The 286,105-nt window shown below is 50.2% G+C and overlaps 3 protein-coding genes and 1 non-coding gene across 6 annotated transcripts in view; 3 read left to right on the top strand and 1 right to left on the bottom strand.

The window, feature by feature from the left end:
* Positions 1 to 102,275: 102,275 nt before the first annotated feature.
* On the top strand, positions 102,276 to 171,546 carry Unc5b (unc-5 netrin receptor B). 3 transcript variants are annotated; one of them, XM_021173793.3, is made up of 17 exons: positions 102,277 to 102,787; positions 150,888 to 151,112; positions 153,913 to 154,056; positions 154,351 to 154,454; positions 155,150 to 155,330; positions 155,771 to 155,938; positions 156,316 to 156,480; positions 156,653 to 156,685; positions 158,643 to 158,837; positions 159,060 to 159,449; positions 159,974 to 160,061; positions 161,706 to 161,874; positions 161,952 to 162,185; positions 164,860 to 165,009; positions 165,621 to 165,785; positions 166,943 to 167,124; positions 168,722 to 171,546. In XM_021173793.3, the coding sequence occupies exons 1-17, from the start codon at positions 102,709 to 102,711 to the stop codon at positions 168,885 to 168,887; spliced, it is 2,838 nt and encodes a 945-aa protein (XP_021029452.1). In that variant the 5' UTR covers positions 102,277 to 102,708; the 3' UTR covers positions 168,888 to 171,546. The 3 variants fall into 3 exon arrangements, with proteins under 3 accessions (XP_021029454.1, XP_021029452.1, XP_085698951.1); XM_021173795.3 differs by lacking the exon at positions 156,653 to 156,685 and having other exon boundaries at positions 102,276 to 102,787; XM_085842825.1 differs by lacking the exon at positions 156,316 to 156,480.
* Positions 171,547 to 181,423: 9,877 nt separating this feature from the next.
* Positions 181,424 to 223,161, top strand: Slc29a3 (solute carrier family 29 member 3). The gene is made up of 6 exons (XM_021174316.3): positions 181,424 to 181,501; positions 183,567 to 183,865; positions 204,031 to 204,113; positions 210,720 to 210,946; positions 213,686 to 213,848; positions 218,912 to 223,161. Coding segments are annotated over exons 1-6 (1,428 nt in total). The 5' UTR covers positions 181,424 to 181,500; the 3' UTR covers positions 219,567 to 223,161.
* Positions 223,162 to 235,034: 11,873 nt separating this feature from the next.
* On the bottom strand, positions 235,035 to 235,179 carry LOC115032214 (small nucleolar RNA SNORA48). Its single transcript, XR_003837870.1, has one exon. It is a non-coding gene; the product is annotated as a small nucleolar RNA SNORA48 (small nucleolar RNA).
* A 12,987-nt stretch (positions 235,180 to 248,166) lies between these two features.
* Positions 248,167 to 286,105, top strand: part of Cdh23 (cadherin related 23) — a 383,664-nt gene continuing 345,725 nt past the window's right edge. Inside the window, exons 1-3 of the mRNA XM_029482781.2 lie at positions 248,167 to 248,544; positions 278,132 to 278,203; positions 285,886 to 285,963. Of these exons, the coding sequence (XP_029338641.1) occupies positions 278,137 to 278,203; positions 285,886 to 285,963 (145 nt within the window). The 5' untranslated portion in view covers positions 248,167 to 248,544; positions 278,132 to 278,136. The remainder of the gene's footprint in view (positions 248,545 to 278,131; positions 278,204 to 285,885; positions 285,964 to 286,105) is intronic.

Genomic DNA, 286,105 nt, shown 5'->3' with positions numbered 1-286,105 from the left:
TCTGCAAGGGTCCTTTACCCATCTGCTACCCAGTCTTTACATCCTGGGGCAAACCACCCAACATGAAGCTTCGATTGGCTGGGTCCTCAGGCTCTATGGCTTAAAGCAGAATTAAGTCCATGTTCTTCCATCTGATGGTCTAACCCAGGCCCTTTCCCCTAAACCACATCTTTAGATCTTAGTTGTCAGCCCAACAAAGGACCACCCCAAGCAAGCCCATGTGGCCATAGCATCCCTGCTTCTAGCTGAGCTTGAACAGAATGTCCCTCCCTGTGCCTTGGCTAGTCCCTTTGGCTCACCCTCCCTTCTTGATGTTCCTCTGAGACAGATCCTGTCCCCCTCATTTATGAATTATTGATTTGCCCCGACTACATTACGCTCTGCCAGCCTCTTGGCTCCTTCATCGTTCTCCCTGGGGTGAGCCTGCAGCTAAGATCACAAGGAGCTGGAGCAGAGTCCTGCCCTGCAGATACCTCAGCTACGTGAAGCTGAACTGACAAACCCTGCCCAGACTAGGGAACGGTGCTTCTAGTGTTTTTCTAGCAATTCCCAGGACACATGATCTTCAGCTAGTCCTGTGGCTCTTACTGTCTCTTTCCTTCTTTCCCAGAGAATCACTCAAATGCCCTACGATTCGGCAGAGGTCAAGTGAATATCCTGAGGTCACAGCCAGTGATGTAAAAAAGCAGAGGTTGTATCCTGATGCCTCCAAACCAGCTTCACCCATCAGCCCAGCCTCCCAGTCCTGCCCATGTTAACAGGGTCAGGAAGTACTCCATAGCTTTCCACTGGGTGATCTTTGGGGGTGTGTGTGCTGCATTTGCCCAAGAAGGCTCTGAGATGGTCTGCAGGGGGAACTCTGTGGCACCTTGACTGGTTAAGGTGCCCTAGGTCATTTGATACTGAAACTTTCAGGACTTTGAGTTCTGCAAACCCCAGATCTCACCGGACTCTATGGAATCTGTGAGCCTCTTCATGCCTTTCCCTATATTGGGAATATCTGGATTATGACTCGGAAGGGAGACGCCCTCAGGGAGTGTAGCTGGGATCCCTGGCTATGGGACTTGAGGAAGCCAATCAACTTGACAGGCGGCGTGGCAGGTAGAAAGTGCTAGAGCCCGGGGCTCCCAAATCCGGGAGCATCCATCACTCATCATGTGCCTTATCAATCACAGTAGAACGAATGTTCTAGTGCACAAAGCTGGCTAACTCTCTACCCCATATGTTGTCTATTTCCTATTTCAATTTTATCTTATGTATTTGTGTCTGTGTGTATGCCTGTGTGTACTGTGTGCATGCTTGGTGCTTGCGGAGGCCAAAGAGTGCACTAGATCTCCTAGAACTGACATTACAGGGGGCTGTGAGCTGCCATGTCAATTCTGGAACAGAACCCAGGTCCTCTGGAAGAATAGCCAGTGCTCTTAACCACTGGTCCACCTCTCCAGCCTCCATAATTTTAATGGCTAAGGAAACTGAAGCACAGAAAGATTTTCTTTCTTTCTTTCTTTCTTTCTTTCTTTCTTTCTTTCTTTCTTTCTTTCTTTCTTTCTTTCTTTCTCTCTCTCTCTCTCTCTCTCTCTCTCTCTCTCTCTCTCTCTCTCTCCTTCCTTCCTCCCTCCCTCTCATTCCTTCCTTCCTTCCTTCCTTCCTTCCTTCCTTTCTTTCTTTCTTTCTTTCTTTCTTTCTTTCTTTCTTTCTTTCTTTCTTCCTTTCTTTCTTTCCTGTTCTGGTCACTTACCCAACATCACAGTCTCTGGAACCTCAGTCAACCTGGCTGCAAAGTCTATATTGTTGTTTCTTGCTTTTAGAATTTTGAGACAGGACCTGGCTATATAGCTCAGGCTAGCCCAGTACTCCTTGAATAATGGGATTGCAGGTGTATGTTGCATCACACCCAGCTTCAAAGCCCACACCACCATCATGTCCACCCATTCTGGGATGAGTCAATGTGTCTCACTGGGTCCCAACTAATGTCTATGGCCAATATGGCTTCATCATCCTCAGCTTATTCTGCAGAGGGATTCTGTCTGGAATGCCATGGAACATTAAGAAATGGAAGGTTGCTTTTGCCATTTTTTGAGGGGGGGGTCCTACCCTTGAAAGCAGGATGGAGCCTTACCCTGCCTCCTCCAACAAAATGGATTGAGCTTCTCAGGTGGCATCCCTGGGGATGCTGGGAATGTGGATTCTGGTGGCTCCAGGGCTGGGGACAATCATCCTGTCTCTTGCTTTGGGCCCCTTTGGGATGGCGTCAGGTGAAGCCCTCCTCTACGACATTCCTCAGGTCAGATTGCTGTAAATCTCATCAGAATCTACAGCCTGTAATGGCTTGTGAATTGTGGTCCATAATTCGGCTGGTGCCTGGGTTGCAGGCTCACTCACTGTTCCTTGTCCTCCTTCCCTGCAGCTCATACAAGCCCTCGGTAAAGTAATAAATTGGAATAAGGGGCACCCTGCTAACTAAATTTCACTTGTCAGCTTTAAGCTCTCATGCTGGGTGTTATGTTCACACAAACATCTTAAACTCTCTCTCTCTCTCTCTCTCTCTCTCTCTCTCTCTCTCTCTCTCTCTCTCACACACACACACACACACATATATTAGTATTTATAAATACATCACTCTGTGAGTTCCCACCCCCTTACATTTTCCAGTCCAATATTGCTTTATCAAGGGAAGTCTCCATCCTTGCCAGAATTCCTTTTCTCAAGGTAGGACTAACCCAGAGCTTAGCACAAGAATCTTCTCTGAGCAGAGTAGGGCTAATATGGCTTTAAGAAGCAATACTTCCTGGTTCATGACACCTTAGACCCTCAGAAAGGTTGATCACTAGGAAGAGGCCTCCAGGTTGTCCCAAACCAAACTCTTAGTGAGGACCCTTGGAGGTGTCCGGGCAGGAATGTTCAAGTCAGTTCCAGAGCTGAAGTTTTGAGGGAGATCAGAGACCCGATGCTGAACTGGCCATGTGCCAATGGCAAACTGCAGATTCACTTTTCTGAAGCCCCTTGGCTCCTGCATCTGATATTTGGGCTTTCCTTGTGTATTTTGCTATAAAATCTGATTCCCAAATCATTTGGTCCGGCTTTGTAACCTAGATCAAGTGAGAAGTGGTCTGTCTTCTCTGAAACTCCATTTCTCTGAGTAAGAGAGAGGCCTGTGAGCATGAGGGTTTCTAGCTGGCAAGTTAGGCATAAGGCCATAAGGCTAGCCCTGGAGGAGGAGGCACAGGGCCTATGGGACAGAGACCCTAGTGGTCATGAGCAGATACCTCCGGGCCTGGGAGAGAGGGGCACCCAGCATCAGCTGATGCCTATGTGGGTGGTAAGAATGCATAATTTCTGTCCTTTCTGGGCACCAAGATGAGTCAAGGGTGAATGAAGGAGCCCTAGTTACTCAGAAAGCCCTAGGGGGACAAGAGAGCCACCAGTGGTTGCTGAGGGGACGGGAGAGGGGGCAGTTGCCAGGTCTGTGAGCCAAAAGAGATATTGTGCTGTAGCAGATAGACCCCTAGCATCAGAACCAAGCCAGAGAGCTAGTCTCCAAGGCCAGAGCCAGGGGTCTGGGGCAGGGCATGGGTCCCAAAATAGGAGATGGATGCTGGACCTGGGACATCTGTTTCTATCCCTAAAGAATAAGCAACCCAAACCAGGCCTAGAGGCACACACCTTTAATCCTAGCACTTAGGAGGCAGAGACAGGCAGATCTCTGTGAGTTCAAGGCCAGCCTGGTCTATGTAGTGAGTTCTAGGACAGCCAGAGCTACCGAATGAGTCCCCTGCCTCAAACAAAACAAAATAAAACAATGAAAACAAAAACAACAAAACCCAGAAAAGAAAAACAAAATAAAGACAAACAAAAACGAGCAACTAACAATAACCAGCCTGGGGATGGTGGTGCGCACCTCTAATCCCAGCACTCATGAGGCAGAAGCAGGTGGATCTCTGTGATTTTGAGGTCAGCCTGCTCTATGGAGAGTGTTCCATGGAAGCCAGGGCTACACAGAGAAACCCTGTCTGGGAAAACCTAAACCAAACCAACCAACCAACCAACCAACCCATCCACCAACCAACCCACGCACCCACCCACCAACCAAGAACACAGCCTTTAACAGCGCTGTCCTCTCAGCCTTAGCTTCTTTATCTGGCAGTGGGAATTCTTGCAGGTTGGGGGTCAAACTCAGAAAGCACAGCCAAAGACTCTGGCAGCTGTGGCTGGTGAGTGACAAGCAGTCCCGGAGGCCACTAGAGTGGAGGACTCATGCTCAGCCCGTGAGCCCCTACCTGTTGCAGGGACTTTGTTGTCCCAGAAGAGCTTTGGCACCTTTGGGGTGGTGTCCAAGGTCCTCTGGCCACCTCTCAGCCCTGTTTATTAACTGATTTGGGTGAGTGGATTCCCAAAGGGCCTCTGTTGAGAAGGGAGGGGAGAGTCCAGAGTCACTGGCCTCTTTGGAAGGGTTTAGTGACATCATCCTGTTTCATAGCCAACCATTGGGCTGAGCTAGACACCAATGGAAGAGCTAGGGGAAGGACTGAAGGAGCTGAAGGGGTTTGCAACCCCATAGGAAGAACAACAATATCAACTAACCGGATGCCCCAGAGCTCCCAGGGACTAAGCTACCAACCAAAGAGTACACATGGGCTAGTTCATGGCTCCAGCTACATATGTAGCTGAGGACTGCCTCATCTGGCATCATTGGGAGGGGAGGAGCTTGGTCCTATGGAGACTTGATGCCCCAGAGAAGGGGGATGCTAGAGGGGTGTGGAGGGAATGAGTGGGTGGGGAGCACCCTCTTAGAGGCAAGTGGGAGGGGGATTAGGTGGTGGGGGTTGTGGAGAGGAGACTGGGAAGGGGGGATAACATTTGAAATGTCAACAAATAAAATGATTAATAAATAAATAAATAAATAAAGTGCCTTCATCCTATTACCATCATCATCAATTAGCGCCCTTCCTCTCTCTGACAGGGTCTCATGTAGCTCGTGCTGTTCCCGAATTTACTTTGTAGCCTAGGTGACCTTGGGCCCCTCGGTCCCTGCCTCCACCACCTAAGTGCTGGGATTCCAGGTATGTGCTGCCATGGCAGGCTTATGCAGGGCTGGGGATGGTACCCAGGGCTCCATGTGTGCTAGACAAGCACCCCACCGGCTGAGCTGCGCTCTGAGTTGGAGCTGAGCTCTTCTGATGCCTGTTCCCACCAGTCTTGTCTGACAGGTGAGAAAATGCAGAACAGAAAAGCCATGGCCATGCACAGGCCCATACAGCAATGCTCCTGTCTCAGTCTTTCAGTCTCACCTCGGAGTTCCCCCAACCGTGTCTTCCATCTCCCCCCAGCCCCCGGACCTCCCCCCATGTTCTATGATGAGGATGAAATGTCTCCTCACTGCTGGCTTAGTAAATAATATTCATGGACACACTTTTCGTCTGCCATGAACAGGGAAACTGAGGCATGGCACAGGCTTTCCTGGGCGAGGCTTGTGTCCTGTGCATTCATATGCCCAGCATTTTCCAGATTCAGTTCATTCTAGTTCTTTCTCCTTGCTAGCTGGAAAAAATGTGGATGGACAACTCCCAGGATAGATAATATGTTATAGAAACATAGTCCTAGTGATGGAGAAAAGCAAGCTGGGTTTAAATCGAAATTAACTGCATGACCCATTATCCACACCCTCTATCTTGCCCTCGCCAGCCCCCTGGACAGAGAAGATGAAGAAAGACTCAGTTCATCTTCTCGACCACTGAACACGCATCGCCCTCCCCCCTGAGGCCCTCTCTCCCAGCCCCCAGCCTCTAATCCCTTTAAAACGTTTCAAAGAACACAGACAATGGGGCTGGGGTATGTGTGCCCTTCCTGTGCCCACCTCACCAGAGCGGATGAAAAGGGATTGGGAGAGTCTAGGAGGCGGTGGTGGGGAGGTCACACCCCAAGGGACATGCTCTGCAGGAAGCAGGCAGGCTGGGGATGTCTGGGAAATGTGTGCTGGAGAGCAGAAACAGACTGGGAGATGACAGGTCAGTGCAGGCAGAAATACTAGCCTGGGAAGAAGCAGGGGTGGGGGTGGCTGAGGCACAGGGGCTGAGGATGAGGGCTTCAAACGACAGAAAACCCGAGGTCCTTGGGAAGGCAGGATACAGGCCGATGTCAAAGTCAACCCAGACCAAAAAGTGAGGGATGTCCCCCAAAGAAGTGACAATTGCCAGGCAGTCTGGCCCATGGCTACAAGCCCATTAGTTAGGATGCTAGGAGGGGCTAGGAGAACAAGGAGTTCAAGCTCAGAAAAGAAGTGAGATTATCCTGATTCTTGGCAGCCCTCTCTCCGAGTTAAAGTTTCCTTTTCTTGCTTCTGCTGGGCAAGCCTTCCTTTAAGACAGGCTTCTGACTTGGGAGCTGAGCATCATTCGGCCTGCCCACTGATGTGTTGGCTTCTGATTCTTAATGTCCTTGGCTATCCCTTTCTATCCATCCCCAAGTGTCCTTTTGCTCCTGGCCTGCCTCCCCCATCCATGTCACCCACTCAGCCTGCCTCACTCCTGAGTCACATACTCAGCTCCATCAGTCTTGAGAGTTCACAATCCATATGATGACCTCGCTCCTGCCCACGGGCTCTATTCATTCTTTTATTGTAATCTATGTCTGTATAAGCATGTGTGCCTTGAAGACCCTGATACTTGATGGTCCATCTCGGCCCCTTCACCCTAGGCTCTCTGCCCCCCTCCAGCCACATCACCACTGTCTCCTGCCTACTCACTGCTATGCCCTGCCTCCCTCTGATTCTGCTCCTTTTGGGGACATCTCCTATCCCTACATTCCTGTAATGCATCTGGGATGGATTTGTTCTGTGTCCCCAAAGTCCCCGTGCTGAGGCACACCATACATGCTGTGAGAGTGGTGTCTAACTAACAGAGGCTGAAGGGGACGCTGTGTGTCATGAGAGCCATGGGTGAGATACTGAGGGCACACGAGCAGGGAGTGGTCCCAGGGTAATCCTGTGCAATGGGGACAGCAGAAGTCTGCTGTGAGCATTTACCTTTGTCCCCTCTCAAGCCTTTCCCATCCTCTGTTGCTAGTTTTAAGTTTTCACGCTGGCCAGCCTGCCTGGTCTGTGTGATCATCAACACACCCGCGCACACACACACACACACACACACACACACACACACACACACACACGCGCGCACACACACATACACACATGTACACACATACACACATTTACATATACATGTACACATACACACAAGTACACATACACACACACAAGAACACATATGCATGCATGCATGCACACATGCACATACACGTACACACCACTTACACACATGCACACATGTGTACACACGCTTGCATACATATACACACATACACACACATACACACACGTACTCACACAATGCACATATACACACATGCACACACACACGTACATGCACACACATACCCACATATTCACACTCTTACATACTCGCACAATACACACTCACATACATGCATGCATACACACACTTATACATACATGTACACACATGCACGCACATATACACATGCATACACACACACACCCCACATTATCCTGTGTCCCTATCCATTATATCCAGAATTCTGTCCCTTCCATAGATATACCATATCTGGAAATCTATTGCCTTACAGGCACCCAGACAAGTCCCTCAGCCCACACCTAAAACTCTGACCCCCCAGGTAGAGCCTTCCATTCCCTGGGATCCCCCTGGCACCGTTGTCCTTTTCCAGTGCCCTTCTCTTGTTCTAAGTTCCTCCCTTCTCACTCTGGAGCTAAATGCCCCATTTCATCAACACCACCTTCCTCCACACCAGCCACATGAACCTGACGCACTCAAAGGCTCCCAAATCCCAAGTCCAGAGCACTTAGAATGCTATACCCCCTCACAGCAGGAACCCTAGAAATCTGAATCCCCAGGGTCTGCCCACTTCCCACCAGTGTGTGTGTGTGTGTGTGTCCATCCTTCAACCCTCCTTCTTTCCTTCTCATAGGAAAAGGCTTTTGGGACTCAGAGTTACACAGCCTGAGAGAGGGAGATACCCACAGTCCACAGGGAGAGCTTAGGACTCACTCCCAATGTGGTGTGTATGTGGAGGGGTGACTTCACTATACACAAAGTAAATGTTTGCTCCATTTCTGAATTCTGAGCATGGTTCATGGAGCATTTCAAGCAGGTCAAGGGCTGGGAGACATCGGCTTCTGGGTGCAGGGGGCAGGGGCGGGGAGGAGAGCTAGAGAAAGCAGGCTCTGTGGGCTCTCGGAGGAAAGGGTTTCTCAGCTTCTAGCCTGTGATCTGCACCTTCTCCCCACGCTCCTGGGCCAAAGGCTCCTTTTAAGAGAAAGCAAAGCCACATCCTTGTCTAGGAGAAGCCTGGGCTCAGTTCTTTTTGCCCAGAGAAAGAAAAAACATCAGTTAGGGTAAGCTATGGGCTTAGAAAGCTAGAGGGCAGAAGTGAATGACTGCGTCCATGTGTCCTGAAGAAATGAATGTGTTCCTCTGAGAAACTGGGGGCCTTGGAGAACTCCCAGTGCCGCTTGGAAGAATTATTTCCAGGAGAAGCCAGAGCCTACCTGCCAAGCTCTGCAGCCAGTGGGTGCCTTTGCTTCTGGTGCCGTGTGTGTCTGAGGTGGAAAGATAATCCTTCAATAATCCTGCCCCAGGGCTGATGTGGGCAGGGGACAGAGGGGCTGTGCAGGAGCCCAGCTCAGCAGAGGCCCCAGAGAAGAAGGGTCCCTGGGACTGGGTGTGGAAGATGGGCAGAGGAAGGGAGGAGTGGAGGGAGTCACGTAGCAGGCATGGTGGAGGAGCAATCATGGCCGGTTGGCAAGAGGCCTTGTTAACGAGTTTGGCCTTGGCACCTGAGGACAATGGGAAGCTTCCTTCCAGCCTATACAGAGGGTCAATTCAATCATAACTTGAAGGCGGAGAGGCCCATTAGGAGCTGAGCTGTCTCCTGAAACAGCGATGAAGTCCTGACTGGAGGTCCTGGGGTGGGGAGGTGTGATAAGCATAGCTCAGTGAAGACGAGAACGATGGAAGAACTGCAGATGGCTTGGAGGTTTGAAGCACAGGTGACGGAAGGAAAGAACCCGTTCAGTATTTCATTAAAAGATATGAGTAGAAACCACTGCATTCCACACTGGCCAAGTGTTCAAAGCCTCTCCATGGAGTCTTGGCCCCACTCACCCACTCACTGTCTGGGTTGAGTGCAGAGTGGGTGGGGTCCAGCCTTCCCCACCTAACTCCCAGGAGGAAGACACAGCTCTCTAGAAACTTGATAAGATTGCTAAAAGGCCAAGAAGAGTTACAAGTGAGAGGCAGCACTTTTTTAAAAAAAATTCTACCATAGGTTAAAACAAAACAAAACAAGTTGATGAGTTAAGCCGGGTGTGCTGGCATGGGCTTGCAATTCCAGTACTAGGGAAGTGGAGGCAGGGTGGGCAACAGTTCAAGATCTTCCTCATCTAAATAGGCAGCTGGAGGCTTGCCTGAGCTACAAGACCCCTCACCTTGTCTCAAAACAAAGAAGCAAAAGTGTTAAATAGAAGAGAAGACCCCACCCACCCACCCCTGCTCCTTGGAGGAATGTCAGGACCATGGACAGAGACGAGCAGAGGAAGCTGGCTGGAGTCTCGGCTGTCAGACCTTGACATGGTTGAATTAAAATTAAAGACCTTCAGATGGGATAGTTGTCCTGGGCGCCTGGGTGGGCCATAAGTGCAGTCATATGTATCTTCATAATGGGAAGGAAGAGGCAGATTTGAGGTAGACAGGAGAGAGGAGAAGGCCATGAGGCTACTGGGGCAGGGACAGGATTGGTGAAGTCACTAGCCAAGGGATGCTTGCTGTCACCAATATCTGTGAATGACAGTGTCTGAGGAAGTGTGGTCCTGCCAACTCCTGGGTCTCAGTGCCGCGGTACCAATTGTGAAACTGTGAGAGGATAAACTTCTGTTGTTTTAGTGATGTTTGATCAACGCCATGGGTGGAAGCTAGCACAGGCATGCATGGAGAAGTGATTGCTGGTTTGGGAACACGGAAATCACTGAGAGCCTGCAGGACCAGATGTGAGGGACAGAGGCTGGGCTTTTCTGATTGAAGTGTGTGGATGACAGCTCCGGTTACTGACATGGAAAATGGGCTTCATGGAGAAGACTTCAAAGCCCCATGCTGGCCACATTAGGCTGGAGAGGAACATTCAGCATCGTTGCTGCCAAGAACAGTTCAGCCAGATGAAATTCAATGCCAAGTGCCCCTGCAGGACCCTGTGAAAGCCATGGGGAAATGGTCTCCTGGTTAAGCATGGAATAGTAACTAAACAGGATGCCTCAGCCCCTACCCAAGTGCGCTGAGCCTGAGGCATGCCGAGTGAGTGCACACGTGTTCAGAGATCTCTCTAGCCAACGCTAGCACAGATCCTGCCAGGGATGTCCCCAGGCAGTTCAGAAATAGCAGTCAGTGCCAGGGTTTGCAGTGAGTGTCAGGCCAGTTAACTTCGTGCTAGGCGTGCAGAAATGCCTGCCAGAGGAGAGATGGCATCTGCCCAGGGGACTAACAGAGAAGTGACATCAGGAGGGACAGGAACATGGAGTGAGTGGGTGTGCGCAGCATGGTGAGGAGCCAAAGGCTGAAGGGTAAACCCACACAGCCTGTCAACTGATAACAAGCACTCTCAGCGGACAGAGCGACAACCAATGCCCATGCCCGTCAGGGGCCTGTCAGCTCTAGAGCCCAGAGCCAGGCTGGTGCTTTGCTTAGCCCATGCCCTTTCTGGGAGCTGGAATGGCAAGGCTCTCCAATGCCTCTACCATCCCCATGTACCCGATTTGGACAGGGGGTTGGCTGTCCTAGGGAGCAACTTTAGGGATTCCAGGAGGTTCAGGGGCCCCTAGTACAGAGACTGTCAAGCCCCGGGGATGTGCAGACTCTTGGAGATTCATTTATGGGTTTTGTTCTTCCCTCCACTGGACACATCTGAATGAGGCTCCTCCCTTGCTCTCATCTGCCTTCTGGAACCGAGAAGGAGAGAATGGGTACAGAAGACCAGAAGGGAAGATTACTATGTAGCTGCTAGGGTCTGCTGAACACTGCCTGGAGGTCTGGATCTGAGCTAGAAGCCCAGGAGGTCAGTGTGTGCCAAGAACAGGGAAAAGAGATGACACAGGGGGAGAATATGTCCTCTTTTTCTCTGTATGGAGGCCAGCAGGTTCTCCTTGTTCCTGATTAGCTGAGAACAGTAAATCTCAGGAAAGGGAAGCCACCACCCACTGAAGAGGGCTTTTTACTGCCCCACCCCCCCCAGCATTCTTCCCCTTATATCCTGCTGCTCAGGACAAGCTACACCCTTCCCTCCCTCTTTTCTTGCCCCTCTGTCATCTTCTCGGCGCTGGCTAATTTCATGTCAACTTGACACAAGCTAGAGTCATCTGAAAAAAAAGGAAACCTCTATCGAGAAAATGCCTCCACAAGATCTGGCTGTAGGCAAACCTGTAGGGCATTTTCTTAATTAGTAATTGATTGGGAAGGGCCCAGCCTATTGTGGGTGGTGCCATCCCTGAGCTTGTGGTCATGGGCTCTATGAGAAAGCAGGCTGAGCTCTCTGTGATGATGGAGCCGGTAAACAGTACTCCTCCATGGCCTCTGCATCAGCTCCTGCCCCCAGGTTCCTGCCGGGTTTGAGTTCCTGTCCTGGCTTCCTTCAAAGACAGTGCAGGGGAAGTGTGGTCCAAATAAGACCTTTCTTCTCCTAGCTGCTTTTGGTCATGGTGTTTTACCACAGCAATATCAACCTTAACTAGGACACCATGTATGTATCCATCCATTCATCCCCCCCCCCATCTACCCATCCTTCTGTCTGTCTGTCCGTTCGTCCATCAGTCCGTCCATCCTCACTCAGCCATACTGATAGGGAAGTGAGGAGATAGGTAAGCCTGCTGTCAGTAGTCTTAGGTTTGTGTGAAGCCTATTTTATTAGTTTTTATGGTTTGTGCTTCTTTGAAAATCGGAGATGAAATCTACGTTGAACTCCAAGTCACAATGATTTATCCTGTTTTATTGGGGGAGTTCAGAACTTTAGCACTTAGGTTTTGGTTTATGGTGCATCTGAACTCTGTGTGTGTGTGTGTGTGTGTGCAAGTGCGCGCGCGCACGTGCTCGTGTGTGCGTGGTGTGAAGTAAGGCTTGGAGTCTGTTTCCTTTTCCCCTTGAACACCTGGTTCCTCAGGCCTCCAGTGAAGATTATCTCCCACATATGACCTTCAATCCCTTGTCACCATTGACTCCCGTTAGGACAGTCATCTATCTGTTTTGTGTTCTATGACTTTATCTGTTGAATTAGATTAAATATCTACTAGCATTGTGCTAATACCACACTGCCCTTCATATAGCTTATTAGGAACTCTTGAAATTTGGTATAAGAAGATCTGGGATATTTTTCTTTTTCTCCAAATTGGCCTATTGCTTCCTTGTTTAGTTTCAAGCAAGTGTGTTGTTTTTTACACCATGCTGGGCTTTGGCGGCAAAGGCTTTGAGTCTGCACACTGTTATATTTTCTGATTCATGGATTTGGCATGACTCTCTGTTTACTTAGATCAGTTTTTAATTGCTGTGACTAATAATTTATACCTTAAGTCGACAGGAAATACACACATTTTTATTACCACTATTCCAAACTATTTCCTGAATTTCCTGCCATTATAAATGATATTCCTAAATTTGCATTTCTAATTATTCATTTCCAGGGCTTAGAAATACGATTGATATTTTTTTTTCATATTAGCCTTGAATCTTGTTACCATGCCAACCTCACTAATCAATCCTAGTGTTTTTTTCTGTTGATCCATTTGGATTTTCTTTATAGGAAGATGATAAATTTACAGAAGGAAGGGAGAGAGGGACAGAGAGGGGGGGAGCACTCACCTTTGATATCTTTTCAGCCTATGAAGCTTATATCTTGTTCTATTTTTTCTTGTCTGTTTGCACCAACTAGAGCCCCTCTTGAACTGTGTAGTACAAAGAATCTTTACCTGATTTTCAAGCTCAGGTGGAAACAGGGTTTTCTACCATCAAGTTGTGGTATTCATTCTGAGCTCAGAGATGTCCTCACTAGGGTTCTGGATGCTCCCTTCTGGGGTTGCTTTAAATCATGAAGGAGTGTACAATTTTGTCTAATGCCCCACTCCGTGTGTGAGTGTGTGTGTGTGTGTGTGTGTGTGTGTGTGTGTGCGCGTGCGCAGGTGAGTTCACCTGTGTGCACAAGTGGGCCAGAGAAAGGCATTCTCCTGTATCATTCTCCATCTTATTCTTTGAGGCAGGGTCTCTCCCTAAACCTGGAATTCATGGGGTCGTATTTCAACTAGACTGGCAGCCAATTGCTGCCCACCCCCCACCCCCGATCTTCCTGTCTCTGCTATCCCCGTGCCACAGTGCAGAAGTTCCAGGCACAAACAAGGCCACACTCATCTTATTACATGGATGCTGAGATCTGAACTCAGGTCCTTGAGATTATGCAGTAAGCCCTCCTAACTACTGAATTCTCTCTTCAGCCCCTCCAATGCCTTTTGATGTCTTTTTGTTTCTGTTTTGCTTATTAAAATAATAAGGTATATTGAATGTCAAACAATCGTGTGTTCTTAAAAGAAACTTCACTGAGTCATGAATTGATCTGCTCACATATTCCCATGTTTGGCTTACTATGTCTTGCTGAGTCCCATGTTCTTTGTTGGCACAGGTACTGACTGGAGCTCTCCCTTCCTCTCATGGCCTTGGTCTGGGCATCAGGGTACTGTTTGCTCCATGAAAGGAATTTTCCCTCCTCCTCTGTGACTGAGGGGTTTCCATAGGTTTGGTTCTGACCTTAGGTGTTTTATATAATTAACCACTGGAGCCATCTGAATATGAAGTGGTATGGGTGAGATTTCTCAGCAGGTAAAGGTGGTTGCCACCAAACCTGCCTTTGATCCCTGGGACCCCACAGTAGAAGGAGAGAAATTACTTCCAAAAGTTGTTCCCCATCCTCCACATGAACACTGTGGCATGCATGTGTGTGCGTGCTTGTGCACGCGCGCGCGCGCGCGCGCACACACACACACACACACACACAATGTATTTATAAAGGTGTCATTTAAAACGAAAGAAAACTTGAATGTAGTCTCTAAAGTCAGAAAGAAAACAAATATGTTTGCCTTCACTTCTTTCCAATATGTGCTGGATTCTAGGCAGAGGAATGAGGTGAGAAAAAAAAAAAAAAACAATTGAAAAGCAGCCATATTAGAAAGTAAGATTTAAAGCCATTTCTGTTTTTATAATACATAAAATGATATATGTATAACGATATGTTAAGAAAACGAACACACAATTAAAGCTAATAAATGATGTTAGGAAAGATATACAATCAGATTCACACACACGAAATGACAGTGCTTCTTTATGCTAGCAAAAAGTTACCAAAAAATGAAATAAATGGTTCTGTGTATAATAGTATAAAAAAGAGTACAGTTTTTAGAAATAACTTCAGTCAAAGAAATAAAATATTTGCATACATACAGAGATGACAGAATACTGTTTTAAGACACTGAAGAGCTGGATAGATGGAAAGATAACCCATGTTCATGAATTACAATACTCAATGTTGTTGAAAGGGCAGAGTTTCCCAGAGTGGACACTTTCTTCTAAAAGTCACTTGGAAATGTAGAAGACTCAAAATAGGCAAAGAAAGCAGATGAGGATGAACAAAGAAGAGAGAACCACACTTTATGTTCTGATTTCAAAAGTTATGAAAGCACACAATTAAGCATACTGAATTAGTTAGGGTTTTACTGCTGTGAACAGATACCATGACCAAGGCAACTCTTATAATGATAACATTTAATTGGTGCTGGATTACAGGATGAGTGGTTCAGTCCATCATCATCCAGGTGGGCATGGAGCATGAGGAGCTGAGAGTTCTACATCTTCATCTGAAGGCTGCTACCTTCTGTAGCACTATAGGCTCTGGTTGACTTTACCACACTGTGCAGCTGTTCTTGGTGATCCTCCCATGGTACTGGCATATCCAATACTTTGAGTCTTCAACTGCAACTAGGCTTCACCAATAGCCTCTCATAGGCTCTCTTCATAGTGCCATGCCTCAACTCTTTTGCATGACCCCTTCAGTTCTGGGCCTTCAACTGCAACTGAGGCAGCATCTTCATACCAATGGCCTTCCATGGCCTTCCACAGTACCAAGAGTCAGCTTCTCTCCATGACCCCTTCATGCTTTCAAAACCAGTACAATTACACATTACCAAATCCAGCTATAGCAGGAGGTACACCTTGGCTACCTCTGGAACACAGCTTCTTTGTGCTCTCAGAAAACACTTCCCAGAAGATTTCATCTCAGTGATGCTGGTCTTAATCACCAATAATTTCTTAGCTTCAGATAACCAGTATTAATTGACCCAGTAGTCCCTTCTATTCTTGACTCTAAAGCCAGAACCACGTGGTCAAAGCTGCTGGATTCTGCTGCTTGCTGGGCTAGAACACGGCCCCCTTATTCTAGTACCAGCTTTCTGTTTTCCAGTTCTGTCACTGCCTAAGCTTGACTGCTCTGAAACTTGCTCTGTAGATTGACCTTGAACTCAGAGATCTACATGGCTCTGTCTTTTGGGATTAAAGGTGTGTACCACCATGCCTGGACCTAAACTTAGCTGGGTGGGATCTTGCTCCAAAGACCCATTCCCTTAATCTTTTATCTCCTACAATGTAGAATTCAGCTCCATTCTACTTCCTGGTGTCCCATTAATACTTGGGCCATATTATACTGGCCGGTTTGTGTCAACTTGACACAAGCTGGAGTTACCACAGAGAAAGGAGCCTCCCTTGAGGAAATGCCTCTGTGAGATCCAGCTGTAAGGCATTTTCTCAATTAGTGATCAAGCGGGGAGGACCCCTTGTGGGTGGTACCATCCCTGGGCTGGTACTCTTGGGTTCTATAAGAAAGCAAGCTGAGCAAGCCATAGGAAGCAATCCAGTAAGTAACATCCCTCTATGGCCTCTGCATCAGCTCCTATTTCCTAACCTGTTTGAGTTCCAGTCCTAACTTCCTTTGGTGATGGACCCCAGTGTGGAAGTGTACGCTGAATAAACCCTTTCCTCCCCAACTTGCTTCTTGGTCATGATGTTTTGCCCAGGAATAGAAACCCTCACTAAGACACATATATTTTGTATTTTTCCTTTCTCAGCTTGCTCCTTTTCATTAAAATGCTCTTCATAAGAGTGAACTCCAGTAACCACATAACAGAATTTATACCAAGCTGTTTTGAGACTTCCTTATTCAAATCAATTCATCTAAATCTAAATCACCTTAGCCTCAGGCAGACTCTTTGGACAATGACAAAAAGCAGCCACACTCTTTACCAAAATATCACAAGAACAGTTTCTAAGCCACATACTGAAATTCTTCTCCACTGAATCCTCTTGGGCCAGGTCTAGACCATTCAAATCACTCTAGCAATAAAGTCTTCCATATTCCTACTAGGATAGCCCATTAAGCCCCACATAAAGGATTCCACTGCTTTCCAAATCCAAAGTCCCCAAAAACACATTCTTCCAAACAAAAGTATGGTTTGGCCTGTCACAGCAATACCCCACTACTGGTACCAACTTCTGTCTTAGGGATTTACTGTGAACAGACACCATGATCAAGATAACTCTTATAATGATGATATTTAATTGGGGCTGGTTTACAGGTTGAGAGATTCAGTTCATTATCATCAAGGCAAGAGCATGGGAGCATCCAGGCAGACATGGCATAGGAGGAGCTGAGAGTTCTACATCTTCTTCTGAAGGCTGCTAGGAGAAGACTGGCTTCTAGGCATCTAGGATGAGGGTCTTGAAGGCCTCACCCACAGTGACACCAACAGTATTCCAACAAGGCTATACCTCCTAATAGTACCGCTCCCTGGGCCAAACATCATGTATACTATAGTTAAGACATCATGGTCCCATGACAGAGAGGTTCACATGCAGATTAATGGAAAATAATTGAGAATCCAGAGATAAATTCACGTGTTTGTGGTCAGGCAATCTTCAACAAAGACACAGGCACTATTCAGTGGTAATAAGAGGTACCAGGACAACTAAACAGTCACATGCCAAAGATGAAGGAGCCATCCTTCAAACTACAGTCTTAGATTAGCTGAACTCATCTAAAATCCTAATGCATGTGCAAAACTATAAAACTTCTGGGAAGAAACCTGGGTATGACTCTTCTTGACCTTGGATTAAGCAATGGTTCCTCAGTTATGATCTCAAAGGACAAAACCAGATAAAAGAACAGATTACTCAGATGTGATGAAGTTGTGTATAAAAAGACAATACAAAGAAAGGGAAAGGGAGATTAGAGAGATGGCTCAGTGGTTAAGAACACTGATTGCTCTTCCAGAGGTCCTGAGTTGAATTCCCAGCAACCACACAGTGGCTCAAAATCATCTGTAACAGGATCCGATGCCCTCTTCTGGTGTGTCTGAAGACAGCTACAGTGTACCCATATTAAAAACAAACAAACAAACAAATAAATAAAGGGGGGGAGAAACCTCTGGGCTAAGAGAAAGAATTCTGCAAATCACAGAAATTCTACTCTTAGATACAAAAGCAAGAGAAATAAAACATAGGCTTATACTTGTTAAGGAATGTTGGTAACAGCACTGTTCACAATAATCAAAACTCAGAAAAAAGGTAAATGTTTGAGTAATAAGTGGTTGGAACTGTGTCATGGAACATTATTTGGACATCACCAGAAGTAGAGTGCATATAGTTGAATCTTGAAAAAACAAAACAAAAAGATTCTAAATGAAAGAAGACAAAGAATAAAAATTGCCATTCATTGCACAATTCTATCCATATAGATTGCTTAGCATGTCCGTGGGACAGAGAGTAGGCTGATGGGGGAGGGGCGAAGAAAGGAGGGAACTGGAGAGGACAGCTAGTGAATCTGGATTTCTTTCTATGGTGACAAATGTTGAGATTGGGAGGGATTCATGGTGGCATGATCTTGGGTGTGCCTAACACCCTTGGCCCCTCCCTCTCCTCTCCTATTTTTCCTCCTTTCCCCTTCCCTCTCCTTTTCCCCTCTCCTCCCCTCCCCTTCCCTCCCCTCTCCTCCCCTTCCCTCTCCTCCCCTCCCCTCCCCTCCCTTCTCCTCCCGTCCCCTCTCCTCCTCTCCCCTTCCCTCCTCTTTCCTCCCTTTCCCTCTCCTCTCCTCTCCTCCCCTCTTCTCCTCCCCTCCTCTCTCCCCCTCCCTCCCTCTTCCTCATTCCCTCCATCATCTTTCCATATTAAAATGTTATCCTTTTAGCTCTTATTTTGCCTCCTGTTTACCGTTGACTCAATGTCTCTAATTTTCTGTGGGTAAAATTTACACAACTGACCTGAAGCATCTCTCTAAGTCGGTATTTAAGATTACCCGCTTCCCCCTCAGCCCAGCTGCAGAGCCCCCTTCTATCTTTCTTTGTATGTGCACGAGAGTTTTGCCGGCAGGTATTTCTCTGCATCACGGGTGTGAGTTGCCATGTGTGTGCTGAGAATTGAACCTGGGTCCTATGGAAGAGCAGAGAGTGCCTCTGAAGTGCTGATCCATCCCTCCAGCCCCACGTGCTCTCTCATCTTGACGAAGTCTGTCTCCGTACTCTATCAACGCAGAAATCTGCTTTCCCCCATGGCTTTCCTTTCTCGCCCATCATTCATTCGGGAGTAGAGCATTTAATTACCAATCACTTGGGGGATTTTGCAGCGATCTCTCTGTTATCGATTTCCACTTTATTATGTCATGTTCACAGAGCATATTTTCTGTGACTTTGGTCTCCCTGGTTTTGTTTGATGGTCTGGATTCTGCCTTAAAGAGCGCATGCGCTCCACGGCTGTTGGGTGCCAAGCTCCATAAATGTCAATTAGGTCAAGTTGATGGGGACTATTGTGAGACTCTTCTGTCTTCTCGCTGATTTTCTGTGTCCTGACAATTGCTGAGAGAAATGCTGTGATTTCCAACAATCACCGTAGATTTGTCTGCTTGCTTCTTGCCTCTATCTTTAGCTGTTCCACTCTACTTGGAAGTGCTAATGCTCGGTGCATACATATTTAGGACTGTGACAGCTTCTTGATTAAGTGGCCTATTTATTAGCGTGAAGTGTCTCTTGCTCCAGCCCTGGTCACAGTCTTGGTTCTGAAGTTGACTCTGTGCAGCATGACCGCACCGCCGTTCTTTGGGTTAAGGTTCACACTGTAAATATTTGTCCACCTCTTGATGTTTGGGTGAGCCTAGGTGTTGACAGCTGAGCCTTCTCTGCTCTTTTTGTTTCTCTTTTGCCAACTTTGTTGCAGCTTCGGGTCTTTGTGGACAATACAGAGCCAGGACTTTCCTTCCCAGTGTTTATACCTTGTCGCTGGAATAGTTCCATCATTTTTAACTTTATGTAATTATTAATATCATTGGTTGATTGCGTATTTCTTATCTGTCTCTATCTCTCTCTGTCTATATATTTAAGAGATACAGGTGTAATGTGCTTTTAATGTCCTGGTCAGCTGTCAGCTCTGCATCTGTTTCTGCTGATTGACTCTCTCCACTATAGGGATTCCAGTTAAATGGTAGACACTGGATTTTTGTTTACTGGCTTGCTTTGGTTTTTGAATCAGGCTATCATTATGTAGCCATTGCTACATCTATCTATTGGTAGGTAGATAGATAGATAGATAGATAGATAGATAGATAGATAGAGTATGGATAGATATAGAGATGACATAGATATATAGATATTGATAGTATAGAGATCGATGATATGGAGATACAGGCCAAGGTACAAGAGTTCAGAGGACACCCTTAGGGTTGGGCCTTGGCTTCAGCCTTGTTTGAGGGTTCTCATGGTGGCTGAGCTTGCCAGGCTCGCTGGTTCTTCAGGTACTCCCTGGGATTCTCCTGCCTCTGCCTCTCACCTCACAGTAGGACGCTTCACTGAGGGCCTGTGGTCTCATCTAGCTGTCCATGGGTACTGGGAATCTGAACTCCCATCCTTGTGCTTGAGTTTTGAATCAGGCTATCATGATAAACCTTTTCATATTCTTCTACCTTTTATGTTTTTTGTTAGCATGTGAAGGTCAAAGGAAAACTTTCAGGAGTCAGTTCTCTTCTTCAATGATGCTCTTCCTGGGGATTGTACTCTGCTCGGAAGGCTTGGTGGCAAGCCCCTTTATCCATTATGTAACCATTGCTATCCTGGAACTCACTCAGTAAACCAGACTGGTCTCAAATACACAGATCTGCCTTCCTCTGCCTTTCGAGAGCGCTGAGTTTGCAAGTGTGCACCACGATACCCACCCAAAGACACTCCCACCCAAAGATGCAGATGTTTAAAGAAGCCACCTTGAGTATCTAGACTGAAAATGAAAAAGTCTGAGATGAAATATCTCCATGTTTGGAACCAGTGACATGGCTGGGGTGTGGCTCAGTCTGCACAGTGCTCAATAATAGGCACAAGGTCCTGGGTTCTATCCCCATCTCTGCATATTGGGCATGGTGTTCGTGCCTATAATCTCAGCACTGGAGAACAGGAGATAGGGAGGTCAGAAGTTCCCTATGTAAGTTCAAAGGTAGCCTAGAACATATAAGACTCTTTTTAAAAAAATGATATGGGGTTGTCAGTGAATGAGGAGAGTAATAGTAATCATTGTACCCTTAATAACTCAAGAATATAAGAACTCACGTAGATGGACTGGAAGGAGAAACAGGAAAACCAATAGTTATGGGTAGGATGGACAACCCCCCTTTCTTTTTTTTTTTTTTTTTTTTTTTGGGTTTTTCGAGACAGGGTTTCTCTGTGTAGCCCTGGCTGTCCTGGCACTCACTTTGTAGACCAGGCTGGCCTCGAACTCAGAAATCCGCCTGCCTCTGCCTCCCGAGTGCTGGGACTAAAGGCGTGCACCACCACGCCCGGCAACCCCCCTTTCTTAATAACAGCTAGGGCAGCAGGCAATAGAACAAGTACAAAGGAGCCATTAGCAGCAGACTGGCAGTTTCCAGTGCACAGCATCCTGGGACATTAAACAGGTGTGGCTGATCCAGCATGCCTCAAGCCACACAGAACGTAACTTTACTAGAACTCAGTGATAAAAGATATGCAGTGGGAGAGGCTGGGGAGACAGCTCAGCCTGGGAAGTGCTTGCTGTGCAAGGGAAGAAATGATGCTCAGGAGAAAGGTACCAGGCAAATGCTGGGCGCTATGGCAGCTCAACTGTGGTCCCTAAGTTCAGGTAACAAAGGCAAGTGATCCCAGAGCAAGGTGGGATGATGTCGGAGAGTGACACTCCCCCCCCCCCCCAGCAAATCTCCAACATCATCTTCTGCACCTGTGCACACATAAGCACACATAAGCACATGTGTACATGTGCAAACAGAAAATACATAGGAAATTTCCAAATATTTGGAAAATAAAATAAAAACACGTCTAAATAAACTTTGGGTCTAAGAAGAAATCAAAAAGGAAGTTTAACAAAAGTGAGATAAAAGGAAATTTGACAAAAAGTGAGATCCCCCCCCCTTTTTTTTTTTTTTTTACTTTTCAAAGCAAATGGACTCGTGGAAAGATAATACATCATATTGCTCCTGTGTGATGGCTCTTCACATTGTTGGCAGTAGGGGGAGATCCGCAGTCCAAAAGGACTACTTTGGCATTGTATATTGAATTTAAAATGATGGCATTCTACGATCCATTTTTCAACTCTCTACCTTCAAGTATGGCTGTAGATGTTCACTGTATAGTAAGAGAGAGAAAACTTCATTACCACCAGTAACAACTTCACAAGTCAATACGGTACACACAGGGTGTGATGGGTTTTATAGACAGCCATTGAGAAGATCTAGAGTCACTTGGAAAGTGGAGACATGGAGATCAGAAGTTCCAGGTTGGGGTGGAGAGATGGCTCAGAGGTTAAGAGCACTGTCTGCTCTTCCAGAGGTCCTGAGTTCAATTCCCAGAAACCACATGGTAGCTCACAATCATCCATAATTAGATCTGGTGCCCTCTTCTGGCCTGCAGGTGTACATGCAGAGGACATACATGCAAACAAAGCATACACACACACAGACACACATACATACCACACCAAATGAATAAATAAACATTTATAAAGACTATAAATAACAAGATCATCTTCAGCTACATAGTGAATTTGAGATCAACCTGTGATAGACACATGGAAGCCTGTCTCAAAAAATAAAGACCCTATTTCCTTCTGAGGTCTTAGGGGTCAGAGCTGCAACATATCTGTGGGGGTACAATTCAATATGCCAATGACATATTTGAGTCTGTGACCTTTCCCCTTTCCCCTCAATAATCCAGACATCAAGAACAAGGCATGCTCCGAAATACACAGCCAAATGCAAAAATTCAAGACCACTGTGGTGGTTGGACTAAGAATGGCCCCACAGACTCCTGTATTTAAGTGCTTAGTCATCAGGGAGTGCCACTACTTGAGAAGGATTAGTAGGTATGGCCTTGTTGGAGGAAGTGAGTCACTGAGGGCGGGGCTTTGAGGTTTCAGAAGTCAAAGCAAGGCCAGGTGGTGGCAGTGCTCAGGAGGCAGAGGCTGGTGGATCTGAGTTTGAGGTCAGCCTGGTCTACAGAGTGACTTCCAAGGCAGTCAGGGCTACACAGATAAACTTGGTCTCAAAATACAAAAACAAACAAACAAATAAGCAAACAAGGCCAAGGCGGGCCCAGTGGCGCACTCTCTCTCTCTCTCTCTCTCTCTCTCTCTCTCTCTCTCTCTCTCTCTCTCTCTCTCTCTCTCTCTCTTCGTGCTGCCTGCAGATCTAGATGTAGAACTCTCAGATCCTCTCCAGCACCATGTCTGTCTGTGTGTTGCCATGCTTCCCACCATGACGGTGGTTCTCAGCTTTCCTGATGCTGCATGCGATCCTTTAAGACAGTTCTTCTTCATGTTGTGCCGACCCCTAACCATAAAATTATTTATGTTGCTACTTCATAACTGTAATTTCACTACTGGTATGAGTTGTAATGTAAAGATTGTGTTTTCTGATGATCTCAGGCAACCCCTGCAGAGAGAGGTCACCATTCACAGGCTGGAACCATTGTTCTATGGTAATAATGGACTGAACCTCTGAAACTGTAAGCCAGTTTTCTTTCTTGTTGCTGTGGCCATAGTGTCTCTTCACAGCAGTAGAACATTAAGACAAACACGAATCAAGGTCCATCTGAGAACCTGGCCCAGCCAAGAGAAACCTGCAAAAACATGGCCTCTGAGTGACGAGCATCATCCTAAACTGTCATCCGAGTGAGTGTCACCTCACACCAACAAGAGGACAGTAGAGTGAAGCAAAATAGTCTAAACGAACATGGGCTTCAATCAGACATAACTCATTACTATTATCAGTGAGCTAATTATACTAACCTGTGTTGGATAAGATGTCAACACCAAGAAAAAAATGATGCCAGGTTATGGGAACTCTGTGCTACTCAAATTTTCTTTAAATATAAGAGTGTTCCAAAAATATAGGCTGTTGGTGAAAAGAAGAGAGTTTGACAGTGTTTGATGGCATATCAGAATTCATGGACTGCTGCTGCTCAGCTTAGGGACGCATGCAGCAATAAACACTTACATTGGAGGAAGACAGCGTTCTCAAATCAATACCTTCAAGCTACCACTTTGGAGAAGCCAGGAAAAAGCAAATAAAAGCAGGCAGAGGGGGGACGGTATTATAGTAGAAATCTACGACACCACCAGCAACAGAAAAACAATAGAATAAGTCAATAAAGCCAGAAGTTGGTTCTTTCCAAAGATCAATAAAATTGCTAAACTCTGGCAAGACTTGGGGGTGGGGCGGGAGAGGGTACACACACACACACACACACAAGATCAGTTATGAGAACAGCATCATCACAAGTTCTAAAGATATGGGGAGGATAATTTGGGAACATTCTGAAGAAATTTTATGCTAATAATGTGTACAATTCAGGTGAGGAGGACACGTGCCCCCTGTGACTGGAGGGGCTGGAAGGATGGTGCAGACACTGAGAGAATGTATTGCTTTTTTTGTGTGTGTTTGTTTTGTTTGTTTGTTTTGTTTTTCGAGACAGAGTTTCTCTGTGTAGCCCTGGCTGTCCTGGAACTCACTTTGTAGACCAGGCTGGCCTCGAACTCAGAAATCTGCCTACCTCTGCCTCCCAAGTGCTGGGATTAAAGGTGTATTGCTTTTGCAGAAGACTTGGGTTCAGTTCTCAGTGCCCAAGGCTCACAACGACCTGTAACTCCAGGGGATCTAACGCCCTCTTCTGGTCTCTGTAAAATTGCACATGGAGGCAGTCTCCCCCTGCCCTTCTCTCTCTCACACACACTCCCCATACAAACACGCTCTCTCTCACACACAGGCACAGAAAACACACACACACACACTCATACTCTCTCACACACATACCCTACCTTACACTACACATAATTTTTAAAAATAAAAACAACAAAAACATTTTTAAAGTTGTTTTTAAAGGCATCAGACCTGAAAAGAGAGTGCCCCAGAACATCCCATGTTCATGAAAGAAAGTAGGGTTCGTCTACACTTTCTGAAGAAACTTCCAGGCTATGTTCTCCTCTATTGAGCAGCTACGAGCAAAATAAGACCGGTTCAACAAAACTCTTCCAAATGACAGAAGGCACATTTCCACTGAATTACACGGACACCAAAGCAAAGCCAGCGAAGGTGCTTCCCATTGCGTCCCGTTGCCTGGGGTCTCTTGCTTCCTCTAGTCTCTCTCTCTCTCTCTCTCTCTCTCTCTCTCTCTCTCTCTCTCTCTCCTTTACATTTCTTCTGATTTGGGTTCGTGAGGATCCTCAGATCTGCACATTTACAACTTCATCTCAGTTGCAAAGGTTTTAAACATGACTTGTTCAAAAAAACATTCCCTCCTTTTATTGCTCTGATGACTTGAGAATGCCCCGCAGCCTCTTTTGTGCCTGGGCTCCCATCTGCCACAAGCATTTCTTTTTGTAGTTTTTACTGTTGTCTCTTCACAGTCGCTGCTTTCTCCCCACTTCACCTCCATCTGCTGTATCTTATCTTGGTTAGTTTTATCTGAAATTTTAAATTTCAGATACTATATATTTTTAAAATCTTTAACTTTCTTTTTATACCTCATTCTTTTGTTTGCTTTGTTTTGTTCTCCCCCCGCCCCCCCCCCCTTGCCAATTTGGTATGACTGCATTTTACTCTTTCTTTATAAATACACTTGAAGGGGCTGGAGAGATGGCTCAGTGGTTAAGAGCACTGACTGCTCTTCTGAAGGTCCTAAGTTCAATTTCCAGCACCCACAGAGTGGCTTACAACCATCTTTTGTGGGATCCAATGCCCTCTTGTGTGTCTGAAGACAGCAACAGTGTACTCATATAAATAAAATAAGTAATTATCTAAAAATAAACAAATAGACTTGAAGCATTTTAATGTCCCCTGTCTGCAGGTTCTGTCACCTCTGCCACCCTGGTTCATTTCCATGCATTCACCTTTCCTCCTCCTTTACACACCTGCCAGGGTGCAACTTCTGGTAAGATCTGTGTGCTAGTCTGGACAGTCTAGACACTACTTTACATAGAAAAGGAAACTTTTCTTTCTTTTTTTAAACAGTGTTTCTCTGTGCAGGAGAGTCCTGGAACTGGCTGTCCTGGAATTCTCTCTGTAGAACTGGCTAGTCTCCAAGATTAGAGATATGCCTGCCTGTGCCTCCTAAGTGCTAGGGTTAAAGGCATACATCACTACGCCCAGCTCAAAGGGGGTACTTTCCCAATGTAATTAAGTTTACTAATCGTTTGGCCTTAAAAGGGAATGATTATACTAAATTACATTGGCCGAGGAATAAATTACTCTAGTGTAATTACATGAGTCTCTAAAAGCAAAGATGTCTGGGGCAGGAGAGGTGGCTCAGCATTTAAGGGCACTTGCTGTTCTTGGAGAGGACCTGGGTTAAGTTCCCAGCATCCGCATGTAGCTTCACAACCACCCGTTAACGCCAGTTCAAGGGAATTCAACGCCCTCTTCTGGACTCCGAGGACACCTGGGTACATGTACTGCACAGAAACGCAAGGAGGTGCACACACATATACAGGGCTAAGGTAAATAAGTCCTTTTTAAGTACAAATGTTGTGAAGGGAGGTCAGGAGATTTTAGACATATGATAAAGCATGTATTATATGTGTTTTATGTATTATAGGATGAATCACTGCTTTGAGGTTGGTTAGGGCACCATGCCAGGAATGAGGGCAATCTCAGAGCAATAAGAACTGAGGTTGTGCCAGGTGGTGGTGGCACACACCTTTAATCCCAGCACCTGGGAGGCAGAAGCAGGCAGATCTCTGTAATTTTGAGACTAGCCTGGTTTACAGCGTTTGAGGACAGCCAGGGCTGCACAGAGAAACAATGTTATAATAAAATATATAAATATATATAAAACTTTCTCTAACTAAACTCTGTAACTATGGGAATTATTTTCTTTACATAGTTGCACACACACACACACACACACACACACATATATTTAAAAATATATTTTTCTTTTGCCACCTACTTCTAACTTTTTGTTTGGTTTTTAAATTAAATATTAATTGATGAGACTTACCATCCTTAATCATGTGAACTGAAGACAAGTGCCCAGTGGCGGTGAGGAGAAACCTCTAGGGAGATTAGGTTGTGAGTAGGCATCAGGCCTGTTCTCCTCTTTTCTACAGAAGTTCCAGAAGGTTCCTAGTTTTCCTGTCAGTGTTGTGTTCTTGTCATGGAGTTTGATTTCGGTCCTCTGCCTTTCCTCCTAGTTCTCCTCATTTTATTAATAGACAGACAAACTCCGTTTTTGAGATTCCCCCAGACACTTCATCTTGTGTAGCTGCGCTGATCTAGAATTGCACAGGTGTTGCAGTAAACGACTTGAGAAATTCACTTTCTCTAGTCCATTATTAATATTATTTGGCTTCCCATTGCTCTTTGGAATTGTTTATTTGATATGTGATTTTGGCAACTCTTTAAAATTTCCTAAATGAGTACTAGGTTGTAAAGAATTATCCATTCCATTTATGAGAAAGAGGAGAACAGCTAATAAACTTTATTGTAAAATCCATTAAAAAAAAAAAGAAACCTTGTCTCAAACAAAACAAAACAAAAACAAAAGCCTCCATACAAACAAAGAACTGGAGTTGAGCTTAGGAGACAACCCAACAATGTGGCTGAGAACTCGGCAAACGGATGTCCCGACATCAGCAATCAGAAGCTAGAAACAGAGCCCAACAGAGCGAAAAAAAAATCCTTCTGTAAGAGAAGTCAGCACTTCTCAAAGCTTCTAGCTTCAACGCAGTTTCTTAAGCCAGTAATCAAACCCTGATATGCCTGGCGGTTTTTATTTCCATGCCAGCCATTGTAAACTGTTCCCTTTTGGATGCTGGGCCTGTGTGTATATAATCCCTGCACATTTTCTCCGGCTTGATCCTGTTGTGGGTCCTTTCACAATTCTTTCAAGTGCTGGTCTAGGGTATCCTAATTCAGCCCCACCACCAAAGGTGACAGCCTTGTAGAGACGGCATGCAGAGGTTTTCTGTCCTGGCGGAGGTTGACAGGAATGATCCCCAGCCCTGTAGAGCTCTGGTGTTTGCTGCTCATTCTTTTTCTGATTGCATGTGGCTTTGATTTATAGTTATTAGCCAAAGTCCCACAAGGGCCTTTCCCAGGCCCCGGTGCTCTCCTTCACATATGGAGATGCCTGTGTCCCACATATGCGAGCCACCTCCTCTCTCTGCTCTGCCATCTGTGGCATCAGAGAGTGGGTCTCACGGAGCATCTTTAATATTGAAATGCAGGTCCAAAGCCGGACTCTCTCAGGGTCTGACCCGGACCCTGATGATTTAGAAAGCTTGCTCATATTCGATAAGGAGTGAGATTTCATTACCATGGAAATCTATAAAAATGTTTGTTTGGGATGGGGAGATGGTCAGGCAGTAACGTGCTTGCCCACAGGGTATGAGTCCAAGCCTCCAGTGCCTGTGTACAAAGGTTGACATGGTGCATGCCTTAGTGTGTGTGTGTGTGTGTGTGTGTGTGTGTGTGTGTGTAAGGGGGTATTTACTAGAGATGAGGGAAGAAGATCCCTGAGGCTCTCTAGCCATTGGTATGTTCCAGATTCTGTGAGAGATACTTTCTTAAAAGAAAGATGGCAGGGCTGGAAAGATGGCTCGGTGGTTAGGAGCTGCTCTTCCGGAGGACCCAGATTCAATTCCCAGCACCCACAGGGCTGCTCACAACTGTCTATAACTTCAAGATTTGACACTGTCACACAGACATGCGTGCCAGCAAAGCACTCATGTGCAGATAGATAGACAGACAGACAGATGTTTAAAACAACCAAGATGGAGAGAGGAGATGACACCAAGCCCTCCACCCTAGTACACATATGCACACACACACATGTACATGTACACACACACACACACAGAGGTTATTCACAGAGGGAACCCACTACTTGCTAGGCACATAAATGTGCCAGGCCTTCTCTAATAGCTGTGAAGAGCATGAGGCTTGGGGGATGGCATCTGTCCCAAGAATGGCTCCCAGGGCTCTATGCACTGTCACATTACTGTGCCCCCTTGATGATGGAATGGGACCCGGGTTGCCTTGACCTGGCTGACTCATGGCCCAGGAGATAGTGGGCAACAGTTGGTCTCAGTTCCTCATGGCTACCTCAGGGTCCTCTTGTTCTAGTCCCCCTTTTGCTTTTGTTGCTGCTGTCCTCTGGGCTCCCACTCTCACCCTAAAGGGGACCCTTTTCCCTGGCGGGTGGCATAGCTAGAGCTACCAGAAGCAGCAGCGTGTGGAGAGAGGTGGCTTCCCTGGGTCCCCCAGCCCCACCCAGAAGGCTAGACTCACACCGGAGTGAGCGGTCTCAAGAGAAACAGAATTGATGGATCCATAGGCATGCTTTACCCTACGTGTTTTAGTGTGTGCCTGCATTTGCACATGTATGCATAGATGTGTGTGTGTGTGTGTGTGTGTGAGTGAGTGTGCAGGCACTAGCCAGAGGTCAAGAGGAGCCCTCCTGAGACAAGGTCTCTCACTAGGACCCAGAGATCCCCAATTTTGGGCTAGGTTGGCTGGCTGGTGAGCCTCAGAAATCCTCCCATCTCCATCTTCGCAGCTCTTGGATTACAAGGAGGACCGCCATTAAGAGGGGTTTTTGTTTGTTTGTTTTTTACTGTGTATTGGGAACAAATCCAGGTCCCCATACTTGTGCGTACCTCGCCTGGGACCCAGCCTGCCTTCAGCCCCCTGCTAGTGCAAGCTCAGCTGGGAGGTGACTGTGAAGGGCCCAGCTCGGGCCTCTCAGCAAGTTACAGCAGAGCTGAGGGACCCACAGGCAGGGCTGCTGCTCTGGACAGGGGAAGGCTGCTCCTCCATCCTGGCTCACCCTCCCTTCCAGGGACTGTGATTGAGGCGTGTGGTTCCCTTGGAAACAGTGCTCCTTGTCTCCTGGGGTCAGAATCACTTAATCTGTAGTTATAGCAATTTCGATGCTAGTGGGGGGAGAGACCCCAGATACCCTGCACATCCCCACACCACCCGCCACGCTCCTCCTCCTCATCATCATCATCATCACCCCCCCTCATTCTCACACTCGGCTTCCCAGAGTGTGTGTACAGCGTGCGACAGCACACATGTACACACACACACACACGTGCAAGAGAGAGAGAGAGAGAGAGAGAGAGAGAGAGAGAGAGAGCTTTCTCCCAAGCTCAGACAGCTGCTAATGACTCTGTTTTCTAGCCCCCAACTGAAAAGAGACAATCAAGTCCCCACCAATTACCTCTCTCGGTGCCCGAGGTTTCCCTGAGAACCGGAGCCAGAACACCCTCACTTTTCAAAGGCTACGTTACAATCAGATTAGGAGTGGGAAGGAGGAAAGTGGCCAGGCAATCCATTTTCTTTGCTCTCCTCTGTTCAAGAGACTTCGATGCGTACAGGGTGTGCTGGAGCGTGACTCTGGACAGCATCGTCTTCTGTCAGCATCCTATGCCGTTCCTGAACTAGAAACCCTCCGAAGGGCTGCTGTCTGACTGAGCCCCACTGTGACTCCCTCTCACCCTGGGGTCCAGTGGTTTGGTGCTGAATAAAAGGGTGCAAGGTCTCGAGAAGGCAAAGGTGAGCACCCACTCAGAGCAGAGATGACCAGATCCCCTCCCCCAGCTACGCTCCAGTTCTGACTATGGAAACAGCTGGCACAGAGGAGGAAAAGGAGAGGCTGCTGAATGTCGTGGGAGTTAGGAGGACCCAAGCGCAGGGTGGGAGATGACACTGCCAACACCAGGAAGCAGATGTTGAAGTAGATCCACAGTTTGAGGTTGAGCCAAGAAACTAAGGAAAAACACCTCCCCAAAACAGTAAATCACAGATAAAGGCCACAAAGGGGCTCGTGGAATCCTAACAGAATCCCGGGAAGCCTAACAGTAGCAGAGATTAGGAGGGGCAGAGAAAGGGAGAGCCCTCAAGTCCTGCCCAGGGTCCTTGTCCATCAGAGAAGTCCAACATCCATCAGGAACCTGAGGAAGTATGGAATGATGAGGGTAGGGAATGGAGATGGAAATGGCTCTTTTCAAAACTGATGACACAAACCTGTGTCCCCGTAGGGACATCAAGACTGTAGATTGGTTCAACGGTGTCCTGCCCACAGGCTCACCAGCCTGACTGTGTAACACCTTCCAGGCAGTGGGTCTGAGTGCCTTTCCCATCAGCCCCTAAGACACCAGGAGGCTACTCCATCCTTTTGTGTAGGGCAGGGCAGGAATGCGTGTGGGGGGTGGGGTGAGTGTACCCATGCGTGCACAGGTTTCCACATAAGGCCAGAGGACATCCTCAGTTGCCGTTCTTCAGACACTAACCACCTCCTTTCTGAAATAGGGTCGTTCATTGGCCTGGATCTCACCAAGTAGGTTAGGCTGGCTGGCCAGTGGGCCCCAGGGACACCTGTCTCTATCTCCCCTGGAGTGGGGTTAGAAACACGGACCACCGTGTCTGACTCTTTCATGATGAGTTCGGAGGAATTGGACTCAGGTCCTCCTGCTTGCAAGGCAAGCACTTTACTGACTGAGTTATCCTCTCCCAGCCTCCACTTTGTTCTTCCTAATGGCTACATAGTTTCATCTCTTAGCTAGGCTGCCAGCCAGCCAGCAACAAAGCCTTCATCTGTCTCTATGCAATCTTGCAAAGAATATCCCAGGACCTATGTTTTTGAGTTGCATGGTCAAATCCCTAAAGGCAAATGCATGCATTTCAACTTTTGATCTATGTTATTAAATATCCCCTCAAATATATTGTAGCAATTTCCACACTGAACAGCCACGTAGGCAAGCTCATTCCGTATCTTTGTCAGCATTGGCTTTCGTCACTTTAATTTTTGCTAATCGCGTGATCTACCGATTTAATCTCATTATTGCTTCGCATTAATCATGAGAGATGGGGCATATTTCCTATGCTCATTGGCCTCTTGCATTTCCTGTCTCTAAAAACCACCCATTTGTTCCCGTGACTCACGTCTCCTGGTTCGGATGTCTTTTTCTTACCGGTTTGCAAAGCCTATTTGTATAAATAGACAAAAATGAATCTCCCGGCATGTTTGTGGCAGAGACTTTTGTAATTGGCTGCTTCACTTGGGAGAGTTGTTTTTCTAATAAACACATTTAAAACTGTATAGGGAGCCAAGAACATTTATTTTTTTTATTTTTTTATGTTTTCTGGACAGCTAGTCCAGTTTAGATGACTTTGTCTTCTCCTAACATAAATGAATTATTCTTGGAAGCTTCTGAGAGAACTTGAAGATATGGTTGCAGAGACTTAGACAGAAATGTCGGAGGAACCATGACACACATGGGCGGGGCAGGAGGATGTTAATACAGGGTCTCCTGTTCCTAAGAAAACAGATGTATTTCAGCATCGCCACACCCAGTTTAAGCTCGTGCCAAGCAGAACTGGAGAAATGATCACACACACATCACAGAAGAGCTGTGGCAAAGTCATGAGAAGCCTGCTCTGTCCTGCTCCCATTTTATGAGGTTCACAGGTTCTCGGGCTCCCCGTCACCAGTCTTATAATGAGGGATTGGGGTTGATTTCTGGCAACTTGTCTCCTATGGCTGCTGGGACGAAGACTCTCTTCCAGGGCACACTTAGAAACCTGTGGACTGACTATTCATGTGCATCTGGAGCTGGTTAACCTTCTCATCATGTTTTTCCTGTGTCCGTTTACCCACAGATGCTCGAAGCCACCAGGTAGCACCGTCGTCTTAAGGAAAACCTTAGGTTTCCACAAGGAGGCAAAAGTTTCTCATACAGTCACTAAATTCCTTGCTCCTCTCGGTAACGAGGCCTTCAAATATTTCCAGTCATGGGCTCTCAGTGTTCATCTTGCTATCTGGGAGTCTTTGGCAACTGTAGGTATCAGCAAATTGGAAAGCTTATGGGGTACTTTTAATGTAGTCTGGTACTTTAAAAATTCATCCTTATAATTCTGTTTCTCTAGAATCGTGCATGGTACTACAATCTGTATCACTCAGTGTTTTCTAGAGGAACAGAACTGATAGAATTCATACACATCAGATACATATACATGAGATTTATTAGGCTTAGAGGCTAGTCCAATACATGGCTGCCTCACAATGGAAGACTGGGGTTCTGGTTCAGTCCATGAGGGTGGATGTCTCAAGTCCCAGCAGACACTCTGGGGATTCTGCTGTGCACAGGTCCCTGGCTGGCTAAATGACTGTATCGAAAGGAGATCTAATGATAAGTCCGTACACACCTGGCGGGTCCCTGGAGACGCCCGGGCTTTCCCTGAACTTGACCACGTCTTGTTCAGTCCTTTCTATCAGTGCACAGATGGCCACTTAACAGCTTATGTGCAGGACACGAGGCTGCTGGGAACGCTGATACCGTGACAGGTTGGAACTGAGATAGGAGAAAACACAGACAGCTTGAGGCAGGGTACGGAGGGGAGATGTGAGATCTATGCTTTGCTGAGAGAAACAGTGTGAGTCAGGGGAGCTAGGGGGAGATGCAAGCTAAGAGCGGGAGTTTATACGGAAAAAGACATGCCAATTCGAGATGCGCCGGGCTGCCAAGAAAAGTCTCGGGTCCCCAGAGAGACCGGTTCTGCCGTGTTCTGCACTGTGCTTGTCAAAAAAAAAAAAATCTGAAAGAAAGAAGATGTGTACTCAGAGAAGCTCCCCGAGTGGGGGAGGGGTGGCAAGATGCTAGACCCTAGCTCTGGCAGGGTGAGGCCTGAGGACAGAAAGAAGACAAGTGACTTCGTCTCCAGCTAACTAGGTGAGACCTTGCTGCCATAGTTATGAAGTAAACTGAAGCTCACAAAAGGGTCCAGGGAGGCTAGACCTCTGGAGGCCTGGTCACCTCCATTCTAGGTGACCTCTACTGGAGCTTTGGGATGTGTGGTTCTGAGAGTTATGTTCAAGGTCAGGAAGATCATCCGAAGTCTCCAGGAGGAGCAGTTGAGTGCTGAGCTCACAGATGACCCTGGTCCAGTTCCTGCCGTCCTGTTCCTTCCTGCGATCCTTGAATGGGTAAGATTGGGAAAGTTCCCAGAGGCCATCGGTGACAACCACCTTCATGGCACAGTTTTGGAAATGGGGTCCAGGGTGGGGAGGAGGAAGGGGCAGTGGCAAATTCAAGGTCACACAGCAGAGGTAGGAGATGTTCGGAGTCTCATCCCACAGCCACTGTTTCTCACCTCAACACACCTGGCAACTCCCTTCCCATATGGGGGTCAGCCCACAAGGAAGTGACGTCATTTGAGAAAACCCCCCCTCGTCCCACCAATCAGACTCTTCTTCCTGAGCGGAGAGAAGCATGAGGACTTTGCCAAGCCCACTAGAAGCTGTCCCGGACCACGCACAGGAAACTTCTAGAGGCCCTTTCCTCCAATGGCACCCCCAAACCTTTATTAGGTCCCCGGTCCCCCTGAATAACCAAATGCAACTTCAAAGTCAGCCATACCATGCATGTCTTCCATCCTGGGCTTCCCTTCCTGGGATGGAGAGGCCAAGCCATATGACACACCCAGGTTGATGGGATCCTCACAGCCTTCAAAAGTCACTTGCCTAAGTGACTGTCTTGTGAATGCCTAAGTCATTGTCTTCTGAATGACACACACTTAGGTTCCTGGTCTCTGCCTGTCTATTGTTTCTCTCTGCCAGCTTTGGGTTTCTAGAAACTTCCACTGCACACATTGTCCTGAGCGATCCATCAACTCAGCTTTGTTTACCAGGCTCACTTCCTACCCTGCACTCAGTCTGCCCCTGCACACGCCACCTTCAGCCACTTCCCACCACCGGGTCACTTCCTGGCCCACTCAGCAGAAGAGCGCCTGTCCTTCTCCCACTCTTCCCACCCTGGGGGCACCTGCTTCCTGCTCTCCCTCTGCCTCTGTGTCCTAAGCTCCAGGGTCCACTCGCAGCTCAGGGGTCACTTCCTAGTGACCCCGCCCCATCTGTTTGTCAGGAGACAAAGCAGGGGTTCAGGATGGCTTCCTGAATCTGGTGCCTCAGGCTTGGCTGAACTTGATTTTTTTTCCACACAGAATAAAGATACTCTCAGGTGGTCTCTGCATATATTATCTATTATTTTAGCAACTTTTGCCATCCCCAAATCCACGTAAGTAGTCCTTGTGTGTTAAGTGACTGGAAGAGGTCACATTCAGGTGGGACAAGAGAGAACCCTTCCGCCTTCCATCAACACCCCCTGCAGGTCACATAGCTTTGGATATCAGATTTTTGCTGCCTAGACCTGGGTCAGCCCAGTGTACATATAGGAAACACGTTTAAAGGCACTCACCTCTTCTATAGACAAGGTCTCACTTCCTGGCAGACACAGAATAGGGAAACAGACCAGAGTGAAAGAGCAGGATGCCAAAGACAAAATTATTAACTCATGAAAGAGTCAGAACTTGGGGCCCTGAGCCCCAAATGTAAGGTTATGTCACAGTTACAACCCTATAAGGATGGATGGGGTGAGGGAGAGGGAACACATCTTCCAGGAAATGAGGGACGGATGCATGACCATGGGGAGCTTCACCATGCCTGAGCTTTTTACACCAGATGAAACAGTGGGGTATATGAGCGTCTCCCAACCAAAGCTTCAGGGTGATGCATGGCCTGCGGAGTTTTATTTATGAGGCTCTACACTCAGGTAAGTTCTAATTGATTCTGTAAAATACCATGAATGGGGCAGCTTGAAGTACAGATGTATCTCTCACATCTGGAGGCTGGGAGTTCAGCATGGAGGTGCCAGCTGACCCTGTTCCTCATGAGAGCCTCTTCCTGGTTTTAGCTAGCCACCTTGTCACCAGATCCTCGCCCTGCTTTTCACTGGTGTGCACGTGCATGTGCACATGAGGTGACGTTAGGAAGGGCTTCCTTCTGCCTCAGGCCCTATAGGTCTGGAATGATTGATCTTATTTACACATGGTGGGGGCCCTTCTGCTACTTGAGAAGAAAGATTCTGGTCTGCCTGTTTGCTTGTGGGCATTTGTTTTCCCTCCTTCCCTCCCCCACTTCTCCCTCCCAAAATTTAGCAGAGCAAGCCACTTCATGCTAAGTTCTCTGCCCATTCTCTTGGGGTACATGCAGCGACAGGAAGATTTCTGCAGTGTCCACTTCCAGGGACATGATGGGAAATCAATGTCCCCTTCATTAAAGGTTGCAAACATCACATTGCTGAATGATGGACCATCTACAGCTCCTGTTCTCTCATACTCTGAAGGGGATCAGATGCCCAAAGAGGGGGACTAGCCATTTTCTCTGATAGCCTCTCCACAGTCCCCAACTGGGTCCTTTCATACCCAAGCTTCTCTCTGTCTCTGTCTCTGTCTCTGTCTCTGTCTCTGTCTCTGTCTCTGTCTCTGTCTCTGTCTCTCTCTCTCTCTCTCTCTGTCATAATCTGCCCAGAGGGAAGAACACCAGTTCACCAGTGGATCCCGGGACATGCAAGGTGATTCCTGCCACTGTCCCTGCTCCCCCCACTTCCACCCCCAGCAGCTGCGAGCAAGCTTGGCAGCTGGAGTCCTAGAGAGCAATGAATCCATCACTGGGGTCAAACTCGGGGCCTGGGGTATGTGTTAAAACAAGAAAACCAATCAGAGCCGAAAATGAAAGGCAGCAGAGGTGTGAAGTGAGGAAGGAGACTGCCAGACAGGCACTGGCTGCTGCCCAGCTGCCTCCGGGTCTTTGTAGGCCCCACCACCGTGCCCAGGTCCTCTGAGAAGCAGGTAGCCAGTGAGTATCATAGGCCTGCCTCTCTCACCCTAAAGAGTAGGACCAGGGCTCCAGTGAAAAGAAAAGCCCCAGACACAGACATATTAGTTGATAGACTCTTGGTGTCTGTGTTGGGGTCAATGCTCATTCTGGGGTACTCTAAAGCGTCAGACTCAAGGAACAGGCTTCAAAGCCCCGCCTCTGGTACATCTGTTGTGGGAAAAGCACTAGACCCAGGGCACGGTGTTCTAACACTAACCAAGGTCATGTTTTGGATCTGGCTGTAGAGAGGTCAGGTCCCCAGACTTCCATGCATGGCTGAAGGGAAGGCCAGCACACAAGACAGCTACAATACAGCCTAGCAAGGAAGAGAGTAATGACATCTTCAAAGGTCTGGTACCAAGCACAGGTGCTACCCACAGCAAAGACAAAGGAAGCAGGATGGACCTAACACAAAGAATACTTGCTGTGCCTAGAGCCTTCACGCCAAGCACTGACCCAGAGGTCCCCCAAGGATAGGGGGCATTAGGGACCTCTGATACTGATGGAGCCAGCAGGGTACTTGTCTCAGCCCTCATCCTTGCCCAGCACAGACATCCCAATGAGGGCGCTGAGCCAGATGGCCCCATTGTGACCAACAAGGTGACTGGTTGGTCTTAGAGTGAGAGAGAGGCCAGTCCAGGCTGAGTACTGTTCTGCCTCTCTTCATTTATCCACCTATGCTGACAAGCACAATTGCTCCGCTGGCCTCAGACTCCCAGAAAAGCCCTGGAGAGCCCGGGTGGCCGCTCTATTAACACACAAACCGGTAGCCCGGCAGCTGCTGACACTGGGGTTAATTAAATCTATCTCCCCATCAATTCTCATTCAAGTACTATCGACGGCCATTAGATGGGTGACAGAGTGACAAGGGGACAGCGATAGACTTAACTCCCACGCTGCATGGAGAGGGCCCACCTCCCCGCAGAGACACTCCCCCCAGCCCCCACCCCCACCCTGGTCCCCAGGGAAGAGCTCAGCTATGGACTCCAGGCTACGCCCCACCCCACGCCTGCCAATCAGCAGCCAGCACGCCAAGCTACGCCCCACCCCACGCCTGCCAGTCAGCAGCCAGGCTTTGTTCTTTCTGCAAGTTTTTCTTAGGTATTTGTACAGTGCCAAGTCCGGTGGGCAGAGAACTACTTGGCTCAAGACTTGGGTTATTACCCGCTCTGCACTCAACCAAGCCTTTTCTCCACCAAACCAAATCCAGCCAAGGCCACCCCTCCCCTCAGCTTCAGCCTAGCTCGTCACCCTGACAGCCCTTGCTTCACAGGTCCCGCTAGATAGAAAAATAGTCTGCTCACATACATTCACATGCTACGCCTCAGACACTGGCATCACCTGGTCACAGGGATTTTGCGGATGTGGTTTGGGATCTTGGATAAACAGATTGTTTAAGATTACCCAGATGAGCCCAGTGGGATAGCACGTTCCTGAGAGAGGATAGTCAGAAATGTGACGGAGGTGAGCCACACATGTGACATGAGATTTGACATTGTGGAGGGGACTATGAGCCCCGCTGTTCAGAAAGCTGTTGAGAAAGGCAAGGAGACACTCTCCTCTGGGATCTGGGACGAACTGAGATGTGTACCGGTTTGATTTCTGGCCCAAAGAGACACACATCAGACTCTGCCCTCTGAACTAAGAAGTCGTAAGTCTGTAGGGATGCAGTGGTTTGAATGAAAATGGTTCCCATAGACCCTGAGGGAGTGGCACTATTAGGAGGTGTAGCCTTGTTCGAGTAGGTGTGGCTTAGTTGGAGGAGGTGTGGCCTTGTTGGAGTAGGTGTGGCTGTGTTAGAGGAAGTGTGTCACTTGGGGGAGGGCTTTGAGGTTTCGGTTGCTTAAGCCAGGCTCAGTGTGGCATTCATTTCCTGCTGCCTGCTGATCCAGATGTAGAACTCTCAGCGTCTTCTCCAGCACTATGTCTGGATACTACCGTGATTCCCACCATGACGATACTAAACTAAACCTCTGAAACTGTAAGCCAGCCCTGATTAAATGTTTTCCTTTATAAGAGTTGCCTTTAAGAATGTTTTATGTCTTTCCTTTATAAGGCAATGGTGTCACTCCATAGCAACAAAACCCTAACCAAGACAAGAGATGTGTTGCAACATAAAGTTAACCCACTCCTGCTCACTCTGTGTTCACCCTCTCCATTCATATCTCCTGTCTGTCGGTACACTATGCCTGCCATTCCACCTCCCTCCCATGGGAACAGTCTGTGACCTCAGTTTGAAGGAGGACCTAAGGCTCCCAAACCTGTGCCCAGTGTGGCTGCCTCTGCTTCCCAGTCCTTAGGTCTGATTTTGAGGCACAGGCAACAGCCCAGGCAGGCCTAAAGGTACAATCCAGCCATTCATGGGGGCAGAGGTTATGCAGCTGATCAGGGCTCTGTTGATGAGGAACATGCAGTTGTCACGATGAGCCACGGCTGTCTACATGTCAGAACAGTTCTACTTGAAATTCTGAGGGTTGGGGGTGGAACAGGGATGGAACCCCAAGGCTGAGAAGGAGTACAAGAGACTATGATAGGAGGTTTACATTGGATTCTCTACCCCTGGGCCTATGAAGACTGCCCTACTGTGTGCTCTCTCAAGTCTTGGCTGCAGCCAGATCTGGTACATGGGGTTTATGCTGTAGCTATTAAGTTTGATTAGGGCCCTCGAGGTCAAGGAGAGGTATCCTCTCAGACCATCCATCCAATGGGCCCGAGTGAATGTCCCGTGCGTCGGAACAAGTAAAACATCAATCTACTAGGCCAAATGGAAGGAAAGCAGTTGCCCACAAGGCCAAAGCAAAGGACACTGGGTTCCTTTTGTGAGATGCGTTTTCACATATCTGGGCTGGCCGTGAACTCTCCATATAACCAAGGATGATGATGGCCTTAAATTGCCAATCTTGCTTCCACCTTCCAATCACGAGTATTACAGGCATGTACCACCATGCATGGTTTAGATGATACTGGAAATAAAGCCCAAAGCATCATATAGCCTAGGCAAGCACTCTACTGAGCTACATTCTTGGTTCCAATCCTGGCGTCTTGGTGCTCACACCACCCCAGCCCCAAGGCAGAGTGGACCAGACTGATCTCTACTTCCCTCTAGGTTTGAAGAACTCAGGACTTTGAATCATGTTGAAGACAAGAATAGGCCTGGATCAAAGGTCCCAAGGAGCCCTGGAACTTCTGGCAGGCTTTGTCCAGGTCAAAAGCGAAGTGCAATCGGACTGCTGAGTCTGGTGGTGGACTCTGCAAGCAGAACCTCTCTTGAGATAAAGTATGGTGGGGCCAAGCAGCAGAGGCACGCACCTTTAATCTGAGCACTTGAAAGGCAGAGGCAGGCAGATCTCTGTGAGTTCGAGGCCAGCCTAGTCTATAGAGCTAGTTCCAGGACAGTCAGGGTTACACAGAGAAACCCTATCTTGAAAAACTAAAAACCAAAGCAAACAAGCAACAAACAGACAAACAAAACCATGGACTCTTACAAAGCCTCAAGCTCAGGTAGAACAGAAATACCAGTGCTGGATAATTAGAGCTGCGATCAAAGAAAAATACTACAGACCTTCACTGTGACCCACCCACCCTTCTGCCAAACTTCAGGTCCCACTTTTCCTAAGTCACTAACCCAGCTTCAGCCATTCCCCATCCCCTCTAGGGAGAGCCCCTGAGGCCACTCCCCTGGCTCCTGTTTGGTTTTGGTGTGACTTCCTGTCTCAATCCCATCAGGAGCTATGGGCTAGGATACACTGATCACCCCGCCCCTGCCCTTAGAAGACCAAAGTAAACACTAATCACAATGTTAAAGAAGGGTCCTTAATTATGACAGAAGCATCACTGTATCTCCTTTCTCAACTGAAGACCCAGCTGCTTGGGTTCCTTAATGGTAGGATGATCCAAGTTTGTTGCTGACAAGAGGTAGGTTACCTTCAGCAATCCTGCAGGGTTTTGCTAACCTGTCTAAGTTTGGTGGGATTGACTGTGGATTCCCTGGGTTGGGCCTCTGCTTCACACTCAGCAGGACACTGCTGCATGGACGACCTGATACTGATGTCTTGCCAGTGACATTGTAAGCTGCCTCTTTGTCTGTTCAAAAATAGGTGCAGAGCACCAAATGACTATTTCAATGACAATGTTATACCCCTAGTGTGGTGGTTTGTATATACTTAGCCCAGAGAGTGGCACTATTAGAAGGTGTGGCCCTATTGGAGTAGGTGTAGCCTTGTTGGAGTAGATTTGTCACTGTGGGCGTGGACTGAAGATCCTCATCCTAGCTGCATGGAAGTCAGTATTCTAGCAGGCTTCCAATGAAGATGTAGAACTCTCAGCTTCTCCTGTACCATGCCTGCTTGGATGCTGCCATGTTCTCACCTTGATGATAATGGACTGAACCTCTGAACCTGTAAGCCAGCCCCAATGAAATGTTGTCCTTATGCCTTGATCATAGCGTCTCTTCACAGCAGTAAAGACAGAAGTCCCTAACTAAAACACCTATGTAAAAGTGTCTTCCCTTCCGTGACAAAGCCCTCTTGGATAGCAGAACCAGAATCTAAGGAATGGGAATCTAATTTGATAAATCTAGGGTAGGGAAGAAGCTATGCTCCTGCTGTTAGCAAGGGATGCTGGATTCAGCAGCATCTAAGCGGGCTGGCTGGGTGTGCCTGCCATGCCAGCCTCCCACAGGCAGCCCCAGGATGGAGGCTCAAGAAAACTCCTCATCAGTCCACAAAGCCAGCTGCTTCTGAGATGAGCTTCCCAACAGAAGATTGCTCGAGCTTCCTCTGTGGATTCATTTGTACAGAGAAGGGACTTATGTCAGATTCAGCGCTGTAGGGGAAACAGTACGGCTAAGAATCACTGAAACTCACTGGTGGGTTGTTTAAAAACAACCCTCTCAGGCAAGGAAAGGCATAGATCCAGCTAGGATTCATCACCCTTCCCCCCCCCCCCCGCTACAAAATAGGAGTCCATTGCACCATTATGTAAGCTGGCTAGCCTCTCAGATTCAAGGTGCTTTATCCTGGGACCCAGGGCACTGTGGCTGCCTAGTGAGACTAAGAAACCATCATTTCAACCTTCGTATGTTGCCCACGGTGTACCCATGAGTCCTCATGATAATAATGACTAGCTCTCAGCTTCTCACCCTTTGGAACACAGCTTAGTGATCTATCACACATCTTCAAGCTAGTTCAAAAGCAGGAGTTTATCACATTCTGTCTCTTGCACCTACCTATCCTATCACCCGCTACTTCCAGATAACCCTGCCCTTCTGCCACAGATGAAGCAAGAGGATTGGTACCCAACTTTATGCAAGGCCTATCGTCTCTAGTCATAACCTTCATAGACTATAGGGGGGTGAGGCACATTTGACCCAGACACCAATCTACTTCTAGCAGGTATGTTTTTGTAAGCTCTGGGGAATCTCAGTATTGACTTTGGCCCAAGTCCAACTCTCCCTCAAGAGCTCTGGGAGCTAATAGGGTGAGAAAGGGTTCTGGGAGCTGCTCTTGAATAGATCAAGTAGCAGTGAGACTGTCTGTCTGTGGTGATGTTGGGAAGACAGGGGTTCTAGGTGCTGCTCAGCCGCCATGAAAGGACTCATGAATGCCCAAAAGACCCTGTATAGTTCCGGATAGGATCTACCAATGAGATGCATGCAGAAACTCACATCCCACAGGTCATGAGAGTATCTTATGTGGCTGGCATCCATGAGCCATAACAAGAACCATGAAGCCAGAGGAAGGGAGACAGATGTCCCTTCTGATGGACAAGAGTGAGGAGGCTGGAGGCGGCAGTCTTATTTCTGCTGCAGATTCCCAGTCTATGCTTGGCCACCATAACCCTCAGGGTCCAGGAGGAACAAATTAGCTCCGGTGAGCACCTGAGCACAAAGATAGCCGGTCCTTTAAGGACAAGTGGCTTGACCTCAGACATCCATTCCAGGGGACTAAACAGTCTCAACCACCCCGTGGACCAGACTAACCCAACACTACCAGGCTCACCAGGTCTCCTCAGAATTTCTAACTCCCCACCTACCCTAGACACCCACCCTGAAGGGACAAGTCCAATCCTTATAGAAGCCTTTGCTGTCACCACAGGCATGGGGAATGTGATCAGTAAAACCCATGGGTCCCATATGTCACCTTCATGTCTACTCCATGGCCATGTCTGTTGTGTTACATACTGCTCACATTAAATTCAGTGGCCTGATGTGATGTCGGCCAGCTGCAGAGCCACCACTGGCCAAAGTCCTCCGGTCTGTTCTCTGCTGAGGTCTGCATGCCCATCAGACTAGAGGCCAATAGTCTTCACTTCAGTTCCAGCTCAGCCTCTAAGCTGAGTTCTGGTTTAAGAAGGAGTACACTCTTGCTTTGAAGAACCTTCTCCAGATGTTCTGGAAAAGCCCAATATAGTCTCTCATTGCTGCTAACGCATCAGGGAACTTAGCCCTACTTGTACCCCTGCTTGGTTCTGAAGAATACACATGGGTAGGAAACAAGAAGCCCAAGCTAGTTCCTCCTCCTCCTCCTCCTCCTCTTCCTCCTCCTTCTTGCTCTTGGGTCTGGCCATGTAGAGGGTTGGTCTCTTCTTAGCAGCAGCAGCAGCATCCTTCATGGCTCCTCTTAGCAGCAGCATCCTTCATAGCTCTTCTTAGAAGCAGCAGCAGCCTTCATGCCTCTCCCACCACATTTTTGTTGTCCCATGGGAGCCTCAAACTGAGAGCAGAGGTATCCGTGCTACATTTAGGGGGCTGTATTTGCTTTGGCTTTTGCCAAAAGTTGCTGAAAGCAGATGCAATGGCTTAGGAGGCCTGTATTGAGATCTGCCTTCTGCTAAGTCAATGGGCCTTCTCCAGACCCTTGCTACTGGGATATCACAAGACACCGAGCAGTCACTGAGACCTAATATTACTAGCTCCCAATAGGAACTAGAAACCACAGTATCCAGCAAAGAGGCCCAAGACTTCTCTTCAGACAAGGGCTGCTCCAGGAGCCTGTTTGTTTCTCAGACTGTTGCAGCATTAAGAAGCCAATTATCACTAAGGACAATGATCACTGGGTCTTAGGGGAACCCAAGACAACAAAATGACCCCAGTTGTCCCAAGTATGCTCTAAACTAAAACAAAACAACCCTGGCTTGAGCCTAGAGATGTTCATGTCACTTCAGCATGTGTCTCTCATGCCACAGACTAGCTTCTGCTCCATGGAGACCTTAGAACTTCTAACAGTAACTAATCAGTACCCGCTGCCCTTACCCCTCGCTCTGTGTTCTTTTCCAGATGCCATCTTCTCCAGAAATACTATGCAGATCCAGATAGTCAGGTTCCCCTAGATCCAGGGACCCTGGTACCTTGTCACCCATGCTAGGTCACTGCAACCAGGTCTAAGCAAATCCTAGGGTTGGTACACGAAGACATCGGCAGAGATCTTATCTCTCCAGTGCACTCTAGACCCATTCTGGAAAGCTTTGACAAAGATTCTTCTATTTGGGTGGAGATATGTGCGTATGTAGCCCATGCCAACCCTCTCTGTTACACAGGCAAGACTACCTCACCCCTACGAGGCTATGAAAAAGACAGAGATCCCAAGGATATACTGTGGGCACAGGAACATCAGTCTACTCTCTTTTGGAATGCTAGCAATACAAAGACCATTACAGGACAGTGCTTCCAGCAAGGTGACAGTCATGGTTAATACAGAACACTCCAAGGGAACACCAGTCAGATCTAGAATCACAGGAGCAGTCTCAGAGGCAACATCATCAGAGCCCAATCACCAGGGCAGAGACCAAAAGATGCCAAAGACATCCAAAAGCTCATAGCCTCTTGAGAAGAGCAAAGTTGTCCCTGGTGACAGAGTCAGGACTGAAAGTACCAGAACACAGTAAGGAGACCAAGGCCTAGTCCCAGGACATGTGCACGGGTAAGAAACAGGCAGGGCAGTTGGAAACATGCACAGAACAGGGAAAGAGAAGGGGATACAGCAAAGGACATTGAGTCACCTGTCCCCTGAGTATACCGGTTTCACACATTGTGACAGACATGTGAGAACACATGGTCCTGGCCCCCATGGGTACAGCCAGAGATCTCTCCGCATTGCTGTTTCTAACCAGAACTTCAACTGGGCCATCTAGCACTGATTCAAAACGGTCAGAGAGAAGTTAACTAAACAGCGTGACCTTAGCAATCACTTTCCCCAACCCAGCAGACCGAAGGACAGCTGTGTAGAGCCAAAAGCCCCATTGTGCCACCAGGGCTCCTCCACTCCCCCCACCCCACTCCTGCTACCAATATCCAGGGACCCCTGAGCTTTGGTTCACTGGCATAGGATACCTCCAGGGTCAGTTCAGGATTTCTCTGGTTTGTGCCTGTGTTATATAGCCCAGGGCTGTCACACACCACCAGTGATCTGTTATTCATTACCCCCAGCTCCCCAAAGATGACCTTAAACTCTCTTTATACCTACAGGCTTTGGCAGATAGAGTTACCACAGCAGTTGGATTCCAGGAGACCTTGTCCAGGTTGGAGAGGTGAGCAGACCCAGAAGTGACGTATTCCATGGCAATAATCCGGAAGTGTCTGGAACAGTGCTTAGGGCTTCCTAAGTGCCCTTGACTATTGAGCGCAAGTAGAGTAAAGGGGAGGGGCCAGAATATCTCCTGGGAATAACTACAGCTAAGTAATGGGGATCTAAGATGTGGTCAGTACCCAGGTAAAGAACAAACATGTGTTTTCTGTGAACACACTGGCCTCAGCAGCTCTTCACCATGGAGAGAACACGAGAGGGGCACAACGCCATTCACTGCCTTGAGTCAGAAGTGGCATGGCTTCCACCCACATCAAGCTGAGGGTTGTTAGTGAGGCAATAGGGACTGGAGAACCAAAGGCACAGAGGTGATCACTGCGAGTGTTGTTAACATCATGGTACCTGAAGCTTTGTCACAACCGCTATATGTTCGCTCAGAAACAACAGCACTACTACACTGACCAGTCCTAAGCAACACCAGGTCTCAGGGACCCACCAGGAATGGCAATGATAGTCTTATATCCACAGTAGCTCTCAGTTGTCCAGGAGACCAGAATAGCAGAACTTTCTGGAAGCCAGCAGTTTTCATAAACGGCTACTAGTATTTCTTCTTTAGACACTGATTATCGGCACCAGGATGTGACCTATTGGTGTGGTATGCCAAGCCCAACCAATCTATAAGGACACCCACCTCAGAAGCCTCCAACACAGAGATCATCTGTCCCAGCCTTGGGGATCTCACAGGCAGAACCCAGTCTGACAGAGCCCCCTGTTCCCACAACATCTCTTCTGAGACTTGGCCTCCCAAGCTGTGTTACACACTGCTGTCCTCCACAGTTTTCATCAGGAACAAGGACCAGGTTATCCATCCCCACTGTATTTACTGATGACTCAGTGCTGCCATGCGGTGTGGACTTCCTGTGTGACTAGAGCCCACAGTCTGTTGTGAGCACAACCTGTTGCAAAGCACTTATCTGTCAGGGGAAGTCCTTTGGGAATCAGCCAAGGAGAATGGAAATGGCAGAACTGCTGAAGAGCTCTTCGGAAAGAGAGGCTACCAGGTGTCAGCTGTGTCCTTGGGAGCAGGCTCCCACCCGAGGTGTCCTGGTAAGTTCTGTTGGCTGTTGACAGGTTTGGGAAGAGAAGCACCTCAGCTGAACAGTTGCGGCAGCTGATGGGTGTATCTGTGGGATACTGATTGCTAATTGATGGAGGAGCGCCCATCCTACTTCAGGCAGTGCCATCCCTAGGCAGATGGGTCCAAACTGTATAAGCTAGCTAAAGCATGAGCCAGAGAGTGTGCCAGCCAGTAGCATTCCTCCATAGCTTCTGCTTCAGTTTCCTGCTTGACTTCTTGCCTTGACTTCCCTCAGTGAGGGACTGTGACCTGGAAGTAGAAGCTGAAGAAATCCTTTTCTCCCCAAAGTTGCTTTTGGCGAGAGAGTTTTATCACGTCAGCAGAAATGAGACTAGACGTGCTAGCAAAGGGACTCTGGTCAGCTCCAGTGTGGCGAGCATGGCTCTGGCATGCCTTGCCCTTTTCCCCAGTTCCCTCTGCCTTGCTAAAAACTGTTAGATCACATTCCTAAAGCTAGCCCCCAAGCTCTATTCTCTTATTTGACCACGTCCTCCTTCTGAGGCTGACTACTACCAAGCTCCAGCTATCAAAGTATTGAAGTCCAGCAATCAAAAGTCCCCTTTGGCTCACCTAATTTACATGCCCAATTAAAATTAAGTACCTCATCCTAATATGGGGTTTCCCATTTTACCTTTACAAGCTACCATTTGCCTATGTGATATATCTGTCTCCTCTCTCTCTAGATGAAGTCCTTTGTCCTCTGAAACAAATAACCCTTTCCCCTCTCCCCTGTTCCCTTCTCCTTCTCCCTCGTCTATCTCCTGTCTTTGACTCTTATTCCCTGCCCTCTGTCCCTCTAGAGCAAATAAATCTCCTTTGTGCTGAGAACTTGGTCTTGGGAATCTTGAGCAAATGCTTTTCCATTCAGCTAGGTAAGATGTTGACACGTAGAAAAGGTAGTATGTTTACTAGTGGGACAACCCCAAAGCGGCAGAGAGGGAGTGCTCCCTAGTCACAGACAGCCAGACTTACGACACACCAGGACTGCTGAGGCCTATTATGATGGCCTGCACAGGACTGGGAAATTCTTAATTTGGTTATGGTCTAGGTTTTCCAGAAGACATTACCCTATACCAGAGATAGGTGTGAACCAAGACTCTTCAGACTCATGCATGGGGATTTCCCTAGTGTGAATTCCTTGGTCCACACACTATGTGCCACCCACATCCTATCCCTTTTTAAGGACACATTCCTGGGACTTACATTCTGCCGAATTCCTTCAGATTTGTGAAAGAATGACTCTCTTGCAGCTATGGACCGTCACTGATATCCAAGTCAGGGAAGTTCAATTTATGTCTCCAGTAAACAAGAACATGACACACTGGAGAGGTTGCTAACTAGGATTATGCTGGTCCCAGTAGTTTTTATTCTAGAAATGAGAGTTGATTTCGGTGAAGTTTTCTATGGTGTGTCCTCATTTGCGTATGTAAATGAAGTCTATCAAGTGAGTTTCTTTCCTCTAAGTGAGCCCCTGTTTAGGAATTAGCAGATTTAACAAGCCAGGAAAAGGTTTTCTGCAAGGTTTTTTGAAGGCATTTCCTTAAAGTATATTATAGAATTAGAGAATTAGTTTAAGACCGTAAACTATTTGAAGTCTTAGTAATTTCTCCATTAGTCTATAAAGTCAATGTAATCTCAAATTCTCTTATTTAAATATGAATTTACTCTAAAGTTCATATGGAGAAAAAGATCTACAAATGTCTAAGTCAACCACAACACAACTCAAAAAGGACTTGCCCTGCCAATAGGGGCCAGAGAGACAAGCTAGTGAGTTCTACACACAAGGACACACAAAGCAAATAGCAAGACCTAGACACACATGTGTGAAAATGGTGGTCACAAATCTGGGTCCAAGGACAAACTTGTCTAACTAAGTAGGGCAGGGAAGCCAGCTCACCACAGAGGGAAAAGGAAAGAAGGCCAAGTACCACACCAGGCATGGTGACATGCCTGTAATCCCAGTGCTTGGAAGATTGAGGCAAATTGATCAGATGTTTAAACTCATCCTCCTACATAGCAATCTAAGAGCTGTAACACTCTATGTATCTAACCATCTAGAGAAGTTCCTTAGATATTGCCATTTTTGTAAGAGCCTAGGTTTATTAGAAACATAATAGAAGGCACTGTACACTCTGCATTAGTTCTTTAAAAAGAACTTTGTAGGGGCTGGAGAGATGGCTCAGTGGATAAGAGTACTGACTGCTCTTCCAGAGGTCCTGAGTTCAATTCCCAGCACCCACATGGTGGCTCACAACCATCTGTAATGGGATCCAATGCCATCATCTGCTGTGCCTGAAGACAACAACAGTGTATTCACATACATACAATAAATAAATCTGTTTTTTTTTTAAAGAACTTTGTAAGACTCCTGCCATAAACCATAGAGCAGACATGTGAATTTGACCAGAATAACCAAGTTGTTTGCACTGAGCTCAAAATCGGGTTACAGAAGCTAGAATGACATGTACTGTCTACAGTCAGCCAAGGGTCAGCATCTGTAATGAGGAGAATGTTCTTTAAAATGAGACCAAGAGGGAAAGGCAAAGTCAAGGCTACTGAAGAGCGCTTCCTAAGGAAATGCTCAAACTCAGAAATGTCAATGACACAATGAAATCCCTTCATGCCAATTAGGTTGCTGAGTGCTGGAGAGCTGGATTATGTGGATTCTTAGTGGGAATTCTGGGAGATGGGAATAGGTCCTGGGAGGCTATTCCGGAGAACAATCTGGTATCATTTTGTTACATTCCTGAAGGGTAGAAACCAAAATATTGATCCAAGCAGATAAGGCAAGGTGGTTCTCGGTGCAGGATGGAGGCATCTGAGTGGCCATGCCCAGGAAAGGAGCTGGGAGAGGCATGATGAGATAACTTTGGTGGTTTGAATGAGAATTGCCCCCACAGGCTCATGTATTGGAATGCTTAGTCACTAGGGAGTGGCACTATTTGAAAGGATTAGAAGGATTGGGAGGTGTGGCCTTGGAGGAGGTATGTCACACTGGGGAATGGGCTTTGAGGTTTCAGAAGCCAGGTGCTCTCTCTCTCTCTCTCTCTCTCTCTCTGTGTGTGTGTGTGTGTGTGTGTGCGTGCGTGTGTGCGTGCATGTGCCTAAAGATCAAGATGTAGCTCTCAACTACTGCTCCAGTGCCTGCCTACATGTCATGCTCTCTGCCATGAGAACAACAGACTAAATCTCTGAAACTGGAAGCAAGTCACCAATTAAATGCTTTCTCTTTTATAAGGGTTGCCTTCGTCATGCTCTCTTCACAGCATTAGAACAGGGACTAAGACAACATACCATTGAGTGTCTCACACAGTAGATGAGCAATAGACTAGACACAGACAAGTGTGTAGGTTAGACACACACAGGTGTGTCAGAAAGGGCCCATTAACTAACAGAAAGGGCAATGAGTAAACATCCTATAAAATGCTCTTTTCCCATTGGTTAGCACCCAAGGGAGTTCACAGGAAGCTGTAGAAGGAAAGTAACAGGAAGTGATGCGATTGTACTAACTCAAAGAAAGATGACTTACAGGATAGAGGACTCCAGTAGGAGTAGGAGGCAGCCACAACAGGATCCTTAAAGAATTATTTCACTTCCAGCAGCCAGAAGCAGGGACTTGGGGACCCTATGCAATGCCCACCTCTAACACAAGTCAGACTCTATTCTTAGTCTATAGAAAGTTTTACATGGCATCTCAGACCCTGAGTAAGAGGGCACAGACTCACAGTCAAAACTCTAAAGGAGGTCAGAGTTTTATCAGAACCAAAAACTTTCTTGGAAAAGCACTGGACCCAGGCTCGGCTAAGCAAGAAGAACTAAGCCAGTAACAGTCTTCATGTGAACAGCACAGCCAAGACTTATCTCTTCGGCTTCTGGCCTTGGCAGTGTCAAGTAGAAGAGGTTAAGAGAAAGCTAACCTCTTTACTTGGAGGGTGGAGAGGTGGCTACATTGCTAACAGCACTGACTGCTAGTGAAGAAGACCAAGTCTCAGTTCCCAGCAACCACATGCCAGCTTTGTAAGTTTTGATCCTTTATGGTTTGAGGAGCTGCGTATGTGAACTAGATCTGGGAGATGTTCAATGTACACATGGGTACATCTATCTCTTGTAATAGAACGTGTGCATTGGCGAGGCCTGCGACAAATGCTTGTGAATAGTGTTTCAGAAGTTCATCACATGGGAGAGACATTTCTATCATAGGTCTCTTGAGAGAGCAGCCAGCACTTTTAGGAAAGACTGATACTGATAGGTTTTCATGGATAAAGAAGATCTGGGGTGGTATGTTCTATAGGAAGACAGCTACCATCCTTCTCTTTCATAATAATAGTGCACGTGCAACATTGAGAAACCCATAGCCCATGGATTTCTGAAATATTCATGCGTATTCATCCTATTCTAGGAACATCTTCCCCATAGGAAGAGTCATCGACTGCTCCTGGGAGAACAGCCAGCACCTCTGGAGAAACATCTGGGATGTTTTTTAAACCATCACATGTGGAAACCTCCACCTGAGCAGAAAGACAGATGGACATCTCCCAGCATTCATGCAGATGAAATAGCAGCAGAAGATATGGCAAACACAGGCTTCAAAACAGACCCCTCCCCCATAAGTGCCACCAGCCTCAGGGACTGATCCAGGAGAACATGAAAGCTTCCAGTTAGACATTCCTGGAAACCCTTTGGCCAGGCTGAACCAAAAGACTGTCCCTGCTACCTTACCAAGAAGGCTGAGCGGCGATGCTATAAACTGTTCCAAAGGCATCATGGGAATGGAGCCATCTCAGACCAGCCTTGGCACTCAAAACAAAACCAGAGAAACCCCAAACAAAGAATAGCTGAATTTTGACACTGTCCGGGATCAGGGCTGTGGCAGGAGGGATCCCTAAGTGAGGGCATCAGCAGAAGACAGAGCTCTCCAACAAGGACATAGGTCTGAGACATACAGAGTCCTAATTGTTTGAGAGAAGCCAACAGCAGACCAGAAGGAAGGAGTCTGTCACCCATGACTTCTCTAGAGATGGTTGTACCACTGGCCACCACAGCATGAGTCTTAGGATATTCTATGAAGACAAAAAATGTCTGATACCACCAAATGTCACTGAAGGGCTCCTAGGAAGGGATCCATAGGACTAAAGACCTTGCTAATAAAATCATACATTTTTTTTAACTCAGCAGATCATAGACCAATCTACATGGTGTCTAGCTGCCACAGATCCTAGACTGGCAACTTAGGCATAGGAAGCAAAGGGTTTGTACCACATGGGAATGCTGTGGCCATGCACAGTCTGTGCAAGTAAAAGGCTCGGCTTCTACGCCACAGCTATAGGGAGAGAGGAGACATCTAAGACCAGGAAATGATCAAGTCCTCCAAGAGGACACAGTCTTGTGTCTTATGCCATTTTCTGGAGACACACACTGTGGGTGGCTTCTGCCTTAGCTAATAAGGCCCCATCACACCTTAGTCCCTCTCATTGGCTTCCATGTGAGCCATGGACTTAACCTCTAGCTGAAAACTTGTCCTCAGACTCTGCCACACAGGACCAGAAAGTGCCAACCTCAAAGTCAGCCAAGTCAGCAGGGCAGTGGTGCCACACACCTTTAATCCCAGCACTTGGGAGGCAGAGGCAGATGGATCTCTGAGTTTGAAGCCAGCCTGGTCTACAGAGTGTATTCCAGACAGCTAGGGCTTAGGCTTAGGGTTAGAGTTAAATAAACCCTGTCTTGAAAAACCAAAGGAAAAAGAAAGGAAAAAAAAACCCAAAACTCAGCTGAGTCTCTGAATCTGCATCCGCAGAAAGTTCCGACAAGGCTCCAAGCTGGCCTGGCCTGGCCAGAAGACAGTGCTGTGACTAACAACTGTTGCAGACATTGGGATCTATGATCACTGTGTCCCTGTGTCCTCCAGTTCTTGTCTCTCTAGCACAAGTGACTATCCATTCTCCCAGCCAGAATTCCCCCAATCAACCCCCAAAAAGAGGACTAAAGTTGACGTGTAGTAAGAAGAGGTTGTGACACAGGATAGAATTTCACTCATCACTAAGAGACCTCAGAAGCCTCACAGCTGGTAACACACAGGACTAGTCAACAAGGAGACACAGCCCATTTTAGAGACACAACATAGATAACTCTGCTTCCAACCATGCTTGAGAAGGGATGGGGGTAAAAAAATGGGAGCTCTGGAGAGGAAGGAGCAAATGCCCTGTCTCCTCTGGTGTAGTCTAAAAGGACAATCAAGCTGTAATCCTACGAGGTAAAATGGAGTCCAGAAATAGAACCAAGATGCTCCTATATTTCTGACTGGAAAGTGAGCCAGTACGTGAGAAATAATTCTCAGAACCACAAGTCAAACTTTGGGGAGATGTTAGGTTGCTGAGATCTCATAAGCAAACACAAGAAGACATCTCTACCCCCAGGAAATGACAGGCAGTGCATCTGAAGGACAATCTGCTATCCTTCTTCCTATATGCGCTGGGCAATGAAGAAATGCTCTGGCCATCCAGTAGCTAGAATACTTCAGCTCTGGTCATGAAGGCCAGGAAACAACAAAGCCAGACAAAAAGAGAAAATGGAGAAAGAGTCTAGTCTGGAAAGATCCCTAGTTACAGACAAAGCCAGGTTATCAACTGTCAACTGCAGGAGACACTATGATCTACAATCCCTATGTCACAAGGGTTATCTGATCTACCTAAGCTTCATTGAGTAATCCATCTCTCCGTCAGGTGTCTCATGCCTCAAGCTCCTCTTTGTGTCAGAAGTAAAGCACAGCCAGGACTGGCTAACCCCTTCTTCTAACTAGAATTCCTGTGGTTGCCTTTGTGAATCTACTAGAAGCCTTTCCTCTCAGTCAAGTACTCCAAAGACACCTGGGTCTCATGTCTATAAAAGTCTGGAGGACACTGGCAGGTGGGACTGGCTTTTTCCTAATTACGATCTGCTTTCAAGGACAAATGGGTTCCTGGAGTCCCGTCACTCCATAGAATCATTCGCTGTCTCGTGGCCATGTCCTACTGCTCAGTTGGTGGTGATCCGTTATGCCAACAGGTCTCAGCTTTGTATCTGATTCTGGTACAAAGCTCTCTCCAGGTACAAAGTCTCTACAGACTGAGACTTTGAAGCCAAGGAGAAGAGTTCCCTAGCTGAGCTGAGCTGAGCTGAGCAGAGATAACTAAAGTCAAGGACTTGCAAGTACTTGCAGGCAGTCTACGGGACCAGAGAGGGATGGCCAGGCCCAAGTGCAGGCAGTAGGCATGTCGATGTCTCTGGGGCCGTTTCCACATGGGAGCTATGCTGCCTGGAAACACCACAGATGGACTGCCAGAGTCTGAAGAGGACGAAGCTGGTCGGGAATAAGCTTCCAGAAGAGAAGGCATCACCATGACATTAGTCACAAAAATGAACAGGGTAAAAATAGTGACCCAGGAAGAAGAAATCCTGAAGCATGTGATACTTTCTAATGTTGTCTACAGGACTGGCCAGCTTGACCTCATGCCGTTTTCTAGGATCCTATCATCAAACCCACGGAATAAGCACCACAGATCAGAGTTAAGCTGAGGTTGGGCAATCAATGGAACCTCAGTGTGGCAATGGCTAAAGCAGAAGTCTAACAGACCTTGCTGTACCTGGAGCATGGTTCTGGGTTAGCTTTAGACTTGGTAGATCCGTGAGATGCTACCCAACTGGACCCCAAAATATGATCTTATTTTGAGGTAGACATGCATGAGCCAGTGGCAGTCGAGGTGATACTTCTATAAGAAACTAAGGTCAAGGCTAGAAATCTATCTCTGGAAGCCTGGGGCAAAGCCTCCTCACAATCTTACAGGAAACTGCCTTCAGCTCAGCCCTCTGTCCTCTAAACCCGAGAGGCCAATCTTCTCAGGAAACTTCATGCAACCTTGGTTTATGACCCTTGATGTCACCTCCAGCAATTTAACATGTGCAAGAAGAGACTGGTAGTTGAACGTTGTTCACACCTTCTTCTCTCAGCCAAAGGGCAAACCCCTGGGGCTGGGATGATAGAGAAACCAGAGCTGACTCTGAACCACTTAATGGTTGAAGTGGAACCTAACTAAGGATCCATGCTCAAAGGTCAATAAGATGGTCTAAAAGGACCGAAGAGGGACTTCCTTGGAGTCAACAGATCCTGGACTCAGCCAAGGCTCTAACTCTACCATGACTGGTCTCAGGTGTCATGGCCATTTCTTCTATCAACCCCAGGATGCAGCATCAGGCATCTTAGGAAACAAGACAGAAGAATCCTAACATACAGCCTTCAGTCAACACAGAACAAAATAAGGATTCTGGACATGAGCCATGAGGGCGTTCACAACTGATCCACAGGGCTTCTGTCACCTTAGCATAGAGCAAGGGTGAAGACCAGCATATCTTGTCTTGGAAGAACATGGGACCAGGCTTCATATAAATCTTCAGACTCAAGGACAGATGGGAGGAAGGTCCTAGTAGAATTAATTCCTATACACAAAAGTAGTCCATTGATATCAGAACATGAGGCCTCCAGCATGGACCTTGGGCCCAAGTATCTCACCTCACAACATCTCTGCGTGTCCCAGCTATGGTTGTCTGGTCTGCATCCACAGCAAGAATAAGACCTTTCAATTTCTTCAGAACCAATCTAAGGACATCTATGTGAGGACCAGAGCTCTCTCCCTCCCCCTCCCCCTCCCTCCCTTCCTCCCTCCCTTCCCCCCCCCCTCAGGGCCACACTGGTATGGCTTCCAGGGCTCTGATTCCACTGGGGGCTGTTTGAGGAAAGGCCAAGTGTACAATTTTCTTCTTGAGATTTGTGATCAGTCAAAGTCATGGATTCAGGAGGGGTTGGAATTATATATAAGAGAAATATCCAACAATATCAGTAAAGGCAGAGGAGAGCTCACTGAGGTACCTAATAATAACTGACTCTGGAGACTGCCCAGTGCCACCTTCCCCTTAGCTTCCCAACTCCCCAAGTAAGAAAAGCCCTAACTACTTCCAAGGATGCCCAGCTAATCAGAAGTAGTTGAGTAGGAATCTAATCTCCACCTATTTTATAAGGGGCCACCAGGCTAAGGAACCATAGATCAGCAAGTACACTCTCATTATACTGTTAGCCTCCAGGGGAACCCATTCTTGGTCAAGATCCTGGCCATAAACCTAGATATTCTATGAACGTGGAGTCAAACTGGGCCACACCAACAACTTAAGAGCCTAGCAGGGCAGAAGTCTCTCCGGCACAACCTAAAGCATAAGAAGGGAGCCTTGTGGACCTATCTATGAAGTAAGGGTGTCATTGACCATCATAGTCGGGCCACAATAAGAAACCATATACTCTCTGCTGTCAATCACATGCTAGCTCCCCTTTCCCCTGTGCTGCTCCAAGTCCTCTAATACCAGCCAACCAGGGAGATGGATTTGTAGGTACCTCCTGTCTCCTTGTCAGCTAACCCACAATAAAGCTTTTTCTTGTTAAAAACAAACAAAACAAAACAAAACAAAACAAAACAGTACCATAGTAACAGGCCTCCAGCCCTCACTTTGAATCACAGGCTTAGTTTCTACAAGTGGTTCTCGAAAGCCCGCACATGCCCCACCCCCAACCTATCTGTGTGCAGAACTCAACGGACAGCCGAAACCTCCCACTCAGAGGTCAAAAGGACCTGGCTGGAGGCAGAGGAGACCTTGCTGAAAGGCTCTAGATTTCTGTTTGAGCAACAAGGCTACAAACGGCCTTGACTCCCCATCTCTTTCAGCAGTTGCAAACATAAGACTGCCTGATTGAAGGGAGGAACCATCTTAAGTGGGAGAGCCCAGTACATGCCACAGCCCAGGAAGCACTGTTGAAGACAAGCACCAGACTGAGGCCCCACAGTGGGGTCAATGGTAATACCATAGTCTCCTATAGCACCTGGGTACAGTGACATTTGTGCAAAGGAAAGAGGTTCATGAGAAAAGTAGTCTACCAGATCCTAGGGAGCCTACTGACAAAGAACCAGCGTGGCAGCAAGTCCAACTCAATCCATTCATGAGCTATAGAGCCCAGTACTTCCACGTGCATCCTAAGACCCAGAGCAGCTTGATCAGAGGTCCAGCATGTAGCCCAGTTTGGAACTGCACATACCCCTGAGGTTCCCAGCAGAGTCTCCCAGAAGGCTACTAGGCCCAGCTACACACTTCCAGAGCCAGATCCCAGCATCACTTAGCACCATATTATACCCTTCAGTAACCTTCAAGGTCACCCTCTTACTTATGCATAACAGAACCATATTATACCCTTAAAGGTTACTTCCAAGGTCACTCTCTTACTTATGCATAATGATCAGAGACAACACAGGATAATTCTTTCACTCCGGCACCAAGGTCTGATGCAACCAGGGCAACATGAACTGAATTGAAAGACAGTTGACCAGTGACAGTAGGCCATTGAACAGTAGTCAAGTACCAGTGAAAGAGCAGGCATTCAGTTTTCTATGCCAAAGCTAAGTCTGGAAACAGAGCCACATGCATGCCGCTGCTTATATTTTCCTCTATAGCATTCTGAGACTGGAGCTGCATTCTCAAGAGAGAAAACAATTCAGAGTTGGCCCAGCCCTGCAGGCTCCTCCTTCACCTTCAGCAAGGCTTGGAGACCAAGCATTCTCTGGGCCTTTGCTGGTTGCTCAATGTGAACAGAAGACCAAGCAACTATCTCATGACCTCCCTGATGGATAAAGTTCACCTGACTTCAAGCTAAGAGAGCTACTCTCAGAGGAGCCAATGGGGTTTTGATGACTGCTTCAATCCAGAGCACTGGGTGTCCTTCACAGGTGGGGACTCCTTTGAGTAGAAGCAGGAGGATATCCATAAGGAGCTTACACAAGAGGTGTAAGTGGTAATGCTGTGATTTTCCCCTACTAGGGCCCCAGCCTTCAAGCAGGGAACAGAGACACAGAGCTACCCAGTGGATCTGAGTTTCAGAGAACAAGACGTTTCAATAGAAGCATGTCCCAACCACAGGTACCATGCTTTAACTGGCAACCTGTCCCTACCCTGTAGACAATATGTCACTGGCTTCATGCTTGACAGACCCCAAAAGTCACAAGGAGAAGTTTGTTTCTTGAACCTGATTAGTTTCCAAGAAACTGGTAGTTTTCCAAACTGTTCAGAGACAATCACTTAAGGAGGAGCTTGAGGCAAGCAAGGTCTTCCAGAGTGTTGAATGGACACCTGGGGAATAGTTAGGCTCACTGGCCTCTCGGTTCTCACCCTTATCACTGTCTCTTTCCCTGGGCACAAGTATGCAGGTGCCATTCTCCCTGGGCTCTGATGCCCCCACAGTGACCATCACTTTGTAAGATAGTGCAGAGGAGCCATAAAGTAGGAATATGTCTCTTAAACTGCACTCAGCCCCATTAGAACTGCCCCTCTGGAATGGGCTTGGGAGGGGTGTTCAGAGGATCCTCAGAAAGCTCTACCATGACTTGGTAGAGGTTTCCTTCCTTCAAAAGTGTTCTCAAGAACTGCTATGCTTGCATGTCTTAAAAACTGTTTTACTGAAGTAGAAACTTCTGGTTTCTTTGGAAGTTAGTTATACCAAATGATTTTTTTTTGTTGGGGAACACAGGCAAAAGGATGTTTTGCTAAAGCAGATGTGTGAAAGAATGTTATCTTGAAGAAGACACAAGTGAAAGGATGTTTTGCTGGAACAGACACATGAAAGGAGGCATGCTGTTCAGAAGGAATCTGAACATGACCGCACAGACAGTGGGAGCTCAAGGATTGCTTTGCTTTGCTCTGCCTCGCTATTCTTCGCTAATGACACACATGCATTGGTTCACCTTACATTGCATTGCTGAGCTATGCTTGTGGTGAATCCAGAGAGAAACTCACCAAAGAACTCATGAGATTCTTGCAGCTTCTTGCTGCTTCCACGGCCTTGGGCTGGTTGGTGAGCCTTGTGGTTTCTTCTGGATTGAACTGCCTTTGCTGGTTCATGTATGGTGTTTGCCAAGAGGACTGGACTGCAGCTGCTGAGTCCTATTTGGTGTTTGTTACGGGACTGAACTGCTGATATCCTGACAATGAAGATTTGACTTGCCCCTAAAGAACTATTGCTAAATAGATCTACTTCCCCCCCCCCCCCGGCTCCTAATAACTTTTCTTTCCACTACTTCTGGTGGGTGGTGGGCTAGACGGGAAGTTGAATGCTTATTAAATTAGGCTAAGAAAAACTATGCCTACATTTTATTGTTGTGTAAAGATACATTGTAAGATACAATGTAAAGATACATTGAGATAGATATGTTTATTCCTAAATTCCCCATTCTTAACAGCTAAACTCTCATCCTATAGCATTTCCCTCAGCTCACTACCCTGCCTCAATCCTGGAGCCTTATACTAAAGTACACCAAATCTCCTAGCATGGTTTTGGACTCAACTTCCTTTGAAGTCGCTCAGCCGTTCTGAGGCTTTATGATAACTAGGTTACTTTAGACACATTGGAAAAGGAGTCCTTTCAGAAACAGGAAGTTGGTTAAGGTTAAAGGTAACTTCATGCTGCATGTTACTTCTTCTAATTAGCCCTAGCTGTCTTAATAATCTGTCTCTGTGAATAAGACATTGTTCTTTTACCTCTCAGAATAATGCAGATATTCCTGGCCAGAATCCCCAGTACCTGCTCAGGGGCCCAGGCTCCTTCTACATTGTGGCTCTGCCCTCCATTGGGACCTCAGTCTTCACTGTAGATGAGAGAGAGAACAAGACTTGGAGGGCTTTCAAGTAGGAAGTATTTGTGACCATAGTCTGTTGACTAGAACTTAGCACATATCTGTATCTGGATGTGATGAAAGCTACATATCAGTCTAGCCTATGGCTTCAGGAGTCAGGACCAACATGTCCCTGGTTTAGGAACCATGTCTCTGATTTACCTTGAGTCTGTTTATTTTTTTTAAGCCAGGATGTTGCTGCATAGCTTAGGCTGGCCTCAGACTCACCATGATTGTACCTCAGCCTCCTGAAGGTTGGCATTACAGACCTAAACCACCAGACCTGGCTTTTTCTTAGTATTCTATTTTAAATATTGATATTGCAGAAATAACTAGAAGTCACTTTCTTTAATAATACTGCCTGGAAGTATTATTTATGGAAGGGTTGTCTCCTGCTCACTATCTTATCAGAGGCTGATAATCACATGGCAGCTGTTGCTCACCAACATTAGTTAGTGTCCATTTACCTACTTTGTGTGTACATATACAGGTACTCCATCCATGTTCTTTGTGTCAAGTTTAAGCATCCCCAACACTACATCTAGTCACTGCTGAACATTTCTTTCTATGACATCTTCTGTAAACAGATCCACTGCTGTGAACACAGCATTCTATTCTACTTCACCAGAGTAAACTGGTAGTAGTAACTAACTAGTTACTGTTAGTAAATGTAGTAACTAACACCAAAAGGGCTTGGCCAAGGTTTAAGAAGAACGTTGAGTTCTTTCTGGCTTAAAAAGCTAGATGGTCTTGCACGCAAGGCTCAGGGTACATTGTGGAGAAAGAGGTAGAAAGACTGTAAAATCCAGAGAAACAGGAAGTTCACTGTGAGATTGTGTCTCCTAGAAATGTCAGAGATGCTACACCCGTGTAGTCTCACCAACACGGCTGTCTGACCAAGAGCTGAAGAAGTACACTAATAGACATGAAAGAGGGAGGGAGAATCTCATGGTTCCCCAACCCTAGACAAAGAACTACAGGCAACTATGGTATGTTGTGGGGTGTGGGGTGGGGAGTGAAGGAATAGTCTTTCTCAGAGATGAGCCTCGCAGTTTATTATCCAATACCATGTGGTCATCCTGAAGATCATATGCATTCAGGTAATGTTCTATAGACTGAGCAGGTTATATTTATATTTATATTTATATTTATATTTATATTTATATTTATATTTATATTTATATTTATATTTATATTTATATTTATGTCTATATCTATATCTATATCTATATTTATATTTATGAGTGTCTGTCTGTCTGTCTGTGTAACAAAGAAAAAGAGGCAATACATTTGAGATAGAGAAAGGGAGTCGATGAGACAGACTGGAGAAGAAAAGGGAAGAGGAAAATGATGGAATTGGGTTTTAATTTAGAAAACTGTTAATTAATTAATTTAATTAATTTTTGTGTGATAAATTCTCTAGATTGTTGTAGAATGCTCATAAGGCAGTAGAACCAAGTAACAATAGAGACAGGTAAACATCTTTCTTAGAAATGACCAGATGGTACACACTTCTAAAAGGTCTACAGTCCCAGACAAAGTGGTCTGTCTCATCATGTGTTGAGAGGTACAGGTACAAGTTCACAGAGGAGTGTGCGAGGGACACTGAGGGAGAATACAAAAGAAAGATGCAGTGTGTGAGCCCAAAAGTGGAGGATTGGGCATGAACAAAGGACAGAAGGGAGACCACAGAGAAGGAAGGCCATCGGGGCTTAAGGTTAACTCTACCAGACCTTCTCCCCACTTCCTGTCAAGAGGAGTGTGATACCGTGCGCAAGCCACCAGAACACCTGTTTTGTTAAGTCATCTACCATTCCTCCTGATGCCTGTAATCTAGCTCCTGTTACACTGACTTAATAGCCTCTAAAGGGTCACAAGCCACACGCTTTGGTAAGCCACACAGATCCACCCATTCTACATTCACTAGCCCTTCCTCATATGACCTGTCTTGAAGATCCCTGTTTGACCACCTAGCCACCAACACCTTGCCTCTCTATTCCTTTGTCTGGGCTTTGGTCTAGTCACCAAGTATTGGTCTCTTAGACACCCTGTTCCAGCACCTCTGCCATCTCTGGGGTTAGCTATATCTATTCTTCCTAGCCAGGGCTTATCTTCCTGACACTAGCTTAGGAACAGCTTCTGTGGTCCAGACCTTACTGTCCATACTCCAGTGGCCCAGAGGCATCAGGAGCCATGCTTGTCCAGGACTGAAATGATCCTATTTCCCATGAATGGAGTATGTTAAACACTCCTTAGCTTACATGACTGCACCCCTCTTGGCAGTGAATTGGAATACTTGGGCCTCTCCCTGTAACCTGGTTACCAGTCCCTGTGACTTCTGATATTCTGACTACTTTTCCTGTCTCCATTGGGTGTCACTGCTATGCTAACTGGCTTTCTCACTTATACTTAGCCCAAACTCAACCCACAGGGCCTCATCTATTCTGCCAGAAAGATCATTAAAGCTTGATACACCTGCTTGTTTCAGTGGCTGCATATGCACAACGTGACCTTTAGCTCTCTGGGTCAACATGTAAGAAAAACCAGTCTAGGCATCCAACAAGAGTCAGGATGTCCTGCTAGAAGCTCACAATAGCTTAAAGAACAGACTTGGTGACCCAGACAGTGGTGTGATGGTTTGTATATCCTTGGACCAGGATGTGGCACAATCTGAAGGTGTGGCCTTGTTGGAATAGGTGTGACCTGGTTGGAATGGGTGTGTCACTGTGGGTGTGGGTATAAGATCCTCACCCTAGTTGCCTGGAACTCAGTCTTCCACTAGCAGCCTTTGGATGAAGACATAGAACTCCCAGTTCCTGCTGCACCATGCCTGCCTGGATACTGCCATGTTCCCACCTTCATGATAATGAACTGAACCTCTGAACCTGTAAGCCAACCCCAATTAAATGTTGTTTTTTTATAAGACTTGCCTTGGTCATGGTGTCTGTTCACAGCAGTAAAACCCTAAGACACGTGGGAACCAGGGAGTTGCTGCCATCGCTTCCTTCATGCAAGTTAAGGAGCCCTAGATGCTAGAACATTCCTGAAGGCATGATCTCACCCTGGGCTGCCAGCAGGGGACATTGTCAAATGCCCTGAGTTGGCAGAACCCAGTTATGTTTTGCCTATGTCTTAGTTAGTGATTTACTGCTGTGAACAGATACCATGACCAAGGCAATTCTTATAAAGGACAACATTTAATTGAGCTGGCTTACAGGTTCAGAGGTTCAGTTCATTATCATCAAGGAAGAAACATGGCAGCATCCAGGCAGGCATGATGCAGGCAGAGCTGAGAGTTCTACATCTTCATCTGTAGGCTGCTAGCAGAATTCTGGCTTCCAGACAGCTAGGATGAGGGTCTTAAAGCCCACATCCACAGTGACACACCTACTCCAATAGGGACACACCTTCTAATAGTGCCACTCCTTGGGCTGAGCATATGCAAACCATCACAGGCTAAAAATATGGATTCAAGATCTTCATCTTGTTATATTTTCAGTGGTCTATAACATGGAAATAATTCTGTACATTTAGCACAAGCATTCTTTAAAAAAAAAAAAAAAAGATCCTGAAGTGCAGTCTCTACAAGGCAGGGACCATTCCTCAGCAGCCGTCTCAGCCCAGAAAGGAAGCTATGCCGGAAGGAAGTCTAAAGCGTAAGAAACATAAAGTGAGAACTCTGTCTCAGCATGGCTGCCAGAGAGCAGAGGGGCCCTGTTCTGTTTGATTTCCTTTCCTAGTCATCTCATTCAGGAGTAATTGTCATCAGAGAAAGCCATTTGTACTTCATGCCATGTCTCCTTCCTAACCCCGTGCTGTTGAGCGACACATAGAAGACTGAAGAAGAAGAAGAAGAAGAAAGCCTTCAGAACCAGTCGCAGCCAGCTGAGAGGGTTGGAGCCACAGCAGCGACTCCGCTGACAGAGGCCCTGTTCTCAGGCAGGTTTAGGATCTCTGTCCCAGAACATTTTTTGCCTGTCCCCTTAGAAACCTGTGGTAATCTCAACTGAGTCTCTCAATGGGACATCTCCAGGCTGGTGGTCACAGCCCCGGGTCTGTCCTTAGGTCCCCAGCTTTGTCCTCGGATCCCTAGTCTGTTAACATCAGGGAAGAGAGGTCTACGGAAGTCTGAGACAGTCTACGCGTAATGATGACAATGAGTGAAGATGCTCCCAGCATCCCTAACCATTCACTCTGATCACATCTGACTGCTGGGTATCTACAGGCATAGAGCCCTGTCATTGGCCCGTTCTTAGCTGAGCCTGCTGAAGCCCAAAGTACCGGATTATCTGAAGTTACCAAGAAAGCTTCCAGATGTCGAATCCCAAAGACCTCAGCTAACTCCTGGTCCCCTCTCCCCACCCCGAGATCAGCAGGTTTTCCACCCCTCTCTTTGGCCTTCCAGTTTCCTTTGTCTATGCACACTGTCTTAGTTTGGGTTTATTGCTGTAAATAGACACCATGACCAGGACAGCTCCTATACAGGAAAACATTTAATTGGGACTGGCTTACAGTTTCAGAGGTTGGTCCATTATCATCATGGTGAGAAGCACGGCAGCGTGCAGACAGACATGGCGCTTGAGGAACTGAGAGTTCCTCAAGTACAGGCAGCAGCAGGAGACTGTGTTCCACACTGGGCATAACTTGAGCATATGAGACCTTAAAGCCTGCCTCATACTTACTCCAATAAGGCCACGCCTCTGATAATACCACTCTCTATGGCCAAGCATTCAAACACTTGAGTCTATGTGGGGGATCATTCCTATTCAAACCTCCTCACACACCCAGACCCATAACCCCCAAGTGGGAGACACCCTCTGGCTGCCTCCCCAAGTCAGGTGACAAAGTAACTCCCAAGCCTAAGACTGAGCCTTGCCTTCTGGGAAGTCTCTAGTACAGACTCCATTGCACTGAGGTCAGGAACATGCTAACTGTCTTCTCTTCATCCATTGGGTCACAGAGTCAGCTAGACTCAGACAGCAGCTGTTCCCCCATGACTGAGATAATCTCCTTCTAACAGAACACAGACTTCTGGGTTCCTGGACACCTTAGCAGAATCAGAAAGTTAAAAGAAAGAGAATGGGAGCTACGATTGGGAACAAGATGGTCAAAAACCTTCTTCCCAACTGGTCTGATAGCCTCACCCACAAGACAGAAGGCACAGGGACCTCCCAGGAACATCCCCAGAAAGTCAATAAATCAGAGCATAAAGCTTTGTTCACCTCAGTGGCCTCCTTGCTGTATTCTGACTTGATGTGCTCCTCATGATCAAAGTCATCATGAAGCCACAGAATGCAAATGCAGCCTCATTCTCCAGTAAATACATAAGGGGGAAGGTTAGACCTGGTGCCCCTAGCTAAAGATGCTACACACAGTTGCTAGCTCCTCATACAAGGACCACGCCTAGAGGTGGAGGTAGTGAGCTGGAGGGGAGAGAAGAGGATGCTTTTGGTTGGGGCTGGCTGACCCAATGGAGGAAACAATTCCATTCCAGGCCAGCAGCAGCTGGGCACAGCATGAATAGATGCAGAATCATGGCATCCGCGTGCCCCTAAATGTACCACAAGGGAGGTGCCATGCTTCCAACTTGCGATAACGACGGCCTCCAAGTCTTCATGAAGACATCAGGCCCAGGCAGCAGGTGGGGAATGCAGGACTTATTCCCTGACAAGGAAATCACCATCTGACAAACTGTACTCTTCAGGACTGGCCAGACACATCCTGATGCTGGTCTCTTCAACCCCTCTGCCTGGCAGCTGGGGAAAGAACTGCCCCAGGATGCTATAGCCACATACACATTTTGGGTGCTCTACCCTGTCACCTGGAGATGGATGGGAAATTTTCAATGGCACCGCTAGGTCAAGGTGGCTCACTCGATCCAATCACAGATGTAGAAGCAGGAGACAGGCTGACCACAGGCTAAGGGTAGCAGTGGAACCCAGTGAGGCAGGAAGATGGCAGAGCAGAGGATGCTACAGATGAAAATGAGTGACTCAATTAGACACAGTGGCTTCCTAGAAGTGGGGAGGGACGAATTTTGCAGTGGAAGGACAAAGTAGGTGATAAGGGGGTTTGCTAAGGGGGACAGAGTGGGTACATTTACTTTCCTCATTGATGAGACAAAATGCACGACCAAAGTAGCTGAAGGGAGAGTTTATTTTGGCTTACAACTTGAGGGTGTGGTCTTCATGCTGCAGAGAGGCACAGACAGCAGCAGGAGTGTGAAGCTACCGAGGACCTCTGATGGTTTGCATGTACTAGGCCCTGGGAGTGGCACTATTAGAAGGTGTGGCCCTGTAGGAGTAGGTGTGTCACTGTGGGTGTGGGCTTTAAGACCCTCATCCTAGCTGCCTGGAAGCCAGAATTCTGCTAGCAGCCTTCAGATGAAGATGTAGAACTCTCAGCTCTGCCTGACCGTGTCTGCCTAGATGCTCCCACCTTGAAGACAATGGACTAAACCTCTAAACCTGCAAGCCAGCCCCAATTAAATGTTGACCTTTATAGGACTTGCCTTGGTCATGGTGTCTGTTCACAGCAGTAAAACCCTAACTAAGACAGGACCTTTCATCCACAGTCAGGAAGCAGAGACGAGCTGGTACTTAGCTCACTTTTCACGTAGTCCAGGACTATCGCTCACGGTGGTTTCCCATCTCAACCAATTTAATCTAGATACTCCCTCACGGACAAGCCCAAAGGCTTGTGTCTTCCATGAGCTTGTCCAACTGATAATTAGCATTAATCATCACCACTAAGAATAGAAGTCAGGCCAGACAAAGGCCAGAGATAGGAAACCCACAAGTACTAGAAAGTTGGCTGGAGACTCTATACCTCTCTGTGCTCAGGAGCCGGGATATGGTAGAAGAGCTCAGCAGTCCTAAGGAGGTAGGAGGAGCCTGGCTGTTCAGGGAAAGCCTGCCTCAGGAGAACAGAGCTAAATGGGACTGCCTTCGGGGTATGCACAAACTTGAACAGTTGCCTCAACCAGCTAAGCAAACCCCAAGAGAGCAACAGAGGCAGGATGCATCCCAGCAACAGACTCACATCTCTGCGATACCCGCCCCCTCTCCCCTGCTCTGTGACCCAAGGCCACATTCACCTGTAGCCTGACACCTGCAGATGATGGTGCAACTGGTTTCTAGTTGATGTCAGGTCTCTTAGAAGGAGCTCCCTCCCCTGCTAGACTAGGGACGTAGATAGCAAGTGGGATCCTCTCCATCATTGTCTCGGGGGTCATGAGACCATAAGGGTCCCCCAGCACCTGAGGACGCTACTGGACATTCTTCCTATGCTGGCCCCCAAGGAACTCTTCACGGTCTAGGACCTCCCCCACAGGCATTTTGGAATAGGGCCCACACATCAAAACTATTGAAGTCTGGTTTGTTCTTACTTATTGTAAGGTTAAGTGTAGGCCCTCAAGACCTAGTTGCTCCAGAGATGAGAGAGTCCAGAGAGTCAGCACATAGACCCAAGAGATGCTCCGTGACCTTGCCTCCAAGTTATTTCTGATTGGTAAATAAACTTGCTGACAGCCAATAGCTGGGCAGAAGAGACACAGGCAACATTTTGGGTTCCCGGATTTGGGCATTGGAGGAGAACCCCAAGTGGGGAGAAGAAGGTAAAGAGAAGGAGAGAGCCACTGCGGTGTAAGAATCTTAAAATAATGGCCACGTGCGTGGGTTGGCTAATTAGAGTTAAGAGCATCCCAGACGAAACATGGCAAATTATATAATGGGATTATTGGCTGTGAAATAGACATAATAACATAGAGGATAGACATCTGCCCAGCTCATGTGGTGATTAAGACTTATTATAAATATAAAGTTTATGTGTGCCTTTTATCAAAAAAACCAAGTGGTCAGAGGCAGGGTAAAAATCCCCAGTTGAGATTAAATATTTCTACAACACTAGCTGGCCTCAGGGATGTAAAAGCTACCAGGAGATTTCACAGTACCTACAATGACTCCTTAAAGGCTTCAAGGCTCTGAATGTTCTCTTCCACATAGCCTTTGGTTCCAGAGTTAGACCTTAAGCGAACCTGGGCTGGGCCATCTCTGGAATCCTTGCCCACACCTGTCAGCCCTTCTGGGAGCCAGAGGGCAGCTGGGTCCCAGGGACCTTACTTGAGTTTCCAAAGTCAACACTGTCTCTGGCTCCAGCTATCCTCCACCTATCCAAGATCACCCAGGACACAGCAGGGCAGGCTGCCGAAGCCACCTGAAGTCCAGACTCACAGCCTCATCCTATCCCCCAACTCTCGTTTCAATCGCTCAGTCTCCCTTCCTAGGCTATCCCTGGAGGCTACCGTAGTGTAGGAGGGACTGCAGCGGCCACCTCTGTGTAAACCACAAAATCATTTCCTGCAGCAGGACCTAATTGAGGACTGCCTGAGAGACCAAGGATTACTGGTGCAAACAATGCCAGCCAATCAGGAACTGCTGTTTAGAAGAGATGCTTTCCTGGGACCAATAGGGCGCAGGTGGAGGGTATTAAAGGAGCTTGCCTCAGTGCTCAGAGGAGCTTGCTGAGGCCTTTCTCACCTGCTCCCAGAGTCTGTGTCATCAGACTCCTAGCCACCTCACCTCCACCCACCAAGAGCAGAGGGGCCGGCGGCAAGTAGTCCAGGGCACAGGCAACATCATAGTGGCAACGTCCTTTTCCTCTCCAGCCTGACCCTGGAACTGGCTGTGCCCCTGACTAGCTTCTTTCCCATCCCAGGCCACTGGATAACTTCATGATGAGGAGAGGCGGTCCTTCCACTAGCCCCAAAGTCACAGCTAGTCAATAAGCCAATTACCTTTCCTCCCACCTCTGCCACCAACCCCTGTTGAGGTGACACCAAGTCTTCCAGATTCTCACTCCCATCAGTCCTCAGCATTCCCATGTCACAGAGTCCCCTCCAGCCCAGGCTGGGCAGGGCTGCTTCCTCAGTGTAATCCATTCTCTTTGCCATGGACAGGACGTCCAAAAGGCACATTGGCTCACTCAGATGCAGATCATGTCAGCCTGTCACTGGAGCCCTGCTTCAGTCTGAGGTTTGAATGGAGAGACATGTCCCCCAAGGGTCTGTGGACGGGAAGGCTGGCAGAAGGCGGGCAAGCGGGCAGCAGCAGGCAGGGCTCTGCAGGAAGGTTTTAACAGGTAGCTGTTTCTTCTAGGTCAGTTGTTCTGGACCCTATAATGACATCGGGGTCACATGGAGGCTTAATGCATGATTTCTGGACTCCAGCCCCAGAGACTCAGTAGGTCTGGACAGGACCTGGAAAATGTTCTCCCAAGTGTGGTACCCAGTTGCTAGTCTGTGGCCAGCACGTTGAGAACTGCTGTTCTTGATTCTCCAGAGCTGCCTGACAAGAATGGTGTTAGCATTGTGGGGAATGGGTGGGGGTACTCCGGGTTTGTTAATACTTTATTTCATTTGATTTTACATTGTGTTTGTGGGTGCATGTGTTTGCGAATGCGCATGCATACTTGTACTGTGGTACCTGTGGAAGTCAGAGAACAACTTGTGGGAGTCAGTTCTCCCCTTCCATCCTGTGGTCTCAGAGATCAAAGGCAGGTAGTCAGGCTTGACTACAGGCATCTTTAGCCTTAGAACCATCTTGACGGCCCCTATTTTATTTTTTTTCTGAGGCAGGGTCTTATGTGTCCCAGGTTGACCTCAAATCGCAATGTATCAGAGGATGATCTTGAACTTCAGACCCTCGTGTCTCCACATCCCATATACATGCGCTACCACACAGGGTTTAGGCAGGACTGGGGATCAAACCGGCACCTTGTGCACGCTAAGCAAGCATTACACCAGCTGCCCATGATTCTGCTTTTAATTGACACTATAACCATACATATCTGCGGGGTCTACATAATGTTTGAGACATGAAGATACACATTGCATGGCTGAATCAGGATAGTTACCACATCTGCCCCCTTGAGCACCTACTGAGACTTTGTGGTGGTAACATTCTAAATCCCCACTTTCAGATTTATTTATTTTTATACAGTACTGTTAATGAGAGCCACCTACCACACAACAGGACGCCTGTGTGTGGGGCCCCAGCCTGTGGCACGATTCTCCTCCCTTTGCTTCAGGGTGTGTACCTCTGTTCAGTTGCACAAGTGAGAGAGAGCAAGTGCTGGGCTTGGTCCCTAAGACAGAGGTGCTGCTGTTTCTTATCAATGGAAAGACAGTGCCTGGTGCTTCCTAGATCAGAGGCCCTGTGAGGGAGAAGCAAGGCAGAAGAGAGGGCAGGCAAGGCATACGCCTTTGCTACACACTCAAGGACCTGGGTTCTAGGCCCAGCCCAGGTCTCAGCAACTCAGGAAGTCCGTGTCCTCCCGGAACCTAGACTTGCCTAAGCGCTGTGGTGGGGCCACGATCTCAAGTTCAGCTGATGTTGAGTGTTGGCCAAGCTCTGCACTGAGAGGTTGTCAAAGCCTGTGCTCTGCAAGGGTGTGCAGCCTGGCAGGGAGTGGCAGGGTAGCCATTGGGAAAGCCACAGAGGGACGAATGACCACCAAGAGTGAAGGGTGGTGGCTCTCTGTGGTTCTTCACAGCCCAGACTATCAAGAGGATAGATGACCAGCGGAGACGGTTGTCTCAGCCATTGTGGGAAAACGGGTCCCCCAGTCTGGCCTGGCTGTTTCTATAGATGGGGATTGACAGGAGTCTCAAGGGATATGATGCCAGAGCCTTCAGGCCCCAGGCAATAGCTATCCTTAGTGAAGTCAGAAGCAGTTGCCTGGCTCAGGAGGTTTCTAAAGAACACCTCAGCAAGGGTCTGGGAAGGCGGACCGGTTGGGTTGGCTGGAGAGAAAGTAGTTTGAGACAGCAGGGATCAGGCTAAAGTGGGCTGTGTTTTGCAGAAACTTTCTTACCAAGCAAAGTGAGGTGGGAGAGGAGAGAGTTTTGACGCTCAGCAGGGAGCCATGGAAGGTCTTTGAGGAGGAGCATGGCACTATGAAGCTGAGGACCAACCTCAACAGTCTGCACTTCCTCAGGACTCGTCTCTTAAATTTTGTTATCTCTACTACTGGACAAAAAGACAGGGAAATGGTGCTAGAGCAGGGGTTCTCAACCTGTGGGTCGCGACCCCCAAAGGGGGGTTCGTCAATTACCTTTTCACAAGGGCCACATGTTTGATACTTACATTACGATTCATAACAGTATCAAAATTACAGTTATGACATGGCAACAAAAATAATTGTATGGTTGGGGTCACCACAATATGAGAAGCTGTATTAAGGAGTCGCAGCATTAGGAAGATTGAGAATCCACTGGTCTAGAGAATTCAGGATTAGGGGCAATACTGGTGGAGAAGAGAGGCAGTGGGGGTGCCCTGCGCTAAGAAGTTAGAAGAACAATAACCCTCAGAACTTGGCTCTTGTCCCTTTGAGAGAATCAACTGCTCACTCCGTGGCTTTGGGCAAGTAAGAGTCTCTGCAGGGGTCAAACATGGCTCCTTCTGCCTGCCAGGAACACAGAGTGCAGAGGCGGGCCCAGAAAAAAAAATGCAGAACCAAAGCAACGCTGAGCCCAGCGGGGCAGGAGGTGCTGAGGGGTTGGGGAATCGGATGATTGGAAGAACATGCGAACAAGATCACTTCCTGTTAAGTCCCAAACCTGGGCCAAAGCGCCAGGGCAGGTGGAGCAAGCGCATCCATTTTTCATGCTTCAGGCTCGAAAGTGAGAAATGGGTCGCAGGGGTGATGTGGAGCAGAGAACGGATGAAACATTGATAAAGGGCCAGGTTAATATTTCAGGAGGGGCCGGGCCACAGGTGTGCAGGAGCAAGGCGCCCCTCCCAGATATGGTGAGTCAGGAAGTGACTGCGTGTGCGTTTTAAAGGGAAACTGTCAGAGAACTAAGGGTCCCGAGTGGCAGCGGTGCTGTGTGACCAGGATTCGTGCTGCTACGTGTTTGGGGCTCAGCATTAATTCACGTGCTCCCTGAGGTTAGACTTTAACTAGACCCGACTCGGTAGTTTATGCATGGCTCTGATTAATTGGATGCTGTAAGACCAGCCTCAGGAAAATGAGGAAAACGCTGTCGTAAGGGTGAGACTCCAGTGATTTTCATATTTCCAGCTGGCTCCCAGGCCCAGCTTAGCCCTAGAAGCTGGCTTTCCACAGACTTGGTCCTAGGGATCTCCCACAGGGGCGGCCAGGTAGCAACTTCCTCCTGGGCGCCCCATTCTCTCCCGGGAAGCAGAATGGCTGGCACAGGGGCAGTTTTCAGGTTCAGAGGCTTGGGTTTCAGCTTTCAGTGGGCATCCTAGGCTGGGTTGTTCAGGGTGGAGGGGCTTAGGGGTATCCAAGAGCTGAAGCCTGCAGCCTCACCAGGGTCTCTAGACTCTGGGGAAGCTTTACCCACCAGGCCCAGCAGCCTCTTTGTCTCCATGCAGAGACCCAATCACTAGGTTCACTGAATTCAAGCCAAATTCCAGGCGACTCTGTACTCACTGAGAAATTTCTTTCTTGGTAAAACACAGAGAACAACCTGAAAGGAAGGGAGGGAGGGAGGGAGGGAGGGAGGGAGGGAGGGAGGGAGGGAGGGAGGGGGAGAAAAGCACAAAGCAAGAAACATATAGACAGATAGACAGACAGACAGACAGACAGACACACACACACACACTAAAATAGTGCTCATAAAAACACAAAATCCGGGTTTTGGAGAGGTGGCTCAATGACTAAGAGCACTTGAGGTTCTTGCAGAGGATCCGAATTCAATTCCCAGAACCCACAAGGTGGCTCACAACTGGCTGTAACTCCAGTCCCAAGGGATCCAATGTCCTCTCCTGACTTCAGTTGGCATCAGGCGAGCATGTGGTGCACAAACGTTATACGCAGGCAAAACACCGATACACATAAACAAAAAACAAAGCCCCACAAATTCAGAAACCATCACATACAAGCAAAATACCAGTACCATGAGATGCACAAACAAAGCAATATAAAACCAAAAATATCTACAAAAAATACCATTGAGTTAGTCTGTATTGGCCTCTACTGATGGGCATGGAGACTGCCCTTAAGGGCTTAACACCAATTTTAAAAATAAAGCTTTTATATTGAAAAAGCTATGTCCCAAAGTGAATATGGCATCCTGGACCCAAGTACCCATGTAACGTTGTCTTCAGTTTAAACAGGGCATGAGGTCCTTCTCTCCCATAGCCTCACACAGACACAGCCAGCCCCATACACAGCACAATCCTTGCCTGCCTGTCCTCTACAACAAGCAGCCCCCTCCTCTTTTTTTTTTTTTTTTTAGTTTTTTTCAGACAGGGTTTCTCTGGGTAACCCTGGCTGTCCTGGAACTCACTCTGTAGTCCAGGCTGTCCTGGAACTCAGAAATCTGCCTGCCTCTGCCACCCAAGTGCTGGGATTAAAGGCGTGTGCCACCGCTGTCTGGTGTAAGCCTCTTTATAAGCAAGTTTGTATGGCATCCTCCGTATGCCTGAATAAACCCTCTGATCTTTGTCCAGCCCTGTCAACGTACAAAATGCCAGCCCCACCTCCCATACCCCATATCTGCTTCCTCCTCCAGGGAGTAGAGCCTCCAAACAAGGCCACTGGCTCACAGGTGGGGAGGCGGGACTTGAACTAAGCATTTTCACACTTGTAGCGGGACTGGGCTTGGGCTTGGGGATGCGCCTCATGCCTGTGGTTAGGTGCTTGAAAGGAGAGGCAGGAGTTGGTTGGCCCTGTTGGGGTCCTGCTGGCCCCAGAGAAGAGGCCCTTGCTGCTCTGGTTTGGTCTGCTCTACTCTTCTCCTGAACCCTGGGGGTCCTGTTAGGGGAGCTACTAGGGGGCTGGACCCGGCTCCTGGTACATTAAGAGTAACACAATTGTGCTCAGAGCAGTAGAACATTATCGTGTGTGCATTATTGATAGCGATTCTATCCTACCAGCAATGAATTATTGACGGGCCAGATCATGGCTTGTGAGGGACTGCAGAGCAGGGGCCCTGGGGTGGGCGTGTGGTGGGGGAGTGGCAGAGCCTCTGAACGCTGTGGGAAGTTGTGTGGTTTAGCCAGGAGGATCAAGGGCCAGAGAACATAAACATGTTTCTCTTGGCCTCTTCTCCATCTTTCCTTTCCCTGTCTTCTCTTCCCTCCTCTCTCCCTACCCACTCACCTCCAGTTATAGCCTCTCTCCTCTTTCCTCTCTCCTCTCTCAGGCTCCTTGTTTTTGGATGTTGAAGATGGTCATTGAGGACCATCTCCGCGGCCTGGTAGGCATTCAGCTGAGGCTTGGCCCCAACTCTAAGTGTTCAGATACCCAGGGGCTGGGTCCTGTTTCTCGGGCTAGAAGAAAACTAGCAGATAAACTGAGAGGCCTGGTTTAGCCAAGTTGTTAAGATATCAGTCCATCAGTGGAGGTGGCGAGGGTCCTGATTATCATAGGCAAGGCTGATGACACTCACTCTTACATCACAGACATGGCTGACATTCACTGGTCACACACATTCTTTCTTCTTTTCTTTCTTGGATTTTTGTTATTTGGCTTCTATCTTTTTGAGATAGGGTCTCATGTAGCACAGGCTAGCCTCAAATTCCTGATATAGCTTAGGATGACCCTAACTCCTGCCTCCACTTCTCGGGTGCTGGGATCACAGGCATTTGCTGTCATACCCAGCCTCTTAATATGTACCAGACACTTCCAAATTTTCACGTAGTTCTTCCAGCAGGGCCAGGGGAGACCCACTATTCTCAGAGGCATGGATGGGTCAGGTGCTTGTTCAAGGTCACACATCCAGCTGTAGCAGAACTGGGTTCCAGCCCAGAGAGTTAGGCTCTAGTCGAGAGAGAGAGAGAGAGAGAGAGAGAGAGAGAGAGAGAGAGAGAGAGAGAGAGAGAGAGAGAGAGAGAGAGTGTGTGTGTGTGAGCATGGGTGCATGCATGCGTGTGTGCGGGTGTGTATTCAGACAGGGTCTCATATAGCCCAGCCTGACCTCAAACTCCCTTTTTTGCCCAGGGTGAACTTGAACGTCTGCTCTTTCCACCACCTGGGTGGCACCGCCCCTGCTGTTTAAGTCCCAATGCTAGGACCCAGGACTTGAAGCATGCTGTCCTACACAGACTGTGCGCACTGTGTCCGGGGTCCCTGCCTGTGCTCCTGACCACCACACTGGCTGTGTGAGCAGTTGTCCCCCAGTGGGGAGATTAGGAGCAGGTTTTATTTGCCTTTTTTTTTCTTTGCTTATCTCTATTTTCCAAATTTTCTACAATGAATATGCATTGCTTTTGTAATCAGAAAAGACACACATAGCAAATTATATTTTTAATAGCATCTCTTCTCCTCCAGGGTCCCTGGATGCCTCTAACCTCTCCCGTCACCTCCTCCCCTCCCCCTTCCGACCCCCCATCCTTTGGCAGCCCAGCTCTGACCCCAGCAGGAGAGGGAGGGGTGGGACCTCCCTGCAGTGTGGAGGATGTTGTCACCATGATGCCACCTTCTCTCTTCACCTGGTCCAAGCCAAGAGCAGTGACCAAAGCATCCGAGGGGCAGCTTCCTCCCATCTCTGCTAGGCCTGGCTGCTTCCTTTTCCTCTTCAGGGACTGGGCATCCCACCCTACCTCTATCTACACAGAGCAGCTGGGCTGACAGCTGGGCCAGGGCCAGAGTAGCTCTGGGAAGGGACTCTTGTGTGCCGTCTCCAGCACCCTGTACCTCTGTCTCCTGCTGCCAGATTGCCCAGGGCTCGGCTGCATTCCCTGACAGGGACACTCTAAGCTCATCTGTAAGGTGCTGGATCATCTGCAAGGCACCCGAGGAAACCTGCCCAGTGCTTCCCTGTTCCTGGCTCTCTTGGATATAACAGGGCAAGCGGGAGCCGGCACCCATGGTAGGAGTCACACTGAAGGAGGCTGTGTACTGCTGCCTGCTGTCAGTGGTGATCAGAAGATACCCTGGCTTCCACACTCAGATCCTGGGCCCCAGCCATTATCATAAGACAGATGGCAAGGATACCAGGTATAACCGAGGGACGGCATTGACTGTCTCACAAAGGCAACTGGCCTAGGTGGTCTTGGCGTGTAGTCTAAATTCACCATGAATTGTGTGCATACACACACACACACACACAGAGAGAGAGAGAGAGAGAGAGAGAGAGAGAGAGAGAGAGAGAGAGAGAGAGGAATGCTACATTCAGAGGACCAGCTAAACCAAATTCCAGTACATCCATTCTGTAGACTGCCATTGTTGCCCCTCCCCCTTCCTTCTTCTCCCTTCCCTTTTCCTCTTCCCCCTCTCCCCTCCCTTCTTCCCCTCCACCTGTGTCTCCCCCTTTCTCTCTTTTACCCTATTTCTTGCTCCTCCCCTTCCTCCTTTCCCCTTCAAGAAATAAGCATTTTGATCAATTATTGTCCAGCCTGGTCTCAAAGAGCTAGGCCCAAGGAAGCCCTTTAGTTCAGATTCCCAAATGGCTGGGGTGACAGCCAGGCCCAGATTCCCATGGCATGTCACACGAGTGCCCCACCGGGTCGAAAGTTGGAGAGCTTTGCTCAGCAACCTGAAATAACACGGTTGTCAGGATGCTGAGTGGACAGACCCACCCCAGAGCACACTCCCATTTTAGTTTTAAAACGAGACATTTCCATTATGTCTCTACCTGCTTGTGTGATCTTGGGGACTTACTGAGAAGTGCCCCCCAAACTGTTAGGATAGCAAGTAAGTTAGGAGCCACAGCTAAGGAAAGGCAGCCCGGGGACGAACGAACATACCTTGGTTAGTTTGTATTAGTCCTTTTCTGCCCGTAATCAACAACACTACAAAAATGAACTGAACAAGGTGAGACACTGCAGACTCTTGACAGCTGTCTATCAGAGCTGGAACAAGGCTGTGCCTGTCCGTAGCTTCCAGGTGGTCCTGTCCAGCACTGCTCTGCTCTGAGCAGTGTCGTATAAACAGGCAGCCCTTGGACATCTGGGCAAGCCTGGTCTTGGCTCTAAGAACGTTGTATTAGTACTCTGGGGCATCTCTAGGGTGGCCTCCCTCTCTGGATCCTCCAGTCAGGTTCCCACTCTTTCCTGAGGATCTGTCTGGGAAGATGCATCTCAGGCATGCTCTTCTGGGAACATCCATGCCTTGATATGTGTCAGGCAGGCACAAGATGTCTGTTTCCTCTCTTCATTGTGGTTGTAGATGCACTTCTGACTGTGTGGGGGATTGGACAGACACACATGAATAGACCTAGGAAGAGGCGGACCTGTCCCTATTTGAAAGTGCAAATCTAATCTCTACTGTTTTTGCAGTGCCCGGTGGGTTCAAGGAACCATTGGCTGGCAGCAGCCAGCTGCAGGGGCCCCAAGGAGAGTGAGTGTTTCCCCAGAAACCTTGGAGACACTGATCCATTTGCCAACCTGATTCACAGGACACCCTCCAAGTTCATAGAACAGAATAAGGAAAGTGCCACCAAAGCCAAGAGTGAGAGACTATGAGCCAATCTTTCTTTGGATGGTCAATCAAAAGAAGAGACCTAGAGGTAAGAGGGGTCCTGAGATTCCGGGGGCCTCAGTTCCCACTGTCCTAAAGAAGGTATCTATTAACAAGAGGCCCAGAGTGTGACCTGGTGACTGCTTAGAGACTGTTAGGGGCAATCCAGGTGTGTGCTAGATTGGGTAGCTCACACCAACGATCCCTTCAAAAGTCACCATGGTGAAAGAAGTAGACAACTTTATTGGGCATGTGAGGAAACTGAGGCTCTGAGAGCTTGGAAGACCCCAGAACTGGAGTGGAAGTTGTGGAGTGAAACCTGGCTTGGGTGGCCCATGGCACCCTGGCTACTCTATCCTCTGCCCCTAAGTGGTTCAGATCTCTGAAGATGGGGAACAAGGTTAATGGGATCTCACATGTAGGCTGACTGTAACAACCCACGTGTCTGTGATTGTCTGTCTGCAAGCTTAGCCTGATACCAGGAGGAGGGGACACAGGCAGGGAGCTGTGCAAATAGTGGGAGGGGTCTTGGCTGGCTTGGCTCTGATGCTGATGGGCAAGTCCCCATGAGCTGCAGGGACAGAACAAACACAGGCTAGAGAGAGAGAGAGAGAGAGAGAGAGAGAGAGAGAGAGAGAGAGAGAGAGACTGTTGGGTGAAGACACAGCTGGCACAACCCCTCCCACAGGGAATGACAAACCAAGGCTCTCATAGGAATGGTGGTCTCTTTGCAGAGGGACCCCTCAAGAGGTGACCAGGTCTAGAGATGGCTCTGAGGACCAAGGATACTTAAGACTAAGAGTAGTGGCCAAGGAGCTTAGCAGAAGTGGAGGGGGGTGGGGGGTGGGGGGTGGGTGTCAGGTTGCCAAAACAGCAGGCATGGCCACCAATGGCCATTGAGCACCTGACATGGGACCAGAGTCATGAGAGAGTCCAGTTTCCTATTCTACTTAATTTAATTCACTTACATTTAAAAACAAATACTCAATTCACTTATTAGAAAACTTTGTAATATGTCTGAAAGAATGTGAGTATTTTATTGAGGTAAATTTTGTGAAATCTAAACACTGATCAAATAATTTTAATGAAATGATAGTGTCCAAATTGAGATGAGGTTTCAGGAAAGCGCCAAAGAAATATAATAACTGAGGATCATTTTTTTAAAGATTTATTTATTTATTATATGTAAGTACACTTTAGCTGTCTTCAGACACCCCAGAAGAGGGCATCAGATATCATTATGGATGGTTGTGAGCCACCATGTGGTTGCTGGGATTTGAACTCAGGACGAGCAGTCAGTGCTCTCACCCGCTGAGCCATCTCTCCAGCCCAGGATCTTTTTTTTTTTCAGGATCATTTTTATATTGATTGCATGTTGAAGTAAATTGTATTTAGGACATGTTGAAAATCTACCCAAATTAATGCCACCTTAAAATTCTTTTTGCTTTTATAATGTGACCACCAAGAAATGGAAAATTGGGGCCTGGGAGGTGCCACATAGCATAAGGATCTGAGTTTGGTCCCCAGAATCCACTTAAAAAGCTTGGCATGGTGACCTGTACCTGTAATCCCAGTGCTATGAAGATAGAGACAGTCATAGATCCCTGGGGCTTGCTGGCCAGGCAGCCCAGCCTACTTAAAGAGTCCTGTGAGAGACCCTGTCTCAAGAAAACTACACAAGCCGGGCAGTGGTGGCGCACACCTTTAATCCCAGCACTTGAGAGGCAGAGGCAGGCATTTTTCTGAGTTTGAGACCAGCCTGGTCTTCAGAGTGAGTTCCAGGACAGCCAGGGCTATAGAGAGAAACCTTGTCTCTAAAAAAAAAAAAAAACAGAAAACAAAAAACAAAAGGAAAGAAAGAAAGAGGAGAAGAAAAGAAAAAGAAAGAAAGAAAGGACGAAAGGAGAAGAGAAGAGAAGAGAAGAGAAAAAGAAAGAGAGAGAGAGAGAGAAAGAAAGAAAGAAAGAAAGAAAGAAAGAAAGAAAGAAAGAAAGAAAGAAAGAAAGAAAGAAAGAGAAAGAAAGAACCTCATGGGAGGTTGTCTAGTGGCCTCCACATGTCATGTACACACATGCCTGTACACCTGCACTCTTATATACACATGAAACACACACACACAAAGAAATTTTAAAATGATGTGTAGCAAAAGCTGTACTGGCGGTGGCTTCAGGCCCTGCCCTTATATCTTGTGGAGGAGACGTTTCTGGATATGTCATGTGATGAAGACTCACGTGGTGTTTTGCTAAGACAGACTCATGCGGTGCTTTGAGGCAGGACCTGTTGGAGGTCACGTGATGTTTGGAGAAAGTATAAATGGGCAGTGACTGGGTTCTTGCAGAGCTAGCTTTTGCAACGCTTTGTTGGTCTCACATCTTTATCCTTGCCTTTGCTGATCTTTGCTTTGTTGAGAGACATGGCAGCGAACTGGCGCCCCCACTGTTCCTGGTTGCTCCCGCTGATTTGGTGGAAGCCTGATGGGTTTTGCTAGGTTGTGCCACCTCTGCTGATTCGTGTTTGGTATCTTGGCATTATTGAACTGTTAGTATCCTGACAGAGATTGGAATCACACCCGAGAACTACGTCTAAAACAGGTCCACATCCCCCTATCCTATTAACCATCTTTCTCCCCTACCTTTGAACAGTGGGCTAGAAGGGAGGTTGAAGCATTTGAGAACCCTTATTAAAAGTCGGTTTTTAAACATCTAAGCTTACAATCACGTATTCTGATTTTCTTTTTCTGGGCAGTTGACAGTTGGCTATATGGATGGTTTCCAGGGAGCAACTTCCAGCTCTCGCCTCTCTCCAGCATCTGCTTTCGTTTTGATGGCCTCTGATCTTTTCTTGGTTATCATTTCTCTCCATGCCATATTTGCCTTGTATGCATCTTCATCCCAATTACATGTGTGTTCACACTTGTGATGGAACTATGGAATGTTCTGCCATCCATTGACCACAGTTCATTTGGTCCGCCTGATAAAAGCTGATTTTTTTCCCCATTCTTTGGAGGGTCTGTCACGTTCTGGGACAATTTCCTCACACTAAAGCATCTGCTAACACTGTTAAGAAAGACAGCATGTCACTAGCATTGTGCTTACCACTTAACAGTGCTGAAGATCTTCCTCGTCTCCTTAGAATACATACGTGTTAGCCACTAAATGGCTCAGCGGGATGTGACCAACCCGAGGATATCTTCATGATTCCACAGGCATTCCACCCGTCTGTGTGTTCTCCAACAGGAAGGGGAAGAATACTTTGATTCTAAGATTAGAAGTATATTTTACTCCACCAGGAAACGATGGTACACACCTTTAATCCCGGCACCCAGGAGATGGAGGCAGGTGGATTTCTGAGTTCAAGGCCAGCCCAGTTTACAGAGTAAGTTCCAGGAGAGCTGGGCTACACAGAGAAGCCCTGTCCAATATGTATATGTATGTGTATGTGTATGTGTATGTGTATGTGTATGTGTATGTGTATGTGTATGTGTATGTGTATGTGTATGTGTATATGAGTATTTCAAGATTCCCAGAATCCAGGTCTGCAGTGTAAAGACTTGGGGGTTGTTTTCAGGTTCTAATGTCCCCATTCCCTTGGATGTCTACAGGCCACACCCAGAGACTTCTTCAGTGTGGCCCGGCATGAAAAGTAAGCTTCACTCTCTTTTCTGATTCACCTAGGATCAGCACAGGCACAGGGCAAGGGTCACAGCTTGCCTATCTCCCACCCCCTGCCACCATGGTAGCCTTCCTGTGACTGGATGCCAGAGGAGGCACCCAGGAGAGCACAAAGCTGGACAGATCCTCAGATGTGACACAAGTTGCATCTGTCAGTTCTGATGCTATAGGAGGAGACAGCCCAGTGAAGTGCAACACGGGTCAAACTGGAAATGTCTGCACTCTTGTTACCAGCTCTAAAGCTGCTGGGTCGGCCTGGGAATGCCCCATCTGTCCAGTTAAAGGAGGTTGGGTTCATCTCAGTTCAAAAAGGAACACGATTGGCTGGCCTGGCCTGCTGCATCCTTCCTCTTTCCTTGATTCCCTGCATACCTTTCATGGGATGGGTTCTACTGCAGCTTTTGAAGCCACCTTTGAGCTGATCCTTGTCACAAAGAGAAAACCTAGGAACAGAATTATACATGGACCCCTTATCCTACAACCAGAGTCCATCAGATCTCTATGTAAGGGAGAAAGACAATAATTTCTACGGTGCCATCACATCTAGACGGACAAATAGTCTGGGTGACGTCACAGGCCAGCAAAGGCTTCAAACATTCTCCTTCCTGCTTCCCTTCAAACATTCCTTCCTGAGGCAGTCTCCCCTTTCAGCAACAGTCTAAGGTGGGCTGAGAGGGCGGGGGCTTGAGGTGTAACACATCAGCACAGCCTTTGCCTGGTACGGGGAAGGTCCTGGGTCCTTCCCTAGCACTGAAAACGTGAAAACAAAACAAACAGCAATGAAAAAAACCAAAGGACAAAAAAACAAAAACAATAATCAGTGTATTCAGTCAACAAACTAAGATTTCTCCTTTAACTTCTAGCGTGGGTATTGAGCATGCTCAGCCCCTATAGACCCGTTCTTCCTTGAGCCCCTCCCTGCCTGAGTCATTCTAGAGACACTAAGTCATCACAGAGGGGCACGCCTGCATCCTCCATTTTTGCAAAGCCCCCAGCCATTCATATTCTTAGTCTAGGCTCACTGTGGTTCTCAGGCTTTTACATATCAGTGGTGAGCCGCTTTCTTTATAGAGGCTAAGCAATATAAACCAGCTTGTCTGAAGCAAGTAAATGGGGAAGAAGCCTAGGGCCCTCTCCCTAGCTCTTCCTCTGTAGCCGCTTCTGGGGAGCTGCTGGGAGAAGCATAGGGCTCCCTAGAATACAATTTGTAAATTACTGCACTACAGAAAAGCCCAGAAGCCGGGAAGACTGTGGAACACAGGCCTTCCTCTTGCTGTGTGGCAAGAGCGGCAAGACCTTGTTGATCCTGTGAGGAGGTTAGTATGGCTGGATCTGGAGACAAGCACCAATCCCACCAGAGAGAACAGTTGCTATTCACAGAAACAAGACAGCGACTCCATCATTCCCAAAACAGGTGGCTCAGGAGGCTCCACATCGCTTGAGATGGCTATCTTCCAGGAAGTGAGTCACTACAGACTAGAAAGACTTCAGGTCCCGCTGAGACATTGATTGTCCCCACTTCTTGATCCCACAGCTTTTCACGATGTGAAAAGGTGTGCTACAGATCTGCAATCCTTTGGCTCCTCCTGGACTCACTCTATTGCTCCGATCTTATTAGACACAGATGTGTTTCTTGCAAGGTCAGGACAGATCATGCAAGAAGCTGGCAAAAAAGAGCTAGTGTCTGTACATATGGGCACCAGTGGCTGCTGAGGGTATGGGCCTGTGAAAGGCTGATCCCATAGCAAAAGCAGCCTCGGACTGCCAAGATTCCTTACAAGCTCACCTCTTTGTTCGGCCCCTCTACACCCGTACCAGGCTGCGGGAGGCAGCCCTTCCTCAGGCACTGCCCAACACTCATGGCAAATTCTGTTCTCTGTGTGCTTGAACAAGCCAACAAGTGAGGCCCTGAAGGCTGGCACATGGAAAGAGGTGGGCAGCATGTTGTTTATACATAGAATTTTATGTAGCCCAAGCTGACCTCAAACTCACTTTGTAACTGAAGATGACCTGGAACCCTTGATCCTCCTGCCTCTGCCATGTGTGTGTCTCTGTGGTACAGCATTTTTCTCCAGCTTGAAATATTCCACAGTACAAGGAAGCCCCTTAAGGCACAAGAATTAGACAATTCACAAGTCTCAGGAAAATCCCTGAAACTTAGCAGATTTGCAGCATCCCTTCCCTTCTCAATGTTACAACATATTAAGGGGTGTTGGAGAAAAGAGACTCTCCAACTTTAGGAGCTGCCTGCAAGTCCTGTGGAGATCCAGAGTTCCAGCTTTCATGAGTTGTCATATACACTGGGGTGAGCTTTCAGTGATGTAACTGCATTTGAGTGATCTAAGCTTCTGATAGTAACCCTTCACCCATACTGCTATCAGTAATCCCAATAAACTCATTGATCCCCAAGTTGTACTTTGGTGTTACTATTACCTTGGCCTCTTGTCAGTCGCCTATCTGAGAAGAGTAGACATTTGTTTATATCTCCCAAAACCACATAATCGCCACCATGCCTGACTGAGTGGTACTCTAGAGGCTCATGAAGCCCTGGAGACAAGCAAGAAGCCCAAGAACGTTCTAGTCCCTTATTTCTCAGTCAGGGAAACTGAGACCCAAAAGGGGGACAAAGCAGCAGCTTGGTAACCTGGCAGCCCACCTCCATGGGGACCCTCGTTGCCAAACTGTCGGCTTAGGTGGAGTTCCTGCCAGGCAGCACCAAGCTTTCTTCCTCTGGAGGGGCCCAGTGCCTGGTAGGACTTGGAAGGACCTTAGAGGACCTAGGAGGACCTGGAAGGATCTGGGATAACCTGGCAGAAGATGGAACAACAGCCCAGAGTCCAGCATTCAGCCGGAGCTTATTAGATAGCACCACCATGAACACCAGGGCTAAGCTACACGGGGAACTTCCCCAGGCCCTGTCTCCCTGTCCCCAAGCATCAACAGTCTCCATCCATGCTGGAAGAGGAGAAAGATGAATGGGGTATTAGCAGTCACCAGCGGGCACTTGAGGATGTGCTGTCTTCACAGGGAACCTTTGTTTTTCCATGTGCTTCCTCTGCAGTGACTCTTTGGGAGACATAGTGACTATTCAACAGGAAAATACCAGCCTAGCCCCAGGACTCTATCAGCACCATGAAGAGGGCTTGTTTGTGCCGCTTGAACAAGATGTCTGAAAGCATGAAGAGGCCCCAGGACAGAGGCCAGAAGCCTGGGGTGTGGGCAATATACAGTGTGACCCAGGCAATGAAGAGATTGGTTTTGGGTCTCAGAGGTACCTGATATATCCCATGACCCAGGTGAGCCCTCTGACCAATAGCAAGCAGGTCACCCGACCTCCAGGAGCCTCAGGGTCTAAGTGAATCTTGGATCATCTTCCTAGTAAAGGAGGGGTCGTAGTCACAGTGATATTGCTGTAAAGAGACACCATGACTACCGCAGCTCTTAAAAAGAAAAGCATTGGGGCTGAGTTCAGAGGTTTAGTCCATTGTCATCATGACGGGAAACATGGTGGCATGCAGGCAGACGTGGTACTGGAGAAGTAGCTGAGAGTTCTATAACTGGATCCTGAGGCAGCAGGAAGTGACTGCCACACTGGGCATGGCTTGAGTATCTGAGACCTCAAAGCTCATGCCCTACTGACGAACTCCCTCTAACAAAGCCACACCTACTCCAACAAGGCCACATCTCCTAATTGTGCCACTCCCTATGGGCTATAAGGGTCATTTTTATTCAAAACACCACAGAGGAATTATGAAAATACCACAGAGCCAGGTGCACCAGCTAGGTTCCGGGGAAGACACGCAGTTGGCTGCTTCCCTGTGGGTACAGATGCTTCTGAGGGAGGCGATCAATCAGAGTGTGAGAAGGGCAGGGTTGGAGAATGGCGCCAAAGAGGAAGAAGCCAAAGAGGAAGAGAGGGATCATGGGAGCTGCTTTTCTGAAACAGACTGGGGCAACCCAGGGTTGGGGCTCTTAGATGAGGAGTCCCAGAGAAGGCAGTAGGGCAGTAGGGCAGTAGGGCAGTAGGGCAGTAGGGCAGTAGGGCAGTAGGGCAGAAGGGTAATAGGAATATGTGGTAGCATATCAGGGCCAATATGAGTAACTTTTCTAGGGCTGGCAAGAGGGATAAGCAGGTAAAGGCACTTGCTGCCAAGTCTGACGGCTTGAGTTCAATCCCTAGAACCTACATGATAGGAGAAAACTGACTCTTGGAAGTTGTCCTCTGACCTCCATATGTGCACAGTGGCACAAGTGCTCGCATGCTCTCCCACAATCAACATTATATTTATAAAATTCAATTGATCGCCGGGCGGTGGTGGCACACGCCTTTAATCCCAGCACTCGGGAGGCAGAGGCAGGCGAATTTCTGAGTTCGAGGCCAGCCTGGTCTACAGAGTGAGTTCCAGGACAGCCAGGGCTACACAGAGAAACCCTGTCTCAAAAAAACAAACAAACAAACAAACAAAAAACAAACAAACAAACAAAAACCCAGAAAGTATGAAAAAATTCAATTGATCAATAAAATAAACTAATAAATAAAGAAGTCACATTTCCAGGAAGGGGGCTGATGATTCAGTCAGTATGGCGCTGCTTCCCATGCAAGTGTGAGGACTCGGGCCTCAAAAAAGCAAGCACACCCAGTGGCTTAGACAGCCACAGTATCTCACAGTTGAGGAGGCAAAAAGTCTAAGCTCAGGGAACAGGCTATGCTCCCTACAAGTCTACAGACCATGCTGGCCTCTTTCCAGCCGATTCTAGCAGCCAGCGTCACCAGTGATGGTGGTTTCATGGCCTTTACTGGAGCATCCTGACTGTCTACCTTCCCCCACTGCCTTCACACCGCCTTCCCAGCATGCAGCTGTGTCCAGGTTTGCCCTGTCTGTAGGGACATGGTCCTGTTGGATTGGAGCCATTCTGTGACCTCATCTAAACATGAATACATCTGCACAGACTTGTCTTCAAATAACATGTTAGTCCAAGGCGGGGAATTCAATTTGCCTCTTAGGGAGGGAAACAGAGCACAGGCTTCAGAAACAAGTCAGCCGTCCACATCGGCACTTAGGACTTTGATGATGTTGTTGTAGAGCAGGTTAAAACTATTGGGGAAACTGAAGGATCCACAAGGACCTTTTGGTACCAAGAGATGGGGCTAAGGAGGCTCTCTGAGTTTGGGTTTTACTACTGTGAACAGACACCATGACCAAGGCAACTCTTATAAAGAGCAACATTTAATTGGGACTGGCTTACAGGTTCAGAGGTTCAATCCATTATCATTGAAGCAGGAAGCATGGCAGCATCCAGGCAGGCATGGAACTGGAAGAACTTAGAGTTCCACCTCTTATTCTGAAGGCAGCTGGGACAAGGGTCTCAAAGCCCATACCCACAGTGACACACTTCCTCCAATAAGGCCACACCTCCAAATAGTGCCACTCCCTGGGCCAAGCGTATTCAAACCACCACAGAGGCCTTCCAGGAAAATTTGAGTTCTGTTCTCGAGGGATGTAGTTGTAGTAGCTGCGGCTAGGGGAGGGTCCTATCCCAGCAAGCACTGGGCTAGTCACAACGCCCACTCTGCCTTCCTCACCAACAGTCATGGGAGGAAGGTAGTATCACTTATCTCCGTGTGCAAACTGAGCCTGAGATGGCCAAGTCTTGATCAAAGCTGCACAGCTGTCAAGCGGAGGAGCCAGCGCTGTGCCTGCAGAGACCTGTCACTGTCACCCCAGCTACTCAGGGGGCTAAGGCAGGAGGAACACATATTAAAGATCAGCATGAGGTACAGATTCAGTTAAAGGCCAGTCTGGGAAACATAGTGGGATCTTGTCTTAAAATAAAAGGACTGGAGATATAGCCCAGTAGTAGAGTCTCTGACTGTAATTCACCAGTGAGGGGCTGGGGGCATGGCTCAGTGATAAAATGTTTGCTTAAGATACACCAGGCTAGAGAACAACTTTTGGGACTCAGTTCTCTCCTTCCACCATGTGGGTTCCAGGACTTGAACTCAGGCTTGGCAGCAAGCCCCTTTACCCAGTAAGCCCTCTCATCAGCCCAGTGCTCAGCTATTCAATACAGCATCTTTCAGGTTCCAGCCAGGACCTTCAGGCAAGTGAACGACCAGAAAGGCAACCGAATTGACAGGAAATAAATAAAGCTCTCACTGCTAAAAATGACACACTGCTCTGTGTAAAAAAAAGAAATCTGATGAATCTACAGAAAAGCTAGAGGAATTAATATGTTTCACAACATCACAGACGAGATCAATGTTTAAAAGTCAATTGTGTTTCTCCTTACTGACAACAAACAGCTGAAATATAAAAAATTTTAAGCAGCGTGCGCAATAGCATTGAAATACAAGGAACATAGAAAGAGATCTGACAAAGGGGGTGATTATCTGAACACACCGTAGATGACATTGCTGATACAAATTAAACACCCAATATCGTTAAGATATCAGATCTCAAACTTGATGTAGAGATAGAAGGCAATCACGATCCCAGCAGGCTTCTTAGCTGACATCCGCGGGCTGTCTTGAAATTTACATGGAAATAGCGCAGGGTTCCGAGTAGTCAGAACTCCCTTGCAAGAGAAGAGCCAAGCTGGAGAGCTAATGTTGCATGATGTCAAGACCCGTTAAGAAGGCAGCACCATCAAAACAGAGCTGAGTGGAGCAAAGATGGAAGAACGAAGACGTAAGATATCACCCTCCCACCTGTGCACACGCACGGAGTTTTAACCTGGACACAAGAGCATGTCGGGTACAAAATGGACTTAAAAAAAAAGATTTATTTATTCATTTGATGTACATATATATGAGACACACCAGAAGAGGGCACCGGATCCCTCTACAGATGGTTATGAGCCACCCTGTGGTTGCTGGGAATTGAACTCAGAACCTCTGGAAGAGCAGTCAGTGCTCTTAACTGCCGAACCATCTCTCCAGCCCCAAAATGATCTTTTCAACAAATTATGCCAAGATGTTTGGATATTTGAAGACAGACAGACAGACAGATAGATAGAAAAGAAGGAGGAGGAAGACAGAGAGAAAGGGGAGGGGAGACAGAGGACATGGAGGAGGAGGGGCAAGGAACTCTGTAACTTGGAGCCTTGTGCAATGTTCACAAAAATAACTCAGGGGCTGGAGAGATGGCTCAGCGGTTAAGAGCACTGACTGCTCTTCTGAAGGTCCTGAGTTCAAGTCCCAGCAACCACATGGTGGCTCACAACCATCCATAATGTGATTTGACGCCACTCTTGTGGAGTGTTTGAGGACGGCTACAGTGTACTTACATATAACAAATAAATCTTAAAAAAAAAAAAAAAAAAAAAAGCACTGGATGTTCTTCCAGAGGAGAGGACCAGGGTTCAATTCCCAGCAACCACATGTTGTCTTACAATCATCTGTAAAGGACCTAAGGACCTAACATCCTCTTCTGGTCTCCTCAGGCACCAGGCACATCCATGATGTACATAAGATAAAAATTAAAAACCAACGCAATAACTCGGCATGAATCACTGACCCTGATGCTAAACCTATATAAAAAAAACAAAAAAAAACAAAAAACACCTGTACATTTTCTAGAAGAAAATGCATCTTCATGGGAAATTTTTTAATCTCTGAGTACAAACCTGTTGTAGCACAAAATAAATACCTGGGGTCTGGCTAGGTTATAAATAATAGAAATACACGGCTTACAGTTCTGGAGACTGGGGAGTTCAAGGTCACACGCAGTGTCTGGTCAGGGCCTGCTTCATAGCTGGCGTTTTTTACAGCATCCTCACCTGGTAGAAACAGTAATGTTCTGTTCTCATTTGGTAGAAAGGATGGAAGGGGCAAAAGGGCCAATGTAATCCTCTGGAGGGCAAAGCCGTAAGGCCTGTTACCTTTTGTCTTAGGATTTCTATTGCTAAGAAAATCACCATGACCAAGGCAGCTCTTATAAAGGACAACATTTAATTGGGGCTGGCTTACGGGTTCAGAGGTTCAGTCCGTTATCATTGTGGTGGGAAGCATGGCAGTGTCCAGGCCAACATGGTACTGGAGAGGTGCCAAAAACTCTACATCTCCATATGAAGGCAATCAGAAGACTGCCTTCCAGGTAGCTAGGAGGAGGGTCTCAAAGCCCGCCCCTACAGTGACACACTTCTTCCAACAAGGCCACACCTACTCCAACAAGGCCACACCTCCTAATAGTGCTGCTCCCTGGGCCAAGCATATTCAAACCACTACTGCATATTCAAACCATCTACTGCATCACCTGCATGGCTTTCCGATGTCATCACCTTGGAGACCAGCTTTCAGGATATGGATGTTAGAGGGGTGCAGACATAAATACCTCCCACCGGATCTAGAGCAGAGGAAGATGTCCATTCTTGGCTCTTCTGTCCAAGTGATTTGAGACAGCCCAAGGCAAGAGAAATAAATACCCTGTAAGATGATTGGGAAGGAGCAGAAAGGTGCTTTATTTAACTCAAAGGCTGTATGTCTGGCCTCGAGAGCAAAGGAAGCCCTGAATAAATGTGTATTCTTGACATAGTCCCCAGTACCTAAACCCCACAAGAGTTGCAAAGGTTTTTCCAGATGAGGCTCAGAGGGACAGCAAAGCCTTCTGGTCCGAGTGCAAATGCTGACAGTCTGTGCAGAACATATCTACCACAGCTTTCTACTCACAGGTATTAACTGCACAAAGACCACTCACCAACAGAGACCATGCCTACTGAGGTTAGCTGAACCTGCCTTCTTGTTTATTGGGAATTATCCTATCTCCTTGTTCATGTGTTTGCAATAGTCCCGCATCCCTGTCTGCCAGCACTCAGAGCGTTGGAGATGCTGAGGCGTCTCCATCAGATAGCCTATTCTACCAGGTCCCAGCTTCTCTATGGGTCTCTTGTTTGTCTTGTCTTCATTTGGGAGCCTCCTTCAGGCCAGTCTCTCGAACTGAGCTGGACGTGGCAGTCTAGAATTCAAAGCCCTTGAGAAAAAAATGAGCAGTAATAGGTTGCTGGCGAAGTCAGTTGAAAGATATACAAGATCAATCGATAAAATCAATTGCACTCCCACCACACACACACACACACACGCACACTACTAGGACATGTGATTTAAAACATTTTAGTTGCATACAAATTAAAAAATATTCATACCTGTAATTGGAATCTCTGTCCCAAGTTATAAAGCAATCGTGAGGCGGGGGAAGGGGGGTGTCAAGAAAATAAAGAGAGATACTGCTTGTGTTTGGGAGACTGGATGTTAATGTGATGTTGATAAATTGATGTCTGGATTCAATGCTATACTACAGGAGTCCCCAAAGTTCTTTTGCTAAGAATAATATCTCTATTAATGTTTCTGGGCTCTAAGGAACAGCTAGCATCACCCTCTTTTCCTGCAACCTTAGTTCCCCGGATGAGTGCATGAAGTAGCATTTGGGGGTTGCCAATTGAAGACACTCATTGAAACTCTCAATGGACGGTCAGAATTAAAGTTCAGCTCCATTGGAAGAGATCCAGGAAGAACAGAAACAGGTCTGAGGACCCCGGGTTTCTTGAACAGGGACCAGCCTAGGAAATGAGCAAAGCTCACATTTGGGAAAGAGACTAAGATCCTCTGATGTTGGATGGGGTATTAATCAGAGACCTGACGTCTGCCACGGGGCTAGCAAGCATCCAGAGTCCCAGTACCTTAGGATATAACCCCTTTTGTAAAAGCTGCTGCGTTTCTGTGTGCTCAGAATGACATAACCCAGGTGCAGACCTGCCTACCCGGAGCAGCTCTGAGTTCACCTGTCTCTGGCGGCATCGACATACCCCAGGGTAGACCTTCTATATCACAGTTACACTGGTAGCCTGTGTCTTCCCTCCTGAAGGCTAGCTTGTTCCAGCCCTTCTGTCTGCCCTGCTGGAACTGATCTGGAATGAAGTCAAATCTCAGAGTTCCTTACTGAAGGAGACAGCCCCATCCTTCCTCTGATCATGGGATCTCTGACGGGACAGTGAATGAGAGTCTTGAGGCCATACCCAATGACCCCACTGAGTTGAAAGGGTGATGACATCTCCAAGTCTTCCAGGGGCCTCCACATGTGATGTTAGATGCTCTGTGTTAGCATATAAAGCCTCATGGTCACGGGAAAGGACCATGAGATACACGAGCAACATCATGAATGCTACATGTGAGCGTGTAAGATGGCTCAGTCAGTAAAGATGCTCAGTGAGGTCATCTCAATTCCATAGCCAGAGCCCACATAAAAGGTGGAAGGAGGGAACCCACTCTCAAAGTGGACCTCTGACCTCTACCTGTGTCGCCCACCATAATGAATAAAATTTAATTAATAATAAATCATTGTAGTATAATAATAAATATATTGTAGTATTTAATAATTATATAATAAATTTAAGAATAAATTCGTAATAAGAATAAATAACATTTAAAAACCATACAATATGGCATGTAAGATACATATGTGTTGTGTATGGATATCTATCTTATGGTAGTCACATATTTCTTAATAATTAGAAACACATTAGGATACAAGAATTACAGGTTTGGGGGCTGGAAAGATGACTTAGCAGAAAAGGGTACTTGCCACCAAGCTTCAAGCCTTGAGTTCCATTCCTGGGACTCACAGGGTGGAAGAAGAAAAATCCAACTCCTAAGAATTGTCCTCTGGGGGGCTGGAGAGATGGCTCAGTGGTTAAGAGCACTGACTGCTCTCCTGAAGGTCCTGAGTTCAAATCCCAGCAACCACATGATGGCTCACAACCATCCATAATGAGACCTGACGCCCTCTTCTGGTGTGTCTGAAGACAGCTACAGTGTACTTATTTACAATAATAAATAAATCTTTAAAAAAAATAAAAGACTTGTCCTCTGATCTCCAGGCACCTGCTGTAAGGCAGGAGCTGAGTGGTGGGTACACACAATGGACAGATGAGTGAGTGTTCCTGGGTCATGAAGCATTCCCATTTAGTTACATGCTGTCAAACCTACAGACTTTACTGCTCTCTCTATGAGTTGTGAGACGAAAGTTCATTCCATATTTTGCATTGTTTACACACACCGTATCAATTGACTTACATATTGAGCACAGGAAAATTGATTAAATTGGGGGATTATCATCTTGTCATCAGCCACGTAATCTATACACCAGGCAATGTTTTGGGCTGTTTTTATATTTAGACAAGTGCACACTGCATTCATATTAAGATTTATTTTTGCTGTTAAAACATAACTATCTGATTCCAGGACAAGTTGAAACATAGACTGTCAAAATAATATTAAAAGCTGCAAACAGGGTAAGAGACCGAAGATGAACTCTGAATCTCTGTAGGGCCAACAAGATGGCTCGTGACACCAAGCCTGAAGACCTGAGTTTGATTCCCCTGGGCCTACATGATGGAAGGAGAGAACCAACTCCCACAAGCTGTCCTCCGATCTCACATGCGCCTCCCACACTAAACAAACAGACAAAGAAACCTAATTAAAGCAGTATAATCTACCATCACACCTAGAGTGTGGTGTTAGGGTGGAGTTAGGTGCCATCCTCAAGAGTCCAGAGCAGTACAGAGCCCACTGATTCTGATCAAAGCCTCCACAGCAACTCAATGCGAAAGGAAATCTTTCCAAACGATGGTACTGGAGCCTCCAGTTAATCATGTGGATAAAGGGCCACCCTTCCCTGTCCATGAAGAACAATCAGGACTGTCTCACACACCTAAACGCAAGGCTGATTACCTGGAAGGAAATGAGGTACAAACGACCATGATCACGAAAGAAGCGTTAAAAACCTGTTCTCTAGCAATCTTTAAAAATTAGGCATAGTGAGAGGCAGAGGCAGAAGGATCCGGTGTTCAAGGCTAGCCTGGACTCTGTGAGAACCACAAAACCAAAAAAGAAAAACTAAAACATTGTTGCTTTGAAAGACACTGTTAAGAAAATGGAAAGACAGGTTGTGGACAGGTGGGGGTGTGGGGGCACGACTGACCTCACCTCTAGCTGAAGCAGGTTTTGTATACATTATATTTAAAGGAGGCTTGCCAGTTAGCAGGACAATCAACCCAATAAAATGAGGCTATAGATTTCAACAGACCCTTCATAGGAGATTATTAAATGGCTGAGAAGCACATGGAAATGTGCCCAGCATCAGCTCAGTGACCAGGGGGGATGGAGCAACTGAAACTAAATGGGCATCACTTTCATCTCCTGGCTAACACCGAGTGACGGCCGAGCATATTGAACATTGGTAAGGGCGTCAAGCAGCTGGGCTCTCCCTCACTGATGGTAGGGATTTAAACAGCAGCAACTTTTTAGAAAGTTTTTGCCAATTTTATTTTATTTTAAAAATATATGTGTGGGGCTGGAGAGATTGGCTCTTCCAGAAGTCCTGAGTTCAATTCCCAGCAACCACATGGTGGCTCACAACCATCTGTAATGGGATCTGTATGCCCTCTTCTGGTGTGTCTGAAGACAGCAACAGTGTACTCACATACATAAAATAAATAAATAATTCTTTAAAAAAAAGTATGTGTGATCTAGAAGGATGGCTCAATGGTTAAGAACCCTAACTGTTCTTCCAGAGGGCCTGGGTTTAATTTCCGAATGGCACCATCCGAATGGTAGCTCATAACCATCTGTCACTGCAGGTCCAGGGGATCTGACTCCCTCTACTGACCTCCACAGGCACCGTGTACACACATGATATACAGACATACGTGCAGACAAAATACTTTTACACATAAATACAACTTTTTAAAAAATGATAGCCTGGCAGTGGTGGCACACACCTTTAATTCCAGCACTTAGGAGGCAGAGGCAGGTGGACTTCTGAGTTCGAGGCCAGACAGGTCTACAGAGTGAGTTCCAGAACAGTCAGGGCTATAGAGAGAAACCCTGTCTCGATAAACGAAGAAGAAGAAGAAGAAGAAGAAGAAGAAGAAGAAGAAGAAGAAGAAGAAGAAGAAGAAGAAGAAGAAGAAGAAGAAGAAGAAGAAGAAGAAGAAGAAGAAGAAGAAGAAGAAGAAGAAACAGAAGAAGAAACAGAAGAAGAAGAAGAAGAAGAAGAAGAAGAAGAAGAAGAAGAAGAAGAAGAAGAAGAAGAAGAAGAAGAAGAAGAAGAAGAAGAAGAAACAGAAGAAGAAACAGAAGAAGAAATCATTAAGTTATGTTATGTGAGTGCATGCTGTATGTTTGTGGGTGCCTGTGGAGATCAGAAGAGGGTGCCAGAGCCCCCAGAGCTGGTGTGGTTGTGAGCTACCCTATGTGAATGCTGGGAACTGAACCCAGGTCCTCTGCAATATCAGCAAATGCTCTTACATGCTGAGCTACTTCTCTCGTCCCTTGGCAGTCTCCAAGAAAGCTAAATATATACTCACCTGATGACCCAGCTGGTTTTCCCACAGGTATTCACTGCAGAGAAATGAGAACATATGTCCACAAAAAAAATGTATTTGCTCAAGAATATTCACTGTAGTTTTGATTCATGCTAGACAAAAATGGGAAGCAACCCAAACATCTACAGCTAAAAGAATGGGGGAAAGAAAGGAAGGAAGGACAGATGGAAGGAAGAAGGAGAAAAGAAAAGAATTTGATACACTCTAGTAATTAATATGACTAAGAAATAACAAAAGATGACCTTGCAGTGTACAACAAGCTGGTTAAACACGTCACAAGGCTTTGAGAAGGAAGCTGTTCACAGAGGACAACCTCTGACTTAGTTTAGATGACTTCTGGGGACAGGCGAGGGTCACCTGAAATCTTCCAGAGTTCTTGGGTGTGTCTGGGGAAGGGCTGGGGTCTTTTGAGAGGGCAGAGGTGTTCCTGTCCTGACTAGGTTCCTAGTCCTAGTACTTGACCAGGCTCCACAGAACTTCACATGTGAGGTTTATATTTTCCCTGTGTGTAAATTACACCTCAATCAAGTTTTTAAGAGGGAGTCAGGGAGGTAGCCCTGACAGGAAAGTCCAGAACCTGATTGCAGGGGTTCTTTGACCTTGGTTTTCCGAACTTCTAGTGTTCCCTGGTTCACAGAGTATCTACACCCCGTAGTGTCTCTCTAAGTCTCCTTTGCTCATGCCTGGTGCCTGTGGAGGCCAGAAGAAGGCAGTGGCTTCCCAGGAACTGGAGTTACAGATGACTATGATCTGCTATGTGGGTGCTGAGAATTGAACCCGGATCCTTAGAAAGAATAGGTGGTCCTAACCGCTGGGCCACCTCTCCAGCAGTCTTTCTGGGTCTTAATTTCCACCCGTGTCCTTGAGAGATGAGGCTGTCTCTGGGCATTGGCCCCTGGAATTTTTTATTTTTTATTTTTATTTTTTTACATCTCCCTTCCTTTGCAGCTCAAGGTTCGCCTGTTGAAAATACCCTGTCGCACAACGTGTAAATGAGTAAAATCTTGGAAAGACGAGCCGAGCCGTTACTCAGAGAGAGAGTATGCGTCTCTCCACAGACACATCTAATGGCAGTGTGATCCCACTTAAACATGCCAACCGGCATGGCCGAGTTCACAGTCCCAAGTGGAAGAGATTATGTAGCAAATGAGCAAAACTAAGGGAAATCTAAATATTCAGAAGCAGTTATATTGACGACTTCATTAGGAGTACCGAGTCCGGTGCTGACTGTAGATGGGGTGAGAGTTCAGAAGAAGGGGCTCACTGTATCTACCCTACTAAACTGTTCACTTACTGAAGTGAGAGGCCTTTCAATGTCCGTCTTAGCAAAATGAAAAATAAATTCGCCTTGGTTGCCAGCACATCCCGAGGGACCATTCTCTCCGGGAGACCCTCCTCCCTCCTGCTCTTCCAGAAAGTGCGTGTGAATCAGCTCGGAATGGTTCCCACTGGAGGATGTGTCTGGCGTTTGTCCTAAAAATGACAGTCCGTTATCTTCGGCGCTGGCTTGGTCTTCAAGAGAACCGGCAGCAATACAGAAAACTCCGAACCACAAGAAACATAGCAGCGGAGGTTGTCTCGATTCCAAATTCCTTTTGAATTGTCTCTTGCCTTTAGTTTAAGTGACAGCTATAACTTCAGCAACCGCCCCGTGTGCCTGGACGCAAACCATTCAGAATCACAGGTCTCCAGGAAAGCTGCATTTTGTAAAGAAGTTGATTTAAGCACAAACCTCATGGACTGGATTATTTATGTAGTCTTGCCCTCTCTGAAAGGGAAAGATACTGCATTTAATTCTATAAAACGGTCTATTATCACACGAACAATATTGGAAGTGTCAGATAAGCAATACAGAAACTGGACAGACTTGGCCTAGCAAAAGGAAGTTGCATTGCCAAGAGCTGAATAAATATAGAATAAAATGACTGTGGATGTTTTAAAATAAGGTATCTCACTGTTCACCTGAATGCATTGAAGATGGAATGTCTTCACAGTCAACTATGAGAAAGCAGAAAAAGGTTGTTTTGTGCTTTTTCGTTTTGTTTTTGGCAGGGTAGTAACTTGTGTTCCTTCCTTTTGTCTGACCTTTATCTCCATAATTCCCATTCATGACTTAGGAGAGACTGATGGGGTGGGCTGGTCATAAGAACACAGTATGTCCCCAACAGAGATCTCAGATCAGTCCTTTTCCTTAGGGAATTTTATTTTCCTTTTTTAAAAAAACAAACAAATTTATTTTTATTAAGGTGGGTATGTATGTGTGTGCCTGATCATTTGTGGATGCTCCACGTGATGCAATACTCACAGAGGCCAGAAGAGGGTGTCAGATCATCCCGGAACTGGAGTTACAAGCTGTTATGAGCTGTCTGATGTGGCTTTTGGGAACTGAATGCGGGTCCTCATAGTAATTGCTCATAACTGTTGAGCATAAGAATATTTTTTTTCTCTTGCCAGACTTAGGAAGACGAAAAAGACATGGTGGTGTATGCCTTTAACTCCAGCACCCAGGAGGCAGAGGCAGGTGGATCTCTGAGTTAGAAGCCAGCCTCATTTCTAGTGCAAGAATTAGGACAACCAGGGTTACTTACACACACACTCTCTCTCTCTCCCTCCCTCCCTCCCCCCTCCCTCCCTCCCCACCTCTCTGCCTCCCTCCCTCCCCTCCTCTCTCCACCCTCTCCTCTCATCCCCACCCATGTAGTTAGAGTTCACTATCCACCTTATCTGAGGCAGTCAAATGTACTGTGACATGCACACACGGGGCTAGTTGGCCCTAGAGCTGTCAGGGATTCTCCTGACCCCGCCTCTATCTTGCCACCGGAATGCTGAGATTCCAAATGTAGGCTGCACAGCTGCCTTTACATAGGTTCTGGGGATGCAACTTCAGGTCCTCATGCTCTCCCCTCAAGCACTTGAGCCCCTGAGCTGCCTTTCAGCTCCTTGGTTTCCAGTTTAACGAGCTCACATCTAACATCCACCTCCAAGAGCATCCTAGGTGACCAGGGAGAAAGCGTGCCCTAAAAATGTAAGGACACGGAAATTTCCACAGCCCTGAAAATCACATCGGGGATCAAAAGGTTCTGTTGGCTTCATGGGTCCGGAACCAGCCACCTGGGTCTGAGCCTGCCTCTGTCCCTTTAGCTAAGTGGGGTCATGTAAGTCTCAGTTTTCCTGTTTTTAACAGGAAATGACAATGCTTTTTCTGGCTTATCACAGTGATTGACAGCTAATTCATCTGGCACTCCTGGCTGTAAGGGCTGAGACTATCCATGTGGTCATCAGCCAGTGTCCTTGTCTTTGAAGCAATAACCACTCCTGAGCATACCAGTCAGTGCTATGCTCACCGTTGTGTGCTGGGGAGTCCATGGAGACTGGGAAATCCACGGAGAGAGACTGGGGAGTCCATGGAACTCACAGCATCTAAACCCCAGCTCTCCACTTTCTCCTTCACCACCTCTTGGCTTCTCCTACTGGCTCCTAATTCCAGACATTTTTTTCTCCCTCTACGTATCCCCCAAGTCGACTCTCTGTAGCCCTGGGACAAGGTTCTCTTGTTGTAGGACCACTCACCACTCGGTGGCCACCGCCCTCACTGTCCACCCCACCTCAGATTACTGTGACATACAATCCCAACGATGCTCCCGGGCACAACACCCATAAGGCCTTCTGCAGTCAGTGAGCAACCCTGAGTCCCTGCCATCTCCCTAGTATTAGATCTCAGCTCTGGCACACAGGGCTGGAACCACCCCTCCTGGTCTCTTCCTTCCCTAGTATGTGATCATGTAGTGCTCTCTCTCTCTCTCTCTCTCTCTCCCTCTCCACCCCCCCTCTCTCTCTCACACACACACACACCTGCCACCTCTCCTCAGGTGACTTTGTCCCTGTGACTTAGTGCCTGGAAGCCCTCCTTTTCCCTTTTCCATATGTACAGCTTCCTATTTGGCCCCTGGGTATTACGGTCCCTGCCTCCCCCCCCCCCCAGCATCCCAACTTTAGGGCGGTGAACTCCCCGGGACATGTCAAAGGCATGCTTGCCCATAATCAGTGCCCACTCTACAAGCTGAAGTGCTATAGCTAGGGAATATCAGAACCCCCTGTTGGAGACAATTATGAATGCCAAGATGGGCAAATACCAGATGGGAGACATCTTCCAAAAATACTTAGCCGATCATCCTCAGCTGCCAGGGTCATTGGAAATAAGGGTGGAGTGCTGAGAAACCGGCACAGCCAACAGGACGCCATGAGACAGGTCCTGGCTGAGACCTCATCCCAGAGTGAGGCTACAAGGCACATGCCAAGATAACTTGAGTTAACTCAGCTTCTTCATAATGTACCATCATGGGCTCACCACATGAAGTAAATATTCCATATGTGTGTCAGACATAACAAAGGGGACTTTCCAAGGGGGACATGGGGAAACTTTCTGTATCGTGCTCTAAACTTTTCTGCAAACCAAACTCATCACTAAAATAAAGTTTACTTTCATAAATTTGTCGATAAAAGAATTTTGAAGCCAAGTGTGATGGCCCTGGTCTGTAATCCCAGGAATTAGGTGGTTAAGTCAGGAGGATTAGGAATTCATGTCTAACCTGGGCTACAAGAAACCCAGTCTCAAAAGAAAACAAAATTAGAGACAGTGTATGTATGGCTCAGGGCAACTTTTGGGAATCAGTGCTCTCTTCCCACCCTGTGGGATTCTAGGAGTGAACTCAGGTCGTCAGGCCCAGCACTGAGCCACGTCACCAGCTATCTTTATTTCTCTATGTATTGTGTATGTTATCCGAGTTCCTGTGTGTGCACGTGTGTGTGTACACCCACGTGGAGCCTAGGGGACCATGTCTTCCTGAATCACTTTCTACTTTATGTTTCTAGAGAGAGAGATTCTCACTGGACCTAGACCTCCACAGCTTGCGGTTGACAGGACACACAGCACCCTGGTTTTTACTGGGTGTTCTGGATCTGAACTCAGGTCTTCCTGGGTTTGCAGCAAGCACTTTACTGCCTGAGCCATCTCTCTGGCCCCTCATCTCAATTTTTTAAAAGGTAAGTTCCAGCTTGTGATCTACTCTGTCAGGGTGGGACTCTCCATTGCCTTCAACGTACTGTCTAGGTCTCATTGCCTTCATCTGTGAATGGGGTCCCCCACAGCACCATGTGTGTGGCTAGCATGTGAAGGATTTAGGCCAGGATCAGCATTGAATATGCTAATATTATTGCAAATTGAAGGACTTCAACCATAGACACTTCCTTTTCTGCAGCTTACAACTGACTTAGGGTTCTTCTGTCCCGGACTAATCAGGAGAAGCCTCGTGAACATTATTCTCAACTATTCCCACTCACAATCCCGCATACCCCCGACTTTTATCACCCAGGGGAGAGAAATCTCTCTTGGGAGAAGGGTCCCAGAAGAGTGGACAGAGACAGTCCGTTTGCCTACTCTGCTTGCTGCGGCGCCAAGGAAGCTGAGGCTGCAGTGCGCCGCCTAGTGGCACCCGCGAGCATGGCCAGTGCTGGAGATGCCCTGTCCAAGCTGCTAGCCACTGTTTCAAGGAGCCCCAAAGACTGCTTTCAAATCATAATTGTTACGAAATAGGGAGCTGTTACTCAGCTAGCTCAGAGTAAGTATGCATATTCCTTTTAGTCCTGAGAAGTGGTGATAATTTCCTTTTTACAACGGAGGGGAATGAAGCCCGGAAAGGTTAAGTAAGAGCTCTCAGCAAGCAGGTAAGAATAGCAGGGAGTCGGGATGGGAGCAGTGGTTTGGGCGGGGACCTGGGGCCTGCATCCATCCTCTGGGGTCCACCTTCCAGTCCTACACGCTATCTTGTTAAGAATGCTCTGGTCCCCGAAGCATCTGCAGCCACCATTAAGGGTGAAGACTGGCCCAAGCTTTCAAAGCAGTTGTGCCCCAACAAAGGCTTCCTGCCTCCAGCCTTAAACACGCCCCTCTCCTGGTACATCCCGGGACATCGCCACATAAACCTCCAAGACATGCAGGTGGAGCATTGAGACTCCTTCTCAGGGCCATTGTAGGCGTTGGATCAACAGCCTCTCTTTTTCTCTCGCCACCTAATGCATCTGACTGTGTGCAGGAAATTGTATTGACATGCCATGATAAATAGGAAAAAACGGAGGCCAGCCTTGGCAATCCTTGTTCTTAACTAGAAGTAGCTCCCCCTCCCCCTGCCCTGACTGAGTGCCAAGGCACAGGGCATGACGATGCTTCTGGAAAGTTTTGTACAACGTCTCCACTGTGTTACTGCTAGGGCTGTGGGGCCTTATACATGGGAGGGACGTGGTCATTCTCAGTTGAGGACCAAAGATGAGGTTCCCTGGACTATGGGGGTTGGGGGGGGGCGCTGGGGCTTGCTGCAGGTGGCTGAAAAATCTCCCTGAGATTTAATATAAGTAGGGCCAGAGGAAATAACGAGATTCCTTCAAAGGGCTGACCCTAGTTCCAAAGAGACAGACCTCCATGAGCAGATGTTAAGACTGGAGAAATTGGCTAATGGAGAAAGACAGAAGAGACAAAAGGACAAACAGTCATGAAAGAATATGAATCCTTTTAAAAAGATTTATTTAAGGGCAGGGAGAAAAAAAAGAAAAAATATTTCTTTTATTTTATGTGTAGAGTGCTCTATCTGCATATACACCTGAGTACCAGAAGAGAGCACCAGACCCCAGGATAGATGGTTGTGAGCCACCATTTGGTTGCTGGGAATTGAACCCAAGACCTCTGGGAAAGGAGACAATATTCTTAACCACTGAGCCATCTGTCTAGCCCATGAATCTGTTTGTTTTTTTTTTTTTAATCTAGTTTCCACTCTGTTATAGTGTGTGTGTGTGTGTGTGTGTGTGTAACTGAATAAAAACCGTACTGGACAGTAAAAGTTCAGAGCCCCAAGGAGGCCCCACAGCCTCAGACTGGACATTCTAAATATGGTTGAGATGTTCACAGAGACAGATAGAGCCCAGAAGCAATGGCGCAAGGGTTAGCGTGGCTGCCGTGAGCTAGCTGCATGATGCTTTTATTTGTGAGTTAATTAGAATAAAGTCGACTTTGCTTTTTTAAAATAGAGCTTCCAGACTGAAGGGTGGGTAGGGGCTGGGTAGGAAGAAGGGAAATAGTTATTATTCTTGCACCCCTTTCTCCCCAGAAGGGATTAAGCAATGTCTAAAGAAAAACACTCGCTATCCCAGTGGGGGAGTGTGAACCTGCAGCATCCACTCAGCTCTCAGGCACAGCACCCTTGACCTCATCGACCGGGTCTCCGGTCTGAGCATGGGGTGTGAGTGTTGGTACCCAGGCATCCCAGGCGGGTGTTTCCTGCCAGTCTTTAAATATCCAAATACCTGTTTGCCTTTCCAGTCAGATGTCTCTGTGTGTGCGCCTGGAGCTATGTTTGGGGTTTTTAATCTCACAGGCTTTGGTCTGTGGGTGTTTTTCTAGGTGGATGTCTGTTTGTCCACAGGGTGTTTCAGGAAAGATCATCTCGCACGTGTGCATCTCTGCTGTGTATTTACTTGTGTGTCCCTTCGCAGGTATGTGTAACTGTCCGAGGGGTGTGTATCGCTGCGTGCTTGCGGTCTGGAATGGGTGGAACAGGCTGGGTGTGCTCAGCCACTGCTGTTGCTCATGCTGTTCCAGGCCAGGATAAAAATAGCCCGTTTACCTTTGCCCACAGAAACCAAAGTCCTGCCTTGGGCGTTCACTCCACCCGGATTCACCCTACTGGGCCTGGGTGGCCAGCCATGATGTGGGGCTTCGCCTATCGCCACAGCCTTCTATAGATCTCCAGTCTTCATTTTGTGGAGTTGGGATAGAGGGGGGTGTGGAGAAATCCTGCTTTCATTGCCTCCCTCTCCCCCAAACACAGCTAGCATGGATCTTCTTGCTTCTCGGCCCTCACACCACCATCCTTCTAGTCAGCAACTATAGCTCCCAAACCCTTTCTTTTCCAATCTAGGAAATATTTGGGAATACTAGGTTCTTTTGGCACCCTCCCACCCTTCTACCCTCCTACCCGACTTCAGAACCTGGCTAGGCTGCTCTCTTCCTGAAGAAGAGGGCTGATCCAGATCTGCAAAGAGGAAAAGCTTAGGAGGTCAGCAGCTAAGGGGTAGGGGGCTGCTTCTTTATAGCATTGTGGAATTAGCCCGTTAGTGGGCTGCCACACGGAAGTGCTGTGAGCTTCCTGTGAGAGGATGCACAGACATCTCCCAAGTCTCCTCTGGTCACATAAGCTTATGGGCCCACCTTTGGGTGACAAAGACTTCCTTCAAGAACCTTGGGAAGGGATGCCACCATTTGTGCCCCCACTTTCTACCTATTTCCCACATTCTGCTCCTCAATCCCTTATGAGACAGCTAGCATCATTCTTCCCCATTTCACAGGTGACAGTGATGGAGACAGCTAAGCAGCTCCTTCAAGGTCACGCGCTTAAGGAGCAGAACCAAGTTTGTGCACGGAGCAAAACACAGCAGCAGGTTCCCTCCCCACACACGGCCTTTTATTCAATTGGACTGGTTCACCATATCCTAGGATGAGCCATCCTTCCGGATCCCACGTAAAGAGTTCTGTCCTGGGTCGAGGAGAAAAACAGAACCAATCACGATCCTAACTCATGCTCAAATATCCACAGCTGGAACTCCCCAACTACATCCCCCGCTCCACCAGGACTTGAGTGTTTGACATTTTTTCTTAAACACCCCCATCCCCTTTCGAGACCGAATCAAAAGCGAAAGCTGATTCACACCCAAGCTAAGAAGTGTACGAATGTTTATTTCCTTTATTTTTGGAAAGAAAATCCGGTAGACTCCGCCGCTTTCAGCGGACCGGTTTTCCGGTGCTTTGGATCCTGCGTTCTTCAAGGATCCCCTCTGATAAGGCCCCAACTCGGCCGCGCCTACACAGCGGTAAGGTACCCCCCCTCGCTGGGCCCCGTGGCTCCGCCCCCGTTCTCCAGGCCCCGCCTCCTATCGCGTGAGGCCCCGCCCCGGCCCGCTGACTCTAGGGCGAGCGCGCGGCGGCGCTGGGCATTGTGGCCGGCGGCGGGGCGGGCGAGGGCGCCGAGCCGCGGGGAGCGGCAGGGCGCAGAGGGAAGCACACACCCCACTCGGACAGACTTCGCGGCGCGGCCGCTGCGAGCGCCGCTGAGCGCACTCCACTGGGATCGCACAACTTCGGAGCAGGGCGCGGACGGCGTTGGCAGCGGGAGAGCGCGGAAAGGGCGCACTAGAGCCGGGATCCCCAGCGGCGTCCGACTCCCGGAGCGCTCCTAGTCGCCGGGCGGCCTCCCGGCGCTGCGCGGTTGCCTCTGCGCCGACGGAGGGCACGGGCTGGCGCTGCCGGGCGCCTGCGAGAACGGCGAGGCGGCGGCGAAGGCGAAGGCGGCGAGGCTGGGGACCGGGAAAGAACCCCGAGGGAGAGGCGCCCGGGCCGGGCGACAGGAGCATGAGGGCCCGGAGCGGGGTGCGGAGCGCGCTGCTGCTTGTGCTGCTGCTCTGCTGGGATCCGACACCGAGCCTAGCAGGTAGGTGTGAGAGGGAATGAAACACAGGGATGAGGTCCTGGCGCGTCTCAGCGTCCAACTGCAAGTTCGGGTGGTTCTTGGCGGAGTCACTGCGCTCCGAGAACGCCGTGAACGCGTCCAAGTTAAAAGGCAGCTTCGGTGCCCGGGAGAGGGGGCGACGCGTGGCCACCTGGGGTGCCACGTAAGCTCGACGCTCCCTGCTCCTGCCTCCAAGGGATAGTTGCTTCCCGTGGAATGGGGTCTGATTCACTTCCAAGTGACCCCTGACTGTCACGGAAAAACTGTCACTGCCAGGGCCAGGTGTGTGTTCTCTGCGGTTCGCCTGCAACTTAAGTCTGAGTACAGGCTCCCGCGGGCTGCACGCGCAGCATTCTGAGGGTCGCGGAGAAAGAGCAGGATACTGCGGAACCCTGAAGCGCTTCTTCCCCTCGGCCTTTGGGGAGCCGAGGCCCGAAGGCTTTAGCTACTGAAGGGGGAGGGGCCGACTCCTGTACACCCTGATCTCCGGAGGTGCGGCGCGGGCGGGTATGAAAAGGTTTCGTGGTTGGTGGATTGTTTGGGGGTGAGTGTTGGCAGAGAGTGGAGGGGCGTGATGTATCTCCTGTCGACTTTGCCTATTTTCAATAGGTTATTGGTATTCTCAGTGTCCAGGTGAGCTCGCCTCTGCACTGCACCTGGACCCAGCAAAGATGCTCTTAAGAGGGTTTGGCGGACTCCTAAGTTTATAAAGTCCCCGATTCTCCTCTCTCACCGCGAAGATGGAAGTGTCTTGCTGGCTCCATAGTAGCTCGGCTGGGCGCTGCAAAGTGGGCTGCGTCTTCCTTGGGAGGAAAAGTAGACACTCCCGCACCAACCTCTCTGGTACCCAAGCAGGTGAACTGCCCTTAGGGTGAATCGACTCCCAAAGCTGGTGCGGGGGCTGGAGGGCCACCCTAGACAAAAACCTCCCTGGGCAAAGGCTAAGAATGGGAAAAGGAAACTAGCAGAAAGTATTGAGTTGACAACACACCCCACCACCCTCAGTGATGATGGCATCCGCTCCCTCCGCCTCCCCACCTCTCTTTCTTCAAGAGCTCAAGGTCCCTCCTCTGTAACGAACAATTCCCACGGCCAGAGCTTGCTTTTAACACATCCCCCCACTTTTTATTTCTCCCCAAGCTTTGTGCTGTAAAGTTACAACACTCAATCATTTGATCCGAGTTAATTATGATTTGGGCAGACTCAGGTATTTAAAGCAGTGTTTTGAAGTTGGAAGGTAATGATGGAGAAGGGGAGGAGGCACGCTAACCGACCAGCCTTGTTTTAAAGGGTGCACTTGGGTGTGGGATGGCCAGGATTGTTAGTTTCTGTTTAAAGAGTGTCTGGGGATGATTGGAGGCTAGAGTGAAGTCTTTGGAAATAGCACGTGGGCCAGGTTGCATCGTGGGAAACATTTTTTCCCCATATTTATCAGCAGGGTAGTGGGATCAGGAATAGATACCACGGTTACTGGGGGTGGGGCTCCATTTGGAGAAAAATAGGACTGCTGGGCCCAGATTTCTCCAGGTGGGTGGGCTGGGCCAGGAATGCTGGAGAGGGCCTGCATTTTCTGCTTAACAAAGCATTCAGCCCCCGTCTACCCCGGAAGAAACCCCAGGCCCAGGGCTTTGATGGATTTGGGCATGAACAGTGCCCAGTCAGAAATGGTCTCTAATACCCAGCTTTGATTTCTCACCAGTGAGCAGAAGCGGTGTTGGAATTGTGTTCATTACAGAGCACGGCGGGGGGCCTCCTGCCCACTAGTCTGGAGAAGGGCCAGCTGCTGGGGTCTGCCTGCAGCCTTCCTTTGCCCAGAATATGCCTCCCTTAGGAACCTACCTTCTGGATGGAGAGCATGCCCAAACGGCCTGCTTTCCCCAATGCCACAGGCACGAAGCATCTTTCCACTGCATTGCTCTTTGGGTTTTTCCAGTGACTCCCTCCTGTTCCCATTTCATTGATGGGGAAAAGCGAGGCCAGAGCTCAGGCTTTCCCCACATCTTGTCTTCTTCACACCAATTTCTGACTAGGACGCTGGGCTCCTTTATGTTAGCTAGGCCAGCTTCGACTATGGGGTGGTGGTGGGGGGCTGTCCTTCCGGCACCCTTCCACCTGGCTGTGTTGAGGTTTGCTGCTGAGGCAGGAGAGATTTCTGGGGAGGCTCAAAGTACAGGTACACTCCTCCTTTCTCTTGAGAATCTGATAGTCAACTCCTTGAGAGCGTTGAGATTTAAAAAAAAAAAAAACCATCACGTTTGATGATGGAAAAATCAAAACCAGACCCCTAGAACCGCAGACCCTTAGGAAGACACCAAACAGCAAGTGACTGGCCGGGAGAGGCTACATCAAAGGCACCGGGAGGCTGTGGGAGCTTCCTTCTACCCCACCCCACTCTTGCAGCCCTTCCAAGGCCTCTGGCTGGGACGGTTGAGCCAGAGTTGAGAGCTCTTGATCAGTCTTTTAAAGGTGCAATTAAAGAGGGAGTTTTCCTAGTGTCTGAGCTGGTGCCGCTTGTGTGGCTCTGGTTGGTGCCTTAATCCTCTGCTCCCTCCCTCAGCACTGAAGTGAGCACCCATCTCGCTTAAACAAATGGAAAGTCAAGTGTCTTAATGGGCTTTCTCATTAACTCGGAGGAAGAACAACTGCATGGGAGGAATTTCTCCTGGAATCTCTCTGCTCTGGTCCATCCCCCTCCCCTTACACAATGGGGAATTCCGCAGGACCTAGCAACTCCCCTGTTTATAACTGCTGGCACTTTGGGGAAAAGTGTTTGGACTTGCCCAAGGTCACACAGTAGAGCTCAACAGAGACAGGATTCGAACTCAGGGCTCAAGGGCCTGCCTTAGCTATGTTTCAGCCTCCTTCATCTCTCCGTCATCATCTGAAGGCTGGCAGCCTCCCTGAGATCAGGATGCTGAATGGAGTTGAGGTGCCACCTAAGTTGGGTAGAATCCTTTTGGTAGTCGGATTTCACTGGACTTGTAGCAAGAATGAGGAGAGAGGGTTGATTGGGGAGCAAGAGTCCTGATCAACAGAACACAGCCGGAGCAAGGGTTGGGCATGGGAGCCCCCAAGACCAGGTAGATGCTCACCAAAGACACTCACTGGCTGTAGCAAAACATAGGTCACCGGTGGGCTAGGCTCATGGCCTGCCTAGTCAGATGGCCACCTTTTACAGGGTCACATTCATTTGTAGAGCTGGGGACCCAACTGTCCCTGCTGGTTTGCTTATGGAATCCTTGGGTAAAAGGCACCATGACCCCATTCTTGTCAGTTCGGGGCTAGTATGAGGTTTGGGTTCTCCGACATCCTTTCCCTGAGTCACCCCGATGTCTAGGGTGGCTATGGGCTGCCCTGGACTTTGGGGGACAAGCAGGGTGAGGTGTATCCCTTCCATCCCAGGTGCTTGGGCAGCAAGGTTGGTGACCCTGAGTGACCACTAATTAGCCCCCCACCTCCACCCGGGGACTAGCGGGCCACAGTACCATCCGGAGTAGGGTTTTAGGTAGCAGGGGGGCGGGCAAACAGAAGCTCAGGTTTGTAGAGAAGGGGCAAGGGACTGGGTACTGGGCTGTGAGTTGAGGTTAGGTTGGTGGCCACTGGCCCAGAGAAACTGCTGCTTAGGCAGATGGCCTCCAGGGGGAAGGGAGAGGCTGCTGCCAGGCCTGAGCTGGCTCCTCTGCTGGCATCCTTCTCCTCCGCCTCTCCACCAGCTTCCTAAACAGCTTCCACAAATGGAGTCATTAAAGCTGTGAAGGCAGAATGAACCCAAACAAGTGAGGGCTGTGCTTCCCCCCACCCCCTTTTAAAGGAAATTTAGAATACCATAATGAGAATCATTCAGGGAAAAAAAAAAGCATGCGTCCGAAGGCACCGAGAACCCTGCTCCCCTCCGGATTGGCCGGGTCCTGAAATCTGGGCTGGAGCGCCACCTCCTGCCCTTTTGGAACCTGTACAGGCACGGCGCCCGGGGGAGGGGGCTCTCGCTCCCACTACCCGGTACCTGGGCCATTTTGGTGAGCTAGGGCAACAAGTGAGCCCCTCCTAAAGCCTTTTGGGAGAAGACTGGCAGTCCGAAGCCGGCTGTTCCCAGGGAGCTGGTTGACAAGCCAAATGTGGATCGCAGGATCTGGAGGCTGTGGATCGGAACGGAACTCCGCTGCAGCCCGCGGGCAGACAAGCCTAGACTGAGCTCCCTAAGCCACAGGTCCCCACCCCCCACGCGCCTTCCTCTGGCTCCTAGGCTTCCCGAGGCTAATGGCAGGGAAAACATTTGAAGTGCAGGCATAAATCAGCTGTCTCTCCCCCTCCCCTCCCTCCTTTTGTGTCGTTTCCCCCTCCCAAAGCTCTGGGCAGCTAGGAGCTCCTGTTTTTCCCCTTCTCTACAAAGCCGCCTGATTAGCATCTCCGGAGCTTGGAGGTTGGATTCAGTTCAGTCACCTGGTGTCACCAAGTACCAACCACCCTCCATCAAAGCTCTCCTGTTCCTTGTGTCCCGCCTCGCTCCCTTCTCCCCACCTAATCTAGATCGATGTGGGTCTGCCCAGTCCTCCGAGCTCAGCGGTGCCGCCTAACTAACCACTGAGCACTCCGCCCCGCTCCTTTCCCTCATCCCTCTTTCTCAGCACCCCCAAGGTGCTCCCAGCACATCACAACTTTCCCGGCTCCAGCAAGGCGGACCTGTGGGTGTGAGATTTTGCGTTGAGGAGTGTTTGTGAGAAGTGCTGTGAGAGGGTGGCAGGTGGAATGGTGTTCGGGGAGGGGGTGGGGGAGAGATGCTATTTCCCTCTTAGGTATGTGAGTGGTGTGTGTGTGTGTGTGTGTGTGTGTGTGTGTAGGTGAAGTGTGCAGGAGGACCAGAGTGTGCTGTGGTTTCCACCTTTTGTATGGAAGGGTGTGGCATATGTGTGGCTGTGTGGCTGTGTGGCTGTTTGAGCATGTGGGGGTGTGCAATGTCATATAGGCGTGGTGCGTTTTGTTTGGGTATACCTAGGTGTGTGTAATGAATCATGAAAGGCCTGGGAAGCTCCATCCATTGTACCTTGTTGGGGAATCCTCTTCAGGACGGGACCTGCCATTTACCCTGCAAGGCTAGAGAAGCCCTCCGGCTGTCTTGCTGGGCACAGGGTCTGGCCTGAGTGCCGGAACCTGTTGTTGGGAAGGCTGGAATAGATTCCCAGGGAAGGCTGGAATAGATTCCCAAGGAAGGCTGGGACCAGGAAGCTGAGGGTGAAGACTTTTGCCCTAGAAGGACCAAGAAAGGTTACTCATAGTAGCCCAGGAACAAGGCCTGTTGATCCAGGAAGCTGAGATGAGTGTCCTGTGCCCCTCCCCCAGCCTCAGCTCACCCAGAGCATGGTTGGGGGGGGGGGCGAGGCGGGTATGGGGGTATGACGTGAAGACTAACCCTCCCACCTCACTGGCTCCTGCAGCCCATCTCTCTCAGGGAGGTCTCTGAAGTTTTCTGGGGAGGAACTTGCAGAGCTTACCTCTTGGGATGTGTGGCTGGGCTTGGACATAGGGACCCACACGGGCACACCTGAGCACACCCCACTGAGGGAGTGAGGGAGCGTAGGGTGGCACTTTACCTGTCCTTCCCGTCTGTGCCCACACTGAGGATCTCCCTTCTACTCTTAGATGAGATGTCATGTTTGAGGAGACTCACTCCCCAGCTCATTGTGCATAGCACTTCATAGTTTGCAGAACCCCTTTTCTGTATGGGACTCATGCCTGCAAGAACCCTGTTTGGGAGGTAGATAACACTCCTGGAAAGCTGAAGAGACAGGCTGGGCCTGGATCAGTCACAGAGGCCCTAACCCTGTCTAGAGGGAACCCTGATGTCCATTCCAAAAAGTGCAAAATGGCTCCTAACATCTTGGATGCTGCAGGAGGACTACAGAGGTGGGCAACAGCAGAAAAATCCTAAAAGCCTGAACCTTCCTAGAGGCAGTGATGACCAGGGCCTTCACCACCAGTAGTCCCTGCCTCCTCCCCCTCCCCTCCCCCTCCCCCCTCCAGGTCCAGGGAGCCTTGATGATGTCCCCTCCCCGTGCCTCTGGCTCAAAGTAGAACCTAGGACAGGGGTGGAACCTAGGACAGGTGCTACCTCTCTGGGTCTCTTAGAAATGGGTGGAGCCTAGCAAGTTGGGGTGGAATCCTGTTGGGGCATTAGGGGAGAGTTCCCTAGCTGCCGTCCTCACCCTTAAGCCCGTTTTCACATATCTCCTCTGATACCTTCTCTGCAGGGGCCAGTCCTTAGGGCCTTAGCTGCCAGATAGGGTCCCTGACATGGCCAGTTGGGATTCTGAGAAGGCTAACATAGTCTTACCCTCCCTCCCCCGCCCTCCTTCCCCACCCCGTGTCATTTACCGGCTCGATTAACTGCCCATGCCCTGGTTCCCTCTTCCGTGAGATACAGGTTGTAATGTCCTCATAGAATTGTTTTGAAGTCATATGAGCTGGTGTACCCGAAGTAAGGAAGACTTATGCGGGGTCCCTAGCATGTAGTGGCCACTCACACTGTTGGCAAGCTCAGAAAGGGAAGAGGAGTCAGGGAGCCTCAGGGCTTGGAGGCCCAGCCCCTCCCAGGCCTTGCACTTGAGACTGAGTTTTACTGTTTATTCCTCTGCCTTATGACTCTGGGCGATCTCCTTTCCCTCTCCAGGTCAGGGTTGACTACTCTCCTTTCCTGTCTGTGTTTGGAGTCTAGAAGAGGGAGAAGGTAGATCTTTAAGACCTGTGGGGTTTCCTAGCTAGCAGTTAGCAGGAGGCAGAGCTACCAACGACCCAGAACCACTTCACTTCATTGGCGTTTATAAAGGCCCGTCTGGAAAGTCGATTTATTGACCGGGATGCCCATGTGTGCATTATGCGGCCCTGGGTCTCTGTGTCTGTCTCTGTGTCTGTCTCTTTCTCTCTGTTTGCCTGGCTATAAATTACCTTCTAGGACTTAAAGTTCACTCTCCCTGCTCCGTAAGCATCTCTTGCCTCAAAGACAGAGAGCCCCGGGTACTAGGGGGGACTCCGGAGACTGAAGGAAGGAAGAAACCTGCTAAGGCTTAAGGGGTCTATAGCGGTTCTAATAGGACAGACAGACGGCCTGACTCTGGCTCTGTTCTCTTCACTTTTAGGAGTAAGGGAAGCTGATTTCAGGGCAGAGGTGAGGGTTCCTAGCACACACTGGTCACAGGAACCCCAGCCCAGCTGTGCACTTGGTTCAGGTCACACCGACAGGATTAGAAACAGCAGGAAGTGTGTGTTGGCGACCTGGGGTCAGGAAAGGCTTCCTGGAGGAGAGAAGGGTGGCTCTTGAGTACCCCATGCCAGCCCAGCAGTGGAGGGGAATGCCTGGAGGAGCTGTTCATATGTGGGGATGGAGGGAAAGACATTCACAGTCCCACAAGGAAGGCTCTACAGATTTATGTCTGACTCAGAAGACCTCCGGAGCCTGAGGTCTCTGCTCAGCATTGAGCACAGAGCCCATGGCTTGGGAGCCTAAAGGATCTAATTTGGTCCAGTTCCTGGGCCATGTTGTTAGCCTCTTGGTGTACTTAATTCCCTGGTGAGCCATGTGTCAGAAGCTAACCCCAGTTGTGGTCCTCTGAAGTCCTTTGCCTCCCCTCTTTGCTTTTCCCCATGACACCTTTGGGCCAAGCTCTGGTAGGGGAATGGGCCTTGCTCTCCTGATTCTGTGGGAGATCAAGGGACAGAGCCCCCGGTGGCAGCATCCCCCTCGGTGGGAGAACTGGGGGACTGGTGGCAGGAAAGAGGCCCACTTTTCTGCTTCTGTGGCCACCCAGCTGCCTGGTAGCTCAGAGGCATCTCCAGCTCTGATCACCCACTAGTCAGGCAATCCCCCAGAGGCCCTGTGTGGCGCCCGGAGGCATTACTGGCGTCAAGAGATGGAGCTGAAGCAAAGTGACTGGTAATGCTATCAGGCGCCTGGCTGCCCCAACCCCGGGGCCTCAGCACCTAGCGCGAGATGAGACGGGGAGCTTATGAGAAGTTGAATCACAAATGCCAGGAAAGTTGTTCCAAGTCCCCTGCAAGTCATTTTGTAACCCAGAAGGGCAGACGCCGAGCCAGCAGTGACCAGAGGTGGGGTCACAGGGAGCAGTACCAGTACCGTCACACCTGTGTCCCTTTGCCTTGTCTCAAGGGCGGGTTGAAATGACCAGGAGATATCAATGGGAACAGGGCTGTTAGTGGTGACATTGGTCACTGTGTGATCAGAAGTGGTAGGGGAGCCTGCTAGTGTCAGATGTGAGGTAGTTGCAAAGTGAGACAGAAACTGCAGGTGCCACTGGCCAGAAGGGAGCTCTGACTGGTGCCTGTCAGCCTGGATGAGTAACCGGAGAGTAAGAGATGCCCAGCTGTCCGCTCACCACCTCCCCTCTGCCTTGTCTGAGTCTCTTCTCACTAAGCACTTACCAAAAGGCACAGTAAGTGCTAAGTACTAGCAGGCACAGTAAGTGCTAAGTGCTAGGTGGTTGGAGCCCTTGGGTGAGAAAGACTTTGTTCCATAAGTCTAACAAAGCCACAAGGAATTAATGAAGTTTTGCATCTAGGCATCCTGGTCCCTGTTGTGTGGGTAGTGGAGAGCAGAGCAGACACATAGTAGGCTGTAAAAACCTTTGTGTTTGGTCAGACATGGTGACACACACCTGTAAACCCCAGGGCTCTGGAAGCAGAAGCAGGAGTATCCTAAGTTCAAGGCCAATTTGGTGCACATAACCAGTCCCAGGCCACCAAGGGCTGCATACGACTGTATCTCAAAAATAAAGCTGTATCCGATTTGCATGCCCAAGCCCACTGATCACTGTTTGGAGCTGCACAAAGTGGCCCTTGCATGGACATTGGCTCTGCAGCCTGCAGCAGGTGCAGACTAAGCAGCATGCAGGGAGGCGCAGGGCCAGGGGCTGAGTCCAGGCCCAGCCCTCCACAGCAACTGCCCCTACCTAGCTTCTTGGCAAGAACTGGGCCTCCGGAGCATAGGAGATTTGGCTGCAGGGTCAGGCTGCTCACAGCCGCCCAGGGTGCATCCCTCACTGATATTCAAGAGCATTCCTAGGAGATAAATATCCCCAGGCCCTTGGCTGAGGCTGCAAGATGCCTGGCTCAGCTACCAGTCTCACAGCTGGGTACCCACTGGCCCTTGCCAGGAGTCACAGGCTGATCTGAACTCCTGTCTGGCAGCTTAAACAGCCAGGGCTGCTGGACGTGTTGACCCCTGCTGCAAATTTCATCTGGCTTCTGTATTTCCTGGCTTGCCAATTTGACTTGATCTGGTCTTCCCTCACTCCCTCCTCTCCTCTTCTCCCTCTCCTCTCCCCTCCCCTCAAGTCCCCCCACTCTCCCCTTACACACACACACACACACACACACACACACACACACACACACACACACACACACACAGGAACAGCAGAAAAAAACCCTGGAGAAAAACTGGAAACCTGGTTCTAATCTCAGTCTTAAAGCAGATCTGCTGGGTAGCATTAGGCAGCCTCTTTCTCTCCTTCCTCCAATCAAATAAGCAGGGTCCACCCTGGAATCAGAAAACACAGGTTCAAGTCCTGGCTCCATCTCTAGGTGCAGTTCCCTGAGCCTGGGTCTCTCTTGTCTTCCAGTGGTCGGCCTGAGGGTTGTTGATTGGGAAGGTGTAGTGGGAGAGACAGCTTCATTGAAGGGAGGGAGGCTACCCTTAACTCCCTGCTCACCTTTCTTCCTAGAAAATGCTGCCTGACAGACTATACTAGACCACTAGACCTAAGGTGGAAGGGACCTTTCTAGGGAGGGTTCTTGGAGCCGTCTTGGATAGGGCTGTAGTTGGTCCATGAAGTCATTCATAGATAGATCCCAGGGGTTATCAATGAGGGAGCTTATATTATTAGAAGGCTTTCCAGGAGCTTGGAAGCTTTGGCTCAAAGGCCAAGTCTCTGTGTGACCCCGGGGGATAACAGGCCCTACTGGACTCTTGTTTAACCCACCAGGAAAAGAAACAAAGAAACAAACCAAAAACTGAGTTGGGCAAAGCCAAGCAAGCAAACAGTTCCACAACTTGCAGAAAGGTCCCTGATTTAGAAACTGCTGTCTGAACCCCCAGAGGCTGTGGCCCAGGGATTGCACTGCCCAAAAAGCAAGGCAGCAAGAGAGACACCATATCCCCTTCTTACAAGGCTGGAACCTGCTTGCTGGTGACTGTGTGGCCCTGGTTCCCCGCTGGCCTGGCTGGGCTGTGTGTACTGAATGACGAATGTTTGGGCCACTTTCCATACCTCTCCATGCTCCCATGCCCTGGCATGTGCCCTGTGCTCACGAGCAGAGGAGACCGGGTGCCATGTCAGGGCAGGTTAGCGTCAGCTCCGGCTTGGCTGGCACGTGAGCCGGCATACCATCTGCTATGCCCGGTGGAAGTTACATAAGCCTCTGCTGGCCACTCGTTCTTAGAAAACGGGCAGGCTGGCCTGAGCAGTCTGTTCCCTTCTGGTCCGCCATGGGCAGGCCAAGCCAATCGCAGGCTGGCCAGAGCCTTAAAGAGACACAGAGAGAGGATGGGGGTCAGAGCAGGGGAGATTGGAAGGATGCATGATGAGGGTTCTGCTGTGTGGACTCCCTGAGATGTCCAACGTGCCTGCTGACTGCATACTAGGCTCTGCTGGACACCACCTTACCACCCCACTGCTGAACCTCTGTGTGTGTGTGTGTGTGTGTGTGTGTGTGTGTGTGTGTGTGTGTTGCCAGCAGCCTGCCTTTGGCGGGGTGGATTTGCTGTTTGCCCTGTTTCCTCTTCTGAGATGTGGGAAGAGCATGGCCTGCTTTTAGTCAGCCCACAAAGGGCTGAATCAGATCATTCCTATGGAGGTCGGAGGAGACGGTCCACAGCGTGCTTGTGAGCACTGTCCACTTCTATTCTCTTTTGTTTTCTTAATGTGTGTATGGTGTGTGTGTGCACATGCATGTGCATATGCATGCGGGGGCCAGGGGAAGATGGTGGATGCTCAACAGTTACCTGTAGAGTGATGGATGCTGACTGAACTGAAGGACTTAGGGCTGTCCTCTCAACTGCAGACTTTCTGCGCTGTGGCTGGGTCTGGGTCAAGCCAGGAGGAATGATGGGGCCCTTCCAAAGATGGGCCCAGCCTCAAGGCAGCCCTTGGTTATTTAAAGATGGCCAGGGAAAACATGTTTACCAGGGTGTGGTAGCCACAGGAGTATGCCAGCATCTACGAGGGTGAGCAACCTTTGTGTGCCCATGGAGCAGGGCCTGGCAAGCCAGGGGCATTGGAGCCAATGACTGGAAAAGCACTTGCAAGCTTGAGAATCTTGCTTGGTGGTCAGTAGCCTTCAGAGGCAGGGGCAGGGCCAAGGGTCTGCCTCTTCTAAGAGGGCCACTGGCAGCGTGGGGTAAGGCAGGCTCCCCACTTCTCACCTTGGTTACCGTACCAGAGTGCTTGCCCACTGCCAGGACACTGCTGGAAAAGGAAACCACGCAAAATTCCTGGGTGCTGGGGCTCTCTCACGTCGCTCCTCCCCCACCCCACCCCCACCCCCGGCCTTCCTTCCCAAGGCTCTTTCTAGAGAATTCTTGTGTTTAGGAATAGAAAGAACTGTCCTCAGTTCATCTTAGGGATGGTAAACAACAGTCTCATCACAGAGCAATGAGGGTGACCTCTGGACTTGAGTAAGCCAGTGTGAGAATCACATCCTGCTGGATACCTTCCAAGGCTTGTGTATGTAGTCCTGCGTGTGAAGCTGACATGTATGGGGAGGCCAGAGGACAGTCTGGGGCATCATTCCTCAGGGATGAATCATCTATCTCTTTTGGAGACAGGGTCTCTAACTGGTGTGGAATTCATTTAGGAGAGCTCTAAGTCAGATAGCCCTAGGAGTCAGCCTGTCTCTGCCTTCCCAGTGCTGGGACTGCAAATGTGGGCCATTATGCCTACCTTTTTTATATGAGTTTCTGGAGATCAAACTCCAGGCAAACTTTTTACAGATTGAGCAGGACTCTGAGCTGAGAGGGAAGCCGCTGGTTCCAAGTGTCCAGAAGAGCCAAGGCCACACAGGCTGGTTTCCAGGCCTTCCCCCAAAGGTAGAATCTGGGACGACTCTCCACAAGCCAGTCGCCATGCTAGAAATCGATTTCACTTGTCTGTCCACTGACTGACCAGTGACCCAGCCTGCTTTTCCTGAGCAGGGACATCTGAAGACGCCCATCTGCCCTCTCTCTCCCTGGATATGTGGGTCAGCCACTCCAACCCAACTCTGTCCTATTTTCTTTCTTGATGTAATTGAGCGGTGGGTCGCTGGGACCTATGTTCCCTACAGGCGAGAGTCCAGATCCCACCAGACTTCAAACTCCACAGCCTTATCTGGTACCATTCTGTCTGGGTAGTTTTGGTATCGTGAGAGGAAAGGCCAGCCCCATCTTCACAAACTGGGGGAGCCATGGACGTGCCCTGGGTGTGTCCCAGGCTTGTACCCTGGCCAGAATGGACAGAATGGGCTATTTACACGAGTGTAACTGAGTGGCAGAAACTTGGTGTAGGTTTGGTGCAAGGGGTTGGTGGTGGTGACAACTTTGAGAGGGCAGTGGGGCCATTGTCCCCATCCCCCTTCAAAGCAGAGAGGCCACATCTAAGCAGTATACTTCTCTCTCAGACTCAGTTTCCCTACCTGATAGGTGTAGGGTTAGCTTAATAGACTCCACTCCCTTCCTTTATTCCATCAAACACTTTCCAATGTCCCCATAGCCCTGTCACCTGTAGAATTTCCTGAAGAGAGAAAGTGTTAATGTCTGTTGGCCTCAAATGGCTAGGCACCTTTTGAACATGGCATGTTCCCATGGACACCTCGTGAATGTAAGGGGTGTTGGCAGAAGCGTGGATTCCATAGCTCATGGAGAAGGGCCCTTGCTTCCACATAAGGAAATCTGCTCCACTGTGGAACACTGGAACCCCCAGGTTGACCAGACTGGCAGCTTTTTGTCCTGTGTCTGCTCAGGTGTCCCCTCTTAGAAAGCTTAACAGCCCCATCCATCAGCACCTACCACCTGGAATTCTCATGTGCCTGTACACAGAAGTTCTCTGTATTATCTGGCTTTCTCACTCCACGAGGGCAGAGCTGTGTCCCTTGGGAATGTCCCAGTGCCCAGAACAGTGTCCCACACCGAGTAGACCTCAGTGAACATTTGCTCGATAAGTGTGTCACAGAAGTGTTAGCTAGAGTTTGCCAGAGTTCACACACCTGCTGTTCTCCCCCCGGGTCTGCATATCTAGGTCTGGCTTAGACATTGGGTCTTTGCAAGGCTCCAAGAGATTCTAACCTGTATTTCCCAACCATAGGCCCCAACAGTGGGCACACAGAGATTCCAGCAACAGTGGATGGAGGCTGGGTGCTGGGACTTCAGTTCCTTTGTAGTTCTGTCTGCAAAGAAGGCAGAGGGCTGTGATTAGGTATACTCTGGGCCTTCCTGTCCCACCTACATTTTGTCATTCTGGAGATGCCTGTGACCTTACGGCATTCTTTTGTCCCACAGAGCAAACAGTTCCCTAGTGAGGTAACCTTGACAAACCCTATTAGGAAACTGGTATCCTGTCTGTCTCTCCCAAATAAATGGCAAAGTGCTGTCCAGGGCCCTGTTGCCCCTCTCAGGGTGCCTGAGAAACACCAATGGCTCTGGGCTCCAGCAGTGCCGGCATCTCCATTTTTCTGGCAACAGAGCTGAGCTGTGTTGGAACCTGTCTCTTCTCCCCTGATAGCATGCAGTTTAAATAAGATCTCCATTTACCAGAAGTTCACACCACAGCTCATGTGTTATATGAGAAGTAGCAATCTCACGTTTGCCGGCGAATGCTGTTCAGGGATGCGATTGGGGTTGTGGGGGTTGGAGTGGGGGTGGGGGGAAGCATCACAGAGAGGGGACGTGAGGAAGGAGGGACTCCGAGCTGGCAGCCCAGCCCTAGTGCTGGCAGTGCCAGGCTCCTCTTGGCTCGGCGTGGGGCTGCTGGGGGAGGTGCCAGGGCTCTGTGAGCTGACCTCAGGCTGCTGGAAGGCTCGGAGCCGGATGGGCGCATGATGTCACCACCACTTCCGCCTGTTGGCACTCCCAGCAATGCACTGGGTCATTTACACGTCTTCAGTCTGTTAGGAAGAGACTCTTAGTGAGGGAGATTTATTGGTTGCCTCTGCCTTCCTTAGAAGCCTTTGTTAGGAACCTAATAAGGAAGGCACTTGGTGGCTATAGAGAGACGTAAGCCCCCACTCTGAGTCTCTCCTTCGCACATCCCGGGGCCACGTAAAAGTGAATAAGCAGATTCTAGTTGCAGAGTGTCTTCCAGCCTGGGTAGGAAGTGGGTGGCATGACCCTGCTTATGCAGAAGGGGAAACTGAGGCAGTAGGCGTTTGAGCACGTTGGAAGCAAGGCTTGCGGTCTTCCACCTGGATCCTCTGGGCTGACAGGCAGGTTGCTAACTGCATTTCTAAATGCTGCTGGAGTCTGTTCTCTTCCAGAGCATTAGTTTATTACAAGGACCAGGATGCTCTATGATCTGGAGGTAGAATGGTGCCTCAGTTTCCCCCAAAGTAAACCAAGAGCTGGCTTTGGCTGTCTTTCAGCAAAGTAAGGCCCTTCAGCCTTTCCTTGCAGGTTTCCAAGTAGCCACACTAAGGAGAAGGGGGGTGGGGGAAAGAAGGTCCTGTGGTCACCTCATCACAGGGTCCGTGGTCCAGGCTGATGCACCTGTAATAAATATCAAGCTGACAGTTGTTAAGCCGCATCCCTGACCTCTGAATAAATAAAAAGCTGCTTAGAATAACAGCCCCGGAAAATGCTGGAGGTTCCTGCTCGCTCTCAGTTTCCCTTCCACTGGCCAAACCTGTTTGCCTGGACACCCACCCACTCCCATTGTCTCCCCTCCCCTGTGGCTCCTCAGGCCCCTGTCCATCACTTCAGCCCCACGGGCAGCCACTGCCTGGCCTGGCTTTTGTTCACAGCTCTGTAGTCTGTCCAGAGCTCCTTGCTCCTTCGGCAGCCAGAGCAGCTAATAGGGAAACAGCTCTGCAGCTGACAGCTGAGAGACAGGCCAGCCAGGCCTTCCTGGGGCTGGGGGTGGGGCACAGAATAGATGCCCTCTGGTTCAGTCTTCAGAACCTTGCTGGCATTTCCTTCTGTGGCTCTGTCCCTGTGATATGAACCGGCTACTGCCTCTGGCAGAGGTCACCAGGAAGTTAAAATCTGGGCCCCCAGCTGGCTCCCAGGATGCCCCAGAGCACATGGGCACCAATTGATGTTCTGTGAATATTGTATGTGAGCTATCTGTGTCTCCTGGCTTTTTCATTACAGGTAGTTCAGGTTCTCAGGAGCTGTTAGGTCTCATGTAGAGCCATAGAATGTCAGATGTGGAAAAGACAGACAGAGCCGGAAAGCCCATTTTATAGCGAAGGGTACTGAAGCCTTGGGCAGTGAGCGCTTCAGACTACTGTTCAAAGTTCACAGTGGCAGATCCTGGGTTTGAACAGGAACCTGAGGCCTGTGCCCTTGATCCTGACCCAAGGGAAAGGCCCAGGAGAGCCCTGGCCCTGCCAGGGAATCCATCACAGGTAAACAGTGCCCACCAGAAATGTGCCTTCCACACTGAAGCCTGGGTTTTTGCTCAGAGTGTCCTAGGGGTCCTAGTGCTCCTCTGTGGCCTTCTTGGGGCTTCTCGGCCCTGCCTTTGTGTGGTATTTTCTTCTAGGTTGGGGAGGGGAGGGGAGTGTCCTAGAATTTGCAGTAGAACTTGCATGGGGTTTCTGGGGTGCAGGAGCACAGCTAGCCAGGGGGACCAGCTAGTCTTGTGACTCAGACAACCCTGCCATTTAGGGATTGCTAGGTCTGGTTGTCCTTGGGAATCTTGGTCCCTCTCCTGTCTCTGTTGGGGGAGGTGAGAATTTAAAGCCAGGGTGGGGGTGGGGGTGGGGAGTGGGGGTGGCGGTTACAGGATGTGGCATCTAGTCCTTTCCGGGTAGATTGCATTCCTCCCTGTCTGGCCCAGAAAGTCCCCCCTCCATGTTTGTCCCCTAGGACCCAGGAGGGTCTCCTCTGCCCTCCCAGGCTCAGATGCAGATGCGGCCTCCTCCAGGCCTCTCGCACCAGTGTGCTGCCTCTGACATTCCGCCCCAGCAGATAAGGATCCTGTCTGGCGCCTGGGTGCTTTTCTCCTCCTCCTTTCCAAATCTGTCCCCTGATTATCTGCAGACAGCCCCTCTCCAGGGGGCCACCAGGGACCCGGCTGAGAGCTCTGAGCAAGACCGAGGTGGAACCAGTTAGCAGCCACCACCATCCCCCAGCAGCCCCCCCCCCCCCCCCCCCCCCCCCCGCCCAGCCCCTCACCCATCTCTGTTTTTGCTAAGCTCCATAGGAGGTTTAGCCCCAAGCTAAGGACTGGTTTCCTAAGGGTAGGACTGACTAGCTTTCCCTTGGAGAAGCGAGTGTGTAAACCAGAGGCTGGGCCAGAATTGGCCAAGATGGGGACTGAGGGTGGAGTCACTCCTGTGGTCCAGCACTCCTCAGCCCTGGGCCTGGATAGTGCCCAGAGGGGATGTGGTAGAGATTGCAGCCAGCCAGACAGACATCCACATCCTGTGGGAGCCGCTGGCCTGGGAAGGGCTCGGGACACTTTGAAAGGGAGTGCCAGAGGGCATCTAGAGCCCAGCAAGAGACTCCGGGGAATGGACTCCCAAGATAGATGATGCTCTGGCTTCTGGCTCTCCCTGCCTTTGAACCCCATCCCCTAGGTCCAGAGCTCCTGGCCTCACAGGCAGTCTTCAGAGAGGGTGGACCAGGAGGGCTCACCAAGCCCTTTGGCAAGCGAGCAAGCAGGTCTGGGCTGCTCTTTCCCAGGACTGCACAAGCCCTGCCTCACTGGGAGGTGGGAGCCCACAGTTCTGTCTCACTGGCTTTCATTGTCAGTTACGACCTCTGTGATTTTTGGTGGGGGCAAGCTCCTTTTGGTCTGTGGATCTCATATTTCTGCTGTCAGCGGAGGGTGTCTTCTGGTAGGAGCAGTAGGGAACAGACACCACTTTGCCTGACCCTTCCAGCTTCCCAGAGTGGTCAGAGGGGATACCCTGTAATTATGAACCCAGTCCATGATACAGCTCAGGCCAGGAACCCCCAGTACAGGGCAGAGCCTCTGGAGAGCAAACAAAAGGCCTACTCACCTAGCACTCTTTGCCTATTCTGGCTTTCCCTGACTCCCTACCTTCCCAGCCCCCAGCCTTCCTGCAAGCCCCTCCCCAGCCTCTAAAACACCCGCTGGGGGGTGGGGAAGCTCAGCCAGATCTTCTTTATGGCTTCCTGGACCTGGAGCCCTAAGGCTGAGAATCTGGCGGTATGGGTTGGGCTCCTCCCGAGCGCCCCTGCCCCCACCCCAGCCTTTCAGCTCGTAAATTTACAGTCTAGGGCAGGGAGGAATGGTCCTTAAGCCATCAGCCGGGCACCCACTTAGTAAAGTACCTCTTGGAGCTTCTGGGAGCCAGGTCTCCCACCCCACCTTGACTAGCCATGGCCTCTTTGTGCGCTCTGGGTCTCCCAGCTTGGTGAACATCTCATTGGATAGGTTTTGCCTTCTGTGCAAGGAAGACTCGCTGTTTCCTTTGGGGAGATGAATGAGGGGATTCAGGTCCAAGGATCTCTGGAATTTGAGGGTCCAAAAGACCACGGGCTCTCTGTATTCCTAACAGTAGTGAGCCCTTGGCTTTATTATACTTTTCTCTGTGCCCAACCTACTCAAACAACATCCACGGAGTTTTTCTTACTTAAGCTAAGAAAAAGAGTTCCTCTATAACCCTATGGTGGTATGCCTTTAATCCCAGCACTTGGGAGGCTGAGGCACGGGGATCTCTTTAGTTCAAAGCTAACCTGGTCTACAGAGTTCCAGGACTACACAGAGAGACCTTGCCTCAGAAAGAAAGAGAGGAAGAAAGTGTCCGACCAGATGGAGCTGACGTTGTACAGCTCACAGCTCGGGAGTTGGGATCCTTATGAATGAAGCCTTAGGGAGGTGGCGGGGGGGGGGGGGGGGAGGATATTTGGATGAGGGTGGGGCTCCAGGATAATGAAAGTTAGGGGACAGTGGGGGTGAGTGTGTGCAGGCTGGTTAGGGGCCTGCCCCAGTGAGGGAAGGCCAGGCAGGAGCCCAGTGTGAGATAAACAGTAAGAGGCCAGGAATTTGGCAGGAATTGGTCCCTGGGTGTGAGCAGAAGCCACCTTGGGACCTCCAGAGGCCCCTCTTTATTGTCACGAGCTCTAATAACTGATTAGCTTCAAGTCGCGTCTCCCATCTCTTAGTCCTTAGGACAAGCTCCTGAGCCTGCCTGAGCCCCATTTTCAACCTCACAACAGAATCCATAGCATTCGGTCTGCCATATAACATTGCCACAAAGTTCAGAGAGCCTCTGTCTTGTTTGCTCCTGCTGGAACTTGGATCTCAGACTCGCTCTTCCTGATCTGGTCCTCAGCTCTCTGGTCTGTAAAATGGGTAGATGAGCCCCTAAGGCGGATGGAAGTAAATTCACCAAAGGTCCTTAGCACGGAGCCTGGTGCACTCTTAGCACCAGTTAGTGGAAGGGCCACTGCCTCCACAAGTGTGTTTATACACCCCGTGCTAAGAGGTGTGCAGTGTGTTAGACTGGAAACCTCTCGACTCCCCCCTCAGACTAGTGACCCCTGTCTGGAAGCTGGAAGCATCTTTCCTGGGACTTAAAGGTGTGTGCTGGTAAACCAGTCCTTGAGTTTATTTTTAGCTGTGACCAGACCCGGCGTCTGGAGTGGGGGAGGGGCAGTGGAAGCAGGCTGTAACCTGAGCTGGGAGAAAGGAGTGAAGAGGTGGGGTGAGGTGTGTCGCGCCCCCTCCCCCCACCCCCCCCACATCCCCCACATCCCCCACACCCCCACACCCCCGTTGCAAGGGACCTGGCCCTCCCGTCTTCCCACAGGTGTAGGGACAGCGAAGGCTTTGCTTCATTAACTTCATAAACAACTACCGTCATTGATTCCCCCCAACCCCCAGATAGGAATCTGGGTATCAGAATAAATAGGAGTGTGGAAACAGGAAAGCCAGTGGGCCGAAGTCCCGACGGGAGATCTCTTCCTGTTAGAGACCACCCCCCCCCCCCCAGCCTTTCCATGAGGTGAAGTGCCAGGCACTGGTCACTTGTGAAACTCATGTTTCAGAGTAGGAGAGCCAGGCAAACTCCACCAGAACCTGCCATGACTCTCACGGGGCTGGGGGTGTGGGGTGTGGGGGTGGGGTCCGGGAGTGGAGGTGGGGGCGGGGCAGAGCTGGTCTGGGTGGATTACAGACTTCTGGCTTCTGTCTCCCTCCCCTCGATGTTGAATATCCTAGTACCTCAGCTCCTTGTTGCCCACGGGGCTCCTGGCGGCAGGGTCTTTACCTCTCTTCCCGGATGTTCAGGCTCTTCTATGCCTCTTCCCATGCTTTGGAGGGGGCATGCCTGGACCTCCGGAGGAAAGAGTTGCAAACTGGGGCAGCGAAGCAACCTCCCTGCTCCTCTCATCCGTGAGCTGTCCCCGGTGGAGGGAGGGCAAGGCCAGGTTTGAGGGGCCCTCTGCAAGCCATCCTTAGCCTCAGCAATGCCCTCTCCGGCCCGGCTACTTGTAACCTAGAGAAGGCTGACCACCCTCCTCCGAGTGCCCGCCAAAGCTTCTTCCCCGTACATTCCTGGATGCTGGCTGATAGGTAGCGGGCGGCTCAGAGAATTGTGGCTGGATTTCAGGGGAAAGCATTTCCCATACAAAAGTCGGCACGGGACGTTGGCTCCACCAGTTAGGAGAGCCAGGTTACCCAGAAGAGGCTCCTCCAAGCCTAGGAACCAGCAGGGTAATGAAGGAGATGAACGAGGCAAGTCTGGTGCACCAAGTCTGAGCAGTTGAGGGCTCCAATGCAGGTCCCTTCACCTCATAGGCAAGAGGGCCTGCGAGTTCATTCCCCCAGTGCAAGAGCCAGGATTCCTTGGCGAGTGGGTGTGGTGGGTGGTACCAGATGGCTCCTGGGTCATTTCCCTGATTTTCTGTCCTGTGGTCTCCATGTGATGAAGTGTAGGTCTCGGAGGCTAGAGAGTTGGCTCAGTGGTTAAGGGCACTTGTTATTGTTGTGAAAGACCTAGGTTCGATTCTCAGCAACCACCTGAGGCTCACCACCTCCTCTAGCACCAAGCACACATGTGATGCACAGACTCTTATGCAGGCAAAACACTCATACACAAGATGATGATTGTGGTGGTGGTGATGATGATGATGTTGTTGTTGATGATGATAATGCTTTCTTTTAAAAAAAAAGAGTAGGTCTGGGCTGGGTGCTCAATATAGCCCTATGTGTGTAAGCCACTGTGCCTGTCCACTGGGGACTGCTGGTCCATGGGAGGACTGGCCTTGAGCTTAGGTGAAAGCAGAGTCAGTAGAGGGGGATTGAGGCAAGTGAGAGCCGGGAGTGCTAGGCTCTGCCCTTCCTTCCCCGACCCTGTACCTCTGGGGTCTCATTAGAAGCTCTGCTTACAGCCCTAGGGATCATGAGCCATGGACATGTGGATCCCTGACCAGTGCTGTCTCCCGTTTCTCTAGTAAAGAGTCCTTAAGACTCCATGAAGAAAGGCAGGGCTCAGAGTTAGGGCAGCCAGTAGCCAGCCATGAAGGGTGGTACCATGGCCTGCCTGTGGTAGGCCCAAGCTGTGGCATGGGAATCAGTGGGTCAGGAAGGTGTGAGCAGTGAGGCCTGGTAGATCCAGTCTCCTCTCACCCCTTCTGTAACCGTTAGACTTTGGCCTCCCACAGGCCTGTTTAGTTTTAGACTTTTTTTTTTTTTTTTTTTTTTTTTTGAGACATGGTGTTTCTGTTTAGTCCAGGCTGGCCTCGAACTCACAGAGATCTGCTTGCCTCTGACTCCTGAATACTGGGATTAAAGGTGTGTGGCACCGTACCGTGCAGTGACCTCTGAATGGTTACATCTGAGCAGAGGCCAGAGTATGACAGCCTCATGCCCTTCTGTACCCACCAGGACCTCACTACTTCTCAGCCTGGTGTCTTAGAGACTGCAGTGGGGCCGGGGGGGGGGGTGCAGTAGGGAGAAAGCAGAGATGTGTGTTCCTGCTATTCCCAGGCCTCTGCCTGTGGAGGGACTCTTTAGTTTTAGACTCAGTGTGTCTCTGAGCTATCCAAAGGCTTCCTGTGTGCCAGGGCCTGCTCTGAGCACTCAGCCTGTGTGGAAGCAGAAACTGGGTCCTCAAGCTACAGGAGAGGGAAGAGGAGAGTCAGGCCACCAGCTAGGGCCTTGCATATTTCTCTACACCCTCTAAGGTCTTGAGTAGCGGGGATGCTCTTCCATTGGAGGACAGTTAGTCCAAGCAGGTCCAAGAAGCCCAGTGGGTCACCTAAGCCCAGGCAGTCTCTGGAGGGACTATGAGCCCCCCACAGGTGTCCTACACGGGCCCCACCTGTCGCAGAGGCTTTGAAGCCCTTAGATATGGGGTGTGTTCTTACATGCAGCTTGGTTGGCCCTGTGGGCCTGAGAGCCCCCAGCGTTTGCGTCATGGAACCTGGTATCATATCAGATAGGACGAGGGCACAGAGGCGGAAGTGTGCCTGCCAGCAAAGCTTCTCCCTTTGTCCCTGTGCAAGGATGGTCTGGACGTGAACTTGCAGTGATCCCTGGCCAGGAAGACAGCAGGTCTTCTTAGCCTAACCCATTCCCAGAAGATTTCTAAATCACCCGCTGATAGCTGTTAGGGAACTTTCTGTTAGCAGTCCAGGGGGGAATCCTGTGTGGTCAGTGCCACCCAGGGGCACAGGATCACAATGGTGCCTCTAGGCTACTTGGCAGGGTGAGGCCAGATTTCAAACTCTTGAGTTAGGCCACTGTGCCCTTTAGCCACAGCGGGTGCGACCCCGTTTAAAGAGTTGGACAGTTACCCGATGGTGGTGGTGATGGACTTGCACGCAGCCTGGCACTCAGAGGCTGCAATGGTCCCTTCTGCCAGTCTGCTCGACTGAGGCACAAGGCCCTTACTTAGCTAATGTAGTGGTAATCCCAGTAGAGTAGTGAGGGGCTTTGCCTTCTAGGGCAGGTAATAGGCTTAAGCTTGCTATACACACCGTGGGTCACCAGAGTGTGACAGTCTCATTTGTGCAGATGAGGAAGCTGAGACACTTCAGAGTCCTATAGGCTGGTTCTGCCCAGAGGGAAGCCCACACAGAGAGCGTAGGGGTTTGGTCAACACCTGCTGGGGACCAAAACTACCCAGCAGGACTTTCCTCTCTGAGAGGGGAGAAAGCAGTCCAGCCACTATCATTTGCCCTCTGAGACAGGGCAGTGTGTGGGCAGACACAGCTCATGGCAATTCTTTGCAGCTGGAAGATGGTGGCGCTGGGGTTCAGGCTCTTGTATGGGGCTGTCCCCTGCTAGACCATCCTGTTTCCTCAGAGGGGTTGGGGCTGTGTCCCAATAGACTAGAAACATCCGCTGCCTTGCGTGCTACACCTCTTCTCTGGACCCCTAGGTCTCGTTGTGGGGTTGGTGGCATTCAGAGTCTCTCGAGTACAGGAAGTATCTCACCACACTGCTATGCAGATACTCAGCCACACAGGATTGGTGCAGGGTGCCCAGTGTAGAGTTGGGAGGCTGCCTCTAGTCTCCATAGACCAGGGTGATTTGACATTCCTGACCGCAGCCTAAACCTGTGACTGCTACAAGAGGGTGGCTTCCCACTCTGGGGTGTCTCAAGTATATGGCAACATCCTATTCCTGGATGCTGGGAACCTCAGTAGGTTCTCATGTGTCAGCTGTTAATACCAAAGGAGCTACCAGATCCAGGGGAGCCTGAAAACTGTCCTAGGTCTCCCCTTGCTTAGAACAGAACAGGGCAGACCCAGCTCTCCTACCCCTTCCAGACACTGCACTTTCCTCTTCTGCTTTCCTAGATTAACAGGGGGAAATCAGGTAAAGACTCAAGTCATAACAGCAGCCTCCCAGAGAGGAGGGAGGAGGGAAGGATGCCGAGCACAGGTGCCTGCTTCTGGGTGCACCTCCTTCCCGCGTGCCACGAGCCGGGACTGTCCCTATGTGCTGTGTGCATGTGTCCGTGCGTGTGGTTCGTGTTCCAAGCTGGGCCACAGGCTTGGCGTGCTGGCGTGGCAGTGTGTGTGTAACTCTGGGTGACCACTGCATGCAGACGTCCGGCCCCTGCCAGCTCCTCCCCGGGCCAGCTTCCCACCACTTCCCTCTTCTCCAGCAACCAGATGTCTCCCAGATGTTCCTCGCTTCCTGCTTGGCTCCGTGCGATGGATGTGTGTGTTTATTTTGGGTAGCCCACTAAATAATAACCATTTTAAGAAAAGCTTTTCATAACCTCGTTCCCACGAGGAGTCAGAGTTCAGGAAATAATCCTAACTCTATTCACTATTGTCCCCCTGGCTCCTTTCTCATCGACCTCCCTTCCCCCCCACCCTTGGGGACTGCTTTTGAAAAGAGTTCTTTTTATACCACATGGTGTGTATGTGCTTGCAGTCCAGGACTCTAGCTCTCTGGGAAGCTGGTGCTTGGGAAAGCGGAGGGAAGCTGGAATTCAGCTGGGACCTCCTTAGAGCATCTCTGTCCTTGTCACCTGTAAGCTTGTTCACAGTCTGGATTCCCAGTGCTCCCCAGACTCAAGCCAGAAGCTCCCAGACGGTCTTAACCTCCCTTCACGCTCAGAGCTCAGCTCTGCCTTGGGGATGGAACCAGGAGCCCAGTGGGGCAGAGCCCTGCAGCATCAGCCTGGGCGTAGGCAGGACACAGAAGCTTGGGGGTTTTGAGTTGTCCTTCTGGGTGGTCTGGAGCAGAGGCAGCTTAGTTCCCTCTGATGATGAAAGATGAGATGGGTATATTGGGTCTATGTATCCAGAGCTGATGCCTTCCTAGCCTTGATCAAGACAGCAGGCTGCATATCAGCCTGGCCACAAAACCTGGTAAAGAAGATCTGGGCTCTTCTAGTCATCTGCCCATCCCTGAGAAAGGTCTCAGACACACAGACACAGACACAGACACAGACACACACACACAGAGACACAATCTCTCTCTCTCACATACACACTCCTCTTTCTCTCTCTCTCTCTCTCTCTCTCTCTCTCTCTCTCTCTCTCTCTCTCTCTCTCTCACACACACACACACACTTTCTCTCAGTCCAGAGGACCTTGGCTTTGCAGGGATGCCATGGAGCTGTATTCTGTCCCTGTGTGGCCTGGATGGTGGCCTTGTCTCCTACTAATAGGACAAATAGTATAGCCTCTAGGGTTGTTCTGTAAATGATCTGATGTTCTGTGTATGCCTGGGGCTCGTCCTCTGGCTCTCAGTGACTTGTGCGGCTGGCTTGGGTGGACATTGCAAGTGTCTCAAGGATGGGCCCAAGTTTGATGCGCTCCCCACCCCTGCAAGCTGATAGCTTAATCAGGCTCCCATCTGTGAACAGTTAGGCAAAAAACAGAGTCTGGGCTGTCCTGGTGATGTGCACCTGTAATCCCAGCAGTCGGAAGACAGGGGCAGGAGGATCGGGAGTTGCAGACAACCCTGGGCTACAAAAACAAAGCCAGCCAGCAAGAAACAGAGAGCAGGGTATTCTGACTTGGGGAGCTTGGAAATAGAAGGGTGCTCTGTGCCCCTGCAGAAGGGAATAAGGGGGTATGGACAGGTCCCAGCAAGCCTGAAGGCCCCAGGGAAGAAAAGTATCAGTGAGGCTTTCCCAAGGAGCAGGTGGCTTGGTGGCTGTCTAACCCAGGGGCAGGTGGGTTCAGAGGAGGATGGGCATCTGTGCTGGAATCTCCCCTGCTGGGTTGTCAGGAGAGCCTTCTTCCTAAGAGAGGCAGATGGTGCTGTGGGAGCCTGGTACCCCTTCTGCACCGAGGAACAGCCTACTGACATACACACTGTCGGTCAGGAACCACTGGGTGAGTGGCGGGTAATCTGCTGAGGAGCGAAGCTATGTGCCGGTCATCCTGTCAGAACAAGCACCGTTTTGACCCCACCCTCTCCCTCTCGGGGCCGTGGAGCCATAGCAGTATCCAAGGTGGCATGAGACTGAGTTAGCCCCATAGGGGAACAGTGAACATTCAGCAGCTTGCCTCTGGCCCAAGGCATTGCCATTCCCTTGCCCATCCCCCATCTGACCAGGGACCTGCCTGGTCCTGCCTCTGCTGCTCCAAGAGCACTGGCGCCAGCAATGTCTGGGCTGGGCCTTTGCTTAGATTCCAGCATCAACCTAGTGTGAGCATCATCTGCCTTGACCATCCACCAGTGAGTGGTATGTTCAGGCCTGCCAGGTCATCCAGAAAGCCGGTCGGTCATCGGACAGTCATTGAGCTCCAGCCATTTGGCAGAAGTTCTAGGAGACAATCATGGTAGTTAAGCGACATCCCTGTCCCAAAGCTGTGAAATCACAGAGAGGATGGGAGGGAGTGCCAAAGAGGAAACACTGCAGACATTGGGGACTGCGGATGATCTGGAGTGGCTTGGCACCACAGGAGCTGAATGAGCAAGGGGACACTCTTGGAGAAGAGTCCCCCTCCAGTGCATGAGCTGGAGGGGTAAGGTGTCAACAGCCCTGGCTCACGTCCTTCTTACTGAGGGCTCCATTGCGATGGCTGTCAGGTGGCCTCTCATCTTGTGCTGTCCCAGGGACTCTCTGTACTCTGTCTAGCATTTACCCCCAGCCACACCCACGCTGACTCATGAACTTGAATGGAGGCTTTTCCCATCTTTGTTCCCTTGATTTCTGGTTAGGGCATGAGCAGTGAATGGCTTTATCCCCAAACTGGAAGCTTCCATACCTCCGTACACAGCTGGTTCAGGGAAAATCACCCCTCTTACCTAGGTGTACTTGGGATGCAGGGCTTTGGTGAAGGATGGCTCCCAGTGACTTGGAGGTATTATTGTGCCCTGCTAACCCCTGGGAGGCCCATACCAAGCTTTCAGGGAAAGGATGGGGAACTTTAGTGTATAGCTAGCCATCCCTGGCTGACTTCTCTCCCCTGGAGTAATCCAAGGCCAACCGCCACCCCCCACTGGCTCTTCTTATCAACTCCTGGGGTGGGGTCATCCTAAGGCCTCCCCTAGACCCTGCCTCCAAGGAGCTGAAGAAGTCTGTGCACTCCCCTACCCACTGCATCCCTAGGGGAGACAGCCTTGCCTCTGGCCCAGCGGTGCTTACCGAAGCAGGAATGTTCTCCTGGGAGGCTACATGGCCGGGAGGAAGGCTTTGTAGACAGAGCCAGGAGGAGTCCCAGAACAGACAGCTGGAAGCTGGGGAGAGGAACGGAGGAGGGGCACCTTGCCTGTTCCCCCTGAGCTGGCACTTTTTTTTTTCCTCTGGGTGTTAAACTCAGCTCTTCCTCCCTTTTCTCCTATTCCTGACTACCTGCTAAATAATTTAAATTTGGGGGCCTAAAGGGCTTCAATTAGCCTTTAATTTACATTAGTAATTTATGCATTAGGCAGAATGGACACAAGGTTCGAGTAACTGCCCCCAGTAGACCCGTGGAGATCCGCTGAGCTCCATGGTCCCACGGATCTCAGCGGTTTTTCTCTGCAGCTCAAGGTCTTTGTTTTAAAAGTGGCTCCCTAGCATGCATATTGACCGGAGCCAGAGCTGGAGCCAGAGCCGGTGCCGGTGGCTCTCTCATCAGTGCACAGGGAGTCTGTCTGTAATCACAGTGAATGTTGGCTCATACTCATTGCAAACAGACATACAGAGACGAGGGTTTCAGGGTCCTCCCTGGCATATGTGTACCTCCACAGAAATATATAAATGCTCACCCTATTAGCTATGCCATCTGCACACGTACACCTGTGTGCCACTCCTGGTCTTCCTGCAGGTGATGAGCACACACATTTGTCCTCGGCACCTGTTATCCCAACAGTACCACTTCTGATGGGGGCCACTGGGCCTCTGGGAGGTATTCATTCACATGAGCTATTCTGCGGCTAGGCATCCGGTCCCTCCTTGTGTAGCTCTGCCCGGGCACCTGACCCTAAGACCATGAATATAGGCAGGTGGCCACAGGTCCAGCTTGCTTGCTTGGCATGGGCTGTCACCACACGTGAGCTCCACCTAGGTTTCTCAGGCGTGCTGCCAGCTTGGGCCTTGGCACAGCCTACGCTCGTGCCCTGACATAACAGTGCTGTCAAGGGGACCACATTTTGGATTACTGGTTCTTGGCTGCCTCCGGAGTCCTGGCCCGGCTTCCCCTGCAGCAGCTTGGGCCCTTGACTTTCTTGAGGCTTGAGGACAATGGCGACAGAGAGTGGCGATGACCTCACATGAGCTTGTTTGACTGAGATGTTTACCTTGTTCCATACTCTCTGGGCAAGGCCCTTAGATCTGGAACTGTCACCCTGAAGTTGCTTCTTAGCTGTTTTCCTGTTCTCAGAAGAGCCTCTGGCAGGGTCTGTGGCTCCTTCTGCCTCCCTCCCAGCTAACAAAGAGGATGAAGGCCCATAGCGAGTGGGCAGAGCAGTCATCTGTGGAGTGGGTCGTCCACAGTACAGAGATAGAGGACTTGGGATGAATCTGTCCATGGATCCCAGCGCACATGGAGCTTGGTCCTGCTGCCTTCTAACTTCCAACATAGCCTGGTACAAAGTGCGGTGGTGGTGCCTACAGGTGCCCATTTCCCTATCCTCTGGGGTGTCTGTGGTGGTACCAGACAGCCCCCCAACTCTAGGTGTAGAAGCCCAGAGCTAACTCTGCTGGGTTTGAGCCAAGCTTGCTAAAGGCCTCTTACCACACTGGAGCATCAGTTCCTGATCTTCAGGATGCCCTTAGTGAGGCAGTACCAGCAAGGCAGACATCAGAGCCCCCTGCCTTTCCCCACCAACCTTCAGGAGTGACCCTGAGCTTCCAGCGGGACCCAAACATTGTCCCCTTCCTTGGCTGCTAGGCCTCCTGGGAGGCCTTAACCATTGCCCCACCCCTCAAAAAAACTCCATGCCTTCTCTCCCATACCTGAGTGGTTCCTAGAGTCCCATCCTAGTTCCTGTCCCCTGATCTCAGCCTCCCTGGATTCAAGCAGCCCATGCCTTCAGCCCCAGGGTAAAATAAAGGTGACCTTGAAGGCTAGTGCTGGAAAGCCTGGCTGGTCTGTTGCTGGTTACCTGGTGTGTTGAGCTGAGAGTTCTAGAGCCATATGTGAAACTGTTTGCCAAGGTCAGCATTGCTTAGTGATGTCTGCTTTGGGGTGGGGACACAGTAATACTCAAGCTGTCATAGATCCAGGAGCAAATTACAACGTCTTGTTACCTCTCCACAGTGGTTCCTATGGGGTTGTCCCCTGGCTGCTTGTAAGGTGGAGAACTTCCACCTTTTCACCTTAAAACCCTTACATGGAACCTAGATGACACGACTTATAATGGGTAGCATGAACTGCCAGCACCACCCCAGGAGGCAGGCCTCCAGGCACAGCTGTTGGGCATTGTTAGAGTAAGGTTAGCCTCTGAGAATGAGGGACTGTCTGGGTCTCATGGATTGATAGAGGAAGGCCCATCTTAATTGTGGGTGGGACCATTCCCTGGCCAAGGAGACCGTGGGTGGTATAAACCCCATGCACTAGCATCTTCTTCATTACCTGCTTCTGGCTGTGTGTAGGTGTGGCATGATGGAGTAGGGGGGGTAGGGTGGGAAGGGGGCCTCAAAGGACCTCTGAGTATAAAGCAACCTCACTCCCTCTCCTGCTCAGCTTTTTGTTCTTACGTCTGACTCAGGGTCTTATACTGATCTCAAACTTCTCATCTTCCTGCCTGTCTCTATCTCCCCTAGTGCTGGGATGACGGATCTATACCACCACCCCCCATCCCTAGGTTATAGGATGCTGGGGATTGAATCCAGGACTCTATCAGCTAGCTACAGCCTCGTGTTCCTTTGCCACTCAGCCTGTGCTCCCTGCTTCTGGTGCCCACCTAACTCACTGCAGACTCCTTGGGACAGTCCAAAGCCTGACTCACCCCCGCTGGAGCATGGGCAGTGGCATGCCGCTGCTGGCAAAGCTTTCCTGCTCCTTTCCCCAAACCTGGCCACAACTGCACCAGCTGCCCTATGCTGGTGACCCCACAGCAGAGCGGGTACCAGTGGCCACCTTCTCCAGAGTCAGATGCCCTGCCCTTCCTCCCGACACCGTGCCCTAGAGATCCTGATGCAAGGAGCCGCAAGAGCAGCTCCCCAGGAATGAAGCTTTCTTTCCACCCCCTCCCCATTCCATTGCCCGGGAAGAACTTGCAACAGACCCAAGGACTCTGTCGGTACAGACTGGTGTCACCGTTCCTCATCTTTGTCTTGGTCTAAGCTAAGGTGGCCGTGGGTGTGTGTGTGTGCATGCGTGACTGTCTGTACGTGTGTGTATGTGCTGTGTCCAACCAGTTCCAGGACAACCCAGGGCCTCACCTCCTACTCCCAGGGGCCCCACCAAGCTCCCTGGCACCTGGCTGAAAGCATTTCCAGGGTGCCAGAGTTACTGTTTTCCCCAGAGGCTGGCCAGGGGCGGAGCACCGGAACAGCTGGGTAGATCCTGAATGTGGGTGCTTCCCTGGGTGTCCTCTCCCCCCATCCCCGCCCGGCCTGGGTGGGGACATGGTGGTAGAAGCCAGGAAGTTAGCGATGGTGTCTCCCGGGAAGTTTTCAGGAAGCATCTGCCCAAAGTAGGGATTACGGTAGGGACCCACTCCCAGCTGTCTGTCTGTCTGTCTGTCTTCCTGCTGTCACGCACAGCTGCTCCAGGTCCACACTTCCTGGCAATGCAGTCCCCTTGTTCACCGCATAGGGAGACCGATGCTGAGAGAGGACAGTGATTTGCTCAAGGTCACACAGTCAGTTAATCATATCTCTGGGACTGGGCTCCAAAGTGTGAGTCTTGGTTCAATGCTCTCGCCACTGTAGCAGGTGGCTATGCAAATTGATGTAAATTTTATGCAAATCTGAATGGCTTCTTGCTAACCAGCACCTGGGGAGTAGGGTGTCCATGGAGCTGATGGAGAAGGGGGCGGGGTGGGGGTTTTCTCTTTCACAGATTATCAGATCTCACAAGGTCTGGGAAGAAGACCTGGGTCCCAACAGTCTGCTGATGCTAGGTAGCATGTCCTGCTGCTGCTGGGATTATGGGGTCAACAATGCCAGGAAATAGCCAAAGGAAACCTCTGGGATGGGCCCCTGGAGTCTACTCAATGGCATGGGCCCAGCTTGGGGAGATTTTTCTCACGAGTCCTCAGACCCCCGGGTCCCCATTAAATGAGCTGACCTGAATGAAGGGAAGATTTATTTCCTGGCTTCGGAGTGGGCTCTGTTCCTCGCCACTCGCTCGCTTTCCTCCTAGCCAGAGAACAATGAGGGTCCCCAGAGGTACTCTTCCTGTGGGAGCAGGTGCAGCCCCTGATGGTTAGCTGTAGCCCCTGAGCTCCCTCCCGCAGGCTGCCCAGCGAGCCACTCACTGGGGAAGCTCACTTCCCAGCATTCCTGGGTCCTTTGAAACAGCTCCAGGCTCTGCTGCCCTCACAAGTATCTGGGAGTCCAGGAAAAGGTCTGTTTGCTTGTTTGTTTACATTGTCCAGATAAGCACAGCCACCTTCCCTCCCTCCTCCCCCCCCCAAAAAAAAAGTTCTGAGAAACACTCGCTCGCTCATAATCCCACCCAGACCTGACTCCTCCTTGCCCGCTAGTATGTTTCCTCTCAGGCACATGCCCGGGTTTGTTTTATGGTTTAATCATGTACTTAGTATCTCTCTGATCTCCTCGTGTAACATCCCCCGGGGACTGTCCTTGAATCATTGCGGAAGACTTCTTAGCTGGTACTGGCATACCTGAGCACATGCAGTTCGAATCACAGGCCTTCCTTACTCTGCCAGAGGGGCATTTCACTCTAGTAAGGAACGCTGTGGCAGAACATCTCTGTGATCACCGCTAGCAGAGTCCCCAGTGAGAGCTTCCCAGAGGTGAAGCTGCAGGTGGAAAGCCGTACCCTGTTTTGTATGCCCTGTCATGTTGCTTTGTGGATTTGGGGTAAGAATGACCTCCTAACTTCATTCTCTACATGTAGTCCCAGAGGATAGGTACAGAAATGGCGAAATCCTCCACCCATCACTGCGTTTCCCCCAGGTGAAGGACGCGCTTGGGGGGCTCTCACTTGCAGAACCCCTAGAAGTACCTCAGCCTCACTGAGCAGGCCACTCCTCGTTGCTAATTAGCTCCATCCATCTACAGTCAGATCTGGACCGAGCGGAAGCCCTTTAAAGTAATTTGCTCTTTTAATATCACCCCTGTGATCTCCTTTAATTTCCTCAACCAAACTTTGTTCACGGAGGAAGCCAGAGGCTCTGCTGCGCCCAGCTAAGCTAGCAGGGCTGATTCTCACCCTTCCTGATGAGCCACGGGCTCGACTTCCAGAAGATCTGCTGAGCTCTCCGACACTCCTGGCACCCTGCACCCCAAAACAAAAGCGCTAACCATTGCGTGCTACAAAGGGGGGCGGGGAGGTGTGGTGTGGAAGCGTAGCTGTAAATAGGGACAAGGCTGCGCTCTTTAACGTGAACACCCACATTTCCTGGGTCACATTCCTTCCAAGCGCCTCCGAAGCAGACTTAGATTTTTGTTCTGTGAGCTCGCTGTAAAAATCATCTTCAAGGCTCAGTGACTTCATCTCTTCCCAACCTTGGCCCTTCCCTCTGGATAGCCAGGTGTCACCGTGAAGAAAGTTGAACTGTTAGGGTCATAAAGGCTTACTCAGAAGGGACTAGGTGAGTCCTGTATGCCTGCCGCACCTGCTGGCCCCTCACTGAACCTCATACAACCCAGCCATGGCTCCTTCAGGAAGGCAGGCGCTGCAGAGCCAGCAGCTATGGTGGTGGTGGTGAGGAAAGAGTCTAGTGATTTATGGCCACCTTATCCTCCAGTGCCCCGCCTGTAACTGGTGTATTTCCTGCCTAATGGAAGCTCACACAGAGGGAAATAACTCTGCCAGGAATGGTTCCAGTGACAGGGGCAGCCACCACAGGTGAAGAGCGGCATGGGTGCGTAGGGGAAGCAGACGGAGGCCTGAGCCCAGTCCAAAAAGCTCGGAGAGAGAGCCGATGGAGACTGGGGTGCCTGTGTGGAGGTTGGCCTTGCCTGGCGAGCCGCAGACAGACCAGTGAGCATGCTCAGGCACCCACCCAGTGGGGATTCCAGAGGTGAACTCAGACTTGAGGTCCCAGATGCTCAGCGGCAACCCAGCCTCTGTGTCCAAGTGAGCTTTGGTGATTATAGACTGACTATTTAAGCGTCTCATCTGACCCTTCCTTGATGGGAGGCAAGGCTGGAAGAGGGTCAGGACTTCTCCAAAGTCACACAGTCCTGAGCTGAGTTGCAGGAGCGCAGTCCAGCCAGCATGGGGTGAGGAGAAACCAAGAAGACATTGGACGTCTGTGCAGGGAATGTCAGGGAGGGTCAAGGGTGACGAGGACTGTCGGGGGCGGTAGAGGTAGGAAGGGCCAGTACCCGGGATACTTGAGGAGGACACTGGACCCACAACCGAGTGGGTTCCTCGTTAGCTGGAGCATCCAGTGGTTTCTCTGTCAGGCACTGAGGGGCAAACAGGAAAGGACTGTACCCCAGATGTCACCTCGTGCCTTTCCTCTGAGGTGGGAAATTGAAGCCTGATTCCCACCCAGATATTCCATAGCTCCATGTGTCTTGCCACTCACTTCTGCGAAGCTTCTGCCCACCCGCTAAATGGAATAATGCTATTACCTCATGGGAAAGGTAGGAGGCTGGGGTTGAGCTTTCTAAACCTCCCGGGAAGGAATGCTGACCGTGGATCAGATTCTAAGGTCCAGCTATGTTCTCAGCCTCCTCCTCCTCCTGAAGGCCTCAGAACCAGTCACCTAGGTGGCCAGTGCCCACATGCTGGACCCCACTGAGAACTGGGCAGCACCCAGGGCCACCTGCCTAGGCTTTGATGTCCCTTCTCCCTTGGCATCCCAGAGCTGGGCGGCGAGCTCCCTCCTCACGCCAGGTGCTCCTCGGAGGTGTGTGTGGGTTGGGAAGGTGTTGTTTCTGGCCAGGGGCCCAGCAGCCACCTGGGAGCTGACAACAACATGTGCCTGTTGCAAGGCTGAGAGGTGACCGTGGCCAGGTGTGAGGAGTACGCTGCCAAGTCTCCTGATCTTAGTGGTTCCCACAAACACTGCGTGCCTGCTCTGCGTATGTACAACCCCTTGCTGGTGCTCCCATGGAGGCATGCCCACTCCGCAGCCAGGAAAATAAAGGCCAGAGACTTAGACAGCGTGTCTGTCCAGCTAGTCATACCTTGTGTGAGTGGATTTATTCTTATCTCTCTGTCTAAGGGACTTACAGGGAAAGGATAAGATTCAGAGAGGCCAAGTCACATGAAACCTTCACAGCTGTTGGAGCCGAGTCCCTGTCCTGTGGGCTGGGCTTTGTGTTTATCTCTGCCCACCTGCTGCCACGCTGAGATGAGGAAGGCTTGCAGATCAGGTCAAAGCCTGGTAGTCTTGTTCTTCTTTTTTTTTTTTTTAAAGATTTATCTATTTATTATATGTATGTACACTGTAGCTGTCTTCAGATGCACCAGAAGAGGGCATCAGATCACATTACGGTTGTGAGTCACCATGTGGTTGCTGGGATTTGAACTCAGGACCTTCAGAAGAGGAGTCAGTGCTCTTAAACCACTGAGCCATCTCTCCAGCCATCCAGTCTTGTTCTTAAGGATCATGCTACCGCTGTCCCTCCAAACCTAATCTTGCCCCCCAACACACACACACCCACCCCAAGGCAGCGTAGCATTTTCTACAGCAGCTGAAATACTTTCCCTAGAACCTCTACTCCTGACACCTGGGTCTCAGGACAAGCCATTGAACTTAGAAGCACTGCCTGTTTTGAGGAGGGAGGTCTGGAGTGGGGAAGGCTTCACCAGAAGTCAAACAGCATGGCAGTTTCCCGGGTAATCTTCCCAGATTCCTATCAGGAAAAGGCAGAAGAAGCCAAGGGTGGATTTGTGCAACGTGCTCTTACCATGTTCCCTCCCAACCTTCAGTCACCAGGGTCCTCACATATACGTGGCTGATTCTCTTGGATTTGATCCCCAGTCCTCAGAGCATCCTTGTGACGGGTAAAGTTCCTCCAGACAGCAAACCAAGCATTCAAAGCCCCTCTCCCTCCACTCTGCCCAAGGATGAGGACCCTGCCCTATCTAAGGAGGAGCTTAGGCTTCGGGGTGCAGGCCTGTGGGGGTTCCTGCAGATCAGTTTTCACTGGAATTCTGCAGGCTGAGCCAGGATGGAGGTGGCTATCCCGGGCAGGGCGGAGGTGAGTCAATGGGGTAAAGAAGATAATTAGGAAAATGACAGTGACTAATGTAATGGACAGCCCTTTATAGTTTATAAGGTACTTCTGCATTTATAAGACTGGGGTGTTTACTTATCCAAGACTGTGAACGAGACTGAGGAGCCTGGAAGTTTCAGTGCCATAGCCAGGTAGTTCTGAGTCTGCGGGGCAGACTTGTGCTCTAGTGCCCTGACCTGCCCTGGTCTGGTTACTCTCATTCTGTGACTCTGTAAATCTTAGCAGTGGCCCAGGAGTCTCAGGGTGACTCCCATTTTATAGAGGAGGAAGTAGGTGGCTGGGGCAAGGTGGAGGGTGGAGCTCGGGTCCTGTCCACTCATTTGGGACAGGCAGCAGGGCAGGCAGTTCTTGAGGCGAAAGCCGTTGTCTGTTGGGGACAGTACCTGGGGCTGCACAGCACATGGTCTGAGCTGAAACCTCTGAGAAACAAGGCAGTGGCTGAAAGGGACATTTGTCATCATCTCTGCTGGTGGGGACATGCAGGAGTAGGGCTCAGTGGTCCAGCACAGATATTTTGGTGCCTTTGCCTCTGTCACGAGGGGCATCTGGGCTCCTCTAAGCCTCGCTGATGCTGTTCCCACCTCCAGAGGCCAGAGCTCTGCATGGGAAACACATCTTAGAATCCAGTGCTCTATGCCAGAGGCCACAGTCTGAGGAGGCGTGGGGGTGCTGTGAAGGAGGTCAGAGAGAGGCTGGTCCTAGACTATATAGGTCTCTGATTGTACAGGGTGTGGCCCATAGTCCTGGTGGCTTGCTGCCCTGTTCCCTAATTAAAGTGTCCTTTTGAAAAATGCCCTCTGGTCCTGGCTCAGCAAAGCAGATGAGGCAGTTATGTCCCCTAGTCACAGGGACTCCTTGTCTTCCATGCAATGCCCAGAGGCCCAGGACCTAAGCTGTGAAGGAGAGGCTGGGGCTGGCGGAGCTGTGTCCACCCTGTCCAGTCCCATCTCACACTAACCTCTGGGGCAGCAACTCTTATATACCCTTGAAGCTGGCAACAGCCAGGATTAGAGGCACCATTGAGAGGCTCTGAGGGTTCCAGGCAGAGTGGGCAATAGGAAGCACCTTAGAGGCTCCATCATCGTGGGCTACCTGTGGCGAGTGGACAGTGGTTGTTGGAGCCTGGCGTTGGGCTGGGAGAGAAGGAGAGGGACATGGGGGCCGAGTGCAGAGATGCCCTCTGCAGTGTTGGGTGGCTCTCCAGGGAACACGCTGCTTCCTTGCAAAAGCTGCCTTTGGGTCCGTGCATCAGAATGGCCCCTGGTCTGCACTAGGGTTTAACAGGAGCCTACCCAGGAAGCCTCAAATCCACAAGGCTGGGGTTGCAGGCTGACTGAGCATGGACACTGGTCACTAAGGACACCTCTCCATGTCTCATCCCTGCCCTCTGCGTGCCTAAGGTCTGGTCACCCTGGATGGAGGGAGGGTGGGGACCCGTTAAATCAGGGGTTGTGGAATCTCATCTTCACTGCACTCTGTACTAAGAAGGGCTCCGATGTGCTGTCCAGATGTGCTGCAATTGATTAGTGATGTCTGTCATGCCTGGGAGGTGTGCCAGAGAGCCACTAACTTAGCCCCTGGAATAACTTTTTCCCATCCACACTGACATCCTGAGGCCAACAAGGCTCAGGATGGAGTAGACAAGGCCCTTTCCGCACTGGCTCTGTATCCTTGGATCCTGCATACCTGCCAAAACACGAATCTGAGATTCTAATCTCTGGACCTCATCCTGGTGATCAAACTCAGTGTCTGGTTTTGAACATTCTAAACAAGGCACCCTGCCACCCAGCAACACCCTGGCCCAGGTTCTTCATCTCTTAAAGGAAGAGGGGGATTCCAGCGGGCTTCCCAAGTAACTACCAGCTTGCAAACTGTACGGCTCTCAGGCTTGCCTGAGCCCTGCTTGCACTTTGCCCAGGTACCGCTGCCGTCAGGGTCACAGGCTAGGCTGGAGTTTAGCATCTGCCCTTCCTCACCATGTGATTGAGACTGGGTTGTTTAAGCCCTGTCCTTAGTTTAGTAAATAGATGTGCTATGTCATCTTGAGGTTGTTGTTTAAGTAAGGCCTGTGACCCTGGGCTTAGCTGAGAGCCACATGGATGGCTACATCCATGTTGTTGCACGTCTGACCTCTACCTTGGATGGGAATGTTGGCGTGGGTGGGGTAGGGGTGAGGCAGGGGCATAATTTCAAAGGGGTACAGGCCCGGACTCTCAGAGCTCAACTCTCCCAAGACCGCAGCCCCCAGCCTGAGCTGGCTTCTCCGCCTCCCTTTAACCAGCCCCATAAAAAGGGAGCAGGCAGGCAGGCCAGAGGGCGGGAGTCCCGCTGCAGACTTTGTAATGTGGCTTGGAGGCGGCCCCTGCGCCTTCCAACCAGGCTGTAATTACGGCTGGCACCAGACACCCCCTCATTACCAGGGCCTGTAAGGAGCGCTCTAATTACAGCATGCTGGCCGGCTGGAGAGGCTGCAGGGGCCGGCCACAGAGGTGGCCTGCCTCTCCAGGGAGGCACTGGGAGCTGGCTGGGGGGTGGGGGATGGGGGCTGGACTTGGACTTGGGCACACTCCCCAAGGCTCCCTTGTCTGTGGAAGGTGAGGCCTCCAGAGGAGAGTCTGGGGACTTCAGTACTTTATGCAAGTCTTTTTTTTTTTTTTAAAGATTTATTTATTTATTATATGTAAGTACACTGTAGCTGTCTTCAGACACACCAGCAGAGGGCGTCAGAGCTCATTACGGATGGTTGTGAGCCACCATGTGGTTGCTGGGAATTGAACTCAGGACCTTCGGAAGTTGCAGTCAGTGCTCTTACCTGCTGAGCCATCTCACCAGCCCCCTTTATGCAAGTCTTAAGCATCGACCATACACAAAAACATCTGGGCTATCAACTGCTTGCCCTGGCCTGCATGAAGACCTGGGTTCAATCCCCAGCACCGCATATGAAGAGGTGCAACAATGTTGATAATCTAGCTCTCAAGAGGAAGAGGAAAAATGTTTCAAAGCTCTAGGTTATCCTTGGCTATATAGTGAATTGAAGGCCAGCCTGGGCTTCTTGAGACCCTGCCTTAAAAAAATTAAAGATATCTACCACATCCCAGCCTAACGCAGAGGCACGGCAATAGACAAGGCCTTCATACCGTCGGACTCTAAATGAAAGCATGGTGAAGCCATGCTGCTTGCGATGGATGTGAAGATGTCCCTTTCCCAGGCTTCAAGAGCTTCAGTCAGTCAGTCTCCCAGGACCCTGTCACTTCTGTTGGCACAGAGGGGTCTCCAGGCCCTGTCCCAGGGTCTTTAGATTGCTTGGCACCCACACTCATGGTTAACGGCAGTATGTGTTGAATGCACCGTAGCAGAGTGTCTGTTCCCTGGGACCCTGGGTTCTGGAGGGGCCTGGATATTAACAAGGAAGTATACCAGTGCATCTGAGCTTAGGAGGCAGCAGGGGTAGTAAAGGAAGACAAGCCAGAGGAAGAACAGGAGGGAGCCTGTTGGTGGTGGTACAGGGGTTGCAGGCAGAGCAAGGCTCTAAGGAGGACTCTATTAGGTAAGGCCTGAGGAAGGAGCCAGGAGTCACCAGGTAAAGGCAGCGGAGTGGGAAGGCAGCCAGCCTCTCACGCCCAGATACTGTCAAGGTGACACTTAGGCACCCAGGTGGAAGCTGTACAGTTTCTGCACGCCGCTCACACAGCATTGGCCTAGGTGTACACAGATAGATGCCCAGTCCGGGTCAGTTCTGCCTCAGTGCTCTGTGACCTCAGGCCACACACACCCTCTCTGAACTGCGGCTAGACATCATCATCAGTCCCTCACCCCGCCCTGAGCCTGAAGACTGGAAGGATCTTGCTACTCTTTCCCCACCAATGCCAGCTCTCGGGAATAACAACAAGGGGACCTTGAAGCGGTAGAGACCGAGAGGGGCCAGAGAGCTGGGGTGGAGAGCTCAAGGCTGACCATTCTCTGGGCTTTAAGAGCCACCCGGAAGCAGGCACAAAGGGAATTGTCCTGAGCGCCAGGCAGTCCTCAGCTCCCAGCTGGGGAGGAAAAGCGAGACCTTTTTGTCCAGAGCCAGGGCTGAGACAGTGGCTAGTGACGTGCCTGGGAAAAACTGTAGTCCTCAGCTAAAATTAGCCACCCACCAAACCTCTGCATCAAGGGCAACCCGCCGCTGCCGCCACGGCTATTGTTTTGAACTTTGGATCCCAGGGGACTTGAGGAAGTTGGTGGCTGTCCCTCTCCCGGATGATATGAGCCACTCCTGAACCTCAGAAATGTCCAGTAAAAGGACCGGAGGGTGGACAGCCTGAGAGGGAATCTGCTGGGCTACCCAAGGCCACAGTCTCTAGTCTCACACTCTCCCTCTCCCTCCCCCCCTCCCCTGACTGTGCCCCAGGCTTAATGAGGGGCAGGTGTTAACCTGGGAGGAAGTTAAGGACATTTTGAAATACATGCAAGGAAGCAGCCTAAGGGACACACTTGCTCTTTGCCGGTGGCACATCCGCTGCCCCGGGGTTGGACACCCGGCTTTGACTCTGCCATCTAGTAACCATGTGACTTTAGGTAAACAGCAGTGATTGATTGAGGTCCTGTGGATGACTTAGACGCTCACGATGACGGTAGCAGAGATATGAAGATTCTAGACTGGAGCCTCCCCATGTTGCCCGGTTCCGCTCTGAGCACTGCCTCCTCTGTCCTCCCTGGACATTCCACAGTGTGACATCTGTTTAACAAGAAGAGGGTGTGTTTTCCTAGGGAGGACAGGGACCAGAGCTGGCACTGTGCAGCTGAGTCTTTCCTTGGGTTCCTTGTGAAAAGTCACCTACCAACTGTCACAGGAGCTGACTGTCATTGAGCTGAGTCAACCCGACACAATACCAAAGAGCTTAAAAAGCATGCGGAGGAGGGACTCAGGTGTGGAAGCCGACACTCCTCTATGGACTTAGGCGAGTCCCCGAACCTTCCTGTGTCCATTTCCCACCTCCGAGGACTGTTGACCAGGGAATGTGGGTGTGGAGCCTGGGAACGGCTCTGCTTCCCTAACTCAGTGCCCTGGGTAGCCATGAATCCCAGCACCAGTGGTGGTGTCAAACACCGAAGCCCTCCCTCCACCACCCCCAGGGGCAGACTCCCCACCCCCAGTACCAACTTCTCTGGTAGCGTCTGGTGACTTTCTGGTCCCCCTTGGGGGCTTAGAGGGCTAAGCAGGGAGCCATGACCTAAGGTGGGGAAGGGTCCGAGGAAGCTCTCTAGAACACTGGTATCCACAGGAGTAACCGGAGGCATAGCCTCCCCTAGGGTGCAGCTCTTACCATGCAGCCAACAGCCTACCGTTCCCAATGTCTCTGGGGGTCCCAGCAGGTCTCTGCCCCAGCATGTTTCTGGAGGCTCCTCCAAGACCGTGGGGAGTTGGCACTCCTCTTCCATGCTTCCTCCCCATGGGGAGACTCTTGAGGCTCTCTGCCCAGCCTGTGGCTCTAGCTCCCTGGGAACCCAGCCCTCGTCCTCCCTCCGCTCCTCCACCCGGTACTGCTGTCCCCGAGTACCTTAGTGCCCTCTCATGCTTTCTCTCTCTGGTCCCCAACTGCCTCAGAGGTGGGTACCATGCCACCACAGCCACTCTACAGAAAAACAAACTGAGGTCTTAGGTAAGGCAGCGGGCCGGTCCAGAGTCACCCAGTGGGCCAGTAGGTGATCAGGGATCAGTCAAGTGTTTTCTTTCCTTAGATCCCGGTTTCCTTCCTTCATTCACCCAAGAGCTCCATGGATAGGAACTAACCAAGAGCCTGTCATGTCTTCGGTTTATGCCATGGGGGACATCTGAGATGGGGCCAGCTCCCCTGAAGTGACAGTGGGTCCTGTGACCTGGAGTGCATCTCCTGCAGTTCCTGGGACACTTGTGTCATCCCCTGCCCTCCTGCCCTCTCACCCGCCACCTGCAGCTCCCTTAGAAAACCAGGTGAGCAGGCCCAGCCCTGAGCCAAGGCAGCCGGGTGATTACATCAGCAGGTGCAAACAGGCAGGCGGAACAGGGACCTGTGTCCCACGGGGGCCGGCAGCAGCTCCATCTGCCCCACAGAGTCTGTTTCATTCCCTTCTTCCAACTTGCATCAGCCTTTTACAGCTCTGTGTCATCACAGAGTAGGCCAGGTAGGGGCTGGAAGTCTGCTGGAACCCGGGAAACCTGAAGCTGTCTGTCTATCAAGCCCAAGCCGTGCCTGATTGAATGCCTGAGATCGCAGCACTCCGGAGGCATGAAGACTGTTACAAGTTCAAAGCCAGCCTGGACTACGCTGATACCCTACGCTTGTGGGATATCAGTAATTGATGCCCACTTCCTGTAGAAGGAAGCTGATGTGGAGGATGGGGAAGGGGGAGGAGGGAGGGGAGGAGAGGGAGGCTATGTATGAAATTCTCAAATAATAAAGTATTTAGGCTAGGTGTCGCAGTGCACACACACCTTTAATCTCATGGAGGTAGAGGCAGGCAGATCTCCATGAGTTCAAAGCCAGCCTCTTATCTAGAGAAGTCATGTCTTGAAAAACAAAAACAAAAAAATTTAAAAACACCAAAAAAACCCAACCAACCAACCAACAAAATGAAAAAAATTCAAGCCATCAAAGGACATGGTGGAATGGATTGGTTTTTATTTTATTATTATTATTATTATTATTATTATTATTATTATTATTATTATTGGTTTTTTTGAGACAGGGTTTCTCTGTGTAGCCCTGGCTGTCCTGGAACTCACTCTGTAGACCAGGCTGGCCTCAAACTCAGAAATCCGCCTGCCTCTGCCTCCCGAGTGCTAGGATTAAAGGCGTGCGCCACCACGCCCGGCTCCCAAACCATTCTTAATGTCGTCTTCATGTCAAAGGTATGATTATCTTTATAATCAGAACAGACCAAAAATTGTTTATTAGAAGCAAATGTGAGATTTTAATTTACTTACTTATATGTTGTCAGGGATTGAACCCCGGGCCTGTGCATGCTTGGTGAGTGCTGTACTTTGCCCCCAGCCCAAAGGAAAGAGTTTTGAAATAAAGTCCCTGCTGTGCCCCTGGGGGTCTGGTGCCCAGTGGCTCTACTGATCCTGTGCGGTGTGATCTAAGGCCAGAACACACCCTCTCTGGTTTCTGTTTCAGAGGGCAGTTATCAGATGAGCTCTGAGGATCCAGGTTTCCAGTGCGTTCCTGTGGCCCAGGCTCTCTCCTGAACCCCAACTGCTACCCTGATTCCAAGGATGCACAGCCAGAGAAAGCCTGCCTCCCTAGTGGGCCCAGCCCCAGGGCCTCGTGGAGTTTGCTTTATAGTGACCTAGCTAGCTTTAGGGCCTGTACGCCAAGGCCACGTAGTGAAGGTGAGAGGGGTGGGTGTGGGACGCTTGGCTCAGGGATGTCCTGAGCTCACAGCACTGGAGCTGATATGGCCCCCCAAGAGCCGGGAACCTGGGGAAGGGCTGCACTGTACTCTAAAGAGAGAGGTCAGGGAGGGGAGTTCCAGGGGGCTGGAGATGGCTTGGATGGCTCTATAGTGGGGTAAGGGAAGCTGTTGGAGGGACAGGGAGGACTTTCAAGACCGCCCCAGGCCTGGAGCAGGGTGGGTCCAGGGGTCAAAGAAAGAGCTTCAAAATTCAACAGGGAAGAGGGCCTGCAGGCTGGGAGGATACGGGAAGGAGCAGGTTTGCCATGTAATCTGAAGCATCAAATGGTTATCCGCAGCATCTGCAGTTATCCGTGCAGTGTCAGGGCTGGCTGAGGGGTGAAAGAAGAGAGGACCAGGAACACACTTCCCACCCCGTCCACAGTACCAGGAGAACACTCCCCTCCACCCCCGCACACTTCCCCTCGTCTATGGGAACAGCTGAGTGTTTGGTGGATTCTGAAATTGGAAGTCACCAGATTAAAAAAAAAGGATGGGAGGCTGGCATGCCCTGCGGAGGGATGGCGAGGGATGGCGGCGGCATTAGCTTAGTGCCCTGAGGATGGAGCCTCTGTCCCAGCCAGGATACGGTTCTGATGTCTAGGGAGATGGTAATGGGTGATTTCTCGTAGGATGCATGTGATTCTCAGGGTGTAATCTTAGCTTACTGTTTGGCTAAAGCGCCCACAAACAGGTCTGAAATTTGGGAGGGTCAGGCTAAGGGGAAGGGGTCCACATGCTGGGCTGATTCTCACCACCAAGATGACAGACACAGCTGTTCTCAATGGTCCACGGGATCATGAATGTGGATGGATGGTCTTGGGTGTGTCCTTTGACTTTTGAGCCTCCATTTCTAGCCCTGTAAAATGGAGCAGTAACTCGCTTGTTTGGCTGGTATATATGGTACCATAAAGGCTTTTTTGGGTGGGAGAGGGAGTTTCAAGACAGGGTTTCTCTGTATAGCCCTGGTGTAGACCAGGCTGGTCTCAAACTCAGAAATCCACCTGCCTCTGCCTCCCAAGTGCTGGGATTAAAGGTGTGCTCCACCACTGCCCGGCACTATAAAGGCTTTTAAATGCAAGACCAAAGGTCATTTTCTGGAAGAGGAGGGGATGAGAAGCCTTCGTCCCCTTACCCAGGAGAGAAGGATGCAGAAGATGGTTCCTCAGGGCTCTGAGCCCACCAAGCCTGGCACTGAAGTTAGCTATAGAGGTGTCCATGCCAGGGAGCTCAGGGTTCAGAGGAAGGATCTGGAGGGAGGCCAGGCAGCACAGCTTCCCCAAGGGCTTCTGTGAATCGGGTCACCCAGTGACCCAGTGACCCAAGGACTGTGTGTCCATTCCCACTCTTGTAAGTAGCATGGGCTACTCTAGCCTGATATCTGGGCCTTGGAGGGAGACCTCATGTGGGCATCTGGACCCTCCTTAGGTTTGACCCTCTTGACAAGGCTACTTCCTGTGGCCATCACAGCAAATGACATCATGGGCACGGATGGGTCTGTGGAGGGTGTGGGAACAGGGCTGGGTGAGAGGCTTCCTTTGTTAGGAGCAACTTGGTGTCCTCCAAGCTGGCCAGCCCCCCATTTGTCATCAGTAACGAGCATTGTAGCAGCCTCTGAGGGGGGACCGCAGCCTGAACCCCACAGGAGCTAGGGCCAGATGGCGGCAGTGTTCTGTGTCTGTGGGGTTTGTGTTTTTAAAACATAATAATAAAGTTGGCTCATCTCCTCCAGCTCTGCCCGCTCCCCACCGAGCACAGCGGCCCACAGTGAATGGGAGAGATTTTCCATGCAGTGGGAGTCGGGGCTGGGAGAATTAGCCGGTGTCCAGAGCCTCTGTGCTTGCTGATGATAAATGTGCCCAGCATGGGACAACTCTACGCGCACTTCCCTTACCCCCTCCTCACCTCCCTGTCCCGTGCCAGCCAGCCCTGGACGCATGGGCCTGCTCTGCTTTCGAGAGACTCCTAGAACCGTGCCAGGGTCCCTCGGCCTCAGGGACAAAGGCAGGTGATGGATGTGTCTAAGACCCTCCCTGCCAAGCTGCAGCTTTGTCCTGGGACCTCTACCCTGGGAGCAAAGCCCGGCCTCAGAAAGGAATGGTGAGCGTTCGTAGCCCGATGTGGGACACTGGGCGTGTACCCGCCACAGCCAAGCACCTTTCTACTGAACCCTGAGCCAGAAACAGAACTCAGATCCGGCTGGGTTAGCGTGTTGTGTGATGTTATCAGTTGCTCCCCATTTCTGAGACTGGTAACATGCAGGACTCTCGGGGCATGCTCTCATCCGGTTCCTTGGGTGACAAACCTCACGGCAACACCCTCAAGTGAGCAGGCAAGAGGCAAACCACTTTCTTAGATCCCCTCATTCGGACTGAGGGGTTGAACCAGGCTAGAGAGCTCTGAACAACCTGCCCACTCCTGCTCAGCCTCAGCCTGGGATCAAAGGTCACCCCAGGGAAGGCAAAGCTACTCTCTCTTCATAAAGTGACAAGGGTGGGGCTGGTGACATGGGCCTGTGATTCAAGCGCTCAGGAGGCTGGGGCAGGAGGATTGGATTTGAGGGCAGCCTGGTCTACAGAGAGACTTTAAAGGAAGGAAAGAGAATAGTGTGCTTAGGCTGATTCCTCTGGGAAGCTGCTCTCTTCTTGGTTCTGTGCCTCCTGCCTACTCCAGAGCCTCAGGTCCTGGCACCTTTGGAGCCAGCGCCTTCACTGGGGAGAAGCCTGTGGACTGACAGTGTTTCCATCCCCACTGCCTGTCTCCATCATGTCTCCTGACATGAACATTGAGGTCCACTGGAAGAGTGTGGTATATCGTCTGCCCTCCAGAACAGTAACTGAGACTGCTAAGGAGCCTTGGAGCTCCCACGTACAGCGCCTGCTCAGTCCACTTGGCCTCACACCTGCCTGTGTCCCTGGCCCAGAGAACGGGGACCTTGTCTCTAGGAGGACAGCAGGATAGGGGGTGGACTCAAACCTGGTCTCAGAGACAGGAGACAAAAGAGTTTGAGAATCTGGGGGCCCAGACTTCCAGAGGTGAGGTGGCTGTGTGACCTCCAAGACTAGCGTCATGGCTGGTCCCAGAGACCAGGAAGCTTTGTGACCTTCAAGGTCAGTGTCCTGACTGCAATGGCCGGCCAGTGGCATCTGTGAGTCGTTGTCAGTCAAAGCCGCCAAGGCGAGAAGGGTCCTCCCAGGCAGGATCCTTGGAAGTGTATGTGTGCCCGTGTGAGTTAAAGTTGGTGAGGAGTAGGGGTGGGGGGACGACATTAAGATGACCCCCACAGAGCTCTCTCATTCCATAGGGTCAGAAAGCCAGGAGCCAGGCTTAGGTAGTTCACACCTATGACCCCAGCATCTGGGAGGTGGATCTCAGGACGACCCCAGAGTTCAAGGTCATCGTCACCTACCTAGAGTGTAGCGAGTCTCTGCCTGATGCCAGGTCACAGCCCTGGGCAGAAAGGCTCTTGTAAGGTAGAGTCTGGGACCCCTGCCTTAGGGATGCAATTCCCAAACCAGGCTGTGCCACCTCAGGGTGCTATGGAATAGTTGTTTTAGTAGTAGATGAAGCTCGCTGTTTTAACACTAATGTTACCTGGCTCTCTTTTAGTTGGCCAGGTCACTCCATAGGAACTAAGGACTCTGTATAAATGGGGATGGACGGGAGCGGGGGAGGGCAGCGTCTACCGTGCTCTGAGAACTTGTGCTGTGCCCAACAGGTGCATACAGCATCCATCCTAGTTAGTAAGTTAGATAAAACGAGTGTGTGTGTGTGTGTGTGTGTGTGTGTGTGTGTGTACTTGCGTGTCTCTATGTGGGTGCATGCATTAGAAGTTATAATCCATAGATCCACATATGAGAAATAGCATGAAATACCAGTTTCTCTCAGCCTGGGTTCCCACACTTAAGATGATTCATTTCCAGATCCACCCCTTTTTCTGCAAAACTTTATTTTTGTGGATGAATAAAATTCCACTGTGTGTGTGTACCGCATTTTCATTATCCGCCCCTTGATAGCCATTTATGCTGGGTCCGTGTCCTTGCTCTTGTGAGGAGAGTAGTGGTATACGTGGCCGTGTGATAATGCCAGGTATTTTCCGAGTGATAACTCAACTTTTAGGAATAAATTCATACTGAGTTCCTTGACTCTGACTATATAATAATAATAATAAATTCTTTGTGGCCTTGTGATACCATTAAAACTGATGGATCTACTAACAACTAGAAACTGTTGTGCTGTGTTGATGGTGATTATCAGATGTAGCTAGGGCCTAGGAAGCATCCTCTAAGCAGGACCAGGCCAAGTACCTCATTCTTGGCTGGTGCCAGAGGACCTGGTAGAGGCTATCATGCCTGCTGCACTCTGTTGGTGGTGGGCACAGTCCGAAGGTTCTGTTTCTTGAGTGAAAACCTTAGCTCTGCTGTATGAGCTTGAGCAACTTGGTCATCCTCTCTGAGTCTCAATTTCTCTTCTGTAAAATGAGGAGACAGTCCGGGTAGCCCTGGCAGCACTCGGGAGGCAGAGGCAAGCGGATCTCTGTGAGTCCAGGACAAACAAACAAGTGAATGAATGAGGACAACAGAACGCACCCAGAGGGGTGTTGCAAGAATTTAATAACTCAACTGTTTGCAAATACTCAATAGCTCGCTGCTTGGGTGGGCATTTGGTAAGACTTCAATGGGGAGCTGGGCGTGGTGGCGCACGCCTTTAATCCCAGCACTCGGGAGGCGGAGGCAGGCGAATTTCTGAGTTCGAGGCCAGCCTGGTCTACAAAGTGAGTTCCAGGACAGCCAGGGCTATACAGAGAAACCCTGTCTCGAAAAACAAACAAAAAAAAAAAAAAAAAAAAAGACTTCAATGGGGCAATGTGTACTTATCCAGTGGTGGGCCCACTCCAGACCACCATGTGATCTTCAAAGCAGTCTAACTGGAGGCTGGTGCTTCCCTCCAGTCTTCCTCAGCAACAAAACAGCAGGACTCCCATAAGACACACTCTGGTTCACATAGAAGGTGCTGGAAGAAATGGGTTTATGCCCCATTGGCTGGCTTCTCCTTAAGCACTAGGTTTGGTGTGTTTTGTGTGTGTGTGTGTGTGTGTGTGTGTGTGTGCAACACACTGTCTCTCCCCCTTCCCCACCCCTCTAAAGCCAGTATCTTTTGCCCCAGTCTTTTTTTTTTCTTCTTCTTTTTCTTTTTTAGTTTTTTGAGACAGGGTTTCTCTGTGTAGCCCTGGCTGTCCTGGAACTCATTTTGTAGACCAGGCTGGCCTCAAACTCAGAAATCTACCTGCCTCTGCCTCCCAAGTGCTGGGATTAAAGGCATATGCCACCACTGCCCCGCCTTTTGCCCCAGTCTTAGGAGAGTCTCCTGGTGCACAGAGAGAAAAAAACTAGACACATTTTGTCTATTCTGGTCTGAGGGAACTGTTCCCTGCCCCTCTGCCTACAGGGGACTTCCTTAGGGCCACACAAAGCCTTTTGACCTTACAGACAAGTTCATGATCCCTATTTGGGCCTCCTGGGACCCCACTGCCTCTACAAGCACTTGCCTGGTGAGAAGGGCCATCCATGTACACACACACACACACACACACACACACACCCTGCATTTGATTCCATTTTCCCAGTAATGAACCGGAGCACAAGCCCCCCCACTGCTTGTCCCAAGCTGCCACCAATTGTTCTGCATTTGTGATGCAAAGCCATTTTTCCTAAGTGAATTGTGACCAATCACAGGCCTGGCCTGCTTTCCTCCCATCCTGTTTGTCTCACCTCCCAAGGTGCTGTTCTTTCCAGGGACACAGGTTTTTCCACCAGGCCCTGTGGGGGAGGAGGTGGCCACCAGTTTAGCCTAGCTGTGTGCTCTAAAGGTTCTCCCTTCTGCTAAGGTGTGAGCCTGAGAAGAGCCTGCAGGATGCTTAGAGCCCTGTGCTTGGCATTACCACCCCCACACAATGCACCCCAAAGATCCTGGATGCCTCTGTGTCTCCAGTGGGGTGGCTCAGGGTGGTGATGGCTTTGAGGCAGAGCTGGCCTGGTTTGTGCTTTTGTCTCAGCCTGTATGTAGACATGGGAGATGACTGAGGCCAATCAGAGCAGATCTAGTGGGGGTGCCCTTGCCTCTGGACCACTAACATCGCAGGGCTGGCCAGGATGGGAAAACTGCTGGCTCTGGAGACCGTGTACGAGTGGCAGTTTAGGTCCTCGGGATGAGGTCCCCAGGATGAGGTGTTCATGGCACTCTCCCTCCACAGGCGTTGACTCTGCTGGCCAGGTGCTCCCGGACTCCTACCCATCAGCCCCCGCGGAGCAGCTGCCGTACTTCCTGCTGGAGCCACAGGACGCCTACATCGTAAAGAACAAGCCAGTGGAACTGCACTGTAGAGCCTTCCCCGCCACGCAGATCTACTTCAAGTGTAATGGCGAGTGGGTCAGCCAGAACGACCACGTCACACAGGAGAGCCTGGATGAGGCCACAGGTGAGGCTGGCCCCACCTGGGCTCCTCAGAGATGCCACAGAGCCATGGTGCCCCCTGGGCCTTAGGCTCCCCTCAGGTTCTCCAGGTGTGGGCTACAAGCCCCAGCAGGGGCTCCCCGACCCTGCCACACAGTTGACCAGTCTTGAAGTTGCACACCAGACAAGACAACACCTGCGGTGTCTTTCCATAGCTTCTTGTTAGGGGAAGATGGTACCGTTTTCTGGTTACATTCATGGTGTGTTTCCTTGCCAGAAACTGTTCTTGGTATAAAAGAAAGATTCATGCGTGTTAAGTGGCCCTTACACTTGGGACCAGGAATGTTTCAGATTTCAGAATTTTTTAGACTTTGAATTTGCTCAGATTCTGAATCAGATAGCCCCCTCCTACCTCAAGGAAGGAAGGAAGGAAGGAAGGAAGGAAGGAAGGAAGACCAAAAACAGAAACAACATCCAAAATGCCCCAAAACCTGCATTTCTGCAGCATTCTATCAACAATCAAGTTTTGGTTTTGGGCTGGGGTTTTGTGGTGTAGGGTTGTGATCTCAGTTACTCTGGAGGCTGAGGCAGGAGGGTTCAAGTTTAATTTGAGTTTATTTTGGAACCCTATCTCAAAATAAAGTGAGAAAAGGGTCTCTGGGCCTATGGGTCGGTGGCAGAGTGCTTGCCAGTACTCACAAGGCCCTGGGTTCAGTCCCTTACACGGTATAAAATAAAATATAATATGAAGTTGGCTGGCACTTCAAGATGGCGCAGGGTAAAGGTACCTATTTACAACCTGAGTTCAGTCTCTGGCGGCACAAAGTAGAACTGACTCCAGAAAACTGTCCTCTGACTTCCAGATGTGCTGTGACTCGAGCAAGCACATACACACACTCACACATACACATGCACATGAGTTCACATACACTAACTGTAAAAATATTTTAAATAATACGATTTCATCGGCCAGTGGTAGCACACACCTTTAGTCCCAGCATGCAGAAGGAAGAGGGAAGTGGATCTCTGAGTTCGAGTACAGCCAGGGATACACAGAGAACTTTGTCTCGAAAATTCAAGATCAGAGAGCCAATCTCAAAAAACAAACAAATAAGTAAATAAATTAATAAGTGACTAGTAAGATTCGATTTGGTGAGAATTTTGGATTGCAGGCTGTGGGTGCCCTGTCCTATAAATATCACATGAATGATTAAACAATCTGTGCTAGAATGCAGTCCAGACTGTAAGGAGGGAAGGACAGTGACTGGATCTTAGGCTGGGAAGAGGCACGGAGCCCTTCCTCCTGAGGTGTGGCTTGTGGTACTGCCAGGTGGAGGCTCAGCCAGCTCTCAACCTCTCCCAGGGGATGGCAAGGGCGAGTGGCCCTGGCTTAGGGAAGGTCCCACCCTAGGCAGGGTGTGGGAGTCCTGGGTAAAAGGCCTTTCCCAGAACAGGGGGATAGCGAGAGGCATGTACAGATGCCCGCTATACTGAGCCCAGCAGCCGGAGCCGAACGAGTTTTGCTCCGGCCTGGTTCTGACTGCTCTCACCTGCTCTTTCTTCTCTTTCCTGTTTCCCTCCCTTGGTCACATCCGTTGCTCTCTTCGTTTGTGTTTGAGTCTCTCCTGCTTTCTTCTGGCCCCCACCTCCAGACCCCCTTCTCTCCTTCAATTTCTGCTTTGCTTTGAAAAGCCCTGATCTCAGGCCCACCCAGATTGGAAAGCCACACCCCAGACAGCACCTAACCTTAACCACCACTGGCTAAGCCGTGCTCCTGAGAAGGTTCAGCCTCAGGTGTGAGCTTGGTGCTGGGGGTTCTGAAATAAAAAGTCTTAAAATTCCATTCTCATCTAAAATCTGATAGGTAAAAGAATTCGAAGCAAAACAAAGGAAGCCCGATTGAACAGTCAGTGTGAATGATACTGGCCTGTCAACCCCAGGCCACACAGAAAAGACCCTCTCTTAACAAAACCAGAAGAGAACAGTCTAATCCACCATTCAGGCCTGATCACACTGGCTGTGTGACTGTGGGGCAGTCATACAACCTCTCTGGGCCCTGTGGCCTTCTTTTTCTCTGTTAGCAGGAAGTCCCAGTGGGGAGGCCATAAGATACTATGAGCACAGTGCCCGCCAGGCAGAGGACTAGGACCCTCTGGGCCCTCCCTGTCAAACACTTCTGTATTCTTTATGGATTTTCCTGGCTTCTTACAACTAGTCCTTCTTTGGCCTGTGAGTCCCTTCTCCCAGTCACGGCCAGCCATGAGTTCTAGTCCAAGCAAGAGACAGTTTGCCTGCTGTGGGCCTCAGATGATGGCCTGTGCTGGCAGTAAACAATCCCATGGTTCCTAGTAATGGTGACAAGCATGGCTCTTGCGCCTATCAGGGGCACATGATACCTGCTAGCCCTGGGATCTGGGGCTGTCGTCCCCATTGGCTATGTATAGTGACAGTGGTCCCTCAGTCCATGCATGGGAGGACAGTGGTGAGATGGACAGGCGTACTTGCGGCTCCTGCCTGGATGAGCAGGTAGCGAACCTGCTGGTAACTGGAAGTGCCCTGGGCATTGAGGGCGCAGAAGAGTTCCAGACAGGAGACCATGTACAGTGGCCCGTGGCTACTTGAGGAAGTCTGGAGGCTGTGTGGAGGACTTGGGTCTTTCTGCTGAGGCTAGCTGGGTGGTGGTGAATGGGTTTGAGGGCCTAGAAGGCATTGTCCCGGGGAACGGCTGTAGATAGAGCCAGTGGGATTCTGCCGGAGCGCGCCAGAGACTTGGGTAGAAGGGAGGCTGTTTCTTTCCCACTGAAGACCCGTCCTCTCCCGGCCAGGCTTACGGGTGCGAGAGGTGCAGATCGAGGTGTCACGGCAGCAAGTGGAGGAACTCTTCGGGCTCGAGGACTACTGGTGCCAGTGCGTGGCCTGGAGCTCTTCGGGAACTACCAAGAGTCGCCGAGCCTACATCCGCATTGCCTGTATGCCTCCCTGAGTATCCCACCCCACTTCCCCATAGAGATCAGAAAAAGAAATACCCTCCCACTGTATGCCAGACATGGGCTCCTAGACCTAGAGGCCAGGCCTCCTCAGGCTCTGGGGTTTCCAGCAGCCCTTTCCAGGTGAGGTCCCAGAGTCAGGGAGGGGGGACCCTGTTTCCGCAGGTGAAGGGTTCCTGTAAACAGTTCCATAGGCATGCCCTACCCCCTAGTGGCTACAGTGGGCATTTCATGCTCACATCCGCAATCCCTTGATGTTCTTGGAACTCTTCTCAGACTTGCGCAAGAACTTTGACCAGGAGCCTCTGGCCAAGGAGGTACCCTTGGATCATGAGGTCCTTCTGCAGTGCCGCCCACCGGAGGGAGTGCCTGTGGCTGAGGTGAGGAGGGGGGCGTGGCCAGCCAGGTAGGGTATTTACCAGCAGCTCCAGACTTCCTGTGGTCCTGCCTGTCCTTCTGAGCCCCATTCACACCAGACCCCACCATCTCTCCATAGGTAGAGCCTCACAGGAAGGGTCTTGGTCTCTGACACCCCTACCTGACATATACCCAATAACCACACTTGTAGATACCACTGGATTTCCTTGGGTGTGTCCAGGCGTTTATTCACTCCATCAGCTAGAGACCACCTTCCTTTCTTTCCCCTCCCACATCCTATGCTGGTCTGGGGGGGGGGGCACGGACAAAGGACAGGCCTCATTCACATCTCAGCTGTCGAGCCCCCAAAACTTGGTCACCTGGTTATTTCTGCTTGTGCCTTCCTAGGCAATGAGTAAGGTGGGCACCTGATTGGCAGTTGCCACCTGCTGGGCTTTGATCTCTCAGCAGCCCTGCAGTGTGGACACAGCCACCGTTTAGAGATGAGAGGGATGGGGTGACCACCTAGGTTATGAACGCTGGTGTGGAGCAGAGCTAAGGACAGGACCCAGGGTCCTGCTGCTTTTAGGGACATAGGGAGGGCCAGACACTAGCAGCCTATGCTTGCTCACATTCATCTGAACCCCGTGGGGTGGGTGCTGTTCAGGTTCCATCTTACAGTTGGCAGACAATGAGTCCTCCCTGCCCGCCTCCACAGGTGGAATGGCTCAAGAATGAAGATGTCATTGACCCCGCTCAGGACACTAACTTCCTGCTCACCATTGACCACAACCTCATCATCCGCCAGGCGCGCCTCTCAGACACGGCCAACTACACCTGTGTGGCCAAGAATATCGTGGCCAAGCGCCGGAGCACCACGGCCACAGTCATCGTCTATGGTGTGGATGGGTGTTTGCGGGCATGGGCTGTGATTATCCAGGGTGCCCTCTGGTGGGAGCTCTCATAGGGGGACCTGAAGCAATATATCCCCTCCACCCTGCCCTACTCCCACCTCCAGGAGGCCAAATCCCAGGTACCCAGTCACACACTGGGTGACCCTGGTTAGGTGTTACCCCTCTACCAAGTACCCCATCACACACTGGGTAGACCCTCATTAGGTGTTACCCCTCTATCAAGTTTACTGCATCACTGTACAATGGGCCGGGATGAGACAGTGACTTCCTAGGCCCTCTCAGGTGCCAACAGTGGCCTCTCAGTGCCCAGTCCCACAGATGAATGGTTCCAACCAGTGTCTAGGTTACTAAAGGTGGGTGATGGGCTGAAGATAACCTGGAGGCAGCCAGACCCATGTTAATCATTTGATGGGCCATCCCTACAGTGAATGGAGGCTGGTCTAGCTGGGCAGAGTGGTCACCCTGTTCCAATCGCTGTGGCCGAGGCTGGCAGAAGCGTACTCGGACCTGCACCAATCCAGCCCCACTCAATGGAGGTGCCTTCTGTGAGGGACAGGCCTTCCAGAAGACAGCTTGCACCACCGTGTGCCCAGGTAGGAGTCACCAGCCCACCCAGGCTCTTCTGCCTATGGGATATGTATGGAGTTGGGATACTACCTTCTCCCAGTGGCAAAGAGCGCAGGGCCCAGGTCCTCAGGGTACTCTATGGTCTCTCTCTCTCTTTCTCTCTCTCTCTCTGTCTTTGTGCCAGTAACCTTGAGTATCTTTACCCTCAGCTACTGAGCGTGTCTAACTGCCCCCCAGCCCGTGGGCTGTGCAAATATGATTGGCATGTGCGTGCATGGGTCCGTGTGTACGTACGTACGTACGTGTGTGGGTCTGGGCGTATGTGCGTGCATGTATGTTTTTGTTTCCGTGTCCCCACTTGAATGCGTAACTGCGTGTCCATGTCTGTGCTGTGCTCCTGCAGTGGATGGAGCGTGGACCGAGTGGAGCAAGTGGTCTGCCTGCAGCACAGAGTGTGCGCACTGGCGCAGCCGCGAGTGCATGGCACCGCCACCCCAGAATGGAGGCCGTGACTGCAGCGGGACGCTACTTGACTCCAAGAACTGCACTGATGGGCTGTGCGTGCTGAGTGAGTGCTTTGGAGTCGGGAGACAGGTCCCTCTGCCCTGGCCCAGCCGTAGGGCCTCTGTCTGGCCCCCACGCTCGTCCTTCATCTCATTCATGCCATGCCCCCATCACCTCCTCGGCCACCCTTTCTCTGTCACCTGAGTCATCATCTTTCCCTTTATTTCCCTTGACAGATCAGAGAACTCTAAACGACCCTAAAAGCCACCGTAAGTCCCATTTCATGCCTCTCTTCTTTCTTCTGGGAATTCCTGGCTCTCCTTGGCTGGCTTTCCACGGGTGTGGGGTCCAAGGCAGGGAGAATTGATGGTTTTTCCTCCCAGTAAAACTCCATAGGCTCCCCGTACCTCATGCATGCTGCCACGCTTCTGTCATGGAGAGGCAGTGAGACTCTCGGCTGTCAGAAAGGCCCCCGACTCCCTCTGACACTCCCGTTACAGAATGGGAAACTGAGTCTCAAAGGAGAAAGAAACATGTCCAAGGAACAAAACCAGGATTTGAGCCCACATATTTTTGTGGCCAAAGCAGGTGGACATGCCGGTAGACAGTTCCGCAGTGAACTTAACCCTGATCTGAGTGCTGCTGCCCAGAGTCAGCTCCCAAAGGACTCCCCTCCCACCCCAAGGGCCCTTAGTGCTGTGACAGCATTATCAGGGCAGCACAGCCTCTCCTTCAGACCAGCCTGTGGTAATTAAAGAACAATTTCCAGATCATTCTGCAGGGAAGGCTTCAGCTCAGCAAGAGGCCAGGCCCGGCGCTAATGCAGAGAGTAAATCACCAAGCAAGTGGCCCCCAGTGTGAGTGTGGAGCCGAGCTTAGAGACGAGCCTGTCCCTGCTGGGACGAGCCTCCTGAGAAGTGGGAGCCCAGCCCTGAGGAAGTCTCTAGCACCTCCTGGCTTGTCAGGATGCGGGTGGGGTGGGGGGTGCCCCAGTGAGATTGTTGAGGTGAGGTATAGACAGTGTTCCCAGAGCAGGAAGCCATGGCCTCCCATGCTACAAGATGTGACTGTGGGCTCACCCAAGGGTGCAGGAGGCCAGGCTGGACCTTAGGCTACCTCTTCCAGAGACCCCTGTTGGTTTTTTTTTTGTTTGTTTGTTTGTTTTGTTTTGTTAAGACTTATTTACTTATTATATGTAAGTACACTGTAGCTGTCTTCAGACACTCTAGAAGAGGGCATCAGATCCCATTACAGATGATTGTGAGCCATCATGTGGTTGCTGGGATTTGAACTCAGGACCTTTGGGAGAGCAGTCAGTGCTCTTACCCACTGAGCCATCTCTCCAGCCCGAGTCCCCTGTTTTTAATGAAGCACAGGTGCTTCTTAGCGCTCCTGAAAGACGTTAGGTCAGAGAGTAGCTGTCAGGTGGCCTCCGCTTTGCTGTGCCTGAGTTGGCTGGTGTGTTAGTCACTGACCCTGGGTGGCTTTTAAAATTCATATTTCACTTCATTAAAACTAAATTCATTAGGAAACACAGCTCCCCAGTTGCACCGGTCACATCTTAGTCGTCGGTAGCCACATAGGTCTACTTGAGCATTCCCAGGATGAAGGGGACAGGATATTTCCGTCCTTCTAGAATGGTCTGTGGACACCTGCATGTTCCTGCCTGGCAGTGCATAATTATTTGCAACTGCAGCCCCTGCTGGCGGAAGGCGGTATTGCTTCGCTGTGGGCTCCCTGGGTCCCATCTTTCTTTCTGCCATCCCGCTCACCACCTCTCCATCCATTGTTCCGCCTCTCACCCCACGTGCTTCCCTCCCTCCACTGCACCTCCCATCCAATGCATAGTGAAGAGACTTCTTAAGATGGTTTCGGGGAGCCAGGGCGTTTGGTTGTATGGGAATTGTAGGTTTGGAGCGAAGCTTTGCCACGTAGGTGGAATCGTGTGCCCTCTGGTTCCCAAGCCTCACACCCCGGGCTCCTCAGCGCTGAGCCACGACTGAGCTCGTGAATCAGACCTACTGGTTCCGTTACATTCTGTACTGTACCAGGAGGGTGAGCATAGGGTGGGGATTTTGTGACAACTTACTGAGAAAGAGGTGGATTCAAGGGTTGTGAGACTTGCCTGAGGCCACTGATCTGCCTTAGGGGGCAAAGCCTAGAATCTAGATTTTTCCTTACTACCCCAAAGGGCCTTTCCCTCACCTGACCCTACTGCCTCTACAGCCCTGGAGCCATCGGGAGATGTGGCACTGTACGCAGGCCTTGTGGTGGCTGTCTTTGTGGTGGTAGCGGTTCTCATGGCCGTGGGAGTGATCGTGTACCGGAGAAACTGCCGGGACTTCGACACGGACATCACCGACTCCTCTGCGGCCCTCACTGGTGGCTTCCACCCTGTCAACTTCAAGACTGCAAGGCCCAGTAAGGACCTGGTGTGGCAGGAATGGCTGAGGGGATCCCAGAACAGTGTAGCTGTCACCAGAGCTGGGGCACTTCCCAATTTGGCCATTAGTTTCCTATAGCAGTTGAGCCTTCTGTAGCTGGAATTGTGGGTGGGGCAGAGGCCTGGAGAGAACAGAGTGGGCGGGGCCGTGTGGTGAGGCATGGGAACAGTGGTTCTGACCGCCACATCCGCCCCTGCAGACAACCCGCAGCTCCTGCACCCGTCCGCCCCTCCAGACCTGACGGCCAGTGCTGGCATCTACCGCGGGCCTGTATATGCCCTGCAGGACTCCGCCGACAAGATCCCCATGACTAATTCGCCCCTGCTGGATCCCCTGCCCAGCCTCAAGATCAAGGTCTATAACTCCAGCACCATCGGTTCTGGGTCTGGCCTGGCTGATGGAGCCGACCTGCTGGGTGTCCTACCGCCCGGCACGTACCCGGGCGATTTCTCCCGGGACACCCATTTCCTGCACCTGCGCAGTGCCAGCCTTGGTTCCCAGCACCTCCTGGGCCTACCTCGGGACCCCAGCAGCAGCGTCAGCGGCACCTTTGGTTGCCTGGGAGGAAGGCTGAGCCTCCCCGGCACAGGTAGGCCTCCAGTTCCATTGCTCAGGTGGGAAGTTATGGCTTGGAGCAGATTACCCATAGAGAAATCTGGTAGAAGACCTGAGATCAGAACTTCCTGGGCCTCTGTCAGCCAGGAAAGTCTTGGGGCAACCACTTGAAAGGGGTCTCATTTCCCTTTAGGTTGGGAGAATGGCTCTTATCTTTAGTCCCACAGAGCTGTCCTGGTTTTAAAGGGCAGCAGGGCCAGGATGCGCATCTCAGCTTGTGAAAGTGGCAGCTGGTAGCTTTTCAGAGTCCTGTCCTGAGCCAGCATAAGGGCCAGCACTGGAGCATTCTGACCCCCCCCCCCCCCCAGCAATGTTAGAGGCCCCCTGTATTCATGGGCAGACCAGGCCAAGTAGCCTGTGTGCTCTCTGTATCTGTCCATCCCCATGCCCCCGAGTCTAGAGTCTTTCCCTTCCCTAGGTTGGAGCCAGAGTCTACCCCATCTTTCTCATCTCTGCTACCTCCTCCTCCTCCTGCTGATAGCCTTCCTTCCTCCCTAGGGGTCAGCCTGTTGGTACCAAATGGAGCCATTCCCCAGGGAAAGTTCTATGACCTGTATCTACATATCAACAAGGCTGAAAGCACCCTGTGAGTAGACCCACCAGCCAGCACCCACCCCTTGTGCTCAGCCCACACTGGGCACACACGTTTCCATTTGCCCTTTAAAGCTTAGTCCCAATACCCAGGTCCCCCAGAGAAAGCATATTCTAATGGGTAAAACCTAGCAACAGCAAACCTTTCCTGTGCAAAGGGGGATTGGTAAGCAACTGCATTGCGTATGTCCCATTGCTGTGGCAAATGTATGATAAGAACTTATGGAGGCGGGGTTCATTTGGACTCGCCATGGTGAGTGGTCACAGGAACGGGAAGCATCCATAGTCAGGAACCAGAGAGGGACGAGCGCTGGTGTCCGAGGCTCCCCTCGCCTTCTCTTTCTTTTTCATTCAGTCTGGGTCCCCAGCCCACAAGTTATGTGGGTTCACATACAGATTTGGATCTTCCCTCCTACTTAAATCTCTCTGGGAACATCCTCACAGACAGGCATGTCAGGGGTTCATCTCACATCCAGTCAGAGAAAGACTGACCATCTCAGTTTGAACATGGGCGTAGAATGTGAACAAGTAATTCACACGCACACACACACAACACACATACACACACCAAATGCACCACATGCACACACACACACACACACAACACACATACACACACCAAATGCACCACATGCACACACACACACACAACACACATACACACACCAAATGCACCACATGCACACACACACACACACACACACACAACACACATACACACACCAAATGCACCACATGCACACACACACACACACACAACACACATACACACACCAAATGCACCACATGCACACACACACACACACAACACACATACACACACCAAATGCACCACATGCACACACACACACACACAACACACATACACACACCAAATGCACCACATGCACACACACACACACACACACACAACACACATACACACACCAAATGCACCACATGCACACACACACACAACACACATACACACACCAAATGCACCACATGCACACACACACACACACACAACACACATACACACACCAAATGCACCACATGCACACACACACACACACACAACACACATACACACACCAAATGCACCACATGCACACACACACACACACACACAACACACATACACACACCAAATGCACCACATGCACACACACACACACAACACACATACATACACCAAATGGCTTTATTGTTGTTTTTTCAAGATGGAGGTCTCACATTAGTTCTGGCCAGTCCTGGAACTCACTCTGTAGACCAGGCTGGCCTCCAACTCAGAAATCCACCTGCCTCTGCCTCTCTAAGTGCTAGGATTAAAGACGTGCGCCACTAAGCCAAGCCTCAATTTATTTTGTTCTGCTGTTTTGTTTTAAAGAAAAGAAAAGAAAAAGACAATGTTCTATAAAGCCTCAGACCTTGAGGCTGTGCAAAGCTTTGGCTGAGACTGTTTTGCTGTGACAGCAAAAATCTAGAACTTTGTTTATGCTGTTTCTTCCTTCCTGTCCCTCATCCCAGTCAGCAAAGGGCAGAGACTTGCCTTGGCATGGGCCCTGGGTGGAGCTGGGGGCTCCACAAGAGTCGAGTATCCCTGATGAATGACTTCTTCTGGCTTTTGTCTCCTGCCTCCCTCTGCCCTCCCCCTCAGCCCACTTTCAGAAGGTTCCCAGACAGTATTGAGCCCCTCGGTGACCTGCGGGCCCACAGGCCTACTCCTGTGCCGCCCTGTTGTCCTCACTGTGCCCCACTGTGCTGAAGTCATCGCTGGAGACTGGATCTTCCAGCTCAAGACCCAGGCCCATCAGGGCCACTGGGAGGTGAGAAGCCGGGTATAGTGACTCTCAAAATGGAATGATCCAAGCCCAGATGACAACCTCCTCTTCGTCCCCCACAGGAGGTGGTGACCTTGGATGAGGAGACCCTCAACACACCCTGCTACTGCCAGCTGGAGGCTAAGTCCTGCCACATCCTGCTGGACCAGCTAGGTACCTACGTATTCATGGGCGAGTCCTACTCTCGCTCTGCGGTCAAGCGGCTCCAGCTGGCCATCTTTGCCCCAGCCCTCTGCACCTCCCTGGAGTATAGCCTCAGGGTCTACTGTCTGGAGGACACACCTGTAGCACTGAAGGTAGGGGCTTGTCAGGGCATGGCAGGGGCATCAGCACAGCCAATCAATCGGTTGTTAGAACCTTCCCCAGATGCGTGGTTCCTACGGGCTTCTTTCGGGCACCAGCCTCAGAACAGCAATGGACCCTCAGGCAGGCATGGAGGCCACAGCTCCTAGGACTGGGCAGGAGGTGGGAGACAAGCAGGGGAATCTCTTTGAGAAGTCTGAGAGAGCGGACCTCAGGCCTAAGCCCTGGGTGACAAGTTGTCACTCTGGGTAGAAAAGAGGAAGGGCATTTCAGACCAACAGAGCGACCTTCTGCCGAGACAGGTGTGCAGCTCAGCGTTGTGAGCAGAGTAGGATGCGTGTACGTGTAGTCCTGTAAGTGAGAGAAAGACAGAGGCTGGAGAGATAGTAGCTTGTTAGCAAGCTCAGGTCATGCCTAGCAATCAGGATGCTGACCAGTGGTGAGGGGCCCAGCTATGGCAGACACCTGTTCACAGGTACTTTGTGGAATTCCCTGTAGCTATGGTGTGTGTGTGTGTGTGTGTGTGTGTGTGTGTGTAACAGGAACATTGGTGAACAAGAGGCAGAGGCAAGTTGGGAAGCTGGGGGTAAGCCCCACATAGCAGGCAGTGGCAATGGCCAGGAGATGAGACTGGGCCTTGTGGGTGGTCAGTAAGATGGACAGACCAGGAACTGATGGGATGAGCTAGGAAAACCTGAGCTTCTAGCAGGCACAGAAGAAAAGGCAGTGGAGACCGGAAGTGAGGGAGAGGATGGGCAGAGAGGAAGGGGCTAACACTGGCTGATGTGGAGCCCAAGTGGGCGCCACCTGTCTGTCATACATGCCTCAAAGCCCTTGCCCCTTCCTTCCCCAACTCTGTCCCATTCCCAGGTCGCAGGTCTCATCCTAGCATGATAGGGAGGATATAGGCTTGTCTCTCTTCTCCATCTTTCTTCCAGCCCTCTGAGAAGGCTCTGAGTTGTGGTCTCTCCCAGTCACTCTGTCTCTTGAGTCTCATGTGACTTTCTCAAGCTGCGTGCTGGGGACTGATGCAACCCAGATGAAAAGGCCCCGTGGGAGAAGGGCGTCCCCTGTGGGGCTGTATCACCCTGACATTCCAGGAGGCCTCCAAAAGGGGGGTGGGCATGGCTGGGAATTTCTTCCAGCAGGATCTTGTGGCACTGGTATTGGCTGGTATCCATCTGAGCCAGAGGGTGGTGTGAAGATCAACAGGGAAGTCACCACATTCTGGCTCAGTTGTGTTCTTTTAATTGTTCAAGCCCTGTCTATTCACCCGTCCATCTGCCCTCTACCTTTTCACTCATTGTGGTAATACGTAATACACTTGCGCAGTAAACAGCTAGTTGTTCACTCAGCCATTCTCTTCGCTCATATGTCTTTCCTTCAAATGATCTTCTATTCATATACCTGTCATTTGTGTATCTATCTGTTTATGCTTACACACATCCATCCAATGATCTAGCCATCCATCATCCATCCATCATGCACAGTAGTTGGCTAATCCTCTCTAATCTCCTCACACAGCCTTATATCTAATATGCCTTAAACAGCTCAATGGCTGGGCACTTCCAAACCTCCCAGTGGCTAACCCACTTACCCCTCTGATATTCCTGAATTACTACTTTCTAAACCCTGTGTCCCATCTTGGCCTTCCCAGGTGCAGACCTATCGCCCACCTGGGCTTCGATCCCCGACTCTCACGATCTGGCTGTCTCTCTGTCTTATATTTCTCATGCCTGATCCTTCTGCTTCCCCAGCATGGGCTTCTGCCTTTTTCTCTCTCTCCTGTGCCTCTTGGCCAGGAATCCTAAAGTCCTGCTTCTGTCTCACTGCCCAGCCATTTGCTGCTGACAACTTTATTTATCAATCAAAGCCAACTGGGACCAGGGACCCTCAGCATCCTACCTGTAGGTGTGTGAATTCCCATTAAATTTTGGGAACCCAGTTAACATAATACAAGCAATAAACCATATTCACAATATCATCATTTATTCATCGATCCATCCATCCACCTATCCATCCATTCATCCATCATCCACCCATCTATCCATCCATTCATCCATCCATCCATCTACCCACCCATCTATCCATCCATTCATCCATCCAACATCCACCCATCTATCCATCATCCCTCCATCCACCCACCCATCTATCCATCCATCCTCCATCCAACATCCATCCATCTATCCATCATCTTTGTGTTCTCCATCCTTCCAGCAGGCCCCTGTCAGTATCCTTCTATACGTCTAACCCATCTATCTAATTCTCCTTCCAAGCTCCTGTTACCCACGCATATGTTCTCTGTGTATCTACCTATCCCCCTGTCCGCCCATGTGTCATCCATCCAGTTTATTGTCTATCTACTTCGCCATCCCATCAATTCATTTATCCAGCCACCAAAAATCCATTCATGAATCCCATCCATCCATCCACTTCCCTATTAATCTGTCTTTTTTTAACTTTCCATGCCATTGGTCAGTCGGTCTGTCTGTCTAGCTATCCACCTAGCCACAGCTTTCCCATTCATCCACTGGTGTATCTGTCCAGCCATTCATCTGAAACACCTTCTTAACTGGATCAGACAGGTCTGGCCCCAGACCAGCAACTTGAAATATGAAAGAGCCGTATGCCAAGGGTAACAAGTCCCTCCGTCTGCCCCACCTACAGGAGGTCCTGGAGCTGGAGAGGACTCTGGGTGGCTACTTGGTGGAGGAGCCCAAGCCTTTGCTCTTTAAGGACAGTTACCACAACCTACGCCTCTCCCTCCATGACATCCCCCATGCCCACTGGAGGAGCAAACTTCTGGCCAAGTACCAGGTGAGCCCTGGGTCTGGGGAGGGGCAGCGGGAGGGACCACTGCTCTATCCTTTGTAGTGAAGCCCTGCTTTCCAAGTCTCCTGACCATGCCCTGTGTTCCCATTCTCCATGTACCCAGCCATCTTCAGGCCCAAGCTTAAATTCTTATCCATGAACAGCCACACCTTCATCCCCTTTTGCACCTCCCCCAACACAGACACACACAACCCTCACCGCCACACCCCACTTCCAGCTCTTTATACTGCAAGTTGCTGGTCTGGGGCCACACCCATGGGAACAACTGCGAGCCTGCAGACTGATTCTGCTCATCACTGGCTCTAAAGTCCCTCTGCTCTGTCTTGCAGTGTGTGACACCATTGAGGCCCCACATACTCCAGCTTCTATATTTATGCACATTCAGACTTCTGTCTTCCCCCTCGCACACAGACCCACTTCTCCACTCTCTCCCAGAACCGAGACATCAGTGCCATTTAGCCCCAGCTTTCCCTACTCGGACTGTTTCACAGAGAGACTCCAGCTGCCCCCTGGAGCCCAGCCCTCTGTAAGGCTGGGCCCTGCCCACTTCTCCCAGTGTCCCACCCCACCTGCAACCCTGCCCACCTTTCCTGCAGGAGATTCCCTTCTACCACGTCTGGAATGGCAGCCAGAGAGCCCTGCACTGCACTTTCACCCTGGAGAGGCATAGCCTGGCCTCCACGGAGTTCACCTGTAAGGTCTGCGTGCGGCAGGTCGAAGGGGAGGGCCAGATTTTCCAGCTGCACACAACGTTGGCCGAGGTGAGGCTCAATGATACCCTGGGGAGAGGAACTAGGGGGAGGGCTGGGACTCAGGTACATAAGCACCTCACTCCCCAGCATCTCCAATACAGACCCCTCTCTTTCACCTCCTGAGTCATAGCTGGGACCTGGCCACCTAGAGTGGGCAAAAGTCGCCTACTGAGTACTGTTCACATGACATATATTACCATAACGAGGTATCATGCCTATGGGGATAGGGTTATAATGGTCCCCATGTGAAAGATGAGAGTCTCAAGGGCTGGGGCTGTAGCTCACTTGGCAGAGTAGCATGTATGGTGCCTTTGTCTCCACCACCAATAAAATCAGGTGTGATGCTATACACCTGTAACCCCTGCACTTGGGATATAGAGGCAGGAGGATCATATCAGAAATTTAAGATTATCCTCAGCTACATTGTAAATTTGAGACAGCCTGGGCTACGTGAGACCTTATCTTTAAAAATAAAGCTTTAGTGAGAGAGTATCAGTATATTATATATGGCCACCAGGCAAGGCTGGCTTTGAACCTGGTCAAGGTAAGGGCTGACCTGTGGCTCCCAACCACTAAATCCAAACTAAGCTGACCAGTGTAGTAGAAAGCACTCCTCACAGGTCTCAAGCCTACTCTGCCCTAGGCAGGTCACCTGTCTAGAGAGCTCTAGACTGTTCCCCACTTACATCAAAGCTGGTCTGTGTGGGCTGGGCCCTGGCTACGACTCCTGCCGCTTCCTTATCCCAAGGCTAAGTCAGCATATGTCCAAGGCCCATCCCAAGCAAGATCACACCTGACTGACACGGGACAGAGCAACCCTTGACTTCCAGACATGGGCTAGGGAGAAGCCAGAGGAGACAAAGATAAGCTAGAGCCCAGTGCATCATGGGTGCTGGGCAAGCACTCTACTGATTAAGCTGCAGCTTCAAGGCTGGGGAGATGGCTCAGTGGTTAAGAGCACTGACTGCTCTTTTGGAGGTCCTGAGTTCAAATCCCAGCAACCACATGATGGCTCACAACTATCTGATAGCTACAGTGTACTCATATACATAAAATCAATGTATCAATCAATCAATCTTGGGGGGAGCGGGAAGCTATGGTCTGCCTGCCTGGGTGAACGCCTGTGTAGCGCTGAGGTTATCTCACTCCCGTCCCTGCCCTTCCAGACGCCTGCTGGCTCCCTGGATGCTCTCTGCTCTGCCCCAGGCAATGCCATCACCACCCAGCTGGGACCCTATGCCTTCAAGATACCCCTGTCCATCCGCCAGAAGATCTGCAGCAGCCTGGACGCCCCCAACTCCCGGGGCAACGACTGGCGGCTGTTGGCGCAGAAGCTGTCCATGGACCGGTGAGTATCCCAAGCTGCAGTCATCCCCATTGCCCTCACCCTCAGGGTCTGGCACAGCAGTGGGGTGCACATCCCAGCTGACAAAGGCCAGCTCCCAGCTCAGCTTCCCTTGTGCCATCAGTCCCCAGAGCCCGTGCAAAAATGCCGTGCATGCTGACATACACTGATCATCCCAGCACTGGGGAGACAGACAGGAAGCTCCCTGGAGTTTGCTAGCCTGCCACTCTAGCTGAATGATGAGAAACCCTGTCTCAAGTGAGGTGGATGGTATTGCTAAGGATGACTCGTGAGATTGTCCTCTGACACACGTATGCACACACACACACACGTTCACATGCACGTGCTAAAAATTAATTTTTAAAAGGACATTTAGAGCTGGAGAGATGGCTCAGCGGTTAAGAGCACTGACTATTCTAAGGAAGGTCTTGAGTTCAAATCCCAGCAACCACATGGTGGCTCACAACCATCCATAATGGGATCTGATGTCCCCTTCTGGAGTGTCTGAAGACAGCTACAGTGTACTTACATATAATAAATAAATCTTAAAAAGAAAGAAAAGACATCTAGTTACTAGAAATGGGAGAAGCTTACAAAGATAGCTAGAGACTCTGCTCCAGTCCTCAGAAGCGTGCTTACAAGGTCTCTCGGGGTCCCGGCGTCTTTTGGTGGTGGTGATGGCGATGGAGAAGAGAAGAGGGGGCTTTGGGTGAGCTCGGGCTTTGTCAGCTGTGTGAGGAGATGTGGGAATCAACCCCTCCTCACTGCAGAATCATATCTAGCAGTTTAAAGGAACCAAGATGGATCTTGAGCCACAGCTTCAGCGGCGTCTGTCCCTGCAGTTTCCGCTTGCTGCTGCTGCTGCTGTCCATTAAAGCATTGTGTAAGGAGGCTATGGTAGAGCAAAGTCACCTCAGACGTAGACTGGAAGGGCCAGGGCAAGACACACCCCAGTGACCGGTCTCCTCCCATGGAGCCCCGCCGTCTACAGGTCCAGCCCTGGCCAACAGTGTATTCAGATGTTGTACACACATGCATTTAGCATGTGTGTGTATGCAGCATGCTGTGCATGGAGCATGTGTGGAGGTCAGAGGATAACCTCCGGTCTCTTTGTTCTTCTGCTTGCCCTGTGTGTCAGGTTAGCTAGCCCAGGAGCTTACAGGGGCTTCCCCTGTCTGTGATTCCCAGCTCCCTGAAATGGAGTGCTCAAGGAACAGTGGATTTATAGACATACGGTTTTCATGTTGGCTGCAGGGATTTGAACTCAAGTCTACACTACCCACAGAACCATCTTGCCAGCCCTCATGCAGACTCTGAGTTCCTCCATGGGTTTATCTGTTGATGAAGGCAGAGGTTTAGGTTGCAGGAGCTTGCTCAGCCCCACCTCTAAACCACGCTAGTAGGAGATCAAGAGGACCAAGGGATGAGTCTTAGCATACATGGACTTGCCTAGGGCTGCAAAGTCTACAACTGGGGAACCCAGGAGTCAAGACTCAAGGCTGTGGGACTCCGGAGCCCACAGTCTTCCCACCACCCAGGTCTTCCCAATGCATGGGCTGGTCACCTCAGGGGTGCCGACATTTCTGTTTCCTTCCGACAGGTACCTGAACTACTTCGCCACCAAAGCTAGTCCCACAGGTGTCATCTTAGACCTCTGGGAAGCTCGGCAGCAGGATGATGGGGACCTCAACAGCCTGGCCAGTGCCTTGGAGGAGATGGGCAAGAGTGAGATGCTGGTAGCCATGGCCACAGATGGCGATTGCTGAGTGCCTGTGACCACAGGCCTGTGGGGACCAGTAGGAGACGGTGCAAGGAGGCCTGGCAGCCTCTGCACAGGGGTGCCCAGCCTCCACCACCCCTGGCTCACAGCGGGAATGGTCCTTCAACCCCCTCCCCGCCACAACCCTCAGACCACCACCACCAGCCTTAGAAAGTCTCTGTGCTCTACTGCCGAGAGGCCAGGATCCTGTGGCCCACTGTTTCCCCAGCTCGCTCTGGGGTGGGCTGAGGCCTCTGGGACAGCTGAAAGCCAGAGGCTTTCCCCCGAGACAACACACCACCCTCAGCCCTGTGACTTCGGGGACCCACAGGTTTCAATTCTGTGTTCACACGGTCCTGGGCTAAGGACCGCTCTCCTATCCCGGGTCGAGTTCAGTTCAGGCAAACTGCTTTTTCCTGTCCACAAGCAGAGAGGGGGGATTAGGGGAGTTGTGGGGGGATGGAGGGGATGAGCCTCAGAAGTCAGCGAGACTCAGGCATCGAGAGAGCAAAAACAGTAAGGGCAAAGAAAGACCCAGTTTCTTAGGGAACGCAAATGATTTATTATCCAGATACTTGGATAGGTCCTTTTTAAGAAAACAAAACAAACAAAAAAAAAAGTAAGAAAAGAAAAAAAAACTTTTATCCTTGAATATGGCTAAGAGTGGCCATGCTTGTGATTTGGGCCATAGGTGAGTACACTCCTGGACACGTGTGTGCATGAGTGTGTGCGTGCGTGGGTATGGTCAATAAGAGACTGTACAGGAGAAGGCTTTGCTATGTTAAGGCCTCAGTTTCCCCAGCTGTGCAGGAAGCTGAGACAGGGTTTTAGCCATGGCACTGAGTTCTAAAGTCACAAGCAGAAGCTGGGGCCTGGTGGCCCTCGTCTTCTCCGGAGCCCCCTGCAGGTGCCCTTCTGTGGCCTCCTATGGCTTTGGAGGGTCCAGCTGTGGTCCTGGGAGACTGTTCAGGTCTGTTTGGTGATTCCTGGTCTCGTGATGGCCAAAGCTCTTACTGAGAGGGAGGGGCTGTTCCAGGGAGGGCTCTCTCCTTGGGTGAGGCTGGGTGGCTCTGTGTCTAGGCTGGCACTAGCTGGTCTGCACCCCTGTGCCTCTAGCCCTAAGTTTACCCGCTGATCTCCCTACTGGGGTCAGGAGATATGAAGGTAACTAAGTAGAGAGCTGTATACCGACTCTTGACTACAGCCCATTCTGGGATGTTCCACGGGGCCACAGTGGAAGGGATGAATTCTTGTCCCTTCAGCCCACGGGCAGTGACGGGGACCAGGATCACTGGTAGAGATCCTATTGAAGGATGCTGACTTCCCTGAACCTCCCTTGACCAACCTGAAAGCTTTGAAAGTTGGGGCCTCTGTGAGGAGGCAGGTTTCATGGCCACAGACCCAGCAAGCATCTCTGCCCTGGTTTTCCTGAAGTGGGGCTCTGAGACAGACCAAGGTGCCCCTGGCATCTAGGTGAACAGTGCCTCATAGAGTAGTCCTCAGCTCCTCCTGCCAAAGATGCTCATCTCTGTGGGCATACTCTCGCTGGTCACTGTTAGCCCGCACATAGAAGGGGGAAGCCAAGGTGGAGCTGTGCTGTGTGACTCAGGCACATAACTGCTTTCTCTGGGCTTAAGTGTCCTTTTATCCTGGGATGCTCCACGAGGCCCCTTGGGTTCCCACACTTCTCTGGGAATCGAGTAGAGACAAGTTGATTGTGGTCCGCATGCTCTCTCCTTTGCCCGTCCTCGGAAACCTGCCTGTCTGGGACCTGAGGGAGCACTTAGTGAGCAAGTCCCAGCTTACAGTCCGACTCTTACTTAGAAGGTGCTCAGCATCTGGGGCACAGAAGCTAGAGCTGGAGCCTGGGGTAGGGCTCTAACCAGACAGCCCAGGTAAGGTTAAGCCAACTCTAGGCTGAGCCAGACAGGGCTGTTGGGTCGGGTTTCCATTCCTGCCTCCAATGAGATGAAGCCTCTCCCCTTCCCATTCCTAGCCAGCTTGGCATTGCTGGGTCCTGCAGGGTATTTCTGTGTCATCTTGGGTAGTATGTGTGTTTGGGAGCGCGCGCGTGCGTGCGTGTGTGTGTGTGTGTGTGTGTGTGTGTGTGTGTGTGTATGTATGTGTGTTTGTGTGTGTGTGCATGCCTGTGCTTTTCAACTTGGGCACATCAGGGCACCCCTCCCAGAACATGCACACCTGTCCCCACATGTGAACATGACCTCTGTGCCCAGGTTTGTGCCACTGGAGGTGGGTGTGCCTGTTTGCTGTCCCCGAGTCACAGTCAGTTGGTATATCTCCTATGTGCCTCTCTGCCTCTCTCAATGGGGCCAGGTGTCTGAGCTCTGGTCAGATACCCCTTGAGGGACAGGGACCCTTCTCATCCCTGGATCTTCCAGGGCTCTCTGGTCCCCCATCTTGAGGCTCCCAGGCATCCGAGACAGCACCTTCCTCCCACCCTCAGAGGTCAGGTGGGTAGGAGCTCAGGTGCCGGGGTGTGGACATGGCTGTGTGTCTGTGGGTTCTGATACGCAGGGGACGGTCCCAGCCCTGCTCGTCCATTCTGTAAACAACTTGTAAATAGTCTTTAGCATTCCTCTTGTAACAAGATTAATTTTTATGAAATAAATTATATTTCCTAGTCTAATAAAAAAAAAAAATCCAGGTCCTGGTCTGATGTCTTCACGGTGTCTTTTAATGGCAGTTGGGAGTGTCTTGTTCTTTTTGTATGTCCACAGCAGCTCAGAGCTCCAGACCTTGATCCAGCTCAACAGCCCCATCCCACAAAAGGGGAAACAGGGCTTTCTGACAGTTACACAGCAAGTTAGGGCCCCTGGATCTCACCTTGCTCACCAGCCAAGCCTTAAAGCACACAGAAGAGGAGAGAGGGATGTAGAGAGAGTAGGGTGTGCCCCAACTGAGGCTGAGTGGTCAGTTGGATGCCGCACAGGCAGGAGAGTGACTGTGGGATGTATGGCTGGGTGTGAACCTGTTGGTTTACACCCGAGGCAAATACCCCAGCTAAGGAGGAGAATGTTATCGGTCCCACCACACAGATGACAGACAGCATTGTGTGTTCTGCAAGAGTTTCCCTGCAGGTGGCGTCTGGTAATGAAATCATAAACCTGTGTCCTGCCAGTGAACCAATCTGCAGGTGGAGGAGTGCATATTTTAATTTTCACGACTTGATAGTTACTTCTGCTTAAGATGATACCCATAACCCTCAGGTGGCCCTCAGGCCTCACCCTGCATCTGGTTGGCAGTTCCCAGCCCCCATGGCCTGCAGTCCCTTGAGTTTGGAATAAGAGCCCTTGACCTGGTTGTGGAAGGTCATGAAGCCCATCACACTATTCAGGGTCTGGAAAGTCCTGTGGTGAGACTCTGATCTTACATTAACACAGGGTACTCCACCAAACATCTGTCTGCTAAGCTTCAAGTGTGAGCTTCCTGTGGGCCTTGCCAGCTCTCACTCTCTACAGCCTACACCTGGCTCTAAGGCAATTTCAAAGTGGGGTGGGTCTAGATTGAGAAAATTTCAAGACAAAAGGAAGTCCATGGGTCCTCTGGGTGTTTATGGTGTATTGGGGTGGGGGCAGAGCACATAATATATGCATGCTTGTGCCCACATGCACGTGCTTACACACACTTGGCCTGCTTTCACTATCTGGTCAGCTAAGACCCATGATAACCACATTCAGCAAGTTCCTAGGCCCCAGACGCTGCCAGGGTAAAGGTCTTTCTTTTTTCTTTTATTTTTAAGATTTATTTCATGTATATGAGTACACTGTATCTGCCTTCAGACACACCAAAAGAGGGCATTAGATCCCATCACAGATGGTTGTGAGTCACCATGTGGTTGCTGGGAATTGAACTCAGGACCTTAGGAAGAGCAGTCAATGCTCTTAACCGCTGAGCCATCTCACCAGCCCGGTAAAGGTCTTTCAAGAGGAATTTATTAATCAGGCAGGCAGGTGGACATGTCCTGGGAATATGGGAAATGGGCCAGGCTTGACTAAGCTAGGCAATTCAAGAATAAAAAGTGAAATTTATGGGTGCTACATGGAAGGCAGGGGAGAACAGGAAGAAAGGGTCCTTGCCTTGAGAGAGAGGTTATCGTTGGGTGAGTGGGGTAGAGAGGACAGGTGAACCTGGGCACAAGGGTTGTAAAGTCCAGTGGTTGTCAGTGTGAGAAACAGGGAGGACAGAGTAAATTATAGAGGTGCAGGAGCCCCCCCCCCCCCAGCCACCGTTAACTCTAGGTCACAGAAGCTAGCCTCAAACTTTGTACCTTTGTACCTAAACTGAGGTCAAGGCCACTTCTGTCTGAGCCTCTGAGTCTAGGATCTAGAGAGGCGGCTGTAGCACTTCCCGGTGATGATTGGCAGCTGGTCTTTGTTGCCCTCAGCAGCAGATCTCGGCTCTGACAAAACTGCACAGATGCTCATCTCTAGGGTCCCTTCCGCCGAGCCATAGTGGAACAGGGCCTTAATGGACCTTGGCGTGAAGGAGAGATTCTCAGGGCCCCCTGGGACACCTGGCCCTGGGTACTGTAGCTAAGCCACATTTTGGTCAACGGGCCACAGGAACAATAAGAAACTAACCACTAGATGGCGCCCGAAAACCGAACCGATGCAGTTAGAACCAGGAAGGATCTGGCTCCCCCAAAGCTCCAGAGTCCCTGACGTTTCTGACTGCCGCCCAGGGAGCCTGGACTGCTTTTCTCCAGGCAGCTCAGGCGCGCCCTCCTCTGGTCTGAAATGGGAATGACAGCGAGACTCAGCTGATTCACAGAAATCACCATTAGAAGCAAACGGTGATAAATCAATATCCATAAAACGAAAAGAAAAACCAACTAAGAATTCCAAACCCTTCTATTTAAAATATGTATTTATTATTAGTGTGTGTGAGAGAAAGAGCACATGTCCCACAGAGTGGAGGTCAGAGGCCAACCCTGTGGAGCTGTTTCTCTTCATCAGTCCTGTCTTAGTTAAAGTTTTACTGCAGTGAACAGACACCATGACCAAGGCAACGCTTATAAAGGAAAACATTTCATTAGGGTTGGCTTACAGGTTCAGAGTTTCAGTCCGTTGTCACCATCAAGGCGGGGGGAGCGTGGCAGCATCCAGGCAGGCATGGAGCTAAAAGAGTTGAGAATACCACATCTTCATCCGAAGGCTACTAGGAGAAGACTGGCTTCCAGGCAGCTAGGAGGAGGGTCTTAAAGCCCACACCCACAGTGACACACTTCGTCCAACAAGGCCACGCCTCCTAATAGTGCCACTCCCTGGGCTGAGCATATACAAACCTTCACACACACTCCTTACGTAGGTTCCTGAACCCTTACCCACTGAATTATCTGGTGACCCCAGAAGCTGTCCTTCTAAAGGCTAACAGAAATGACTGACCTTGATGGAAACAGAAATGATCGCAGGTGGAGTCCAGCACGGGGTGGGTGCACCTGGACAGAAACAGCAGTGCTACGACAATGAATAAGGAAGCACAATGAATTCTCAGGTACTGTAGATTAAACTACAGCAGCACAAGAACACGAGACCTGCCAGGGACTGTGGCACCGGAGTGTCTTGAGATCTCTATGACACAGTTTCACCATATGCTTCAATTTCCAGAATGACCTGGACACTCCTGATATGAAATATAATGTGATGGTGGATGGGCAGGAGTAAGAGAGTATCTGGTGGGCTCATGCCAAGGTGTCTCCCTGAGAAATGACGCCATGAGACAGACTTGGTGGTATAAGGGAAGTTTGTTTTGGGGAAGGGAGGGGAGTGAGGACCTGGAGAAGGGGTAGGGGCAGAGAGATGGGGCAGAGCCACAGAGCCATGAGGGTTGGGGGGAGGGGGGATAGAGAATAATAGAAAGGCCTGCCAGGAACACATGGGGAAGAGAGAGAGAGAGAGAGAGAGAGAGAGAAGACGAAGGTGACAAACAGTCTTTATGTAAGCCAGGCCACTGAACAGATGATGACATAAGCTGTTGCTAGGTCCCTGGGATGAGCCTTGCAGAATCACCTGTAAGCTAATAACTCCTCCATCTAGAGATGAAGTTTAGCCAGGTATGGTGGCGTACAACCTTAATCCCAGCACAGGAGGATTTAGAGTTCAAGGCCATCCTTGACTAATTAGTGAGCTGGAGGTCAGCCCTGGAAGAGTCTACCTTGGATAATTCCCGGGTCACAAAAAGATGACCGCCCTTAGAGACTGGTGGTTAAAATAGCTATGGCCCCTATACCCATATGTGTATGAATGCGGCACTATTAGGAGATGTGGCCTTGTTGGAGGAAGTGTGTCACTGTGTGGGTGGGCTTGAGGGCTCCTATGCTCAAGCTCCACCCAGTGCAGAATACATCTCTCTTTGGCTGCCTTTGGATCAAGATGTAGAATTCCCCACTCTTCCGGCACCAGGTCTGCCTGCATACTGCCATGCTTCCTGCTATGGTGATAATGGACTGAACCTCTGAAATTATAAGCCAGCCTCAATTAAATGTTGTCCTTTGCAGAGGCAGGCGGATCTCTGAGTTCGAGGCCAGCCTGGTCTACAGAGTGAGTTCCAGGACAGCTGGGCTACACAGAGAAACCCTGTCTCGAAAAACAAAAACAAAAAAAAAAAAAAAAATGTTGTCCTTTATAAGAGTTGCCTTGGTCACGGTGTCTCTTCACAGCAATCAGATCACCACAAAGCCCCAAAAGTCACAGTAAGAAGCTGCTTATACTGTGCTCAGGGGCTCCAGCATAGGTCCCAGCAACAGTCAGCACCACCAGTCAGACACACAAACAGGTGAAGAAGAGAAGTGGAGCCTCAGCCGTTGAACCTTCCCGGTGATGTAGCAGAAACCACAGGACAGAGACAACTGTGCTTGCTGCACACCCCCCGTGGTATAGTAAACACTTTACACTGTAGTGTGCAATGGGAATTCATTGAAGCTATCGTGAGCAGAAAAGAAGACCTTCTGGGGCTCAAGTATTGCTCAGTTGTGGGATGGTTAACGCTGAGTCTCATCTTGACAGAAGAGACAAGCATGTGAAGGGCTACTTGTAAAGGATTCTTTAGAAGCACTATTGAAGCAGGAAGACCAGCGGTACAGTCACATGGGCTGGGGTCCCTGGCTGGGTACCATTCATTCCACTCTGCCCCTAATCAGGCATGCCATCTGATGAGGTGACTCAGACTCTTCCTGCCAGGCCTTACCCATCATGACGGAGGACTGGGAGCCACCAAACTGGGAGCCACCAAACTGAGAGCCAAGAAAAGCCCTCCATTAAGTTCCTTCTGCCCCATCACTTACCACAAGAGTAAGAAAGGTAACTAAGGCAGGTGTGCTTGTTACCATGTGAGGTCCTTTGCGAACGCCATGTGAGGTTTGCATACAGATCTCTATGTGGACTATAGGAAGCTGGAACATGAGAGATTCAAAAATAAATAAATAATAAACAAAGGCTGTGGGGTGGATTCTGTGACAAAGACAAGGGTCAGTGGGTCCAGGAGACTCCTAAGCAGGAAAGGGGGCGGGTTCTGGGGTATGGTAGGGAGCAGTCAGCTGGAGAAGCAGAAAAGAGGGGACCAGGCTAAGAAGGCAGAATGGGGAAGGGAATATAGAGAAGGGTGAACACCCCTAGTTGGTGATGTTGATCTTTTCTGTGGGGACAGGAGGACAGACCATGCCCATGGGGTGTGTCCCTGGGGTTTGAAGAAGGTGATAGAGAAGCTGAGGTGCGTAGGGAATGCTGGGAAGCCCTGGCTTGGGTTGGTGGTCATGGATTCGAATGGACCCTCCTGACTGCTAATGTCTCTCTAGACACCCTCATAAACTGGGTCAAAGTGAGCCACCCAGAGCACCAGGAAAACAGAGATATGGGTGTTTGGGTGTTACTAAGACCTTGGGCTCTAAGCAGACAAAGGGTGAAAGTAAAGGGGTATCCCCACGCATGGAGCAGGGACAGAGGGCTCAAAGGGCCAGAGTCCCCTAAAGATCATAACTTTCCGAGGGAGCTGATGAACCAGCACATATCAAGGAGAGGTGACTGGCATCAACTGGGGAAAGGACTTGGATTAGAACTAGTTATTGTGGGAATCTTAGAAGTACAAGTGCCTCGTCTGGGGGCCATGAAATCCTGAAGAAAATCTGACCAATGAGGTTAAAACAGGGACGTTGCAGTGGCAGAAAATGAACTCAAGGTGGCAACATCTACCAGTAAAACCCGACGGACTCCCTTGAGCTGACCAGGCTGACTCCAAAGAAGGTACTCCCCAGCACCTGAGTGGAAAGGCTGGAGAGGGAAGGCTGGCGGCTCACCCCCCCTCCCCCCCCCCCGCCTCCCTGGCAGGAGGCTGGACCACCTAGGAAGATTCTGTTCTTTTTATTTTATTTTGGGTTTTTTTTTTTTTTTTTTTTTTGAGCAAGAAAAGTACCAACCAATTGAAAAGGTATCCACAATTTCTTTTGTGAATTTAAATTTTTAATAATTTTATTAATTTTTAAAGAATGTTATAGAATATATTCTAATCATATTCACCCCAGCTCCCCCCACCTCTACTTCAACTCCCTGTCCACCCAACTTGCTGTGCTATCCTGGTTCCTTCTCTCTCTCTCTCTCTCTCTCTCTCTCTCTCTCTCTCTCAACTTGTGGAGTTCAATTTGCATTGTCTAAATTAGCTATCAAATGCCACTAGCTCTTCCAGAAGGGGTGGAATTTTCTGCTCACTTGGCCCTACCTCCATGCTGGGATTTTGTCTGGCTTAAGTTTGCATGGGCTTTAAGTCTTAATTTGGGTTTTATTGCTGTGAAGAGTCACCATGACCATGGCAACTCTTAGAAAGCAAGCATATAACTGGGGTTGCCTTACAGCTTCAGAGGTTTAGTCCATTTCCATCATGGTGGGAAGCATGGCATCATGGGAGTAGACGTAGTGCTGGAGACGAGAGTTCTACACCTTGATCCAAAGGCAACCAGGAGGAGACTGGATGTGTTTTACACTGGGCATGGCTTGAGCATTTAAGACCTCCACAGTGACACACTTACTCCAACAAGGCCACACCTCCTCCAACAAGACCACACCCCCTCCAACAAGGCCACACCCCCTCCATGAAAGCCACACCTCCTAATAGTGCCACTCTCTATGGACAAGCATCCAAACACAGGAGTCTATGGGGGCCACACCAATTTAAACTACCACAGCCTGCTATCATAACTACTGTGGGTTCATGTGTGTAGCATCCCTGTTGTGCCTCAGAACAGAACACTGTGTCCTTGCCACATTTACCATCTTTGGCTTTTATCATTTCCACACTCTGTAGGTGATCCCTGAGTCTCAGAGGGAAGGGTGTTCTATATGCATCCCATTTAGGACTGCGCACTCCACAGTCTCATTCTCTACATGGGCCTAGTCGTGGGGAAAGACCATGTAGTTAAAAAAAAAAAAATTCCAGGTATAATGAACACTGTTTATTGTCAACCACACAGAAGTTAGAAGCACAGCAAATGGGCGTCCAGCCATGCCTGTGATGCAATATTTAAACTACACTAATTGAAGTGGGGGACCCAGCCCACGATGGGCGGCACCATTCCCTACTCAGGGAAATCTTGAACTGTATAAGGACGAAGAAAGCTAGCTGAGCACATGCGTGCACACGTGCACTACCCTTTGCTGACTTCAGATGGATGTAACCTGCTGCTGCTGGCTCTTGCTGCCTTGATTTCCCTGCCAAGATGGACAGGAAATAGAATTGTGGCCTAACCCCTTTCTCCCTTAAAGTGCTTTGTCCACGGTGTTTGATCACAGGAACAGAAAAGTAAACTAAGACATCCAGTAAGGGCAGAAAAGGGAGAGCAGGCAGACCTACAGTCTTGGAAAATGAGGACCCAAATACTTTTTATGGGCCTACTCAACCTGAATTCCCCAAAACTGCCTAAGTATTTTGTGAACTGAACACAAGCTGTAGTCATCTGAAAAAAACCTCTTCCATCAGATTGGCCTGTAGGCAAATCTATGTGGCATTTTCTTAATTAGTGATTGACCCACTGGGGATAGTGTCATGTGTTGCAGGATACTTGATCACACTGTGAACCCCGAGATCGTGTGGTTTACTGGAAAAATCTGTTTCTAGTTGTGGTGTGACTTAGACTTAGTATACACCTTTAATCCCTCTGGCTGGAATGCAGACACGCCCTTAGTACACACCTTTAATCCAAAACAATGAAGGTAAAGTTAGTTTGGAGAAGGAAGCACCCATGTTTGAAAGTGATACCTTATTGAGTGGCAGACAAAGTGATGAATCAGAGAAAGATTTGACAGAATAGGATCTGCCCAACTCTCACAAGAACAGAGAGAAAAGAGAGGCTACTTAAGAGAGAGCAATGCAGAGAGGAAGAGGGGAGGAAGACAGTCCTTACTGGGACAGTTGTACAGAGACAGGTTGCAGAGGGAGAACAAACCAGACACAGGTGAAGACAGAAGGAACCAGAGAATGAGAGGGAGCCCAAGGACCAGAACAGATTGCTGAAGTTAGTATGAGGCCGAGCAGAGCAATTCAGGAGAAGCCTAGCAAAGCCAGATTGAGTCAGTCAGTGTAGAGAGGAGTTTGAGCCAGAATAGCTGAGTTGAACCAGACAGCCAGAACTCAGAAAAAAACTAGAAAAGGGTGAGCTTGAAATTCAGCAGTGAGTCTCAGAGGCTGCAAACATTCTAGGCCTAGGTAAGATTGTACAGAGGCTAGAAGCTTCCAAGACTAGGCCTAGGTTAGCAGACGGAGGCAGTAAACCTCTGAGACAATTACATTAGGCCAATGAAAGGTACTTTTAAAGCCATGCCTTGTAGGTGGCCTTGGCTTGTATTAAAGCAAACCAGAGAGCAACTTTACTCCACGGCTTCTGTCTCAGTTCCTGCCTCCAGGAGTTCCCTAACTCCTGAGTTTCTACCACTGAGAGATCAAGTCCTGTAAGCCTCAGTTTCTTCCTGGTGTCTGCTTTAATTCTTGCTTCCAGCTTCCTATCTTCAGTTTTGGCTCCGGATTCCCCTCAGTGGAGTTCTAAGATGAAATTAACCCTTTCCTTCCCAAGTCAGTTTTACTCCAGGGTTTTATCACAGCAAAGGACACAGGGAGACAAGGAGAACCGCCCAGGCTACCTTCTTGTTTGCTATGCTTTTTCTGATCCTGAGGTAACCTTTGCCTCCTCTGTGCCCTGTAGGGAATGTGCCCAGGGACCTGGAGCATGCTAGCTTCTGCTCTCCCACAGAGCCGCATTCCAGACCTCACGTGTTCCCCTTGCAGTTGAGGCTGGTATTTAGACCACGTTTTGAGATTTACTCATTTCTCTGAGCCTCACCCACGTGTGTATGTGGGTATGCATGTCTGATGTGTGTGCATATGTACATGTGTGCATGGGTGCATGTATACATATATGTGAGTGTGTCTAAAAGTGTGCATGTGTATGTGTGTGAGTGGGCAAGTGTGTGTGTCTGTGTTACACATTATTAAAAGCCTGTTATTTTTCTTCTGTGTTTGATATTAGGGATCCTCTGCCAACTAGGAACCATGATGGGTAGAGAAAATTCTATTTTTTCCCCCTTCACACTTATGAAAAGAAGCCTACTAAGCTTTGGCATCAGTAAGTCCGCAGCTGGTCTCTGGGACTGGCCCACACCAGCCTTGTTCGTGCCCTCTGGTCTAGCGCAGGACATCAGCCAACTCCTACTCTGCCGCTTTCTTTTCCCCTCCTGTCCCTACCTCCTCTCCTCAGATGATCTGTAAGGACAGCGCAGGCATGTATACTCCAACCCTAACGCCGCCAGGGTCTCAAGTAGCCTGGGCTGACCACTATGTAGCTACGGTGAGCCTAAACCCCAGAGCCTCCCAAGTGCGGGTGGTAGGTGACACCTACACGCCCCCTGCAGGGCAGCGGAGGAAGTCACCCCCAGTGGTAAGGGACTGGGTAGAAAGGAAGCCCAGACTTCTGCCACTCTTGGGTGTTTCCTTAGGTTCCCCACTTTTTTCTCTCTCTCAAAAAGAAAACAAAAACAAAGCACGTCGGCTCCTTAACCCCCACTCTGCACTCGGAGCTGTACAGGAGCCATCTTCAGCTCTCTCCTGAACTTTGATCTCAGAGTCTCCCAAAAGTTTCTCTTCTGCAGGTGTGGCATCTGGGTTGCCCCTCCACACAAATCTGCTCTGAGTGAGAGTTGGCCTCGCTCACTGCCACCAAATAGCTTCAAGCTCTCTCTGCGGCTCTCCGCAGGCTGGGAGGCCAAGTTCATCTTGCTGGTGCATCCTGCTCTGGAAGTATTGAGGGGGAGCAGGGGGCTGTGGGGCACCCCAGGGAACGAGGCGGTGGATACCAATAGGGAGTCAGGCAGGACCTGTTCCAAAGCCACACTTTTTTCACTTTGCAATTGGACGCCTGCAGTTAATGCCATAGGCCAGGAAAAGGAGCGCGTGGGGGCGGGGCCAGTGGGAGGAGTCAGCAAACCCGGAAGCGCTGAACGGGGCGGGGTGAGCTGAGAAGGGGAGGGCGGGGCTGGGAGCACAAGGGCGGAGCCCGGCCTGGCTGAGCTCTGGTCACAGTGGCCCAGCGCCTGGGACCTGGTGGAGGTAGCAGCGGCAGCGACAGTAAGTGCGGGTGCATCGGCCCCCATGCTTGGCTGGGTCTTCCCTTCCCGAGGCTGAGCCTGGCCTCCCCTCCACACTCTTCTCTGGTCCTGCGTGTGGGGACAGGTCGGCCCGAAAGATCCAGAAGGCTTTGCGGGTCCGGATCGGATGCCACAGCTGCCTCTGCAGAGAGGACTTGTCTTAGCCTACTGCCAGGCTCGCTCTTGGATCCCAGCCTGTGTCCACAGGAGCCATCGTGGCACACGGGCTGTCCAGACGTGTTCTCAGTCCCCAGACTCCTACCCTTTCCAGCTCTGACTGGCCCTTACCCCAGGACCCCAGTCAGAGGCAGGGGCAGCTTGGCCCGGGGAGGTTCTCGGCCTCCTCTCCTTTCTTTGTCTTTCTCTATTCATCCAAAGCCACAGCTACCTTTTATAAAGAGTAATAAGGCGTTGCTCAGTCCACTGCACCGCCCGTGACCTGGTTAGAGAAGATCCCTGGCAACTTCAGATGCTTGGTCAAGGCTGAGCAGTCCTTGATGAATAGACACAGTAGCTGAGAAAGGACTTCGGGCCTGTGTGGGTCTGGGTGACCCACGCTGAGCCGCTGAGCCGTGCACCCACCCTCCTAGCCTGAACTTCTGGAAATGGAACGGGTCCTTGCCAGTTCTCTGATGCTTCATGATTATCTTTCACATTAAAAAAGAAAATACGTGTACATATGTGTGCCGTTGTGTGGGTATGTGCAGTTCTTTCAGGTGCCCACAAAAGCTACAGGAGGGCATAGAATTCCCTGGAACAGGAGTTAAAGGTAGCTGAGCTATTTGACTAGGGTGCTGGGAACTGAACACGGGTCATTTGAAAGAACAGCAAGCGCTCTTCGCTTCTGAAACATCTCTCTAGATTCTGTTTATATTTAAAAAAACAAACAAACAAACAATAATTTAAAGCACGTTTGCATGGACGGCCCTGTCTAGGTCCTTGCATGGTCCTCTTTGGTCTTTGTGTGAATTAAGGCTGTAGAGGGGGCCTGCTCAGCTTACTAGGACACTGTAGACCCTCTGGCCTGCCTGAGCCAGGGCTCTGCTGCAATAGTCTATTTATCCAGCAGTGCTGATGAGGGGCATTCCCCTTGTTCGTCTCTGCTCATAGCTTCTTGCTGCAGGAAGCCTTCAAGAGGGAGGGCTGTGGGGACTTGGAACCAGCAGATGGAGTCACATTCCCAGATTATCCCTGGGAGGGGTGGGGGAGAGAAATGAGGCTGGGGAATCCCCAGGGGGGCATCCAGACAGTGTGACTATATCATCCATGCCCCTGTGACCTAGGCAAGTGGCTTGAACTTTCTGAGTCTCAGATTCCTCTGTACCTAATACCCGGCTGTCATGGCTCACCCACTGGGTGTCGCTGGCACTCTGAAGTCCTGGAGTGGTTTCTTTGTGAGATAGGGTCTCACTTAGTCCAGGTTAGCCCTTAAACTCGCTATGTAGCAGGGCTGACCTTGAATCCTGATCTTCCTGCCTTCACCTCCAGAGTGTTACTGGGTTGTAGATGTATGTGCACACGTGTGCCTGGCCTAACTTGATTGAACAGCAAGCACACGTTGTTCAAATTCAAAAGGCACAAAAAAAAAAAAAAATAAGAATTAACAAGGATGCTCCCTCCCTGTCCCAGTCTCCCTTGAAAACACCCACTGTTGGAAGACCTCTGTGTACCTTCCAAGGTATGCTTGTTCCCACCCTGGGTTCCAATTTCTATGTAAACGCATTTAGCCCAGGCTTGTCCTTCTGCACTGCTTGCCTTAGTCTACACATGCAATGGTGTTCACACTGCCTAATGTGTTGGCTGTGTTGCCCTTACATAGTTGGAATGACCTTGGAAGTCACTACAGTTATCATAGCCTGTTCTTCTAGTTTGATTTTTATTTTTCTTCTTGCTCCCAAGACTGGAAGCTCTCCGGTCAGACTTTGGGGACAGGGTAGACCCAGCATGGATGAGAGATGTCTTCTAGGATGCATCAGTCCCCAGCCTCCATACTCGCTCACTCATTCACCTGCTCTGTCTGTCTCTCTCTCTCTCTGCCCACACAGTGGCCTTTGCCTCTGAGGACAATGTATACCACAGCTCCAATGCTGTCTACAGAGCCCCGAGTAACCATCAGGAAGCTGACCAGGAAGCCCTGCTGGGGAAACTACTAGACTACCCAGCCCCGGGCCTGCAGAGGCCAGAGGATCGCTTCAATGGTGCCTACATCATCTTCTTCTGCCTGGGAATTGGGGGCCTACTGCCCTGGAACTTCTTTGTCACTGCTAAGGAGTACTGGGCATATAAACTCCGAAACTGCTCCAGCCCAGCGTCTGGGGAGGACCCTGAGGACATGGACATCCTGGTAAGGGCTGTTTCCCTCACAGGGGAGAGGGGAGCAGGCAGTCCAGAGCCAGGCCATCCTTGGGGTACTTGAGGGAGGCCATTTGCATGCTGAGAATCTGTGTGTTGATGCAGAGTTTATGTGCGTACAATAATCCACTGGGTCCTAGACCTCCATTGTGTGGTACCCAGGCTTTGTCTCATGCCTCCTAAGGCTGGTGGGATGGAGATGGGCAGACCCAGTCCATACTTCAGATTGCCTGCTGTTGTCCATGGGAAGAGGGTGGGCATGATGGTTCTCTACACCGTGTGTGGTGGTGCATGGAAGAACACAGACTCCTTGTCCCCAGCAATATGAAGGTGTGACCCTTACAGCATTAAGGCAGCTGTGAAGTTACAGGAAAATTCCAAAGAGCAGTAGCTAAGACTAGAGGAGGCCATTTTTCTGTCACATTCAACTTCGGACAGGTGGGTTGCTTTGACACATGTAGTTCTCGAGTCCAGGGTCACCTCGCAGTCCAAGATGGCTCCTGAAGCTCCAGCCATTATATCTTTAGGAAGAGAGAAAGGAGGGAATGCCTGTGGCTTGTAAGAACACTTCCTAGAAGTTGTGCCTTCCTTGTGTTTACATCCTATTGGTCCAAATTGGATCATGTGACTCTATCAGCTATAGAGAAGACTGGAAAATGTAGTCTTTTTGTGTGTCCTAGCGCTTAAAACCAAGACTTCACATATGTTAACATGCCCTGCACACACACACACACACACACACACACACACACAAAGAGAGAGACAGACAGAGGCAGAAACAGAGACAGAAACAGAGAGACAAAGACAGAGAGCTGTCCAATATAATCATTAAGCATAGTTTTATAACATCCTTGCTATACTGGAGGCCAGATAGCTAGGGGAGACAGAGCTATCAGTCTATTTACTGTGGTTGGGAGCAAAGTACCACAGGCCAGGTAGGGGATGATCATTCTCAGGAACAGAAGACTATTCAGGCTCTTGGTAATGACTGAAGGTTGAGAGGCTGTGTCTGGTGATGGCTTTCTTGTTTGTGGCATCCTTCAGATAGCACGAGGCATCTTGTGATGAGGGAAGATGGTGATGTGTGTGAGTCAGGTCCCCTCTGTCTTATAAAGCCACCAGAATTCAACTGGGGCTGAGGGGGTGGGGGGGCAGGGGCAAAGGCTCCATCCCATGACTAACCACAATCCCCTCTAGATGTCATAGTTGGATTCAGTTTCCATCCTCTTAACCCATCCCAGTGGGGAGTGTATTTCTATCTAGGGAAGTTTGGGGGACACTCAGACCATATACCAGCTATAACCCAGGGGCAGCAGAGCCCTAGGGACACACTCAGGTCGCTGTGGTCTGGAGCAGGTGGGTTAGAAGGGTGAGCAGGAATCACCCCAGGAAGGAGGTACTGACTTCAGAGTCCTCTGTTGTCTTCCCTCGCTTTGAGGATACAGATCATCTGTAGGTCACCATGGCAACCCTCCCTCCATGGTGGCCATGGCCATGGTGTGTCTATCAGCCCTAAGGAAAGCCACACCATCATCAGGGCCAAGGTGAAGGCCTAGTATGGGAGGTGGGCTCAGGAGCCCTGCATGCACCCGGTGAAGGGATCTGTCCAGAGTGGTTCTGCAGTGGCGTGGGCCAGAGCTGCCTTATAAGCCCATGTAAGCACAGAAGGCTGATACTGTTGAGCTACGCCTTCCTCTTCCCCTGGGTCCCTCGGGGACAAGAAGGGATGTGCTAGCAGACCCCAGCCCCAGAGGTGGCGCACTTCTCTTTCTTTGGAAGCCCCTCTGAGGCCTTGACCAGCTCTCCAGATTGTGACTTAGTTTTGTGTGGGGAAAATCACGGGATGACCGATACCTGTGAGCGTCACTCCGGGGCCCCACCTCGCACGTGCCTGAATTGTTTACTTCCAGAACTACCCATGATACCTAGCCCAGGGCTTCTAATCGATTTAGCTGAAATCAGGGACATTGGTTTCTAAGGTTCCACATGACTGCCGCATGTCCCTCACCCCGCCCATATCGTCCTGATGTGTGGGAGGGGGCTGTTTCTGCATGCCTATGGATTCATAGGTGGTTCCAGGGAATGCATATGTGTACCTGAAGAGCCTCCGGGGGCAGACCCCCGTGACTGGACACTGAGCACCACACTGCCCCTTTGCCCCATGTGGGACTGTGGAACCAGGAACAGCCTGAGAATGTGTTGGAAAAAGGCTCTATTCCACCCCATGCTGGAGTCAGGACTTACTCATTCACATGGGTGGCTAACGGGCATGGTGAGCTTCAGGAAGTTCCCCCCTGAACATGGCCTCTGGACCCTGCATCCTCTCTGTATTCTTCATGTATAAACTGACCATTCTGCCATCCTAGCATGTCTGTGACAGTGAGGTCCATTCTTACATGTCACATGATAAGGCCCGGCACCACCATCCCAGGCATTGCGTAAGCAGCCTGTCTGGCATCCTGTGGGACAAAGGACACAAGCCATCCAGCTTTCTGCAGGCCTCTGGGACTGACAGCACTTTCTCCAGAACCTCTCTGCCCCATCTGTCCATCTGTCTGTCTCCCCAGGCCAGGGCTAGGCTGTATGTGCACCTGTCCCACCCGCCTCGGACCGTCGTCAGGCCTGCTTGCCAGAGAAGGCCCAGGGTGCTTGCAGCCCTTCCCAGCTGCAAGCACTTAGCGATCCAGGCCCTGCTAGGATACTTTATTGCGATCCAGGCCCTGCTAGGATACTTTATTACCGCTCTCAAGCACTGGCAGGTGCAGGCGTAGTACCTGCCTGCTGCCCGCAGCTCCTGGCTCTTGGCATCAGAGATGAGAGACCTGTCACCCCTCGATTCATGGGCCAGGCTGGGGGAACAGGCATGCTGCAGGGCTTTCTGCACTTGACGGGGCTGTTTTTCTTTGCCTCCTCATCTGCGGCACCCGTTGCTTACCCATCTCCCCCCTGCTCTCTCCCCATCTTGCTGATGGCCTCGCTCTGCCCTGTGTCCTGAGGGCCACGGAGAGAGGAGGGCAGACAGTCTGTTCCTCTTCAGCCTTCTCCAGCGTGTTACTAGGATGGAGGAATCTGGCCCGATAGGAATGTTGACAGCCTTCCCCCATGTGTCATCTTGTCACCTTCGGGGCCATCTCCCATCCCCGGCTCATTTCCTTCTGCCTTTCGGCAGGTCTGGAGATGGCTTAGACGGTTTACCGCCTTCCCTGCCCTCTTCTCTTTGTTCTCGAGAATGAGAACCTCAGATTAAGCCAACGGGGTGAGGATGGGAGGGGCATTCGCCCTGGACCAAACCCATCAGAGCACCAATAGACTAATTGCCATGAAAGGGTAGCTTGGGGTGCAGGGGTGGCAGGAAGTGATGTTGTGTGGGTTCTGGTTTCCTAGACCCACCAGACTAGGTGGGTGACACAGGGTGACACAGACTTTCTCTTACAGCCCGGAAAGATCTGAGTAACCTCTTATGGAGACAGAAAGCCTCTGAAAGGTTAAGCATTCTGCCCAAGATCACACAGCAAGGCAGGGCTGGAGAGAATGGCAATGGGAAATGCAGGTGGGTGGATGATCACAGACTGGATGCTCCTTGAGAGTGCTGTGTAGGAGGCTGCTGTGGGCTGTGGCCAGGCTGCCTTCTTAGCTTGACTTTGAAGCCCAAGGGACCTGAGCCCTGCCCTTGGGCTCCACCCCTGACCCCAAGCTATCAGTGTCCTTTATTAGCATCCTTATTGCTGTGGCTGAGACTGTGTGTATGTGTGTCTGTGTGTGTCTGTGTCTATGTGTGTATATCTCTGTGTGTGACTGTGTCTGTATGTGTATATTTGTGACTGTGTGTGTGAATATATGTGTGTATGTGTGTGTCTGACTGTGTGTGTATATATGTGTGTATGTGACTGTGTGTGTGTCTGTGTGTATCTGATTGTGTGTGTATATGTGTATGTGACAGTATGTGTGTCTGACTGTGTGTGTATGTGTCTATGTGTATCTGATTGTGTGTGTGTAGTGTATATGTGACAGTATGTGTGTCTGTGTATGTGTCTCTCTGTCTCTAACTGTGTGTCTGACTGTATGGGTGTGTGTGTGTGTGACATGGTGGGTGGTCCTTCCTGCTGGGAGGACTCCTCCCTGCTCTCAGCCCCTGCTGCAGTCTAGATGGACTCTCCTAGGCCAAGAACAGCAAAATCAGTCCCCTCTGCCTGAGATGGGAGAACAAGAACTCAGTCCCGTGGGTTCCCTGAGAGCCTCCAGACTCTCTGGGTCACAGGTTTGCCTCTGTGCCCTCAGAGCCCCCGGGCTTCTCCATCAAGGTCTCCCCCTGAAGCCTATCGTGTCGAGCCAAGCTTGAGTGAGCATGGCCCAGCCTCCCTAGACAGTAAGGGATGTAGGATCCAGGTGACTGGGAGCATCACCTTCTCTCTGCACTGCCAGCCCTCAGCAAGTACAGTGGGAAGCATGTAGTTGGTGCTGGGCATATGGTAATATGTCACAGGGATGTCTGGCCTGGGTTATCACATGGTCTAAGAGGAAAGTTTATCCTGAGCTAAGGGAGGGAAACAGATCTGGGATCACTGTGGCTTGCCAGCCTTTCAGATGGGTTGGTATAGATGTTAAATGAATGAGTCTTCTTCCTAGGGAAGGCCAAGTTTACCTGGTTCAGCGGGTGGGGGAGTCCCGTTCCAGTATTTACAACCTACTGGTCCTGCTCCAACTGCCTAGCTTCAGGACAGTACCACTCGAGAACTGCCCATATAATTAAGAGCAGACATGGGCCGGGCATGGTGGCGCACCCCTTTAATCCCAGCATTTGGGAGGCAGAGGCAGGCGGATTTCTGAGTTCGAGGCCAGCCTGATCTACAGAGTGAGTTCCAGGACAGCTAAGGCTATACAGAGAAACCCTGTCTCAAAAAAAAAAAAAAAAAAGAGCAGACACTCCATGCCAGGGTTAAAAGGAACCAGGGTGAACTGACTTCAGAAAGAGGAACTGGAGGATGGGTTGGCAGAGGGCTTGTTGAAGATCTGCTGACTGTTACTGAGTCCCCGCCATGAAGCCTGCACCCACCCACGCTATAACTTACCACCCATCATCCATAGAATACCCTGACGGATTAGTGTTTTGTCCCCTATTTACAGATGGGCCACCAAGGTCATCTACTAGCAAGTGACAGAACTGAGATTTAGACCAAGCTGGAGCCCCTGCCATATTCACCATGTCCTGATTGTCCCTGTCCCACCATAGTGGAGTCACCAGGGAGTTGCTACAAACTACCCACCCATCTAGTTCTGACTCACTTGGGCGCACACATGTGGGCATGCAACTTTGTAGCCAGGGAAGAACCAAGATCAAAGTCAAACCGCACTTAGTGGAACAAAAAGCAGTTATCATTAAATAAATGGGCTGTGGAGGGAGGGAATCTCCTCAAAGAACTCCTTCCAGTGTAAGTCAAGTTGGCAAACCTAGCAGTGAGTGGCAAACCTCTTTCCTGCTTGGAGAACTAGATCCACCCTACCTGGATGTCCAAAAAATGACCTCTGCTATAGTAGAGAGCCTGGGAGTCTTGACCCTTACATAGCAGGGAGGCTGGGGCCAGGGCTGAGTACCAGGGCTGGAAACTGGAGGCTGGGGGTCAGGGAGGCTTGGCTAGTGTAAGTGCATTGAGCTTAGTTGATTCTTCAGTGTATCAATCAGCGTTGTCTCTACGCTACATGCCAGCCAGAGATGGTCTTAACCCTGTCTCAGAGACACTCACCATGGGTGGGACTGGGGAACCTATTAAGTGTGGCTAGGAAGAGCGCTACATACTCCTCTCCCTGTTTCCAGGGCTTAAGGACAGAACCAGTGGGGCTAAGGGGGCCTCAGGATAGTGGTTGTCCAGGGGGAACAAAGCAAGATCATAGGAAGATCGTAGGAAGCCCTGAGAAAGGAAGGGTCGCCCTGGCTTCTTGCTTTCTGTGAACCTCTGTGAGGCGTAGACAGGTCCAGGGACCTCCCCTTTGTGAAGAAGGGAAAAGAGTTTGGGATCATTTGTATCACTGGTTCTCTGTACATGGGAGAGAGTAGGGCCCGTGCTGCCTCCTGGGGCCCTAGGGCAGCTGGGAAAGCCCAGTCATATCACTATCTGCTGTGTGACAAGGATGTGATGTGCTCTGTGGCCCTTGGTCTCTGAACCTGTGGCATGTACTCGGTGCTCTGAAACCATGAGGAAGAAGGCCTGACATTTTTACCACGTGTTCCTGAGGCTTTCCCTGAAGCAGGCCACAGCGACAGCCTTTCCTGAGCCTCTGCTCAGGGGCACCGAGTCGGCCACCAGTTCTGTAGTGTTTAGCAGGCACCCTGCAGCAGGCAGAGCCTTCTTAAGCATGATCTCCTGGGCCTTTCTTGGTCACTGACCTGTAACAGTTCTGCAGGGAGCATCACCCAGACTGAGCAGGCGCAGGAAGTTACTCCCAGGAACACATCCGTGACAACGGGGGCTAAGCCGAGGACCCTGTATGTCATCTCCGCTTTTAACTCCCCTGCCCTCCGTGTCTGCGTTTTTTTAGATGTTTCCATTTCTTTTTTACCATAATATTCGCTTCACCTGGCAAAGCCAATGTGTGCAATAAAGCTATACTTCCGGAAAGTGCCGTCTATATGTGAAAATGTAAACAATCCCTTTAGCCTAGCCTGGCGGGGTAGGCCTATATGCAATCCCAGGTACTCAGGAGGCAGAGGCAAGTTCAAGGCTGGTCTAGGTAACTTAGTGAGCCCCTGTCTTAAAAGACAAAGCAAAAAGAGGGCTGAGGAGTGAACTACATGATGCAGTATTTGCCCACTGTGTGAGAGGTCCTAGGTTTTTGATCCCTGGTAAAACACGAGTTAAGCCATTGAGCAAGTAAAGGCCCTCTGTGCGTGCAGGTGTGAGTGGCAGTGCACAGTGGTGTCTGCCAGGCAGGATGGACGTAGGCTGCCCTTGGATTTGACCCTGGGCCAGTGTCCTTGGGGACTTTGAGGAGTGGAGATGGTACTTAGCCAATCTGCTGGCCTGCTGGTGGGGGTGTTTACTAAATTAACAGGAGCAGGACTATGTCCTTGGAGCTGATGGAGAGACGGCTCAGAGGTTAAGAACACTTGGTACTCTTACAGAGGACCCAAGTTCAATTCCCAGCACCCTCGTGGTGGCTCACAACTATCTGTTAAGTCCAATTCCAGCGGATCCAACGCCCTCTTCTGGCCTCTGTGGAATGCCTGTGGCTCTCTCTCTCTCTCTCTCTATATATATATATATATATATATATATATATATATGTATATATAAATACTTTTTAAAAAAATTTAAAGAGAAAAAAAGGGAGGCCAGAGGAGAGGGCCCCAGAAAATGGTACATTGTTAAGTATCTTAGGGTTTTACCGCTGTGAACAGATACCATGCATGACCAAGGCAACTTTTATAAAGGGAAACATTTAATTGGGGCTGGCTTACAGGTTCAGAGGTTCAGTCCATTATCATCATGGCAGGAAGCATGGCAGCATCCAGGCAGGCGTGGTGAGGAAGGAGCTGAGAATTCTACATCTTGTTCAGAAGGCAAACAGGAGAAGATTGAATTCCAGGCAGCTGGGAGAAAGGATTTAAATCCCACACCCACAGTGACACACCTACTCCAACAGGGCCACACCTACTACAACAAGGCCACACCTACTACAACAAGGACACACCTACTGCAACAAGGCCAGACCTTCCAATAGTGCCACTCCCTGTGCCAAACATATACAAACCACCACAGTAAGAAAGGCAGGTGGCAAACAGAAAATAGGGTAAGGTGGAACTCTGGCCTGAACCCATTCCATTGCTTCTTAGCCAGTCACAGGCTATGGCCTATAATGTAAATGCCTCCTGCCATTGTAAGGAGTGAGGACCATGTGTCCTCTTTTCACCGTTGGCATGGGTATGTGTGAGGAACCTGCTGGTGGCTGTTCAGATGAACAGGGCTGCAGCCCACATTCATGTTAGGTAGGGTACCTGTTGAATACTTAGCTCCTAGCCCTATCCTGCAGACTCGCCTCCCAAGGTGCAGATGTGGCCAGCTGTCAGGGGGACCAGAGCTGCAAGATGACTGTTCCCAGTATAGGGACACGACTGTCCTAGAGACAGGCAGATTTCTTGACATAGATTTCTTCTCAAATGGAAGAGGGATAGTCTGTTGGGTCATGAACTTTTTTAAAAAACCAAATCCTAGCTATCCCTCACCCTTCACACACTCCAAAGTGAACTAAGGCACCTGCCTGAGCCCGGCCACTTCTCCAAAGGAGATAGCAGTGGTCAGGAGGCTGCTAGGGACTCTAGATATCGGCCATAGAGTGCGGGTAGGTGGCCATCAGACGTAAGGGTCAGTTGCCCCACTCCATGCCAGCTACCCATTGCTTGGCCTGTGTGGATGGCTGCTGTAAGCCATTTGTGAAAACCCAGAACCAAAACTGAGTCATTTTGTAAGTTCCCCTGTCTACCCTCTGTCACTAACCACAGTCCAGCCAGCATGGTTCCCAGTGTGTAACACCTGTGATGGCCCCTCCCCCACTGTGATGCCCCTCCCCCACCTGTGACGCCCCTCCCCCTTTTGTTCTGCTTCCTGTGAAGCTGTCAGTCACAGCTCTGGCCCCCTCTGCAGCTCTCCCTCCCTTTTTATCTCTTTCCACCTGCTTACCATCCCGGGCCCCATCTGTACGGCTGGCTGCTCAGGCCCATCCATCCCTTTCTCTCCCCCACCTCTCTCTGTCTGTCTTTGATGTTATTTCTTTTTGCATATATCTTTAGACTCTAGAGGCAATATCCCCAACATGATTGATAGAAGGGCCATAGTGGTCGATGTCTTTGGTTTTTTTTTTTTGTTTGTTTGGTTTTTTTTTTTTTTTTTTTTTTTTTTTTTTGGTTTTTCGAGACAGGGTTTCTCTGTATAGCCCTGGCTGTCCTGGAACTCACTTTGTAGACCAGGCTGGCCTCGAACTCAGAAATCCGCCTGCCTCTGCTTCCCAAGTGCTGGGATTAAAGGCATGCGCCACCACTGCCTGGAGGTCGATGTCTTTTTAATGTGGTTCATCGTTGCGAGTGAGCGGAGAGCAAAGCCAATTAGAGGCTTTATACAAACTCAAAGTACTTTTCTTTTTTAAGATTTGTTTTATTTTATATATGTGAGTATACTGTTGGTCTCTTCAGATACCAGAAGAGGGCTTTGGATCTCATTACAGAGGTTGTGAGCCACCATGTGGTTGCTGGGAATTGAACTCAGGACCTCTGGAAGAGCAGTCAGTGCTCTTAACCACTAAGCCGTCTCTCCAGCCCCAGAGTACTTCTCTTAAGGGCAGTCTTTGGCCGAGAAAGTTCTGCAGGGACAGTGGAGGGTCTGGGTTTCCATTAGACTGTCAGTGGTGTGTGAGCGTGAGTGTGTATGTGTGTGTGTGTATATGTATGTCTTTCTCTGTGTTGGTGTCTATGTGTCTATGTGTGAGTGAGTATATCTCTGTGTGTCTATGTGAGTCTGTGTGTGTGTCTGTATGTGTTTGCGTGAGTGTATGAGTGTGTCTCTGTGTGTCTGTGTGTGAGTGAGTGTGTCTGTGTGAAGTGTATGTGTGTGTCTGTATGTATGTATCTGTGTGTGTCTGTCTGTATCTCTGTGTTTATATGTGTGTTTGTGTGAATGTGTCTGTGTGTGAGTGTGTCTCTCTGTGTGTCTATATCTGTGTGTCTATATGTGTGTCTGTGTGTCTGTGTGTCTGTGTGTGTATGTGTCTGTGTGTGAGTGAGTGTGTCTTGTGTGTATGTATGTCTGTGTGAGTGTATGTGTCTATATGAGTGTGTGTATGTGTCTGTGTGTGAGTGAGTGTGTCTTGTGTGTATGTATGTCTGTGTGAGTGTGTGTGTCTATATGAGTGTGTGTATGTGTCTGTGTATGAGTATGTGTCTGCTGTGTATGAGTGTGTGTGTGTCTGTGTATGAGTATCTTTGTGTATCTGTGTGTGTGTATATATATATGAGTATGTGTGTGTGTCTGTGTGTGAGTGTGTATGTGAATGAGTGTACACACGTGTGTGCATCTGAATACGGTCACAACCTGTAGCTCTGACCCCACATGAATCTTCAGAGAAGTTTGTGGCCACAATGGAAACGCTGTGCATGTAGGAGGAAGCACCTGGCAGGGCCAGCAGAGAGGCCCTGAACAGCCATGTCTCAGGCATGGCCCTTGTCCCTCAGATACATGGGCCCCACCTCGGGTCTATAGAAGCTGCCCTGTGTAGACATGGCTAAATGAGTTATAGGGGTTTTCTAAGGCCACCTTCCTATGTCCCCATGGCTTAGGAAGAAGAGAGACAAGCAGACTTGGACACTCATAGTGACTGTCTCTGGTGTGTGTGTGTGTGTGTGTGTGTGTGTGTGTGTGTGTGTGTGTGTTTCTCAGGCTCCTTTTTCTCTGGTCCTTCCTTCTGTCCCCCTCCACCCCCACCCCTCCAGCCACTGTTTGGCTGGCTGTTTCCGGAGCCGGAGGAATAGAAAGAGGAACAGGAGAGATGCTGGCTTGTCCTACTGGGGCCTAGAGAAAGCTTGGCAGGGGTGGAGTGGGGTGGGTAGAAAGCACACTGCTATGTTACGCCTCCTCCTGAGGCAGGAGGATCATGGTTTGGGAGAGCCAGCCTCGGTTTGTGGGTTTTACCTTTATTAGTGAAGAGGAGCTTTGTGTCCATCTTTAAAAGTGAAGACATTAGCCAGGTGGTGGTGGCACACGCCTTTAATCCAAGCACTCGGGAGGCAGAGGCAGGCGGATCCCTGAGTTCCAGGCCAGCCAGGACTATACAGAGAAACCTTGTTTTGAAAAACAAAAATAAACAAACAAGCAAAGAGAGAGAGAGAGAGAGAGAGTAAAGAGGGCAGGAGAGATGAGGACCTGAGGTCAGAGTCCCAGTACACACATAAAAAGCCCACATGAGCAGTACGTGCATGTAACTGCAGCCTTGAGGGAATCCGGGGTGCTTGCCAGCCAGTCTAGCCAAACCTGTGACGTCCAGGTTCAGCAGGAGACCCTGACTCAAAAGTAAAATGAATACCTGGCATTGCCCTCTGACCTTCACACTCATAAATACCCATAAGAACACATGCCACCCATGTATATATATATGTGTGTAAAATGAGATGAGACAGGGCCAGACTGTAAAATCATCCTGTGAGATCCCTGATACAGAGATCAAATACTTCAGGCTTACCGGACCCCAGGATACTCAGTAAAGCTAACATCTCAGGCAGGAGTGACAGGTGGGACCACATCCCTGTGTTTGCAGAAGGATGAGGGCCACCCTTGGCCCTCAGACTGGCTCTAGCCCACCTGTGTTGGTGGTACAGGCCTGGGCACAGATCAGCTTGTACAGGGTTGGGAGATGTGTGTGTGGATGCCTCCCAGATGGGGCAGGTATTTCTCTCTAACCCCACAGCCTGTCAAACTGGCAGGCTGGAACCAAGGCTCCAGGGAAGAACATTCTTAACATCTTGCAGCCTTTGGGGACTTAGGACCCTTGGCACCCCTGGTTCTGCCTTCCCCTCTCCCACCTCGTGTGCACAGCCTCTCTTTTAATGTGTGCCCCATGCTTTGGATATGAAGTTTACCTCCCTTCATTCTATCTAGATCCAAGACTTCCTTTCCAAATCAGGGCTCATCCCAGGGCCCTAAGGCTACCCTAGATCAGAGTGGGGCTCCTGGACCCACTGTGGGAGGTGTAACAGATGATGTCAGAAGCATGAGGCTAGAGATGACCTAGCTGGGGGGCCCTGGGACCCCATGCAGGAACAGTTTCCCATGGCAGCTTGGGAAGAAGGCAGGCAGAGCTCCCTACAGGGCGGACAGAGCCAAGGCTTTCTAGGAGTGCTAAGAAAAAGGAAGTAAGGAGTTGGAGGGGAGGAGGGCAGTGAGGTCAAAGTACCCTTTTTTTTTTTTTTTTGGTTTTTGGTTTTTCGAGACAGGGTTTCTCTGTATGGCCCTGGCTGTCCTGGAACTCACTTTGTAGACCAGGCTGACCTCGAACTCAGAAATCTGCCTGCCTCTGCCTCCCAAGTGCTGGGGATTAAAGGCGTGCACCACCACGCCTAGCTTTTTTTTTTTTTTTTTTTTTAAAGCTCTTGAACCACAGAGAAGGAAGAGCCAGCCAGAAATTGCTAGTCAGACAGTCTTATGCAATGGCTCGGCAGCAGAGGGAGGAGAGACAATGCTCCCGTCTGATGGGGAGGGAAGAAGGAGTGCTCCCCTTCTGGTGGGGAGGGAAGAAGAAGTGCTCCTGCCTCCATGCAGACAGGGAAAGTAGGGCCTTCCAGGAGACTGGGGAGCTCTGCTGATCATCCGGAAGGAACTATAAAGTATGGACAGGGACAGAGGCTAGGGAGGCCTTGCTCTTTGGAGAACAAGATTTATTCTCAGTTCTTGTTGACCTTGGGCTATCTTTATAGCCCAAGATAGCCCAAGGGGTCAAGGGACCCAGGGCTGAGGGAACCATTTGATGGGGACTCCCCATCCTTAGGGACCTATGGTGACATATGGCTGGCTGCAGTTTTTTGAGGCTTCCCCATCTCTCCTCTGGACCCCTCCCCAGCCCCCCCAACCCCACTTGGAAGTGGCACAGCCTCCAAGCCTGTCCCAGTCCCATGTCCCCTCCATGGGACCTCAGGAGTTAGGAAGTCACTGTCTTCCCTCTGTATACCTCTCAACTTGTCCAGATGGGAGTGGGCTGTTCCAGGATGAGGGTACATCCTTAACACCCCAGGCCGTGGAACCAGACAGCTGAAGGCAGGAGCCTGCATGGCCAATCGTTCTTGGCTGCAGCCCGCTCACTGCTGCTAATTTCATGGCCCTGTGATCCAGGTAACGCTCTGCCGCCCTGAGCTACCATCCCCAGGCTGGAATCACTTTCCTTACCCTGCAGGAGCCTAGCTGCCTCCCTCACTGCAGACCGGAGGTGGGGGGGGGGGGGCACGCAGAACTGTTCGGTGACAGTAGCTTCAGACTCTGAGGCTGCTGAGGCTCGTGACTAATGTACTCTGCTTATATCAAAGGGCCCAAATGGCATTCAGAGGAGAGAATTTTACCCAAGGCCTGCCAGAGATAAACAGGCTCATTTCAGGGCCTCCCTGCCCAGAGAAACCTTCTTACCTGGACCCTGAGCCCAGAATCAGATTCTTCCAGAAGAGCGGCTTTAGCATGGGGCCTCTCAGTGAGGTGGCTGGAGGAAGTTCTCTGCTGGAAAATGGCCTCACATCTGGCCGGCTGGCTCCGCTAGGCTTTTGAATTTCATTTGAAGAGTGGTCCTCTGGTTCCTGGCTTTCACACCGGAGGACAGCAGATGAAAATGGCTCTCCTTATCACACTTCCAGTGAAGCACGTACCCCCTGCCCTGGCCAGGAGTGGCCTGTGCATACTCATGGGCCACTGGGAGGCTGCTGGTACCAGCTACTCCTCAACCAGGCTCTGTCCATAGTTGGGGGTCTGTCACTTACCTACCTTGGAGGTTTAGGGGGTGCTGACGCCATCGGGAAGAAGGTTGGAAATCTGCCCACTGCTGTTCACCATGCTACCCTCAGTCCAGCATGGTTTTGTGGTGCCGGGCACAGAGTGTAGGGTCTCACATATGCCAGGCAAGCACTCGGCCACCGAGCCACACTCCAGCCCATCTGTCCTCTTGAAAGTAATCTCTGCTTGACCACTCACCACTTCCATCCATCCCCTGGGGCCAATAGAGGCAAGAGTTTTCTTTTTAACACTGTGTAGAGCTCTTAGCCTATGTAAATACCCAGGGTACAAGGAGAGACAGTGCCCACATTTCTGGTCACCCCAGAGACAAAGAGGAGAGGTATCAAGCCCCAACATTTGCTGCCTTGGGGCAGAAGAATATGACAGTCCCTATAGGAAGAGTGTGGCTTGCATAGATCAGCTGCAAGAGCCTCTTGAAAGGCTTGTCTTGTAAGGGTCCATGATTCGCCAAAGAATGATACCCCTGACTCAAATAGTATGTAACCACAAAGAGTGTTTTAGAATGCTGCAGAAGTCTAGCATGCTGGGGTCTCCCATTACCAAGATAGAGAGACACCCAAGTGAGCTTGCAGGCCTGATTTAAAGCACATTAGGGAATTCTGGGGTAGGTGATCTCTATGTTAATCTGTTGGGTCCCAGTCTATGGACATTCCATTGCCAGGATGTGGGGGCTGGAAACTTGCTAGGGAGGTCTGGAAACTGTGGCTGAGGAAGTAGCTGAGGAAGTCTGGGGACTGCTGCTGACCCAGGCCAGGTGGTGGGGCAGCTTCTGAGACCTGAGTTTGCCTGGACTTGCCCAGTTCTTGGAGTCAGAGAGTTAGGCCTAGTCTCCTTAACTGCCCATTTGAAACCTGTCATGAAGTCAGCCTAGCCTTCTCAGTCTTGTCACTGAGGCAGGTGACACACTGTGGCCATGATAGAGTAGGGGTTTGTGCAACTTTTGGGGGTTACAGAGTAAGATGGCAGGTGTCCCCCAGAAGTCCCATGTGGGAAGGTCCTACCACCACCATTATGCATCTCTGAAACGTACCCGCCGTGTGTGGTTAAGTATGAACCTCAGAGGACAACTCTGGATGTCAGCCTCCTTGCGCTCCATCTTGTTTGAGCCGCTGTCCCTTTGTTGTTTGTCTCTGACTATGCCAGGCTAACTGGCCCATGAGAATTCTGACTCTGTCTCCCATCTCCCCACCTGAGCCTTAGGATTACAGATGTGTGCTTCAGACCCAGTTTTACCTGGGTTCTCCATTGTACCTTGGGTTTTGTTTTTGTTTGTTTTGTGTGTGTGTGTGTGTTTTAAATCAGCTCCAAACAAGCTAGAGTTATCTGAGGATAACTTAATTGAGAAAACGCCTCCCTCAGATCACCTCATAAGCAAGCTTGTGGGACATTTTTCTTAGTGATTGATGTGGCAAGGCCCAGCCCCAGTGTGTGTGACCAGTCAGTGTGACCCCTGGGTAGGTGGTCCTGGGTGGTATAAGAAAGCAGCCAGAGCAAGCCATGGGGAGGAGTAAGCCACCCCGATGCCCTGGCAGAGTATGACCTGGGCATTGAAAGATGAATTAGCCCTTTCCTCCTCTGCATGATGGTGATGGGGTGTGTCTCAGAGCAACAGTAATCCTAACTAAGATATGAGGATTTACCCACTGGGCCATCTCCCTCATCCCAGCCTTGGGTTTTTAATTTGTAAAAATGGGGCCTATCCCAGGCCTGCCTGCGCTGACGGATTGCCCTAAGAACCAAGCGCTGGGTGGGAGCTCGCTGTTCCGCTGTTCCATATGGTTGTCATGAGCCCGCTCTAGTCACCATGGGTGCTAAGGTAGCCTTTGGTGTCATCCCTTCCACAGACTGCTACCCAGTCCTTCCTGAACCAGGCAACCCAGGGAGATAACAGTGGGTGTGGGTCTCACTTCACACTGGCTTTGGGCACTCGGTGAGGGACTGATACCCGCTCTGACATTAGCACTCTAGGAGCCTGACTGTCTGGAATCCTGGAATATCTGGTGCCCCCGCTAGGTTGGCTCCCAAAGGGAACGTGGCGAGGTAACATCACCTCATGCCGAGTGTCCTCTGCACATCACCCTCTTCCCGTGTCTCTGGACAAACTACCCTCCCCCTCATCTTCCTAGCTGCCACCCAGACTGGTCCTACTGGAGGCCCCTGGTCACCCTTCCTTCTGTGTCCACCATACGGTGTCTCTTGTGCCACAGTGCTATGCTTCCGAAGCCCCCCCCCCCCAAAGGCGGTCAGGCATGGAGGCACTTCTGCACATGAGCACATGCACCTGCACTGCACATAGCAGTGAGATACCAGGAAAGGGATGAGTTAAAAGAGATGGTGCTGTTGGCACGGATGGTGGCTGCCCAGCCATGACTGAGGACCTAGGGTGTGTCCCACGAGGTTCAGATCTTGTGCCTGGGGCCCAACCTGCTAAGGTAGAAAAGCCTGCTTGGCGAGGCCCTTCTGCTTCGTCACTATCTTCTACCTGCTCTACCGCAAGGCCCAGTTGGCTTTCGGGGCTTCGGGAGGCTGTATAAATAAACAGCAGCACCATTATGCAGCTTTACAGGGCAAAGCTCGGTCACCATCACATAACCACCTCTTTGTAGGGGTTCGGCCAGGAGTCAGAGTGAAGGACAAGGAAGTCTGATTGGCACAGAGAATAAACACATGCCTCAGGACCCTAGAGCTGGCCACAGCTCAGCAACAAAGACGGCTAATACCCAGCTCCATGACGGTGTCCCCAGCAGCCGTGGGGACTGTAGCACATTTCAAAACTACAGTTAGGGTAGGAAGAGACTAGAGATTTCATGTGTGAGCATCTTTTCATTTCCTACCTCACGTTGGCAAGAGTTAACTCTGGGGCATTGATTCAACTTCCTGCCCCTAGCACCCTTCTGGGAGAGTTACTTTGCCTTCTGCACAGCAGACAGTATACAGGCTTGGTGGGCCTGGCAAGCACATAGATCAAGTGTCATTCACTGGAATCGGGGCATTCCCGCAGAGAGGTGGCAAGGGGAGGCTGGAGGGACCAGCATTCCCAGTGAGCTGACCTTTGTTCTCCTGAGGGCAAGTCCAGGCCCAAGGTCCAGGTTTGGCTTGGCCAGGTTCTCACTGATGAGGCTGAACCATTGGAGGGTCAGTTCAAGCTCCCTTGGGTTCCTGACAGAATCTAGTACCTAGTGGCTGGGCACCAGCCAGCTTGTGTTCTTACAGGAGACCAGCCTCAGCAACTCAGGGTCACCTGCAGATTCTTGGTGTATGGGGTTTCCCATAAGGCCACCTGTCTCCTGAAAGTCAGCTGAGAAGAAGAACCTAGTCAGATACTATCTGATACTGATGGACACTCAGTCCTGTGTGCCTGTCCCATTTGCTTACCTCTCTTGGCTAGAAGCCCACCCTTGGTGAATAGAGCATCCCAGACTGAGAATGCCCCTGGCAGAGGTCATGGGGCCATCTTAAGGGTCTGCCACCAGGCTGGGCCTGCAATCCCAGCTATAGAGACAGGATCAAAAGTTCAAGGTTTGGTTGGATAGAGACTGAGTTCAAAGACAGCCTGTATAACTTGGTGAGACTGTGTCCCAAAATAAAAAAACCTAGGGCTGTAGCTCAAGAGGAGAGTGCTTGCCTATCAGGTACAGAGCCCTAGCTTCAATTCCTAATTACTCTCTCTCTCTCTCTCTCTCTCTCTCTCACACACACACACACACACACACACACACACACACAGTGCAAACACCATCTTTGCATTTGCATGGGAGGCATCAGGCCCACTTCATATCACCGTCTGCAGGCCAGGCCCTGCTTCTGGCTCCATGGCCCAGCCTGAGCCCATTCCCCCACCACTGGCTTGTCCTTCATAAAGTACAGGGCTTAGTCACCAGCAAGGGACTCGGGCCTCCTGCAGTTGTCAGGGCTAAAAAAACGCTTCCCAACTGTAAAAGGCACAGTCTTCAGTGTGGCTGTATGCAAACCAGAACATTCAGTTACCTGGAAAATCCCTGTTCCTAAAATACCCAGGGACTCTGAGCCTCCTTGGAAAAAGCCAGAGTTCCAGGTCTGTCCAGGGGATGGAGGGAGCCTGCCAAGGACAGAGGGTCTCCATTTCTCCTCTAGCCTTTGTCCCTCGCTCTCTCCTTTCCTTCTGCCGCCTGCCTGGCCTCACATGGGCTCAGCCAGTGTGTCAGGAAGTAATTGACTGACTGCCCAGCCCAGGCCAGGCTCTGCTGAGCCCATCAGGGCAGGGACAATGAGGGGCACCTGAGAGGCAGCAGGCTGTTTCTAAGACTCACGGGTGATGAGCTGCGATTATCATTTTAATTTCAAGGCTGTCATCTTACAGTCAGGGCTCCCCTTCCAAAGAGCACAAAGCCCTCTGCAGCCTTCAAGGGACCCAAGAGGGTCTGTGCCACAGCCCAGGGGGCACCTGGGGCATTTATGCCTCTCATCTTTGTTCTGTGCTGTCAGTCAGACCCTCTGTCCAGGCCTGACCACAGCCCCACCACTCCCAGACCTCTCCTTACAGCCATGCAGTTTCCATTGTCCCCAAGGCAGATCCTGCCTCCTCCCTGGAACTCGGTGAAACTCATCTCTCTTCTGGTTAGCCAAACAGCAGCATCTGTAAGAACCTAGCAGGAAATTCTCACAGATCTTTGGGCTTGGAGCTGTGAAAAAGCCTTCACACTCCTTCTGTTGCTCCCAGTGGGATGCACGGAGCTCCTGGGATGGTGTGTGTGTGTGTGTGTGTGTGTGTGTGTGTGTGTTGGACTCCTCTATCCTGAGGAGGGGATGAGGGTTTACACGTGCACACACTTCTTTGCACTTGGCTCCTGTGATCTCTTTCCTCCATTGTGCATTGCGTTTCCTAAGCACTCCAGAGTGGAATACTCACATGCTGCCTTTTCTTTGCTTAGAGTTAAATGGCTTAATCCATTTAAATCCCTCCTGTTTGTTACACAGCGAATGCTTAATGTGTGTAAGCCTTACTGCAGCTCAAAGCTCATCTGGGGTTCATGACCAAAGCAAGATAGTCAGCTCTTGGTTGACTTTCCTCCTCCCTCCCTCCCTCCCTCCCTCCCTCCCTCCCTCCCTCCCTCCTTCTTTTCCTTCCTCTCCCTCCCTCCTCTCTATTTCTTCCTCCATAGCATCCCTTCCCCTCCCTCCCTCCCTCCCTCCTCCCCTCTTCCCCTCCGTCCCTCCCTCCCTCCCTCCCTCCCTCCCTCCCTCCCTCTCTCTCCCTTCTCCCTGTCCCTCTCTGTAGTGCTGGGGCATAGAAGACCCAGAATTCCCCTCCCCTGCAGTTAGTTTGTTGAGGTTGACTTTAAAGAAAGGTATGCCCAGAGACAATGCCCATTCAATCAAGATTCACTGTGGGAAGCCGCAAACGCCATACAAGATGGCACTGGCTACCACTGGCCACCGCCCATGATTATGGGTAAACAACCAATGTGCAAATGTGCATAAGAGTTTTTTGCCGAGCTGGGCGTGGTGGCGCACGCCTTTAATCCCAGCACTCGGGAGGCAGAGGCAGGCGGATTTCTGAGTTCGAGGCCAGCCTGGTCTACAAAGTGAGTTCCAGGACAGCCAGAGCTATACAGAGAAACCCTGTGTCAAAAACAAAACAAAAAAAAAAAAAAAAGAGTTTTTTGCCGAGTCACTGCCAGGCCCGAGGCATATTAATGAGGTAATGGTAGCATAACCAATCAGGTATGGACACGTCACTCCTAGGCCTATATAAGCAGCACCATTTCTGGGGCTCAGGTCTTTTCACCTCTGTAATCAAGCTCTCCCAATAAACGTGTGCAGAAGGATCCTTTTGTGGCGTCGTTCTTGCTGGCGAGTCGGGCGCTCACAATTCACCTAAAGTGGACAGCTGTTGGGGTTTTCAGAGATTTTAGTTTGTACTACACCAGTCTGTAGCCCCGAGTCCCAGCCTGCTCTCCCTCTCCTCTCCTCTCCTCTCCTCTCCTCTCCTCTCCTCTCCTCTCCTCTCCTCTCCTCTCCTCTCCTCTCCTCTCCTCTCCTCTCCTCTACTCTTCTCTCCTCTCCTCTCCCCCTCCCTCTCCCCCTCTCCCCCTTTCCCCCTCCCCCTCCCTCTCTCTCTGTATACCCTCTCCGGCTGAGGGTACCTGAGGATTGCCCTTCCTCCTCGCTCATCATGGAGATATTTACCCTTCTGGCTTTGACTACCAGTAGCTTTTGTGGGGCTGAGTCTCCTATAAGCTGAGGTCTGGTCTAAATGGTATGAGAAGCTGGTTACTATATATTGTCAAAGGGCTAACAAGATTAACAGGGTGAGGCTTACCTTTTAGCTATCTATTGAGCTCCACTCCCATCATCTAGTCTGTGGCTCGGGTAAGTGGAACACTGGAAGTGTGGGCCTCCCAGGAGCCGAGAACAGTGTCAAAGCTGACCCTGGGACCCCAGCACTCAGCACAACTAAGTATAGTACCATTGTCCTTGGAGGCTGTTGGTTGAATGACTGAGTGAGCCTAAGGTTGGAGATAGGGATGGGATCACATGGAGTGGGGTGGACTTAGCTCCTAGTTGTCTGGAGACAGTGAAAGCAGCCCTCCCTCAGGCCTTTACCAGCCCTGAGTGACAAGCAGCCTCCTTCCTTGTGTGTTTCTAGAACTACTTTGAGAGCTACCTGGCAGTTGCCTCCACTGTGCCCTCCCTGCTGTTCCTGGTGGCTAACTTCCTGCTTGTCAACAGGTAGGTCAACAGCTCCCTCCCCTGACCTCTACCCCCTGCCTGCTCCATTCTCCCCCAGTCTACAGCAGGAGTTTTCAGCTTAAATGGTGGTTCCCTAAATTGGAGGCAGGCAAGTTCAGCCTTACCATGCAGTTTATAGATCTAGCGGGTGCCAGGGGTCTCCAGTTAGGGGTCACTGCTCATTTATAGCCACTTACAATGACATCCAGGTAAGAGCCATCTCCCTTCGAGAGGGCTGTAGGGCCACTGGCTCTTGTAGCCAGGGCATGCTGTGTGGAACAAGACCTGAGGAAGCTGTTCTTTTACATGCCCTGAGAGCAGGCAGCCACTATCAGCATCCACTGAACTGCCCTACTTACAGGAAGCAGTCACTGCTGTAATATGTTGATGATACCAGCAGATGTGTCCCCTGCTCATAGTGGGAGCTCATAGGTAACAATTGCAAAAGGCTTCTGGGTAACACTGTGGAGGATGGAAATATTTGAGAGATAAGTGAGTTGGTATGATCTATAAATTCTGCTGGCTGCTCCTTCCTGTCCAGTCTGTTTGTCTTAACAATGGCAACAGAGACACTATTTCATCTGCATTTTCCTGAAGTTGTCTTCAGACAATAAGAGTGGCCTCACTGTGGTCCAAAATCTTGGGCTTGAGCTCATAGAAACTTTAGAATCTTGGTGGCAAACTTATTTAGCTCTGGTCACTTAGTGGTTACTCCTGGATCTTCTGCTGAAAAAACGTTCTAAGGTACATCTGGCCTCAGGAAGTGTGCCGGGATTGATTAGTAATGTCTGCTCTGGGCACAGGAGTAAAGAGCAGAATGTACCCTGTGTGCTAAGCCTGTGTATAGAGCAGTCTTTCTAAACAGGTACAGTTGTATAGAAGATCCCAGAACATAGTGGTTTACAACAGTAACAGTAATTAGTTTCTTTTACTATCTGGGGTTCTGGGGTCAGCCAGGCTCCGCTGGAACATGCTGATGCAGTCAGACAGCACGGGGGCTGGAGATGCCCATCCTTTCCCACCTCCCCGTCTGTCTCTCCTCATTGGCTTGTTCACATGGGCTCAGAGACTCTTCCTATTGTGACTGAAGAGCAAATGTTCCGTGAGGGCCAGGGACAAGCCACAGAGTGTCACTTTCATCACACTCACCTGATTAAGTTCTCATAAAGCCTCCTCCATTTCAAGGGGACAGGGACCCTGTCTGTCCATGGAGGGAGTATCAAAGAACCTGTATCCCTCTAAAACCCAAGTATAGTCTGAGAGAGAACTCAGCCTCACTCCTGGCCCCTAGGGCTACCTGCAGCGGTCTCCTCCCAGATACCTAGCCTTCAGACATCCACCCTTGGGGGTGCAAGTGATATGGGAGAATTTGGAGGTGTCTTTGAGTTCAACAGAGCCTTTCTGAGCTCTTGGTGAGCTTAAGTGGGGGTGGGGCAGGAAGAGGCTACAGAAAACCCAAGGGCCACCCTTAAAGCCACCCAAGCCGGTGACTTTGGGTTCTTGTGTTGCTAATAAGATAGAATTCCACAGAGGGTGGAATTTAGAAAGGAAGTTACAGATAAGTAGACAGGAGCTTTGGGGAGGGGATGGAGTACAGCAGGAGGGGTCCTAGGAAATGGGGTACCATGGAGCTGCTCTTGTGGGGCCCAATGAAGGACTTATGACGTCCTTCATAGAAATGACTAATGTCATCCATCATCTCTTAGGACGATGAGCGTGTGGAGTGGAACGAAGTGTCAGTGCGATTGGCTCACCGATGACGTGTTCAGACAGCCCTTCTTTTTATCAGTCAAATCTTCCAGTATAGTTCCTAGGCAAGGCTAAGAGATACAAGGAACCAGGGACTAGAGCCTCTCCTAGCATACCTGGTCTCTAGCAAGGACATTCTCAGAGCGGCTATTCTGGGGGTCCCTGCTCCACCTGGCCAGGGTCTATCCCCTGCTCTCATGGCTAAGAGCTGACTTAAGGGTTCTCTCAGCATTACCAACCACTGAAGACAGAGTAGAGTTCTAGACAGTGCCCAGAGAGAGGAGAAGGTACCAGAAGAGGCGAGACACAAGAGCACCTGCAGAGGGTGGGAGGCCCACCTCACCCACCCTCTGCCCCTCCATGCCTTGTGACTTTTCTATTTACCTGCTCCCTGCTCTGTGGCCCTGGGCACGTGTGCCGCTCAGTTACCTGTGGACAAGAATGCCTGTCGTCTTTAGGTGATCCATACCGCCACCTGACAGGGGGTAACATATACCTACTACCCCTTCACTGCGCCACCCTGTACGCACGGTGACTTAGGAGGTTGGAGTGACATCCTATTTTTCCTGGTCATAGATGTGCCACAGTGGAGCCACATTCCTGATCTTTTCCCTTAGTTTCCATGGAACCAGAAGCTGGCCCAGTTCTGGGGTCATCCGGATCAGGGAAAAGACCCTCTTGGGACCTTGGAGTGTATGACCTCCAGTCACAACAGACAGTGGCCGATCAGTGGCCTTGCATAAAGGAAAACAGCTCACTCACTCAGGTGACCTATGCAGCCACTGAAGCCAAAGGGTGTGATTTATTCCTAGAGGGATCTCCTCAGACTGTCTGCACTTGAAACCTGGGCTACCTCTGGGTGCTTAGCTACCGACTTTGTAGCCCCCTGGGCCAGGCTCCAGGCTGCTAGGCATGAGGAGGGTGGTTAGGAGGGGGCTGGGCGGGTAAGTAGTTTCATAGGTTCCCTAGTAGACTATGGGCTGTAGGCAATATTTGAGGGCCTTAGGGAAACGGCTCTCCAGCCTCGCTGGTTGCCAGCTGCCAAGGACAGTTTAGGGCGAACTGTTTTTTATTTAATGTGGAAGATTGAAATGTCTCCTTCCTTCCCTCCCTCCTGGAGCACCCTGGCTTCTCTCACTGGCTCATTCATAATCGCCAAGTGTTTTATTATGTTAAATCTGCAGCTTTATAAATACAGATGAGCCAGATTTACATTCTGGGGTCTTGGGAAGAAATCAGTCCCCTGGGGTCCTGGACTCTCAGTGGCAAGGGAGAGGAGTGTGGATGGCCCGAGCCCTTCTCCAGCATCGTCAGGGCCATGTGGCCTCACAGCCTGTCTCATAACCGGAGAACACCAGGCAAGCCAGCCAGCATAAGCCTAGACCTCCCTAGAAACTCAAGAGCTTCCATCCCAAGCCACTCTCCCTGCAGGAAGGGTGGGGGTGGGAATGTCCCCCCACCCCACCCACAGTGTCTATAAGGTTGGCCTCCAACTTCATGGTGTTGAGATTAGCTCCCATGGGGCTTCTGAGGACCTGGGGGCTGTCCTGGAAAGTGCTCAGCAGGAGGGAGAGAGCCACTGGGAAGGAACCCTGGGCATGTGAGGGACGCTATAAGCACTTTCAGTGGGTGCCTTTGCTGTTTGTTCTTCTTGCCCCTCACCCCCTTAAGAAGATACCAATTCCTGTCAAAGCCCCAGGCACCGCACAGGACCTTATCACCATAACTACAGGGAGGTGGCTTGGGGGTGGGGGGATGAAGCCACACCTCCTCCCTTCTGGTCCATCTCTGGCTCCACCAGTCCTCCTCGGGTGCCCCAGGAAAAGCATCTAAACTTTTTTATTAACCGGGTGTGGTGGCACACACCTTTAATCCCAGCACTTGGGAGGCAGAGGCAGGAGGATTTCTGAGTTCAAGGCCAGCCTGGTGTACAGAGTGAGTTCCAGGACAGTCAGAGCTATACAGAGAAACCCTGTCTCGAAAAAACAATAACAAAACCATTTTTGTCACTTGCCCCACGGTGTCACCAAGGGTATTTTTTTTTTCCAGCGGGACCATCATATCACTAGGCCTGCCTCCTTAGAGACAAGGAGGAAATGTCTGTCTGAGGTCACACAGCAAATCTGCGACAAAGCCAGGCTTTGTGCTGCTGCTCTCCCTTCCGTACCTTGTGGGTGGGTAAGTGGCTTGTTAGGCCAGGAAGATGAATCTCAGTGGGACAGGTAAGTGTGGAAGGTCACTTTGAACCTCCAGCCTGAGGCTTGGCTGAAAGCCTACAGAGTACATTGGGGTTCACTTACCATACCTTTGCAGGTTCCAGGGGTCCAGCCACTCCACCTGGCCCTTCCTCCAGCCCGGGCTTGCCTGAAGCACAGTCTCAGGAGAGGCCCCCCAGTGTGGGTCCTCTTGGTTATGGAGGATAGATGTGTCCCAGAAGCAGACCCCCAAACAAGGAGACGTTTGAGAGCATGTAGTGAAGGGGGGGGGGGAGGTGATGTAAAGGTAAAGACAGCAAAAAAGTAGCCAGGAGAGGAGATCTTGTCACCCAGCCCCACAGAGAGTCACCAGAGCCCCCAGGGATCTAAAGGAGCCACCACCACCCCACCACCCCAGAGAGGGAGCTAGGATGGGTATCCACCAATCTCACAAGCTGTTGGTTCTAGGCTACTGTTGGGAAGTCAGTAGCCTATTGTGCCCAACTTAACCCTGGGCCTGAACACTGGCCCTGGGGGGAGAACACTGCCTGAAACTCCGGAGTTTCAGGCAGTGTTCTTCCCCCCCCCCCCCCCGCGCCCTTCCCCCCACCTGGGACTCCGATGTCTCCGTTAGTGGGCACAGTAGTAACAAGTAGCATACAGGAAGTATTATTTGTTCTTTAATGGAAAGTTAAAGTCAGATTTAGCCTCAGGCATAGCTGGGGATCTCCTTCCTATGATACCAGGGCTCTGTGCGTCTTCGTGGGGGAGGGGAGTGTGCACTCCATATTGTAGTCCTTCCACACACAGCTGGCGAGGTGGCTGCAGCCAGCCACTGGACACACTCATGCAGAGGCTCCTGTATTGTACATGGCACCACCCCTGGGAGGACTGACTGGGCTGCGTGGGCCGTGTGCAGCCCCCTAACCTATGGTAGCCAGGATCACCAATGCTGTTCTTTGAAGCTGGACTGGTATGGGTGGTATTGCCCACCTCCTCCGCCATGCTGGACAGAAAGGGACACTTTCTCTCCCAGAGAGGAGATGCTGACAGACAGGCCTGCAGACCCACCCCGTTCCTCCTCTGAAGATCAAGGCCTGGCTCATAAGGTAGATGAGACGCTCGCATGCAGGCTGAGGTTTTGCCTGTCTCCAGCTCATCTGGGCAAGGCTCAGGCGGTCAGGTCTCTTCCAAGGACACACGTGCTCTCTTCCTTGCGGCCCCTCCATTATGCCCTGAGATGTCACCAGCCCTCTGCCAACATCCCAGAGTACCTAGTGCTGGGGTGCACTGAGCCCCCACCACTCTGGAGTTCACACCTGCACTCCAGATGTACAGTTGTTGCCCAGTGCCTGTGTGTAAGACAGGCACTCAGTCAGGACACAGGGTCACAGAAGAGTCCGGGCTGGGGCTAAATTCACATAGGTTCTCATCCCAGCCACCAGGGACGTTCTGTGTGTCCTTCCTTCCCCTTACACAGGGTGGGCTGAGGTGTGTGCATGTGGGGGGGTATGCGAGGCAGCTCTATTCTCCCTCCAACCCCAAACTCTCAGGACACAGACATGCCACCAGCCAGGGGGAGGAGCTCCTGGTAATAACCCTCGCTTCCCTCCATGCAAACGGATTCACACCTAGCTGTGTACACAGATCTCTTTTTCTCCCTTTCAAGTTTGACTTTGTCATTCGTCCTTGTTTTAATCCAGACAACATCTTTGCATCTAATCTGGCTTTTCTCCCCGCCCCCCTACTTTCTCTCTCGTTAGTGGGAAACTAGAATTGAACATCTAGTCAGGCCTAAAGCTGATTCTAATCTGATGGTGGCTCCAACAGCCTCTGGGTGGTGTTCTCTCCATTAGGGTAGAGCCCTGCACAGCTACCTCTGATGGTTCTTAGCCCTGTCCTCCTCCCTGGTCAGTGGGGGTGGAGGAGGGGAGGGGGGAGGGCTTGGCTTGGGTGCAGTGTTTTAATGGAATGCATGGGGTCCTGACATGGGACTGTCAGGGTGTGGTCTCGGCAGCTGCCGTCCCAGCTAAGACCATCTAGGAGAAACTTCTGAGAGTTCCTGGCCTCACAGCTGAGTGATCTTGAGCCAGCTCCTAAACCTTTCTGAGCTCAGCTTCCTTACCTATGTATAGGGGACCAAGAGTACGCCTGTCCCACGGAGCCCCGTGGAGGGTGGAGTTGCACACCTAGGCAGAGTGTGCACAGTTGGAAGAAAATTGGGCACAAGCCAAGTCTTGTGACATCAACGATGGTGGATGGTGACACTCTTCCCTCCCCCGCTGTCAAATTTGGATCCATCAGGAGTTCAGCGATGTAGCAGAAGTGGGGTCTTGTCCGGTGGCCTGGCCTTGAGCTTCACAGATTAGTAACAAACGGCACTGTCTCCTGGACCCGCACTGGGCTTGGGTCTTTGTGCTACATAAAGCTCCCTGGAGCCCCCCACTTCCCCATGTGGAGATGGACACCCCCCCAACCCCCTGCAGAAGTGGAAGCGGGGCCCCTGAGTCTCCTCTCGGATGTCACAGGACAGGCAGAATTCAAGGTCACGCATGCCTGCCATTGAGCTCACCACCTTCTCTCCTGTGGCTCACCAGCCTCACCCATGTAGAGGCCTGAGGGGAGTCTAACCACCTCCCACTGCTTCCCGTCCTCTCCCCAGGGTCCAGGTGCACGTCCGTGTTCTGGCCTCACTGTCCGTGTCCCTGGCCATCTTCGTGGTTATGATTGTGCTGGTGAAGGTGGATACTTCCTCCTGGACCCGAGGCTTCTTCAGCCTCACCATCGCGTGCATGGCCATCATTAGCAGCTCCTCCACCATCTTCAATAGCAGCGTTTACGGCCTCACAGGCTCCTTCCCCATGAGGAATGCCCAGGCACTGATATCAGGTGAGAGCCCACCACGAGAGGAAGCCACAGTGGTCTTTCCAGAAAAGAAATGTGTCCTGGGTCCACTCTGCTTTTCCTAGCATCACCAAGCAATCCATCCCAGACTAGGTAGCTGAGAGCTATTCTTTCTGCTCAGTCTGCAGCTTAGACAGCAGATGGGGGAGGTGGGTGGGAACAGGTTGGGGGCACGGGACATGGCTCTCCACTGCTCCACCTAGTGTTCACAGGGGTGGGCCTCACCATGGTTGCCTGAGCTATCTTGTGGCATGGGCCCAGGCTGTACATGGAGTGAGCACCAGAGGAGAGACCCAAGCAGCCATGGAAGCCATGTTGGGAGCAACTTCCAGGGTCCTTAGCTCCCCTAGACTCCAGATGGGTCTCTGGCTCCATGGAGGGTGTAGGTAGTCATGGTAGCAGAAGAACGGGTCAGTCGATGTGGGGTAGGACCATAGCCATGATGCAAACACCCTATGCCTTCAAAGCATCATCTCTGAAACCATTCTGCTCTCCTCTCCTTCCCTCCCACCTCGCCTCGCCCCCTCTCCTTCTTTTTCCCTTTGCCGACTCCTTTTCCTTCCTCCCTCTTTTCTGTCTTTCTTTCCTTTCCAGTTTTATAGAGCCTCTACCCTGTGCCAGGGACATCCTATCAGAACCGATAGTCTAGTGGCTGAGCTGCTGGCTCCCCCAGACCGTGCTGTGCCATGGCTTGCTTGGACCCTGACATGGGGCATCTTTCTAGCTGAAATCTGGAAGTGGATGCTATGCTGGTTACCGGGGGACCTTGGCTGGTTTTTTTTTTTTTTCCCTCTCACCTAGATGGCCCCACAAGGTAAACAGAACTGGGTCAGTTAGCATCTGTTTTATGTGAAGACCACTGTCCCCTAAAGCAAGCCTGGAGGCTGCTCTTCTCTGTGTCCCCATGTGTCCCTGGTACTTTTTTTTTAACCACCTGAGAAGAATGGCACAGTGCACAGGACTGCACCTGTTAGTTAATATGCTGGGCGGGATGCGGCAGGGATGACAAGTGCCTTGACAAGTGCATGTCCACCCCTCCCCGCTCCATACCAGTGCCAGACATCACTAATAGATCCCTATCTTTCCTCTGGAGCCTCTAATTCCCTCTCAAGCCAGCACTTGAGGCAATTACTCTCTGTGGATCAGAGGCTAGATATGAGACCCGTCTGTTTGCCATTTTTGATATAGGATTAGGCTTCTCCTCTATCCCAGGAAACCCTTGGGCCCAAAATAAAATAGAAATGAACTTGTCACTGGGTTTTCTGAATACAGTCAACACGCTCCTGGCACGGCTTCTAGAAAAGCAGGGCCGGGCCCAGAGGAATGGCTGTCAAACGCTAATCCCTCTGTCACTGCTGACTGGCCTCAGAAAGAGGCTCTTATCCCGCATCTTCTCATTCCTGCCCCATCCCATTGAGCTCTTCAGTATGGCTTCAGCCCTACAAGGGCACGTGGCCCCACTAGTCCACCTGGAGATCTCTAGAGAAGAGTGTCTCCTGGGAATTTATTTTTTTTTTTGAAGGTCTAGTTTTTAAAAAGTGTGGGCTATATGGCACAGTCCTATAACCCGGCACTTCACAGACCGAGACAGGAGGAATGTGAGTATCAGAGCCACATAAGTGAGACTCTGCCTCAAAGAATAAGAAGAACAGGTGAAACTAAGACTTCCGTGTCAGCACTGCAGTGCACAGTCCTCCCCGGCACCAGGCCAGCACCCTGGGCCAACCGAGCTGCCTCAGTTTTCCAGCCCCCTTTGCTGTTTGGTCCAGAGCAGCCCATCTGTGAATCCCCTGCATGTTGGCATCTGAGGAACAATTCATTTGTTTCGTGTGGGTGTTTTTTTTTTTTTTTTTCCCAAAGTCCTCATTTGCATATATTTCCATAAGTGATGAGATAGAGAGAGTCATGAAGGATGGGCTCCCGGAGGCCCGGTTTGTGGCTGCCGATAATATTGTAGATTCAAGTTGGAAGGGAGAGGGGATCAGTCGGCAGGGCTGTTAAGATCTCTTCCTTCTGGCGGCCACCGAGCCGGCTCTCTGAGCTAACCCCACTTCTTCCAGAACGCCCAGGTGGGGATTAAGGCTTCTCAGAAGTGGGCACTCCCCCTGGCAAAGGGTTTACCCCATTGCTTCTGCTTTGATGTGGGAAAGATGGTAGTAGCCAAGTAGCTAATTGGGAACCTGAAGATTTACTCAGCGTTCGGCTCCTGTCTGCGTCAGACTCTGTTTAACAAGCAATAATCCTTTTAATCCCTATATCAGTCCTAAGGGTGGGCACTCCCACTTCCACGGGAGCAGGAGCAAGCCGAGGCACAGAGAGGTCAAGAGGCTTGTCAGGGATCACACAGCATGAGTCCCCAGGATCACTGTGCTAGTTTGTGTTTTGCCTGCCCTCAAGTCCTGGCTTCCGGCCCCACTGGGCTGAGGAACCTATCTGGGGAAAGTTGGAATAATTGTTTACCGGCACCAAGGGCAGTTCCCGAAGTATGGGAGAGGCAGTAAGGTGGACAGAAACACTTGCCCGCTGTCCAAAGCTCTGAACCTCAGACTGTAGGGACCCACCTCTCTTCATCCCCAACCTCCTGTCCAGTTTCATATGCTGTGAGCACCAAGGCATTTTCAATGTCATTGGGGAGGGGTGGTGGTGAGGGGGGTTGGATTATGAGACCATGTACCCTCCTAAGCCCGTTGTGATATCTTCGCGGTGTCCTCTTGATCTCTATAGGAGGAGCCATGGGAGGGACAGTCAGCGCCGTGGCCTCACTGGTGGACCTGGCAGCATCCAGTGACGTGCGGGACAGCACGCTAGCCTTCTTCCTCATGGCAGCAGTCTTCCTTGGGCTCTGTGTGGGGCTCTATCTATTGCTGCCCCAACTGGAGTATGCCAGGTGAGGTTCCCCTGCCCTGCCCTCCACACCTGGTCATCTGATTGGATCACAGGTCCCTGTCTCTATCGGTTGACTGTCCCCCAGGACTGTGAGTTTTCAGAGGGCTGAAGCATGAAGGAGTTTTGTTCCCAGGTCCCTCAGTTGTGTTGTAAATCGGTCTTGGGTGGGAGGAGCTGGCTCTGACCACACCTCTAAACCAGTATTGCCTGAAAGCTTGTGGTCAGGAAAGGCCTCACAGTGGAAGTGGGATTGAGTAAGGAAACAGTTCCTAACCCTGGATACGCCCCTGCTCCCGCCCATGCCCTGCCCACCCCCCACCCCTGGCTCTGGCTGGAGGCGATGCCTAGCTGAGTGTGTCTATCTCATTTATATCCACTCCTGTTTTTCTTAAGGTCATGATAACTAGCTATTATTTCTATGTGTAAGGTAGGAAACCAGGAGTCAGGATGGCCAGGTTGGACAGGACTCCGAACCTCTACTTTCAGTTCACTATCTGTGGGACCCCCTGGTCTCTCTCAAGCTCCACTATGTCTTTTGTGCCTTCTACTCTTCTTTGAAAACTGAAGCTGAGGCTGAAGTTGTAACTAAGTCGGTAGAGTGCTTGCCTTGAATGTATGAAGCCCAGGGTTCGATCCCATACACACACACCAGGCATGGTGGCACAGACTTGTATCCAGCACTTCGGAGGTGAAGGATGGAGAATCAGGCACCCCTCCTTGTGAGGTTTAACCTTGGGGCTATTCCCAGAGTGGTATTGTAGCCTCGAGGATCTTCTCGTGTTTTGTTTCTTTGTCCTTGAGTGGAATGACATCTGGAGAGTCCCTACAGGGTCCCGTTTTATCACACCCCAGCACTGCCTCCCCAAGGTGGTACTGGGATGTTTCTCAGTTCACCTGGGTAAGCCAAAGTCTATCCAAATGGGCCTCTGGGGACCCTGCTGTCCATGAAGCAACCATGCCTTTGCTGATTAAACCTGGATGAGAAATCCTGTTTGCAGAAACTCATGAATGGCTGCGGCTGGTGGAGGGCTCATTTCAGGTGTCTGTACTGACTGTATCCCACTACAAAGGGGCTCCCCGTGCAAGAGCCCCGAGTCACACGGATGACTCCCTTCACCTGCTCCACTGCTCTGAGCTCAGAGTTGGGGGACACTGGCCTGGGCTTCTGGACCTTCTGTGATGGCTACACTTACGTCAACTTGACATGAGCTAGAGTTATCTGAAAGGAGGGAACCTCAGTTGAGAAAATGCCTCCACTAGATCCAGTGGCAAGGCATTTTTTTAAATTAGTGATTGATGGGGGAGGGCCCAGCCCATTGTGATGTAAGACCCCAATCCTCAGTCAGTGGTACTTCCTTCAAGATGCCCCTGAGTGAGACACCAAGACAAGGCAGATCAATTCGAAAGCAAGAGGTTTGTTTTCCTGGCTCGCGGAGGTCGACCTTCAATTGGTCCCTCAAGACGAGTTACTAAGAAGGTGGCCCCGAATGGCTATTACAAGCAGTTTTTAACGTCACAGGGGCACAGGTTACATCAGCAAGGTTACAGTTCAAACTTCTTGGCTAAGCATATTGACCTTTAAATCTATTGGCTAGCAAGCATCATACGCATTTGAACTCTACCTGGGGCTTCCCAGAGGGTCAGGTAACTATCAGTCAGTACATTCTGAGAACTTTTTACTCTAGAATGATCCTGTGGGTGGACAATGGAACTTGGCCAAGCCTTGACCCTAGGTGGGTGGGTGTAAGGCTGGTGAAAGTCCCTAGGGCCCTTCAGTGGGTGGTACCATCCCTGGGCTGGTGGCCCTGGGTTCTATAAGAAAGCAGGTTGAGCAAGCCAGGGAGAGCAATTCAGTAAGCAGCGCCCCTCCATGGCCTCTGCATCAGCTCTTGCCTCCAGGTTCCTGCCCTATTTGAGTTCCTGTCCTAACTTCCTTTAGTGATGAACAGCAATGTGGAAGTGTACGATGAATAAACTCTTTCCTCCCCAAGTTGCTTTTTGGTCATGGTGTTTCATTACAGCGATAGAAACCCTAACTAAGACACCTCCTGCCTCTATAAAACTGCTATCTTACACAGAAGAAACTGAGGCCCAATGAGGGGCAAGTCTAACTGGGAATCTAAAAGAAAGGCAGACTCACGGTGGAAACCAGGACCAGGTGTCAGCAACTAACTGCCTCCATGTAGCTCAAGCCTTTTGTTTTCTGGCACGCTGAAATCGGTCTGCCTGTGCCTCCTGCCTTTCAGACAGCTGAGGCCCAGAGAGCTTGAGAGGATCAGGCAAGGTCACCCAGCAAGGCAAAGTACCCCAAACGGAAGGCATAAAAAGATGGATGGTATTGAAAGTTGAGAGTGTGCAGGACAGGGATCCTGCAGAGGCGGCTAATCCTTCTGGTCTGAGGGCCTCCTAGGAGCTTCCATGGAGACAACCAAGCACGCTCAACACTGCAGGAAGCTACCTCCAGTGGCAGGAGATGCTTGGTAAGCCAGTGTGTGATGGCTATTCCTGGTTGTCAACTTGACTGCATCTGGAACTGACTGAAACCCAAGCTGCTGGATACAGCGGTGAGGCTCGGGGAGTTCTTATTTAAATCATTTCAGGTGGGAAGACCCACTTTTAGTCCAGGCACCTTTAATCTGGGTCATACCTTCTGGTGGCAGACCGTGTAAAGGACACGGAAGGAGGAAGCGTTCTCTCTTTGCCTGCTTGTTCTCCATCTCCCTTCACTAACAGGATTCTGGCATATACTGAAGACTAGCTGAGACATTTAGCCTCCTGGACTAACACTGCTGGGTTTTTGGACTTTCTGGTGGTAGACAGCCACTGTTGGACTAACAGGACCACAGCCTGTAAGCCATTGTGGTGGTTTGAATAAGAATGGTCCCCATAGCTCATATAATTGAATGCTTAGTCAACAGGGGAGCGGCACTACTTGAGAAGGGTTGGGGGCGTGGCCTTGTTGGAGGAGGTGTGACTTTGTTGGAGGAAGTATGTCGCTGGGCAGGTGGTAGGGTGGGGTGGGGTGGGGTGGGGAGGGTGGTGGGCTTTGAGGTTTCAAAAGCTTACTTCAGGCCCAGTGGCTTTCTCTTCCTGCTGCCTGTGGATCAGGATATAGAACTCCCAGATACTTCCCCAGCACCGTGTCTGTCTGCCGTTTGCCATGTTTTCCACCATGATGATAATGGGCTGAACCTCTGAAACTGTAAGCCACCCCCAATTAAATACTTTCTTTTCTAAGAGTTGCTGTGGTCATGGTGTCTCTTCATAGCAATAGAACAGCTAAGACAGCCACTGTAATAAATCCCCTCTCTTTTAAAAAATATTTTTGTTATTATTTACCTTTATTTTATGTGCATTGGTGTTTTGCCTGCATGTGTTTCTTTGTGAAAATATCAGATTTTGGAGAAACAGACAGTTGTGAGTTGCCATGACGGTGCTGGGATTTGAACCCTAGTCAGTGGAAGAGCAGTCCGTGCCCTTAACTGCTGAGCCATCTCTCCAGCTCCTTAAAATTTTTACATGCATTGATGTTTTGCCTGCATGTGTTTCTATGTGAGGATGTCAGGTCCCTTGGTACTGAAGCTATAGACGCACTGGGTAGATGCCAGGACTTGAACTCTGGTCCTTTGGAAGAGCAATAGTGCTCTTCACTGCTGAGCCATCTCTCCAGCCTGTCCCCTTTCTATGTGCCCCCCTGTGTGTGTGTGTGTGTGTGTGTGTACACTATGGTGTACATATGGAAGTCAGAAGACAACATGAAAAGGTCGGTTCTCTCCATGCACAGTACAGTTTCCAGGTATCTAACTCATGTTGTCAGCTATAGCATCGAGCACCTTTACCTGTTGAGACATCTCAGAATTTTAAAAGTGCAAGTCTTTGAATCCATGGATCTCTTCTGGTGTGCCCGTGAATATATGTAGATTACACACTGCCCTGGGACAGGCAGTATGGAAGGGCCAGGCAACCTGCATGTCACCTCTAGGGGAGCCGTTAAGGTGCAATGCTCCAGCTGTGATACAGTGACAGAATGGAGGGCCATAGAGCCATGTGAGTGACAGGGTGGCCACAAGTCAGTTTGTCCAGATTGCAATAGGTATGTGTTTGTGAATGCTGGGATGCGTGACCGAGGCTGTTGTGTGTGTTCTTTATAAAATGTATGTAGGCATTAAGGCTGAGGGCTTAAGATCTGTGTAGCTGGGTTCCATGTTTGTTTCAGAATCTCTCTCTCTCTCTCTCTCTCTCTCTCTCTCTCTCTCTTTGTGTGTGTGTGTAATTTCATAGGGTTTTGTGGGGGGAGCATTGATTATGTTGAGACAGGGTCTCACTCTGTGGCCCAGGCTACCCTGGAATGCACTGTGTAGCTCAGGGTGGCTTCAGTTCACTGTGTAGCTTAGGATGACTTTGAACTTCTGACTCCTAAGGGCCAGGATTACAGATGAGCTTCCACGTGGTTTTATGTGGTACTGGGGATCAAACAGAGGGACCTCCTGCATGCTAAGCCAGCTCCCTTCTAACTGAGACACATCTGTACATCCCTGTTATCCCCCTTCCCTCACACCATCTTAGCTGTTTGGTTTTGAGACAGCGTCTCACTATGAAGCTTAAGGTGATCCCAAACTCACTGCAATCCTTCTGTCTCAGCCTCCCAAGTGCCAGGCCTGCTGACCTGAGACACCACACTCTGCTTACATTTTACATCCCTGGGTGTTTTTACCCCAACCCCCCCCCCCTTTCCAACACCCCAATACCAGGCTAGGGGGGCCTCCATTTCCCATGCAGTGATCAGGGCTGGTTTCCTATCTCTGCTCACGGTGTGGCCACTACCTTTGATTCAGGCACTCAAGTCCAACCTGGCAGACTGTACAGGGATAAACACAGGCCATGTTTAACAACTCACCCCTCCTATGTCATGCTGTGGGATTCTGGGCTCAGAGGTTCCGGGGCTTGGACTTTGCCTGTTGGGTCTCTGAAGGCACAGTGGTTATGCAGATTCTGCCGTCTTCCTTCTGTGGCCCTGGAGTTCAGGTCCACAGGGACCCACTGACCATGTCCCTGTCCCTGCAGGTACTACATGAGGCCAGTTGCCCCAGTTCGAGTGTTTTCTGGTGAAGACAACCCATCCCAGGATGCTCCCAGCACCTCCTCTGTGGCCCCTGCATCCAGAGTGATGCACACACCGCCCCTTGGACCCATTCTGAAGAAGACGGCTAGCCTCGGGTTCTGCACAGTTTCCCTCTACTTTGTCACGGCCTTCATCATCCCCGCCATCTCCACCAATATCCAGTCCATGCAGAAAGGCACCGGCTCTCCATGGACCTCCAAGTTCTTCGTGCCCCTCACCGTCTTCCTCCTCTTCAACTTTGCTGACCTCTGCGGCCGACAGGTCACAGCCTGGATCCAGGTGCCAGGTCCTAGGAGCAAGCTGCTCCCGGGACTGGTGCTCTCTCGGTTCTGCCTTGTGCCTCTCTTCTTGCTCTGTAACTACCAGCCGCGCTCACACTTGACCAAGGTGCTTTTCCAGTCGGACATCTACCCAGTGCTCTTCACCTGCCTCCTGGGGCTCAGCAACGGCTACCTCAGCACGCTGGTGCTCATCTACGGACCCAAGATTGTGCCCCGGGAGCTGGCTGAGGCCACCAGTGTTGTGATGTTGTTCTATATGTCTGTGGGCTTGATGCTGGGCTCAGCCTGTGCGGCTCTGCTTGAACACTTTATCTAGGAGGGGGCGGCAAGGATGTGGGTACTGTGTGAGTGTGTGAGGCTTGGGTCCTTAGGAGATGGACAGGGTGAGCCGAGGTCTCGAGGTGTTAAGCAAGGGGTTGACGTTTTGTTTGATGCAGAGCAGAGCCCACTCGGACTGCCTTTCTCTCAGACTGCTTGTGAGCCACATCCTTGCACATCTTGGGCAAGGAGACATTCCAGACACAGCCCAGCCTGGCTCATACCTGTAATCTCAGCATTCAAGAGAATGGAGCTGGAGGCACACTGTGAGTTCAAGGCCAGCCTGGTTACATAGTGAAACCCTTTCTCAAAAAATAAGCTAAAAACAAAAACCCTGAGACATTCCAAACACTTCCAGAGAACACTTCAGAGCCGACTGAAGGGCAGGGCGAGGTTGTAGCCAGGATCTAGCCCAGTTGGTAGGATGCTTGTTTAGCCTCCATAGAGCCCCAGCTCCTATCCCCAGCCCCACATAAGCTGGGCATGTTAGTGAAAGCCTGTAATCCTAGCTCTTGAAAGGTAGAAGCAGCGGGGTCAGAAGTTCAAGGTCATCCTCAGCTACTTAGGGAGTTTGAGGCTAACCTGGGCTACAGGAGACACTGTCTCAAAAAAAAAAAAAAAAAAAAAAGACACAATTGTAAAGAGTGGGGTATGTTACAGTCATAGCTCCTAAGTAGCCCATGTCTAATTTGTATTGTCACAAGGCCAGAAGCCAGCCTCACTCCTTCCAGCTGACATTGAGGTGGGAGAGAACCTTCAGGGCTCCGTGTTCTGAGAGAGGCTCCTGGATTTGAGATCCCCTCTGTGATGGCCAGTACTCAGACCTAGGGCCCTGTCATTGTCCTACTCTGGCCGGCAACAGGAATGACACAGACACCAAGTCGGGTTCACACAGCAACTTTACTTCAGGCTTTTTCTTTTACAGCTCTCTTCCCCAGCAGCTTCTTCTTAGGGCAAGGGCTAAACTACTCTTATTCTACTTCTGGCTTCTACCTAGGGCAAGGGCTAAACACACTCTCTTCACTACTGCTGGCTTCTTTTACAACAGCTAGCTTCTACCACTTACAACAGCAGCTTCTACTACTCCATCCTTCTCGCAGCAAGGGCTAAACTCTTCTCTCTACTCGCACATACTCACTTCCTTCTAGCTCCACCCCACCTCATCCAATCAGAATTCACACACACTCCAGGCACGAGCTTAGGTCGTTCACAGATAGGCTGACAGGTCTGGATCACAAGGAACTGTCTAGCCTGGCAGGCAGCCCAAGCATGCAGCCTCACTGCACATGCTCAGGCAAGGCAGTAAACAAGTGAGTTTCATGGGGCCTGCAGCCACACCTGCTTCCCGCATCTCCCCCTTTTTGTTTTATTAGTAGCTCTGGGATCAGCATCTGTCTTAGGTTTCCCCCATCCGTGCCACATCCTTACCCGTCATGGGAGTGACAACTCACTTTCACCATCCTGTCTTAGGTTGGTATGCGCACGTGAGGGTCTTACCCGTCATTGATTACTGATCCAGCATGTTGAGCCAATATTAGGGGGATGTTCCTGTTTCCAAGGCTGCCATAGCCTGCACTAAGGCTTGTTTATCAGCCCTGTGCTGCCTTCGCATATGTGCCATCCACCAAAGCATTCCTCTACACATAACAGTCAGCAGGAGCGCTCAAAAGGCCATCCCTCCCCAATTTTTTTAAGAGTTCCACAGTTTCCTGGATGATCTCCATCCATTGCTTTGCAGTTGCAATCTCCACATGGGTGTTGTTCACGGCAACAATCGATGCCCATAATTCTTTCATCTTTCTGTCGAGATAATGACTCCAATTTTCTAGCAGCATCGCACCAATTGCACGAGCCAGATTTGCAGCTCTGGAAAAATTCTGATACTGAACAGAGGTTACACACATTCCTGACATATGAGTCAAGCTCTGGCTAAGGGTGTTAATTGGTGAGGAGATTGTAAATCAGAATCTCCTTTTAAAATATCGAATAATGGGCATAACTCTGCATTGGGAAGATTACAATAGGGCCGAATCCAATTGATATCTCCTAACAATTTCTGAAAATCATTCAAGGTATGCATTTTTTCCCATCTCTCAATTTAGTACCTAAATAGTGTTTTACTTCGGTCTTTTGAACCTTTTCTGGGGCTATCACCAAATTCCACTTCTCCAACTGTTTTGTTAGGGTCCCAAATACTTCTTCCATGTCCACATTAAAGGATCCACAAATCAAAATATCATCCATACTATGCTTTCCCTTTTTGTCTCCCTCATCTTTAAAGGGGGGAGGAGATGGCAACGAAGGGGCTGACAGTTCAGGCGGCCTACCGCCTCAACCTCCAGTGGAACATCCAACTACAGATGTCACTGTCGCTATCAGTCCCGTCGCTGTCACTAGTAGACCCTTCAGAGCTAGATTCCTTCTTCTCTTTCTTATCTTTGGTTTGTTGTCTAAGCTGTTTAGGTTTTCGGCGGCTAGCCTGAGAAGCAGTCTCAGCATTGTTCTTTCTGCTGGCGTCCCTCAAGCATGCCCTGACCAAGATCCAGATGGTTAACATTTTTACTGCCATTTTAGTCGCAGTTGAACCCATATCGTTTAAATTCCCTTCGTCTCTATTCCTGAGAACCTTAGTGCTCCGTCCCCTTTTTTCTGGGGAACCTATCAGGCCTATGCTTGCTGAAATTCCTTTCGTCTCTATTTCTGAGATCCTTAATGCTTTGTCCCTTTTTTCCCCCGGGAACCTTACCGTCATCTCTATACCTGAGAACCTTAATGCTTCGTCTCTATTCCTGAGAACCTTAATGCTTCGTCTCTATACCTGAGAACCTTAATGCTTCATCTCTATTCCTGAGAACCTTAATGCTTCGTCCCTTTTTTCCTGGGAACCTCACAGGCCTGTGCTTTCTTTAAATACGGTTGCTTACCAAAATTTCCTTACCGCTATTTACTAAAATTTCCTACCACTGTTTACTAAGGTTTCCTTACCTCTGCTTACCAAAATTTTTTCCCACTGTTTGCTAAAAAATTTTTTATCGCTGTTTACCAAAAATTTTTTACTTAACTTTGCTGGCCGACACGATGAGTCTAAGCATGAGCTTAGGTCGTTCACAGATAGGCTGACAGGTCTGGATCACAAGGAACTGTCCAGCCTGGCAGGCAGCCCACACATGCAGCCTCACTGCACATGCTCGGGCAAGGCAGTAAACAAGTGGGTTTCATGGGGCCTGCGGCCACACCTGCTTCCCGCAGGGCCCCAGCACATGCTGGTTCCTGGGCTCTTTGCCTGAGGGCAGGCTAACCAGCTGGAAAGAAAGCCCGCACAACATAGGCCTCCTAAGCCTTGCTCTCTAAGGCCTGGGCTCCTGAAGGCTCCCTTTGTCAGGGACTGAGCCTGGTAGCCCTGGTCTCCAGATGAGGACTGTATGGTCCAGTGGTCTTGACTTGTGTCCTGTGTGCATTCCTGCGGGACGAGAATAACCCAGGACACCTACAGCCTATTTAGGGCATGGGGAAATCTTTTTAACAATCATGTTTACAGGTTGTTGGGGTCCTTGGTTCGAGGGCATAATAAATAAATCCTGGGATTCTTAATATGAGCTTGGTTGGTGTCTCCATCAATTGTGGCCTTGGCAGGAAGCATTGTGCTAAGGTTGGGTGATTTGGAGGGATGCAGGGAAGGCTTTGGGACCTGTTACCTTTCCCCATTGCTGTAACAAAATGCCCGATAAAGCAGCTTAAGAAAGGAAAGGTTTCTCCTGGCTCACAGTTTTAGAGGGGACACAGTCCTCTGTCGTCAAGGTGGAAAGGTACAGCAGTGGATGTGGAAGTGGCTGATCATTCTGTGTGCACATCTAGGACCTCAGTCCACCGACGGTGCTGCACTGCCTACATGCAGGACAGGTCTTCCTCAGTTACACCTGTCTGGAAACATCCCTGAAGACAAGTGTGTTTCCAGGGTGATCCTCAAGCCAGTCTCAGAGACAATGGAGATTCGCCATCTTACCGTTCAAGAACCAGCAAAAGTGTCCCTCCTAGGCTTAGCCGGAAGAGGGACAGCAGCAAGCTCTTCTAGACAACACACACACACACACACACACACACACACACACACACACACACACACACACGGGACCTTGCTTGGGGCAAGCAGGGACAGGTCCAGACAGCTGTGATCTCAGGAGAGAGACAGAGACTTCCTTCTCCACCCTCCTGTCCAACATATGTCACTGAGAATTATACAGCTGCCAGGGAGGGAGGAAACAGATGAGCTGAGGGTGGGCAGGAAGACGTCCTCCTGCCCAAGGTGTTGCCCAGTGGGGCTGTCACCTCCATAGGTTTCCAGAGGACAAGTTCTGGTTTCATAGGTAACAAGGGCTTCTGAGAGGCTGTTCTGGGAGGAGGGCTGGCTCGGGGATCAGAAAACTTTATTAGACTGAGAGGAGAGCTCATCTCCAAGACATGACTACTTCTGAGCCAAAAGGCAGTGGGGGAGCACGGGCTGGGGGATCTTGCAGATGCTGATTAAGTGGGAGGCAGTGTAATCCCCCCCAGTGGCACCAGCTTACACTCCCTACCGTGGTCTGATCACACTCCCACTCGGCTGAGGAATGGGAGAAGATGCCCTTGAGAGGTTTTCTAAACTTGAACCTAGTTAAAAAAAAAAAAAAAAAAAACTACCTTCCACCCCCAGTGTAATGCTGTGGGTGGTCTCTGGTGTGGGTCCAGGGGGTTGACCCATCCCAGCCTTGGGTGTGCTAGAAGTGGGCCAAGTGTCTGGTTAAATAGAAGTAGCTGTGGTTGTGTGTGTGTATGTGTGTGTGTACATGCACAAGTGTACACGAGGTGGGGGGGGGTGGGAGAATTAGACTGCTCTCACATGCTCTGGTGGAGGGGTTGGCTCTTAGGGACCAGAGTTAGCATCTGAATGGACGGAAAGGTGATAGAAGCTGTGGTTTGGTAGCATCCAGACAGAGGGATGAATTCATGCTTGTCCTGGGTATAGAGGAGAAGTAGCTGATCGGCTGGCAGGGTTATCTCCTTTTGACTCGCCTGAATGGGCATATTACGGAAGAGCCGAAGAGCCGTCCCTTAGAAAGGGGAGCAGGGAAAGAAAGGGCAGTTCCAGGCAGGGGCAGACACAGGACAGCTTGTGAGCAGCCCATGGGTTTAGCTGCCCTGCTCCCTGCCTTGAGTCTTCTGGCCGCAATGACTTGTGGCGTGCAAGCATCTTGCCGTAGGTGGAAGATTCTTTTATGTAGGTTCCCTGCCTTGGGCCATACGTAGATGAGCTCAGTGAGGCTCGCTGAGCTTTACTGACTTTCCCAGAGCCACTCAGCTATTGAAGAACAGAGATGGAAATTAAACTCAGTCCTTCCGAGACTCACAAGTCCTCACCCAGCCTCCTTTCTTGTTCTCCTGAAGTCTGAAGTTTCTCCGTGGCCCTGGTTTTATGTTGTTGAGAGAGGCTCAAGATTCTTCCACCTCAGCCTCCCAAGCACCAGGCTTAACTGTCTGTTCCTCCATGCCTGGCTTCTTCTCCTTGGTTCATTATACACATTGCTTGTTTCCATTTTCTGCCATCTGGATGTATTGCTCAGAACCCTGGCCTGATGCTGGTTCCGTTGAACTAAGAGGTAAGCTGCATTAGACCTCTGCTAACCTGGGCCCACTTCAATCCTGCCCCAGCCCAGAGCACATACATCTTCTTCTTCTTCCTCTTGCTAGGCAAGGGATCTGGGATTGCTAAGGCCCTGGTGCCCCAGCTCCCATGTACCCTTCCTTTCCCATAGCGTGGACTGCCGTGACTGTCACTCCAGCATGAACAGTGGGACATAAGACACAGTGTGAGTGTCAAGAAGTCTCACTGGGGGACTGGAGAAATGGCTCAGCGGGTAAGAGCACTGACTGCTCTTCCAGAGGTCCTGAGCTCAAATCCCAGCACCCGCATGGTGGCTCACAACCATCTGTAATGGAATCTGATGCCCTCTTCAGGTGTCTGAAGACAGCTACAGTGTACTCACATACATAAAATAAACAAATCTTTAAAAACAAAACAAAACAAAACAAAGAAATCTCACTGGAATGCAAGCCAGCCTTCCTATATCTTGTTTCCTTGTCTCAAGAGCAAGGACAACAGTCAGTCCCATGCCTGTGACAGTGTGACATGCTTGCTTCCCACCCACACAAAGTGCACAGCACAACACAAGCTGTAGCATTGTCTACAGGCACCATAGGCAGGGACACAGCTCTCCCCTCCCACTCCAGCCTCAGCCACGTGGTCGATAAAAAAAAAAGTAGCCTTGACCTCAGACTGTGAGCAAGCACAACTTCAGGCTGCCCTGAGCTTAACTCCAAACCATGGTGGTAAAGATGGTAATGTTCTCAGCTCTTAGCAAACTTGGTTTCTTTCCACTTCTTGCTGTTTAATCAGCTGGTTGAAATGGCCAGCAGCTTCCCTGTGCGTGGCCATACTCTGCCCAGTGGCTCAGTGCTCACCCTTGCCCTGATCCAGGCCTTGCTAGCATCTGTCTATGCCAATACTTCTGGGTCGGCCTCCCAGGCACATCCAGCCCAGAGTCAGGAGAGCTGGGGATGGAAAGGGAAGGCTCGGGAGCTGAGTTGCTACACACTCTGACCCTTAGACCAGCCTCCTCGCTTGGGTAGTTAAAGGCTAAGCTAGAGAAAGGGTTGCCCCTACCACGAGCACAGATAAATATAAAACAAATGGGGCTGGTGAGATGGCTCAGTGGGTAAGAGCACCTGACTGCTCTTCCGGAGGTCCGAAGTTCAAATCTCAGCAACCACATGGTGGCTCACAACCATCCATAATGAGATCTGACTCCCTCTTCTGGAGTGTCTGAAGACAGCGACAGTGTACTTACATATAATAAAAAATAAATAAATCTTAAAAAAAAAAACAAATGGAACAAACTAAAATGCAGGTGCTAACTTAGGACAAGAGCTTGAGCCACCATCCAGACCACTGGTGTGGACGTGGATGCGCAGCCCTTCCTCTTCCTGGCCGTGTGACTGTGACGGCAGGCCAGCTCAGTGTCCTCCACCCGGTTCTCAGTTTGTCAATGTGGTTGTAGCACCGCCCCTTGCGCAGTCATCGCGAGATGATGGGAATGCGTAGAATGCATCAGAATAGCCCCTGCTACACTAGACTGAATGTCCCTCTGCTCATGTATGGAAAGAAACCTTAACTCCATAGTCAATGGCATTAGGAGGTCAGGGCTCTCAAAGGTGACCTCACAATAACCGTCTGGTCCTCAGGAGTGGGGTCGGTGGCCTTACGGAAGAAGTCCGAGAGTGCTCCCATCCCTTCCAGTGAGAAGTAAGTCAGAACGGTCATTAGTGAAGTGGAGTGCAATGCCAGGATTAAGCCTCTGTGGTCTTGGCGTCAGACTTCCTGGTCTCCGGAACTGTAAGGCATATCTTTCTATTGTTCAGAAGCCTCTAAGCCCAGGACATGGCTTCCTTTAATGTTAGTTTGTTTGTTTACATGAGTATGCAGAGACAGAAATCGGCACTGGAATCGAGGTGCCGTAGAACAGTGTTGCTGGGATGTAGCACAGTCGGCAAAGTGCTTGCCTTGCAAGCACAAGGACCCAAGTTCGATACCCCAAGCCTCCCCTGGCACATTTGTAATCCCAGCATGGAGCTGCCTAGGAAACAGGCAGGTTAAACAGGCAGGTTTCCTAGGGTTCACAGGCCAACCAGCCTAACCTACGTGCAAGTCCCAGGCCAGTGAGGGACTCTGTCCCTCAAAAAGGACAGTGGATGGTATCTGAGAAAGATCTGGAGGTGGCCCTCTGGTTCTTGTGTGCACATGCTCACAGTACACAGACACATGAGCACACATATACACACATACACAGGAACAGGAATGGGGTAATGAGAGTTTTGTGGGACATGGTAGAAAAGTACTCTATTGCCACAAACACCTTTAAACGTGACTCTGGTGAGGGTTCATGGGGAACTGTGTTCTAAAAGGCCTGAATATTAGAGAATCCCTGTGTGATATCGATGTAGTGATGGATATCCCAAAAGGCCTTCCGTTAAAACTCGTGGCTGAGGTGGGAGCAGACTGCTGAACAGGGAGGATTTCAGGTTATGACGCCTATGAGGCCCAGGGAATAGAATGTAGTGGTTTGGCTGGGCAGCAGTGGCACATTACCTTTAATCCCAGCACTTGGGAGGCAGAGGCAGCCTCTCTCTGTGAGATCCAGGTCAGCCAGGTCTACAGAGTCCAGGACAGCCAGGGCTACACAGAGAAACCCTGTTTCAAACAAAACAAAACAAAACAAAACAAAACAAAACAAAACAAAACAAAACAAAACAACGTGATATCTTGAGTGACAGTGTTCCCCATAGGTTCAGATATTTAAATACTTGGTCCCCATTTGGTGTTACTGTTTGGGAATGTTTAGGAGGAACACTCTTGCTGGAGAAAGCATGCCGCTAGGGCAGAACATTCTAGAGCCCTGGGCTTCACACGGTCTTCCTGCCTTATTCTAAGACCCATATCCAGGTCTTAATCTGGAGTTTCTGGGTGGGATGAGGAATTCACCAAATCCCTGTGGTCATGGACTGCAGTGCAGTGTGTTTGCCTCCCTTGGGGATAGGAGGAGTCAGGGCTGGGTCCAAATCATCAGAGTCAGAAACAGAGAGTGTTGTCCGTGTTTCAACTTAGGCTCCAACTAGAGCAGCCTATGCTAGATGGGGCTCTGCTCAAGAATGACTTGTGGGAGGTTGGAGCGATGGCTCAGAAGTTAAGAGCACTCACTGCTCAATTCCCAGCACCCACATGGCAGCTCGCAATGGTCTGGGACTGAAGTTCCAGAGGATCTGACATCCTTACGCAGACACACATGCAGGCAAAACACCAATGCACATGAAACAAAATAAAAACCTCAGTTAAAAAGAACAAGAGACTTTTTGAACCTGACTCCTTCCAGTTGGTCAGTGACCTTCCTTGGACAAGCCTCTGTAGGTCTGGTTCCTTGTGGGCCTGTCGCCATGACCTCTTGTGAAGATTGAACCAATCCATGCAGAACTAGCTGGTCACCCCCGGCTAGAGGATCATTTGTCCTCCCCGGTGCTGGTTCCATAAGGAGGAACAAAGGGGACAAGATGGTGACCCAGGTCTAGAGCCTTGGCTGGCAGGTGACATCATGAGAGAGCAAGTCTGCTCTCTGCTCTCAGGGATAGGAGGATGACCCATAGGGAAGCTAGAGGGTGAAGTAAATCTACCCGAAGTTTCATTTCTGGTCATACACTAAGCCAGTCACATCCCGCACAATTCGGGAAGTGGCTCTGGCACAGGGCAGAAGCTGTGCATCTGAAAAGGCCTGATAGGTGCCCCTGTGGGATCGTCCCATGGTCGGTTTGAAGTCACCTGTTTGGTCTGATGTCTGAGAAACAGAGGAACTGTCAACCATGGAGTCACACCCAGAGCAAGCATTAGTTAGCATGGACACGTCATAGGACCCGAAGTGGACACCGAGGCATGCAGCTGTATGCAGCAGAGGCAGCCGAGGTTGAAGGCCTCTGGGACCAGTTCTGCCAAAGCAGGTCTCATCAGACCCTTCAGAAGCACTTGCTAGGATGCAGAGGGCTTGATCCACCCTCCAGGCCCCATTTCATAGCCTAGGAGTGATGACAAGTTCCCAGATGTCACCAGTGCAACCTGTAAGAGGACCACCATGCTCTGAAAGATGGATGACGGTTGTCAGGAGCTTGCCCCTGGCCGGAGAGGGTGTGACAACTTCATCTGTTCCTGTTCTGGCTGAGGGCTCGCCTGGAAGGTTCCGGAAGGAGCCGGTGCATTGCGGGCTCATTCAGCCTTCTGCAGACACAGTCACAGACTTGGGGTGCCCTCTGCATTTCAAGTGCCACATCTTGCCTCTCCGTGTGCCCCCATGCATGGCTTCCCTCCTCCCCCACTGAATCTTTCCACCTGTTCCCTCTCACCTGAGGCCTGAGGGAGGGTGGGGGCGGGGGTGGGGTGAAGAAGGGTGAGGACTGAGGGGCGAGTCTAGATACAGAGCTGTGATTTCACTTCTGGCGGGCATCGTTGGAACCCAGGTGGGGTGCAGGGCCACCACCTGCAGTGAGAGGGTCACACCTCCTACCTGCTCTCTGGGGCTCATTAGCTGCTGAGGTAAGGCTCTCTCTCTCTCTCTCTCTCTCTCTCTCTCTCTCTCTCTCTCTCTCTCTCTCTCTCTCACACACACACACACACACACACACACACACACACACATTTGCTGAGTTTTTGCTGAGATTCAAAGAGGGAAATGAGCCACTGCCACTCAGCAAACACCCTTTGAAACAGAAACTGAGCCTTCTGCATTTTCTAATGATGCCCCGTGATCTAAAAATGCAGAAGTCTGGCCTTGCTTCTTCCAAAGTCCCCTTTCTGAAAAGAGATGTCTGGAGCTCACCTTCTGCTTACCAAGCTCCCAGGGATGGAACGGAAAGGGTCAGGTGCCCCCCCAACATGTCAGGCCAGCTGATGACAATTTCCTGCTGAGTGACTGGCCTCTGGGTGGTTGTGAGGAGATGGCAAAAGTCCCAACTCTTCCTTTTCTGTTTTTTTTTGTTTTTTGTTTTTGTTTTTGTTTTTTTTTGTTCTTTGCCATTCCTCACATCTTGTCCTATTGTGTAAAGGTCAGCCACTTTGTCCTATTGTGTAAAAGTCAGACTCTGGAAATGTGGGGGAGAATTAGGGCTGTCTTAGAACTGGGGAGACTCTAGATGAGTCACTGACCACTCTGAAGTCCAGGATCTCGAATTATTAGTCTTGCGGATGCCAAAATTCTGATCATGCTGGGACATGAACCTGATGCTGAGTTTGTTTTTCCGAGCCCGTGTTGTGCTCGCAGGGCCATTGGATGGCTCTCTTCCATCATCACTCTCGCTGGATTTGGACTCAACTAGAATGCACACCTCTGGGTATGTCTGTCAGGGAGGGGAAGACCCATGTGGGCGGCACCATCCCCTAAGCTGTGGGCAGCACCTAAGCTGGGGACTGAATAACAAGGAGAAAGAGAGCTGGGTACCAGCAATCTCTTCTATTTCTGTTTCCTGACTGTAGATGCAGTGTTACTAGTTGCATTGCATTCTGGCTTGCTACCCTTTCCTCACTGGGACGAACTGTTTCTCCTCAAGCCGGAAGTCCACCTCAACACTTCCTCAACTTGCCTTTTTTTTTTTTTTTTTTTTGTCAAGCATTTGATCAGAGTCGTGAGAAAATAAAACTAGCACAAGCTCTCAGAACCTTTTTAAAAATCTTATCCCCTGGACAGAGTCATAGAACCAAAGGGACCTGACAGCCTGGAGCCATGCTGGAACATGTTCTAGGGACCTGGGACACCTAAATCCCTTGCCAACGTTGAGAGCCTGTGAGGAAAGCCTGTGTAGACCTTGCCCTACACTTATGCCCCTATCGGCAGGCTGGGCAGGGCTCTCCCAAGCACAGGGGAGGCCTCAGGATGGGTGGAATAGGTTGGTGCCTCCATGCATATACCTAGGAGATGCTTCTAGATGCATAACTGAGCAAAATTCTGAGAAGCCAGAGAATGTTCAAACAAACAGCATTCTGGCTGTGTGTCGGGGCAGGAGGAGCTACACAGTGGGGCCCAGGGCTCCACGCTCCTGTGTGTTCTCTTGTCTGTGTTCTGTAAATCTTTTCATTACAAGAATGAAACTCTTTTCCCTTGGAGGTGGGCACAGCTCTTGTTTCTTCTTGCCCATTGTCCACTGTTTTTCTAGACATTCATAGCTGGTCCTTATTAGAGAGTATAGCCAGGATTAGCAGAGATTAGTAGAGACCTCGAAGCTCCTTCCTTTCTTGAATACTTCTTTTCCTCTAGCTCAGAGGTTCTCAACCTTCCTACTACTGCAACCCTTTAATAACAGTTCCTCATGCTGTGGCGATCCACCAGCCATCAAATGATTTTCATTGCTACCTCATAACTCTAATTTTGCTTCTGTTATGAACCGCAATGTAAATATCTGACTTCAACCTCCAGAGGGGGCTGGGACCCACAGGCTGAGAAACATTACTCGAGGGCCATCCATAGTCCTCCATGGGCAGGAACCATAGATCTCTCTGCAAACCAGGCTGGTCTCGAACTCACAGAGATCGGCCTGCCTCTGCCTCTCACGTTCTGGGGTTAAAGGTGAGCACAGCTCAAGTCCTCTTGCTTGTCCAACAAGCAATCACTTACTGACCTATCTCGCTGGCTTATGTTCTTTTTAAGAGAGTCAGCCCAGGTTCAAGATCTTGTCCACTGGAAATGAATGAGTGTTCTTTCTGAGGTTACTTGCTCCCTGTTTATGACAGGTGATATTGATCCTCTATTAGTGATACATAGGAATTCTAAGATTTGTTTTGCTGGGGGAGGCATGTGATCCATGTATGTATGGATCAGAGGACAGCTTGGGAGAATTAGTTCTCTCCTTCCACTATCTAGGCCCTGGGGATCAAACTTAGATCATGAGGTTTGGTGGCAAGCTCCCATCGAGCCTTCTTGTCAACCCATGTACACAGGTTGGGTTTCGGTGGTGGTGGTGGTGGTGGTGGTGGTGGTGGTGGTTGGTTTTGTTTTTATAAAAAGTAAATGTAAGTAAAACAATGGAGCCGAAACATTCACTTATAAAAGCAAGTGGTCCTTTTCTACTTACTAAAGTTTACCTACAGGGTAGATTTTGTTATAGCATTTGCATGCATGTTAGTGTAATAGTCCCTAGATGGGGCAGGTACCATTCATAGGAGACCCAGGCAGGAGTCTCCCAACCTGAATCCCAGCCATTTGGGATGAGCATAGTGCTGTCTTTCCTGGTCACTTTAGAGTAGTGAGTTGGATATGTTTCCTATTTTGAATTCAGGGCCCTCCCTCCATCACCCACCGAAAAGGAACCTCAGGACCACTCCTGAGTTTTTCAGAACTCTGCCTAAGCTGCTGCTGCTGCTGCTGCTGCTGCTGCTGCTGCCCAACAGGTAGGTCCTACCTCCAGGATGCCAGCATCCTGCCCTTGGGGAAGGGAAGAGATAGAAAGAGTTCCATTGGCTGCCACTAGGGCTCCCAGTGCTACACTTTGCCACAAGCTGACCCTGATGGCCTAGGTGAAAAGAGGACTCAGAAGTCACCACCTTCCCTCTGTGACACTGTGCCTGCAATGATTTGTTTGACTCTGTCTGAAGGTTTTATTTTGGTTTCTGTTGTTTTTGCAGTATCGAGGACAGAACCCAGGGCCTGGTGTATGTTAGGCAAGCACTCTACCACTGAGCTATGTCCCCAGCCCTGAATCTATTATTTATTTATTTATTTATTTATTTATTTTAATTTACTTATTTTATGTATGTGAGAACACTGTGGCTGTCTTCAGACACACCAGAAGAGGGCATCAGATCCCATTACAGATGGTTGTGAGCCACCATGTGGTTGCTGGGAATTGAAGTCAGGACCTCTGGAAGAGCAGTCAGTGCTCTTAACCACTGAGCCATCTCCCCAACTCCTCTATTTTTTTTATTTACTTTTTTGGGTTATACTGTATGGAACAGGGTCTCACACTATAACCCAGGCTGGCCACAGATGCATGGACAATCAGTCTTCTTACCTCCGTTCCCTGGGTGCTGGGATCACAGGCAAGCATTACTACACTTGGTTTGTGGGTTTTGTTGTTGTATCTGTTTGTTTTGGTTTTGGTTTTGTTTGTTTTTAAACTTTTTATTGATTCTTTGTGAGTTTCCCATCATGCACCCCAGTCCTGCTCATCTCCCTGTTCCCTTGTATCCACCTTTTGCCCTTGCAACCTCCCCCGTAAAATAAAAATATACCTAAATACACACACATACACACACACGCCACACACACACAACAACAACAACAAATACAAAGCCTAGAAGACATCTCAATGTATAAGCTGTAGTATGTCACAGTGTGTCCCACAGTCTACCTTTCTGCCCACACATCTTCTCTTGCAAATGTTCATTGCAATGAGTTACTGCTCTGGTTCAAGTTCTCTGGCTTCTGTGACTCCATCAATATTGGATCCTCATTGGGACTCCTCCCTGTTATCCTCTTGTTGCCCTGTGTCATGGAGATCCTGCTGCTTTGGATCAGCAGAGCTGGCCGTTTCATGCATCCCAGCCCTTTGCAGATGATATAGATTTGGAGATGGAACCATTTAGAGCCCTGGATCTGGTCATCCCTCCAGCTCTCCCTTCTCTGCACCACCAGGCAAGCTCTCTGGTACTGCTCTGGCTAGACCACCCAATGCCACCATCAGTGGGAGGCAGGGGCAGCTCTTCTCCTTGCATGCCTTCGGAGCCCAGCTCACCAGCACCCACACCTCCAGAGCCAGCTCCACTGTGCTGCCCAGTCAAACTGCAAGGCTCACTCTCCCAAGTGCTGCAGCCTGTGAGAGGCTGGGCCAGCTCTCCCACTCTTTCCACAGGCCCACCTGTGCCTTTCCTATCAGGCAGGGTAGAGGACCTGTTCTCCTGAGTGCTATAGCCAGTGAGGGAGCAGGGCTAGGTATCCCTGCTCTCATGATCCCAGGGTCAACTCTCCTGGCTACTGATGATGGGGAGTCACCCACCGTACCCCACACCAACTAGCGGGGGTAGGGGCAGCTCTCCTGTACTCTCTTTGGGAGAGAGGCTCACCTGTGCCCCCTTGACCAAGAGGTGGTGAGGGGTGGGGGTGGGACATCACCTCTGCATCCATGCTACCCCATGGCAGACAAGTGGCAAGGTTGGTTCTCTTACCTTCATGCTCTCGGGCCAGCTCACCCACACCCCTGCCACCAGGGATAACTCCATCTTGCTGCCTGGGTGAGGTGCAGGGCCTGCTCTCCTGAGTCGTGCTGCCAGTGAGAGATGGGGCCAGTTCTCTGGATCACTGCATCTAGTGACGAGTGGGGACCAGTTATGCACAGCCCCTGGACATCCGCATGGTCCCTGGTGGTGGTCCCGACCAGAGACATCCCCATGTTTTCTAGTGGTAACATGAACTACAGACATTGACACCAACCCCTGCTGGGCCGGATTCAGATATGGCCTTCACAGACTGCTTAAGCTGGGACCTGACCGTGGACTTGGGTGGAGGGGCTGGCCGCTCACACCAGGTTACTCTGCTCGACCCACGAGTCTCTGGTTCTGTCTCTCTTCATAACAGGCAAGCGCAAGCTGCTCCATTTCTCTTTCTCTCCATCTGACCACCACAAACATGCACATTGTGGTGGTTCCTGCTACAGGCTGGCTACATGGCTGGCAGGCCCCTGGGTTACATCTTCCATCAGCCCTGCATGGTGTGGTACCTGCAGGTCTATGGCCTGCCAGTGCCAGGCGTGGGAGGGCAGGTCTGCGAGTGGCATGGTGATCCACAGGTCTCTGTCTGTCTTCCTCCTCCCAAGCTGCACTGCCCGGATTGGGTTGGATTGGATTAGATTTTTTTGCATCCTAGGCATAAGACAGTTTTGGCCACCAAGCCAGGCATCAAGCTAGAATGAACAAAGGACTGTCATCTGCTCTGTCCCCTGATTGATATAAGAGCCATACCACCAACAAGGTGATTCTTTGCCCATTGCCAAGGGTGTGTGTGTGTGCATGTGTATGTGTGTGTGTATAGTGGGAGATTGTGTGTTTTTATTTTAAACTTTTACCATGGAAATAATGAAGCATTTACAAAAGAGAAATAGGATGCTATGATAGGTTTCATGTACCTGTGACCCAGTTTCAACCATGTTCTCTTGTGTGTCTAACCCTTGAACCCCCAAACCTTGCTATAGAGGTCTCCTATGTTTCCTTCTGTAAATAATTTGCTATGTATGCCCTTTAAAAAGAATAAGGCTACACTGGCCGTGGTGGCACACACCTTTAATCCCAGCACTTGGGAGGCAGAGGCAGGTGGATTTCTGAGTTCAAGGCCAGCCTAGTCTACAAAATGAGTTCCAGGACAGCCGGGGCTACACAGAGAAACCCTGTCTCGAAAAACAAACAAAACAAAGCAAAAAGAATAAGGCCTCATAAAGTGTAAGCTAACATACATGCCATGAATACATTTGTCCAAATGCACAGAACGCATACCACCCAGACATACCACCCAGAGTGGTATGTGTTGCTAGGAAACAATGCCCAATCTGTCAGCCACCGACTATGTGTCACCACAGCACGTCCAGGTGTGGCAAATGTGTCACTCTGATATCGGACATAGATAGGTGGGCACCCCGGGAGCATGGGTCGGGGTGGGTGGCAGGTGGGAGAGATTGGGAAGTCTGTACTTTCAATTTTGCTGTAACCCTGAAACGACTCGAGGATTTGTCCTTAAAAACCGAAAAGCTCACGATACTGTCAGGAAACTTAAAAACGAGCAACACTTTCATGATCTATGATTAGAACGCCTGTCTCCCTCACTAAGCTGGGAGTGTCTCCAGAGTTTTCTGCTTTGCTCTTGGCTGTATCCCTGGACCTAGCAGTGTCTGAGAACCAGTAAGTCCCCAACAGTCCAGGCTAGGGAGGTGAATGAATGAATGAGCGGGTGAGGAGCTGAGAGCCCACTCTGCTCTCCTTGTCCGCTGGCCTGTCATCACTTGGCTCGACTGCTGCTCCCAGGTCCCCAGACTCTCCCATTCTGAGATGAGCAGGACCGGTCCCCTCTTCTGCCTGCCCACCTGCATCTTAAACTCTCAGCGAGTGGCTAATCCTCTCCCGTGGCTGCAGCCAGCTCCCCCTGTGAGGCTAATTCCACCTTCCCATTTAATCATCATACTTAGCACACTCAATGAGGGTTTTTCATCTCCGAGCCCCACGCAGGCATTAGCTGATTACTGTAATCTGTTTGACTCCCAAGGCATCCGCCAGGAAGGCAGGGAAAAGGACCCGGAGCCTCCTTTCCCTTTTGGAAGCTCAGTTTCCTCTCCTGTAAACTTGGGGTGTGATGGCTAATGGGCATACGGGGTGGTGGGGTTAAAGTCTCACGGAATCTGAAAAGGGCCGGGCATTGTTTCCTAGCAACCAACAAGCCCACACCTGGGTTAGAATCCAGCTTTCTCCACTTCAGATTTTCTGAGCCTTGATTTTTCTATAAAACGAAGACAGTGCCCACTTCTGACGTTGCTGAAAGGATGGGTGGACACTCCCGCCACATGCTCATGATGCACAAACTCCATGCAGGGCTCCAGAGAAGCCCAGTGGCCGTTCTTAGGACATAAATGAAGGTGCAAGAGGCTGAGGTGTGTGGCAAGCAGAAGTTCCTTCTTTCCACCTTTGTTCTCTCCCTAGTGTTAGAAAGGAGGAGAGACATCCATTGCCTCCCTCCCGATAGTCTCGGCAGTTAGCCCTGCCTTCCTGTCCCCGGTGCACCAGTAAAGACAGGCATTAGGTACAAGAGGACACTTAGTCTAGATGGGGAGGTATTGATTTCTGTTTATTTGTTTTTTTGAATAGGATCTTATGTAGCCCAGGCTGGCTTCAAACTCACTACTTAGCCAAGGCTATCCTTGATCTGGTAACGCTTCTGCCTTCACTCCCCAGGGATTACAGGTGCGTGACAGCATTTCAGGTTTATGCGGTGCTGAGGATAGACCCTGGAGCTTTGTATGTGCTACGCAAGCGCTGCACCTGGCCACCATTGATGGAGGGCATTCGGGAGCTTTTTCTTACAGCCAAGGAAGAGACCATGGGTCACACTCACATTTCACAAATGATGAAACTGACCCTCACACAGAGAAACATAACACCTATAAAAGACCAAAGCCGGGGCTGTCCCCATTCTGGTTTGCATGTCTCTGGCAGGGAGGAGAGGGGAGTCCCTGCCTCAGCTGACCCTCTAATGCTCCGGGGAGTTTGCAGTGGCTGCTTCCTCTCACTGGGCCTGGGGTGAGCTGGGGCGCAGGGCACCTGTTTCTAGTTCCCCAGAAGTTTAATTGGGGTGGTTATCATCAGCTTCTGTGGTTGTAGACTGCAGATCTGAGGAGATCTGCGCTTACTGTGTCCACAAGGCATCAGTATGAGGTAAGAGGAGAGGGTAGGAGGGGTAGGAGCCCTCCCCTAGACACTGCCTGGGCCTCAGTGAGAGTACTGTCCTACCCATCAGGGCTCCTGGCTGGTACGGAGTCCAGAGCCAGAGTATGGGCTGTAGGGGCTATCTGGAACATTCTTAGGGCACTCCCAGGAGCCAAGCTCTTCTTTTGTTGATGGAAGAGAGTAAATAACTGGATCATCAACCCGTTTTCCAGATGAGCAACCGAGGCACACAGAGGTTAATTAACCTTAATTGTCATGGTTTCAGTTTAAAACCAGACTTATCTGTCCTCTCTTCTACCCAGTATAACCAGAGGAGGAGTTGAGGCCCAGAGAAAGGCAGCAACTTGCCCAGCGTCACATAGCTGAGCCACTTCAGCTCCTAAGCCTTAGGTGATTTTCAGTTCATATTTAGAGACAGGGCTAGGGACACAGACCCATTGAGTCTGGAATCAGGGAACCTGGTGATTTGGGAAGAGAGTGAGGGACAGGTGGCGCTGGGGACACCAGCTGGGTGTGGTTTTGGTCCACATTTCTGTGGGGTTCTCGCCAGCTCTCCACCCATCCTGGAGAGGGAGTGCTGTGTTGAGATCCGCCTCTAGGTGGTGCTCTGCACTGCAGATCTGGACTCCCCTGGGGACTGGGAGCCTTTGTGCCCTGGGGTAACCCTCATCAGGTGGCAGTATCTTCTAAGTTTCCAGGATGCCTCTGGATAGCAGCTTCCCCGCTTTCTTCCAAAGCTACTTGGCTTTGGCAGAAAAAGGGCTGGCGGACTCTGGGGAGACTCCTTAGGGGGATTTGGGGCCACATGTCACTTCTTGGTTGGTCCTTGGCCATGACCAGCTTATACAATTAAGTCCCTCCCCCCCCCCCCGCCCCCGAGTTGGGGATTGAGCCCAGAGCCTAACAGCAAGCTGCACCCTCAATCCTTTTTGTTGTTTTGAGGTGAGACTTGCTAAGGTGCCTGGGGTTACTTGATGGTCTTCTTGCCCCAGACTCTTGAGTGGCTGAGATTACAAGCCTGTAGCACCAGGCTCTTGGTCCGTAGCCCTTTCCTCGTCTGCAGAGCACGGGTGTTTTATTTCTAGAACATTAGGAGAGTTTGATGGGATGTCCTTGTCCAAGGCAGGTACCTCCAGCCAGGAGTGGCCAGGACGATCCCCATGGACAGTGGCGGGCTCTTATGCCATGTCTGCCTGGATGCTGGCTCTTCCTGTCTATGTCTCCTCATAATGGTGGTCCATGTATCCTCACTCAGCCATCACGCCCAGCCTCTCCTGCTCATCTTCATGGACCTCCCACTGGCTCACAGAGGACAGAGGAGAGTTGATGAGGGATGACTCTGAGCCTCACTACCTAGCCTCAGACTCCTACCAACCACTTCCCAGTACCCGTAGTACACTTCCTCATGCCCCGTAGTGCCTGAGATGCACCCGCCTGTGGTGCTTAGTCTCCTGGGGGCTGGTTGGGAGACATGCTGGAGCAGCTCTGGCCAGGTAAGTAGGGGACAGAAGAGGTGTGTGCACCCAACATTCTAAGTAAACCAGCTGGGAGCCTGTGAATGCCTTCCCTCAACCTCTGCCATCCCTCGCTTGCTTCTGTGTGTCTATAGGTTTATGGCTCCAAAATGAAGACACCCTAGGTCTTTATCCTTGGGAGCTGTCCCGTGACCACTGGACCCCCATGGGAGTAAAGAGCTAACATCTGGGGCTACAGAAGCCTCCACTTCATTTATCTTACCTACAGTCTAGTTAATAGCCCCTGGGCCTCAGTTTATCTCATCAGCGAAATGGGGACAGTACTATAAGCCACAGCATCATAGAGCTGTGGAGAGCTTGAGTGAGCTTGTTGACGCAACCCTCCTAAACTTCTTTGAGAAGATTCTGAGAGTATGAGATGATTTGAGACCTCCCTAAGCAGGAAAGACACCCCCCCACCTTCCACTCCATGATTCTTGACGATGAGGAGGCTTGGGTGAGTGTGTGACCTGCTTAGGGTCCTTCAGACAGATTGCAGCAGAGTCAGACTGAATTCTGTTCTCTGAGCCACATCTAGAGCTCCGTAGCACACTTCACTCTCTGTAACTGCTTCCTGTTCTTTACAACCTGGCTAAAATGGAAGTGGCTCTTCTCTCAGATGGTGTGATGCAGTATGGCCCAGAGGAGGCCCAGATGTCTGCTCGAGGGCGTACTTTTTTGTTTTTGTGTTTTGTTTTATTTTAGCTGCACTGAGGGTTCGAACCCAGACCTTTCCATGCTCAATGATAAAGATTTATCGTTCTTTATCTTTATCAGCTCTTTTAAATTTTACTTTGAGACAGGCATCTTGATAAATTATCAAGGCTAGCCTTGAACTCATTGGCAGCCCAAGCTGACTTTTGGATTTTGATCCTCCTGCCTCAGCTTCTTAAATAGCTGGGATTGCAGGTGTGTGCTACTATACTCAGCTCGCTCTTCTCTTATAAAGGGCAACTGGTTTCTGTGTGTAGTTAGCGGGAGACTCTGAGCCCGACAAGAGCAGGCCTTGTCCAGTGTCCCTCAGTCCCCATGGGCTCTGCCTTCTCCCTGACCTGTTGTTCATTCTCTGGCCAGCTCCATACCTGAGACCAGCATAGCCACATGGGGCCTGGCAGATCGATGTTTTATCCTAGCTATCCTCTACTAGAACACATGCAGATGTAATGAGGGGACAGGTTCACTGTGTGACAATAGAGACAAAGCTACAAAACAAAAGCAAGTTCTAGAATGATGTGTATAGTATGACTGTATGTATTAGCAGCCATTCCTTAACATTTCAGCACATGCTCCTGTGTATGTGTGTGTGAGTATGAGTGTGTAAGTGTGTGTATGAGTATGTGAGTGTGTGTTATATGAGTGTGTGAGTATATGAGTATGTATGTATAAGTGTGTGTGAGTGTATATGAGTGTGTGTGTATGAGTGTATAAGTGTGTATGAGTGCATATGAGTGTGTGTAATTGGGTGTGTGAATGTATATGAGTGTGTGTATGTGTGTGTATGAGTGTGTGTATATGAGTGTGTGTGAGTGTATATGAGTAGATGTGAGTATATGAGTGTGTGTATGTGTGTGTATGAGTGTGTGTATATGAGTGTGTGTGAGTGTATATGAGTAGGTGTGAGTATATGAGTGTGTGTATGAGTGTGTGTATATGAGTGTGTGTGAGTGTATATGAGTAGGTGTGAGTATATGAGTGTGTGTATGAGTGTGTGTATATGAGTGATGTGAGTGTATATGAGTAGGTGTGAGTATATGAGTGTGTGTATGTGTGTTTATGAGTGTGTGTATATGAGTGTGTGTGAGTGTATATGAGTAGGTGTGAGTATATGAGTGTGTGTATATAAGTGTGTGTATGAGTGTGTGTGAGTGTATATGATTATGCATGAGTGTGTGAGTGTGTGTGAGTGTTTAAGCACGATCCTGCTCCCTTCTGCTGGTTACTTAGCGATCCTTTGAATTACTATCCCATCAGGGAGGGCCGGAGACAAGAGAGTCCTTGAGTTGCTGGTGCAATCATGTAGTCACCTCCTTACCAACTTCTTAGACAATGCAGGGGCTTTAAAGCACCCCAAGTCTTGCAAGCTCTTCCTGACTCCTGTCCTATGATCACGTGACCTTAAGTTCTTGATGTTAAACATTCGTTTTCCTGTCTTTTACATCCAGGATCATTGTGTTTACCAGAATTTCTGTCTGCGCACTGCTCCCATTTCCTTCCCGAACATTCAGGCTTCCATCTGGGACCACTTTCCTTCTGCCTGGAGCGTCCCCGTTATGTTTATTTTCAAATCCGAGCTATTCATATGGTCCAGAAGTCAAAAGGACAGACGTGCACCATGATCGATGCCTCCCTCTCATGCCTGCTCCCAGCTAAACACTGAACATTTCCATATGCATATAGAAGATTCTTTAGAAAGGAGCACACTCATGAGAACAGTGGTTTGGGTCTGTGGTCTGACGGGTTGGTGTGGGAATATTTTCCTGTCTCCTGAGTGTAAAGAGACAAGGAGCCAGGCCCAGGCCTGGCAGCTCAGAGACCTGGTCTTTTCTGATCCACAGCATATCCCATTCTGTCCACAGCACACAGACCTTTCTGTGTCATACCCCTGGGGACCAGAAGGTGCAAAGTTCCCCAGTCCCAAGACAGCTGGCAGCCATGGCTGCAGTTTTAGAAGCACTTGCTATGTACGCTGAATACCACTTTATAGCCCCAGCTCCCTCCACCCTCACATCAGCTTGGCTGCCATACACCATTTTACAGATGGGCAGACTGAGACAAAAGAGTTAAGTGGAGAAGGAGCCAGAGCCATGATTGTTAACTGTGGCATGATCGAAAATCACCAAGGAAACACGTCTCTGTGTCCATGAGGGAATTTCTAGGTGAGTTTAATTTGAGGTAAGAAGTCCACTGTAATCGTGAACAGCACCATTTCACGAGCTGGGGTCCTGGGCGGAACAAAACGCAGAGCGAGCTTAACATGAGCATTAACCTGTCTGCTTCCTGACTGCGGACGCACCATGGCCCACTGCCTCCATGTTCCCACCTCCATGACTTCTGGTTTAGACTTTTGCCACAAGGATGAAAGAAGTACTAATATCCCCTCTCTCGCAACTCCAAGCTATGCAGTTGTCAGCTCCGTTTTATAGACGAAGGCACCCAAGGGTTAGGCTGTGTATTCAAAGTCAGAATCAGGGGCCAGCACAAGAACTCACATCCACGGCTCTGAGGGTCCGAATCCATCCTTCTCATCCCAGGGGCTTTCTCATTGGGGGGGGGGGTTGCTTTCAGGAGTGTGGGGAAGGCAGCTCAGAATGGTTGGATATGAAGTTCTGTTCCTATGGCAACCCCTCAATCCCACCTTCAGGAGTGTCTGAAGGCCAGGGGGGGTGGGGGATCTACCCATAGGGGAAGAGCCTGAAGTCAGACCCAGACTGTATAACCCAGACTGTGACTCATTAGCTCAGTAGCCTTGGGCAAGCTGTCTTTCTATCCTCCAGCTGCCTCAGTTTCCCCCATCTGTCAGTATCTTTATGTGGTAAAGACTGAGTGAGCAAATCCATGCACAGCATTGGGAACTGCTCTCAATCCTAGCAACATTACTGTTATTTGCTGTGTGGCTTAATATAGAACCTGTCCCTCTCTGGGCCTCCGGTTCTTCACCTGTGAGTACATCCCAGGGTTTGGGGTGGAGTTCATGGCCTTGAGTAGGGTCTTTCATTTGTCAGTAATTGGCTGGCCTTCTCCATCCACCCTAGTCTTCCATAGAACAGCCTTCCCCCATTGCATGAAGGTGGGTGTGGCCCTGGGCTGGCAGAATTAGTTCTGTTGTTATCTGTGATGATACCTCAGAGTGAGTCTGGCCTGTGTTCTTGGTGTTGATGTCTCTCCCAGTATGGGATGGTGGGCTGGGCACAGACAGACGAGGTATCCTCTAGGGTAGAGGGATGAGAATAAGGGTTCCAGCTACTCCTGGCAGAGGCGCGGGTCTGGGTTTCAAGGCCCTCTGAGAAGACTCCTGTGTGAGGCGGCCAAGATGGAGCTGGGGGCCCCAGATCCACTTCCTTCCTATGAGTGCCCGGGGGCACTTGGTGCCAATCCTAGCCACCAAGCGCCATTCCATGCCCATGAATAATTCATGGCCTCGTGTGCCAATCCGTGCCAGCTTTAATTAGCTTCTAACTTTTTGTCATTCATTTCCCTATGAACACCTTATAAATAAATGATGGGCCGGGGAAACAGGAGCGGGGAGGAATATGGGGGAAAGAGCCCAACTCTGAAGCCACGTAGGGGATGGGGAGCCTCCGGGGCTGGGCCCAGGGAAGCCCACACCTCAGGGGCCTCCCGGAGGGGGGCAGCGAGCTGCAGCTGGGTGCCCCGCCCTCTGTGGCACCCACCCAAACCTGCTTCTTTGAGAGCTGAGTTGCTACAGCTGCGCACGGCTCTGTGGGCCCACAAAGCTAGTACAGGCACACACGTGTCAGTTTTATGGTGGCAGGGCTCCCCCGAGAGAGGGACGCAGTCTGGGGACCCAACAGGAAGTAGCAAATGGGGTCTTGCCAGCTGAGGGATGACAGTGAGGTGGGGGTCAGTGTCTGTGGTGAGGGGGAAAAGGGAGTAGCGACAGAGGAGGGTTGGCTGCGGGCGCTCACAATAATGGCGGCGGCCCCAAGCCGAGGAGAGGCTGTTGCGCGTTGTATTTAAGGAGTGCTCTCGTGTAGACTTTTGCTTTTTACCTGAATGACAGTCTAGGGTGGTGGTCAGAGGGACTCGGGGCTCCCATGCCTGTTTACTGTTCAGGAAACTGAGGCTCAGGAAAGATGGCTAGCTAAAGCCCAGGCCCACTGTGGTAGCCAGGGGGAATTGTCTTCTCTAATTTGTCCCTCTCCTCCAGAGGCAGCTGTATAGTGGGAAAGGTCTTTGAAGGCCACCATGCCAAGGTCCAGCCCATCCAGACCCAATGAACTAGACGTTTGCAGCAACAGATTTCGGCCCTCCTTTCTTCACTTCCTCCTTCCAGTGTTTCTTATCCTGCTGCCCCCGCCCTTCTCCTCCACCCTTTCTCCCCTTCCTTCCCTCTCCTCAATCTCACTGCATCCCTCTTCTCTTCCAGCCCCGCCCCTAGCTCCACCCCTGCAGTCTCATTTCCTCCTCCTCCCTTCCAGCCACGCCCCCAGCTCCACCTCTCCAGTCTCATTCCTTCCTCCCCCTCCCACCCTCCCCACTTTGGTCCCATTCTCACTCATTCCTCTCTACCTCCCCACCCCTACTTCTCTTCCTTAGGTCATGCTGTCATGCCTAAGGAAGAAGTGCGAGCGAGCCAACTGAGCTCTTGGTATGTCCGAGAGGCAAACACACCGCAATAGGCCAGGGATGGAGTTCCGTGGTAGTGCATGGACACAGGATATAGAGGCCTTATTTTTGATCCCTGATTAAAATAAACCATGTCTTCCTTTGTCCCTTTCTCCAGGAAGCCAGCCAGAGCCACCTGGAGCAGGGCACATTACATCTTCCCTTCTGGAAGCCCAGAGTCTGGCTGGAAGCTGCTGCCCGTAAGAGAGATAGCTCCAGGAGACGTTTGGGCAAGATGTCTGAATGTGAGGCAGCCGGCCACGGCCCTTTTGCCTTTGCTTTTCTTCACCTGAGTTTTGAAGACAAAGTGACCAGGTCACTGGGGCCACATTCGTTATAATCACTAGAAGGATGATATTTTGATCACACTGAGCAGGGTACTTGTGCTGAGTACCTCTCTCCAGCTCCGAGTCTCCCACAAATAATCTGGTGCTGCTTCTGGTTGTGTCATCTGTAGAACTTCAAGATGCTGCCGTACTCCAGGGCAAACAGCTGTCCTATTTACCCCCAGGGACAGCCCTCATGCTCACCACCAGGCTTCACACACGATGTTCCTGCCATCTCTGCAGGCTGTACTCAACTCATAATCCTCCTGCTTCAGCATCCCCAGTGCTAGGATTGTAGGTGTCACCACATCTAGCTAGATTCAGTGTTTCTCTTTTCCCACATCCCTACCTCTGGCTGGAGGTTTATAGCGCTTCTTACTACCATCGAGCTCAGGGTCACCTCCTTAGCCCTTTGAATTCCCAGATTGTCCATTGTGGGACAGATGTTAGCTTTGAGCATGTTACATACTCCAGGCTGATCACATCCTGACTTTCCTGGCATAGGGTGAGCACATGAAGACTGCTTGGGCAATCAAGGTAGGTGCTGAAGAGGCCCTATGAGCAGAAGCAAGGTGTCCAACTTCTGAGAAGGTGATGGTTTCCTGGAGCTCCGTCTTGTTTCATTCCTATGTAAATTGGCTCAAGACAGTTTGAGAAGTCACAGTTGAAAAGGATACCACAAGGGGCTTGGAATATAGCTCAGTGACAGAGCACCCACCGAGCACATTGTAGGGGTCTTAGGTCCAATCCCCAGTACCACAAATAGGTTGGCAACTAACCAGAAAGTATTAGTGGTGGAGACCTGGAGAATACGTTCATTTTATGAATGAAGAACATGAGGCCCCTGAGGTTCATTTTCCCACCTCAAAGCATCCAGCTGAGCAGACTTTGGAGCCCAGGTCCCCTGATTCCTGACTTATCTAAAGCTGAGACGCCTGGATACCCAAGAGCACTGTCTCAGTTTAGCTGCCCAGTGGCCTGCCTGGCTCAACTCTGTCAGTGCACTGACCCTCGTGCCCTCTGTAGCACATTGTGAGGGGGTGGGTGGGTATCGGGTTCTCCTGCTCTCCTCTTCATAGAGGCTGCCTCTTGAAAGCCCCCTCAGAAGCCGGCACCCGTCATTGTTGACCACGCCCCCTCCCCCCACTTGAGCTTGAGGACACCTCTGTTAATGGCCTCTGGCAGCCTTGAGATATGAGTGAGTGTGCATACATTTGTGTGCACATACATGCGGTTTGTTCTCAGACACTTGAGCATCTCCAGTCACTGAGGTACCTTTGCTTCCCCCCACCACCCACCCACCTTGAGGATTTGGAGAGTCAGGGGTTTGGATTTGCCAGCCATGCAGCACATAGCATGAAGGAAATCCCAAAATACAGAGGCTTGTCTGCATTGTCCTTGGATGTTAGTGTTAATAAAACTTTATTTACAAAAATAAGGTGAAGGGACAGATTGGGCTGGTTAGCAGCCATTTGATCCTTGTCCAGGAGCACATGGCTTTACAGCATGTGACAGTTATTGTTATTTATGGTGATGAGGGTTTGTGCACATGTACCCTGGTACCTGCGGATGTCAGAGGAGGGCATTGGATCTCCTGGAACTGGATGTCGCAGGATGGCATCCAGTGTCGGATGTAGGTGGTGGATGCTGGGAACAGAACACTGGCTGGTCATCTGAAAGAGCAGCAGCCGGGGAAACATTGTCAGTGAAGCAGTTCTGTCACTGCTGCCCAGCCCAGGGTCCCTTTTCCCAGCTAGATCAGATCCTGCCTCCCCACCCCACCCCTGTCCCCGGGGATCTGTTTGAAGTATTACTCTTAGGATAAAGACTAACCCCTGCCTGGGGATGCAGCTCAGCTGCAGATCACGTGCCTAGCATGTCCAAGGGCTCAATCTGCAGCACCTCAGAATAAGACCTCAGATGAAGGCCAGCATGCCCACCAAACACCCTCTACCCTCACCGTGTGTGGTCCCTCACTGACCTTTATATATACATCAGCTCTTTCTCACCACAGAAACCAGCACACGCTGTCTCTCCTAACTAGCCTTCCTTCTGCCTTTTACCTCGCCATGTTTGTCCAGCTCTCTTCTCTTTCCCAGGTGCCATTGACTGACTCTTCTTTGCCTCTCCTCTGTGTTCCTTCAACCCTGCAGGCTTATCTAGCAAGCACCCGGGGCTGCTTCCTGGGACCTTCTCCTTGAGTCTTTGAGAGAGTCATGGAGGTGTCGCGATTCTGGCTATATTGTTACTTGTTTATATAATTCCCTGAACTGGTTCCTCTTTAGAGGGTTTCCCTGAGGCAGAGAGCCATACTCAGACTATTTCAGGAGCCAACACATGGTAGCCAATAGGAACGAACGAACGAACGAACAAACGAATGAATGTTAAAAGACTGGAGCTCTAGATTTACAGTTACTCTGGTACAATTCTTGTCTCCATCCCTGGCAAGTCACCGGCCTCCCTGAAGCAGCCTCTCTGCCAGAAAACCTGGGTTAACCTCAGGACCCAGCAGAAAGCTGTGTTGAAGGTGAAATGAGTTGGGGCCTAGACCCTGGCTCCAGGCAGCCAGTGTCAATAAGCTGGCCAGTCGTGGGACCCGTCCATTTAGCTAGGGAAGTAAAGTCGCCCGGTGTTCCTTGTCAATCTCCTTGTCCAACAGCTCGAAGGCTGTCTGCTAGGCTGGCAAGAAGGTGGAGGAATCTTCCGTTGCTACCGAGGGATATCCCATGGGTCTTGGTGCCTGGGGATCTCCAGGGTGTCTTTGACTTAGGGCCACTAGTTTCTAGCATCAGAGGCAGACTGGGTTGCAGAGTCGGAGGGGCGCAGGTGGGCCCACAGACTTGAGGCAAGTGAAGGCGAAGAATGGCAGCGATGGCCAGTAGAGACCGGAGGAACCTTTCAGCGACTCCGGGAGCAGAAAGGGGGCGCTTAAAGCCAACAGATGGCGCGGCCTCACCTAGGCGGAGCGCCTTCCTGCTTCCCGAGAGCGTCGCAACCTCAGGTCTCGGCTCGGAGCAGGCGGGAGGCTGCGGTTGGATCCCGGACCTTTGCGAGATCGCGAACACGCAGGAACAGCTCGAGCACGCTCCCAAGGCTTTTTTTTTTTTTTTTTTTTTTTCCCTGTCTCCTGCCCCTTGAGGGATTCCACTGGCTGCTATAGCAGCCAATGTCATGGCATCCGCGGCCAGTGCAGGCACCTTCCCATCTGGGCACCCTGCTGGGGTCAGGGTCATTGTCGGGCTGGCGACGGGAAACGGGGTCCCGGGCTCGGGGTGAGACGCGCGGGCGCGGGCGGGCGGAGCTCGGGCGCGGCGAGGGGAGCGCGGCGCGTCAGGAGGCGGGGACTGGCGCGGGGCCGCGCGGGGCGGAGGAGCGAGGGAAAGTTGATCGCGGACTTGAGCGGCGGCTGCGGCTCGGAGCAAGACACGATGCACGGCCCGGGAACACGTCCCACAGCAGCGGAGCGCTGAGCTGCGCAGCAAAGAGCGGGCCCCGGGGATGGAGCACGCTGGTCCCGAGTCCTCGTGTGCTCCGTATGGGGCAAGCCTCTTCTGATCTCGCTGCGCGTCTGAAGTTGCAGCCAGCGAGCAGTGAGCTGGGATCGGGCGACCGGAGTGGATCCCAGAGAGACCTTCGCCCCGGCAGCGAGAAGCGGCGGTGGCCAAGACTGGAGCAGGTGGCCCGTGGGGGCAGAGCGGGTGGTGAGCAGATCCCGAGGCGCGGCGCAACGCTGCTCCACCTGCGCACACGGTACCGAGAGTCCCTCGCCGCCTTTCTCTCCCCGATCCCCTTGCCTTCTCCCAAGCCTAGCGCCCGCAGCGTGCCGCCAAAGTTAGAGCCCTGGGGCCGCGACCTCAGCCGGCAAAGCCACTTGTTCCCGGAACGATAGTCACGCGGTGAGCGCCCGGGTCTCCCCTCTATCCCGCGTCCCGTTTCAGCCCGCGGCTGGACGCGCGGCAACTTTAATTCCCGGGAACTCCAGTTCCCTATGTGTTGGCCTTGGCGAGACGCGCGCCACCCGGAGCCCCGTTTCGGGACCGCGACATTCGCGGGCTTCGCTCTTCGTGCAGCCGAGAGGGTCTGGGTCTAGCTAGGTTGAGAGAGGTGTTGGGAACCATCCTGTCCCTTTTGAGCTCAAGGGCCCTTTTTGGAGAGGGGAGGTGGGGTGTGGCACCTCCACCGCAGGGGTGGGCACCGGCGCTGGAAGAACCTGAAGTCACGTAGTTCTCAGCTCTGCTCACCTTCCTAGGCCCACGGGAGACCCCAGGGGACTTCTGCCACCTTTCCAGTAGTGGTAGCTCTGGGTAGAAGCGTCCCTAGCAGCGATGGGAGCCGCATGCCTCTCGCGCTTCGCTTTCCGCGCCCCAGGGCTGGCCGGCCTTGGGTAATGTCTACTCATCTCCAGAGCCAGCCCTGGGAACACTGCCCCTGTTGTCCTCGCAGGTCAGGCTGGGTTTCATGCAGATCCCGCTCATTCTAGGGTGGTGGCGAGGCATCCTCCGGGCATTCATTCCTTCTTGCCCAGAGCGAGAACAGAGAACCAGTGCCTCCGCGAGAGGCGAGTGGAGATCCTGTGCCCTTGGCCACTGCGACCCCGGGCCGCCTCCCGCCCCCCACCTCTGCGGCCCTGGTATGGTCACACCTTGGTTAAAAATTAGCCTTGCAGGAGTAGTAACACGCCCACGCGCCCCAGAAAGTGGACACGCCCATTCTGCACACTTGGTCCTCTCATCCAGAACAGACCTTGGCCCTTATCCGCTCCCCGCCATTCAGCCCCTTAGCAAACGCCTGCTGCCCCAATCTGGGTTTTTTGAAATAACCTGAAGGGACAGGAGGATTATTTGCGGGGCCTGCACGAGCCAGATTCTTGCCCGGAGAAGAATCACGCTGGGAGTGGGGGTGGGCTTGTGGCACACGGTTGGGGCCAGGTGCGAGGTGGTGATGAGTCAGCCCACGGTGGCAGAAGCTGCTGGGAGAAACGAACGCTTGGCTCCTGGTGCAGGGGTAGGCGCAATGCGGCCAGCACCTATGGGGGTGGTAGGACCAGATGTCACTGCCAAGGAGGGGTGGGCAAGGGACACCTTGGCCGTGGGAATAGAAGAGGCCTGCCTGTCACACAGAGAGGTAGAGCACGCGGTGTCTGCAAAGGCACTACTAAGCCACTGGTGTGAACAGAGCTTTTACCCAGGTGCTGGAGGCAAGCATTTGAGGGTGGTACCCTGGCCCTGGCTGCACCCCCACAGTCACGTCTGTCTCTCCCTTCCCCAGCTCTGTCAATTGGGCCTGTCACAGCTGCTCAATAGATGGCCTGCAGGGAGGTTATGGCCACAGACAGTTGGGGTTCTCTCTCTGTTAGCACCCCTTCCCCACAAGCCACCTTGCCTGTCATGCCATCGGATGCACTTCATTTCTTCCAATTCACTATTACAAAGGCTACTTTGCCAAAGTGTATGTAGATTCAAAACACACCTCACCTAGGAGGTGAAGGCCTAGGGGAATCTTGCAACCCAAGGGTGGCCTGTGGTGTAGAACCTGTACTGAGGGGGGGGGGCCCTGTTCGAAATGCAGATCCTCTGCACCCCCAGCCCAACCTCCAACAGATCAAGGCCTTGTAGCCTTTAAGATTCTCCAGCGCTTAGCAGCTGCTAAGTTTGTGCTGTGGTACACAGAACCTTCCAGGACATTGGAATAAAATGTGGATGAAGCTCTGCCCTGGATACCAATGGTAGGGTTGGGCAGCCCCTGGGGCTGTACCTTTGGATGTCACAAGAGTGTCTGCATTTGGCCGGCTTTGAACAGATATAGAGGGCAGTCTGTCTTTCTGTGAAGCGTAATATATTGCTCTATGTTAGCTGCGGTCAGGAGGAGGTGGGCAGTTTTCTGGAAACTGGATGCAGAGGCTCCACCTCCAAGATTCTAGGATGGGTGGGAGCTGTCCTTAAGGCAGAAGAACCTGGGCGACCGTCTCCAATCTCAGCTGGCCCACTGGAGATGCTTCTCAGTGAGTGGCCACAGAGAAGGGGCTGCTTAAGAGCCCACTGTGGGATGCATCAGGAGGAAAGGATGCAGACGAGGCTCTGCCTCCAGCAGCCTTTGACCTCCCACTTCTACCGCCCTAGGAGAGGTCTCTAGCACCAAGCTGGGAGGCTGGGGTTGAGCATGGAAGCATGTGCTTTCGAGCCTGTGCCCCCAAAGCTAGCTGAAGCTGAGGGCAAAGGCCTGGCCGGGGCAATGGTGTCACAGGTCTTTGCCAGGATGAGTGCAGCTTTGCCATTTGGTAGGGTGGTTCAGTGGTCACCAACTGGCAGAGTCATAGGCCTTATAGGACAGGATGATTCCCGGTGATGCTGGTGCTGATGCTGATGCTGGTACTGATGCTGGTGTTGGTGGTTCCCATTCCATCTCAAATCCAGCTGATTCCAGCCAGTCTAGCGTAATGGCCTCACGATATTCTTGGGCTGTTGGGTTGAAGAGACCCCAGGTTCTCCCATATAAAGGCAGTTTTATAAATGAACTCAGCTGCCTTTGAACTGGTTTATTTCTTATTCAGTTATAGGGGCTTGAAGCACTTTTTTTTTTTTTAAACCCTTGCAATCTGGTTTCTCTTGGTGCTAGGTCCTATTTGTCCTTTAGTAGCTGAGCAAGGTCATGGTGGACCCCAGGGGATGGGACAATTCAGGATGGGAGTATTTGGCCCCCGGTGGATGAGGCCATGCTTCCACAGGTCAGGTGGGTGATTCTGATGCGGCAGGTGCCTCCTACTCTGGAAGCCTTCCTGGCTTGGTGTGGAGCTATGAGTGGGGGGGGTAGGCTGCCTCTCCAGGCCTCCTCCTCCTTCCCTCTCCCTCTCTCTGTCCTCCATCCCCCACTTCTCTCTTTTCTGTCTCTTCATCCCTCCCTCTTCTCTTGCCATCTTTCCCACTGGTCTGCATGACTCTGACATCTTGCTCTCTGACAGCCCATGCCTTGTCTTTCCTCTGTGCCTCCCCCCCCCCCATATGCCCCTCTATCCTCCCCGCCCCAGTGCCTTCCATGGTTACTGCTCAGGTGCTGAACGGCCAGCGGTATGGTTTGCATCCACTGTGTGCTGGCTTCACTGATGTCCTTCAGTGGTCTCTCACCTTTAGTGTTTGCTGGGCCCTCAGCTGGGTTTGGCTGTTCATGGTAGTAGCTCTTTTGGGGATGGGTGGCTAGTGCTCCACATCTGCTGACCAGCTTGCACACTTTAAAGGTCTAGGATGTAGAGTAGCATGGGGGACAGGGCTTGCTGTTACAAATGGCTGCAAGCCCAGTTCTTGGGAGGCTGAGGCAGGAAGATTACAAGTTTGAGGCCAGAGTGGGCTGCATCCAAAGAAAGTTCCCTTTTCAAACAAACAAAGCCAGGGGGCTGGCGGGATGGCTCAGAGAATAAAGGTGATTGCTGCCAAGTGTGCTGGAACCCACAAGGAAGAAGGAGAGACGCCCCCCCCACACACACTCATGAAAGTTGCTGCCTGAGTGTCCAAGTGTGAACACACACGCACACTAAATAAATGTAAAAACATTTAAAAATACACTAAAAGAACAAATAAAGCAAAGACAAATATGAGACAATAGGGAGAGGTGGGGTCTGAAGAGCACAGGGATATCAAAAAAGAGCAGCTAGCTGAAGATGTAGCCCAGTTGGTAGAGTGCTTGCTCAGTGAGCAGGAGACTCTTGGTTTAATCCCCAGCGGTTTGATCCCTAGCAGTTGGATGTGTGGTGCACACCTGTAAGCCCAGCCCTCAGGAGGTAAAAACAGGACAATCAGGAGTTCAAGGTTATCATCCGCCACTATGTATGAGTTTGAGGTCAGCTGGGCTACAGGATACTTTGTCTCAAAAGAAAAGGAGAAAAGAGCTGCCAGGCAAGAGGCAACTATATAATGAAGTCAGAATAACGGCTTACCATGACCCCAGGGGAACCTTAGGAACTGGAAATTTCTAGAACTTGGTCAGAAAGTCTGCAGCAGTGATGAATTTTGTGTGTGTGTGAGAAAACGTGAGAATGTTTATGGACCATCTTCATTTGGATTTGCTATGGCAGCAGCTTTATGGAGTTGCACAGGAAGGAAAATGCATACACTTCTGCCCCAATACCCACCCCCAACTCTCCCCACCCACCCCCACCCCCACCCCGGGTGTCAGTGAGAGACTGGCATATTTAAGAAGTAGCCACTGGGAGCCGGCTTCTAGGCTTTCACTATGGAATCTGATCTGGCTCAGCTGTGTGGAGTGAGTGGAGTGGGCACTGTGGCTCCTTGTCATTTTCTCCCTTTGCTCTTGGGCTTACTCTTGCTCACTTGGTAAGAGGCATGTGGCCTTGGGTGGTACTGCTCAGCTCGAGACTGGCATTCATATTAGTGTGTATTTTGAACCCTGCTCAAGTGTGGGCTGGGATGGCGATGATGATAATAACGTACAGCCTGCATGAGTTTTAGGGACTAAGAAGAAACAGCATTGTGCCCCTGGGTTCTGAAGGGCCTGGGATGGCGTTCAACTTGCACAGGCCTTGGTTTTCTCATCTGTAGAATGGGAATAATCTCCAGCTTCCTGTAGACTTGCTGTGAGAATCAACAAGGTGCAAACTATGAGAAGCCTGGCCTCTGATGTACATGGGAAAATCAGGTTCTTTAAGCCTTGGCCTTTTTAAGACTTGACCTTGGGTCAGAGGTGAGCTGACCCTTTGACTTCTACACCTTGATGACCTGAGGGGTTCATGAATTGAGTTGTGCCTGTGTGTGTGTGTGTGTGTGTGTGTGTGTGTGTGTGTGTGAGAGAGAGAGAGAGAGAGAGAGAGAGAGAGAGAGAGAGAGAGAGAGAGAGAGAGATCATAGGTTTTTCACTTGGACTTACACTCTTTTTTTTTTTTTTTTTTTGGTTTTTCAAGACAGGGTTTCTCTGTGTAGCCCTGGCTGTCCTGGAACTCACTCTGTAGTCCAGGCTGGCCTCGAACTCAGAAATCCACCTGCCTCTGCCTCCCGAGTGCTGGGATTAAAGGCGTGCACCACCACAGCCCTGTGGATTTACACTCCTAAAGTTAGATCCTGCAGTTTCACAAGAACATCTAGACCTTTGGCCATCTGATTAGGACTGGTAACATTGTGTCTGTGTGTATAGCTAAAGAGAATGGGTAGAAGTTGAGAGTTGTCTCTGACTGCAGTCCCCAGACAGGCTGCTCTGAAACTATGTAGCCCAGGCTGGCCTTGAGCATCTAATCCTCCCATCACCACCTTTATTTGTTTGTTTTGTTTTGTTTTTGATTTTTGTTTGTTTGTTTGTTTTCAAGACAGGGTTTCTCTGTATAGCCCTGGCTGTCCTGGAACTCACTTTGTAGACCAGGCTGGTCTCAAACTCAGAAATCCGCCTGCCTCTGCCTCCCGAGTGCTGGAATTAAAGGCGTGCACCACCACGCCCAGCTCTCCATCTCCCACCTTTTTTACTGCTGGAGTTACAGTGGTCCTGCCCTGCCCTGCTTCACTGAACAGTTCTTTCAGGGCAGAATCTCTGCTTGGAGTTAAGCCTATCTGAAAGAACGCTGGCGTCTTTCATGGGTGGTCTATGAACTACCCGGATGGACGTCTAATGCATACAGGGTCCCTCCCGCCCCTCCCAGCCTGCTCTGTCCCCTTCTGAAAGTCCCAAACCCTGCAACTTCACCCTGGGTCTGCAGCTCCCTATTAAATGGGACTGAGTCTGCAGCTCTCAGCTCCCCACAATGCCTGCGACCTCCCAACCATTTTTTGTGACCTGGACTGAAGAGCAGAGGCATCCTGGGCACCTGCCTGTCCTGCCATTTTAGAGATGGGAGACTGAGGCCTGAGGTCAAGCAGTCAGGTTAAACAAGGCATTTACATGAAGCTGGCCTTAGCCAGTGACCAGCTGATGGCCAAGCCTGCTTCTCTCACACAAGTGGGTCATTCATCACAGCCCCCCAGAGCTTCTCACACAGCATTTTGGGAGCCTGGGGCTATCTCAGTACTCCCGTTCTTGCTGCTACTCCTCCTGCTCCCTGGCTGCTGGGGCTGGCTATTAACTCGACTTCCTCCCTGCTTAAAGGCCATCTTCCATTTGGAGAGGAACTGAGATGCCATTTGTGACAAGGACCTACGCACGCACCACCTTGATTGTCTGTTTCTCAAAGAACACTGTGATTTGGGAGCTAATGAAAGATAGAGAGAGAAGAGGGTAGAAGAAGGCAGGGGAGGGGAGCAGAGAGAGAAAACAAAGGAGACAGTGGGGACCCTGCCTGGCTCTACCTGTATGGCCAGGGATGTGGACTTTGCCTGTTAGAAGGCCCTGTCCTTCTCTGAGAACAGCCCAAGTCTAATGGTGTCTTTTAGATTATCTACGTTTTTTGTTCTTTGCCTGCAGAAAGAGAGGTGGTATCCATCCAGCACCAGGCTTGCCTAGGTCTTCATCTGGCACCCCCAGGGTGACCCGACTCTGGGAAGTTGGTACCTCCCCTCTTTACGGTGGCCAGGAGAATTCTGAGACCATTTTCAGGGAGTCAGTAGTGCAAGACTCTGAGACCCCTTTGCCCTGCTGTGGGCTCTGGGCTGTGTCTTAGTGATAGGTGCAGTTGAGGGGTGGGGAAGCTGTACCTAGAAGGCCAGGGGGGAGCTTCCAAGCTGTCCTTTGGAGTTCTGTAGGCCTCCATTCCCATGGTTGGGAGGTATCCACGCAGCTCTACCTCATTCCAAGCACATACCAGCTCGATATCACTTAAGAGGCCTCTAACTGAACACCCACAGAATCCTTTGCCTGACAGAAAAATAGCCCAGGACACACTCAGGTAGCACTGTCCACTAACCACTCTGATGACAAAATGAAAAAGAAGGGGGTAGGGATGTGTCTCAGTGGATAGGGTGTGGTGTTCTACCCTCAGAGCCATATCATCCAGGCATGGTGGCTCATACCTGCAGTCTCAGCATTGGGGAGAGGGAGGCAGGAAGATCCCAAGTTCAAGAACATCTTCAGCTTCCAAAAAAAGGGGGGAAAGAAAGAAAGAAAGAAAGAAAGAAAGAAAGAAAGAAAGAAGGAAGGAAGGAAGGAAGGAAGGAAGGAAGGAAGGAAGGAAGGAAGGAAAGAAAGAAAGAAAGAAAGAAAGAAAGAAAGAAAGAAAGAAAGAAAGAAAGAAAGAAAGAAAGAAAGAAAGAAAGAAAGAAAAAAAACCCTGGCAGTTTTGCTAGTGAATTTTATGACTACGCAACCCTGTATGTTACCGGTTCAACATATAATCACCGTGTCAACCTTGTGATAATCTCTTGTCATGGGACGACTGTGAATGGCGTTGACAGCACATCTCAGTATGGGAACTTGAATGCTGGCTTTCTAGTGGCATCCTGTCCCCAGTAACTCTTAAGCAAGTCAAGAAAGCAGCACTCCTCTGTGGCCTCTGGTTTTTAGTTCCTGCCTTCAGGATGTACTACAAGCTGTAAGATGGAAAAGACCTCTCCTTCCCAAGTTGCTTTTGATCATGGCGTTCGTCACAGCAGTAGAGAGGGTATTGGGTGGCTTGGAAGCTGAGCAGTTGGGGGAAGCATAGAGCATTGGGGGCTGGGGGGAGCCTGTTCTCTCAGGCAGAGGTCTGTTATGTCATGGTTTAAGTGCTGAGGTGTCTTGGGGGGGCACTTAGCAGAACATAGGGCCCTTTCCCTCTTTTTCTCCTGGACTTGGGGTGGAGTAGGTCTCGGGGTTCTAGAGAAGCCATTGCATGCAGGTGCACAAGGCCAGGTAAATGGCAGCTCTCCCTGCCTGTGACTTCTATTATGTTCAGCACTGGCCTAAGGGGGCAGCCCTCGGGGGCACACAGGATCTAGGATGCTAGACAGGTGTAGGGCATCTCTACGAGCTCACCTTGCTGAAAAGTAGTGTTCCTGCTGCCGTCTGCCTCTGTTGCTAAGCAGATGGCAGAGCATCTCTGAGGCTGTTGGGACCCTTACATTCTTCCAGAGGATAAAAAAACAAAACCAAAACCTAACTTTTAAAAAAATAATAAAACTTCCTGATTGTGAGTGCTACCAAGTAGTTAAAAGTATTTTAAACAACACAAGGTCATTTATTCATTTGGCACATGTTTAATGAGCCCAGGCTGGGTGGCACGTGCAGTTCTAGCCCCCGTGAGTTTCTGTGGTCCCTACTCTAGGGGAACAAATATCATAGGCCTATGAGTGGCCAGTTTGTGACCTGTGACATGGACTTCTAGGGTGTCTGAGCTGGTGCTAATGAGAAGAAACATTTATTAGGCACTAACTGTGTGCCAGGTCCAAAACTTAGCCTCAATTGCACCTTATAACAACCCTAGGGCATAAGAACTACAGAACTATCTATTTTCCACAGATGAGAGAGGGGATGCACAGAGAGGTTGTGCACTTTGTCCAGAGTCACACAGCTAGCAGGTACAGAGGCAGACTTGAGCCAAGGCTCTGAAACTCCTTACTCATGACCATTATTGAAAGAAGAGTGAAGTCCCTGTCCAAGTAGGTGGAAGCAGATAAGAACAGAGAGAAGACCCATACTGGGGCCACAGAGGGCTGCAGCTGGTGTCTGGACTACCCACTTTCCTGCCATCAAGCTGAGATGGGATATTTAAACGTCTCCAGTATCTGCAGAGGATTTAAGAGAGCTAAGAGGGGGGAGTGGCCCAGATAGCCTTAGGGATGAGCCAGGTGGCCATCTCAGCATCTCAGTATCTCAGAGGTCACAGACAGGGTCACCTCCTCGTGGCACCTCAGAGCTATCTGTATGTTGAGGGTTTGAGCAGGAGCTGCTGGGATTCAGTATCCACCCTGGCCTCTGCTGTGTGGCAGGCTGGCCCACGGCTCCCTCAGTACTCATGGCTATGTTGGTTCGTCCACGCGATGTCCTCAGGCTGCTTAGTGTGTCACAGAAGCCTGGTGGGTGGCATGATGGTGTGGGCAGGTGCGGAGTAACTTGGAACCAGTGATGGTGAGGAAGGCATGCCCCTCCCACACCCAGACATGCTGAGATATTAGAGGCAGGCCTGCTGCTGACCCTCCCCGCCCCCAACTTAAATCTTAGGACCTCCACTACTCATCTGTTAAGCTGGAAGAAACCAAACCCTAAAATCTGCAAGTGGCTAACCCTCCTGATCTGGGGACCAAGACTCTCACAAGACACACAACTGTGTGTGACAGAACCAGTGGTGACTTGTGCAACCCCTGCTAGGTCAATCCATCATTTTTATTGATTCCCCACCAATTCAGTGACGTAAGCAATATGCAACCAGCAGTCTCAGGCCAGTCACCTCCCGACCCAAAGAACAGTGTCTTCCCGATGGCTCTGACCCTTTATGCCCTCGCTCATTTTGACAGCCATCTTCCCCCAAAGGCATCTATGGCAGCAAATATTTATTAAGCACCACATGTTTGCAGGAAAACACACACACACACACACACACACACACACACACACACACACGCACACACAATAGGGATGGGCCAGGCATGCTGGTTTACACCTATAACCCCAGCATAGGATCGTAAATTCAGGGCCAGCCAGGGTTACAGGAAAGATCCTGTTTCAAAAACAAACAAATCAACAAAAGTAACAGAAATAGACACACTAGTGTCCTGGAACTTATTTTGAATCCTGTTTTGGGGACAGCTCTCTCTGCCTATCTCTCTCTGCATGTATGTATAGCATAGTTCTTTTTTAGTGTCCTGTGTCTGACTCAGCTAAAAGTGCCCACTTTGTCCTTCTCTCTTGGCCCCAGAGCTCCCACCTCACCTGGTGTCCAGGAAGCTGTTAGGGGAAGGGAAGGGCATGGTGTGAGGTGTGAAGGCCGGATGCTACCGTAAGCTAGACCAGCATGGCTGACCTGCCAAGCCAGGTCCACATTGCCTGAGGGCTATCGGAAACTGGAGCTTGGCCGGAAGAGGGGAGCCCATGAATAATACAGCGGAGGGAAGGTTGTTATCTAGGTGACCTGGTTGCACCTGCGCGCTTCACAGCTTCCCTGGGAGCCACGGTGTAGGGCCGGGGTGTCAGAGGCAAGGCAGAGATCTTGGGGAAGGCAGGACAAATGCCCTTCTTCCGAGTTAGCTTTTTCAGAGCCCTCTTCTCTGGCGTTGGCCCTGTGCTTGCCTGTGTATATGTGTGTTTGCGCACAAGTGTGTGCGTTGGCCCAGGTTTTTTTTTGTTTTTGTTTTTGTTTTTTTTTTTTTTGTCTGAAATGCCCTGGGTGGGGAGCAGAGGGCTCCCAGCCAGTGCCTGGGCTGGGACCAGTTGCTCTGGACTCCCTTTTTGCTTCTGTTCTCAGTCCTGTCAGTAGCAGGGTCTGAACTTGGGGAAACTCTGACACCCTCATCCCCAGATTTGGCAAGGGACATCTTTCCACACCTCCATGGCATCTCAGCCTGCATCGCTAGGTTTAGGACAAAGCCCCACTGACTAGGGCCTACCTTATGGCCTCTCATCTCAGAACTAGGCCTTTAAGGGATGGGACAGCTCTGATGGTCAGCTTGAGAGCAACAGCCGCTGCTTGGCTCGGGTGAGTATGAACGGGCACCCGTGTACCCAGTTTTATCTGTGTGCCCTTCTAAACAAGGGGACTGTGTCATTCCAGAAGCCAGCCTCCCTAAATTCAGTCCTCACTCATCCACTGTGAGCTACCAGGCAAGTTTGCCAAGTGCTCTGTTCTGTTTTCTGGTCTGAAAAATGGAAACACCAGCACCCGATTCAGAGAATTCTTGGGAGGATAAAATTATGCAAAAATAAAAGATGCTTAGAAAGAGTGCCTGCCACACAGAGATCGTTGAGCATATGCTAAGTTTATTCTCATGATACTGGGCTCTGAGGTGCCACAAGTTTGCATGCCACCTGGGACTCCTGGGTCCTTTTTACCCAAGACAAAGTCTCCACGGATTGTTCTGGAGAGGGAGACCCAAATGGAGGAAATCTTGATAATTAATTTGGTGAGTGGCCAGCGGGAAGACAGGGCGTGTCTGTGATTATTGATGTTGGTGTCAAGCGAACCAGGACTTTCCCAGTTTCTTAACTGATATGTACTATAGAGAAAAGTGTGATACATGTACAGGCTGAGCTCCACAAAGCAACCAATTCCTCATCAGCACCACTCAGACCAAAGAATCTCATCACTAAAAGTCATTTCCCCACCATCCCTCCAAGGCCACACCTATGCTGACTTCTAACACCACATTCGTTCTGACTTCGTTTTGATGGTGCTGGATTTGGACCGAGGGCCCCACTGAAAGCAAGCTCTCCTACATAGCTACAGCCTAACTTATCTTCAAACTTAGATAAGCATGCAGTGTGCTGGCTCTGGGGCTCTAATGCATGACTGCACCTGCTGGTGAGATTGCTCTTGCATGTCTCAGCCCGCTTCAGTTTCTCTGCAATATGACCAGGATATAATTTGACCATTCCAGTGTCGATGTCCAACGATTTGAAACTGAGCTATTACACAAAAAAGAGACCGTGTGAACATTCGTGTGCATGTATCTTTTGGCACAGACACGTGCATGTTCAGTTTTCTGAGTATGTCACTGCCCTTGAGCCGATACCAACCCATGGCTTGGCTTTAACAGTTCTCTAGTCATTCACTTGGTACTTCAGTTTTATTTCTCTTTAAAACTGTTTTTTTTTTTTTTTAATCTTGGCTCTGTGCGTTTCCATATAACTATTAGAAGCAGCTTTTGAACATTCCCCAAAAGCCCTGCTGAGATTCTGATTGCAATTGCATCGAGGAAAATCGACGTCTTTGCAATATTGAGTTTTCCAATCCATTAACAAGACTCACCTTGCCATTTATTCATGTCCTAATACATTTCTTTCAGGAATGAATTTAGGAGTTTGTAGCATCTCTTATTTCTTTTATAAGGCTTATTTCTATGTGTTCCATGTTTTTAAATACTATTATAAGTGATATTTCTCATATCAAACCACCTATTTGTCATAGAAGTATGATTGATTAAAAAATACTGGCCCATATTTTCAAAATTTTATTACTAAGTTTGTTACTAAAACTTTGTTTCTTTACTAATTCTGACAGTTTATTTACAGACTTTTAAAAACCATTTAGGACACATGACCATGCTTTCTACAGATATAAGATTTTTATTTCATGCTCTTGGAGACTTTTTTCTTTTCTTGTCTTATTGCGATGGCAAAGGCTTTCAGCCTAAGGTAGGATGGCTGTGGTAGAGAGACTTTTTTCAGTTCGCTTCTGGTACCGAAGACAAAGCCGGAGCTGTTTGCTTCTGTGGGCTTGCTGTGGCAGTTTTGTTGATGCCAGTTATAACATTTTCTTCTAATCCCCTCTTCCAAGTTATGGTAAAATGCGTATAATAATATAAAATTCGCCACTTAGCTCTCAGAGAGATGGCTCAGTGGTTAAGAGCACTGGCTGCTCTTGCAGAGGACCGAATTTGGTTCCCAGAATAGTCAGGAGGTCACAACTGCCTGTAACTCCAGTTCCAGGGGATCTGACATCGGCTGCCGGCCTCCTTGGGCACTGTATATATGTGTGCACACCCATACACAGACACACATGATTAAAACCAAAAGCTTGGAAATATTGCCACTTAAATGGTGTTGAAGCTTACAGGTCAGCGGTGGTGAGAACCTTGCGGCTGGGGAGCTGTGTGGCTCACTATCTCCACAACTGTCTCACCGTGCTAGACAGAAGCTCCGTTCCTATTCCCAACCAAGTCCCCATTCCTTCCCTCTTCTATGCCTGGTAGCATCCACCCTACTTCTTGTTGCCATGACTCACGGTGTCTTGTGTGTTTGGTTTTTTTCATTGACTCGTGCTTTCTAAGTTCTGAACACAATTCCTTCTTATGGTCAAGTAAGAAGGTGAGGACACACCATGTTCTGTTTACTGTTCAGGCACGGCTGGGTGTTCAGATGGTCTCTGACCTCTGCAAATGCTGCTGTGAACATTGGTGTGTGCATATTATTTGGGTTGACGCTCTCGGTATACAAGTAGGAGTAGAAATCTGTTGAGCCTTTTGAGGTCCCAGCATCGTTTTCCACAGACGTTGTAGCCTCTTATATCTCCCTCCCCAAGCAATCGTACTCAGTGATCTTACCAACACTTGGTGTTTTCTGATAGTAGGCATATCCTGCTGATGTTGCCCCATGGCTTTGACTGGTATCCCCTCAATGTCAGCTGTTTGTGCCTCCCTTTGTGGGAACTGGATATTTGTGCTTCCGGTCCAGTTTTGAATTGAGTCGTTTGTTGCTTTTGAGTTGTAGAATCTTTTTGAATTCCAGCACTTACTCTCTTATTAGATAGATGAGTTAACAACATTTCCCTATTTTGAGGGTTCCCTTTCACTCAGTGGTGAGGATCCTTTGATGCACAGAGATTTTTAGTCCAATAAAGTCTAAATATCTTTCTTTCTGGGCAGTGGTGGTACACACCTTTAATCCCACTGCTTAGGAGGCAGAAGCATGCAGATCTCTGAGTTTGAGGGCATCCTGGTCTACAGAGCAAATTTCTAGGACAGCCAGGGCTACCTACACAGGGGAATTATGTTTCAAAAATTAAATAAAAATAAATATCTTCTTTGCTCTATCATTGTCTGGGGTTTAGTGTCATATCAAGAAGTCACTACTGTGTCCAATGTCATGAGGATTTCCCATGTGTACTTCCAGGAAGTTTAGAGATTTGGTTCTTGTGATGGCTATTCTTAGCTGGCAACTTGATGACATCTGGAGTTAACTAAAACCCAATCAGCAGGGTATGCCTGTGAGAAATTCTTTTCTTAAGTCATTTGAAGGGGGAAGGCCCACTTTTAGTCTAGATCTTTTGAGGTAGGAAGATACACTTTTCATCCAGATCTTTTGAGGTAGGAAGATCCATCTTTAGTCTGGGCCACGCCTTCTGGTGGCAGCCTATACAAAGGACACGGGTGGAGGAAGCACTTGCTCTCAGCCTGCTTGCTTTTGCCTTTGCTGCTGAGTCCATTTCTTCACTGACATTGGAGCATCCTTTGGCAAATACTGAAGACCAGCTGAGACATCCAGCCTCGTGGACTGAACAACTACTGGGTTCTTGGACCTTCTGTTGGTAGACAGCCATTGTTGGACTAGTTGGGTCACAGTCTGTGAGTCTGCCTATCAATCAATCAATCAATCAATCAATCAATCATATACCTGTCTGTCTATCTTTATTCTGTTCCTCTTGAATATCCCAACACAGCTCATAAGTTTGTTTCTCTCTCTGTCCCATTTTGAGTTCAGTTTTGCACAAGAGTTAGTTTGATTCTCCTGCATGTGATCAGTTTTCTCTGTTCTATCTGTCCTTTCTCCTGTCTTGGTACCTTCCATAGAACCAACTTACTCTGTGTGATGGTTCGTTTCTGGACTGCATTCTATTCCATAGGTCTGTGTGCCTTTCCTTCTGTCCATACCACACACTTCGATTACTGTAGCTTTGTACTCAGTTTTAAAGTTGGGATGGATGGTCTTAACTACATAGGGGATTCTTCTTCTTCTTCTTCTTCTTCTTCTTCTTCTTCTTCTTCTTCTTCTTCTTCTTCTTCTTCTTCTTCTTCTTCTTCTTCTTCTTCTGTTTTTCGAGACAGGGTTTCTCTGTATAGCTCTGGCTATTCTGGAACTCACTCTGAGAACCAGGCTGGCCTCGAACTCAGAAATTCGCCTGCCTCTGCCTCCCAAGTGCTGGGATTAAAGGCGTGCAGCACCACGCCTGGCTCTACATAAGAGATTCTTTGAGATTCTGCCTAGAATCTTGTGATGGATTTTTCAACTTCTGTGAATAACACCACTGGGGTGTTCCTTTGCAACACTGTCTCACTATGTAGCCAAGGCTGACCTTATATGGTCCTCCTGCCTCTGCCTCCTGTCTATGGGGGATTACAGGTATGGCCTACCATGTCTACTCCCCACTGGGATTTTGATGGCACTGCACTCAATGGGCAGATTGTTTTAGGGGATACTGACTATATCCTGACAGCACTGAGCTCTTGGGATGAGCGTGGATAGCTTTATACCAATTTACCCTCTTCCGTTAGTCTCTTCCCACAGGTGTTTTACAGCTGTTGGTGTCCATATTTGTCCAAGTTAGACTTCTAAGTGTCCCCTTCTTTTTGGTGCTACCATGAATGGAATTGCCTTTTCTACTTCTCTTTCGGATTTCTTTTGTTGTCTGTCTCAGAAGTACAGCTAATTTTTTTATGTGCTGTTTTGTATCCTGCAACTTCACCGAATGTGTTTATTCGTTCTGCCAGACTTTCATAAGCTCGTAGGTCACACAGCTCGGCTCCTGTCCCATCTGCACTGTTGTCGCTTTACTTCTTTGCTTCGAATTTTAATTTTTTTCCTTAATATTTTCTCTTTGTTGTCCAGTTGCATTACCTAGAGCTTTGAAACCACGATGTTTTGTATTTATGTGTATGTGTGCTTGCCTATGTGCAAGTGGGGGCCTTGGAAGCTGTTGGGTTCTCTGGAGTTGGAATTCCAGGTGGCTGTGAGGTGCCTGATGTGAGAACTGAGAACTGAACTCAGGTTCTTTGTCAGAGCAAGTGCTCCTACAAACTGAGCCATCTCTCCTGCCTCTTCCTGGGAGCCTTTAACGGGTCTGCAGAATGGAAGTGTTAGTAGCAGGCACCTTTACTTTGTTCCCACAGTCAGGAGAAGCGCTCAGTCCTTCACTCTTGAATACAACATTAGTTAAAGATACTTTCCATGGGCGGCATCTTCTGTTTCTTTTGCTCAGAACTGATCATTTGTTTTGTTTTTAAGTCAGGGTCTCACTATGTAACTCTGGCTGGTTTGGAACTCAGTACATAAACCAGGATGGTCTTGAACCCACAGAAATTCAACTGCCTCTGCCTCCTGAGTTCTGGGATTAGAGATGTGCACCACCACACCTGGCTTGTATAGAATTCTATCAACTATTGTATGTATTCATACACTAATATAAAATTTCTTCTTTCTGCTGGCAGTGTAGAGAATTATAATGTTGGATTTTTCAGACGTTAACATATCTTTCATTCCTGGAATACATGCAGAGACACATACACACATGCACATCTACAGAGATACCCAACATACAGACACACATGCATACATGCACACAAACGCACATGCACACATATGCACATGCGCACACACTTGTATACACCCATCTGCACACATGCATGCATACACGTATACACATACACTCACACACATACACATATGCACACATGTGTGCATGCACATACATACACACTTTTGCAGCTTCTCCCTACCACCCACCAGCTCCAGAAGTTTTGTTCTGCATGACTGCGGTTGGCTGTGTGGGGGGTGTGATTTTATTTTCACATGTGGCTCCTGGACTTCCCTTTCTTGTGACCTGACTTTCCTTATCAGATCATAGTTAAATTCTGCTGGCTTTTGATCCACCAGAGACCATTCCTGTTTTTTCCTGTTTTCCTGGAGACTCTGGGAAAGTCTGTGCTCTGTGTTCTCCTTGCCTATTGAGTGGTTCAGCTGTGTGGGCTCGGGCTTCTTGGTGGGAAGGTTGTCATTTCTGATTCTTAGAGTCATGGGGCTGTGCTAGTGTTCTGTGTGTCAGTTTAAGTAAATTGAAGTTTATGAGGGCTTTATCATTTGCTACTTTTCAAGTCAGTCGACAACAAATCTGCCTCCTTGGCCTCTTATTTAACTTTATTTATTTATTCAGTGTAAACACATGTGTGTATAAGCATGTGAGTGTGGGTGCGTGGATGTCTGTCTGTGCATGCCTCTATGTGGCTGACGAGATCAGAGGGCAGCTTCTCTCCTACCCTGTGGATTCAGGAAATCAACTCTCATTCATTTTTTGTGTGCATGTATGTCTGTGCACTGTGTGCATGCCTGGTGTCTGCAGAGGCCATCAGAGGGTGTTTGAGCGCCTGGAACTTCCTACAACTTCTTTCTAAGGCTCTGAGTGGAGTAGAGAGTCGTGGGCAGGCTTCCCCGGGGCCTCCTTTTCCCTGCATCTGTGCAAGTCCAAGACTTGGACTCCTGACCTGCAGGTGGGTGTGGCCAGAATTACATCATCCTTATCAGGTGGTCCTGAGAACTAACAGTACAAGAATGCTGCCATGCTGAGTATGTATTCAAGAAAGGACAGTTGCCACCAATGTTATTATCCCCACCATCCCTACTACCACCATCATCACCATCTCCACTATCATCATCATCATCATCACCACCACCATCATCACCATCTCCACCACCACCACCGCCATTATCACTACTTTGGCCTTTCTGGTTATAGAATTAATAAGAGTCTTTCTGGGCGTTGGAGGCCCTGGGGGGAGCTTGTGAGGCTCTGAGCTCCTGTGCCTGGACCTTCTTCCTTGCCCATCAGCCACGCTCACCTGTCTCACACCCACTCCCACTATTCTCTTCCTTCTCTGAGGAGGTCCCAGGGCTGCTTCTGCTTCCAGGGTGTGCATGCTGGATGACGCGGTGACCTCGATCGTGAAGAGGCAACTCTGGCAGCTTCTTGCTGCACCTCTTGCTGTCACTCATGGCTGTACCCTTCACAAGCAGGGCCACCCAGGGAATGGCTCTAGGACAGCTTCCCAGGCATTTAATATGGGTATCAGTGTTTGTGGAATATAATGTGGACCAAGAGGTGGCCATGATAAATGTGTGGAGTGCCCAGTCAGGGACCTGGCAAGGCAGGGCTCTTCCCATTAGAGCAGGACCCGCAGCTTAGGCGTGTCTGAGGTCTAGCTGGCCCATCTGGGAGTGGCAGTGCATGTCACCTCTAAACACATGAGTTGTGTGTCCTTGAGCGGGCACCTGGGGCTAAGGTCATACACAAACAGCCCTTGAAGGGACCCCGGACTCAGAAGGGACAGCTGTGAACAGCTGTATCTCAAACACCTCAAGTGCCACTCGGGGTGGAAGTCCCTTCTGCTCACCAGGCCACAGGCAGTCCCTCCCCATGCCCCACCCATCAGGCCACAGGAAGTCCCTCCTGCCCATCAGGCCACAAGAAGTCCCTCCCACCCACCTGGCCACAGGACCAGTATTCCCAGTGTTGACTGAGCCGCAACCCATCTGCTTTTGATTGGGACTCAGAGAGTTTGTTGAGTGATTGAGTGACTTGCTCTAAGAGTTAATGGTGTGACTGTGGAAAAGCGCCTAGAAGACAGAATGGGATCGATGGCTTAGGAGAGGACATAGGTCATGTGGGGCAGAGGGTGTCCCTGTTGAGACACCAAATTACCTATTTTTAAAATTTATTCATTTATTTTCATTTATTTAAAATTTATTTATTTGTTTGTCAAATTACATATTTTATTGTTCAAGTTTATTTACTTACTGTGTGTGCTGCATGCCCCTCTTTATGTGCTGTTGGGTAGCTCCCTCAATTACTCTCTTTTCTGTGTGTATGCCCATGTGGTGGTGTGTATGTGTGTGTGTGTGCATATGTGTGTTTGTGTGTGGTGTGTTGTGCTTATGTGCGAGTGTGTGTGTAGGTATGTGCATTTGTGTGTGGTGTGTGTATATGTGTGCATGTGTGATATGCGTGTGATGTGTGTGCATGTGTGTGTATAGTTGTGTGTACACATGTTTGATGTGTGTGTGTGCATGTGGTAGTGTGTATGTGTGTGTCTGTGCATATGTGTGTTTGTGTGTGTTGTGCTTATGTGTGAGTGTGTGTGTAGGTATGTGCATTTGTGTGTGGTATGTGTATATGTGTGCGTGTGTGATATGTGTGTGTATGTGTGCATGTGTGTATAGGTGAGTGTACACAGGTGTGATGTGTGTGTGCGCGCATGTGTGCATGCACATAGCACTCCTGTAGGTACTAGCAGGTCTTTGTGGTCCCCTTTTCCTTATTCTGCTGAGGCAATGTCTCTGCCTGAACCTGAAACTTCCGACAGTCGGTTAGCCATCCTGCTCCAGTAATCTGGCGTCTGTCTGTCTGGTGATGGGTGTGCTAAGACTGTGCCTTCTTGTCCTGTGGGCACTGGGGTCAAACCCCATGCTACACAAGTGCTGCTCTAGCCCTCTTCACCTTCTGTTTGGGGACAGGGTCTCTCTGTGGATTTGGTTGCTAGCTGGCCAGTGAGCTCCAGGATTCACCACGTGGGAAGCTTCTATGGCAGACGCTGGGGTTTGAACTTGGGTCCTCACCCCTGGGTGGGAGGCACCTTACCGACTGAGCAATCTCCTCAACCCTTAAATTTATTTCTGAACACTGAATGGGGCACATGTAAAATTCGAAAGTCCCCAAAAGGTATCTAGAGAGACACCAGCCCTGGCTTCTCAAATTCTCTCCACTAACATGTGTGTGCATGGGAATGTGTGTGCACACACTCAAGTGATGACGACGATGACGACAATGATGGTGACGGTGACAGTGTTTAACTGCAACTGATGATGGTAGTGATGATGACAGTGGTCATGATGATGATGATGGTGATGATGGTGATGATGATGGTGGTGGTGATGATGATGGCAGTTATGGTCACAATTATGACGATGATGATGGTGACGATCATAATGGCCACAGTGATGATGGTGCATGACAACAGTAATGGTGATGATGATAGTGGCAATGACAAAGATGACAGGAGTGATGATGTCCAATGATGTTAGCAGTGATGATGACAGAATTAGGACAATGGTGGTCATGGCCAACCACTTCTAGTGTCCAATGTGAGCTTGCTCACGTGAGGCCTCATTTGCCCCCCCCCCCAACAACCCTCATCTATTTCAGAGACGAGGGAAACTGAGGCACAGAACAATACAGGTGCCCATTCAGGCCCACACACCTGAGCAAGTAGGATGTGTACCCTGTGGGTGTGGCTCTTTATCTCAGGACCTTTTGCTCTCTGTAGTTCTTGGTAGAGCACCAGGCTAGCCAGGGTGGGGCTGACCCACATCCTGGGAGACATTCAAAGAGATGATCGCCAAGGCTCTCCCAGACAGCTCTGTCCCTGTCTATGGTTTCTGCTTCTCCCTGCCTGGGGCTCAACTTTTCCTCTCTCTGTAGGAGCCTCAGGATCCTCATCTGTTCCTGCTGGCCCAGCAGGAATCCTTTCAGCACCTTGTGAGCAAAGTAGGCCTGCCTAGCCTCCCTCCTCACGGGGACAGTAGTGAGCACAGAGTGGGACACCACTTAGCTGCATAGTAGTTTTGTCCAGCCAAGAGCAGTCTATCGTGTCCCTGTCTGGTCCCCTGCCCCACTGCCTCTTCACAGTCGTCTCTTCCTGCCTCCATTCTCCCCAATCCCCAAGCTCAGTTTGAGGAGCACCTTTAAGCCTGGGGACGTGGGTGGGGGCACATGGGGAAAAGCCAAGTAAAATTCCTCACTGGGAACAAATCTCATTTTCCAGAAAGTCTTGACAAAATGAGGCATTAAATTACAATATTTTGGAGAGCGTCGTAATTCTACTGCAGACAGCCCTTCATCATGGCATCTGAAAGCTGAGAAAATACAAAACTCATTAGATTAAAATAAACCACCTACCGCTCAGGAGAAAAGCTTATTTATCAATATCAATTTACTTATGATTACGCTGGCCCGCAATTTGTTATTTTTAGGAATTATGATTTGTGTATTGCTTATACACATGTGAAATTTTTTTTTTAAATTGAGCATTTAAAAAAAAAAAAGATATCCTTGTCCTTAACAAAGGTTAGAAAGTGATTTCAGCGTGGCAGGGAGAAAGTCATAAATATAAAGAGACAGGAGGCGGGTGGCAGAACACGGTGAGCTGCGTGGTGCTGGTGTGACTCCCCTCATGGACCTTCAGCCACATCTTGTATACCTCTCAGGACGGGAGGCTCACTGTCTACGAGTAATATACCCCATCCTTTGGATATTTAAGCTAATTAAGATGCCTTGCCTCTGAGTGACTCAAAGGTTGTTTTACAAAACCAACTGTTGCACAGAACTCCCGGCTGATTCCCAGGCTCAAGCTCATCCTGGCAGAGCTCAGTCTTAGCACCTGTGAAATGGGCATGCTGTCTTTGTACCCCGCTGACCCCTGGCGTAGCAGCATGAGAAGTGCTCATGTTAGAGGTGTGTTGTTTTCCATTTTTATTGCCGTAACATACGCATAACAGAAACTCCGCCATTTGGGTCATTTTAACGGCATGGTTCTGTGGCACCGAATGCCATTGGACAGCATCATAGACATCTACCTTCTGGAATTGTCTACCATGTGCAACTGAAACCGTGCCCCTTTCAGCGCTCCCCAGCACCTGATACCACCCATGAGCTTTTTATGAACTTGATCAGCCCAAGTAGCTCCTATGAGAGGGGTCCTAAGATCTCCCTATTCCCCTTAGTCGATGTCTTAGACTCCTCCCTGATTAGTGTGAGCCAGGCTTTCCTACAGTTTTGATCTTGGTTGTCAACCTTCCGAAGGCTGCAACCCTTTAATACATTACCTCAGGTTGTGGTGACCACCAACTACAAAATTATTTTGTTGCTGCTACATAACTGTAAGTTTGCTAGTGTTATGGATTGTAATGTAAATCTCTCCTATGCGACCCCCTTGGGAGTTGTGACCCACAAGTTGAGAACTGCTGCTTTAGATTAAAAAAAAATATATTGTGGGTGTACATGCAGCAAAGCATTCAGACATTAAATAAATTAATGTTGGGACTGGAGAGATGGCTCAGCAGGTTAAGAGCACTGACTGCTCTTCCAGAGGACCCGGGTTCAATACCCAGCATGGGGGCTCACAACTGTCTGTAACTCCAAGACACAGACATACATGCAGGCAAAACATCAATGAATATAAAATGAAAATAAATAAAATTTAAAAATATGGTGTGTGTATGCATCATACATGTGTGTGCATTATACATGCGTGTGTGCCAGTGTACCACAGCACATGTGCAGAGGTCAGAGGACAACTTTGTGAAGTTGATTTCCTCCTTCTACCTTTACATGATATACTGGCTGCTTTTGTGTGTCAACTTGATTCAAGCTGGAGTTATCACAGAGAAAGGAGCTTCAGGTGAGGAAATGCCTCCATGAGATCCAGCTGTAAGGCATTTTCTCAATTAGTGATCAACGGTGGGAGGGCCCCTTGTGGGTGGTGCCATCCCTGAGCTGGTAGTCTTGGGTTCTATAAGAAAGCAAGCTGAGCAAGCCAGGGGAAGCAAGCCAGTAAGGAACATCCCTCCATGGCCTCTGCATCAGCGCCTGCTTCCTGACCTGCTTGAGTTCCTGTCCTGACTTCTTTTGATGATCAACAGCAATGTGGAAGGGTAAGCTGAATAAACCCTTTCCTCTCCAACTTGCTGCTTGGTCCTGATGTTTGTGCAGGAATAGAAACCCAGACTAAGATACACGGGCTCTGAGGATGGAACTCTGGTCGCTAGGCTTGTTCAGTAAGCACCCCTACCATCTAGTTGGTCCAGATTTCCCTACCTTTAAGGGTGAAGGTTCCCCCACTGTGTGAATGTGCTGGATTTTGCTAATCTATTTGGTCAAGAGCAGTTGGTGTTTGGTAGGCCCAACCTTTTGCTCATCGAGGTCATACTATTCTGAAAACCGGTGTAACAAATGTCCCTCTGTGTTTGGGACCAAGAGTCTGACTAGCCACAGTGATGGCTAAGAGAGGAACAGAGCCTGGTGAGTTGAAGGCAGAAACTGATAATCCAAGGGAAGGAGGGACGTACTTCTGGCTGGATGTGTGGAAGCTGTTCACTGACTGACTGTACGGATGGAGATACATTTTCTCAGATGAGAAAGGCAAAGCCTCAGAGAGGAGACAAAATTGCCGTGTCTTCGAATGGGAGCCCATGCTCGTGGGCAGATGGCTCACAGGAGGAGGCAGATGCTGCGTGCAGGGCGAGGAGGGTCTGCTGGCACAATGGCCCTGGGTTGCTCCCTCATCCCATGCTGGGACAGATGCCTGCAATGATGTAGGAAGGAGGAGGGATGCTAAGGACACCCTTCTAGGAGGATTCAGGATGGTGCCACGTGGCACCAGGGCTGTGCCTGGAGAGCAGGGCTGGACACACAAGGTGAGGAGTCCAGCCCAGCACACTGGTGACTGGCATGGGAGGTGTCAGCAAGGCTCCGTGCCTGGCCTGACTCTGCAGCCTGCTCACCTTGGCTGAAGCATGGGACAGGAAGAGGTTGAGTTTGACTAGTCTGCTTTTGCTCTTATAATGTGATGATGGCAGTCAGGAGCCTCCGGTGTCTTTCTAGAATAGGCAGAAAGAGCAATGGCCTTGTGGTGTCCTGCCTAGGGTAATGGTGGCTTACAGTGCAGGCCTTAGAGCAGTGATTCTCAACCTGTGGGTCCTCTTGTGGGATTGGGGGTGGGGTGTGGAGGGGTTGAACGACCCTTCCACAGGGGTCACATATCAGATATTTACACTATGATTCATAAAAGTAGCGAAATTACAGTCATGAAGTAGCAATGAAACTAATCTTATGGCTGGGGGTCACCGGGATATGAGGCACTGTACTAAAGGGTGGCAGCGTCAGGAAGGTGGAGAACCACTGCCTTGGGTGTTTTTCACAGCAGCTGCCTTGTAATCCAGCTCCCGAGTCCCAGTACCTAATCATGTGTGTGTGGATTTGGGAGTGAGAATCTATCAGAGTTTCCTTTATCAAAATGAAATGTTAAACAATAACCTATGGGGCTGTCATCAGAGCCCTGGCTCAGTTACATTGCCCCCTGTGCTGTCTAGTTTTGTGTCAACTTGACATGAGCTAGAGTTATTTGAAAGGGGGAAACCTCGATTAGGAAAATGCCTCCATAAGATTCAGCTGTAAGGTTTTTTCTTAATTAGTGATTGATGGAGGAGGACCCAGCTCATTGTGGGTGGTGCCATCCTTGGGCTGGTGATCCTGAGTTCTATAAGAAAGCAGGCTGAACAAACCAGGGGAGCAAGGCAGTAAGCAGGGCTCCGCCATGGACTCTGCATCAGCTCCTGCCTCCAGGTTCCTGTCCTGTTTGAGTTCCTGCCCTGACTTCCCCCAGTGACTGGCTATCACCTGGAAATGTAAGCTGAAATAAAAAAACAAAAAACCCCCCACAAACTCCCGTTCCTTCCCAAGTTGCTTTGGTCATGGTGTTTCATCACAGCAATAGTGACCCTAACTAGGACACATCCTTACACTGAGATACTCTTCAACTATTGAACAGGGTGAGGTAGGCAGCCTCCATTCAAACTGTACCTATAGTGTCAGCTATTGTGAAGGCTTAGGTGGGAAGACCTATAGAGTCTTGGAGTTCAAAGCCAGCCTGAACATTAAAACAACACCCCTTCTCTAAATCATCCATCCATCCATCCATTTATTCATCTGTCCATCCATCCATCTACCCATCCACCCACATCCATCCATCCACCTACCCACCCACCCATCCACCCATCCATTTATCCATCCATCCATTCATCCATCTGGAGTAGAATGTGGACACTGTGTGGTTTTATTTATTTGTTTTTACCAAGTGTGTAGGTGTACATGTTTGTAACATGGAACACCAGAGATCAGCTTCAGGTGTCATTCCTCAGATGGTGTCCACTTTGGGTTTTTGCTTTGTTTTGGAGACAGAGTTCACCACTTAGGCTAGCGGACTAGCCAGGGAGCCCCAGGGATCCTCATGTATTTTCCTTGCCCATGCTGAGATTGCAAGTGCCTGGCTATTTGAAAAGAAATGTGGCTCTGGTGGTTGAATTTAGGTTCCCATGCTTGCATGGTAAATACTTTACTAAGTTGTCTCCCCAGCCCCTAGGTGTTTAAAGATGTGTGTGCTATGTATGGTATGCACATGAAGTTCAAAGGACAACCACTGGGAGTGGGTTCTTTGCTTAAAACATGGGATCTGGGGACTGAACTGGGGTTGTCCAGTGTCTTTACCTTCTGAGCTCACAGGCCTCCTCTGTATTTTGTTAAGAGAGGGAGCACATGTGGGCTTAGTGGTTCATGCCTTTAATCTCAGCACTCAGGAGGCAGATCTCTGAGGTGGAGGCCAGCCTGGTTAACAGATCGAGGTCCAGGACAGCCAAGATTACACAGGGAAACTCTGTGTTGAAAAACCAAAAGAGAGGCTGATGGATGTGTCTGCAGGTGACGCTTCAGAGAGCCTTGGAACAGCAGGGATAGGACTTCACTAGTAGGAGTGTTAGCTTCCTGCTCTGTTCCTTTTTTTCCTAGTTATTCACTATGCCTGTAGAGTGCTACAATGTATGTAAGAAAGATACAATGTATGTTTTGCTGGATGAATTCACAATGAGTTTTGACAAAGGGTAGGCAGAGGGCTCAATGTCTTGATTGGAAGATACTAGGCAGACTGTTTCATCCTCTCTTGGGGTCTCAGGTCATACCCCATCTACCCCTGCTGGCTCCTAAGCCCTTGATGAGAGTTTTGGGAAAGGTGCAAGGTCAGAATGGCTGTGTTCCTCCTTTTTTGTCTACACTCTGGCCTTCAAGTATCAGCTTGTCCATGAACAGCCTTCAGGGCGTCATTGGCAGGCACCACACATGCACGAGCCTCTTGGTGTGTGGTGACGTGACTAACCCCTGCATTGGGTTTGATTTCGGCAGCATGTTGCCATTCAGAGTTGAGTGCATCTGATTTTAAGGGAATTCATAACAGTTCCAACTAAATCGTGGTACCCTGCTGTGAAAATCTCTCCCTCCTGAGAAAGCAAACTGCTGCTCAGCCGTCCCCCTCTGCCCCTTTCCCTCCTCCTGTTCTGCTAGCCTTTCCCCCTGTTTGCTGGGGTAAGGGAATACTGGCTCTTTTCCAAATGTGGTTCTTCCCTTTTTGTGGTGGAGTCTTGGGGTGGGGGTGGGGAATGAATGGGAGCTGCAGATGATGGTCACCCTGCCTAGGAATCAGGTCTGTTTCCCAAAAGATGAGGGTACAGCTAATTGTCATCTTAGAGAGGAGCCCCTAGACTGGGAAGTCCGGCTACCGTGGGCTTTCTCTGGTATTTTGAGGGGTCTGTAGGTGTAATGGAAAGATCCCTTCAGATTAGCAAGGAATGTAGCTTCCTCCAGCCTGGACAATGGAGTGAGACAGGATGGGGGAACCTTTGGGGTCAGGCTGGGGGCCCCACCTGGATAATAAGCATTTTGTGGGTACTCTCCTTGAAAGTTACAGAGAGCCCAGCCTCTGTATGGGTATGTGTAGATATATGTATGTGCACATAGCATGTAAGTTGGTGTGTGTGTGTGTATGTGTGTGTATGTGTGTGTATGTGTGTGTGTGTGTGTATGCATGTATGTGGTATCTGAACATGCTTTTTCCTCTGACTGTTAGTCTTCAGCTGGGGCCATGCTGCAGACCTGGGTCTTGTCTGTAAGGCCTGGTGTGAGCAGTTCTGTGCTCATGTGTGCCCCTTTGGGGAGGTGCTGTGGGGAAAGACAGGAAATCCTGGGGTCATGCTGTGGAGTCAGCTTATCCCAACTGGGAACTTCAGGTTCAGTGAGAGACCTTGTCTCAAACAATACGGCAGGGGAGCAAACGAGGAAGACATCAGTAGTAGGATTCTTGCTTCTATAGGCACGGTCACATGTGAGCACATCTATGTATACACCCCCCATCCCAAACACACACACACACACACACACACACACACACACACACACACAAAAGAAGCAATACATGTAAGAAAAGGGAGTCACAGAGGATACTATGGTGGCATACCAGGCGCATGACTCACCTCAGGGTGACTTTTCCTAGCGACAATCTCATCATCTGCAAATGGAGGCAGGGATACTTCTTGTTGAGGTACTTGGGAAGACTGAGTAAAGAGACACCAGTAAAAACCTCTGGCTGGTGGAATCATCTCACGGAGGGTCCTTAGCTTCCTTCCTCCCTCTTTGTGTGCGCCACAAACTTCCCGCAGCTCCCAGCAGCACGGTGTGAATTCCCCAGCTATTTCTGGGTGATGTTCCTAACAGATGTTTAATTCTCCTAACATCTGGTCCAGGAAAGCAGATTCTTTTTCTTCCTAAAGACAGTCACTCACCGCGAGGCGTCAGCTTGTCACTCAATTGCCTTGTGCCTCGGTTTCTCCAGTTGTAAATCAGGGATAATGTACGTGACACTGGCTGGCTTCTTTTCAGGATCCGGTGGATAATTCGAGGTAACAGATGGAACATTTAGAAAGTGCTCAACCTCACCGGTAGTTAGGGAAATGCAAATGCAAGTGAGGGTGACGACAAGCCATTTGTCACAGGTCCGATTGGCGGCCATTTACAAAGAGGGATCACTTGCAGGTGGGACCCTGCTGCACACCTGGGGAGGGGCTGAGAGTTGCTGCTACCATTCCCAAAAGGCAGACATTACACCCTTGGGGTTTGTGTTTAATTGACCTGGCAATGCTTTGGCTGGAGGATCACAGCCCTGGAACTAGCAGAGCCCTAGGTGTACAGAGGGGAAAACTTACAGTCGCCTTGCCTGTAGGGGAAAGAATCTAGACATGTGTCAGAGGGGACAGCTCTCTCTAAGGCAGGAAATCCCTGCTCGGCTATTTTTAGCTCCGGAGGGAAAGGAGACAGTCATATATAGGTCTGGAGGGTCATCTGTGAATGTCACGGGAGGGAGTGGCTTTTAAATTTTAATTAAAATTTTTTTCAGGGCTGGATATGAAGCCCAGGTCCTTTCATATGCTAGCTAGGTTGTTTTACCACTGAGCCACAGTGAGAGACTCTAGGCTGGCTCTTTACTTCTGAGCCCCTCTGCTCCCCCCTCCCCCTCCCCCCATACTGACCAGGGCTATACCACTGAGCTATAATAAACCCTTGACCCCCACTAGTGGATTTTCTGGGTAGGCATTGTACCTCTCTGAGCCACACCCTAGCCCCTCACTAGCAGATTCTAGGCAAGCTCTCTACCACACGCCTGGCTTGCAAGTTACCACAGAGATCAGCAGTAGTCACAGAGATCCAAATCATTACAGAGCGGGAACCCACTGCGAAACGCAGAGGGGGTGGGGGGGATGCCTGTCAGGCCAGCGGCTGCGCTTTTTGTTGGATGGATCATGCTTGCCTTACGAAGTGCTTCTCAGGGATGGAATTATCTACCAATATTTAAGTGTCCAATTCATATAAAAACCCAACTTGTAGACGTTTTACTAAACTCAGAAGCTCCATCCAGCCTGGACTCAGAGCCCCTATGGTAGGCTGCTAGCATGAGGTTTCACAGGGGAGGAAGGGCTAAGGAATGGAAGAGAGACCGTGTCATTGTGACATGCAGCTCAGAAACACTTCCTCCCCACACAGCCATCTACTGACGTGATGAGTGTGTTTTAAGAGCTCACAAGAGGAAAACCAAAACTGTCCGTGAACCACTGTGTGCCGTCGGTTGTGGTATTTGTGGGAATCGCCTCGCTGTCTGCTCAGGACATGGGCTGAGTGAGAGAAACTGTTCCTTCCAGGGCTGAATTGGGGAACTGGCCACCAATATTGGTAGATATAGCCAGTCATCACAACCCTTCTGGTCAGTCACAGATGGTGGAAGTGAACCATCTACTGTGTCCCAGTGTTGACTACACAGACTGGGGGGAATCCCTGAGAGAGGTGTTGTGTGGCTGATGGCTGTCTCCTGAGCCAGGGATGGGTGAGGCCTCTGAACAAGACACCCAGTGGGTACTCACTAAAGGGTGATGGGTGCCTGCCGTGCCCCACATTCCCTGACTCTGTAGAGAGCTGGGTATAGGCTGTAGCAAGGTCTCTATCCTGTGCCCCTGATATGGAGGGACCATGACCATGCTGTGATGGGTGGGAAGGAGTGGCCCTCCCCTAGCCTTCAGGGACAGGGCCTTCCTAACTGACATCACATCTTTCCAGAGCCCAGCTCCGGGCTACCACACAGATGTGTTGTGGTTTCTCTGTGAGCCTCTTTGGACACCATGACCCGAGTTTTTCCCTCACCCTCCTGGGTTAGAAGATAACACAGTGGACTTGAGAAAGCGGAAAAAGGCTGTTCCTTGGGAGCTAGGCTTGGTGAGCTTGTGGGCCCTGGCTTCCTGATTAACACCATACTTGACTTTTTCCAAGCTGGCTGTGCTATGCTTGCTGTTCTGTGGGATCTGCGTTCAGAGGGCAGAGGCAGCAGTCTGAACCTTGAACGTGTCCCCAGCAAACCCTCCGTGCCTGCCCTGAGCTTTGCCTGCTACATCAGTCCTAGTAAAGCCTGAGTCCTCCCAGCCCTCTGCAATCCATCCAGACCCAGACAAGGCTGCAAGCCGTGGCCCAGACCCTCTCCTCCTGGGAGCCACTCTATCTTCCCCTTCCCAAGTTGTGCTTTCCTGGGGCTGCTGAGGTGGGATTCTGGGGGTTCCAGAAGTTTATATCTCATGTGTGTCTCCTTGTTTGTGTTCCCAGGAGCCATGAGGTACTCCCCGGTCACTTGCTATGCTGTTCTCTGGCTTCTCATGCTGGTGCCTGGATCCTGGGGTAAGTGCCATTTCTCTTTAATAATGCCAGCCAGTGCTTGGGAGGCCAGGCTGCAGGTTACTCGGGCCAGCAGCCTGGCTTCATGCTCTAGGCCCCCAGAGAGTGAATGAAGACAGATTTCCCTCTCTGGGCCTCAGCTACCTCCTATAGCTCACATAGGGCTGAAAATACTGGCTGTCCCCAAGGCTCAGTCCCACAGGGAGTCTTGAGAAATTCTTAGGTTCCATGATCTGTAGCCATGAACTGTCCTAGACTGAGGAGATTGGCCGCAGTTCTGTTCCACTATGTTCTGAGTACCTACTGTGTGATGCTGTGTGCATAGTATGCTACCTCTAGGGAGTAAAGACATCAACTTCCATGCCAGGGGTTTGGTCCAGTAGGGAAGGTTGAAGGGAACAGGGTGCAGTACAGGACGGGCTCACAGGAACATCCCTGGCTCTAGAGAAGTCACTCAGAAGATAGGAGGGAGCCATCTGGCCAGGTGAGAAAGCTGTTTATCTTGCCTTTGAGACTAATAGTCATTTTAGAAGAGCTGGTATGTGTGTGTGTTTGTATATGTGTTTGTGGATGTGTGTGTGTATCCTGGTCATGGGCTGGGTGTGGAGCGGGTGGTGGGAATGCCTGTGGATACTCAGAACTCAGGTATGTGATAGCCCAGAGCTGTCCTTCTTGTAGAAATCTCTCCCCTCCCCCATGCCACAGGAGCACACCAAGAAGGCCTGGGCACGTTGTCTTTGCCCCTAGGGTAACAAATAGAAAGGAACATGGAGACTCTACTGAAGGAAGGCCAGGACTGTAGGCATGCCGTGCAGGATCCCCCAGGGACCAGGGTGTCCTTGGAGAATGGCTATGGGCACCGCGTGCCTGGCGACGCAGGCAAGCACATTCCCACGGGGCTCTCTCTGCTGCTTCACTCCAGGGAGGTGTGGAGCTCTGGAAGACATTGCTGCCTCCCACTAGCACCTGTTGGAGTTCGCTAGCATCCTGCTGTGAAGGCAGCCTCCTCTCCTTGTCCCCCTCCTTGTTTCCTCCTGGAATAACCCCAGCAAAGGGGAGCTCACTCCTATTCAAGAAGCTTGGAGCTATAGCCCAGGCTCACAGGCTCAGAGACTGGACAGTCTCAGAATCTTTCACGGAGGAGAGGTGGGAGTTCAGAATCATCCAACCTGAGGGGTTTTGTTTTGTTTTGTTTACTGAAATATCACATGAACATCCCTGATCTGCTCCATGCAGAAGGCCTCTGGGCTTGTAGATGGCAGAAGTGAGGACCCTGTCTCTGTCCCTCGTAGGACTCTGAGCTTAGACACTTTCCTGCTTTGTTGCACCAGCTGTCTGTCCATTAAAAGCCACGCGTATGTATAACTACCTGTTCAGCGGGCTTGTCCCGGCTTGCCTAGGGGGATGGCTGACTCCCTCGAGCTCTCAGACTGTTCAGGTATTCTGCATGGCACACCTACACTCAGCCCCTTGGGCAGGCTTCTGAACCTCCCTGGACTGCATTTTCTTTGTCTACTGTTTAGGAGCGACACAGCTCGATCCCAAGAATCAATGTGAACAGAGAGCCTGACTGGCAACATCGGGTGCTGGATGAATGCTTGCTTGATGTTCACCCTGTCGTTAGCAGCATCTACCTTTCTTTCTTGGGTTGGAACAGGATGGGGGCACAGAAGACAGAGGAGCATAGCAAGTCTCCCAAGGCCTTCCAGCCAATTCCGTGGCAAAACATAGGTGATCTGCCCGTGTGCTGGCTAGCTTTGCCCACCACACCTGTGCTTGCTAAGTAGCCAGAGTGGCTCCTTTAGCATGGTGGGTGGCTGGTGCCTGACCTTGACTGCAGGACATGTGACTTCCCATTTCTGTTGCCTTAATGGGAACGTGTTATGTTAGCTCTTCTCTGGTTTCCAGACTAGGTCACATGGTCCTCCCATGATGGGGACCCTAATCCTCAGAATGAGCTGTTACTCCATCCCAGAGAGGCAGAGGTGAGACAGGCCCTCAGAAGTTGTTACATCTTCTCAGTCTATCATTTCTATGCCATAGCTCCCGTCCCCTCCCCCAGCCCATTCCCCATAGGCTCCGGGGGCTCCTCTGCTCTGTGACTGGACAGAGGCAAGCTTTCTCTGACCCCCTTGTGGCCAGGTGTCCTGGGTGCTGTGCATGATGAACCTCAGGCAGAGAGGAGGTCTGGCTCCCCTGCAGACACTAATGTGTCAAGTTCCTGGAGCCCAGTGGTGGCTCCCACAGCAGCGACCCTTAGCAGCTAGGCAGCCCCTCCCCCCCTTTTCCCATCCGGAGGCTTTGTCAAAGTGATGCTTGGAACACCTCTCTGTGCTCCCTGTGTTCTCTGTGCTCCTCCCTTATCCCGGGGCAGGGCTAGAGGACTCTGGTATTCCCTGGGTACAGGACTCAGTGTTCAAAGAGCCCCTTCCCTCCCTCCACCACTCAGAAGCCTGGGAAGGCGGCTATCTTGGATCCAGATGAACAAGTTCCAGATCCAGCTCTGCCCCTGACGCAGTATCTACCCAGTCTGTGATTCTGAGTAAAGTCATGCCTGACTTTGCAGCCATGTGAGTGGAGGGAGCAGTCCCACCTAGCCATGAGGCCAGCTTGCCTTTTGGGTCCTTGCATGCTCTATGCCCCCTGTCCCCCAAGGTAAGCAAGTGGCCCCTGGTTGGGACAGAGGACATGACTTTGGACCCTAAAGCCAGGATCAGCTTTCTTTCCACAATGTACCCACTGTCCCTCCCCATCCCTGTCTTAGTCAGGGTCATTACTGCTGTGATGAAATACCGTGAGCAAAGCATCCTGGGAAGGAAAGGGTTTATGTGGCCTCTACTTCCATATCACTGTCCATCATTGAAGGAAGCCAGGGCAGGAGCTCAAGCAGGACAGGAACCTGGAGGCAGGAGCTGATGCAGAGGCCACGGAGGGATGCTGCTTACTGGCTTGCTCCCATGGCTTGCTTGGCCTTCATCCTTATAGAACCCAGGACCACCACCATCCACCCAGGGATAGAACCACCCACCATGGGCTGGGCCCTGCCCCATCAATCATTAAGAAATGCCCTACACTTGGATCTTATGGAGGCATTTTCTCAACTGAAGTTCCTTCCTTCCAGATAAGTTTGTGCCCAGTTGGCATGAGATCAGCCAGCACACCATATTTCCGCAGCCACTCACATTATGTAATAATGGAGGTCTCCAAGCTCTGGCCACAACAGTTTTGTCCCTGGGACACACAGCCTTGAAAAATGGCTTTTAAGAGAACTCACCTGACTGCCCTCCCCACTCTCCTGTTCCGCTAATCTCTCCCAGTCCCCAGGATCTCCAGGCCAGCTCCCCTGGAGACTGGTGATGAAGGCATAGTTCCTGGCTGCTCAGTGGTATGTGACAAGTGACTCAGGTCCCAAGTCTCTGCTAGGCTGCCTGAGTGTTGTTTCCATCCCTGGGTGCCAGTAGGTCCTAGGAAAGAAAATTTAGAAATAAACTAAGCTGCTGCAGGCAAGTTTTCTTTTTTCTCCATCACTAATTTTTCATCCACAATTCTAAGCTCGCTGTGGCACCCCTGGGGTACCCAGGGCCCTCCACAAGCCCCGTTGTTATTGCCACTTTGCACAGAAGTAAGCGGAGGGACAGAGGGGTCTTGTGTCTAGACAGCTTATGAGGAGGTTTCAGAGAGGCGAGGTGCGGTTTCTCCAGCTCTGCCTGAAACTGTGGCTGTGAGCGTGGATGCATGCGTGTGGCGCATGCGCACATTTGAGGTGGTTCAGGTCAGGGTGGGTGTCCTGAAAGAGGAGACATGGAAATGAGGTGAGGCATGGGACTTAGCACAGGAAATGGAAGAGCCAGCAGTCCTGGCAGGGAAGGGAGAGACCAGAGTGTTGGAGGAGCAGAAACAAGCCCAGTCTGGCTGCCTGTGATGGTTTGTATATGCTTGGCCCTAGGAATGGAATTAATAGGAAGTGTGGCCCAGTTGAAATAGGTGTGTCACTGTGGGTGTGGGCTTTAATACCCCATCCCAGCTGACTAAAAGCTAGTCTTCCCCTAGCAGCCTTCAGATGAAGAGGTAGAACTCTCAGCTCTGCCTGCCCCATGCCCTTGATGATAATGGACTGAACCTCTGAACCTGCAAGCCAGCCCCAATTAAATGTTGTCCTTATAAGAGTTGTCTTGGTCATGGTGTCTGTTCACAGCAGGAAAACCTTGAGACAGAAGTTGGTACCAGGGACTGGGATATTGCTGTGATAGGCCTGACCATGCTTTTGTTTGGAAGAATATATGAATTTTTGGTCTTTGTATTTGGGAAGCACTGGAATGTTTAACTGGGGCTCAATGGGCCATCCTAGTAGGGATATGGAAGACTTTGTTACTGTGAGTGATTTGAACTGTGCAGATCTGGCTCAAAAGGTTTCAGTGGAGAATTTCAATATGTGGCCTAGAGATTGTTTTTATGGTATTTTGATGAAGAATATGGCTGGGTTTTGCCCTTGTCTGAAGAGTCTACCTGAGGCTAAGGTAAAGAGATTTATATTAATTGCATTGACAAAAGGAAGTCTCCAAAGGGCCTAGCAGAGACTTTGTTCTTTGGTTAAGTCTCATGAAGAGCATTTTGAACAAGCGTAGCAAACTTAGAAAGGAAATATATAGAGGATATCATTCGAGGATTAAAGGGGCACCAGGAAGTGAAATGGAGCTGAATCCTGTGTTCCAGGATATTAAGTTGAATTAAAGGATAGTAACCTGGGGGAAGATCCCACTCAGCTAAATTTAGGTCCAGGCTTGGTAGCACATGGCTTTAATCCCAGGAGACAGAGGCAAGCAGATGTCTTGAGTTCAAGGCCAGCCTGGGATTTATCAAGTTCCAAGCAAAAATCCAGGTGTGCAGTACATGCCTTTAATCCCAGCATTTAGAAGACACATCCACAGAGATCTCTTAGTTCAAGGTCAATCTGCAGAGCAAGTTCAGGACAGGGAAGCTAGACAGTGTGAAGGAGTTGGAAAACAGAAAGCTGTTTATAATGTAATAGAACAAGAGGGCCATGTTACAGTCCCAGAAAGCAGCAGAACTTGGGCAGTTTCGGTCATGTGTCTCTGGCTTTATAGTCAAGAGGAGAAGGAGACTACTGGGCCAATTAATACTGGTTAGCTGGAGCTAAGAAATTAATGGTGATTAAAGAAGAGACTAGCGCCGGCCATGGTGGTGCATGCCTTTAATCCCAGCACTTGGGAGGCAGAGGCAGGTGAATTTCTGAGTTCAAGGCCAGCCTGGTCTACAGAGTGAGTTCCAGGACAGCCAAGGCTACACAGAGAAACCCTGTTTCAAAAAAAAAAAAAAAAAAAAAAAAAAAAAAAGAGACTAGCAACATCACTGTGGTGAAATCTTCTGGGAAGTGTTTTCTGAGAGCACAAAGAAGCTGTGTTTCAGAGATATCCAAGGTTGTACCTCATGCTGCAGCTGGACTTGGTAATGTGTAAGAGTCACCCAGGTGGTACTGGTTTTGAAGGCATGAAGGGGTCATGAAGAGCAGCTGAGGCTTGGCACTATAAGAGACCATGGAAGGCCATTGGTGAAAGTGTGGCTTCAGTTGCAGCTGACAGCCCAGGACTGAATGGGTCATGCAAAGAAGTTGAGACTTAAGCCGGGCGTGGTGGCGCACGCCTTTAGTCCCAACACTCGGGAGGCAGAGGCAGGTGGATCTCTGAGTTCGAGGCCAGCCTGGTCTACAGAGTGAGTTCCAGGACAGCCAGGGCTACACAGAGAAACCTTGTCTCGAAAAACCAAAAAAAAAAAAAAAAAGTTGAGACTTGGCACCATGAAGAGAACTTATGAGAGGCTACTGGTGAAGCCTAGTTGCAGCAGAAGATACCAGCATATTGGAGATGCCAGTACCATGTGATGATCACCAAAAACAGCAGCAGCAGTGGAGTAGAGTCAACCAGAGCCTAGAGCACTACAGAGGGCAGAGTTGGAGAAGTGCTCCCAGCCCTTTGGAGGAGCCCAGAAGTTCATGTGTGAATCCAGACATTGGAACAAGAAGCTGTGAAGTTGAAGTTAACTTGAAGACTCCAAGATATTAAAGATGCCAGGGCTTGTGGATATCTGTCAGGGAGAGCCGCTAACAGGGATTGGAACCAGCCCAAGAGAAAGAAGTCTGTTGCAGTCAACAAAGATGAAAAAGGAGTTGGAATATGAAGACCACTTTGACATCAGCCATGAGATGCAGTTTGGAGATTGCCCAGCTGATTTCCTGTCTTGCTTTAGGGATTACAGTTCAGTGACTGGATGAATTTGAGAAGAGACCTTAAATTTTGGACTTTTAACATTGTTGAGTTAAAAGTTGACTATGGGGACTTTGAAAGTTTGATTAAAAGTACAGTTTTATTATACTATGGCCTCTGTAGACCCATGTGTTTGAACAAGCCTAGGGGGGACAGGGAATGGAATGTGATGGTTTGTATATGCTTGGCCCTGGGAGTGGCACTAGTAGGATATGTGGCCTTGTTGGAGTAGCTGTGTCACTGTGGGCGTGGGCTTTCATACCCTAGTCTTAACTGACTGGAAGCTAGTCTTCCACTAGCAGCCTTCAAATAAACATGTAGAACTCTCAGCTTTGCCTGCACCATGCCTGCCTGGATGCTGTCATGTTCCTACCTTGATGATAATGGACTGAACCTCTGAACCTGTAAGCCAGCCCCAATTAAATGTTGTCCTTTATAAGAGTTGCCTTGGTCATGGTGTCTGTTCACAGCAGCAAAGCCCTAGGACACTGCCTAAGCAGAAGGAAGAGAGATCCCATGCTCCTGTATGTCCCCATTCCCTCTCTGACTCCAGCTTCTCACCCTTTGGGAACCTCAAATGATTTTAAGGGGGGCCAGATCAATAGAAACAAGAGTAGGGTAGCTGTCCCTGCCCCTTCCAGGGCCCCCGAAATTCCCTGTAAGAGCCAGTAGCAGGAAACGCACCGTGGAAACTGAGCTGGCTCCCCAGTTTTCAGTGGCCAAGCAGAAAGTGTCCCCTCAGCCTACCGGAGGAGGGAATGGGGAGCTAGAGAAGCCAGCCTTGGGGGAGGCTTGCTAGAGGCTTTGTAGTCAATTCCCCTGTCTATATATCTATCACCTGGCTCTTCCCAGTCTCTACCCTCATGAGGTGCTGTCAGAGTGCACCATGGTCAATGGGAAATTTTTGGTGTCTGGGCTCTGGTATAGCCTGAGCTACTACTGTAAGCCTTATCTCAAACCTGCCTTTCTGTTACTGGGTTAACATGAACCACCAATCCCTTGAAATAAACCAAGAGTCCACTCCCCCATGGGAAATCCTCCACAGCCCACGGGTGTGAGCTTGAGATTTGTAGGAGCCATCTTAGAAAAGTAAAAAGAAACAGTGAAATTCATTTCACTAGTATCTTTCACTTTATCTAAGGTATCCCTATTTCGATGTGGCATCAATATTAAAGATTAGCCACAGAGTTCCGAGGGGAGGGTCAAAGCCTTAAAAGTCTGATGTTCATTTCACGCTCAGAGCCTGTCTCAGCAGTGCTCAGCAGCTCTCTGTGGCCAACCTGACTGTCTTGGGAAGTTGGTGTGGTACAAGTTCAATGCCACGCAGCCCACTCTGTGTCACTCTGTAGGGTATGTAAAACTGGCCGGGGCCACCATGCTGACACCTTGTCCTCTGCCTTGCAGGCCAGGTGAATCGACTACCTTTCTTCACCAATCACTTCTTTGACACGTACCTGCTCATCAGCGAAGACACGCCAGTGGGTGAGTCGGTCCCTGCACCGGTGGGAGTGCGGGCAGTGTGGGCTGGGATACATTCTGCAAGTGGAAAGGATCTGAAGGTTGAGACCATCTTCAGCCTGCGCTGGAATCTCCCTATGGTATTCATCTGTCTTTTGCTTGGATG

Source organism: Mus caroli, unplaced genomic scaffold, assembly GCF_978045245.1.
Source record: "Mus caroli unplaced genomic scaffold, Mus_caroli_1 scaffold_9, whole genome shotgun sequence".
In the NCBI taxonomy this organism is placed as follows: domain Eukaryota; kingdom Metazoa; phylum Chordata; class Mammalia; order Rodentia; family Muridae; genus Mus; species Mus caroli.
This window is presented reverse-complemented; position numbering and strand designations above follow the sequence as displayed.

Coding starts and splice junctions, on each gene's coding strand:
- Unc5b (XM_021173793.3), top strand. CDS start 102,709: ATGAGGGCCCGGAGCGGGGTGCGGAGCGCGCTGCTGCTTGTGCTGCTG. Junction 102,788..150,887: donor TCCGACACCGAGCCTAGCAG/GTAGGTGTGAGA, acceptor CTCCCTCCACAG/GCGTTGACTCTGCTGGCCAG. Junction 154,455..155,149: donor AGGGAGTGCCTGTGGCTGAG/GTGAGGAGGGGG, acceptor CCGCCTCCACAG/GTGGAATGGCTCAAGAATGA.
- Slc29a3 (XM_021174316.3), top strand. Junction 210,947..213,685: donor TGCCCAGGCACTGATATCAG/GTGAGAGCCCAC, acceptor TGATCTCTATAG/GAGGAGCCATGGGAGGGACA. Junction 213,849..218,911: donor CCCCAACTGGAGTATGCCAG/GTGAGGTTCCCC, acceptor CTGTCCCTGCAG/GTACTACATGAGGCCAGTTG.